This window comes from Ammospiza caudacuta, chromosome 14, assembly GCF_027887145.1.
Source record: "Ammospiza caudacuta isolate bAmmCau1 chromosome 14, bAmmCau1.pri, whole genome shotgun sequence".
Taxonomy (NCBI): domain Eukaryota; kingdom Metazoa; phylum Chordata; class Aves; order Passeriformes; family Passerellidae; genus Ammospiza; species Ammospiza caudacuta.
Window position 1 is genome coordinate 10,569,957 of NC_080606.1, and position 288,358 is coordinate 10,858,314.

At 40.0% G+C, this 288,358-nt stretch overlaps 1 protein-coding gene across 2 annotated transcripts; it reads right to left on the reverse strand.

Moving 5' to 3' along the window:
* Window positions 1-2,342: 2,342 nt before the first annotated feature.
* On the reverse strand, window positions 2,343-142,727 carry GRIA3 (glutamate ionotropic receptor AMPA type subunit 3). 2 transcript variants are annotated; one of them, XM_058814315.1, is made up of 16 exons: window positions 142,407-142,727; window positions 141,390-141,548; window positions 109,282-109,521; window positions 80,063-80,250; window positions 63,947-64,000; window positions 62,301-62,462; window positions 58,404-58,571; window positions 56,000-56,104; window positions 54,607-54,714; window positions 53,239-53,445; window positions 43,399-43,775; window positions 36,291-36,489; window positions 22,089-22,336; window positions 7,523-7,637; window positions 5,161-5,408; window positions 2,343-4,575 (listed from the first exon to the last, which is right to left on the reverse strand). In XM_058814315.1, the coding sequence occupies exons 1-15, from the start codon at window positions 142,495-142,497 to the stop codon at window positions 5,163-5,165; spliced, it is 2,667 nt and encodes an 888-aa protein (XP_058670298.1). In that variant the 5' UTR covers window positions 142,498-142,727; the 3' UTR covers window positions 2,343-4,575; window positions 5,161-5,162. The 2 variants fall into 2 exon arrangements, with proteins under 2 accessions (XP_058670298.1, XP_058670297.1); XM_058814314.1 differs by lacking the exon at window positions 7,523-7,637 and adding an exon at window positions 21,419-21,533.
* Window positions 142,728-288,358: the final 145,631 nt, after the last annotated feature.

Genomic DNA, 288,358 nt, shown 5'->3' on the forward strand with positions numbered 1-288,358 from the left:
AAACCTATGCCACAATGATACAGTATTTATTTTATTTTGTTAGGTGTGGTGTGCCATGGGAAAGAGCTGCTGTTGGTTTGGATTTTTAGGCTCAAACCTGAGCACTGTTGAGGTCCTTTTGCTGCCACTGATGGGTCTTGCAATTTGAAGCATTACTCTGAATTTTTCCTTGTATTATTATTCCCCAGCTGCAGAAGTCTAGAAACAAGGTCATGCTGGGGTGTGTTGGAGCCCAGCATTCCAGGGGTGCTGTGCAGCCCTGCTGCCACTGCTGTAGTCTGTGTAGCAGTCAGGTTTTGGCCCAAAGGGCACTGCCCTGGTGGCTCAGGGAGGCTCCAGACTAGACCATCTCCTGCCTCTCACTGTGCGGCCACAGACCCATGTGAGGCCATCCCCCAGCCCATCCCAGCTGGCCAGGCTCTCTCAGCTCACTGTGTGCAGCTGTGCCACTTGCACAGCCCTAACTTCACCTGGCACATTTATTAAAAAAACTTAACACCCCCTGTGCAGGGCCTGGTAGGGCAGCAGGGCAGTGGCTGCTCACTCGGGGCAGGGCTGGCATCAGCCTGGCACTGGCCTTTGGCTGGGCACAGTGGGCACACAGAGCCCTCCTTGCAGACACATTTTGGCAGCTCTGGGGGAGGCAGCACAGCTCAGCCCGTGGCTGGTGCAGGGCTGTGTGTGCCCGTCAGGCAGCAGGGAGAGGGTCAAGGCAGCTCTCTAGAAAAATGCAGTCTGCCCATGTTGGTCTGGATGTTAAGCATGAAATGAAAGCTGAAGGACAGAACAATATTTTTTCAATGCTTCCCTGTGTTTATTGTGTGAGTACTTCACACATAAATAGGCTCATTCAGAGGGGCCTCCCTGTGCCCTGTGGGAAGTGTGGTCCCACGCGGAGCCCAGCGTGCTCAGCACAGAACACAGCACACTGTTATCCTGCTTACACCCAGGACAACCTGACACCTCCATCCTTGTAGGGTGATTTAGGGTTGAATGATTGTTATTTATTGCTCAAACTTAGTCCTTGCTTATTCCTGAGCTTACCTGCAGTTGCTGAAGCCTTGGCTGAAGACCCAGGGTGGGCTCAGCGCGTGTTTCCCCCTGCACTCACGAACAATGGGCTCCAGAGGCAGCTCCACAGGGATTGGGTTCAGTTGGGACCCACAGCCAGGCCCCAGGTGCTGGGCTGGGAAAGGCACCAGTGACTGCCAGCACATTTTTCCTGTTTCCCCTGCAGCCAGAGGCAGGGCCACAGGGACACTCCAGGCATCTCCTGTTTTGCAGGGTGTGTTTTGGCCAACTGATACCAAACCACCCAGGTCCATGCCCACCTGCTCTGCAGCAGTGCTACTGCCCAAGACCTTCACTGGGGGTTTTTTATTTTTCAGAGGCTGATCTTTTCATCCCCAGCCATGCAAGAGAAGCCTGGTGCTGCTCCAGCCCAGCCCCCGTGGCCCTGGGTGCTGACAGCAGTGTGACCCCCATTGATCCCTGCAGGGAGCCCAGGGAGCTGCTCCTATGGGGACCATGAGGGTGCTGTGGGCAGGGGGAGCCCCACAGAGGAGCTGGGGTGCGCTTTGGGTACACCCCAGTTCATACCAGCATTACTTACCACAGTTCATAGTTTGGGGTTACTTGGAAAAACTACCCTGTGGGTGAAGTAAACTCAATAAATTAGAGCTGGGATTAGCTACAATGCTGGGTGAAAGGTTTTTTTTCCTTAAAGAAGCATTGCTGAAAAGCTGGGAATTGCAGGAAAGTACATCTGTGTAGTGAATATTTAAGGAATTTATTTAGCCACACTGCTGCCCACTGCAGTGGCAGGGCAGAGCATCTCCCACCCTGGGTGCAGCCCCGAGGCTTCTCCCCTGCTCCTCACAGGGCGCTCCTTGCATCTTGCAGGATCAACCAGTTTCCATCATCAAGAAAATAAAAAATTGGTTGGTTTGCAGGTTACCAAGCCAGGAATACCCATTTCCCAGCAGTGTCCTCAGCTCAGTGTGGGGGCCCCTAAGCTGCCAGGCTGGAAAGGCTTTGAGAACCTGGTCTAGAGAAAGGTGCTCCTGCCCAGGGTGGGGCTGTTGGGACTGGGTGATCCTTCCAACCCAAAGCTTTCCAAAGTTCTGTGGTAACATCTGAGGAGATCCCAGACTGGCCAAAGGGAGCACAGGAGGGAGGGACTCTTTCTCCTCCGAAGAAAAGAGAAGCAAGCTCTTTTTTTTCCTTTACAGTTTTATTTACAAAATGTATTAAAACCCTTTGTACAACACCTCATCAAAATGAGGCTCAGTAATTGATGTCCACACATGCAGTTTATGCTTTTACAGCCATTAGTTTGCTTGGCAATTTTTCTGCTCACTCAAGTGCAGTTTCAACAACCAAAAATAGGAACTTAAATTACAAAAAAAACAAAAAAGAGGAGAAAAAAAAAAAAAAAGGAGAGAACCCCCTAAGCCCCTGAAGCAAAACAAATTTAAAAAAATATACCAAAACAAATAATCATGAGACTACTGCCAAACTTCTGATAGCTTGAAGTTGGTAGCCAGAATTGGTAAGCACTCAACACATTTTAGATTTACATGCAAGTTTAAAAAATATCGAACCATTTACCAAACTCCCTTCACTGGTGTGAAGCCTCCACTCTTAAAAATTGATCTGATAAACATACATATTTTATACAGCTTTTAAGAAAAACGTTTGTTTTAAATACAACTCATAACTGCACAGCTTTAGCTCACCCTTGCTAGGGACGTGATCGTGTTCCGAAGTTGAAAAAAAATCAGAGTTTCATGAAAAGAAAATGAAAACAAAACAATTTTTTTGTCAATATCTCGTTAAAAACTTGAACAATAAATTATTCTCCTATGAGCTTTTAAAATGATTTTATATTACATTTTGTTGGAAATACATATTTTTAACAAGACTTTTCTTTTTATTATTTTTTTTGCTTTTTGTTTGTTTTTAAATCCTATTAGAAGTTCAAATCTATCATCAGCAAACTAAATGCCTAAGGGTCAGACTGGTTTAAATGAGTTTCTTTTTCACTGTATGTTATTGATGAAATAAAACTCTATCATAAACTACGGAAAATACATATTGTCGATTAGAGGTAATTAGTAAGCAGATATTCCATTGAACATTTCCCATGTGATTGACAATATGTTTAAAGTTTTGTGGTTTTTTTTTTCCTTTTTCCTTTTTTTTTTTTTTAAATTTTTATTTTTATTTTTAGAGATGAAGTTAAGTAGTTTCCAGGCAGAGGTTCAAGGCTGAAATGCTGCTGTCTAAGATGTTGGATGTGAGTAACAGTGAGCTCCTCCTCACAGAGAGGCAGGGACAGAGCATCCTCTCACCAGGCATGAAACAAGAGCTGGCAGGAGCTGATAGAGTATAACAGTACTAGCAGGAGTCATGTTAGATCGCTTACTATTACTCTGGAACTGCAGCTAAACTGGAGTTACTGTCCTCTTTCCTTGCTTCTGCTTTACAAGGACCGGTGCTGAGGAGCGTTAGCTGAGCACGGTGCTGGGTGGGACAGAACTGGGGAGAAGCAGAAGCAGGCCTGGGAAAAACTGACCTGCCTCTCTCTTGCTTCATTGCTTGATATTAAACAGTGAATTAAAATGCAAATGCACAGCAAGAAAAGAGATATATGGTCTGAACTTAAACAGCAAGTAGCTTTTCCTTTTTTTTTTAATTTTAAAAGCCACCCAATGTCATTTTAATAAAGCACCTGTAGGTATGCCTGATGATAGAACAAAAAAAAGGAATGCAATATTTTCTTCCCGCACTTTAGCTACCTTGTCAAGAAATTAATTTACTGATCTGGAAGCAAGACATGCAGTTCCACAGATTACTTTCTTTTGGATTTACAGATTCACAGTCATTGACCTTAATTGGTTTGAATGCACGGATTCTTTCCCTCCTTTTGCTGCTATACAGAATTGCTCAAATTAGCTGGAGAGGTCAAAGTGGCTCAGAAAAAAAAATAAAATGACACCACTGTAAGTAAATACTGAAACATCTTGACATCAGCTCATACAAGCAGTGGCAGGCCAGTCCGCGCTTGCACGCAGCAGATTTCTGAGGCTTTGTGTCAGGAGCAGTTTCATAATTTGATACGATTGGGGTGGCTGATGAAACCAGCTGCAGCTGCTTTCAGGACACAAGTTCAGTTACTGTGCAGTGGTATCAAAGAATGGCTTTTGTTGCACTGATCTTTTTTTACAAGAATTTTTTTTTTCACATACCAATATCTTTTTACCAGTCCTTTTTCCCTTTCATTTGTTTCTTTTTTTATTTTTCTTTTCTTTTCCTCTCTTTGTTTTCTTTTACTTCTTTGAAGCAAAGCAAGAATATTTCAGTGATGGTTTGCATTGTTGTGAGTCTCAGAGTCTTCCATAAGGCACTGAAGGAAAAAATACCAGTTTTTCCTATTAAAAGTACATTGCACCATCATCAATGCGTGTCATGCCTGACACCTCGGAGAGAGTACAACTGGCTCAGATGGTCCAAATCCATGAAGTAGCCACATTCTCTGCTGCTTTTTGTCTTGCATGCTGTCAGGGTGAAGATCTAAAATAAAACCAGAGAGATTTCATCACTGCCTGGCAGCGAGGGGCAGGGGAGCTCAGCCCATGGAGAGGCACAGACTGTGGGCAAGGGGCTAACCAGGCCTCTTCAGAATCATTTGTCTGCAATTCAACTCTACTTTTTCTGCTTTGGAAATCATGAATTCTAGTGTAGAAGGTTTCTTTGTATTGCAAGTTTTTTTCGAAACTTCCTAAAAGCACTTACCTGATCTGATTATAGCTTACAAAACAAAGAGGAAGAGATTGGTGACAAGAGAGATGAGAATTCTGATTATAGTGATTTTTAAAGCAATTAACAAAATACTTTCATTTGAACTAGCTCGATGCTGGAGAGAGGAGTTACTCACTTTGGCATGAAGCCAGCTTCCTCTGTGTATAAGACAGAATTGTACCCTTCTGATCCTACTTCGGATCAGGGAAGAAATTGAAATGACTCATACTTATAAACTGCCACAAGATGGTGTTTCAAAAGCCTCTTGCAGCAGCCCTGGTGCACACAACAGAATAGCACAGACAGCTGAACAAAGGGCAGAAAGAAGAAGGGTTTGCTCCCGGCCCGCAGCCGTACCCCTAGATTTTCACACTTTCTGTGCCGTACACGTTGTAGCCTTCCCTGTAGGTAGCATAATTCTGGGTGTTGGTGGCAGGAGCAGGTTTGAAGTTCTGCGTGTTCTTGGTGAGCTTCATTCTCTTGGACTCGGCCCGAGACTTGTAGCAGAACTCGATCAGTGCCACCATCATGGCCAGCCCCAGGCCTCCCACAAGGATATAGAACACGCCCGCAACATTGCTCAGGCTCAGAGCGCTCGTCTTGTCCTAAGAGAAACCAGCCAGGCTGTTAGCTCTGCTGAGAGCAGCAGACACACAGACAGACAGACAGACAACAGGCTATTTGCATTAGGCCTAGCTGGAATAGCTACACTCATGGTGTTCAGTGTCTGGCCCTCGGACCAGGGCTGTCCCCCCATCCCCGAGCCCGGGGCTGCACAGCAGCGCCTGCTCTGCCCTCCACCCTGTGCTGGGTGAAACCCTGGCTCACTCCAAGGCAAGGAGCCTTTTTTGGCCGCTGACTCCCCAGGCCTTTGGTGTCCCAGAGCAAGGTTGCCTATGGCCTGGTAGCAAAGGCACTGGGGGAAAGTTGTGCTGGTGGCTGCATAAAACAGCAGGATTTATAGAAGGCCATGACAAAACTAGAAAAAGAAAAAGCCAAACCACTACACACTTGGGTTTGGTCAATGTAGGTAAAATTCTTGCGATACTGCTGAACTTAACTACCTTTTTTCAACAGTTAGGAAAAAAAAAAAAACCACCCTGGAAAGATGGTCAAATAGCAGAGCCCTGAGCTAAACTAGCACCTTTGAATGAAACCAGACAATGTAACACAAAAATCATTGGTCAGGGTTTATCTTCCTTCAATACATGTCAGATAGGGGAGATGCTTGCATTTTTTAAAACAAGGTTATGGAATGGGATTAAATAGATCTGCAACCCTTCTGCTGCTGCATGGGTGGTGGCTGTGGGCAGGAACAGCTCCTGGCTGGCACAGCTGGCTGGGCTGCCACACCACGCTGGCCCAGGTGGACAGGCAGGTGCCAAAGAAATTTATCTGTACCTAGAGCAGGCACTGCTGACAGAGCTCAGTTAACAGTTCTCTCTAGGGAGAGCTAAATTTGCATATCGTCAGAGTAAAATATGATTTACCTTGTAAGTATCTGTGTGTTTCACAGACAGTTTGGATACATGTGGTTGTAGCAAACAAGCTACCATTTACACTAAAGATCTTAATCATTTATACCTCTTTTTGATCACAGTTCCCTTTGGCAGCTGCTGTGTATTTAGATATCCCATGATCCCAAATTTATCTGACACAACAACTACTGGGCTGTGCCCTAAGCAACTTCCAGTCCTACTGAAATCAATGAAATTTTATTATTGGCTTCGCTGGAACTTGAAATTGTCCTCCGACACTGAAAGGGTGCTCTGAAATTATAGTTTTCTGTTTGAATGATTACAGAGAGCACTTCCAAAGGCACCAAGGGAGTTAGGCACTCAACTGCGACCGATTTCAGCTGGAGCTGGATTCCTCCTCCTCTTGGTGCCTTTGAAAATGTCCTTCACTCCAACAAGCCCAGTACTTTTACAGAGTTTTTCTCCCCAGTGGGTCTATAAGCATGAAAAAAAAGTCCTAATTTTAACTGAATGGTGTAAATAAATATTCCCTACAATTTAAGTGTGCAGCTACTGGGCCAATTCCCCTCAGGGGTGGGACCTGCCCTGGGGTCTACAGTGGTCCTGCATGAGGCTGGACAGCCCCACAGCACAGCTGGTGGATGACAGGACAGTACAGCAGCAAAATGGTTCAAAGCAGTATAAAAAAGAATATACAATATTTAGGTAATGATTCACCATTAGTATTTCTAGATTAAAAAAAAAAATCCAATCAATTTTAAAATGAATTGACAAATAGGGCAGGAAAGGGTTTTCTTATCAGCTGTCTGTCCTGAAAATTTGTGCCCTTAGCAAGCATTTGACTGTTTCCCAAACTGACATGTAGAGAACCTAAGTAATAATTTTGAAACAAAAATGGGCTTTTTCAATAAAAATAAGAAAAGGTGCTGGCCTGAATAATAGACAGTGACTGTGCTGAAACTTGCACATTTAAATGAAGACACCAGCTTGGGAGGCTTTGGGGGCTTCTCTTAGCATGTTTCTAGCAAAATACTCACACAGTGAAACATACTTACAACTACAGTCTGTTACTGCACATAAGAAAAATGCTGTCATGTTCTGAAAGTTACTTATTTTTTTCTATTCTTTTCTTTCAACCTTCAAAATGTAAATAGCAATTTTTGAAAGTCATTCTTGGTATAAACAAACAGTGGGTCAAAATGTGATTGCTAATCAGTACAAAAAGACCTTCAGCGACTGACCTTACTTCCGGAGTCCTTGGCTCCACATTCACCCTTATCGTACCACCATTTGTTTTTCAGCTTGTCTAAGATGCCTTGTTCACTGAGTTTCAATACTGCAAGGTTTACAGGAGTTCTTCACGTGGGAAATAACATAAATAACATTATATTATGTTATTTTATGTTATTCAATCTTTAAACTACTTTAAAACTATACAAAGCGATAAAGCAGGGTTCCTGGCCACAAAGTATTTACACTGCAGGCAACTGGATCATCCCCTTAAGTTAAGGCTAGAGCATCTCTACATTACCAGGTCCTGCCCATATCGCTTTGAGTAATCGGCACTCACTGTTAAATGAAGGCAGTAGAAACAAAGCAAGGCCAATCTCCCACTTTGGTGTGCCACAGGCACTTGCAGTAGCTTTACACATCTGGGTGGGTTTGATCCAGCAGGGCCCCCCATTGCACTGACAGACAGACAGACAGAAGCCCCCACACCGGCCACTGTGGCTGCCTACAGTGGAACAACGCTTGTAGCCCCTGATCCTCAGCAGCCCCTGCGCCTGGCGGGTCTCTGTGCACATCGGCAAAGCCAAAACCCCCAGGCTGGATCCCTGCAGGGGGATTTTGTGGCCATCACAGGATTTTGCAGCCATCACAGGATTCTGTGGCTGCCACAGTCCCTTCACCCCGCGCTGGCTCCTCCAGCTCCCGCTGCCGGCACCGTGCTCAGCTGCACTCCCTGAAATGCTGCATCTCCAACTCCCCCAGTCCAGGGAACTGCAGCAGAAAATAAGCAAATGCAGACCTCTGTGAAGCAAACTGATGAATATGGAAATGCCGGCTGAAAGTGCCCAGGGTGGGAAATGTTGGCAGGATAAATGGAGTTGCTGACTCGTGCTGCCAAGAGCCCACAGCCCAGGGGGGCTGAGCTCATCTGGCCCCTCCATGTGGGAAAGCAGCACCTGAGGAGCTCAAATTAGGTTTTGTCATTTCCACTTCCTCCTCGTGTGAAGTCTTGGTTTCTTCCTTGCGTGTTTCCATCAGACAGGCTCCCTGTGTAAGGGACATCAGCTCCTGCTCCTGCTTGAACAGCTCTGATCCCTGCTCCACAGCCATACAGGGCTGGGTTCTTATCCCCAGCAATGCTGCACCACTTTGCACAGGATGGCAGCAGGCAGACAGGTGCACAGCCTGCTTTGGGTCCATTCAGGCCTGCTGTCAGCAGAGGGGATGCAGGAGATGCCCACATTTGCCCCAGTGCCAGCCTCATGTCTGGCTCTTGCTGCTCTCTGCCTTTCTCCCACCCCTGCCCTAAGTGTCTGACTCTCTGCAGAGCAGAAAAGACTCAGGAGAAAGAGCAGCAAGACCTATACAAAACACCTTCAATATAAGCTAAATTGCACACTGGCACTTAGGGAAACATCCCCAGACTGGGAGGGCTCACAACTCTGAGCAACAAGAATGGCTGAGCCCTGCCATGCCTGGGGCAGGGCAAGATGGTGGAAGAAGTAGCAGGTAAAGAAAAGCCCTGTTCCCTCATGTGCCAAGAAGCTGCTTTTGGGATGGCTGTGAGACTGCTGGTGGCTGATGCTGGGAAGGGCTGCTCTCAGAGATGCTCCGTGTCCTTAGGCAGGAGGGTGGCAGCCAAGCCCAGGAAGTTCGTGGGCTATCATGAGAAAAATGATCATATTCAAGAGCTCCTGAATGCTCCATGGCTGCTCCAACATAGCCTGTGTAGTGTCACCCAGGCCAACAGGGAGGCAAGAGCAGGGGAAAGCCATCAAGGTGGGGACAAGCACTGGTCCCAGTGGCAGCACTGCCATCACTGCCTGCAGAGCTGCCTGGCTGTCCAGGCAGAGGCAGCACCACTCTCTCCTGGCCTGCACAGAGCTCAGTTTGACACCAGCCAAGACTTTATTTTTATAAAATGGCTATTTTTAAGCAGCAGCTGTAATCTAATTAAGTATCAATCAGGGCTGGCTGTACACACTCAGCTGGACACAGCCAACGGGTGGCAGTGACAAGCCACAGGAGACAGACCGTGTTTGCTGGCCCGGCACCGGCAGCAGCCTGAGCTCCTCCAGCAGGAGCCAGCGGCACCCTAAAAGCCAGCTGTGCTGCAGCTCCCCCTGCACCCTCCTGCAGGTAGGCTGTGAAACATGAACGGGATCAAAGCACACCCCCAGACACTGCCAACACCTCGGGGGGGGCAGGGAACACTCCTGCCCCCTCGGTTACAGCGATGGGGAGCAGCCAGGGGAACACTCCTGCCCCCTCGGTTTCACTGATGGGCAGCAGACAGGTCCTGGCCAAGCCACCACCACAGACCCTCCTGGGCTGTGCTGAGACCCCCAGTGACCCCCACAGGAACACACTACGAGCAGCTGTGCACGCCTGCAATGCCAGCCAGTGAAAGCTCAGTGCCTTTACCTTCCCCTTACAAGCCCCAGCAGAGAGCAGGGTGAATTATTGCTCAGAGAACAGTACTCTCATTTTAAATTTCATTTAAAAACTATCCAATTTGGAGAGATTTTATGCAATACATCTCTCAGCTTTGAAAAGCATTGTGCAGCTGAGAATACACAAACAATAGAAAGAAGGTTATAAACACCTTTCCTCCTACCTGCATATTTTATTGTGCAAATTTCCCCCTCCCCCCAGTCCTATTCCAAACACTATTTTTAATTTGCATGCCTTTGTAAACCCCATACGGAGTACTGAGAATTTGCATAACATCCAATACATTATAGATTAGCTTTCACAACATTATACAGTATTGGGAAATGAGGAGGCTTAATATGCTAATTAGGATGCTTTATTTTTTTAAAGCCAAGATTGCAGCTAATTGTGCACACATAACTGCCAAAAAAAAAAAAAAAAAAAAAAAAAAAAAGGAAAAAGTAGTAAACTAAAATTATCTTAATTAAACAGATGGGAATTTGCCTAAAATGGGGTTTTCATTATCATTTGTCACAGTCCTGTTTGCCAGGTGAGGTACCACATTCCCTCAGCCTGGGTAGGAGATAGGTGATTTGGTTTCATCAAAGTCCTAAGGAACAATTTTGCCTGCTTCCAGGAAATAAATCCCAAAACCTCCTAATGCATGAGCTGTTTCTTTTGCAGCAGGATTTGAGAAACCTTACAGTGGGAGAAGGCATGATGCCTCTGCAACCCCTGGTCCAGCACTTCAGGAATGCAGTACAAGCAGGTGCAGGATGGACTCCTCAAATCCCAAATTCCCAAGCTAAGTAGAAATATTGGAAAGTGAGCCTGGTTGCTGATGCATTTTCCCATTGCTCATCTCTGAGTAGCTGTCTAGCCTGGTTCAATTTAACAGTCAGAGTCAGTCATGGCTTTGGCTGAGATTCTGATGGAAGTGCAGAGAGCCATGTCTGGATCCTGGCATTTTTCACTGAGTGCTCAGCAGTGCCCATGGCACACAAATCCTCTGTGTCATCCCTCAGCTCACACCGAGCTGCTCCTTGGGCAGTGCCAGCCCCCTCCCTGGGCCAGCCAGCCCAAGGCACCAAGCTGCAAAGTCTTCTGTTAGAGGGGGAACTGCAAGGTTCTTCCAGGAGTGGTGGCTGCTGGGTCCAGGAAGGGGATTTGTCATTGCTTGTCCTGGGACTGCTTGACTGAGGGGAGATATTTAGAATTGCCTTAGAGGCAGAGGAATGGAGACACTAAATGACTTGTCTGGGTCCCATGGGAAGGCTGTGTCACCAGCCACCTGCTTCTCTCACTGCCCACTTCAGAGGATGATTTCCTCATTTTCTGGGGCTCTGTCTCAAAGGACTTCAATTTCTGTGTAGTTTTCTTGGGATACTTTTGTGCTTTCCAGTTGCTTTTTTTTTTTTTAATTATATTTCTGTTGTTGAGCTGTATGGGATATCCTATGTACTCCTCAGCCCTTTCCTAGGTGGCTTCCACTGTTTTTCCATGCTTTAATTTATGATGGGATTCTTTTTCATCTCCCCTGTGTGATTTCCAGACCTCCCTCTGTTAGCTTGGTTGCTTTGATAAAAGTAAAATGTTCAGAGGTTTGAGAGCTTGTGTTCTCTTGTTGTGCTCTGTATGCCCAGAAAATGAGATGAGGCCATTTGGACCAGAATATCAGCATTGTGGATTCCACAGGATGGTATTCTTGTCCAGAAACTGGCAGTGTTTTTCTTCCTTCCCACAACTGAAGGATTTTGTTGTTTCCTTGCTTTTGTTTTTCATCCAGTATGATCTGAATCATAGAGGCTTAAACCTGTGAGTCTGGTTCTCTTGGGCAGCTTTACCAAACCCTGCTAAGATTTTTTTTCTACAAATGATTGTCAGACTTCACTTTAGAGAAACAATACCAGGAGCCTCATAAGGGATAGTACTGCCCTTAGAGGGGAATTAAGCCATCTGCAATGATTGTTTCTTTTAAGAGCAGCATGACTGTAAGATCAGTGCCCACCTGTTTTATAGGCTTTACAGAGACTGCCACAAACACGATTTTATACCTTGACAGAAGTGGGGTTTATTGGCGTTTCAGCTGTTTTGTTTCTCTGCCACCCTGTTAGGAGACTCCATTCAGGTGCTGGCAGCATAACCTTCCCCTCTTCAGCCATCAGCTACTGCTAGAAAACAAGCTGTGCCAGTCTTCTTCCAGATTTAATATGACACCATCCCAAAGGGAACCTCCTTTTCCTTTTGCTGTGTGGCCCTGGGGCCTCCTCCCTGCTGCACTTCAGCCTGTCTGGGTGCAGGACACCAGACCCAGACGCCCTTTGCACCCTTTGCTGCTGGTGGTCCCAGAGGACAGGGTGATACTGATGGAATGAACTGAGTTTTGAAAAACAAACTCATTAAAATCTCATCCCTGAGCTGCATCCCCAAAGCTTCAGGTTAAATTTAAAAACTTGGACCACCTCTCCCTCAAATTCAGGAGGTGCTTCAGCACTTGGTCATGCAGGTTGATCCTGTACAAAACATGGCATTGTTCCCAGACTGAGTAGGTTCACCATGCAGATGCTCCTTCTCAGAAGAAGGAGCTGCTATGTGCTCTTTGCAAAGCATTTATTACTTTTATACTTCATTATTCCCCATCTTCTATTCATGCAATTAATATAAAAAAGAGGGAACACAATGACTCAGAGGCCATCTGCTCTCTCCTCTTCTCTTTGAGACAGCCTTACCTATCCGAGAGATTTCTTGCCTTGCCTCCTCTTACCAAAGCCCCAGTTTCAGATTAGTTGCAGTAAATGTTATCTTCACTGAGAAAACTGGTGGTGTTATTTCTTTCCATTCTTTCTGGCCAGAACAAGCTTGAAGTAGAAGACAAGTAAATTAATTGTTGAAGAGGCAGATCTTTATTAGTCCAGAAAGTGGGAAGGTAGAACTTCTGACCCTCTAAAATTATAAATTATAGGTTTTTAGTGGTGTGATTATTGGCTTTTCAGGTTAATTGTCATGATTTCACCTGCACCTATTTAAAGAAGACAACCCTAAACCAGATGTTCCACCTACTGCCATCACTAACCTCTACCAGCTTAAGACACATGGCCAGCAGGCTGCAGTCCCACAGATGACTGCAAAGGCTGGCCAGGCTGCTCCTTTTGGCAGGTGGGTTCCAGTTACTGGCCATCATGTTTGTGTGCTAGTGCTGTAAACAGGACCCCTTCCTGAAGGAACTTGGACTGTAGTGAAGAATCTGAGCAGTTTCTTGGAAAAGCACTGCTAATTTATGAAAAGAACATTGCGATCCTGCCAGGAAAGGGCGATTTTCCAGGAAAGATGCCAGTGCCTTTGCTGCCAGTGTTTGGGTTGGTCCTCAAAGTTGCAGCAGGTGATACAAGGAGTCAATGACCACTAGAGGTGAGAACTGGGAACAGAAGTCACTTTAGGACTTGAACAACTCACCCAATAATCTGCAGAATTTTTAAGCTCTGTCTAACTGGTGTTTGAGTGGCATGAAGTCTCAGCAACACTGTAGTTATGTTTATTACTTGCAATCTAGAAAAGATTTAAGTGATGATTGGAACAGCTTTGGATAATTCACATCCCATTCCATGCTCTAATGGATGTAATATAAATGTTATACCCAAACCAAATCACTGCCAAGGAGAATGAATGAACTCGGCAGACAGCACACTGCTCCTTTCAAACCAGACAAACCATTGCTCAGAATTCATTTACAATTTTTAGATGCAATCTTTCAGAAAAGCAAGCTGCAAAGTAAAGGTGCAACAAGCAAGGCTCTTCAAAGCACCAATTAAAGGGCTTCCTCGGGGTGGCACAGGATGGGGAGGGCAGTGCATGGGCTGCCTCTCACTACCTGGGTTTTACAGCCGCAAGTGTTCCTTCACTCACCATCAGCTGGTTCCTCATTTTCTGTAGAGTATCAGGAGCACAGTGTGGCATAGAACTGAGCTGGAAGGGACCCATAAGGACCAGTGAGTCCAGCTCTTAAATGAAAGGTCCATACAGGGACTGAACCCACAATCTTGGTCTTATCAGCACCCTGCTCTGACCAACTGAGCTACCCTCAGTGTGACCCTGAACAATGGCACCACTGCCTGGCAGTGCTTCCAGCCAAGCAGAGAAATCCCTCACTCACACACATCACACAGAACCACCAGCCTTCCCTGCCCTGCTGCAGGAGGAGAGGAGGTGATGCTGAATGCAGCCTCCAGTGCTATTGACTGGAGCTGAGTGGGCCAGAAGGCAAGTGGCCACTGCTGCATCCCTGAGCCAGCCTGCACGGGCACAGGGCTGTGCAGGGACTGACAAAGGCAGAAATCAAGTCCAGGCTCTCTGCTTAATTTGACAGGATACCATAAAAAATATCACTAACAACCATCTTGGTATCATTAAAATATAAAGATAGAAACAATCTAGGAAGATACAGCAAGTCCAGCACTACTCTCTAGAGGGCATCGCCCGAGGTTAAAGACCCATCTAAATCAAATAAGGCACTTTATTCCCCCAAGCTGTATAAATCCCAGCCTGATCTGTAACTATTGAATGGACTTTTTGTCAGATCTTGTTACTGAAATAACTTCTGAATAGATACAAAACCTGCGGGTGAGTGCATCGTCCAAAGGCTCTGCCCTTGCTCAGATCAGATCATCCAGCTGCCTGTTGCAATTTACCAATTTAGCAATGTCTCTGTGCCATGGCTTCATGTTTTGTGACACACCCACACTGAGGGATGGGGAAGACTTTGCTTGGAAATGGGCTCCTTATCCAAACCCACTACATTTGTTTAAAGACTACAGTTGCCTGGTACCTCAAGGAGGAGTGAAAGAGCCCTGAAAATACATCAAAAACCCACATGGTCAATCCCTGCTCCTTCTTGTCAATCACTACTTCCTACCTTCTGTATCAAAAAGTGATTTTTGGTATTCACTATTCAATGAAAAAATGCAAAAAGCACTGGGCATTTCTTTTTTTAAATAACGAGCCCCCTTGGTTGCTCTTTGCTACCATTTCAGACCCACACCACTTTTTCCCTGCCTTGTATTACCAGCAGTTGCACATTTCCAAGAGTCAACATTTGAGGGATTGAAATGCTTTATGGGTGGGCAGAGGAAGGGATAAGAGGGAAAGCCATCTAGCTGGGAAAGACAAAGAGCTTGCACAATTAGAAAATTTAAAACTCAGCACCTCAAGCCCTATATATCCCCCAGCCACCTAAAAGAAATATGCTGTATGTTGATGGCTGGGGTAGTGCTTGGAGGCAGAGCAATAAATCCCCTGGCAGTGGATGTTTTTCCTCAACAGCAGAGCCAGCAGCAGTTCCCTTTGCTCAAGACCCTGTGGCCCTGAGTGATGGTGAGGAGTATCCTGGGGCTGCAGCTCCCTGGCTGCCAGGGGATGGATTTAGCTCCTGCTGAGCACTCAGTAGCTGCAATAGTTGTCCATAACAGAACTTTGTTATAGTCTCCATTATTGGGCAGGAGTAACCTGCCATTACAGGTTGGAGCATCCAGTTTATCCTTGTGGAACGTGAAGCGTTTTTCCTTTGGTCACCAGGTATACATTTTAAATTAGGGTGTTTGAGGGCATGATCTCATTGCATCATCTATAAACACTCTGTGCACACCTCTACAGACTCAGATGTGTTACCAGGTGAGGCTGCAGGTCCTTCTGCTCTCTGCACAGTCTGCAGCCTGTGTTTGGCAGCAGCAGTGTCTCTATGAAAGAATATTTACACGTTTCACAAATGTAGCTCAAACAAATTAAACTCTGTACTAACAGGATCATAATTTAAGAGAAGTGCCAAGTGCTAATGCAATAATACAGGCTGATTGGATTAGGAAATACAAGCCATAACAAGTCACTGCAGCTTGTTCACAGCAGTGCCCGACGCTTGAGGTATGGATGTGGTGAGAGGGTGGAAGAAGAGCAAAGGAGGGCAGGTGCCCAACATTGTGCTCAAACCTACAAATCTGAGAGAGCAGCATGGAGCTTTCCTGCCACTGCTTGGGTCCTTTCTAACCTGGATGGTATGAGCAAGAGACTCAACTTACCTTGCATGCTGGCTATCCCCTCACCTTCTCTTTCTCTTGTCTCTAGGCACATCCATTTCCCCCCATCTTTATTTTCCTCTTGAAACGGCTTCTTCTGTGACTCCTGCTCTTGGCTCCTCAGCAGGCTGCAGGTGGGTGCGGCTTAGTCCCAAGGCTAGTCCACAAGACATTCGAGGAACAACTATGTTGTGTACAAAAGCTAGAGGCACTCAGCCCATGGTTACAGTCCCAGCAGCACAGAGAAATCCACAGAGCAGCACCAGTGCCTGTGTCCATGTGAGCAGAATGCTGAAACGTTAGAGTCACTTTGAAGAAGAAGAAAGGCATTTACTTTTCCCTTTGTATGTTAAATGACAGCAGCTAGTATTAAAGAGAAACAACCAAGCCCAGACCCCCAGGGAGACATACAAAGGAAGGGCCCTGCTCCTGCTGCTGGGAGCTCCACTTCCAGCTGATGGTTTTCCTTTTTTCCTTTTCCAGTACCACAGAGCCTTCTGCTTTGACTTTTCCCATACTGATACTTACAGTGCAGCAGAAATGACTCATGTAAGCAATCTATGGAAATTAACTGTTAAGCACCACCTATCAAAAGGAGTGCATAATTAACAAGTCTTTAAGATTTCTTGTGGCCATAAAGGCAGGACATGGCATCTAGGCAGGAGCCCCAGTCTGCCACAATTAATGCTGCACAAACAGGTCTCCTTGCACACTCAGGTCTGAGATGGCTTTGGCAAGGCAGCAAAGCCAGTCTCCACGATGCTAAAGGTTATACTGGCAAAACTAAACAGTTCCACATTCTTGGACACCAGTGGTTCTGACTCCACCAACTCCTTCCCAGCACAGGCAACCTACTCTTTCCAAATTATAGTGCTGCTTCTCCCAGTTCCATTTCCAGGAATACACCCCCAACAAACTGCACAACAGCACTGCTGTTTCTGCAAACCAGAGCAGGCTCTCTGCCCTTCTTGGCAGTGCTCTGAGATGCTCCAATGAACTCCTAGAGCATTAAGACTTCATCACTGCCACAAAACATACACAGTATTATTTCTTAATATGCTATAAAGTAATAGCTGTCAATTAAACCAATATTCTGGTGTCTTCCTTTTAAAGCATTATTTTGCTTTGTCACTAATTTGCACAATACAGTAATTTCTTATTACTTTCCCAGCTCTGAGCATGAATTAGCTCTGTGTTACTGTCACTGGCTCTGATCAGCCATTTTATCTTTTTCCAGCTCATAACGCAGGCCTATAGTATGGATGACAAGGAAATTCATGCTGATGAACATAATTTCAAACAAATGGCTCAAATAAATCGTGCTGCATCTTTTTAAGATAGCCATTTCCCCAAATGTCCTCTTTTATGCACGACGCGTTTGGCAATGGTGCTCTTTAGGCATCAGGTATCATCTAAAATAAAGCATAACAGATTTCTTCTAAAAATATGCCACTTAAAAAAGTTATGCTGCAAATGCTAACGGCTGTGCTGAAAATGTATCAAACCAAAACAGCACACAGACACAGGGGAACAGATCCCATCTGCTAATGACCACACTCACAGCTCTGAAGGTCTTGGGAATGGAATATTGTATGGAGCACAGCTCTGAGGGCAGAACTCAACTAGCAAACTGGAAAAGTAATTCTCTGATTAAAAAGAAACAATTGGAAAATGAAATAATTTACATTGCATGTCATTTCTCTGGTGTAGTCCAAAAGAGGTATCAGCCTAAAAAAGAATATATTAAAGAAATTAAGTCAAATAAGTAGCAGGGAATCTTGGCAGGTAAAGTTGATGAGAAGCTGCATTCAAACATTCTCCTTCCACATTGGTTGTCATTAAATGTTACCATGAAGGTATAAGAATACAAGAAATTTATCAACAGCAGAACTATGGAAATTTATCTTAGCAGGAAATTGTTCCTATGCAACTGAATAATTAGTTTCACTTAAGTCACTCAGGCTGTGACCGCCATCTGCATCCCCTTTTGTCTAATTCTTGTTAAATCCCTATTCAGCCATAACTCAGCTCCAAGATTATAGGACTGTATAATAAACAAAATAATTAGTTTCCAAACTTGTAATACACTGCAACATATTTTCTGGAATATGTTTTTTTTTACAACTGCTATTTTGTATTCTCTCATGATTGAGAACTTTCAGTTTGCATGTATAAGAGCATTTGAAGAGAGGATAATTTTGCCATGAAACTAAATTCAAGCTCATTTAGGAGAGCTAAGTGAATGAGTTTTGATGCACGTACCAGAACGTCTGCATCAGCCAAGTCAGCCCACATGTATTGACATGCATCCCAGAGAAATTATGTACGGATGGAGCATATTCCCGTTCAGACTTGTTAAATAAGGACCACTACTGAAATTGGGTCATTGCCTTTGCCAGGGCAGTACCAACACTGGCACCCTCTGCACACACCAGCACTGGCACAGACTGCTAGCACTGAAAACAAGACACATATCAGCTGAGGCCTTTAAAATAAACTCATTAAAATGGCACAATCTCTTAAGTCTTGAATTACAAGTGAACCCCAGGAGCATGGAATGCCCACAGGCCTAACCTTGCACTATGTAAACCAAGAGATTCAAAGTCTGCAGAAAGCCAATTGAATACCTTTCGTTTTTCCCACTGCAAGACCCAAAAATCCTTGTGAAAATGGAAGTCACTGTTTAATTTTCCAGAGGTGGTGAGATACGGTAACGAGACAAACTCACAACTCAGAAGGATTCCTCTCGGAGCACGGGCACACCGCATGCCAGAGCGCAGGGAGCACGAGCAGGGAGGGCGGCCGGGTCCTTTGCAGTACAACGATGGCACTGGCACAAGCAAACAGGCTCATACTCACCTCTGGCCTTCAGCAAGAGCTAAAGTATCAGTCACAGAGGAACTCAGCTTAAGAAACCGGCACCAGCAGTCTGCCATGACTCACATCTACACACAACCCATTGCGCAGCCCACTGCCAGGAGGCAAGAAGTGGCTGATTGCCAACTGGGGGCAGCGATTTCCCAAGCCCGGGTCTCTACTGGGGAAGCTGAGAGAGGAGTCTGTCAGCTCAGCCAGTAGAGAGAGCTGCCCCGAGTGAGCAATGGAGGGCAAGGTCTGTATCTGCACCTCAGGCACCTGCCCCACCCCATCCTCATTCCCCCAGCTGCCACCTCCTTTAAGGTAAAAGGGAAAAAAATAACAGTTTGCAGCGACTCCTCTGAATGACCTACAAATGAAGTTGTGCTCATACAAACAATTAACTGGAGAGATGGGATGAGATGATGGGGGCAACTTCTGGTGGGAGGACAGTGAGGAGAGAGAGGCCAGCAAGACTCTTGGAGCTGCAGTGCACAAGGGGCAGCACCAGAACTCATCTTTCCTGAGAGGGCAGTGGGGCTCCTGCTGGGCTGGGGCAGGGCCTGGCCAGTGATGGGGATGTGCTGCGAAGGCTCTGCCTGTCTGCTGCCACGGAGCCACACTGCAGTGTGCAGGGCTCAGGGCCTACAGAACTACCTCAAAAGAAGAGTCACTTTGTGACAAAAAAGCCCTTTGATTTACCACACCTCTAGAAACAGCCACTTAACCCCTTCCCCACCTCCCTTAGCTTTGTCTTCTGCGGGAGGTCTTCTACCTCCCATGTTCTCCTCTTTGGGGACTTCTGCCAGCTGAGCTGTGCCCCAAGAGCTGGTGACTATAGCTCAAACCCCTCACCTATAGCTCAAAGTCCTTCACCACAGCGTGCTACAACAAACTGCAGACAGACATCACTTGGGACTAAACCAGCAAAACACACATTATTGTGTTTGCTCCCCTTCCCTCTTCTCTGGGTTCCAACTGAGGTTACCCCAGACTCCACTCCCTCAACATTGCCTGACCAGGCCAAGGGCCTGCCAAATAGCATTGTTCTTTGTAAAACATCTTCCAGCACAAGCAAAAATAGAAGGATGGCCCTGCCCTAACTGTAGCCATTTAAAAAGCTCTCTTTAGTTTCCTTAGGGCTGTAAGTGTTATTGGCTGGGTTTAATTCAATGAACTTGAAGCAATGAAGTTCACTGAAGCTGGTTTGTATGAAGAGTTTTTTTTCAGGGAGGCAGCATTAGACAATGAGGTGCTGGATCCCAGGAGGATATTAAACATTTAATATACTGGCAAATATGACATATAAAAATGTTTTGTGAAGGATGAGCAGCAGAGCTAAAAAGCATAAAAAAGCTTGTGCTCATCTTCAGGCTGCTGCTGAGCACTGCAGACCTCCAGCTACTGAATCAATCCAAATTCAAGAGCTTTTCCTTCCTTTAATATTACACAGTGGCTTTTGCTAGCAGTAGACATGACGAGCTGAGCAATTTCCTATATAGCCAACTGTATGCAACTCTTATGAATAGATTGTAGCAGTAATTTGCAGTAATTGTCCGAAACTGCAGTTTACTGTTATTATTGATTTTGGACCAAATCTGAAGCATTTTTATTGCAGAGATTAGGAGTTATTGCTCCCTAAAGATGTGGTTTTACTAGATGTAGGAGAGTGTCACTATAAAAATGAATTTCAATACTTTTCAGTATAACAATGTCATTTAAATTAATTTTCTTGGTAATTCTTGCACCCACAGTGACCAACAACACCCAGCCAACTCTAGCTATAGCTTATTCTCACTGGGTTAAAGACTGCAGAAAAGGATTGCCAGTCCTACAGGGCAAAGCTGGCAGGAGGAAAGCACACTAGTTAACATTTGCAATACATGAGCTCACTGAAGTAACTTTGTGAAGGTGCAGTACAGGCTGCTGGGAAGGCTGGGGGAAGCCTCAGCTCAGCAGAAGGCAGTGATAAGGCTGCCACGACTGCCACCAGAGCCAGATTTGAGTCCACATCAGGATCAAAGGCATGTCAAACACAGACTCAGGGCTCCTGCACAGGAGTGTGCAGAAGACTGATCACTGCTGTACAAAAGGTGACATCTGAATGCTCCAGGCAACATTTCCAAAACCTTCCCAAAAGGCCAAAGGAAAGAGGAGTTCTTTCACCCAGGTCTGTGCTGGCACAGCTGGTCCTGGCAAAAAAAAGTCTCATAAACCCTTGCTCTCAAGGGTTGGGACAGTGACCAGAGATGATCACCAGTTTCTTGTACAATTACCTCACTGACTTACTTTGCATAGGTCTCACCAACACTAGGCTTTCTATCTGTTAGTTAAATAAGGTTTCCAAGCTCGAACAAACCCGCTGATGATATTAAATAAGACTGTTTCTTTGAAAGAGCTACTGAACAAGAAATCAGAGGTATTTTTCCCCACCAGAATTAGTGAAATAATTTTCATCTGCTTTCTTTTTGAGTTTTTTTTTCTTGAGAAGCAAAATAACAGCCTTGCCGATTACTCTTTGCTAAGGTACCCGATTGTGGTGACATTGAGGCTGACCTTGGAGTCACCTCCCCCGCTGCCGCACTCTCCTTTGTCGTACCACCATTTGTTTTTCAATTTGTCCAAGAGGCCTTGCTCATTCAGTTTTAATACTGCCAGGTTAACAGCATTTCTTGAAACGATAAAACATAACTTGTAAGAAAAAATGCACAAATGCTTAGGATAATCGTAACGTATAAAAAAAGGAGCACAAGAGGACAAATTGGCTAAAATTTCACAGAACGTGGAGCTATCAAAATGTCTGTACAGCAAATACAGGGTTAAATATTGGAAGGTGGCATGGAGGATAACATTTGCTCAAAACTGAAGTGTGCGGGATGGGGAAATCGTCTTTGAGAAAAAAAGTAACAACACCACATCATGCAGTTAACATTCGTCACATATGGCAGGTTAACTTGGCTTTTACCATTTAAATTGAAAAAGCCATTGAACTGTAAAATTAAAACAGCAACAAACAATCAGAGAGGACAACACAAAGAGAACACAAAAAATGGATGCATTAAATAAATGAAACCATAATTTACCGTCTTATTTAACTCCATGGAATATTGAAGATTTTAAACTTTTAAGTTACCTCAAAATCCACAAGAAAGAAAATGACAACACAATACATCAGGGTAGGTGGAATACTATAACAACATGGATATTGTTATATTATTCCACCCACCTTAATGCTGAGCCTTTGGGGGTTGCTACACCATAGCCCTTGGAATCCAGGTTGCCTCCAACTTTCATGGTGTCGCAGGGCTTGCGCTGCTCGATGTACTCGTTCATCGTGGACTCCAGCAGGAAGGCAAACTTGCCCTTGGACTTCCTCACCCTGGCCACCCCGTCCGCCGTCGTCTTGGTGAACACCGAGGGCTCTGCCGACTTCATGTACGACCACATTTTCTCATAGACAGCTATTTTTGACCTCTGGGAGAGATGAAAGGAGGGAAATGAAGAGTCATGTTGGCAAGACTGAGCTCCTTGGACTTAGCTGGCTTGGAGGTAAAATGACACCCTGTAGCTGATTAGGGCTAACAGATCAAAGAAGTCAAGGTAGCTTGGAAAGAGATACATTGCCCCCTGAACAAAGACCAAAAGACAAAATGTTTGGGGAGGGAGAAGCAAATCTCAGACATTTATTTACTCATTGCTGAGTAACTGGCAGCCTCAGAATGAGCAACGGTGTGTGCCTATCCCAGCCTCAGCCTGTTCTGTGCTGGGTTTACCTACCCGTGTGCTGCTCTGCTACTGAAGCAGAGGGAGGATGAGAAATCCCAGCTCATCCATCTTGGCCAACACATGCCAAAGGAGCCTCTCCCTCGTCACACAAATCTTCAGCATTGTTTTTTTTTTACACTAATTGCAGCTAGGAAGGGCTGGCAGTTGCCTATTACAAGTTTTCAGCAAGGCAGGAGTGTGCTTTTCACAGGGCAATGGCAGGTCTCTGATATAGGAGACCATGACATTCTAGTGGCTGCCAACAGAGATGCTCAAACAAGGGATATAAACAGTAATTACAAAATGTTTTATGAATCAATAGTCAAATATTCAAAATTTGTTTTCCCATTTTCCTAAAAGACAGCAAATACAAATATTAGCAATAAGCTAAAAAAATCACTGGTTAACTGCCTGTCACCCATCTATATTTTTTCCTGATTTGCCTGTTCTGAGACTGAGCAAAACCTAACAGCCTCTAGCTCAGCATACAAGCTTTGTAAACCTTGAAATGTTGAGGAATGTGTTACTTCCCCTTCTCACTCTTCCCCACCAGTAACATTGAAGCCACCCTCAGATCTCAAAGCCACCTCCAGACTGTCAAGAATTTGTATCCTGGACTACCAGTTAAACTTTCCTGCTTGGTCAACAGAAAGCAGTAATGCAAAGCAGTAATGCAAACTGCATTTCTCCAAAGTCTAGAAATCCCAAAGATTTATATAAGGCTTTCAGTCCAAGTTGTGGGTACCCTGAATTTATGCCTCATATTCCTTGCCAGTTCCCTGTCCACAGCTTTCCCTGCAGAACAGGAATGAAGGAGGCAGTAGCTAAATCTAGTTCAAATTTAGCAACCTTGTGGTGGAAGACTGCTAATGTCCATCAGCTTGATGATCAAGACATGCTTCCTCCTCATCCAGGACAATTTAATGCATTTTGAATAATGTAATGCTTAACAACCAGCCTCCAAACACTTCACAGGGAGTAAGCCCTGCCTGCACTGCTCCTCAGATTAACTTGCTCAGCTGGTGCTGCTACAGTGGATAGAGAGGAGCATGGAGGGGAGCACTTTATTTCATCCTTCCTGATGAACTGAAAAACAACTGAAAATGCAAACCAATTAGAATCAGCCCATATGACGACAGGAAATCAGAGAGAAAACAATCAAGAGGGGCTGGCTGGGTGGTGGCTGGGTGAAAAACAAGTCAGAGAGAGCACCTCTTAACTAAAGAGGGGCTGTACAGCTGTGTTTGCCCAGTATCAGGACAAAGAGGGATGTAACTGGGGTCTGAAATGGTCCTTACCCAGCTGAAAGAAGGAATCTGGATTTTCCTGACCTTCCCCTGCAACACTAAACACTGAATAGCCTGAGATGAGGACGGTGGCTCTGAATTTGAGAGTTGAATGTGATAGCTCAGCCCCTGCAGGGAGTGCTAAGCCTCAGCTGACTGCAGGACCATGGATCCTGCCCAAGAAGGGAATCTCACTGGGGCTCAGGGCCAGTCTCCCATGGGCTGGCAGCCAGAACATCCTGATAGCCACACCCTGATAATCACTGCCTGCTCAAGGTGCCCTCTGCGAGCACACTGACTTGGTGCTCCTGCTTTTCCAACAACCCACTTAATGGATGTGGGCATTTCCTCATCTCCTGCCCTGCTGGGAGCTGCCCAGGGCACTGCATGGCTCCCAGGAACCTGCCAGAGGGGCTGTGGGGATTCCAGGGATACCAGAAGTGGTGTCTCCCTGTGCCCTGTGGGCAGCAGAGCAGATGACAGCTCTGTACCTATGCAGGTGGCAGCGCAGGCAGTGTCCCAGGCACTGTCCCTGGCCAGCCTGCCAGCCCTTCTTGTGCAGCTCTCTTGGGCACGAAGGGAACATAAAACAGCCTGGACGGCCAACACAGAGACTGCAGGAGCAGTGGCAATCCTGGCGTGTCTTAGTTTCAAGGTTCTCTGCCTTACAACCTTCATCTTCTTTTAACATAAATAATACAAACACACCTGGCCATTTATATTTGCAAACAGGCACCCAAGGGACAAAAGGAAGGTAGAAAACCATCTTTACTCTTTATACCTCTCAGCAAGCGGATCTCGTGTGCCTTCCAAATTGGGCACGCTCTACGTATGCTTTTGCTTGTTTTCCTCTGCAGAGTGTGCCTTTAATTACCCAGATAAACCAGAATTTCCTTTCCTTTCAATCTTTTAACTCACATGTGAATACCTGTCTGTCATAAGTTCTTTCATACTCTTTCCACCTGGCCTGACTACCTGAAAGCAATGGCCAGTACATCTGTGCACTGTTAATAATCCCAGTTATCTCTGAGTGCCAACAGCATGCACAGGGCTGCACATGGTCCACAAAGCATGTTCCCTGCTCCAAGGGCAAAGGGTGAAAATCATCATTCATGCTTCAGAAAACCAAATTCTACAACTGAAAACCTGATCTCTTTTCAACTTCAACAAATAGCCTAAGCTTTATAGTCTGTTGCCTTCATTTAACTCTTCTGGATGATGTAGTTAAAAATCAGTTCCCATTTCTACATGGTCATTGTCCACCTCTTCTTTTGCCAAGTAGGATTTTCATAATATCTTGTTATCATCAAATTAACTAAATAAGAATAGCAATCTGATCTGGTAGAAGTAGACAAAAATTCAAGCTAGAAACAAACAAAGCATGTGTTGACTGGGAAAGGTTAATCTAAAATGCATCAAGCATGTATTGGTTTTGGAGCACAGTCTGGCTGAGGATCTCAGGGGTCCTGAGAGAGAGAACCAGGGATGTGATGGGCTCTGGCCATTGAGTCCTGCTTGGTTAGTGATGATTTTTGCAGCCATTCACCCAAATTCCTAATAAGTTTAATTAATTACCTATGATGAGGCTGCTTGGAGAAAGGGATAGTGACACCAGAAGAGCAGTGACACCTGCTCAGCAATGCTCAAAGGCATTTTCTGCTCCTAGAGCCGTATTTTAAACCTGCTCAATGCCATGAAACAACCAGTTGATTAAAGCTGGTCAAAGATGCAACAGGATGAAATGACAGAAAAATATTTTAGTAAATATTTTTTCCAATTGCCTCCACAAAACCCAACCACCCCAGAAGCCCCTAAAAGACTTTCAGAAAAGAAAAATGTCTTTCCTAACTATAAAGTTCCAAATTCTGTGTTGAAAGAACATTCTTACCCATCTGTCCTCCTCTGCAGACATTCACACTGCCTCTCCCAGCCCCCCTAGGAGTCTGACACCCATAAAAGGGGCCAGACAGCAGAAGCAACCACAGAGAAAGGATTTACACTCCTAAGTAAGGCAAGGTCTGACAGATCTGCACTGTTGCTAGAGTTCAGTGGCAGTAAAACATTCTCTCTGTCAATAAAGTGTTACTTTTAAAGAGATCCTTACGAAAAAAAAAAACACCTTAAAAGCAAAGATTTAAGCCAATTCAAAGCCCATAACTGTATTAACTCCCTATGCTCTGCAACTCCTATTTCTTTGATATTGCTCTCCACAAGTCCACCACACACATTTCCTTGGGATTTCAAGGGGATATTATTATAATTTTTTTCTTAAAAGCAACATTTTCAGTGTTTCATCTAGGCCCTGAGACACATTAAAGCGTCTTCATTATTGCAGCCTTACTGCAGATATAAATAGAACTGGCCTTTGCTTTGTCAATAATGCTGGCTTTTTTTTTTTTCTTGATTTGGATATGTTTATGCAGAAATATAAGCCACAAACACCCCAGCCAAGGGTGCAGGCAGCTCCCTTCCATGTCAGCAGAGCCAGCAGCTCTCGTACCAAGGACTCACTTCACTTGGCCCGTTACTAATGAGCACCTAAATACACATTTCTTCTGGGCAGCAATGCATTCATTTGAAAAGAAGATGCCAATTCCATCAGTGCACAATTTTAACACTGTCTTTCATTCTAATTCTCCTAGTTTTGCTGTGTGGTTGACTCCAGCAGTGAAATGAAAAATCAGCCAGAGTGTGTGGTAGCATCCCAAAGCATGGCCAGTCAGGGCTGGGTGAGTGATACAGGCAAGAGAAGGAGGCACATGTGCCTCTCAGTTGTAGCTATTTCTTCAATCCAGCATCTACAAATGTAGCTCCAGCTGGGCTAGACCTGATGCCTTGGTTTCACTTTTGTACATCCTAAATCACCTAGAGATACCTAGCAGACCCCATCACACCTTGGACAATTCCTTGACACTGGTTAAATTTAGCTCTAAATATGAAGCCTTCTCCCAACGACTGAATTCCCTTCCCCCTCTGCAGACATCTGTCTCACACTTCTGCTAAAAGTGACATTGTGTCACCTCCTCCACTACTGAGTAGGGGTGAAGTTGCTGTATTTGAAGGAAGCAAGGCTGCTCCTTTCTAGTTAAAGAATGTTAGAGAGATGCCCTTTATCTATTTTAGAACATTCAGCTCTCCCTACCACCTCCTCCACAACTTGAAGGTCTTCTTCAAAATGTCTCCTTGTGCACCCTGTTGGGATGTTTTATTAAAAAATACTAAAATGGTCCTTAATTTCTTATGACAGGGACTAGGAAGTGATTTCCCAGCAGTCAAGCTCAAATTGTTCTCCTATAGGTGAGAGCTGTTGATCATCCAGTCATAATCCGCATATAATCAAATAAATGCTATTTTAAAAATCCATTTATATATTCTATAACTGTATAACTCTGTTTTATACTTCAAGAAATTTCAGGTAGTACTGATTTTTTTACCTCTGCCTTCAAAACTAAGAGTGATAAACAAAGTGTAGCAAAATAAAAAAGCATGTGGAGCATCCAGACTGCAGCACACACATAAAGTTAAGCAGAAACATCAATAAAGGTCCTGGAGCAGCAGACTTACCACTCCCCTCTGCTGCATGGGCCCTGTGACCACATTATAGCTCCCTAACACGGGAGATTTACAGCCCTTAAGTCAGACAGATGTTGCTGATACAAAACACAACGGTCCATACTAAAATCAGTGCAGGTATTTAATGTGAATAATACATGCTGCCTTTCTACAGATCACACCTCGCTTTGTATGGAGGCACACCTCACTGGAATGAACTTGGGCAGTTAAGTGTGAACCATAGCTTCATTACCATCACTCATTGCTTGTCCTCCACGTGTGCAATTAGCTCTTCTGCAGCAGTTAATGAGTCCAGGAGCTTATGAACCATTTAAAAGCAAGCCACAAAACAGGAATGAAAAATCTGCCAAGAGACAGCCTTGGTACTGCTGCTGCTGCTGCCTGGCTTGGGCCCCACTGATATCCACAGGGTTTAGGCAGTGGCTTAACTGAACTTCTACTATGGCAAATTGCAATGGAGTGGCACCACTGTGTTTGCTGTTTGGATTTGGCTTTGGTTTGGTGCCTATCCACTCCCTCTAAGCCTCATGTTGAGTCATCCCTGGCAGAGCTGCCTCTGGGGGGAGTGAGGGACACTGGTGGGAGCCCTCAGCCTAATCTCAGCCCTGGAGCACATGGAGGCCAGCCTAATGATGATGCTACAAAAGAACACGATAAATATTATTATTAAGGTCCCTCTGCCTGAGATTTCCAAGCTCTTTACTGAGAAGGTAAAAATAGGTCTCCTGAAGACCAGAGGGCACCATTAGTCCCCTTTCCCCAGAGAGGACATGAAAGCAGAGATGCCATTTACTGAAGGTCATAGGGCAGAGTCTAATAGATCAATGTCACAGCTTTTAGCCACAGATAACTTGTGATGCCAGCAATTTACTTACCTATATGGACAGAAAAATCAATCCCATCATTACATGAACCTCTTGCTTTTATTACATTCTCGGCAGAAGAAAGTAGGTCAGGGCATTTCTCTTCCAGCAAGGCCAAACCCCAAGTCCACCAATCTCTACCCACAGTTTATGAATTTGTGGGATGCTACAGAAAAGCGAGGTTGAAGCATCCACATATAAACGAGTCTGTATGTTTGTAGGAGCACACAAATCTTTGAGAGTGCATGCACACATGTAAAAGAAAGGGTGGCCTGGTGACTTGATAATATTTTACAGCCAAGCATATGATGGTAGACATTGTCATGTTGGTTTATTGCTCAAATGATAACTTAGGCTTTAGAAATGGCATTTTTCTTTCCCAGTTGGGGCAAACGAAGCCCAGAGAGCAGAAGGACCAGGCCTGCAAACCCCTGGGCTGCTGCTTTTCTCTAGAATCCTCTATGCCAAGATGCAGACTACTCTGCATGGGGCTGAGGGGTGGGGGGTCCAGCAGGAGGCTGGTGGAGGTGGTGATGGTGGGGAAGGACAGTCCACAGCAGTGCTGCCCACCCAAACAGATGGGGAAGCAGCCTAATAAAGCCCTTCCAGGCTTCAGCATCATTAGTTTTTCCACACCTGACACAGACAGTGGCCTGATTACTAAAGGAAGTGTCTTACAGAAATACTACAACATTTCAGGAGGTGTGTTTTGAGACTTTTTCTCTGTATATCATGGTCCTTTTCAAAGTGTGACCTTTGGCAGCAGGGGGGTGATGTGCTGTAGCTGCTTTTTAACAGGCAGCTCTTGTGCAGCGAGCTCTGCTCGCACAGACAAGCAGAGTCACTCCGGCTGCAGCCAGACGCTGCTGACATGTCAGTAACAGTCTGAGCAGCAGAATGTAAATCAAGATTTTAAGATGCCCTTTCCTGGCACAACACTGAACTTCAGACTGTATTCATCTCCTCACTTTATTGCTGCCTTTACTCCTCCTTGTTGCAATGCTGATTGGGAATTAAAATGAAAGTCTTTTCCAGAGACAAGCTGCCTTTGTAAATCCTCTGTGACTCAGGGACAGAGCCAGTGCTCGGGCTGAGCTCGCCCTGGGGAAGCAGTGCTGGGGGTGACAGGGTGGCACACACCAGGGATCTGGACAGCTGTGCTGGGTAAGCCTGTCTGTCTGTCTGCCTGTCTGTCTGTCTGCCCGGGGAGCAGGAGCAGCACACGCTCAAGCTGGCTGGAGGGAGGCTTACGTCAGCCTTCAGGCTAAGGGGCATCTTTCCAGCAGTGACATATTCAGCAGAGTTGTCTTGTCTGGGCAACTGAGCAGCACAACCAGCCCTGCTCTGGATTTGGCCCGTAATAAATTAACAGAGAACGGCATTTCCAGCACATGATCTGAACACTGTCAGGTCTAATGAGTTTTCAGCTCCAGACAGAAAAGGCCAATATACAGGCAATGATGGAGAAATCCCAGTGGACTGCAAGAGGGGATGTTTCATATTCACATCATTAGAGTTTCTAAACCTTCACGTATTTCCTAATTATGCAAAAGCAACAGTAGCAGTGCTGTGAGTCATTTATCAGCACCCATGTATTTTAAATGAATCTCTAATAAGCATGTACTAATGTGACACAGCAGCATTACATAAAGTAGTAGAGACTTGAAAAACCAGGGTCCTCGCTGTCTTGGGCAATGTCATTATCATTATCATAGAGCTTCTCTCCAAAAAGTAGAGCATTCAAACAGCAAGTGATTTTCCCCCCAGGCACTCTCTGCTTCCCTCTGTGGTACAGACACAGTTACAGTGTTAACCCACTGTGAGCTGCTGTGTCTGGCTTCCCACAGGCTGCAGCCCCTCTGCGTCCAGCTTCCCATGGGCGGCAGCCCCTCTCACTACCTGGTCCCCAGAACCCACAGCTCTGCTCTTACAGAAGGTGACTGCTGGGTGGTATGGAGACAGAGGTGAGCTGGAAAGCCTCAGCCACAAACACAAGAGCTATAGACAAATGCCATCTGTTATTGAAGATAATGGGGAGATTTATTCAAATATTTGTTAATAAGTGTTGACTGAAAGCTTTGCTAAATCTTGACTTGCCTGCTGAAATTAGTAAAATGGTTCAGCCACCTTAAGCCCAGCTCCATTCAAATGCTTCCTTTCCAAGAAGTAGATGATGGATGAGCTGTTAATTTTAGTTCCTGTAAGGATACATTTCCCTCTCCAATCTACAGGCCTAAAGACATTAGATCACTTCATGGGAAACCATTTCTTTTGCAATTATGTCACATTTGATTTCCTGTTGCCTTTAAAACTGCCTGTTGGCCATGTGGCAGAAAGGAGGTTCAAGAGATAAACGAACCCCACCAGCAGACCATCCATCATCAATGCAATGGAGAGGCTCTGATCCCTCTGCACGCATACAGTCACCTTTTAATATTTGTACATGCTCCCACCTATATCAAACAGGGGAAGAGAGAAAAAATATATAGGTGAATAAAATTTTCGCACCTTCTGTGTTTAAAAACAGTTAAACTACAGTACTTTTTATGATTAACAACTGCCACATTGAATATCTCAGATCTATAAAACTCATCTTTGAAGCTACCACTTTTCTGTGATGTTCTATTCTTTAATGTTCATAAATAAAATCACACTTCAATATTTTTGTCAGGAATTTGTCATGATGACTGTGTTGTTTAGCTCAATGTCAAGTGCACAGAAACCTCCAAACTGGTAATCATAGTTTTATCCTAAGGCAAAAGCAAAGTATTTGTATGACTGCAGTGCTAAAAAAAAGTCCTTCATCTTTACTAGCAAAATAAATTTTGAAATTAAAAATCAAAGAGTTTAACTACAGATGAAGCCCTTAGTGCTGCGTGCACAGAGTTCACAATGGTGTTTTTAATGGCCTCTAATGATGATCTCAATATCGTTTGATTGCACAGAATGCATAAAAATCATATGGCAGCCAGGGGTGTAGAACCCAAGGCTTCTCCTTACCTAAACTGCTGAAATTTATTTCCCTCTCATCTTCACACAACCTTATCATCAGAGGAAAGCAATGAGCTCTTTAACTCATAACGGGTGTAACACACTGGTGCTTCTGAACACATTACAGACATAATTCCTCACTCTCTCCCGAGGCTCTGCCATGGAGCTGTGCTCCTGCTTGGATGCCTGACTGGCACTGGCCTCACCTCCACTGTCAGAGGCACCTGAATGGGGAACCCTCTCTGCATGCTGCCAGCTGGGGGGGCAAGTGGCACTTGGCTGTTTTGAGCCAGGAGGGACCCACTGGTGCCACCACAGCCTCTCCTCACACAGGCCAGCACAAGGCTCTATGGAACAGGAGGGGAGGTCTGAGTTACCCCATTTTAGCTGAAGGTTTTTCTAAATCCTTTCGATGGGTTAAAGGAATGTTTTCTTTTAATTTCAATAGTATTTGGAGTTTGCTTTTTTACTGTTCTTTCAGATAAATGTTCATTTTCTGTTTTGGTGTTAATCTGCCTGGTGTTTTTTTCTTTGCTTTCCAACAATTTTTTTTCTATATTACCTTTAGTTTTACCAGTTTGACAATTTGGTACTTAAGTTTCTTTTCAAGAGATACCTCACCAATCTCCTTCCCACTTACTGCTTTTTCTGGTAGCTGTTTGCATGCACCTCTCCTCAGTATGGACAACCAGAAATGCAAAGCCTCCTGCCAGCACAATTCATGCTTTTCTATCTGTCCCTATTGAGCATGATGAACTATTCTAATTTCAGAATAGTCTCAAAATGGGAAACATCTTAAGTGGCCATCCTTAGCATGACTTCCTGTGTCTTAAAAACTGTGGGTTTATACATATTTTGTGTATTGACAAAGTCCAGAAAAAGCTCACATCTGAATTTGGTTTGCGAAGAATCACTTTTTGAGGAAAACCAACTGTAAGAGCTGGAACAACCATCATGCCCAAAGGACCTTCGGTCTTTCTACTGAAATTCTCAACAGGTCTGGCAATTAATGACATTTCCAGGAGGAAAAATCAGGAACTGACTTCAGGACAATTCATTCCACCTGAGGCATGGGAGAGCCACTCGGTAGCTGAGTTGTTTGGTTGGGGACATCCTTAAACTTGTGCTGAGAAATATACAAAGATAAATTTCTACAATAAAGTAACATTCATTGGAGATCTTCTTCTCTCCTTAATTTTGTGAACAGTGATTAACTACATAAGTTCTTAGTGAAGTGTACTAGCAGGTCAGCTGTGTTTGTCAATGATCAAACACACACTTGGCAAGGTATTTTGCAGAAGCCCCTGAACAGAGATATCTGCTATCAATTAAAAGAGACAACCATAAATTCAAGGGCAATTTATATTTCTAAATGTCTACAAACATGTCCTGCTGAAGTTTAAATACAGCCAAGTTTAGACAAGAATCACTAATTGATTGTAAAGGTCATGCCTTTTGAATATATGCATATTGGAGGTGAAGTATTAGAGTGTGGTATTATACTTAGGCTCAGTGCTAAATTTGGATTAAATGGCATTATATTGATTTGATAAACTGCTCAGATATGCCGAAACTTTATTTGAATGTATTAGGAGATGTTAATTCTAACAGATAGACCTTTAAAAGTAGCTTAGGGATTTGAAACTTCTTTCTCATACAGGCCTTCACCAACCTTCAAGAAAGAGAAAGAGGAATTCTGGAGTCCTTAATCTGAGTCCATGTGTTAATAAATATCTCAGGAGAGGTTCTTTCTTTTCAATATGGATGAGTGCCCTTTGAAAGCCAAAAGGGAATTGATGTAATCTATTGATTGCCATTTAAATGCCTTTATAAGCTAATTAGTGCAAAATGTAAGATGTTTCTGAGCAGAAACAAGCAACAACCATGAGAATACAGGAAGGTTCCTCTGAATCTTAGATATACTGGGAGGACAAATGCCCTTATGCAGAGAATCACCAACAAGTGAGGAGTGTAAACAGTGTCTGCTGTGAAACTGTTATAAAATACCAGCTCTGGCTGGATTGTGAGAGCAGAGTTGGAACTGTGAGAGCGGTGTTGACATTGTGAGAGCAGTGCTGGGACTGTGAGAGCGGTGTCACGCCAAAGCAGCCGCTGTGCAAGCCTTGGGCAGCAGTGGTGTATCCAGCTTAACCCCATAGCTGGGACAGCCTCTGCCCAGGAGGCACTGCCACGCTTAGGGAAACTGCCAACACTGGAAAATAGGTCATGAGCTGGAGTCTGCCCAGGTCTGAAGTGGCTCAAAGTCATTACCATCTGTTCATCTGAATTGAGAGGCTGGTATCAGTCCAGTTTCAGGTATTCACACTATAAAAAAAAACCTTCAAAAGTGATGCTGTCTGGAAATGGGGCTGGCAGAAGGGAGCCATGGCCTGGAGGAACTCCTTCTAGCACATGCAGACAAGATGGTGGGGATCTGAAGCTCACTTACACGTTATCCCTTTATAATGCATCAGGAGGCAGCTACTGTCAGTCTGGCACCTTCCACTGACCAACAGCAGTGATTAAGATCAGGATCTGGCTAGTATCTTTGAGGAACATTTTAGCCTTACAGCTTTAGAAAGAGATATACCATACAAGCTTCTTAATGGGATCTTGGAGAGACTGTCCTGAACCTCCTGTGTGAAGCCATGGCCCAGCTATAAAGCCATGGCTATAAAGCTATAAAAGTTACTCCTTTCTCACTGAGTAAATGATCACGAGCCACTCAGTTAACTGCTGTTTAAGCTAGGAAAATGCTGGGGGAAAATAGGTGCAGGATATTTCCCTTACACAGGGGATAAGCATCACCCTGTACTCAAGAGAACTCATGGCTTTTTCCAACTCAGAGCACTGTCACTTCCACTTTGGTAGCAGAGTGCAAAGAGATACCAAGGGAGAACAAGCACCCTAAAACACAGAGAGGTGCAGTCTGTGCTGCAGGTCCTCAGAAAGCAGGAGTCCTCTAAGTCATTTGAAGTTTCAGACACCTTTACTGTCTTATTAAGTAACTAATAAAGACTGTACAACAAACTAGTTATGTGAACACACGCATTTGTTCTAAGGCAAAGCTTTTGCCCTTTTCAAATCAACTGAAGAAGACTCTAATTACAACACTTTCATGGATGCATCACTCTATTCAAATTAATTACTCTATAAAAGTTAATACAACTGAAATTATGTTGTGTGCCTTGAGAATGCCAAAGAGAGAGAAGCACCCTTAGGGCTCATTCTTCTTCCCACTTGGCCCATTCAGCCTTGCTCCACACTGCTGGGGCTCTGCTCTTGTCCATCCCATCCAACTCCTGTCCTGGCCTGATGGAGCTGGCAGCTCCTGACAGATCCGCTCATTTACAACCCTGCTTTTCCCAGCACCAGCAGAAAGACACAGTTCATCTCAAGATTATTAGCAGCACAACAAAGCATTCCTACATTTACCAGACTTTGTATCCTCTCACATGAAACACTCATTCCTTTGATCTCTCTGTGAGAAGGAGTTTGCTTGCTGTGTCAAACTATTAAGGAAATGAAGGAACATCCCCATACAATTCCACTTTCTATATGAACTGTAACAAGATAGTCAAAAGAAGGCATTTTTCCCCCTAAGATCAGTATAGTGACTAGAAACAGCACCAATATTTCTGAACAAGTTGTGCTACCTCTTTTGACAGGTTCACTCAACTTGTTGTTGTAGGCATAATAGTGCCTTGGGTTGATAATTAAGCAGAACAAAAATTTTTATACACTGATGTCACCCTTACAAGGTCAGTGTTTATCTCACAGGATTTTAACACAAACAGAAGCTGCTGTAATGTACCTGCTACCACAGTTAATTAAGAACCACTGAGTATCTCTTTTAATATAAAGACATTACAGGCAGAGTGCAAAAGCTTCATAAAATACCTATGCATTCCCTTTCAGGTTTACATCAGATGTCTGTGTCATGCATTGAAATTTTAAGTAAATTCAAGGAGCCCTGAGTATTTCTACAAGGAGCCCTCAGTATTTCATCAGCCTACAGCAGCAAGGGTTTTTTTGTCTCCCTCCTCCCTCTGCTTGCACCTGGCCAGTATGCATGACAGGCAGTAATTAGTCCTGCAGCACTGACCACTCTTCTATACAAAAAAAATGTTGGTTTGAATGGCATCTGATTGGCACTGCTGAGAGAGAACCAAGAGCTCCCTGAAAGGCCTGAGCATTCCAGTTCACCCTTGGAAAGAAATAAGAGCTTTTCAGGATGACGTTTTCAGAGACATAAAAGTGGACTGAGATCATATTTAGAGTTCCTAATGCCTCTCACCAAACTGTCTGCAGTTCAGCCTGTGGCTTGGCAAGAGGAGAAGGAAGGATGATCCTAAATAAAAGTGTGCACCTGCCCCCACCCCCAAATGTTGCAAACCCCGCATCTCCCTAACCAAGGTGAAAAACAACCAGAGTTCTGGGGAACAAAATTTTTACCCGAGTGTCACATACAGCCACAGCCAGATGCTGGTGAGCACTAGAGACACAACAATGGCAGCAATCAATGCTCCACCAGGAATGAGCAGCACAGAGGCCTCCCATCCCCCTCCATTCTGGCAAGGGAGCAGCGCCGTGGGACGGCATTACTGGCTGCCAGCTGGGCACGCACAGCAAGTAGGTCAAGAGCATCACGCCTTGCAAGAGTCTTCTCTGCTAAATATTGTGCCAATCACTGCATTATTGCCCACCAGACCAAGGCTCTGAAACTGGTGTTACAAAACTCTTCCCATGACAGCAGAGGTCAGGTTTTCCACCTTGAGATGTTTCAGGTTAAGCAAAACCACCCATTTTTGATAAAATGCCTTTTGATATTAAAATCTGCACTCAGGCCTGTCCTGATTGCACAAAGCATAGGATGGCTATTACAGCTGCATAAAATCAAACAACAGAAACACATAAACAAGGCACTTAAAGGAGATTTAACAGACTTACTCTAAAGAATTCTTTGGTTGAACCTGAATCCAAAGTGCCATAGGCTATTTCAGTTTGTTTAGCCAGGTCCTCTGCACTCTCTATGGGTGAAACCATCCTTTCCACCGTAAGGAAGGCAGCGAGATTAGCAGTGTAGGAAGAGATAATGATGAGAGTGAAGAACCACCAGACTCCTCCGACAATTCGCCCTGAGAGAGATCTATGGAAAAACACACATCATTAAATTGCTTTGAAGACAATCCTTTATTTTTTTTCTTTCTTCACTGAGGAGAAATTCACATGCACAACCCTTTTGTCCAGATCTTCCAGGTATCTGTGAACAGGTGGAGTGTGAGCCAGCTCCTGATAACCTCCCTCAGGAGTGAAAACCTGGCCTTACCAGGTCTTACCTGGTCTTACCTAGTGCAACTCTTTTTGCATTCTTTCAATGAAAACAAGAACAGTAAATTAAGAGATAATTAATTTGAGGAGAGAAACAAGGTCTCCTGACTTCCAAAAATCCTTTGTTGGAGAAGGCTTTTCCCAGGAGATTTTTGTTGTCTCTGTGTGCCCAACCTTTCCCTGTACTGGACATATTGGGATATGCCAGCATTATGTCCCTTTGCCCAGCTTAAAGGACATAAATGCACTTTTTACTGCATCCACTCCCAAAATGTAACATACAGTAAACTGCAAAAAGGAATCTGAGTAAACATGGAAAAGAATGTACCAAAAGTGATCCAGTATCCTTCTCTCATCACATCCTAGCAGGAATTACAAACTGAATCTGCATATGGAAGTGGGAAGAGAGGCTGGTTTGGTTTATGTTTTATGTTAATTAAAATATGCATGTTGCACTGTTCCAAGTCAAGCATATCCCTGCTTTATAAGCACCAGAGCAACAGAGAAGGAAACAGAAAAAACCCATGTTTAGATTTTAATTGCAGTCTTTGGTTTTTGTTTTTTTAAAGGGATTCCATAAGGACTTAAGAAAAAGCCCATTTGCAAGCACGTAATGACAAAATGCCCAATGGTCAGAAGGTCTGGATCTTGTCAGCAAGAGCTCTGAATGCTTTACAGCAACTGAACATCAGCCTCAAAGTATTTGATCTGGGCTGAAGGATGGCAGTGACACATCACTGAGCTGGGTGGGGAATTTCATTGCCATGTACATTGCTTGTTCTTCAAATACAGCATGTTGACCAAGAATCATTTCAACTGCTGAGACAAAGATATTTCATGTTTTCCCTTAGCTCTACTGATACCAATGGAGGAAGAATCAATGTCAGACACATCTGTGGAAGCTGGGTGCTGTAGTCCTCAGTTTGTGCAAAGAAAAGAAACAGAAAACTCTTACCTGTTTATTTGTTTCCTTCAAGCCCCTCAGTGCCATCCCCAGACAGTGGGTACAAGTTGTCCTACCAACAGATGGAGATAAGCAAAAACCAAAAGTCTCATGATGTGCCCCCACCAACCTACACAGGGGGGTTTGCTGGTAAACTGCCCAGTCTTGGCCAGAGCCTGAGACTGCCTGAGCCATTTAAAAAAATGCCATTAAATTATTCAGAAAAAAAAAAAAGAAGAAATTAAAAAATGTATCCATCCAACATTAAAGATCATAACAAAGAAAAAAATCAACAACACAATAAAAACAGAGAGCTCAATCTGGAATATGTGAGAGGAATGTGGGGAAAGGTGAAGCACCACTGTTCTCCACTCTCTTCTGCCCAAGGAGCAGCAGCTCTTACTGAGAGGGCAGATGAAGGCTGGTTCCTCAGAGTTCCTCAGGCACACATCCACCAGATCACCCACAAGTGGAGGAGGCCTTCTTGCCTGTCTTGATGGCCTGCCAAGAGGGTAAGAGGCTTCCAAGTTTCAGCTTGGGCTGTGGAGCCATTGTGCTCACTAACACAAGGCTACTGAGCTGCTGCTAAGGGAATTTGCAGCAATATAAATACAGAATAATGCCTTCCGTCAAGGAATCTATCTACCTTACTCTACTTTCTCTGTAGGTCTCATGTGAGTGAGGTTTCAGGGAAGGCTGCAGGCCTTTTTGGGCAGCTTCCTTAACAGGTAGGGTTTTGGCTTTAGCTATTTGGTAAAGCTTGATACCCTCTTACTTGGGCTGACACAATTTTCTCCAACTACAAATCAGCCTGCTGAACTTGTCACATAAGGCTTCCTTTGGAGCCAGCAGAGAAAGAGAGAAGAGCCTGACACCCTCAGAAAGAGATTTATCTCACTTGCTGTAGTGTGGGATAAATCTAAAGTTGTCCATCTGTCTCATAACTTCGGAGGGAACAAAAATGCCTCACTAAAAACCACAGTCTATTGCTTTCAGATGGCTGTGTCAGGTGAAATTCATCCTCCTTTAGCTCCTTTCTTCACTACACACTTTCCATCTTCAGAGAAGACCTGGAGTTGAACTTCTCCTCCCTGCAGTGATGTGGACAATTTCAGAGACAGATGGAGGAGGGGTTTGGCTAGCAGGTCCAGCAGATGAAACATCTACTTCCCTACTGCAGGACAAGCTCTGTCTGCAGTTTCCAGATTCCCATGGCCCTCTTGCTTTAAGGTAGATCTTGAAATAAGGAGAAGAAAAAAAACTTATCAGGGTGTTCTGATAAATGCAGTGGAAGCATTGGGAATAAAGTAGTATGTGTTCATTTTCCCTACAGTTTCCCATAGGAAATCTCTTAGTTGCATTGGTAGCTGCCCCTTCTGTTGGTAGGACAGATGGGTTGCTAGGATGGAGATGTGCAGAAGATAAGTGTTTTCCAAACCAGTGAAACCTCAAGCTCCCATTGCTGCAACAATAAAAGGTTTGTGCCAGGCTGCATGTTCAGACAGCATCCTACACACTGAGCACTGAGAAAGGTAAAAATACCTCATCCCAGAGGTCTGGCAACCTGCATGAACCAGGTCAGACAGATACAGCACAAAGACCACCTGAGAGGGAGAAGGAGATGGGAACGGGGGCATCCCTTGACAAAAAAGGCCTTTTTAGATCCTATGTGCAAGAGAGAAGTCTTGCTAGATGGGGACCAGGGCTGTTCTCAGAAGAACTGAGGTCACTTCAAAGAAAACTGGATGTCACTAGAGTTGTTTCTCCCAGAGTCTTCCAAGGAGCACAGAAAGAAGGATTTAACAGCAGCTACTACGGAGCAGTGCGGGCTGACATAGCTGTCACTTGGTGTCACGGGAAGAGGCAAAAGAAAAATCACATAAACCACAAAGTTGACACTGAAGGAAAGACAGACAGAGAAATGAAGAACAAGAACATGGACAAGCATGGCCTGGCAGCCTCCTTGACCAAAGAACCCCAGTTTCCCCCATCCATCTGCTCAAACGAAGACTCCTTATACCCACTGCAGGGGCTGGTGTAGAGGGAGAAAAAGGGTTAGTACAGGTACACTGGGCTGGTAATCAGAGAGTGCTGTTTGGTTTATGCTGTGAACCACAGAAATGTTTTTCTATTACTCAGATAATAATCATAGAAAACCCAGTCAAGCTTTTAATACCAGCACCACTGTTTCTAATGCAAGCCATACCTGTACAATGTATAATAATGTAATTAAAAACAATCAATTAATGCTTTAGCTTAATATAGTCTTCCAAATCACCTCAAATTGTATGGCATTATTTTAAAGTGAATTAGAGTGCTAACAAATGAGAAGAGCAACACAGATCTGGAACAACAGGATTATAACTCAATTGTCAAAACAAAGTCAGATGGTGATTTCAAAAGCAAGTAAATAGGAAGAGCGCATACCTTGAGAGGAAATTTAAAAGGAAGCATGGAGTCAAATGAGAGCAAATTAGTAACAAGAGAAAAACCAAAATAAACATTAAAATTCACATTCAGTTTCCAGGAGAACAATACATATAATACATTCAAACAAAACTTCATTTATGAAAATAGCTTGCATTTTGTTTCTGCTCAAGGTCATAAAAGATATCTGATTTCCTAAATTACAGATACAAAACAAGCTTCTCACGCTACTCCATTTTTAATTGGGCTCTTTGGATCAATATAAGACGGTTGTTATGCTGACAAATAACCCTGAACACCTGTCCTAGTGTGGAGCCATGGACCCCTGAGCACAGCTCAGCTGGTTCCCCAGGCTCTGGGGCCAGCCCTGTGCTCACACCCAGCCAGCCTCGGCCTCGGGGACACGAAAGGCACACACAGCATCTGAAGCACTGGCTTGAGATGCTCAGCACAGGAATGGCAATGGGAGTTCCAGGAATGTCAGGTTACCCTCTCATTGCTACTGTGAAAATCCCACAAAGACATTCCCATGGCCTTTAATAGGAGTCTCTTGAATCTTCTGTTGTGAAAGCAGGGACCTAGAAATACACCCTCTAAATGACCAACCTCTAGATGGTTTTTGATAACCTCCCTGCCTTTTTCCATCAGCAATTAATTAATCTAGCCTCTTTGTTCTACATGAATAAAGAGCACAATGAAAATACATGCTCTCATAGAGATTTCAAAGACACTTTTGCTCAGAACAGTGTTACAAATTTGGCTGTGTTTTTTCCTGATTCCATTTGCTCTATGCATCGTACATAAAAGCAAGTTTAATACTCTACTTTTGATCCCTCAAAAGTGAATTTTCAATGCTTTAGCTCACTATGCAAAAAACACAGCAGCCTTTGATAGCAGAACAAAACTGCTGAAATAAATGTTGATTACATCAAGGGATGCACTAGCCCCCAGCCTTTGGCTGCTCTCTGATTCTGTTTAGATGACTCCTATTAAATACAGAGAGGAGAGTATAGGGATATATCCTCTGGAATATCCACACAGCATACTCACCAAGGATAGATCTAACTAGTCATTAGATGTCACAGCTGTTCCACACAAAGGCAGCTGAAAGAGCCTTTATCAGCAAGTACAAAAGTGATCTCTCCAGACTGCTTGTCGGCATCTCTCTACGAGTGCTGTACGCTCTCATATAAGAAATTTATTCAGACAAAACTCACAATGGAAGAATGAAGCCCCTTTTAGTGGCAATAAAATAGTATAAAACATTCATATAGTCAATGTACTGTGTATGGTGTAACCTTACAAAGATACAGATTAAGAATGGAATACTTGGGAATAGTCCCACAGAAAAGAAATTTGACATTTTAATCAACCTAAATCAACGTATCAGTCAAAGGAACAGTGTTTCTGAATTTAAACCAAAGTATTAAATTTCCCTTTTTTTTCCTATAACAATGCATATAACTGCCTGGAATGTTATTATGGAAGATAACAAAATAAGTGGACAACATCTTCAAATGAGGGCTATATATTAATACTGAGCTAATAGCTTCTGATGGACAGATAAAATAAACAGATATACTGCTGTCTCTCTTCTTTTTTTCTGTAGGTATTTCCAAGGCACTTATTGTGGTTGTATTGAAAAAATCCAGTGTGTTCCACTTGTTATATAAGGTAAATGGCTGACCATGCCAAAGAGTCACATGAGAGCTTCCCAGAAATCCTGTGCACTTTTATTTAACTGTCAATAACCAGCCCTAGCAGAAATGCCTGCAGCTTTCCATGTGATGTCCCAGTGCTTATTTCCCGGTCCTTTATATTGGCACACACATGGTCAACAGCAATTTAAATGTGATCACCGCTCATCCCCCTTAACAGCAAGCACTGGGGCAGAGTGTCAGGGCAGGTCTGAGGCAAAGGCAGAAACAGGGAGCGCAAACAGGGGGAGGAGGAGGCCAACAGCTGTCAGTGCACAGGGAACAGCACACCCAGACACCAGGAACTGGGGACACTAACAAACACAAATTTATAGGATGATTATTGCACTCTAACTGACAAAATCACGATCCTTCCCAAGAAAATTCATAGAAATTTTGTCACTTGTTTCAGTGAGGTAACTCAAGACTCCTAATGCTATATGGACCAGGAAAACCTGGCACCTTTTCAATTATTCAGGTATTGAAAAAGGCAGCCTGGAGATCAACAAGGTGCATTTTGAATGTCAGTACTTAGGGAAAAGATCTCTCTCTTCCTCTAAATAGAAATTTTGTTAAATGGAAAAGTGCATTCTGTTTGTCTCAGCAAGTGTTCTTAATAAATAAAATAGCTGGAAACTGGTTATTAAATTATTGTCATACAAAAAAGAATTATTGCTCCATCACTAAGAAACTAGATAATTTTACTGCTTATAACAAGCATATCACCAAAGTATTTTACCAGTGTAAATGCAGAAACATGATAAATGTTATTTAAAAAAAAAATCTGTGGTATGCATTGTTTAATTAGAGGGAGCTTCACTATTTTAATCTGGTTTTTAAAATACTTCTATAAAAAGAAATATAATTCTACAATAGTTAATAGCAGTGCTCTCTGTTAAAATTGGTACTAATGTAAATCATACTTTACTACAGCCTTATCCAGAAAGAACATCTTCACGAATAAGAAAAATCTTTATGGAAACTGGCAGTGCTTATTAGACATTATTGACTTTGAACAGAGGAACAGCAGATTAGGCTGGACTGAAATAACAATACACACAGAGGACAGTAGCAGAGTACATCTGGAGACATGAATATGTGCAAAATGGTGGCAAACAGAAGGATGAAAGGATGGTTCAAGCAGAAGAAAACTGGAGAAATTAGGCTCAAAAGAATGTAAAAAGACTAGCAGGAGCCTTGATGGGAGTGGAGATGCTTTAAAGTGCTGTTGCATGTGACTTTTTAAAATAAATCTTATTTTGCAAAGCAGAATGTGTTATATGCACCAAGGAGATGACCGTAAAATGAGATATGCAGCAAAAACACGGTAGCCCTCCAAGCATTGCTGAAAACAGAAAACCCTATGCATTTTACAGCCTCAACATGGTGAATATAAGTTTGGCAGAAATGCATAAATGGCATTATAAGCAATGCTACTTACTCTGGAGGTAAATGTTAGCAAGCATGGTGGCTTGATGAGGATGCTGAATATTGAATGGAAATGCCAAAATAAAATATTTGGAATTAAAAAGAAATTTGAGAAAGTAACATATATGCACCATGGAATTAAAAAGAAATTTGAGAAAGTAACATATATGCACCATGGTATCAGAAAATGACCATAAAATGCAAAAAGGTGATGGAGTGACATGGAACAAACCTTGGAGAAATATCGCATCCTTGCTGCATAAAGGCACCCAGGGAAAACCAAAGGCTGTTAAATATTCCAAACTCATTTGGAGGGTCAGGAGGATTCTGAGGGTCACGTGGTTCTTCAGTGTTGTCTTCCAAGTGCCACTCATAAGGGCTGAATCTGCTGACTAGGAAAAGAACTACGCTGACTCCAATGTAAGCAAAGACTATACACATCCAAATTTCATAAGCCAAAGGATCCAGGAAAGAGAACACGCCTGGCTTAGATTTCTGAGGCTTCTTGATCATGATGGAGATGCCCAAGCTCATAAAGGGTTTGGAAAAGTCTATGACTTCTTCTCGTACCAATGTTATGGTGAGGGGGGCAACAGCTATATCTGCTCTCTGAAAAGGGAAAACAAACCCAAGTTAGTTACAAGTAAGACACAACAGAATCACAATCTAGAGTATCAGGCTAATGAATAAGATGATAAATTACAAGAGTGAGTGGAAATAAATTTTTTGCAGGCTATTTTGCAGTCACTGAATTTAAGGACTACATGATATTAACAGAAAATTATTAACAAGTAAAATTACAATCAAATCTGTGCAAGGGGCTCATGACAGTAGCAGATATTTCTATTAAGTTAAAATGGATGAATAAACACTACACAAATTGGACAGTGAGATGGCAACCAACACAATGTCATTTTCTAGTAATGGTCTGTAACCACCTATTTGTCTTGAAGACTTTGGACAAATTCTGTGTTTGCTATGTTTTAATTTTCTCTTTTCCATTCTTTCAGCAAGTTCTCTTGCCTTACTGATTAGTTCAAGATCTTTAAAATGAACCCATGAGAAGTAACCCATCACTGAATTTCAGCTGCACTTGGGTGCTGCTACTTGTATGCTCCTTTAAAACTCCACTGCAGTAAGGGACAGAAGGGGGACAAGAATCAGACACACCCTTTCTGTGATCACTGAAGAACACTTAACACAGATTTCTGAATCCCTGAGGAGTAAATAGCCAGGATAATATGAGGAGAATGCTGTGTCATGTCTGCCCTCCTGCAGAGACCTCGGCTCTACAGGCCTGTAACAGACTGTGCTCTGGGGCTGTGACACCTGGAGGCACAATGGCATCTATTGCATCATTCACCATTCACCTGTGTGCTGGGGAGCCAAAACCCTTCCCTTCAATCTATGCATGCTTGCTGGATTCCATGAGTTGGCAGGCATGTAAAAACAAATTACTTAGCTTCCTGATAAAAAATAACATTCCAGAATAGATTTTCAACATATTTAACTGTACCTGTATTTCTATGCTATAAAGATTCAAGTCATACTACTTAGATACCCTGGTCTTGATCCAGCCAAGTACTCAAGCAGGTGTATTTGTATGAGAGTGGAATGGAATGCTAAAGAAAGAGCCCTTTTCATTTGAAGAGTGTTATGAGAGTCTACATACACTATTTTAAATACGCTAAATATTCATGTTATTGATATTTTTAAAGACGGTCTTTCATTGGTAATTAAGAATTTCAGAAAGGAAAAATGGTTCTTAGGGAAACCTTGACTTATGAGTACCTAAACCACTGTGCACCTTTTAAAGAGATTTTTTTTCCCCACCAGTAAACAGGCATCTCTTTCAAGTGGAAAAATAAAGCCTGATTAAGTGGAAGTTTGAATAAAAGTTAATGGGAAATGTTAATACGACACGATTAAGATCTGTGCCATAAAATAATTGAATATGCCTTTATGTAAATCTGATGGTGATGTACATGACTGTCTTTAATATCTGGTCTGTTCCTCCTCCTAGCTATTGGTTTGGGTTTTACATTTGATAAGCAGAAATGGCAAAGGCTTCTCATACAGCTGATCAGAGCACCAATGGGCTTGGTGCTCAGCAGCACCGTGCAGCCATCCTGGAGCACTGCTCAGGACCAAGGCCAGTGACAGCCTTGGCAGATGAGGGCTGGCCCTCCCCACAGCTGCCTCTCTCTGCACGGCACCCACTTCCACACACAACCTCAAGGTCTGCTTCAGCCACCCATGAATATCTCTCGACAGCTCCTACCAGTCTGTGCAGCTACAAGGTACATGCACAAGTTCAGTGCTTGGAATAATCTGATAAAACCATGCCTGTGCACGTAAGGAAGCCACTTGGAAACCATGGCCCTGGGTGCCCCCTCTGACAGCCCTGCTCAGTCCCTTTTGACAGTCATGTGTACTGGGACACTGCCTTTCCCCTCGAGTAGCCCTTTCCTCAAGGAGAAAACCTCAGCTGATTTGTGGTCACTTACTGCAAAAATCTATCTGAACGTGGCTTGAATATAAAAACTGAAAATGCCTTTGGATGCCTGGATGTTTCCTGGCTTTGCAGATGAATGTGTTCATCACCTAAGTAATGGAGAGGCTGGAGGGGAGGGTATGGGTAGAGTGAGGTAACATCTTTGCAAGATGTTGGAACTTGTTCATTGAGGAATTCCCCCAAAACATATATTTCTCTCATAGCTGATGCTTGTTGAGCTCCTGTTAAATACCAGATGTCTGCAGTCAGGGTGAGATTCATACAGAATATAATTTTTAAATATAGTCAGAGTCCACAGCCAGCTGGAAGACTAAGCACTTTGACCATGCCACTGTACTTCCTGTTGAACTAATGAGGTAATTACAAATTAATCCTTATTAGAGCAAGCTTAATGGATCAGGACTCCTGTGGAGACTTAGCAGTGGCTCCATGTGAAGTGAAGCTTGGGTGGGAGGCAGGTGCCTTCCTCCCAGGCACTTCTGCACATGGACTGCCAGCCTTGGAACACCCCATCAAGGGAGGGAAAGGTGCTTCAGCTGCAAGAGCATTTAGTTGCTGGAGCATTTTTGTGGACTTGGAGAATTTTAATTCTCTCAAAGTAATATGTTAATTGCTAAAGTAGACATGGTGGAAATCTTCCTAAGTGCTGATGCAGCATGCAATAAGGTCTGTATCTCCTTCATGCCCAGCTGAGTTCATGCAGGATGTTCCTGTGGGGGGATGAAGCTGATGCTGAAGCACTGACAAATCACTTGTTAAAGCCTTGATTGTTACCATGTTCATACCATACAGGGTAGATTTCTTTGTAAATAATTTCAAACTGCCTTATAATATTAAATGGGATACAAATACTAATTTTCTGATACATCTCAGTCTTCCTGCTTTCCTACCATCCCTACCAAAGGCATTCACTGTATTGGAAAGACCAAAACCCACCCTCATCCTTTCTGTTTCTGCAGAGGGAACAAACATGGCCACACAGGGTCTTGGGAAACCAGGGCACTCTCAAGCAGACTAGCTACAATCCAACACCCAAACCTGGCTGCTCACCACTTCCCTGAATATTTGCTGCACTAGGGAGGTTAAAAACCAGTTCTCTCTTTGCTTATTTATTTAGAGATACAGTATTTGAAATGGAGAGCTTATGGAGAGCTCTAAGCACCCTAAAGGATCATTAATAACTGCAGCACTGTTGAGAATTTCCCTCCCTGTTATGGCTGCAGATAAGCAGAACCCATACAAATTGAGCTCGATTAAAAAGAACACAACCACAAACATGCCCTTCTTCGTACAGAACTGGAGAGGGGTTTAAGAACCTCAACAACTGAGCTTTGCTAATCACTCATGACTAATGGTGTTTCAAACATCATCTTCACTGCATTTGAGCCGGGCAAGAAATGTCATGGATTCCTCTGAGGCTTGTTCTGTCTTTGCCTACTAGTGTGGGAGGGATGGATTTAGAGAGGACAGGCAGCACAGAGGCGCTGCCCACTCTGCTCAAAGATGACCCCAGGGAGCTGCAAACCTCCAGACTCTTATGGGGAGGGAGAAAAAAAATAGCAAATGGAAATATCCTTCTACATGGAGAATGAGAAATGATAAGATGTTCCACCTCTGTAATCCAAAAGGAGGAATGGGATTTTTCTGCTTACAGACCTACTGATGACTCTCCCAAAGCCAAAGCTGTGCACTAGAATGAGATCTGGGCTGTGCTCCTGCTTGCAGAACTGAACACCTCCTTTGCTCAAGGGTCACTTTTCAAGAGGTGGGTCTGGACTGCAGTCACCTTATGTGACAGGAAGCCACGCAGAATCCCAGCTGTGTGCAGACTGTAGCAGAGGGACACTGACAGACGTCCATTGGCAGCCAAACCTCTGGGCACTCCAAAAGTGCTGGATGTAGGTACACAGGGGCACCTGAAGGGACTGTGCTGCAAAGGTGACTGTCTCTGAGCATGTTTTAACACTTCTCAGTGCAGTCTGAGGTTTCCAGGTAGCAGAAAAGAGTGTCAGACAGAGCAACACATCACTTGTGGTATCAGCTGGTAAGAGCTACCTTTGTAAAGGCAGTCCAATATCCCCAAGGATATTCAGGGTGTGTTGAGAGGCCAGGTCATGGGGGCAATGTGGTTTTAACACATTAGCTCATACTTATTTGAAGCCAACAGGTCATACCTGACTAGCAACATGCTGCATTGAAGCCTTAATGTGCCCCTAGCTGAGCAGTGTAAAAAGGTATTAAGGTGTTAAAATGGCACTGGGCCCCATCTGCCACAGTTTGTCAAAGTTAAGTCCATTTGTGACTTCTGTGGATGCCCACAGCTCATCCTGACACACTCCTGCCATTCACAGATGGAGACATAAAGGGTACATCTGCTTTTGGGGCTGTGGACATATGTGTGCTTCCTCTGCCTGTGCTTGGACTCAGGTCAGCCAAAGCCCAGGACCATGGCAGCGTGACTCTGTGCCAGGGCTGTGCTCCTGTCCCCCACCACAGCTCTGCCTGGCCAGGGACCCCACATCTGTCCATGTGTACAGGGCAAGGGTCTGTCTGAGCTGCAGGGCAGCAGCATCACACAGCTGCCTTTGGGGACCTGTACCTGGGCTTCCCTCCTGCAGAAACCAGGAGTGAGGAGCAAAGGACAAGCTTCACCATAGACTCAGAGCACGTGGGAGATTTAAAGAAAAGTAGGGATCAAATTAGCTTACCTCTCTGCTATGATTAAAAGACTGTATGTGCCATCTTTAGTATTTCTGCCTGCTGCTGGCACAGCCAGAGGCCAGCCCCACATGGGGTGGGTTGGTCTGCTCGAGGCAGGGGATGTGTCGGCCGTCCCTCTCTGACAGACCGCGGTGGCTGCCGTGTTCCGGGGACTGCCTGTCCCTTACATCCCTGCTTCATTCCTTTGTGCTATTTTACATATTGAGAGGTTTTTATAAAGGCTTGTTTCAACCTGAGCAGAGTTTTAAAGGCTGTAAGGTCTGGCTGCTCTTTTCATTCCCAAAGCATTTGTAGTTACAATTAAGATCTGTGTTAAAACTCCTGCCAATTAGCCTCAGCGCTGTGAAAAGCACCAGGCCCGGGGAGGGATGGCTTCCCCTGGCTGAACAGGGAAGGAAGAACAGCAGCCTGCTTTAAAAGGGGAAGGAGAAATAAAAGCCTACAGAAAGAGGCTGACCCCAAAGAAGAGAAAAGACGACTGTCTAGTGCTTAGCAGCTGGTGGGTACAAAGCCCCGAGCACAGGGGCCGAGGGAGCTGCTGCTGCTGCTCTGCCCCAGCCAAGGGCACGTCCTCAGCCCCTGGGTCACTGCAGGACAGCACTTGCCTTGCTGGACTGCTCTGCTGGTTAGATTTAAATAGCAATTCAGTCTCCTGGACTAAGAATGATTTAGCTACTTCCCTTCTGAAATGTCCAGGAAAAAAGATTTACCTATTTTCTATTTTTATTCTGTTTAAAATTTCCACTGTTCTTTGGAAATTTCTCTTTGCTTAAAAAAATAACAGTGCTTGAATGGGTATCTGGTAGGATGAAGAGTTTTATTTTGACATATCAGAGTCAAATAGAAAAATTAAGGTTTTTTTTTTTCAGCCTGAACTGACATTTTTTGATTTATGAAAAATCAAATACATTTCCTTTTATATAAAATTTCATTATTATTATTATTAATTTGTATTAAAATTATCATTACTACTACTATCACTAACATTTAAAAATTGCTAACAAACCACAAAGCTCTGTTATTCCCTCTCCAACAAGCCTGCTGGGTTCTCCTGCCTGAAGCAAAGGAGTTTGGAAATATCTGCTCAGGCAGAATTCCCTGCCTCCAGGGCTGCCATCCCTCTGTAACCAAGTGCATGGGCATAGCCCTTTGCAAAACTGCAAGGCCCAAGGGGCACAGCTGAGATTGTCCTTGACTTCGGGGACTGTACCGTACAGCAGACTTTTATGCCCTCCAACCAGACCTGATGTGATATGAGACAGGGGAGGGAGAATTTCTAATGGGAAGCATTTTAGTGTGTAAATGTCAATGTGTAACTCTAGGGACTGCTCCAGTCAGCCCAGCCGACCTCCAGTGAGTCCTTCACTGGAGTCAGGGCTGTGCCACCCTCCAGAGCTGCAGCAGGGTGACACAGCCCCCCTGGTGCTTTGGGATCAGCTCAGTGCACACTGGGGCCCTCCCCTCCAATGCAGAGTCTGGAGGCTGCCCTTTCTCCCCTGACTCTGTGCTGCATTCCACAGGAATGGAGAGCAATATTAACAATGAACTGGCACAACCCAAACATTAAATACAGTTAATTAGGGTTTTAACATTAAAATGAACAAGCCATTCATTTCCTATGATTGTCCTAAGAGCAATTTTAGAAAAGAGTTGCATGCATAGGGCAATGCAAAAAAGGGTTCAGTATTCAAAAAACTAGCTGAGATGCCCCAGCATTGCCAGGTGGTGGCAAGGAGGCTGCTGGGTCAGGAAGATGCAGTGACAAATGACTAGTCACTGCTTATCACTTGAGACAAATGCAATCTAAGGGATTGTGTTTCTGCCACAGCTCAGCTGAGCTGCTGGATAACTGGTACCAAAACCAATCAGGCTCCTTTCATCCTACCAAGTCTATCTTCCACAGATGCTAACAAAGGTACTTAAAATCTAATCTGCCTCTTGTCTTCCCAAAATGGAATCCAGAGGAGCCAAATTTGAGTAATTTTGCTGACAAGATTCACAGGGGCATTACCTTCACGTAGTTTTAGTTCCCTAATAGAGTTTTAAGCCCGTGAGAGATAAAGGAAAGTTAGCACGTAAATGAGGCGCTTGCTCCAAATAATTAGCACTTCTGGAGTACTTCTCATCTTCAAAGGGCTCAGTGCACATCCTTGGGATAGTGGTACACATCCCCCTCTCAAGGGATGGAGAAAGAGGCCAAGGGTATTTCACAATGTTTGCAAATAGAGCTGGGAAAAGGTCTGGAGGGCTGGTGAGGTTTGCACTCGGAGTTCAGGGGCTGTTTTCCCCGCTGCCAGAAAGCCAGGTGGGTTTCCATGCAGCCTGCAAGCTCAGCTCAGCTGGGCACTTTGGGGAGCTGGCTCAGCAGCACAGGGCTGGAAGCATTAACTTGGGTCTGCACTCAAACCTCATGGGACATATCTGACCTTTGAATAATTGAGCATGGCAGCGGAGAGGCTTCAGTAACAGAGCTCACAGCATGAGTGCAGGAACTGCTGGGGGTCAGGGAGGGAAACATTCCTCAATTTTTCATTAACGAGAAAACACAGATGAAAACTGTGCTCAGAATACAAAGGAACTGACCTTTCTGCAGGGGAAAAAGAGAATGGTGGGTGGGTTTGGGGTTAAGGAATGGTCTGTGGTGCCTGCAGGGCTGGTTCTGCTGGTGTGGAAAGGTCACAAGTATGATTAGGGCTAAGTTTGATGCTAAGGAGGCAGAGCTCTCTTGAGCTAGGCTGGTCCCAAGAGGCTGTGGAAAAGGCAGCTGCAGCCAAACTGCTTATCACACATTGGTTTGGGTTGGAAAGGACATTTAAAGATCATCTAGTTCAACCTCCCTGCAGTAAGCAGGGACATCTTCCACTAGATCAGGGTGTTTAGCACCCTGTCCAGCCTGACCTTCAATGTTTCCAGGGATGGGGCATCCACTGCTTCTGTGAGCAACCTGGGCCAGGTCCTCAGCACCCTCACAATGAAGAATTTCTTCCTAATATCTAATCTGAATCTGCCTTCTCTCAGATTAAAGCCATTCCTCCTTGCCTTATCACTCCACGACCCTCTGAAACATCCCTCTTCATTTATCTTACAGCCCCTTCAGGTATTGGAAGGTGCTCTAAGATCTCTTTGGAGCCTTCATCAGGCTGAAGAGTCTCAACTCTCTCAGCCCTTCCTCACAGGACAGGTGTTCCAGCCCTCAGAACATCTTTGAGGCCCTTCATGCAGGTGGATCTTGTATGGCAGCTGCACAGACTAATCTTACTGGGCTCAAGACACAAAAGCTGTAGCCCACATCACACCTTTCTCCCCTAGTGTACACAGCCCCTGTGCTCTGACTGTTAGCAGCAATTTCAGCTTCTCTTTTGCCATGCTTTTTCCACATGGTATGGTTATTTTATAAGTGAATGAACAAGTTTCATTGATTGTCACTCGCAAGAACATCAAAAGGACGCAATTCCAGCTGATACTCTTGATATTTCTTGAACCACACACAGAACAACTGAGGGTATAGGTTTCCAGTGCGGTATAATTTGCTTGGAACTAAACTAAACCTTTGCTTCAGAGGTTCTCAATGGACTTGTGCTCTCTAAGAGAGTGAACTTCAGTTTCCCAAATTGCACAACTGAGGCATGCAGAGTTCAGAAGATTTGCATAATGGCAGACCTCAAAGCAAAAGGGAAGCAAAGAAGTAATCCAAGGGTCCAGAACCCTGTTTACTTTCTGTAATCAGTAGATTTCCCTCCCTGCCACAGTACAATGCAACAAAACCATTGTTATTTCTATAAAACATTTTCAAGTTGAATAGGCTACCAATTACATAATAAGGCATCAGGACTGACTACTCCAGAGTAAGAAAACTTGTGAAAATCTAGCAATTACTTAAAAAAGACTGATTCATTGGAAAAGAATCATCTCACCAAACATTTTGCAAGAATTATGATGCATTATCCCAAGGAAATTTTGAGGTGACTTTTAGAAATTACACTCAGCCACAGAACAAAAGGATGCAATTGAAATATGCACTTCTGCTCAGATATTTTTAATAAAGGGAAGCTTGTTAAAAATAAACTGCAAAAAAGATTTGGGCGGAATCACAAATCATCTCATTAGCATTTGAGGAAAAAAAAGGATGAAATATCAGCTTGAGAAGTCTTTTCTGTAAAGACAATTTTCTCCCCCTTCCATCTGGTTTAACAGTATTCCAAAATTCTCATTTTTAAAGAAGGTTCTAAAATGGCAGTTCCGGACTGTTTTTGTTCTTACTAAACAAAGTGCTGTACACCCGATATAGAAATATAAAGAAGAATACAGTGAATTAGCCTTTTTTTTTTGTCTGACAGTTGATTTTTGAAGCCAAACCCAGGGTTTAAAGAGAAAAAAACGTGGGTGATTTCACACCTGCATTGCTTCTTGCCCTGAAAAGTAACCATGGAGTTAAATGGGTCAAACAGAAACCAAGATCAGGGACCCAGCAAGGCTCAGTATCCCAGATCAGATACCCCCCAGCACTTAAGAGACTGATACAGAAAAAGGAGATCTGGCAAATGAAGAAGAAGCATATAAAGAGCAAACTGGAAATTCTGCTGTAAGCAAGAATTTGAAGTTTGCCCAATGCTACTTATCAACATTTTGTGGACTCTGATTTGGAGAACAGCAGTAAAATGTGATACTTTCCTGCAATGAAACAATTAGAAAAGTAGACTATAAAAATGGCAATACAAAGAAATATCTAGAATTTTAAAGGTAGTATTCAAACAGATGATCTTTATTTTGCAGTTTATTAACTTTGAGCATATTTTTTTATAAAGAACATTAAAATGAAGGTTAAGAGAAACTTACCCCATAGACCAGTTCACCCACCATGCCATTCCATATCTTAGTCTCAGGGTCCCTAGCTCCATATTTCCCATCTCCAACAATTGACAGTTTGTATTTTATTCCAACATGTTTTGCTATTTCAGAAGCTAAGTCTACACAATATCCTTCATATCTCTCATTCCCTTCTAGTTGTTCATGGTTTTTCTTATACATTACATATGGTGATTCCTTTGAAACAAAAGTAAAGATCAAAAGTCTATGAATGTAAAATACAGCTGTAAACCACACAAAATGATAGCTGTTATTATCCTTTATATTACTGGCAAATATTTACAATATTTCCTGCTTTGGTACAGAAATTAGACAGACTTCTGCATAAAACTCCTTGGCTGGTCCTACAGCCACACATACTATTGACTGTATTCCTAGTAAGGAGCTATTAAAAACAGGACTTTTAAAGAAAGTTACACATCTGTTTGCAGAATTAGGCCTGATTAGACAGTCAATTAGCATAATTGCAGCAATAATTCAAATTTTAGTGTTTAAAGACTGACATATCCAACACCTGTACCATCACCACAATTTCCAAAGGCCCCAGTGGCCACGAATGGGGCTCTCAAGGAGATATTTTCAAAGAAGCCTAAGGGAAGCTAGGTTGAAGTCCTCAGCAGCATTTTTTGTCACTGAATTCCCTTAGCCTTCTTGGAAAATTCTAGTTGAAATGCTGATTATATCTCACTAAATCCACAGGAGTATAAAATACAATGCTTCAGGAAACAGCTTAAAATTAACTCATGCTTAGTAGAAATGTAAGAAGCACAAAAGTCCCAATGAAGCTGTACAGAGCAGGTCTGTAGAGGTGTTGGGACTGACACAGGTGCTGCTGCTCGTGACACACATGAAGAGCTTTGCTCCTTTGGGATTGCAGGAAAAGGCTGCTTTTCACCCAGGGCTAGAGCAGTTCCAGTTCTCTACAGGCTTCATTGTGCCACCCTTACTCAGTCCACAGGGGTTGAGTTTACAGGAGCTGTACCTGAGCGAGGGGTGCAAGATTTGACTCTGCAGCACAAAGGCCAATCAATCTCTGTGCTCATTTACAGGCATGCACAATAACTTCACTTACATGAGGCACTTAATTGAGTTCAAGTGTCTGGGAAGCAGCAAAGCTCAATGGTGAGCTCAGTGAGCTCCTCCTGTGAGCAGACTGACTGATACATACGTAAGTTAGCAGGGTCAAGCCCTCAGAACATCTCTGGAAGATACTGAACTTTCCAGTCACTTGAATTCACACAGTATTCAACATCTGCCTCCTGCCTAGGTGTCTAACACACCTCAGGAGTCTCGTGCCTTGTTCCCTAAACACAAACACACTATGAACACAAAACTTACCAAGATGGTAGTGACTACTATAGTTCTGTTCTCCACAGATGAAGTGTCATTAGAGGGCAGCTGATCTAATGCTGGCACATATCTTTCATATTCATTCCAATAACCAGCCTATAAAAATGGAGATTATTACCTCATTACATACCTTTACAAGGACTCTGGTACCTGAATTTGTAAGAGCAATTGTCAAAACCTAAGGCTTTGAAACATTTCTCATTCACTGTTTTTATCATTAAGGGACTATATTAGCTTTACATCCATTTCCTTAAAGAAACAATGTTCTCAAGCCCAAGAGCAATTCAGCACAAGCCAAATCTAAGTGAAAATACATATTAAATTCTCCCTATCTCAATTCACATCAGTATGGTGCCTGTGGAATAAATTCCCATATATCCACAGCATAAGAACATACTACAGACAAGAAAAGAAACTGCACAGCATTCTGAGTAAAATTCTCTGAATTTGAGATTTTTATTCAAGACAGTCCCAGCAGACCTGAGCTGGCTTTAGATGCACAGACATCATTGGCAATGCAGGCACAGCTGCATTATCTCCAGAGTGGGACACAAACCCCTCTGTCAGCACAAGGTGACTTTATCAGCTGCCTGGTGCTGACCTTTGACTGCATCACTGGGCTATCAGTGGCTTTTGTATGTCTGCACAACACAGGAATAACACTGTTCTCTGCATGCCCCTGAGTGCCTGGGCCATGTTTAGAGGTACTTGGTTATCAAATGTGCAGAATTGTTTAAGGAGTCTCAGTGGTGATCAAGCAGGTTAAGAACCTATGTCCAGGTGAAATCAGGGGATTTAAGAGACTCCTACACACATTATTCTCTCAATACTTTTGTGACCCTGTCTACATAATGGTTTTGAACATCTGCCTTAAACTTCTTTTGTAACACCAATATAGGCAACTATCCCACTTAGGATCTATCCGTTATTTAGGAGACAAGAGAATTATTATGAAATTCTAAATAAAACCAAACTTAATTTCTCTTAATTTCAGAAGCTTTCATTGGTTCTAGCTTCACTGTGGCTCTAAAGCCCAGTATGGAGAGGGAGGGAAAGATGGAGAGGAATTTAGAAGATAGGACTAAGCACAGGACCACGACAGCAGGTATTACGCTTGGCAGTGGAAAAGCTCCAGAAGGGCTTAAGGGAAAAAGTTGTGTTTGAAGTTGACATGAGAACCAGTGAAGATGTTAAGCAGGGTGAGTAGTTCAGTCCAGGAACTGAATGCAAGAGGGTTCCTGGGATAGGGAAGACAGCAAGAAGGGGGCACTCTTTGGGACCCTGTTATTACACTGCATCTCTGGTATTTTTGAATTTCATTGGTTAGTTGGAATAAATATTTGAGATGGTGTGAAATCTGGATCCATGTCTTGAAACTCACCTTCCGTGACCCAGCAGCTTTCATTTCATACACATCAATTGTGTAATTTGTTCTCCGCCCATAGGTGTCAAACTGGATGTTCCCTGTCATTCCTTGAACTTGCACCTTGAGGGAATAAACAGAAAAGTATTTTAATAAAAGATTCACTTTATTTTTTATCTATATAAGAGACTTGTACTGCTTCTGACAGAGCCAATTGTACCGTTCAAAACAACCCCAGCCCCCATTCTCTGAGTTCCAGCTGTAAATATTTGTTAGCACTCAGCTGGTGACTCAGAGTGAGCCAGAGTGAGCTGCATTTAAATGAAATTAGCCCTGCAGGTATGTTAAATGTAAGAAAGACTGATCCTGCCATGCTTGGTCACACTGGGCTCACTGGTACAGAATGGAGCATCAGCGAAGCACAAGCAACAATTAGTGCAGTTAAAGCCCTCACAATATGGCACAGAGTGATCTGCAGTACAGACCAGAATGGCATCTCATTGTTCATTCTGGGAAGTGCTTTATTTTAAGATCAGTCCCAGTGTAGGAGAAAGGAATGAATGTCTTCTCTGAATGAGCACAGACAATTGTCTCTACTGCTTATGGGGTTTTGGTCTCAGGCAGGATGGATGGGTGTACAGACGGTAAGTCATTATCATTACCTACTCACATGAATCATCTGAAGGGGAAGTATAAAGTACTTTGTCTCAAAAAAAAGCCTTTCTTATTTCCCTGTATGAAAGGATGAGGCATTTTCCTTTATCACTTAACACTGACAAGCTGTCATCTCAGGCAGAAAAGGTAACAGTCTCAAACTTCAGTAGGGGAAAATTAGCTTTAATATTCAGCAAAAACTGTAGAAGTTACAGGAAGAGGTGTTAGACTAGTCAAAGGCAAACTGTTCAGGGCTGGTGACTCATCTGCTGGTCACTCTTCAGAGATGAGGTGTGAGGTTACATAAAACAAAAATTCCATGGACACAAAATTATCCAGGGAGCCAAATTCACACTGCCATATAGAGAGTTTCTTTTTATCAGTATTGATAAAAAGAAAGGTTCAAATCAGATTTGAACCTTCTTTAAAATAATTTATATCACGACAGGGGCTGGAAAAAATCAGAAGTATTCCTGTCTCCAGAAAGCTAGAGAGATGAATTGCACTTTGAAAACCAAATTTGACCCCAAGAGGTCTTATCAGCTGTGGACTGAGCAAATGTATTTGTAGGGTAGTTGACACATAAGTTGAATCCAGATGTGAGCTGCTGTGCCTGCCTCTGGCATTTACTGGAAGCTGTCTGGCTACCTTAGCACAGCAGTGACTGGGTGTCTCACAGAGCTTGTTCCACTGGCTCCATCCTGATGCCCACTGAGACATGAGCTTCCTCCATTGCACACCTTTTAGCTTCAAATTTAATTTATTTCTCTTCGGTGGGAAAACTCAGCACTTTGCAAAACCTGGCTGCACTGAGGCAGGAAGGCTTGCCAGGACTCAAACACTTTTCATGGCAGCGTGTGGAGGCAATTGCAGAGTGACTATTTATAAGTGTCCAGATCTGTCTGTCTAATATAATCAATGCTAACAGGTTTGTTTGAGAGTTTCTTGAGTCAGATTAAAAACAGCAATCTTGTCTTTTGTATCTACAAAAACATTATCCGGTTTTTCCTGTAGTCACTTGCTTTAAAGCAAATAGCAGACTGAAAAGAGTTTAAAAATCAACAATATTAGAGACATAAGTGAGGTGGATCCCATGCCATAACTAGTGTTAAGGATATAAAATTTGGCCATGCAGAAGGTAATCTGGCTAAATGCAAAGTTATACCAGGAATCAGCACTGGTTGGAGGCAAAACTGTTCCTAGGTTCAGGACGGTGCTGAGATATACCAGTACTAATATGACCAACAACAATTTCTCCACTTTTTTAAACCAATCTGAGTTGAATTTTTACTGGCAAATTATCAAAACTGCACACATGCATTTAACAAATCTATCCCTGTAAGAATTACAACACATGTACCAAAGACCCAGTCTAGTTCTGTTAGTCAGATTTGCAGGCTCACCCTGACTTTACAAACCCCCAAGGTGTGTTTGATTGCAAAATGGCTCATGCTTACTCTCCTGGGGAGCTGGGGTGTTACAGGAGAGCTGGGGAACTGTAGGTGCTCTTGTGGGCACCATCAGGCAGCTGCTGCATCAGTACCACAGGGATTTTGGCCAAAGTTTTGAGAGCTAGCATGTTACACCTTGCCCTCTATTGAATATATTTTATCCATCCTTGAAGTTCCTCGTTACCTTTGTTTTTACTTTGCTCCCCCTGAGGAGCTGCAGCTGTTTGTGTGAGCACAGAAGCTCTGTGCTCATGGAGCAGGACACAAGCACTACAGAATTGCTGCTGTTGCTCTTCAGCTGTTATGTTTGCCCTTACCATTTTCAGTGCTCTTTCTATATCAATTCCTTGGCTCCATGGCACTGCAGGGTTAGCCAGGCAGTCTCCAGCACTGCCTCTCCTGGAGACATCCACACGCTGCCTTCGGAGGTAGCGGAAAGCCTCAGCTATCACCAGCACTGCATCGTGGGTCAGTGCAGACGTGTACTGCAATTGACACAAAGAAAATACAGCAACAAACTGCAATTTTAGAATTGCCCCAGGTATCACATCAAGTCCTCCTCTTTGTTAGAACAGGAGAATCATGCTTGCTGTTCAGGGCTGGTGACTGATCTGCTGTCACTGTTCAGAGATGAGGTGCAAGGCTACATAAAACAAAAATTCCAGGGACCCAAAATTATCCAGTGAACCAAATTCACACTGACATATAGGGAGTTTCTTTTTATCAGTACATGGATTTGAACCTTCTTTAAAATAATTTATATCACTACAGGGGCTGGAAAAATTGGAGGTATTCCTGTCTCCAGAAAGCTAGAGAGATGAATTGCACTTTGAAAACCAACTCTGACCCCAAGAGATCTTATCAACTGTGGACCCTTTGCTTGCTCTCTGTCCTTCAGCTGGTGCTTTGTAACAATTCCACCTATTTCAATTAACAAATTAAAAATATTTTCATTCTGTATAGCATATAGCAGCAAAATAACAATACCAGTTCACAGCTGCATAAAATTTCAATTTAATTGGAAACTTGCTCATCTAGATGAGCTTACTACAAATGTCTGCAATTCCATGCTGGACCATACTGATACCAAAGGAAAGCTCATATTTGAGTTTTTGCATTAGGTAGTTTTTTTGTTTTTAACAAGATTGCCAAGAGAGCTTTGACTTGAAGTTAACATAAATCATTTCTGTTTGGATCACAGTCCTGATTAGGTAGCATCTGTGGCAAGGAATAGATAAGATTACTTTTCTTAGAAAACAGCTACACAAACAAGTAATCACAAAACACACTTTAGGAATTACATCACCTTGGTAATTCACCATCTGCCTTCCCTTACTCCATGATAAATCTGCAGAGGGTGGGAAACTCTTGAGGAGCAGCAGCTCTGGAACAAAACCCCCAGACAACTTAACTTACATATTCCTGTTGCTGTCAACTCCATTCACTGCTTGTTGCATGTTATCTGGTGACACCCCCAATGCTATAAATTTAGCATCACCTAGAAAATGTCATCAAAGAGGGAGTTTTTTTGGTATTTGACATCCCTGGGTTCCACTGGCATTACACCACACCTGTAATTCCAGGTTATGTGTAGAGGAGACCCTCTCAGCATGGACGTACTGGGAGCAATTGAACATGCTCACTCTGTAAGAGCAGATTTCAAGTCCCTTGTAAATGAACCTCAATACCTCCACATCATTTGTAAGAGAACAAAGGAAGAAATGAAGAATGGAAAGTGCACCTGCCCTTCTTTTGGCTGTCTAGAGATCCTGCTACCCAAGGAACCTTGTGCTGGATTTCAGGCCACAAAACCTGCTGCCCATGCATGAGTTAGAAAGTCAGAAATCCAAGTTTCAGCTGCTTATTCAGCTACACTCTTTATGGACAAGATTTATTATACTCAGAAATTAATTCTATCCTGTAGGGCAGGATAGCACAATTGGAGGTTCTGCATTTCTTAACACTCAGTATTATCTTACTGCAAGTTCTTCAGTTTGATACCAAGCCACAGGAACTCTGCACAGAACAAGGAGTGTCTGCATGTGCAGATCAAGAGAACCGTGTCATAAAGAAGAGTGCAAAGGTAGGGCTGTGAAGAAGGTATAGAGCAGACATTTCACTGAGCTTTAAATGACAGCAGCTTAAATTCATTGGGAGTGGGTGGTGGTTCCAGCTCTGTACAGCACAGGCACTCTGATCCTGCCCACCTTTACCTCTCCCTGTGATGCTTTGTAATAATCACTCTCTCCTCTCTTACAAAGTTAACAAAGGTTATATACGCCACAATCCACACAATAATACAGAACTGGACAGTAATTTTAATGTATTTGTTCCTGTATTAAAAAAAAGTCTTGTATTAGCTGTCCAATCTAGCACTACATAAAACTTACACATTGATAATTTTTTCAGCAGACTGCGTCAATTGTCATAACCTTAATGCAGTCCCTTCCAAGTCATGCCAAGAGAGCTATCTAATTTTCTACTTTATTTGAATTCTACTTATAAATGCATGAGCATGCAAAGAGAAAAAAAGAGAGAAAGAAGGGAAAGGCTGATAAAATGCAGAATAAATTAAACATCAGGACTTTAATCTCTAGGCAATTTTATTTCCTAATCAAAAATATTGTACATCAATTCTTAAGTATGCTTTTTGTCTGATTGACAAATACTGTGCACATTTCTATAATGAGCTGCACATTTGTGGAAAGGTAATGTAATCTTTGTGTTTCTACCATATACTTAAGATTCTTTTTTAAGGAGGAAGAATAATTTTTTCCTCAAGGTAAATTGCTTTCAAGTGGAATAAAATCATCTCAGGTTAACTTTGTATATTTCAAAGCTTTTAAGATTAGTATGATACTTATCTTCACTTCTGCATCACTGCTAGAAAGCTTTAGAAAGCAGGACTAAGTTCTAATCCACAGGCAACAATACACTAATCCGGTTTTTGTGGGCCTCTGTTTGCCTTCCTCGGCTTCCTCTGAAATGCCAGAAAGGCGTGGGATTAAGAAAATTTTCCTCCCTCACAGAAATGTCATGATGCCAGGAACAGTATCTCCAAATGGCACCAGTCATTAATGAATGGCACTGCCAGAAGGAGCAGACCCTTGTCAGCAGCTCCTTTTCTGTCTGGCTCCCAGCCCAGGGCTACTGCCCACCCTGCTGCCCCCCATGCATGGAACTGGAGTAGATTTTTCCTTCTTATCTAGTATTTTAATGCTTTCCGGAACTTTGTCTTACTCATACTGAGACATTACTCCAGTTTATCAAAGTAATTTTCAATTCCAAATCTGTTCCATCAATTTGCATGTGTCCTTGCCAAATCAAACACCAAAGACATGAACTGTCTTGTCAGGGCAAGAGGTTTGGCTGCCCTGAGAAATCAGTCTGTATACTACCATACCCAGGTTTCAATCATCTATGCATAGCAGTGAAAAAGAACAGATCCCACCAAAAGAAGACAAGAAAGAAGGAACATTACTAATATGCAGTGCTCCTAGAAGATTTTATGACTTCTGTGCCTAGACACAGTTTCCCTGATGCACTCCTTCACAGGACAGTGAATAGCATCCTCCTCTATGAAAGATGCTGAGGCAGAACAAAATCTGGGTGAGATAGTAACAGGTTGCAGGTTTCCTAATAACAGGTGCATTTACTTCCTCTAATCTGTGACAGTTTTGGTGAACCTGGGACTTTCATCCAAAAAATATTTGAAAAATTGTATTGGTTCCAGTTTTAATAGCCAGACTGTTTAAGTAAAGGACAGTGTTAAGTAAAGGACAGTGGTGCAAAACAGAGGCTTAGATTATGAGGGTAACTGCCAGCAGTGACTAGGAGGCAGCAGTGGCTCCTTAGTGAATCCAAAGCTACTTCATTTTGCATGTGAAATTCTCTATTACCATTAAAATGGACTAGTAATCCACATTTTGCATCTAAAAACTAACCTCACTAGCCCTCATATTCAGCCCAAGACTAACTCAAGAGATTCACATTAGAAGTTTTTATATCCACTGCACAGTGACAGGATTTTCTTCTGAGGAGCTCCCACCATGGTGGGCACTTGGTGTAACAGCTTCTGCCTCTTTCTTCTGGAAAGGCAGTGACTGTTGTGACATATTCTCATCATAATCATGCACTTATCATCTGAGGTTACAAACTCCCAAAGAATTGTTAAAAGCATATCAGGTCCATCACTGATAGGTTACAATAAATACCTTTAATGGTGAGTTTTTGGCTTCAGGGAATTCCCTTTCATCAAGCCTCATCCAGCGCTGTAGAAACTGTTGAACCATTGGATTTTCATTATTAACAATCTGGAATCCAGTTATGTTGGCACCTCCATGCATTACTTTCTCCAGAACAATGTCTGTGAAACCCTGGGAGGACACATGTAGAAAAACAAAGAATCACTGTCATCCAAAGTCACTTCCCTTTGGTTCACTTTTACCTGCTACAAGTGCAGCGCAAAGGATACTGCCTAATGTCCCTCTTCTTAGCTAAAAATATTCCACCAAGGAGACAAATACTATCACAATTAGAATTTTGATAGTGGCATAGAGTAGAATTTAAAACATCTTCTTGTTTGTTGCAATAGAAAACTTCCTTTTTGGGATGTGGCAATGTGGTAGGTAATATTTGCCAGTCAGAAAAAAAACAGCAGGGGAACTTGAAGTACCATTTCCTCTTTTGTCCTAATCATGGTGAAAACTGGTCAAGGACCTCAAATCCCATTTGTACAGCAAGGTGACTGCAAAGGTTCAGGGCTGGGAAAGAAAACCACTCCATCTCTTGCCAGGCAGTTCTCCATCACAGCACCACTCAGCATGTCACGTGCACACGGAACGGGATGATTCTCTCCCACTTTGTTGTTATTTATACCTGAGGCAGTAAATTGGAGTCTTTTTGATTAGTATGACTTGATTGCAGTCATGTTTATTTGAATGTCAATGGTTACACATACTAAAAGGCAACCCAGAATAAGAACCTCTGTATTTCTATGCACGAGCTAATCAGTGAGACCACGTCTGCTTCTTATAATGCAAAATGATGCATCTTAAAGTCATACAGTACTTATACTAAATAAGGATATTTAAAAATTTGTCTTTTCTGCATTAATCACACCAAAACAAGGATACAGAGAATCTTTGAGTAATTAGGATTGCCAACTAGAAAGTGAGAGTTTTGGAAAAACTCACATTTTTCTACTTCCAGTAGGCACAGAACCTAAAAATGACTCTTCCTGCAGGATGAATTACAATACAAGACTTTTTGTAAGGAATTTAAGTAGATGGTGTTTCAAAAGCATCACAAACATTCCTGAAAGTCAATCCTATTCTCCAGAAGAAGCTCTGATACAGATAGAAATGTATAGCCTCTTCCTGGTAGATCAGCACCTACACAGGCACAACCCTACACTCTGAAATACAAAAGAAAGGCTAAACAGCCTTGGTGGTTTACTTGATAGAATTGTTCTAATTTGCAGCTTTTTACCACTTATACATGCATGTTTATACAGAAACATGCTACAATTATTTTTCCTAGAGTGCTTAAATTCAAAATATGTTTCTAGGAAATTACAGTCACAATTTATGAGGACAGAAACATCCAATTTGTGAGGATAGAAATTACTGGAAAATATATAGTTAAATTATTACTTTAAAATTAGTAGAGGACATGACATTTTCTGTCATAAGAAACTGAGTAGAGATGACATACCAGTTATACTATTTACTGAAGCAATTTCTCAAAATCCAAGTACTCATCCATGCATTTCCACTTCCTGATTAAAGTTTTCATAACCTGAACAGAATATTTTACCCTCTAAAATGCAGCTATACTTTCCATGAAGAAAAGTTCTTACCAGGTTAGCTAACATGTAGTGATAGCCTCTAGAGTGTTTTCCGAGTATTACTACCTGTGTGGAGAAAAACATTACAGATTATTCAGCTGTAAGAAGATGACAATTAGTGGAAAAGACACAGAGAATGAACATTTTGATAAAATTCTATGTTCAATCCATGGGCAGCATAAATATTGCAGATTTGTGGCATTACAGACAAGATATAGTCCTTTATGTTTTTCAAACACATGGGCACAGTACAACAAAGAGTAACTCACAAGGCTGGGAAGATTCTGCTTGCAGAGATGACCTTACCTGGCAAATTCACTCTTGTGGTCAGTGTCCTCCCTGCTGACCAGGTTAATTTTAGTTATCAGTTCAAGTATTTCTGCTCTGAAATGAGGTAGCACTGTATCTGCCCACAGTAAACTCCTGTTTACTTTGTTCCTTGTTTGTGGAGTGTAGGAGAGGTGCAGGACACAGCCCAGCCTGTCACTGTGTTAACCTGTACCAGCACAGCAGGGCTGGGCAGGCTCCAAGCTGAACAGGGAGCTCCCTACAAGAATCCCAGCCAAGCCTTTTCATGTATGAATGTCTAAAGTTAAATTCCCAAAGTTATAAGCAGTGACCTTCATTGCCTTTTGACAGGTTCCAAAGGGCCTGAAAACCTGTCATTTCTGGTGCATCTAAATGGATACATCTGACCTTACAATGTTTTGTCAAAATTGCCACTAAATGTTATGTTGCACATTCCACTAAGCAACATCTCCTGCCCTGGCTGACCTCACTTGGGCATCTCCCTGCACAAACAGTCATTAAATGGAATTGCTAAGGGACAAGAGGGCAGCAGGATGAACTCAGCAGCTGGATTCTCTGAGGGTAACGGGGAACAGTGGAGGCAGCACTGTCTGGCAAGCCTGAACTCTGCCGTCCTGTGTGCTCCCTCACTCCAGGAATCCTGTGCTTTTGTAGAAGGAAGGAAAACAAGCACTTCCCATGTCTACACAGAGGGCACCTGGCTCACCAGCAATGCCACTTGTGCAAAACCATGCCCTTGCCTTCAGATTATAACCTCAGAAACATCCATCCAGTCCCACAGCCATCAAATGGAACAACATCCACCAGTATGAATTTAATTTATAATTGTGATGTTTGCATGCATGTCAGGACATAATCCATTCTACCCAGGACTGCTGAGCTAAAACCAGCAAACATAATAATAAACAATTATTATTGCAGTATATGTCCTACAGATGAACCATCTGAAAATCTATACATAACCTTACAAAGTTACTCCATGATCAGAGAAACACACTCCAAACACCACACTTTGAAAGAAAACATAACCATTTAACGTCTTTGCTAAAAACAGATGACATTTGAGTCACTGACTTTAGATATACTGCTGAGCCTGCTCAAGTTCTTGATTAAATTATTAAGTTCCCAATTGCCTCTTTGGGTAGTATTGTCCTTAATAGATGCCATTTCCTTTAAATTCACATTTAATTCTGTAGGAATTTGCATACTTCCAGCGGCCTGAAAATAAACTGTTGTTCAGGTCCTCTTGGGAATTGTATGTACACTCTGTTGGTAGAAAGCATCTGCTTTCCTACACTCACATTTGTTTTCTGTGGAAATGTGCAGGCTTCCTTCAGATCATCTGGTGTGCATGCTATTTGCATACTGAATTCTCTGTACATTTTAATTTCACCTTAAAGGCAGGTTAGAGACAAAAAACTTAAGAACAATAATTGTGGTTTTAACCTTAACAACAAATAAGAAAGATTTTACGTTTCTATGCAGAAATGTGTTTATTTAAGAGAAAAATATCACCACAGATGAAGTCAGAGGCTGTAAGAAAAACATACATGGAACTGCTACAGGCCTCAGGAGCAACACTGCAAATAGGAAATGTAGGACTCATTAGCATAGATCAGACTCAACTTTCATCTTATCTGTTGTCATGTCTTCAAAATGACCCTGTTTATTAGTCCAACATACTACAGCCAAGCTGTAATTCATAAAGCATCTTTCAGAAGTGACCTGACAGCATTTCTATTCATACAATCGACCACATCGGCTCATAACTATTGAACTGGATCTTAACAATGTGTTTAAAATTCACAACACACTACACAGCTGTCCTAAATCTTAACAAGTACAAGTCTCCTCCTCCCTCACTTTCCACCCTGCACCAACTGTCCAGCATATTGAAGGGAGCTGCTGGATTAGCAAGCCCTGCAGAAACAATCACAGACATGTGTTACTCCCAGGGGAGCCAAGTGATGGATAAAGCTTTTTTATGAAGAAGGAAAACAGAAGTATAACAGCATAACAGGAGTATAACAAATAAATCTCATCAACTGCTGATATATTGTGAAGCTTATACAGAAAGTGGGATATTGAATAGTGGTGGTGAATAGAAAGCCAGGATTACAGGGCAAGGATTTCACAGAGCTACATGTCTTTCGTAAGTTTGACTTCCAAGACTTAATATTGCTTTCACCTTGACTGAAAGAAAAGCTTATAAGATTTTACACTGAACAAAGGAGAAGAGAAAAAAATAGCTGGAAACTATAATGAATAATTCAGATTTCTGATCCCACATGATTCTTGCTTTGTAGATAAAAAGATCATAATGTCAGGTTTGATATAGATTCAAATAAAGTTTGTATTTTTAATTAACTCTTTGGATGTTCCCAATTAATTAAGAGAACATCTAGAGGGAGCATAACTAAAATGTATCTGCTTTCAAAATAAAAGTAAAACCTGCTGGTCAGCAGCAGGCTTACTTGAAGTACAGACCTATATGCCTGATTGGCAAATTAAATCACCATTGGCAATTTTACTTTTCCTTCTGCCTAGGGGAGTTATTTTTTAAATGCAAGCATAAAGACAATTTTGTTTCCACTGCATCAGTCATCATTATAACAAATAACCAACTACAAATTTTTTGCCTTTTCAGATTTTTCCTAAAATGTTGGAAGATAGCACTAAAGCTATTAACTGGCTAATATTAAGTTGGTATGAACCACTGTAGTATTTCTAAAGCAATAGTGGCAATTCTCTCATGAGGACACCCATGTTTTTGCTGCACTGGTGAGCTCAGAATTGTCACAGCTCTTCAGATGCAGCCTCACCACTGCAGAGTAAAAGGGAAGGGTCCCTTTAGTGACCTGCTGACCATGCTAATCCAGTGCAGCCCAGGATGCTGTTGGCCTTTGCTGTGACAGGACAGGGCTGGCTTGTGGTCAGCTCAACTGCCAGGAGCCCAAGATCCTTCTTTGCAGAGCTGCTTTCCAGCCAGGAAGCCTCTACCCAGTCTGTACTGGTGCATGGGGTTGTTCTTTTTCAGGTGCAGGGCTTTGCACTTCCCTTTGTGAGGTTCCATTCTTCTCACTTCATCAGCCTGTCAAGTATTGTAGCACAACCACTTGGTGTACTGTATCACTCCTCTTATTTTGGTATCATCTGCAAACTTGCTGAGACTGCACTCCATCCCACAACCTTCAGATCCCTCAGAGAGATGTTAAACAGGATTAGCCTCAGTACCCTCAGGGTACCCCAAACAGTAACTAACCTCCAGCTGGCCTCTGTGTTGCTGATCACAACCCTCTAAGCCCAGCAGTTCAGTCATTTTTAAATCCACCTTTCTGCCTCTGTGGGCTTTAATTTCAAAAAGGCATTGAAAAATACAAGCTAAGAGGATATGCTTGCACTTTTACTGAGAGAAGGAGCTATGATGAATTTGGCAGCACTGAAAGGAAAACTATCATGTCCAATTGTTACCTGTAAGGAGCATATCTTTCCTACACTTGAATCCACTGAATCTGGTCAGTTTAGTCTGACCAGGATGTCAGACCAAAGGACATATCATCCTTTATTTACAAATGAGAAAAGAAATAAAAAAACTAGATCACAAAAGTACAGATTACCTCATCTACAGCTCAAACCCACAATATTTTATGAGTCTATTAGATCTTCCCATAACATAAAATACCGATGCTGACAGGCAGTATTGCCACAAAGAAGGTCTGAAAATTTTTACTATGCTTTTCATACCTGACAAGTGGCAGAAATATGCCACTTTAATGGAATGACAGGCAGAGATCTGACCTGCTGTAATGTGTCTTTCCATTTTCACCATATCTGGGAACAATGAGGCAGTGTTAACTCTAGAGCTCTTCTTTCCTCTGTTTTAGTAAGACAGTAGTAAGCAAAATGAAATTTCCCATAGGATCAGAGTTAAAAAGTGTTTTTGTTGAGGCTATTTATACATTAATTTGGGTTCCATTGTCACAAAAAGCCTACACTTAAAAAAGAATCTACTGTTTTTCAGTAGATTCTTTTACAGAAGTGTACATGCACATTTCTGAAGACAGGAGAACTTAGCTATCCCTGGTTAGACAATAATGAGCCTTTACACCTCACTATAGAAATATAATTATGACACCTTTGCCTTCAAAGCAGTGAGCAAATGTCAGAAGTCATCACACAACTCTTTCTTTCCCACAGCAAACAAACAAAGCTGATAAATGGACTCAGGGATAAAAAAATTTTAACAGCATCATCAGGATGAGCTCTCAGTGCTGACTGCACTTCATGGGAACAGAGGGATATCAAGCATAGCAACAACAGTCTGGCAAGCCCAAATTGTTGTGGAGCACACTGTCTTCTGACCTGGCTAGCAGGTCAGGTGTTTTCTACCTCCTAGCCCTATTGAAAGCATTTATGTTCTGAGGATGGAGTTACTTGAAGCTCATCTCAGACCTGAGCAGCTCCTGCCTCTACATTGACTGAATGACTGAAAAGCTGTGATGCAGCACCCTACTGAATCAGCTCATTTGTCTTCAGGACAAAATGAAAAAAGGAGAGCAACAGAGTATCAGGGTGACCATCCAGTTAGTTTAATAGAAACTGAAGGCAAGGCCCAAGAAGTTGTCAGGATGTTAGCAAGATGTTTAACCTCTCTTGAGTGCCATCTGCAAGTTCTGCATCTCAGCTCTGTTGCTACCCCTCAGCAAAAGGAGGAACTGCCCATGGGGTCTGCAGCTCTCTGCCTCAGTGCACTACAAACAGCAATGCAGGAGTCACCCCTAGAGTGTCAGTGACCATGTGAGCAATGGACAGTAGTAAATCATCATTGCTCACTGTGTTTGCTCTGCACAGGTCACCCCTTGTCACATAAACTTTCCAGACAGGAGTAGGAAAAACGGTAGGAGAACAGAAAAGAAAACTTCTCTTGTGGGAACAGGACTTTCCTCATCTAACCAGATACCACAGTAAAAATAAGATTCCTTGTAACCCCAGTAGCTCAATTTTACTGTAAGCTGGCAGAGCCCACTCACCTATTTTCCAATTTACACAGAAGCCTCTGAAGGAAGACCAAATTCCCTTTGAGGATTATAAACACTAGACAAGGTTCAATCTTCTCTCAGTATATTTATAAAAAAGGGCTTTTTTGAGTCATGATTTTGACTCTATCACATCAACACCACCAGTGCCAATATATGAGGTTCCACAGGAACCACAATCTCATGGGGACAAAAGATACATCTCAGCTGCTGGTGGTCTGTCACTGCCAAACAAGTGGTGCCTGCCCTGCCTTTAATTCTGCAGAGACAAAACCATTTCCACATTCTGCAGGAGCTGCTTCCTTCACACAAAGGGTCAAAACCTTGTGACTGTAACTGTAGTGCAAACCCAGGGAAGGCAATTTATCTCTTCACTTGGTATTAATGGGACAGGAATCTGGCCACCAGGGATAGTGATGCTGTAAAATATGCAGTAAACAATGATTTCATTTATATGAAGAATGAGTACTATATTAAATTTGAGTTAAACATTAAATGAAGAATGTGTTAAATATTAAGATGAAGATTCCACACGCATATTATTTGTTGCAGATAAAAAACAACTGAATATATATTTGAGATTAATTCATCCACCATTTCAAAGCCTTCCTGCCCTTTAGAGAATGTCACAAATCCACACAGTCCCAATTGATGTATTTTGTATTTTTGTGCAGTACGTGGACCTAAGAATTTCACTTCCGTGCTACTGCCATCTTATGCATTTGTGACTACATTTTATAACCAAATCCTCACTTTTCTCTACAGCACAATATCAAGATCATTTGTTTGGGCATATAAAACATTCTTCAAACAGCTTTTGGCTGTTCTGCAGCGAATCTCTCACGGGAGATCCTCTCCTAGAGAACCGGAATCTCCTGGAAGGAGAGGACAAAGATGTGCTTGGAGGAAGCAGGGAAATGATGCCTCTGAAGCACTTCATTAGGTTTTCCCCCTCTGGCCCCCTTGTGTCCTTCCTTGCCTTGCCTCTCTCCTCCATGACAGTCACATCAAGAGTGAAATTCTGCTTTTAGGCCATCTCCAGAGAGATGGTGGTTGTACATGTTAGTCCTTGGAGGGTAATGAAATGCAACATCTGAAAGATGTGTGGTGCTCCATTCTCCCTCCATATGGCTACAACTTCTTTTTCCATAACTAATCTGACATTTGCTGATTGAAGACTGTGTTGTGGAACACATTTTATGCACATTTAATTTGTGCATGAAAGGTTACATTAGAAATTATTTCAGAAAAAAAGTACAAACTGCAACATTGGTTCTGAGGGCGTGATACTTTCCCCTAATTTCTTTCATTGTGCTGACAAAATCTTCTGTGCCCTGAAAAAATTTTCTTAAACTCATTTTCCTTGATATGACTTAGCAATATTGTCACATTAATTGATCTGTTGGCACAATTATTGTTAAAGGACATATTGGACTGCAAAACATTGGATCAGAGCACACAGAGATGAAGAGTTTTATGATCTCTGGTAACTGCTATTCTTAATCACAATTATCTACTCTTAAACAGAATAAAATTCATGAATAAACTTTCTATCAAAATTTCTTCTTTGTTCAGACGGACAAAACCAGTGTTATATCTCCCAGGATTGCAACTCTCTTCACAATTCACATCCTTCAGTACAAAGACCTTCATGTCAAAAATAATCAAAACTTAAACTACCTTTCATCACTTGAAGCTAGTTCACTAAAAACAAGATCACATACAAAGGGCTGTTACAACCAAAACAAAAATTTTTTGTGCTATGTAAGAAGGATACTCAAAATTGCTGAGAACTTTCCCCATTATTTTGCCAAGATACCTTCATGAAAAGATACTTGTTCCCAGACAGCTTCTTTGAAGAGATGTGTCATAAAATTTTTAAATAGTGAATTCTTTAGATTCTTAAGTAAGGGTAATGAACTAAAAATACAGTTGTGCTCTGGAGGAGTTTTTTTGCAGCTGTATTTATGGGAAGCAAATGAGTTATTACATATGCTACTCTGCAGCAATGGTTTTCACACACAGGTAATTTTAAGGAGATAATATTTAAATTAGCTATGCTGTTCTAGTATATTTTTGAGAAATATTCTCCTTTGAGAAATGATCATGAAAGATGATTTACCATTCAAGGAAATACCAGTACTTTTTCAAGCCTCTGTAAAATCCTAGGTTCTTCTGAAATTTAAATTTCACCTAAAATTTCCCATGGAGGCTTCAGATATCACAGAAATCACAGATAAGTTGCTTTCCAAGCAACACTCCTAGTTACATTTTCTTCAATCTATAATGCATTCAGCTCCAGTCCCGTGTAACATGGTCTCACCATCCCCATTTTCAGCTTCCCATGCCCTCTCTTTCCTTTTGCTGCCCCCTTGCTCCCCAGCAGCTCTTGCAGACCCACAAGTCCATGTCAGGTAGATCAAAACCACCACTACCAAAGCTGACTTGTAGCTTAGTGTGCCTCCCTAAATTTCACAACACCTCAAGTCACTTTCACAAAGATTGCTAATAATAGTAATATTACATTTATTCCCAGTTGTCCAAACCTTCAGCAGAAGCCAGCACTGTCCCTCAATTTAATGGTGCATCCACATCACTAATAGGCAGCTCTTTAGTGCCCTTTGGACCATGTGCCCAAACCCTGTGGCACACGAGACACCCAACTGTCCCTTGTGGCATCAGTTCCATGAAACTGTACATCCAACACCCTTGCAATCACAGACACACATAAACAATGCTCATTTCTTCTTTTCATATCCCACAGCATAAACTTCTTCAGTCTTAGCTGCTCAAAATATAAAAGGATCTATATTCACTGGGGGAAGAAAGGAAGAAATTAGGTAAACTGAGTCATACAGTTTTCATTTTAAAAACACACACATTTCTCATTTTCTCTGTACTTCCCATCAGCATGTCAGAGTAAAACCCCAGTGTTATTCCCTGGAATTGGACAAGAGTCCTTGGAAAAAGAATTCTGCTTATATAAACTATTACTGCATGTCAGGATCACTTCAAACTATTATTTGGATATAACCCAGAAGTGTCGCAGTAATTCAGTCCCAGTGCTCACACGAGAATTTTTTGGAAGGGGTTCTGTACTGCAGAGCACTGCTTTCAAGCAGACCAAAAATACTGAATAGTAGCCATTCTTTTTTTTTTCCCCCCTTTTTAAGCATTTCCTTTCCTTTTCAAATGCCCTACAAAATTTAGAAAAAATAGTGCAATCTCCTCTAGGAAAGACAAGGTTACTTTTTCTTATTTTTTATTATAAATAGCATTTTACTGTGACTGGAATTGCACTCAATTTGCTTTTTTCAATGCTTTCAAAGAGTCTGAAAGGTTTATTCTGCTTCACTATTAGCAGCACTCTGCAGTATTCCCATATAACTTGGTGCATAAACCATGAACTGAAAAAGATTATGAAGGGTTAATTTATTTTTATTAGATTTTTATGCAGCAGGGCAGTCTGTTTTACTCATATGAGGTAACAGAGATACAGCAATATTCTTCTTTTCTGATTCTTTACATGCATTTTCCCAGGACAGAAGATATTTAAGGTATTTTTAAAGTGTCTATGTATATTGTTGATAATTTTATTTATTACACATTTTGGAAGACAGAGCTTCCAATAATACATTCACCATTATACCTCTGCATGCATGCCTATGGTGTGACACGAACAAATTTAATTTAGTAACATGGGCTTTTTTAAGCCATGGAACATTAGTTTTCTCTAAAATTATTACACTGCTTTCCAGCTCACTGGCTGGATTCTGTGGGGTAAGTTTGTATTTGAGTTGAGTTGATTGATAGGGCCTGATTCTCTATAAAAATAATCCAAGCTCCCCCTGACGTCTTAAATCTGCTCCCCAGAGGCAGGTGGAATTGCACAGCTAAGAGGGGACAAGAGACAGGAATCCCCTATGAATGTGCAATTCCAGCAGTGAGAGGCTGGACTGGGATGTGCTCTGCCATAGAATGCCTGACCCAAACCCAGCTGGAGCCTGCAGCAAACACAGCCCAGCCCTGCATCCCAGCTCTGGAGCTCACTTCTGGGGATGTCTCCCCACAAGACTGTAGCTATGAACTCCCAGGGTGTTCCAGACTGCACCACCAGCACATGGGCTCAAAAAGCCCAGGGGAGTGGCCCCCATTCTGAAAATCTGAACTGCACTGTAACTGTGCTCTATATGAGATGCACTTGGGAACACCTTGGTCCACGAGGGGCCCTGGAAAGCCCCAGTGTCTCTCCTCCTCCCCCAGATACATGATCCATATCACACTGAAGCAATTAATCCCAGCTTAGTGAGCTGTGAACAAAAGACACATGCTCTTGTGCAGCTTTTCTTTTACTTCTTTCCTTGTAAATGAACTGATGAGACACCAGAACTATCGTGCTGTCTCTGGTGATGTACAAGGCCTGTTTGCACAGTGGTACTGTGCTATTACTATTCATTTTGATAGTGTGTTTCCTTCCTCTCCCTGCAGTTGGTTCATCTGAATTGTCGCCAAGATGGTTGGTTGCCCTGGAAACTAATTAAGGAAAGGCTTTGGTTAGAAGCAGAGTTTCAAGCATTAAACTATTTGAGAGACAGATGCAGAAATTAAGGTAATGTCTGCTAAGATGAAAGGGCTTATCCTTTATGTATAAGGAGAAAGAACTACATTTAAATGCCAGGACTGAAACAAAGCAACTTATATACAAACTGATTTTTAAAGCCTGGAGGAGATGACTGAGTGAGTGGTTTGAAAATCAGTCAGGAGCTTAGAAGAGGTGACAAAGATTCCCAACGCTATTAGAGAGGGAGAGATGTACAAATAGAGAAAGACAAAAACTTGGGGAATCACATGTTGAACAAATTATAGCCAGCTCTCCCTTTCCCTCAAATACTGTGTCTTAAAAATGCTTCTTGTGAATGCTGTTTTTGAAAAATATCTGTAGAACTAATTAAAGACCAAATCCCGTCCTCCAGTTCAGGTATGGCACAAGAATCACCTATGAGTCCATGTGCTCCCAAAGCTCACCAAATGCAACAGCTGGGAAAGGTGAGGGCCAATGGCCCTCAGGACCTCTGAGGGTCCACAAGGGGTAACAACCTGAGCAGCTCAGACAGTGTGGACACAGGCTCAGCAGTGAGCAGGACCCTCAGAGGGCTCAGGGCAAACACATGCACCATTTCTGTGCATGAAAAGCTGCACAGAAAGGTGAGCTGTGCAGCAATTTGAGCTTTTACAGCTACCTATTAACTGAAGTTCAAAGCAAATACAATCTCTGTATGAGCACAGTGATATCAATTTAAATATCTTCAGGATAGTGGTTGACTCTGTACTTGCAACTGCATAACTAAACAAAGATTTTGGTTCTCTGTACATTCAATGGCAATGCAGAGGTTGCCATGTAAGTATGACTGTAACAGCATAACAGAATACTACAAATATTGTGGTAAAAAAAGACAAAGTATTAAAAGCAGATGCATGTTTGTGCATCGGTGTGCACATTAATATCCCATAAATTATCATAAAACATAAAATGAGCAACTGCTACAATCACAGAAAAATAAAAACTAAAGGTGACTTCAGGTTCATACACCACTGGCACAAGAAACAATAGTTGCTTGGCAGCAAACTTCCACATTCACAGTGAGATGTTTCTGGATTAATTATTATTACTACAGATCAGATACATTTAAAACTGTTATTTAATGCCTTTTGAACACTTTTAAGCTTTGTGTGCCATTACTTCAATCATTTTGCAGGATGACTAATAATGCTCTGATAAATTCCTGTCATTTAGAACCTGGCTTGTTTTATGAAATCTGGATGATGGCGTTGGAGAGACATTCCTTTTTACAAGCTAGAAATCCTTTCCTCAGGTATGTGTGAAATGAGCTGTGTGTGGGGCAATTAACCCAAGATGTTACTCTCTCTGCTTTAGCAATTCATCTCCTGCCCTTTATGAGTTTCTGCTGACAGGAGCAGGCCCTTTAAGGCAGATACAGCTGTCACTTTTGACATATCCCATTCTTACTCTTCTGCTGGCCACCTCCTGAGGGTGCCTGACCTAAGTAATTCCCCTTTCCTCCCCATGTGCCCACACGGACTTAGGAGCTACTGAAACTCGCTGGGTGTGAAGGGAAAGAAGTGACCTTTCATTCTCCTTTACATCCTGGTTTCAACAATACTCATGGGTATCTAATGAAGAAGTGTCCTAAATTTTAAGTTTCTAGTTCATTGGAAATGTAAATATGAACTGTACCAGTTTCAGCGTGATGTTACACAACAGTCTACAGAGCAGATACTCTCTTGGAGCTTCAGCTGAACCCCACAGTTCCAGACAGAGGATAAAATCAGCCTGTGACACAGCTGTGGCCCTGAGCCCTGGAGAAGGTGACAGGCACACTGCTCTGGAGGGGCTGCTCTGAGCAGTGCAGTGCCTTCAGAGGACATGGCATTGCTGGGCTTCAAAAGCAAAGCAGCAGCTGAAGCTACTCATAGCTTTGCTTCAAGTGACCCTCTGGATTTGTAGGCAATTGTATTTTAAACTGCCATGGAGAACACAGGCAAACCCCCCCAGACCATCTGTTTATAATGGAACACATAAAGCAGGAAGTTTACATGACAGTGGTCTTGAATTTTTTCAATTACAGTTTTCACTATTGTTATTTTTAATGATTGTTCATCAACCCAATACTGCAGTTCTGTGTTAATTCTTATGACACCCTAGATGTGAGAGCTGCTGTGCAGTGAGCTCACTCTGAGATCTGAGCAGCTCTGCAGGGAGATGCAGCTGGGGCTGTACTGAAAACCTGCACATCTAATCTCAGAATTTCAGACTAGAAGGTCGTCAGTCAGCGTGAGCACAGGACAGAGTTCAGGCAATCAGATTACCCTTAATCCCAGAGAGGCTTCACTTTAAGTTGTCTTTGACTGGCTGTCATTGTAAAACTTTGGGGACTGCATTCTCTACTGTAATATTGCTTTTGCTTTGTGAGATGCCTTCACTTAATACAGACACTGCCTTGGAGCCTAACCTTCATGACTAAGTTTGGAGATAGCAACCTTTTGATAAAAGCATGCGGGCTCTGGAATAAACAGGTCTTTTGTAAAGTTTCACCATTTTGATTCTGAATGGAGTTTCTTCCTCCTTGTTTGCCCTCAGGAGATTTTCTTCTAAGTGGACATAAAGCCACTCTGGTCTGAAATACAGCTTATTATCCTGGGAATAAGAAAAACATATTTCTTAACTCAAAAACATTTCTCTAAATACATAGTTGAGCAGGCTAAGGCTTACTGTTAGCTCTCAGAAGAAAATGTTCTTGTGTTTATGAGAACAAAATTTTATATCTATCTGTGAAGAAATACAGAATATTTTAGCATCAAGGGACAAGAAGTGTGGGGAGCTTATGAATTTTGCATGATATAAGTGTTGCTATCTGTGTGCCTGAGAGGCCAGTAGATGATTGAATTAGATATAGTTTTGTTGTGCAAGGGGGATATAGACCCACATGCTCAGTGGTTATAGAACTACAGGGCAGGTGAACAAACAGATGGCAATTTACAGAATAACTACTGATTTCTCTGCTTCCCTCTATTCTACAGCTGAAGAGGGTTGGGCAGGGTATCCACCTCCAGGACAAAATATAATCTCATCACAAAATCTTCTGAATGGGGAATGGAAACAAATCAGCCTACAGTATGAAATTTGGCATAAAACAGTTTACTCAGGCAGAGTAGGAGCTGAGGTTCCCTCTTTCCCTGACCTTATATTCACAGCTGGGAAGATCGGGTACCAGACAGCCCTGAGAAGAGAAATACTTCATATGACAGGCCTTGGAAATGTAGGGACATACACACATGTGCCATATGCTAAAGGCATACAGAATACTCAAGGTCACTGACTCACTGGGGGAAGGTACAGAATATTCCAGAATGACCTGAAGTCTCAGAAGAAAATCCCCAGATGTGTAATTGTCTTTGGATGAGCCTGAATTTTTGGAAGAGATATATACCCTGAACTGGTTGAAAAAAGGATCAAAGGAAGAGAAGTGCACACACTGACCAGCCTGATGCAGGAAAAGAGGTCACTCTTGCTGAATCCAAGCACTAACACAAAGCCATGATACATGGCTCCTGGAGCAGAGCACTGACAAGCTTGCTGAATGGGCTGGCCAAGAGCCCAAAAGTCTGATAGCAAACTCAGTGCGTGTGTAGACTGTTTAGTGGTTTACAGTCTGTTTATTTCTGCTATGACTTTTCTTCTTGAATAAGTTCTATTTAAGCCTCTGAAATCCAGGGTCACTGGCAAGGGCCGCTGCTGACTCAGAGTGAAATAGCAGGTGCCACACAGTAGCCACATAAACCCCCTCTCTGGGGGCAGGCAGCGCTCCCAGAAGTTAATAGGAGGGTTGACCTTTGGATTTCTGCTCCTAGGAGGCCAAAAAAGGGACAGGCATGGAGAGGCAGCTGGGTAGAGGCAGGCTGTACCAGCCCCCAAAGGGACACAGTTTGTCCCTCAGTGCTCTGACACAGCAGCTCAGACAGGTAGGATGTCTTGGCTTCCTTTTGTTTTCACTGGGAAAAACAAACCCATCTGCAAATGTGCATCAGCAAGAGGTACCAGGCTCAGATGTTACTGCTTCTCAGCTGAGCAGCCTTCCTAAACTCCACACATAGCACTGAATTGACTTTTTAAACTGCAATAAAACGCTAGATTTGAAATATGCAAATCCAGCCTTATCTCTCCCCTCAATATTATGCTATCAGCAAACACACTTGGCTGAAAAAAAGACAACTCTCCATTCCCTTGAGCAAACTGGATGGATGGATGGATTTAAATATGACACATGTTTGTGAAAACTTTTAACTACTTTATGAGAAGATAACAGGGTAAGCAGAGGAGGTGGAAGGAAAAGCTTACAAACAATAATTGTTCAGCCATCAACCTAGGGTCCATCCACCATTACTGACTTTCCCTGCAGAAACTGAAGTCACTGCTTTTCAGTATCCAATTAAAAAACCTCTGGATATTGTTGACAGAAGATATTTTTAGCATGTACTGTAGAGTTTGGGGAAACCTGGGGACCCCAGCAGCAAATTTTTACTTAACCTATGCTAATCACACTGACAGAAGACCAAATCATATATTTAACAAAATTTAAACTTCATGAGAGTTGAATTTAGAATAGTAGCAGAAGAGTCATCAGTATTTTTGCTACATGGTTTGCTTGGTATACAGCTTTTCTTGTAGGCACTGAAGTGGTTTGGCTTATTTTTCTCTTACTTGGACAACAGAAGAAAAAATGAGAACAAATGTAAATGAAGTCAGATCAAACAAAAGGCCTGCTTCTCATCTCAGCTGAGAGGGGGCCCACAGAGCTCTTTAAGTTTGGCTCAGGAGTGCTCTCCTGCAGCATTTTCAAAAGAGTGGGCTGTGAGCAGGTATGGTGTTTTGCATCTTTTCCAAGAACATGAGCAACCAGAAAAAAAAAAGGAGAAGTTTCTTACACCTTTCAGTATGAATTCCCTTAAAGACAGCACTCACCATATTGCCTAAAAATACAGCTTAAAATGTAATGCTGTGTATTAGCATCACAACCACAGCAGTTGTCAGAGTTAGGGGCCAGCACAGCTTGTGCCCTGTTCCCTTGAGCACCTCCTTCCTTGCTCTGTAAGAAGCAGCTGTGGCACCTGGCTGTCCCCACAGCCTGACCCTCTGTGATACACCTCAAGGCCTGACAGGAACCGAACATTTTGAGAAGGAACACAGTGAATATATTTTTCATGTTTCCCAGGGTTTATGGCACTGAGGTCAGCTTGTTGCTAGTTTACAATACAACATTTCCAAGAGATATGCTAATGCTTCATGAAATTTAAATGTTATTGATCTATTCCATACTATGAACCCACAGTTAAATTTAAAAGGTGGCAGTAATCAGAGGGTTTTTCAGTCTTAGTGCAAGTGAATTCCCACATGCCTGTGAGTAACCAAGCAGCATGGATTTGGTGCCACACCAGCACCAGCTTTACTGTGAGCCCAGGCAGCAGGGAACTGTCCTGTGTCTGCTTCTGACAATTTGTATCTGTTACTGCACCTCTTCAAGCACATTGCACAGCACAACCAGGGGCAGAGGCAGAGTGGGCAATACCCTGGGATGGCCAGAAGGTTTGGCCATTCCTGTGGGGCAAAGCAATCACTGGGAAAGCCATGCAAGAGCAAAACAGTCACTCCAGATGCATCTTGCCCCACAAAGGTGCTCAGACTACATCACCCACAATTTAAGCCCATCAACAGCACTGGCTGTGCAGAGGGGAGGACTTTATGTACCAAAATGTACTAATGAATTGTCTGGACTACCAGCTGAATTTTTCATTAGCAGGATTTCCTTCTGGGAATTCTTTAAGATGATTCTGTGATACTTGACTGGCTTTTTATTTCTAGTTTCATGTTCCACTTAAAAAACTGCACCTGTATTGCAATCATTACAAGTAGCCTTGATTCCAGTAACATTACTGGGGCAGCTGAGGTTCTAGGTTCCTTATCTACTTAAAAAAATTCATTATTAACATTTGGGAAAAAATATCACAGTGATGTTTCCTGGTAGATTACATGTAAGTGCTGCCCCCAACTATGAGCATCAGTGTGACATTTTAATTTTACTAGGTAACTGGCCAGTTGTTGGGATTCACATCTCAAAGGATACTTAATAATCCCTAAAAATAAGCAGTTCTAGAAATATTGATGATGTCTGTCACAGAGAGATCACAATTTCAAAAAAGCAGATACCTGTTCCAAAATGGTGTTGATTCTGTCTACTTCACAGTCAATTAAGTATCTTTTTTCTTGCCGTCTGTCCATCTCCTCTATAATTCTTCTGAACTCTTGAACATCTTTTATGCTTCCTACAGATCTGGCTGTCACTTGCCAGTTGTTCTGTACTGCTGCTTCCATAATTGCCTGAAGAATGGAAAATCCTGTGGGGGAAGAGACAATACAACCATTTAAAAGCAGAACAAAAATAAAAGCTATTTTGAATGTTTGACAAAGGGTTCACAAAAACTTGCATCATCTAAAGGGACACAGACTAGCTGAGAGCCTGCAAGTGCTTCACTGCTTGAGAAAACAACAGTGTAGGGACCAGTTTCTCCTTTCAGCTATGCCACTGGCAAAGTCACCAACTTCAGCAGAACATCTTGGTGGTATATCACTGCAAGGCCTAGCAGAATCTGTCCAATATACCATATTATGATCCTTTCAGGGATGTTTATGGTCATGCTGGGGTCTGTGCCAGCTGAGAATAGGAGCCTGCAGCCATTACTTGGGCAGAGGTCCATCAGCCTGAGGAGCAGGACAAAAGGGGTGATTTGCCTGTGCAGACTGCAGCAATGGGTCATTAACTGGCAGGGATCCAAGCACTGCACAAGAATGTCAATTAAGTCATTGTACCAGTCATTGGAGCCACAGCCATAGGAGAGTACTTTACTGACACTCACTCTGATTTCAAAAAATGTTTTTAAATATGGAGTCTAGCAGCATTAACCACATTTCAATGTGTTCATTAAGGTAATACCAACTCAGTTAGCATCCTCTACACAGGAGAGAAGCAGCACAGAACGACCAAGGACTACACAGTGGGAAATTACAGAGGCAAACAGCATTTCAATTTCTTGTGAACAGCTGTGCCTCGGCGAAAGGCAGAACCCAAGTCAAGTCCCTGAGTGAAAAGTGGTGGAACTAAAGACAATCTCTGTCAAGTCATGCTAATGTAGAAATCATCAGATATTGATTTGCATCCCTTTATTTTAATATGTAGCCGGGAACCTGTTTTCATTCAGAAAATTTAATTTTGTGCATAGTTCTAATTATTTCCATTCTGAGCAGATGCTGATCAGAGACAGAGGTCATTCTACTTCAAACACACCTAGTGGTTTTCAGTAGAGTTCTACTGTACTGAAGCATATCCATATGAGTGCTGTTTCTGTCCAGATCATTTATTTGCAAAAATATCAGTCCAATTATTTTGTCATACTGTGGATTTCTTATCCACAGCCAGTTTTGAAAAGCTTACACACAACCACATAAACATACAGGATCAACAACCACTTCATTGTGCTCTGTGATAACCAGTTCTCTGAAATTGAAAGGAGTTTGAGCTACAGAGGAACAACATGTTCGCTGCTGCAAATTACACCAACAGCTATTCTGAACTCAGACATCCTTGCAGAGGTACAACAACAACAAAGAACTTGTGCTGCAGCCTGATCTTCCACAGCCTGCTGTAAATTTGTAGTGGCTGTGTGAAGCCAGAGGAGCTGCACCATTACCTCATCACAGACACAAACAAGGGAAGAATGATTTCCTGGATTACAATTAGATTATCATAATTTACCGTGTGACTTCCTTAGGTCTCACTCAAATGCCCTCACTTTCCCTGTGCAGCCTCCTTGATTCTTAATGCTTTTCTTTGTACGAGTGCACTTTACTATCCCATGAAAGGTGGTGACAATTAATATGTACGCTAGTTGAGAATTCTTTCTGGCATCTTCTTTCCTCTGAGACTACTGAAAGAGAGGCATTTACATATGTATGGCACAATGAACTCAGTCTTCCTTAACATCATATTTTACAAAAATGGTTCTGATGTCTGTGACAGCATTGTGATTGCATTCCATGTAGCAGGAAGATCTAAGCCTAAGATACTCAGTTGGCTGCAAATGAGGAATTTTTATGTGGAAGCATAAATACCACTAATGGGGATTTACAAATGCTTTGTGTACAAAGATGTGCTTTTGAAAATACATTATTTCAGTCAGTAATAAATATTTACAACTTTTTTCCATCATTCACATAACATCTAAGTATGAACCTTGAGCTTGCTGTAAACAACAACAGTCCATAAGTCCAGGTTTTTTTACTTCAGATTGAACAAATTAGTTGAAAATATTATGAAAAACTGACACTTCAAACATATCTGTAGCTCTGTTTTTTGCTAATGACACATACAAAGCTCGTAAACTACCTCAAGGAAAGAAGGAAAATTAATATGCTGGAGGGAAGATGCCATTGCATCCCAGTTTCAACTAACACTGAGTCAGAATTCGCTTTGTCAAACCTTGAATATCTCAGAAGAAAGTTGGGCAATTTTCGTAATTTTGTGCAATTGCATGTTTGTGTGGGTGAGTATATGTGTATTTTTGTATGCATGTGTATTAGTCAGTGGTTACCATTTCAAGAAAGTACAAGATTACTCAGCAGCCTTTCTCCTATGCATGAAAATACAATTACAGTAAACTAAGACCGAAAAGTTCCAGAGCTTTGTAATTTCTGTCTTCTCTTCCTCCTCTTTCTCCTTGTCACATCAAATCTTCACCATCATAGTCCCCTCTACCCTTGCCAGTTCTGGAAATCCTCCCTATGGGCGCTGTCTGTGCTGCGCCAGCTCCTCTCTCTTGGGCCCTCTCCCATCCTTGCTTTGAGAAGAACCATGTGCCCTTCCTGCAGCAGCTCCTCAGACCAGTCCTCTGGTGACCTTTACAGAGTCTATTCTCCTGGTTTACTAAAGCTTAGCTCAAATCTCCTGCTGTCACGGGAAGGTGCCACCTGCATCCTCACTGCTCCAGTCTCAGGTGTCTCCCCATGTCTACTGCCTCCAGCACCATTTACTGCATTTTACATCATTTCCCTTATCTGGTATTTCTGTAAACAACATGTTCCAGGCTCCAGCTGTACTTTACCATTAAAAGAGCTGTTACATAAGCAGTATGATTGTTTAACTAAAAGGACCATTTAATCTTGCAATGTGAACTTTTCTTTCTAGCATAACAATGCAAGCTGTGCCACTCTGGGAGCACTGCCTGGGTAATGGACAGGGAAATGATTTCCCGTGTTGCGTGCACTGTCACTGACCAGGCCTGCACATGGTGCTTGTCCACACCCTGCCCTCAGGAGACACATGAATGCTCATCCCTCAGCCCCCTGGAGGTGCAGAACTCTCACAGGTACCTCTCCTCTTGTTCCCCCTAAGGGAGAAGGCAACAGCCAGCCATGGCAACTATCTCCGATCCAAAGTCTTTGTCTGGTGTGCATCACATTTACTCCAAAACACTAAAGAACTGATAATTCACCACAGGTCTGTGGAGCAGATGTGCAGGAAGGATTTCACCAATACTGTTGCCAGTTCATACTACTTCTGTCAAGACAGCCAAAAAATATTAGTTAAGGCAAGAAAAACTTGAGATTATCTTGAAACGGGGATCATAATGTCATCACAAAATTCAGCGGCTGCTCATTCTGTAATCATTAACACCAATACAGACCACAAGAAAAAATTATTTAGACCCCAATCTGATCTTTCAACTTCTTTTTTTTAGTCATACCTTGGACATGAAAAATAGTGGGATGAAAGCAGGCATTTTTCTGGAAGCACTGCTTCTGAGGTTGGTTCATCTGAAGGCACCACATCTCTTCTCTGCACTATGTTATTAACAAGTTGGCATTACAGATTTAAGACTAATCTGGTAACATGATGGCTGTGGCCACACTTGCCAGGTCATCTAACACAGTTTGCTCCTGTCATCTTTGAGTGCAATCTCACAGGTCAATCTGATCTGCATCCTGGCCTTAACATTCAAGTACGCCATTGTCTGGCTTATTTTAAAAATATTGATGAATTCAAATAGCTAGGCCTCATCTAAACGTTGTTCAAAATGATTGGGCTGTAGGTAAACATAGTAATAAAACTAAAACCAAACAAATGCCCAGCTTGCCTCTCTGTGAGCTGAAGCAAGTATTTTGAGTTTTGCAGACTGAAGCTTGCAAAAAAGGAAAACATTCTAAATAAATTTCTCATAAAGCAGTGAAAATCTTATTTGTTGCAATGCCATCTCTGTACTTTAAGCAATGCAGATGGAATTACATTCTGGCCAGTCCTCCCTTAAGCTGGACTAAGAAACAAATTCAGCCAGTATCTTGCTACTTCTGTCAGGGAAGTAAAGTCTGTGCCTCAGTGTTTCTGATCATTCCTTTGATAAAAGCTTCTCTCCACTGACCCTACTAACACAAGTGAAGAGGATATTTTACTCTTCTGCATCTCTGAAAGCTCTGAAATTCACATAGGCAAAATTCATGTCAGCAGTTTGCTCAGCCATATGAAATTCTATGTGCTACATCACTGAACTTACTCTTGTTTAAATAACAGCAATCATTAATGTGACATGACTAAATGATCACACTGGAACATCTGTAGCATCACATGAGCCCTTGCAGTTGGCACCAAAGTACTTACTGAAAAAAGTTACCACTTATGTAAATCTCTTTTCCCTGAACATTCTTGCTAAGACCTTGGACCTTTAGCCTCCTACAGAAATAGAAGAGCACTTGCTCTTCCTTTTGCCTTGCAGAATACCAGCAAACTATGAGGGGTGTATTTTCCTGACATGCAGCATACTTGTGCCACCTGAATGAACATTGGCTCTGATCTGAATACTTGTGTTTAGAACTATGTATCTGGGACATGATACAGAGATCTATGCTTCTGGCCCATGAGTGAACTTCAGGGATTTAAGTGTTGAGCTGTGTTTGTCAAGGGCACAGTGAACTCACCAAAAAGGAGGCCATCCAGGCAAGTGATCCCCCATGATAAATACAATTGCTATGATGCCAGCTTACACTTCAAGTGTACCAGAGGTTGGTAAGTTGAGATATACTTAGATATTCTGTGTGTTTGGCACTGAACCTGACACTAATTTGAAAGCAAACAGATCACCATGTTAGGCACGAGTTCAAAAACAACTAGCCAACCCCAAAATTCCCCATTATCCAAAATCCCAACATGTTCGTGGGGCAAGTATGCTTTGCATAACCCAGGTCTGCTTAACAACTTCATAAGTAGGGCAAGAAGCAAGGAACAAGCTACTGAAGAGTCACCAGAAAGCAATTCAGTAAATGATGGCAACCCTGGAATGCTCCTTGTCTCACACATGTTCAAATTATTAAATAAAATAGAGTAAGTGCAACCCATCTGATTTTGACCTGATCACTTCTAGCTAGTAACCAACATGTAAAGTGTTACACTCCACTACTCTGGTAGCAGACAACCTTCTAGACCAAGTAGCAAACACATTGTAATGATTTTTTTTAATTTCTGCTTTTTCTGTTCTGTAAACCTCTAGCTTAATCTGTACATACACTACAGTACTGCAACCTGTCATCCATAAACAGAAAAATATACACAAATAGGTATGACAGCTTGCTTGAGTGCATGTGAACTTGCCTGGCTGCAGAGGAGAATTTACAGGAACCATCTGGTTCATATTTGTTAGGGATGGGATACAGCTAAAACTGCAGAAATTCAGAGCTGCTGAATGCAAGTAAAATACCTGTTTTTCTCCCTAAATGGCTCTTTCTGAACCCACTTCACCTTGATCTATTCTTTCATAATAACCTTGCATCTAACTTGCCTCTCATTTTACTCCAGTTTTAAGTCAGTGCAATTACGTTGTTTTTGAATGAAGCTGTGCCAGTGTAAAATGAGAGCAATGTAGTAAGGGATCAAAGAGTTCAATAACCAAGGACAAGACAAAAAGATGCCGTAAGCAATGCTGTCACTTCCACAGGGGGACTTATTCATATGACTTTCACAATGTTGTGGGCAAATCTGGTGTAGGACAGATAGAGAGACCTCAGTACAAGGATATGATCCAAAGTTTATCAAAAGAGCTGTGTTCTAGTTTTAGCTTTGCTATGCAAATCTTTATTTAAATAATTTTCAAAGGAATAATATCGAGTGAGCTTCTGGATACAGATTTGGTAACAGAACAGACAAGATGGAATCACATGAAAACCAGAGTAAATTCCACTTGAAAATATAACAGGTAAATAATTGTGAAGAAAAGGTGGACTTAGCACTGAAAATCAGAAAAAGGAATAATGAATTTTGAGAAGTGACAGAAGGTGAAGAGCATTGTGTTGTCCAGTGATATGGGCAGTAGGGTATCCTCTGCACTGATGCTGATGCCACCAGAGTTGTGAGGGCACTCTGTCACCAGACAGCGCTGAGATCTGGAGACACGGGTCTAGGAATAGCAGAGATATCTCCCAAAGAGAAAACGTTTTACATGCAAATTGCAAAATTGTAAAACTACATTAACATTAAAAGTAATTAGCTTCCAAGCTTTAGAATATCTGGATAACAAAAAAATAATTAAAATGGCTTAGTACAGATACTACACCAGGGAAGATCTACAGAGTCCAGAGCTTCATCTGTGCAGCCCAAACCCTAAAACTAGGCAGTAAGCACGGTGCTGTTACATACACAGTGAGAGAGAAATCTATGGAGTTAAATTCCTATGGTATTTATCACTGACACCAATTTCCCTGAGTGCCCTGAATTCTCCAGCAAGGACATGCTCCAAGTGCCATCAGCAAATCCAGAATAAATAATTTGCTGAGTATCCTGCATCCTAGTGGTATCAGAAAGCTAACACCATAACTTTAGGACAATACCACAGCCTTGCCAAGATGCAGTTTTCTGTAGAGGCTTTCCCTTGGATTCCTCACCTTTGATCTCTTCTAGATCACAACCATGGTTTTGCAGCCTGACTTACTGCTCTTGCGTGGAGCAAGCAAGGAGTCTTGCTCCTTGCAACAGACCAGCCTTCAGCTGAAAAGCATTTGAATAATATAATCAGATCAGAAGTTTCTTTGGGTAAAAACAGAAGAAACCAAGAAACACAGATATTATCAACCATTTCCTTCAGACTTTGTTTGTTTTTTATATTACCCCTGTGCATAGGTTACTGAAAAAAACAGATCTAGTCACCATGGATAGAAAGTATCTAGTCATGATCCTCCCGACATCAGACACAGTGAGCTGACCCTAATGAGGCCTAAGTGGACTTATCTGTCCTTAACTTCAGGCACATTTGGATGACAGTCTCTTACATTCTCTCTCTAGTCAGGAGAGAGAGAGTGATGCTGTGTTATTTTTCTGTATTTGAAACATGCATGGAAATCAATGGAAGAAAACACATAAAATAACAAAGTTGTGTAAAGCATCACCATCAGGTATCACTCACAACCTCTACCTGCAATTGAAAAACAAAAAGAACAAAAATCCCAATGTGTTGACTAACACTCAGCCAATGAGGCTCATGTACTGCATGTTAAAAGTACAGACCTAATTGTGTTTACATATTTATCTCAGAAAAAAAATTATTGTTATTAGGAACCACAGAGTCAACAATCATCAGTCTAGAAAAGACAACCTGTCTTTACATTCTATGTAAAGCCACGTTCCATCCACATGGCATTTCAGAATGCATTTTTCTCTTATTCACTAGAGCAAGCTGAATAGCTAAGGTGGCCAGTGAGCTGGGATACTAATGGATGTTAGTATGGATGGAAACTAATATTTATTATTCCAGGTAAAGTTGAATAATTGTGATACAACTACATATAGAGTTAAAAAGGAAAGTATTGTGTGGAATTATCATCTGAGAAAGGAAACAAAATTAATTCTTTTTAAGCTTAAATAACTTTTTTAGCCAAAAGAGAGAATCACTGCCTTTATTCTGTTAAAGTCAGTAGATGTTTTGAAAAAAGAAACTTACTTATCAACACCATAGGATTTTGAAAATACCTAAAACTTGGCTTCATATATTCAAAGAGTGAAAAACATAATTTCAAAGTATGCTGTAAACTTAAAAATATTGGTAATACAAGTTAGCTCTATATCATGATACATTAGGGTTTTTAGCATGAGTGTGTACTATTGCTGTCTGCCTCCTCTTAAGGTGTTTGGAACTACTGAGTCTAAAAAGTGATAAATATTGTTCCTTTGAAGAAACAATCACAGGAGATTATGGTAATCAGACTATGAATTGAAATACATGTTCATCACAAAAAAACCCTGGATTCACCTCATATAAATGTCTTGGAAAAAAAATAACACTAGTTGAATTGTCCTCAGACATAGCAAAATTATTCTTTCTATCTGACCTTCAGTCAATCATGTTAGAAAAATATTTATTCCACTTCCTAACCTTTATCTACACTTTCAGTTTCCAAACTACCTGAGCAAACAGATCTTATGCCTCTGAGAATTTTCATTAACAGATGCTATCAGCCTTTCAAAGTCTCTCCTCATCAACATCTCACCCTTTAGTAGCCAGCATTTTAATTGCCCTTGCAGCTGGAATGTGTTTCATATCTCAACCCATAAGTTAATTTCCTTTTATTTATTCTGAACACAAAAAATAAAAAAAGAGAAAAAAAAAAGAAAAAGCAATCAAAGGGTGACTACCGAGCTTAAAAGTATTCTGAAATTTAAATGAATTTTTATGGTAATATAAATGATAATTTATGGATCCATATTCACAGTCTGCATATGTGTTTCATTTTTGTCACTTAACTGGCTATTTCTGCCTTGTTTTTTCTAATAGCTGGCAATATGGAGCTTTTATATAGCAGTATTTCCTATATTTTTCAGTACATTTCTCTTCATAACAATGATGTGTTTGTTAATTACAAGGCCTCATACTAATTCTAAACCAGTCTGTATACTGGCTAACTACTTGGTAATACAGATTTGGTCTGAATTGAGCTTGAACATACAAATATAGTTCACCTACATTGACCAGAGCACTGAATCTATGATCTGATCTGCTTTAAACCAATTCTTCTTGCAGTGATGCCACAGGATGACAATTTACAAAGTTACTAGAGAATTCACATGGCATCAATAAGCAACACCTGACCCAGCACAAAGCTTGGGGGTAACAAGTTACCTTCCAGAAGATTTCACCCAGATGAGGCAGCAGAACAAGGCTGGACTGGCTCAGTGCTCTGTATCAGTGACCTAACTCCCCTCCTTGCAGCACAATACTCTGTGTCTCAAAAATAACCTGGTTTATTCTGCAGGGTGGTGACACACAACAGGCTCATGTAACCTGCAGATTAGAGACTTCCCACTGCCTCCCAGTCAGGAAATCCCTTTGGCTTCACCTGCTATTCAAGAAAGGGACTAAAGGGGAAACAATGCCTTGCTTTTATTATCCAAACTTGTAACAGCATTTGGCTATTGGAAGATTTTTTCGTTGCACCAAAAATCAGACATTTAGCATCACATATCCCTTCTCTCCTAACACACAGAATATGTTTTGGCTGCTTTGTTTTATTTTGCACCTTTTAAATACAGGGGTTGGAGACAGTAAGCTCAGATGGGGGAAGATACCCCAGGTGTGTGTCAGATCTCTGGGCAGTTACAGCACCTGCTGTTCCTGATTTAGCTTAGGAGGGCAGCTCACGTCAAATATTACACTGGATTATACGGAAATATGCAAACATTTCAGCATAAGGATTCACTAAACAGAGGCAGGGATGTGATTCAAACATTTAGCTCTGGCTTCATCTCTCCCAGTTCCCATGTGCTCAGATGGAGAAGGAAGCAGAGAGGCATTCTTGGAGTTGGCCCCACAAATCAGCAAAGTCTGGGCTTCAGATCCAGACTTTTCTACAGCACAAGATACTTAAAAAAATAAGGAAAAAAAAAGTTAACACTGCTTAGGCATGGGCAGAATTTTTCTAATTTACTGCTCTGATAACTGACAATTGGAAATACCAGTATGACAGGTTTCAAAGGGAAACTGGACTCAGGTGACATATATGACTTCAGAGGCAACTTCTGCTGAAGTTCAACCTTACCTTACCTTGGGCAAAACTTGGTTCTGCATATAAAGAACCTTTTGACAGACACGCATATGCCCTCAAAATTTGTCCAAAAATTAGCATAATGGAAGTGTACACTGCTGGATCGCAATGAACATAGAAGGGTATCAGCAAAAGGTCATGCATTCTTCATTTTTCCTGTCTTCTAGATCTTTGTTAACTGCTGCTGAACTACAGACTCATATCTATGCATGATGCTGCAGTAAAATCACTGAACATGTAAAATTGTGTCTTAGTTTTATATTATAAATAAATATAGAAAAAAAGTCGTGTTCTTGCATATGTACTTGGTAAATACTAAAGATTCTGTTAAATGATCTAGAAATGGCAATAACCAGAAACAACAAATACATTTGCCTATGACTCAGAAACAGGCTCATTTCACAGTACAGTAGAGGCAACATTTTCACAGACATGTCTTTCATTTCCAAAAGCAACTTGGGTAGGATGGTGAGAACAGGTTTTCAAAGGCAATTAAGCTGCAGATGCTGAAGAACCTCAGCAGGTGAGGTACCTGCATTCCACTGCCTTCAATGACAGCCACACATAATTCTCATTGCTTTTCACAATGTCATTCTCTGTGTGTTGAAAGCCTAAATACCTCTGAAAGACCTGTCCTGTGTGCCTTTGGAAATCACTTACCAAAATAGGATATCTGCATCTCAGGATAAGTACTCTGTGGCCTCCTTTAAAAGTGGCACAGAACTCTCTACAGAATATGCTGTTAATTAGTTATTTCACTGTAACATGTTCAACAAGTGCACAGATAAGGACTGTCTGACTAAGTGGGATGTACATATATCTGAGACAGACTATCAATTGTTAGCTTGAAGAAAAGGAAGATAGAAAATTCCACTCCACTGCAGAGCAGAAGATTAACTATTACAAGGAAGGAGTTGCATGTAAACCATATACCCACTGTTTTCATAGGTTCAAACCAAATTGTTCTTAATGTTTTCTCAGAATTGCTTTGCTAAATTAGGCAGCTGTAGCAAACACATCCTTGAGACCAAACAGGCTCAGTACTCCAATTATGTTGGGCTTTACACACAATTATGCTGGCAGGTGTTTATTATTATTTAAAATACTTATATGTTATTTGAATATTCAATCTGATATTCAGTGAAACAAAAGAACTCTTTTATTCCATTTCCTTTGATATCATACCGATGCATGACTACTCTTCCACGAATACAAAGCCTCACAAATCTGACTGCATGGTTAGCAAACTACAATGGGTAGCAAACTAAAATATGCAAGAACTTTAGCATTATCTAATCTGAAGGAGAAAACATACAGTAACTGGCATACACAGCTAGAAGCCCAAGCACTGATAGTTCTTCTGATCTCCCAGTTGACCATTACTATAGTCATTCAAGTAAAGTAAGATTTCACAGAACAATGTATGGACCTGGTATGAAGAGTGGAAATGTTGTTTTGTGCAAATCAATACTGTAAACCAAAAGGTTCTGATTCCATCTCTGCCCTCCTGCAATAGGGTGACACTTCTTGTCTACTTCTGGTTTTTACCCCAAGTAAACTAAGAAAGATTTCTTTAACATTTCCTGCCACTGTAGTTATCTCTGTGCAGGTATGAAATACAAGTTAAAATCAGGTCGGTCACGCCTGCAAGCAAATGGAGTTGACTTCAATAAGAAATTTCCATCTAACCTTACCAATTATTAATGTACAGATGTTCTAGGCTCAAAATATGATGCCTGTGCTAAGTCCAGAGAGCTGGTCCCTCCTGATTATACTCAACACTCTCCCTACAGTGAATTATCTAGCCAACATCTTTCTTTTTACAGCAAAAAGTTCTATTAGTGTTGTTTCTGAAAAAAAAAAGGGGCAATAAATGCACAAAAATTTATAAAGTATATTCTTTAAACACTGGAGTAGACTGTGCTATGTAAAATAGTGTAAAAGAGGTGTAGAATCACATTCCAGCTGTACTGCTGTTTAACAGCTCCCACTAAGGTCTTAGCTCTTGGTGCCAGATATTATTGCTCACTGTTTGGAGCATAGCCCATCATTTCATTGATTCCTTTTCTTTTTATTCTTTTTAATGCAGAAATTTTTTTATCCCTGTTTTAAAAGGTCTACACTTTACACCTCTGTCCTCATTCTTTGGATATCCCTTTTGTCTCTCCTGTAACAGAAGCCTTGTTGTCTTTACGCCTGTCTTTCAGAAATAGCCCTGTTGTCCTCCTCTGCTACACTTCATGGCTTCCACTCGATTTACTTCCCCATTGTGATTTACCTCTGTCACTGTGGATGATGTGGAACTGAGGGATGATTCAAAATAAAGGCACAAAGGGCTGAGACCATGGTCCTACAGGCATGCAGAGAAGCACAACCCTTCTACACTTCCATTGATTTTGTTATATCAGTGGTCCAGGTATTCTTGCATAAACCACTTCAGACCTTCAGCCTATCATAAGCGCACTCCCAAATGCTCTCTGTACTCAGGACTCTGGAGATGAGTGGATTTATCACATTATCTATCCTGAACAGCAGAAGAGAAATAACTTGACTTTCTAATTCCTCAGCCTTCCACATCATACTCCCACCTCATTTTCCACATATAGTAGTATTTTATTCTCCCTCTTACACCCTGGAACTATAACACCTTGGGAGTGAAGCAGGAAGAGAGCTAAATCCTGTATGTTCTAGATCTTGCCCATTCCCTGCCAAGAGTTTTAAAACACTGACAATTAATATTAGCCTAAATATGCTTCAGCTAAAGCCATGCGGAATTTTTGTGGGAATTCAGAGATCATTTGCAATTGTTTCAGCCATATTTCCAAAGACATTGCATTATTCCAGAAAGAGTTTATGAAAATACTCAGTTTAGATCTAAGCATCTAAGCCTGAATGATGGGAAAGACCCTTTGCCATGCCAAATTTAAAACATATAAAATATACTGGCCAAAGAAGGGAGAAGTGATAACTTGGATTCAAATTTACCCTATTTTAGAAAGTAGCAGAGATCAATTCATGGCCAACTGACATGATATACAAGCAGTATGGAAAAGCTAATACACTGGACATACCCCCCCACTGACTCCTCCAGGAATTCTGAATGGAGCTGCACATCTGGTGTGGCACAGGAAACCTCTTCCTATTATTTGTATTTTCTTCAATGATTTTCCTCTTAAATAAAATACATTTTTTTATTGACAATTTGAGAAAGATTTCACTCCCTACTGAAGCTTCAGTTCCTGTGCCCTTCACAGAGTTTCTCAGAGCAACAACACTGAGCTTGACCTTCAAACACTCCTGGACCCACCTTTACACTCCAGTGCCATGGGATTGCTTTGAAATACTCAGGAAGGTTCTGCACCAGCAGTTGTCTTTGAAAGAATGACTTAAATTTTCACTTGGCATTTGAAGACCAAAACTGTGCCTTTTCTCCTAAGTGTTCCAGAAGAACATTACCAGCACAAAGAAAGGTGGGCAATGAAGACTGTGATGTAGCAGCACTCAGACTGCACTAAAGCAGTTGTCCCACACTCAGGTGGAATGTGGAAGAAGCCAGCTCCTCCTTACTTTGATGGATCAGACTGCATCCCTCTACACTGCGTAGTAAATAAAACTGCAACACCTGTATCTGACATACACGTACTGACCTCAGTGATGCACTGCTAAAAGGCTATTTCAAATATTCTTTCTCCCAAAAGGCACATGAATAATATACTTCATTTCTTTGGATAGAATCCCAAGGAAAAAAAATAATAGAAAGGGAGACATCTTTAAAGATAAAATATTTCTCCGGTGCCCTTTTTTTTTTTTTTTTTTTGGCCAGAAGCCATGTAATTCTTTTCTGGCTGGCTTGTTCTGTCACAAACAGAATGACCTTTATTGAGTGGCCAGCAAATGTGATGGTTTTAAAACAGCTACAGTTCTGGTGAAACTGATGCACCATGATTGTATCCTTGCTCACAAAATGCAGAGGCTCCACTGGGTATTGTCAAAGCAACTCGCAGCAGCTGAATGCAACAATCCAATTAGTGAAACAAGCACAGTTCATGCATAAAGTCTCTTCCAGGCACCATTAGAAAACAAGACCCCAATGTACAGAGACTTGTCTTTTAAACTAAATATTTCTATTAATTTCAGAAGAAAAGAGAATTACCTTGTGGTTTGACTTCTCTAAAAAGACCAGAGGCCTGGAAGGGGCCTTCATATAACACTGTGGTAGAACTGCCTGCTAGAACATAATAGCATGCAGTAGTCCTTTATGATCAGAGCCACAGCTGGTGGTAGAGACATCAACTTCTCCATTCTCCACAAGAAATACAAAACAAGCTTGCTTTCCTAGCAGGGCCATTTTTTGCTATGTAGCTTAATGGATTTTGGAGTCTCTTTCCTGTTGCTTAGGGGTTTTGCTTTGAAAACTGAATACGATGACAGAAAAGGTCTCAGTTTTAATAGGATTTTCATCCTGGTATTTGTAAGGGCTAGTGTGAGAATGAACAATACATGCCACCAGGACTATCGATAAGAGTCTTAACACTCCATTTTGTCCAGGTAATCTACTCCATCTGCAAAAATACTCTCGTCACTAGAAGATGCAACTTTGTACCATGGCTTCATTTGACTCCTATGGTACCACAAGTACCATCCATCTTCTGTATGAGGCAAGAAAAAAATAACATAACTTAGGCTGCTTGTCTGGAAAGCAACAGGAAAGAAATATGACAGAAAGCAAACCTGACAGCTCACTATCTGGTGGTTCTTTTGTCTGGCTAGAACCTACACCCACCACTCAGGCCTCTTGAGTAGGTCTTACAAATAGACATGGTTCCAGCAAGTTATTGATAATTCCTACCAAAAATACAAACTAACACTTGGGACAAAGGGAAAGCATCTCTCATTCACACCAATAAAACAATGTTTAAGACATCTACAAAGATTATGCATGATCATCACTATACAACAGCATGGAAACATCACAGGAACAAGATGACAGTGAGCAGAAAATAAAACAAACATGGAAAAGTTTTCTCTGTACCTGAACAACTGTAACCAAAACTTGCTATATTTGTTGCAGCAAAATGCATTAATGATGATTTCATGCTTTTCATTTAGGATATGTTCATAAATATTTATAGAATTATAAACTAACTTCAAATAATTCTATATAATGCAGAAGGGCAATAATTGCATAATTCAATTAAATAAAAATCATAACTAAATACCTGATTTGCTTTTGACAAATATTAATACAGGAACATATTTACAGTATGTTTACAGTGTCTTAACTTACTTATTTTTAAATTGTCATTAATACAATAAAACCAAGTGTGGATGATAACTACAGGCAGGTATGCAAGTAATTCTAGTCTCAGTAAAATTATATTCTTAGACAAAATAATATGATAATATATTTAAATAATATAGGGATATTACTAAAGTAAAGTCCTGAAAATTTTCTCTTCAGCAAAAAAAAGCAGCATGTTTATTGCTGTCTTGTTTCCTTTAGTAAAGTGTGGTCAGTGGCCACGCTCAAATTTTTGATTTCCTGCATACATGTGTGGGGTTATAACTTCACTCACTGTTTATGGAAAGCTCCCATTAGCAATTATAGCTTCTTTAATTCAGTAACAAAGCTGGTGACATTTTTTTCAATTAACATTACATTCACTGGAAGAACAGACCTTTAGGAGAGAAAGGGACCACAAAGATGAATGAATCCGGGCCAAACTGAAATTATAACTGAAGCTGAAGAAAAGGAAGGAAAATATTTTTTGAAATGAAAGTTAATGACGCTTACTTTCAAAACTGCACAAAGATTAAACTAAAAGTTAGGCTTGAAATAGCATGGACCAGATGCCTTGCAGAAAAACTGATATTTTTCAGCTTGGTCCAAAATGAATTTTGCAATTTCTATTTCACTCAACATTTCCCACTCTTTCTCAGGTTTCATTTGACTTCAAGTTATTCTTTCTAAACTTTAATTCTGTCAGGCAGGAAAGAAAACATACATTTTTTACTTATGTTGATGAGCCTAGTGCTATGTTATCACAGAATAAAGTACAAATTCCTGGAAAGGAAATGAGAAAAGACTGTGAATAGTTACTTGAGAAGAAGACACTGCACCAAGGAATATTCTGTACAGGACAGTCATTAAGAAAACTTAAAACCAGGGAAATACAATAGCTTTCAGGTTTCCTTATCAAATATGTCCCTAAAAATCCCTGAGGGATCGCAGAGAAATCATTATAACATCATTTTTATTAGTTTACAGAAAACCAGTTTCCCTTGTGACACAGCAATTTCCCCTTTTATAGCTCCTAGACTCTGGTCTCTGTGTGACAATTGAGGCCATCATTCTCCTTACTGTAACTCCCATAAACATACCTCAAGTAATAAAACTGAAGCTAATTCTCAATTTTCTAGCAAAATGTCCACTGAAGCCTCCCCATTTCCCTCCACTCCACTGTAATAATCTGCAATTATTTGTTTAAAGTAGTTCTCAAGAATCCCCATTGTGACAGACGTTGCAGAACCAAGCTAAAATGTATTCCCTCCCCACCTTCAGTAATGACTGCAGGTTAAATACAGTAATTAAGTGAAGTTCTACCATCTGACCGCAAGAGTGGTATAAATCACGACAATCAAAATATTACAAAGTGGTCCACAGCAGAACTTCTCATTATCAATACAATGAACTCATTGTTCTTAAGCAAACATTTTAAATAGCATCCATTATTCATGTGGAGTACGAAAGATTACCTATCTGGGATTTAGAAAAAAGAGCACATTTGAACATCAAAAAATGGCAGATTTTAAAATCTTTTATAAGAATGGTTTTGTACAAGTTTTTATCTTGGTATTACAACTCTGTTGTTTGAAATGGACATGTAAAGAAATTATTTTTAAACACATTAGGTCAAATCTTCACCTGTGCAAGTCTGCATAGCTTCACTTCAAAGAAATGTAATGAATGGCTTTTGCTATGCTCTGAGGCATATACTGATTTTTACACAACTGAGCTAACTTGGTTACATCCAGTAGCAGTCTGAATTCCCTGCAGTAAAAGTTCTAATGTTAAAAACATTTTGACAAAACCCAGCTTTTGAGTCAGAGGGAGGTCACTAAAGTCACAGAAACACTATCTGCACAAAAATGCAAATTAATATCCCATAAAGCAAGAAGACAGCTATGCAATATGAACAGCACTTAAGAACAAATAACATCATTGCTCACATTATCTTTTTATCCATAATTTTCATAGGAGACCCAATAAAATGTTATGAGGATGCAGCTGGCATCTAAAATTCACTATGAGACAGACAATGATGTGCTTATATTGCCTACTGTGGCCAGTTTTTGAAGAAGGTCAAGCCAGAGATTACATAAATTAAATCTAAATTGTAATGGTCTACAGCTGCTTACACTCAGTATGTTATATTATTAATGAAAGCTCAGTGTAGTTCTATATCTCTCCAAATTTTGAAGTCACTGTTTTTATTTATGCCTTCAGATGTGTAGTTCCATGATAATTTATTAAAATAATGAAAATTACTACTATATAATTGCAAATTCATAATCAAACAACCAAGCTGAATACTTTCCTATAAGGAAATGGTGCTTTAAAACAGAGATATTACTGTATGGTCACAGTAACATTATTTAATCAATCAATAACATTATTTGGTCTCATATGTTATGTGCAGTTATACTGTCCTCTGATGTGCAGCATAAGGAAAACATGAAAACCAAATGGGTCACTATTAAATGTCTGCCATTCACATCCATTTTGTTGTTTTCTTTGAAAAGTGTAGCCAAGTGGTTCCAGAGAGCATGACTACAATAATAACTACATTAAAATACTATAGATGTAGACAATTTTCACTTACATCAACATATCTAAAACCAGACAAATAAGCAGTGAGACCACCCTGCAAAATACTTCAGGGCACCCAAATCCATGTTAAGATATGGAAAATAAGTCTGCTTTCTCATGACTCTTCTTTTCTTACTGAAACAGGACAACTACAACATTGTGATGAATGTGTTCCAAAAGTTTTTCTTCAAACTGTCTCCCTGATGTGAAATATCTCTTAAAGCACCACAGACACTTGTGTAACAGAGACAGTTCATTGTAAGGCTTTTTAAAATAGCATAGCATGAAACTCAAACTGTCAGTGCATAAATTACTGCTGCCTTGAGGCTGCAATAACTTATGCATCCTTGTATTCCCCCTCAAACACCTCCCCTTTCAAAGAGAAGTTCAGCTCTCCACTCCCACCCCCAGCTCTCCACCTCCTTGTGGCAAGCGTTACAAAGCCATTAAAAATCCACAGGCCTGCCCAGGGAACTGTGTAACAAATGGCAGGAAAAAAACCCAGGGGCTTTTCTTTCAAGAAATCTCTGCAAAAATGGTACTGCAATAATTATGTGTTTATATAACTCATTATTATTTGTCTACAGACAGGCATAATTTGATTTTATTCCTTTAATAAAAACTTGATCTAATTTGAGATTATCACTGTCAATCCATGAACAAACCCAGCTGATCGATAATGCCAGCACTACTGAGCAACAGGCAATTCTATCTACAGAGCAATTACTGACACTGGTGGAGTCAGCTGAAAGGCTGATCTTGCTGAGCCAAACAATGTCAGGATACTGGCTTCCTTATTTTTCATATCCTTATTTTTGTTCTGTTTTTCTTTTTCATTCCCCTTGAAGAAGAATAAAGCCTTATCTTGCTAATAAAAGATGTGCGAAACTACACAAACTGTAGACTAATATTGGCTCCTAAAATCATATCTCCTTTTTTAAGCAGGGGGAAAAAGCCAGTAAGAATTAAGATTGCAGCAAATAGCACTCTTTGATCTAGAAACACTCTTACAGCATCTTCAGTCGTAGCAGCAGATCATGACAGAATCCAGTCTATGATGGTGTTATGTATTTATAATGCTGGCAAATAAATAAATTGCACTGAAAGGATTTCATACTGCAGTTCTGACTTAAACTCATAAAATTAAATTTCTGATGAATTAATGCACATAGACTGAGGTCAATGTAGTATGTGACTCTGGCATTTTGTAAAAATGAGCGACAATTATGTACTCTTTGAAATATTTTAGGTGGCTCAGCAGGACATAATGTAACTGAAAATTACATTCAATAGAGTAAAAATACTGTTTCTATCACACCTCCATCCAACACTTTAGTTTATTTGATGCATTCATCCATTAGAACCCCATATACTTCTGTATTAAATACTCCACTCCAATTGAAGGGACCCAAGGGTTTTAACAAATCCTTTCCCATGTTAATTCTGAGACTACATTCTTTTTATATCACCAAGGGGATCATAGTATGAATTTGCAAAGCAATAAATAGCTATAAAAATTACAGTATGATGTCCTCAGAGTGACCAGCATGAAACACTTTTTGCTAAAAAAGACACCTGAAGATGTCTGCATTATTTGACATACTTATTTAATGGCTTCAGAGTGTCTGAAATATTCTAAGGTACACTCAGAAAATATTTAATGACCATTGTCATGCATTTTTTTCTCTGGAAAAGTCCTCTTAACTATGAGATCTAGACAGCTGAAGACTAGCTCAGAGCCACTGTGTTTAGATTGCTTTGTACACCATGCCACAAGAACAGGAAAGGGGCAAGAGGGCTTTTCAGTGAAAAAAAGGCTAAGACAGAATAGCCAGAAGTCTCTTTTACTTTGTAAAGGGGAAAGAAGCCCCAGTTAAATGCTTAAAACTCAGAGGTGATGATTAAAAAATGCCACGACTGAACAACCCAATTTGGATGGGTGTTAGGCCCTGGGCAGGAGGGTTCAATGCACTGTGCAGAGTGGTCCTGCTCCTTTATAACCCGTTCTCAAGTACAGTTGGGCAGATTATCAAAATGTGAGTTACCAAATGAATTACTGCTCTTCTGAACATGAATACAGAGTGGAGAAATAACTTCATAAACAACAGAAGAAATGTTATAAAGTTATTAGCACTTTATGCAAACAAGAGCAGCCCTCTTACACCTAATATGTGCACAGCCCTGACAATTCACTGCATGTAATTATTACTATCAGCATTGACAAAAATATCCTCTAAGCAAACAACCCCTCAGAAGCTCCTAAGAAACCTGACCAACCATTTCTTGTATGTGCTAACCTTTGCAGACTGCTGCTGGTACCTGCCAGCACAGCTCTGGGATGCTCAGAGCCTCCCAAGTACTCACAGCTCCAGCAGCAGGCACTGTGCTGGGGCACAGGACAGACCTGAGCTGTGCTCCAGCAGCCACAGCTCTGCCTCGTTAAATACTTCACTCTCAGGTGTGTCACACCAGCCCACACTGTTCACTAAGCTACAACCTTGGCAAAAGCACCTTACTCAGGCTCTATCCCATGCACCTGGAAGGAGCACAGATGTACCCCACATGCAAATCCACACTCAGGGCTAACCTGCATCATGGAGAGGAGCATGGCAACCTGGCCCTAAGAACTGAAGGAGAAACACTTCAGCATTAAAGGGTACACTTTGCTGGTGTGAGAGATGACAACTCTGTTCAGTTTAACAAACTGAAGAGGGGCCCTGAATAATGCTGCTAAGCTGTGCAAATCATTGACTGCTGATTTGTTTCCTTGGGCTGCTGACAACCAAGGTAAGTCAGAAATACTTATAAGTGCAAAGCAACAGCCTGTGAACACGATGAGCTCAGGCTGAGAAGGAATAAAACCTCAGGTCACCTTTCCCTCCCAATGATTCTTTGCATCATGAATCAAAGCAAAAGAGGTGGCCAGGAAAAGCTATGCATCTAGAGTTGAAGAAATGAATAATTACTTGTTACTGAGTATAAAATTCATGTCAGGAAATTTAAACTTTTTTTCTTTAGGGATTAATACTTAATCACTTTATGGAGCTATTTTTCATCCCACTGTACTACCATATCTTATATACCTCCTGAAATGCAGGCTCACAGTGCTGTCCTACTCTGAATTGCAAGAAGGTGAATAAAATAAAAAAAAAGAAAGAAAAAGGAGGTGTGATATTAAATGTCTCAAGAGAAACCAGAGAAAAATCTATCTCTGCAGGAGAAAAGAAAACCTTAAAAACTCCTTAACCTAAATACAATACAAGGTCATTTTACCTACTAGCTGAGTGGGTTTGTCAAATGCATTCACATTTATTCTCCTTCAACAAAGCACTCAAGTAATTTTTATGCTTACTAAAACAGCTGATATTTTCCGGAAAGAAAAAGGCATATGATCAAACTAGTTTGGTAAATTCTCTGAAGCCTGAAAGAAGAGCCTACATCTAAATCGGTCAAGTGTCATAGACGAAGCAAATTACTGAATACAACACCAATGGATTTGTTCATATCAACTCCATGGCAAACATGTTTTAATAACTGCCTTAAATACAAAGCTTCTAAGTAATCCATTATTACTTTCTTCAAAGGTTCAAGTATTTTTCTAGGTGAAAAGGGAAATTCATTGTAAAATTTAAGGAATTCTTGTTCAGGAGCATGAAAAAGTGCTTTTCATTAGTAACCACGGCCATTGACTTCCAGCATGACATTCAGCACATCTCTTAAGTCAAAGCTCAGTGCTTTCAACTCAAAGGTATTTCCATACATGTAAGCAGATGAAGACCAGGTTGTTAACCTGCTGATCAGTACATCAGATCTTTCATCCTAAAAACTGGACTAGAACCCCTTGCATACAACATTATCTCATTGCTCTTTGAGACCATCAAATGAAAACCACTTCAAAAGCACAAAGGCTTTAACAAAGCTAAAATCTTACACACCATTCACCCAGCATGGTATAGTTCTGTATCAAAAGAAATTTAAACAGCATATGAAGTCTCTCTTTTAGCAGTGAGAAAAGGACATGCATATCATTGCTCATATGAGAAGCTGTTTTGGAGCATCTGAGGCCACTCTATGGAAGGAGAAGCTTTGATTTACTAACTCATTGAGATACTCCATTTTACTCAATTATTTCTCAAGCATAGGAGAAATCTCCTTTGTGTTTGGTGTTTTTTACTACTTCCAACTATTACAGTCATTCTATTAAGCTACAACAGCCTGTGCTCACTCCACAGAAGTTCTTCACCAGTAAACAGTTTATTTGCCTGGGCTGAAAACCATCTTACCACCACCACACCAAGCTCCAAGAAGGGTATAGTCGCTTCCCTTGTTGTGAATAAAAAACAGCCCTTCTTCCATAAATACCATGGGCCACAAGGAGCAGTTGTCACACAGGCTAAGAATGACCAACTGCACAGGAAGAGCAAACACAGTCAAGATCCAGAGAAAGGTGATGACATTTGCAAACTTGTAAGAATACTAACATGTTAAATAACTGCCACCTTAACTGCACTAAGGAGCAAGGTGTCAAAATATCCGTCCTTTGGAAAACTTGTGATAACCAGAACATGGTACTGCACTGAAGTAGGCAAGTTCACACACTAATGCAATGTTACACATCTCTTTTTGGTACACACTTGAAAATGGCTTCATCTTGCCTTTGTATTAAACAGTGCTGCTTTCTTCAGTCCCACTGAGTGTACTGGCTGCCTTATGGAGATTTTAAGTCAGCAAGACAGTTTACTTCCATGGACAGAATCAGCCCAAGTTCCCAGGTGAAGCCAGCCTGCCTTTCTTAGAGCATCCATATGCTAAAGACACCAAAGACTTCCAACTTTGAAAGCTGTGCTGCACATACAGATGCAAAATAATGAACTCAAGAAAAATAACTTTCAGACACTCCTAGATCTGTTGGGTGAGATGGATTAAACAAATAGGTTTGAAAAAAAATTATCTTTATCTTGCATACAGGTTTTCTTTTCTACAGACTTTCTAGTCTAAAAAGTTCTCTCTTCTTCCCAGGATCCACAAATTCCACCTCATCTCTTCTGCTTCCAAGCAAACCCTGTCCATCACCTCTAAGGCTTGGCTTTTTGTCAAGTCCTTGCCTTTGCCTCATAGCAAAAGGGCCAACAATGCTCCTCACATATCCTTTCAGCCCCTCCCTGCTCCACCTCCACTTGGAAACTGTTGCAACTTTGGCTTTGTTTCAGGAAATCTGGAAAAGTGAGATTCTGACCATTTAAGCCTTTTTGTTGCAGACATAGAATCAACCGAGAACAAAAGCATCTGCCACTTAAATTACTTGTGCACACAATGAAAAAAATCAAATGTTACTGCTCTTCCAAAAGTTGATAATACATGCATATTTATGATAAGATAAATATTTAAAGGCATGCATTTACCCACCTCAGTTTATAAATACAATAATTTGCAGACTTATCTCTGTAAGACTTTGGTAAATAGCAAAAAAACCAATGCTGTAGGAAAACCAATGCTGGTTTTCCTGTAAACTACAGAAGATATTCAGGGCGTCAGCTCATGATCTTGAGGGTTCTGGATGTTTTTATTAGGAGCACAAGGATGGACACATACTGCTTTAGACTTCCAGACATAATTTATCCTGAACCTGCCCATTCCTACTCTCTATCCAGAATGCTCTGCCTCAGGTTTATGAGCTGATTTCACATAAGGTCAAGACAGATTCTGGCACTTTCTCAAACACAACTGGATTCAGACTCCTCAGTGTGAATATCCAGAGTGGGAATGTGGATACCAGGATACTGTAACACCCTTTTCTTTATGAATGTGCTGACACACTTCTTCATTGTCTGAGGCTCCATGGAGCAAGACACAAATATATTGTACATGTGTAGTTACTCCTCCTGCTGGAAAACACTGCTGACAATAGTGTGTGTTCCAACAGCTTCAAGGGATGCTCAGGCATGGGGCCCAGGCACCTCCACACCAAACTGAGGCCCCTGTGTGTACACAACTGTTGAAAAGAGGCACAAAGCTGCCATACAGAATACCCCCATGAACCCTGTGCTGCTGGTCTTAAGCTGCACCTTGCCAGCAAGATACATCTCGTGCTGGATGACTTTCAAAGTTGATCCATTCCTCTTGTTCCTAAGCTAGTAAAATGGTTTAAGTGATTACCAGGGTAAGCTAAACAAATAGCAGCTAATGGGAAAGATCAGGAGAAAAATGCTTAAGGCTCTCAGTCCACCTAAAACCCAGCCAACATCCATTCTCCCACACAGGGTCTCAGTGTTTGTTTGGGCAAGGATCAGTGAAAGGGCTTTCTTCTGTATCTGTGCACCACAGAGACCAAGATAAAAGGAGCTGGTGTGAGACTTCAGAGATTTCAGCAGAAATAAATGGAAAGCGATCATCAAAAGCTAGATTTAACTGTTCAGACTCAGATTATTCCTGAACATATTTAGGCAGTAAAATCAAACAGTAAAGTAATCCTGAAATATTTCAATTAAGGTCCTGGCTTGTTTCCTGAACAGAGCTTTGGTTCATACATTAGGCTGTTGAAAGCAATGGAACAATATGCCCTAAATAAGTATGTCAAGGTTTGCTTCCTTGTGAGGTTAAATTATTTATATTTTATACAAACATCTCTAAGCAGTATCTATGACTTTAAACCCTATATAAATATATATTCTAGGTATTATAAGATGGTAAAGTCGCTCATGCCCAAAAAACTGATGGTGAAAGAAACAGATTATTTTCCTACTGCATGTAAGTACATTGAGTATGACTGTTCTTTAAATCTAAATAATGGATATTCTATCATAAGGATCTTTTACACTGTGTGTGTTCTCTGTTGTAGCAGAGCATAAAAACCTGAAACTACATCACCTCCTTTCAAGCAAAGCCATGCAAAAGATGCCACATTTTGTGGCCATGCTGCAAGTTGTTTCTGACCTAGAAGATGATTTCTGCATGGCAGTTACTGGGGCACATAAATCTTAAAATGTAGAGACCTGTGACACCTGGTCCTGTGACATGGGAGGTCTTGACAGGATTTGACTCCCTACACCATGAAAATGGGAAAGGAGAATGAACAGCTTATCTACATAGCTACCTAAATGCCAGCAATTGATACTGTCTCCATGTCGCTCCCATGATCCTGGGCTGTGGCCCAAAACACGCTTCCAAAGAGCTAAAACACTCAGAAGAATCAAAGTTTGTAATAACCCTCCCTTTTGTGGTCACTTTTTTATAGGCCACTTTTATTCTATAGGCTCCCAAACAAGCTTTGTGTGTTGCTTTGTTCTTCATCACATACTGATACTTACAGAAGAAAATGTCAAAATTTTAAAACCTTTCATACTTTTCAAAGTGTAATCAAAATTCAGTGCATCAACCTCACAGGCACAACTGAGAAGAATTAAGCAGGTATAAACATACTACCAAACAAGAATTATAATTTTAAAGTGGACCAAGCCCATGTTTAATTCTGAGAAAAATGGAAGCTGGCGTTAATCTCTTTTTTCTTTATGTAAGGGATTCAGAGTAGTTTTTCAGCTAGTGGGATAACTCCCCTGCTCTGAAGGATAAACATGTTAATGAACAGCTCAGCTATCAATTCTTTTGACTTTGACTGAACAGCAGGTGCTGAAGTCAGGGTTTACTAATGTTGGTGTAGCTAATACCATTATTTTTATTTTTCCTTCATTGAAGAATGATCTTTCTAATAAAATAAAACTTCCTGACATGCAGAAAGATAATACAGAGTCTAAGAAACAAGGAGGAGTGGAAGGAGGATTTCTTTTGCACCTCTCTGCCGATGGAAGGTGCTTATAAACAAGAGTCAGTCACTCTCTAAGTTTACATTCTTCCTTGCTGTTTTCAGGAGACAGTCGGTCCAACAGAACCCAATATTCTAAAATCTCTAAGAATCTACCAAGTACTAAAGCACAGTCCTTTTAGATTCCATAAAAATTAATCCCACCCCACATCTTTAAAAAAAAAAGTTACATTCTATATATGAGTAGCTTTCAATGCAACTCTTAATTAAAATAAAATAAAAATCCATCAATTTAATTTTGTGGAAGCTATAATGAGCCTGGTTCTATACACCACTTTTATCAGCTCCAATCGCCCATTCTCCAGGGAAAGCAGTACAGAAGTGTCTTGTCCTTTGATAGCAGTAGATAACTAACCTCATTTTGTAAAAGCAGAACTCAACCAAGTTGTTCTTTGTCTTCAGCAGAAGCAGGGAATCAGACTCCATTGCCTTGTAGTGAACCCATTTTAAGGCAATTTGATGCCTTACACATGATCATTGAAAAGCTTCCAGTTGTACCTTTTTTTTTCCTCCTCACTCTTTTCACCTGGCATTTCTTTATGCAACAGAGTACCATGAGGTTTTATATTTAGAAGAAATAGGACTGGTCATATTTTCTGAACCTATATTTTGAGGCCTTCTGTATCCTTACCTATCCATTACATTCAAGTCAAATGTTTGTCTTTTGGTAGCAGTAAGGATTAAAGATGTAAGTGCATTCAAAGCAGACATTTTCAACTCTCCTTAGCCAAATAACCTGGGGCATTAGATTAACATTTCTCTGTCTCAGCCTTCATCTAGGCTACTGCTAACCAATGGAAAAAAATCTACCCAACAATAACCATATTTATTAAGGCTTTTTTTCCTTGACTTTAGGTCTTGCTAGATATCTACTGATAGACTAAATCAAAACCAAATGACAGAATAACTTCAGATTTAGTGAGGGATTTGGCTACAACCCCAAAAAAACCTGTGCTGTCTCTATACCTCTGTCCAGACTGAGCTGCCATTGAGTAGGAAGACACTACACAAAATGCTAAAGACACAACTTTCCATGCTAAAGACACAGCTGTCCTTTACAGTTGGCCACTTTCCTGTCTTGTAATGACTCCTATGACCTGAAGATGAGGACTTGATGCAAATCACAGAAATCACTTGGTGTGGTTTTGTTTAAATGATCTGCCTGACAGAAATAAGTGTCTTTGTGCACAGTAGGTATCACAAATCAAAACAACTTAGGGAAAAACATCCATGTTACATTGACAGATGGAAAGCAAACAATCTGTACAAAACTGTGTTTCTCTGGCAAAAATAAACCAAAATGTTACTTAACATTATGAAATTTTAAATAAACAAAAGTTTCAGTATTACAGTTCACCATAACATTTTTATAATTAAGAAGTATTTCACACTTTTCAAGCAACAATAAGATGATTATGAAAGCCACAAGTTTACCTCTGCATGCATTCACACCTGTGTTACTTCAGTTCACTGAATTCAGTGGAACAACATCTGATTTAAAGTAAAGCAAGAAAAGAGACAGAGCTGAAGACTGAAAGTAAACCTGAGGGTTTTGATGAAACATAATCCTCAGCACGAGATACAAAAGGTGACTTTCCTGAAAACTGCTACCTAAATTCTTAATAACTTTCTGTACATAACCTCACCTCATCTCATCCTGACATAATCTTAATTAGCCCTAGTCCTACTGCAGAGAAGCCCACTGAGGCAGTTAGCACCATACAATTAATCAGATATTTTGCACGCACCACAGCAACCAACAGTGTCAGCTTACTGATGTAACACAAACAGAAATCAACCCTGCCTTTCCCTTTCACATGAACTAAAAGCATGTGGCATGGAGTGAACATATGATTGTTTCTTCTACACACCACTTCATGTCCTTTCTTCCCTTAGCAGCCATTTCCTAAGGCATCATTGCTCTCTGCAAAGCATGTTTTGGGTTTTTCCTGGTGGTACTAGAAGAGAAACGTGTATTGGTATTTCTCTTAAATTTCTGTTTCTTCATAGAAGAATAAGTTTATCAACTGAAAACAACAATAAGACATACTTCTTGCTGGTGAAATTAATGAATCTCACCTTTTTTTTTCCTGTGTGCTTTAGCAGTTTTCAAGAAACTGAATCTTACACCTTCACATAAAGATACATTTGAGACCACAATCTGGAGTCATCTCATAGCAACAGAAAATATTATTTTATACTTAAGAATGTAAGTATATACGATGTACACACTCAAATGATTAAAAGCTTCACCACCTATGTAATTATACATCCTAATTTTATTCTATTGTTTGAAATTTATCTTTTGTCTTCATTGCAGGAGCCAAACATCACAGTATTGTACATAATATCACTGAGGAGGAAACCATACAATTACACAACTTGATGGCAAAGAACAAAAAGAAAACAATTTTACAAAGCTGCATTTTCCTAAGCTTAAACCAATTACTTTTTCAATACATTATTTTTTAGGTTTCAGTTGGGTTTTTAGTTGGGTGATGCTACTATTCTTCAGTGTGAAAAGCACACCCACTGAAGACTTGATCCTTAACAACATGCAGTAGCCTAAGGAAATATTTTCATGGGAGCCAAGAACAGAATCTAAGCTTCTTTGTCTCTACTGAGAGCCTTTGATCTGAAAAATTTCTTGAAGTCAAAAATTATAAAGCTGGTAAGAAGGGCAGTGGCACATCTATTTGATATAAAAAAATGCTACCCAGGTGAAATCTGTAACAGAGGAAATTCAGCAAATTCAATACACTCAGAGCAGGTGGCAGCTGAAAGATTCCTCACAGAAAATGGTTTCTGATGTCTAGATCTATTTTTGACACATGTTTCAGATTTTTTTGGACAGATTTTTGCTACATTTTCTGCTTATTAGTAGTTAACAATTAAGTGTGAACACACTGGTTTTAATGTGTTTCCACTTAGTTAAACATAACTCTGGTCATTCTTGACATGTATCTCAATTTGCCTCTGGAATATGAGCTATCTAGAGCAGTTTTTCTCCAGCCCAGCACAGCTGAGTTACATTGTTCCTGTTGCTGGATTAGTATTTGCTTGCTTAGGCAAAAAGCTTCTTTTTCTTTCCCCACCTTTTTCTCTGGACTCCAGCAGAGATCTTACACACAATGCTTAGATCATTATTAATGCTTAGACATCTCCAGAGTGTATCTTAGCATGGATTGCCTTTGTCCAGTGACAGGAGCAATATGCATTTATGTAAAGGGGTGTGGGATTTGCAATGTCACGCACAGCGGAATGTCCTGCTTATCAGCCTTTTGCATAGTGTTGACCTTATTTATTTAGCAAGGAATCAAACACCCTGGCAAGTGTGGAGTCTGCAGATCTGTGGAAACCAGGCATGCCAACCGAATCCCTACTCTGCTAACACTATTCTCAGACAATCTCCTTAGAAGTTATCAGTAACATGAAGATGCCTCCTTGTCATTTATCAACTCATTTTAGGTCCTTTAGAACAAACTCATTTTCTAGGACCATCAGAAAGTTCTGCCTTCATCCCAAAGAAAACTGGGCTGGAAGCACTGATGCTGGCAGTACTTAGAGCAAGGTGTGACACAGAAAATCAGTCAGAATGATAGTGCTTACCCCGTTCTGTGTCATAGAGGTACACAAACTTTTCCCACTTATAGTAAGTCAAGAGACTGAGGATGGCTCCTTTCAAGGCTGGCCGCATCTGGATGACGAACTGCACATCTGCATCTGTTGGGAAGCTCGGGGTGATGAAGGACGTGTGGAGGGCGCCGCAGAACGACGTCAGGGTGTTCATGGACATCTGGTCATAGAACCCAAAGATGGCATAAACTCCTCTGGAAAACTGTGAACAGACTAAGAAAGACAGACAAGGGTGTTAAAATCTGATATATAATGAATACAATGAAACTTTCAAAGTGTATTGGAGGTAAGCCTTCCAACCATTCTTGAAATTATTCTGTATGATGCAGCAGATGGAGTGAATTAATGAGATAACATATACTAATTTCAGTGTAGCAATCAATAGTACCACCTTTGTAGCACCTAAACTGGCCTAAACACATTTATTTTTGGTTGTGTTTTGTCCTGTGTTGCTACAATCCACTAATCTCTCTTTATTCCTTAAAAATAAACATGGGATTACATTACCTGTCTGTAAAATACCTTGAAAACTCTGTGAGGAGCTACATGACAAATGTCAGGACTGCCTTAAAGGGATACTTTTTCCTGGTATCCAAAATTGATTCAGATCTGATTCAAAGAAATCTGGGTGTTTTATTCATTTATAGTCCACAACTCTGAAATCTCTGTGTGGTCTTTTTCAGTAAGGAATTATGCTGGCTTCTTAAGAGACTGTTAAAATCTTTCATAGTAATAAAGTCTGTGACTTACTATATGACAACACAAATGAGGAGCACCTATTGTTGCTTCATGGGACCAGAGCTGATATCCCTTAAGCTGAAGGCTCTTAGTCATTAACCATTCTGCTGTCCTGATGAACTCATCTTGTACCAGAAAAAAAAAAAATCAAAATACAGACAAAGATGATTTTTTTCAAAATGCACTTATCTGGGAAAATACTTCATTATTTCCCATCCTTTATAGAGATTTAACAATAACCATTTTGGACAAAAATGAAAGTACTTCAATTTGTAAACATGGCCAGCTTCACGGTCATTGCAGGAAAAAGAATTTCTTTGTTGTTCAGCTCTGTAGGAAAGGCACAAAGTTCTTGTGACCCTGGGTTCTTTCCATGGAGGGAGTCGGCATCACAGATAGAGAGAGAGCCTGATCTGTGAGGCGCTGGGGCTCTGGATTATAAAAAGACTGTACAACTGCAATACAATACAGCCCAGCAGCACTTCTAATCATACCACTGCTCAACAGGGATGAGCAAGGCCCATTTGTAATGAAAGAGGTTTCCCAGGAAAATGTTCATTCGTTAGCAATTAACAATTTCAACTGTCAAGAACTGGATTTAACAACAATTTACAACCAGCCCCATTGTCTTGGGGTGATTTTATGGTGATACTCTATTCCCTAATCCTCTGTTTTATCCTCAGGAATGGCTGCTGTAGACTTAATATGAACCAGAGGGTGTGGCTGGAGCCTGGGAACCCCAGGTGAAGGCTCTGTTGGAGCTCTCCACAGGGTGTGCTCAGTGCACCATGGACCAGGACGTTACACTGCTCCTTTGTTGGATCAGTTTTGCTTGCTTAGGCAAGAAGCTTAATTTCTTTCTTTCCCCACCTTCTTCTCTGGACTCCAGGAGAGATCCTTGAGTTTTTTTGGTTGTGTGTATGGGAGTGGGGGGAGGGTTTGTTTGTTTGTTTTTGGTTGTGGTTTTTTCCCCCCTTGAACTGTTTTGGCTTGGTTTTTTTTCCTTTCTTTCCCCCCCTCCATTCTTGGGAGCCTGTGGGGGTTTTGCCAGACAGTCCAGGCCCCAGGAGAGGAAAGGACACCAAAATCCAGCAGTTTTGCCTGCTGTGAGGAGGAGACCAACCCCAGAAAGGTTCCCATCTATCCTGCCCAAGTGGCTGCATGAGCTCCTGTGCCTCCCCTTCCCTGAGACCAAGGGGACAGATCCCATCTCTGCCCCCTGGCCACCGGCCTGGCAGGGGTGGGGGTTAAGGTTTTCAAATTTCAATTTCCAGCATTTATTCAATCCTTTTCTGTGCCTTGTGCGTACCCTTTTCCAGGGCTTTTTCTCCTAAAACTTGTCTCTAAACCAAGACATCCATTAAACACTTCTGCAAAAACACTGCATATTTTACTTTGCAAAACCCCAAGTAATTACCAGTAAGGAGGACATGACTTCTACACAGAAATGTACAGCACTGCTACTTCTGAAATAGCATCACATTTTCCACCATAAATGCTATCATTCAGAATCACTAAAAACTGTAAGAGTAATTTTAAAAAGGATTCTCCACAATATCAGCTCATTGACACAGCATCATGGAGAACATCTAAAATCAGCAGTCAGCTGTGAAAATTTGATTTTCTTCCTGAAGCTCTAGATGCAAAAACTAGAAATCTTGTTAAAGAATTTCTTTAAGTATTTAAGCCACTGTAACAGGATATGACCAGCAGCAAAGAGCAGCTGGTGAGACACAGAAAGGAAATAAGAGGTGGTAATTTCTGAAAAGAAAGTTTGCAGAGGTTATCAACCACAGAAAAGATAAAAAAGAAGTTATATAATACAGTAAGAATTTATTCCCAGAGGCATGACTGAGGAATTAAATACACTGTTTAAAAAGGCATTTTGTTAAACTACATACCAGCAGGATATAAAGCAGAAAAGCTACCATAAAAAATTATCTGCTGAAGTAACAAATAAAAAGCATTAACTTATTGATGGAAAAAAGGGAAAAACAAAAATTACATTAGGAAGTCTGGCAGTCTCCAAATTATTGAAATGGTGTGCAAACTCTCTAATTCCATAGGAATAATCAGTGAAGTGGGATTAATGGAGAGAGTGTCCTCGCATACACTGAGCCTGTACCTCACAGATCAAGCTTCTTTCATGTATATATTAATGGCATAGCTTTTATGTAGATCCTGTACTGCAGAGAAAACCAAGCATTCCAGGAATACTTGCAATGTAAACAAACATTCTCAAAGATCTCCTGATCCTAAAACCCAAGAGCATTTCAAAAGTCCTGGATTCACCCATTACTTCTGATCAGATGTGAGACTAAGGAATACTTCTGAAGCGTGACTCAACTGAGTTAAACTTCTTTTTCATAGCAGATTCCCTCATTTATGCAAGATGACCATTGTCCATTAATGAATAATCTGAGGAAAAACCAGTCTGTGAACAACCTAAGCAGGACCTCCTCCAAGTAACACCTCAGAGCCAACATGGAGCTGCTGCTCACATGGAGGTGAGAGCTCTGATATGGCCGTCAGAGTATTTGCAATTGTTTTTCCTCCTGATTTTGGAGGATCACCAAAAATATATTCTAATAAATGCAACTACCTGCCCACTCTTATTTCTCCTGGTTCAGGTTTGTATTCACAGCAGATTTTAAAGATTAACCCTTTGATGGACTGGCTTCTACTACTAGCTTCTACTTATTATTCGTGACCGTCTATTCTGCATGCACTGTAGGATGCCAATTTGATTTCACCAGCCTATTTAAAAGGCAAAATAAACTTTGTTTTTATAAGGAAAAGCAAAAAGGCCAATTATCTTGGTCCTCAATGGTCATTTGCATTTTTTAACTCAGTTTTGTTAAAATTTTGTAGTATTAGGTCTTCCACACAGTTTGTGACATAATCTCCTCTGTAATCAGACAAACCTATAGAATATCCATGAACCCAGAACCATATTTTTACTTGTTTTCCAAAAAACAAATGTGTAATTACATTCATTTTAATTCCACTGTTATTCTAACATCACTGAGCCAGAAGAAAAAATTTAAAAATACTAACTAAGCCTTAGCCCTAAGCTCTTTTTACAAACTACTTTCTACTGACAATCAGAACATCCCTCATGTTTGAGTAAGAATTTTGGTATTTTTCCTTACTTAATCACACTTAATTTATTGGGTATTTTTTCCTATTTGAAAAATACAGATGGTCAAACACATACTTTGGCTGTTAAAGACATTATTTGAACAAGTCCTAGTTCAACCTCATTCCTCAAGAAAAAAAGCAGTTTTTTTGCTGAGCTATGAAACTGCTTTTAATTATGTGGATGCACATCTGTTTCCAAGGACAGCACACAACTAAATTGCTTTATAACCTGATCTTAAAAATTTTCAATGTCTACAAAGAAGGGAGAGAGGTCCTGAGCAGCAGTTTTCCAATGGGAGATCATGTTAAGCCATTATTTTGGCATTAGGTGCAAGGTGAGTATTTATTAACAGAGGTTTAACACTGGACTTATTCTCAAAGTGAGCTGCCACATGCCATTGTGTCCAGGAGAGAAAGTGATGGCATGACAGAAGTCTGTGAATTCTCAAGCATGTCAAGAAAAGATAAGAAACTTTCAGGTCATGACAGACTGGTGTTTCCTGCCAAGGAAGCAAAATGCTCAGAGGCAGAGTGATAACAGTAGTAAGCAGAATTTACTTAAAAATAAAAAACAACTACCAAAAAACCACCACCACACCAAAAAAACCCAAAATCAAAAAAACCAAACTAAACCAACCAAGCTAAAACACCAAAACCAAACCCTAAAAAACCCAAACCCCAAAACTCAACTACTGAAGCCTAATAAATGGAAATCTTAGTTTCCATACTGAATAGCAGCTGAGCCATCCTAAGCATCAGTGTAACCCAATGAACCTAGACATCTGTTTTACTTGCATTTCCATCCTCCCTCCAGTCAAATCAGGCCCACCACTGAAACTTGCTAAGATTAACCAGATAAGTTTTTTTTTTCTGCACTCAGATCCCAGGAAGGCTGCAGGCCAGAATCTCAAAAGATGCTCCACTTCACACAAGTTATTAGATGTTTTATGTATTTTTAAAGTTTATTTTTACTTTCTAATGGTATTTAGTTTTTCTATGTTTTAGTGACTGTGAGTATTCCTGACACAACAAGGTTGTATAAGACCTGACATTTCTACTGTCTATTGCCTAGAAGCTAAAGTCAAAACTTCCGACACCTTTTTTTTTTTCTTCCAGTTCTTACTATAAACAACTGAAGCGTTACTAGGAACATTTACAAGTAGGTTTGGATTTTGTTTGTTTAAATACAAGATGTATAAAGCTAACAAAAGAGATATGTTACTGGTGGAATGTAATACATGCTTTTCCACTGGCTGACATCGATAATGGCTGAATTGTAAAAGTCAGCAGGATCCTCCCAGGTGTGGCAGCCAGTGCACTTCAGCCCTGGATGCAACAGCCCAGTAGTTTTGGAGTCAGGGGCTGGAGCTTACAATACCTCAGACACTTTTCCTCCTTCATTACTCTTTTTATGAACAAGTAATTTCCCCTTTGTCCATACCAATTTCTTATAAAGTAGGTCTGACAAAGTCACCCTGTGTCACAGGGCACTGCCAGCCTGTTTCAGTGACACTCCCCCAGCTCTTGGGAGGGAAGGTGCTGTAGGAGCTCTGTCTCAGCTGACATTACCGTGGGCTGCTCAAACTGCTTCCCTAGCTTTGTGCTCTGCATTTTCCTCAGCTGTGAAATAATTTTATTCCCTCCAGTTCCTTTTGCCAATTGTCTTGGATTCCAGACAACTCTCACTGCCAGCTTCAGCCAACAGACTAATGGGACTACTTTACAATGGAATAATATGCAGCCTAACTGAGAGCAGTGGCATTTTCTAGGGCTCCATCCTGACCTCGTTGTTGTAATAAAGCAAGGGTTACCATTAACATCACCTCTTACAGTAAGAATACAGCCTTCCTCTTAGAGAGACAGACAGTGCCTCTACTACTTTCTTTTGCTTTCATTTTAATACACAGAATGAAAAGCAACAACTCTCTCTACCTTGAGCCCTGAGGAGATCAGCACAGCAGTGCCCCTGAATGCAGAATGAGCTACTTTCAGGGGGCTCCAGGCAATCAGACTTGAGAGCTTCCTTTAAAGACAAGCCCATCATATTAAAAATGTAAAATTAAGTGAACTGCATTTACCTATAGCAAATAAAACCATCTTTTACATTTTAATTAAGACTGAATTCTGTCATGGAGAAAATATTGTTTAAAATTCAGGTGAGGAAAGATGCATTTCTGAAAGCAGCTATTCTTGGAACAGTTAACAGTGAAAATTCCTGGGGGCAGGAGGGAATCAAGGAAGCTACAGCTTGAAATTGGATATGAACCTTCCTGAGATACTGGCTATAACATGACTTCTCCTCCTACCTAGAAGAAAATATGCCCTCACAAACAAAAAAATATTCCCTGAAAACAAAAAAACCCAACCCAAAACCTCACAGCAGAGCACAAAACAAAACCATCATTTACTCCTGTTACTTCACTTATGGCATCAATTTTCTCAATGATGAAATTGCAATGTTTTATCTAGTTCTTTTTACAAAGAACTACTCAACTTGCTTTGTTCTACCTAATGTCTTCAAATATACACACTTAAGTTTGCATTTCATTTTAGGAGAGCAAATAAAATAAAAACAGCATGTTCTGGCAGCAGGAGGGGATATTATTAAATAGCAAATGAAAGGCATAAGGATTAATCCATTCATATTTTACAAACCATTCACTAGAAAGTAATTCTAAACACATGTTCATATCCAAGCATCCTTGAACACTCCCTGGTTAAGATCCCATTCAAGATTACTTCAGTCACCATTCCCTAACTTCATCACACACTGTTAAAGAAGTTTTTATTTCTTATCTGCTTTCCAAGATGACTTTGGAACTCCAATCACAATTACAGTTCCTTGGCGCTGAGTGCTGTACAAATTCACTGCCACAACCTTGGTTTCTTTCAGTGTGCCCAATTGCTTATGACATACTTGACTCATTAAACTTTACACATTATGGCTTTTATAGATATGACTGTGGTCAAATAAAACCCTAACAATGTGCATGAATTTGTTGTGTGGGGGATCATCTTCTCTTCAAACTGAAATGTTTGTGTGAGTTTTATGAGTGTATGAGAAATGCCAGCTGCCACTGACAAACACAAGCCACTTGGGCTGTAACAGTGGGAACACCAGCAGCACCAAGCCTCACACAAGCCACAGTGGGGGTATGTGCCCATTAGCACAGCTTCAATCAGATAAAAGTAAACCAGAATAAAAACCCCTCTGGCCCAAACTGCTAATTTGATATATATGAGAATTAAAGCTTTGATATTTAAAAAAACTACCTAATTTGTTTAATATGTGAATAAAAAGGGCAATCTTGGGTAACAAACTGTAAGATGGCCTGAACATAACCTTGATTTTACTGAGAAAGCTGTGCTTAGCTTTCTGAAAACTGCTCTAGTCTGAGAAGGTACTGCAGGTAGCCTGAGCAGCTGGGAACAGACAGCAACACAGTGCTATTGTATTGCTATTTTCTACTCACTTCCATTTAGCTCCCAAGCTACGTCCAAAGTTAAGATGGTGTAGAGTCTGAATTACCTCTGTTCTCAGGTTACTGACCACAAAGCTAAAAAAACCCCAAATATATTTTTTTCCTGTAAAATCTTGTTAAAACTCAAGCACAAAATGAGTTTTGTACCACAAACCTACCAAATTTTAATGCATGGTTTTCATTAAAAAAAAAAAAAAGAAAAATCACTGGCTATTCAGAATCTCTGTAATTATGACATTTCTAATGGTGGAAGAAACCCAGGAGCCAATCCAACCAGTTGCCAGGAAGTGTCAGCCTCTTCTCAGGACCACAATATGAAAGGATTTTGTTTACCTGCGATCCCTGTTACACACTGATTTCTTTAAAATATACCATTGATTATGAGTACTATTAGAACATTTGAAAGGCTGTGAGTCAGATAATCATGACTCATTCTGAAGTATAAACCATTGGAGTTTGAAAGAAATAAAATAGGGGTTTAAGCTTAAAATGGATTAAAGGTGAGACAAGATATATATATATATATGCCATAAAAATCAACTGATTTATTTTGAAAGATGATTCAAAAAATGCGTTAGGTACTTAAGGACTATACTTAGGTACATGCTGATCAGAATACTACATTATCCTGCTTGTGTCTGTACAAGATGGAGTTCAAGCTCCCAGACCAGGCACCACAGATATAGCTAAGCTTTCTATTCTTAAACCCATCCTGGTCATTCACAATCTACTCTTAACAGAACACTTTTCATCCTGATCCCACCATCCCCACAAGCTGCTCACAAGAAGCATTTATTTTAAAGGAAAGCTATTAAAACATACCACACAGTTTTAAACAAAGAGCTTTTAGAAAGAAGACTTTGTAACACTGTTGTAGAAGTCAGATTTAAATGCTGTGGATTTATGTTATTTGTGACCTCTTCTGCTTTCTGCCTATGGTGGTCTTGACACTAAAGTAGTGCTTGCAGGAGAAGCACAAGAGGCTTCTCTTGGTAGACAGTTAAACTCACTGCTGGAGAGAATGGAAAGGCTTTGGTATCTGCCTTTCATACCCTGCTGAAGAGATGTTTCTGCTCAGCTACTCCAGGATAATCAGTGCCTTGCCAACAGCAGCAGTATGTGCAATGCCAACACTCTGCTCCTGATTGCAGCTCCACCATCCTGCATGCTTAAGATTTATGGCACAGGCCTCCCTCAGGTTCAGAGAGTGTTAGGGACTTAATGAGTGGATGTAAAGCAGTTCACTGAGCTCTGACCTCCACAAAAGCTTTAGCCAATCCTACACACATAACCACACACTCCTCTCTCCATGAACCATGGGAGATGAGCTAACACCTGTGTGAGGGAGCCAGAGGACCTGCCAAAGCTTTCTACAGGAGTTTAAATATATTCACAGCAAACAGCGATCGTTTGCGTTCCTCACATCCAATATCCAGCTCCTGCTTCGTGACTAATCTCTGCAGAAACACGGACAGCGTGCATGCAACACAAATATGTAACACTCACTCAAGTGAAATAACTTGTTTCCATCTGTTGCACCATTTGAAATGCTTTTAATTTAATATGGTATGTCATGTCTGCTTGCTCTGATCACTTCGGATCGTAACTTTATCTCTTACTTTCCAAAGCAATTTTTCTAGAAATGTTGGTGGGAGGAAAATATGAAAACCCGCATTCTTCAAAAATTGTCCAGTTATACTAGAAAATTTATCAGCTGTTTATTTACAAGCAGGCAATATATTCTAATAACATGCATATTCTAACAAACACAGTTACACAAATGTTTCTGTAAGTATATGCAAAGTAATAAGAGTTCCACAGGCCATTAAGCACTCTGCCTTAGAACAAAAAAACATGTTCAAAAAAGTGTTTTTAACATGAACTTAACAAGATGTGGTAGACCAGGGAGTACCCACTTCAACAATTGTTACCTTCTTCAGATACGATCTATCTTAACAATACTTTAAACAACAGGCTAAAGGAAAGCAAGAGCTTTGTGCTATGAAGAAAAAAGCAAATCATACCCAACAGAAAAGGGCAGCATTTTGTAGCTGAGGATGTCAGGCTGAATGTAGGGTTGAATCAAGGAGCAGCAGCTGAAGGCAATGCTGTGCCTCAGAGCCGTGAATCAGCAGCTGCCATCTCCAGCACCCCAGCACTCTGAAGGGATTTCTTATATCCCTGGAACATCTCAGTGTGGAGGAAGTAACAAGGCAGAGGCATATTATTAAATGTATGCTTGTTCAGCAGATCCTTTCCTAAGTGATTTCAGAAGTTGACTTCATTCTGGGCCACTGTGGTGAGAGGCAATAAATCAAAACAAGGCTCCGCAGTGTGATGAAAGATGAGCTGAGTCTGCTGAGGTGGTGCCATTTATAGGCCTGTGGGGATATATTACAGAGGATGAGAGAAGAGGCAAAGTGGCCAACACACCTGAAGCACTGAGCTGGGTAAAATTCACCAGGAGGTGAAGGTCACAATTAAGGTTGTTCAAGGAGAAAGGGGATGCAAATGCCAAAACAGCAGCTGTGCAAGCAGCCTCCAGCTCTGGAGGGTTTCCAGTTGGCTCTATGTTTGCAGAGCACGGTGCTGGCTGACAGACAGCCCAGCTTACCCAAAGCAACAGTCCCTCACACTTTCCTGGAGGCTCTGCAATGGTGCTCCAGCAAGCACTGTCACTGTAAGTACATCTTAGACCAGTGGATTGGATTTCATATTTCTGTATCTCCTCCCCTGTTCTGCTCAAAGTTCATGGGGCTATGCAATTCTCCCCCTTGTGTTCCACTGCTGTCAGCTCATCAGTCTGAGAGGCTTCAGATCTGTTAATGCAGAAGCAGAAACAGGATGTCTGTGAAAACTGGCTTCAGGAGCCAGGGAAATTATTTGAAGATGCTCCTTAGGGGTCCAATAAAGCACCTACCAGTACCACTGGAGAAGTTCCCATGGAATTCAGTGAAAGCTGGATTAGAGCTGAGAGACTTATTCACACTGAAAGTGCAAACTACAGAAATACCACATCAACATCCCAACTACTCTTACAAAACATCCTCCCATCTATTTTTGTTGATATTATTTCTATCTGCCTTAGCCCTCAGAGTTCCTCTTGCTATCAGCCTCCTGGACCTCCATGATCACATCTGACAGTATTTCACAGACCAGTACCCTCAGCTAAGCCAGTGCCTTATTTACAGGAAACAAGAAGAATATTTTTCTTTATGAATTATGCATAATCACTATTTATCAGGCTGGGTTAATTGGCACATAACAAAAGAGTTGTCTGGTGCACAGCTGAATAATGTGGAAGCCAAAATTGATGGAAATGGTACAGCAAAAGCCTGATTGTGAAAGAAAAGTCACATTGCTACATGTTAATTCTTAAGCGATTGCTGCCCTTTCAGAGGGGGAAGGGGAGGCCGAGAGAGACAGACCTAGTTTGGAATTATTTATTAGTCTCAGAAGGTTTGGACACCATGTCATAGCTTTAAATACTGGTTTAAAATCTGCTCTCAGCCACCTGCATAGCGAAATGTTAACATGGTGCACATGCATTTTCTGTGCTCCACAAGATGCTGCTACATTCATAAGCAGAGAACAATCTCATTAATCATTACCAACAGCATGAGGCTGTGGTCTGCAGGGGTGTGAGTGATGCTGATAGAGAAGTGGGGCTCTTCCCACATCTTCCCTTGACAAACAAGAGGCTAACTGCCTCATATCAAGGCCAGACTAGCAGCCCTTTGGTTCTAGGACCAAGAGATCCCAGAAGTCCTCACCAGAATGCTGGGTGTATCATGAGAGTGGCAGTGTGGGGCGCCACTTGACTTTCTCTAGAACACACAACTGGAGAACCACAGCTTAGTTCACCTTGCTCTACATGCTCAGAGGGTTTTACTTAATGTCCTACACGACAAAGCTCTGTGCACAAATTTAAGAACATGCTTCTGTGTTTTGATGGACAGACAGATTGAAGCTCAAGACACTAAATCAGAGCTGAGGGTCAAATTACCATGGTGCTCACTGTGGTGGGCCCCTCCAATGGGGCATTACAGTTGAGCTGTATGAGGGGTTATCAAATAATTTAGTCTGATTTACACCATTACACTTCTATACTTCCTTCATCTCTTGTCTACTAATGCACTGTGGATCCTTCCTTCAGTTAGACACTTCAGCTCCCAATCAGTCTTTGATAAACCATTAAGAATTATCCCATTTATTTTTTCAGCCAAGGAACAAGCAGATGAGTCTCACCAGTGTCTGAAACACAACTGTGCAGCACCCAAATCAGAGTTGGGGGAAACAGTCTCAAAAGGGCAGTGTGTATCTTTAGGACAGTAGGTCTGACATCCAATTTACCAAACAGCTCAAATGCAGCACTTTGGATGACAGATGGCAATAAATTTCTCTGCCTTCAGGCAATTTCCCACAGGGCTGTACCATTCCCCAAGCTCTGCAGTGAGCTGCAGGATGAGCTCTTTGCAGAAGACCATCTTCACCCTGGAGGCCTGCCCTCACTGCTGCTTATCCCTTGCTTGCAGCACCACCTGTTCTGGGAGGTCAAGCATGGAACCAAACTGTGCTAAGGACAGGGAGAGTCCTAGTGGGAGATGAGACTGGAGAGGGGCACTGCCAGCCCTGGGTGACACGAGCAGGCTCAGGAGCTGGGCAGTCCTTACTCACAGCAGGCACAGACACAGTGATGGGAGGAACCATTTCATGAACTCAATGAACTCGATTAATTTTTCAGCTGCCTGTCAAAAAACCTTTTAAAAAATCAGCTTGCTATGCACAACAGAATAGGAACTGATATGTGACTACAGTTAGAGATTGTAAATAATGCCTTACTTTAATTTAAATGTACCCATGTCCTACCAAATAAAAACTTATTAAATTTCTGCTTTACTAATTTTTAAAAAGTCACACACAATATCCTCCAGTTTTTACAGATGAATGATTCTGAATTTTAACCTGAAAATTGAACTGCCAATTTCAAAGTAAATTAAAAATATTTGTCTCTTGTTAGAACCTGTGAAATAGTCAAGAGAAGCATTCACATCATTCAGCAAAAAGCAGCCCATCACAAGGGTTCCAAAGCAGGACACCTCTCTTTCTCTGCATCACACACAAGTGCACCTCATGTAATCCCATACTGCCTGAGCAGCAGACAGCAGAAAGGGCTATGATAATGTGCCCTTGTATTTGCTTTTAAACTGATGCATTGTAGGAGCTGATGTTGGGCTGCTGCTACTGAATTTTCCTACTCTGATTCTCAAACCAACTCCCTGACAGTCAAGCTTTTTAAAGTGTCCCATCAACAGACTGTTTTTGGACTTGAAAATTTTGTAGGCCTTGAACAGATTTATTTGTTGAACTCAGGTAGTAAAGCTTTTCAGATAGATTAATGGAGTAAGTGAAGTGTCTCTCCAGACTATACCAGAAGGCTTAAGAGACCTCATTTTCTAAGAAATGTCAGCTATAGGCACAGAAGACTTCTTTGTACTGATTTTCTCCATGTATTTTCCATTTGCACGAGCGAGTCCAAGCCCTCCTTCCCACTGGCAATGTTATCAGTGAGACAATACCTTTCTATAACAAAAATAGCACAGAAACTTGCATAAGAAAAATGAATTTGATAACAATAGAATGACTTTCTCATAATAATTTAATAAATTGAAGACAGGAAGATTTAAATCCTCCAGAAGAGCTGCATAAAAGGGATTGATGAATTCATCAGCTCCTCCAAGCTTCCCAAATAAGCCCAGACAATATTTCTTACCTCCTGTTCTACAGATATCACCTATAAAAGAAAAGCAGGCATTCAAGTCCCTCTATTATGCTATTCTTTGCCTCTGGGGCTAAACTCACTGTTGAATCTGCTTTAAGTAAATGTGACACATTTAAAAATATTCTGATTTATTTCTAATCTTTCTCATTAGAATAATACACTTGTAATGCCCTTTCTGGTTAGGATCATGGTTCTGCACCCTGAAGTTACCATATGGACATACAGCAAGCTACTGACCTTTATGGTTTTCCACTAAACCATGAAAAGTCTGCAAAAACATCACCAGAAATGCAAACACATGCTATCACTAGTTTCAGTTAAGCACGGTCAGCATATTCCAGTATTTCAAGAAGTCCTGAGACCTACAGAAATCATAACAAACAAACTAAATTATGAACTCCATAGATTGGAAAATCATGGACTGCTCAAATTTTTGTATGGATTTAGCAGTATACTTTTACATACAGTTCTCTTTTCTTGTTATTGGATAAATAAAAGGAAGACAAAGTGATGGGACTAAAACAGAGAAATGCAATCCAGTAACAAGTCAGCAATTGCTGCCACTTACAAAAATGAGAAAAGAAGAAGAAATTATTTTCCCCTCTGGTTGACTGTCATGTTGGTGCTATGAGAAAGGACAGCAGGAAATAACTTTACACATAGTACACAGAATTCATAAATTTACCATGCCTCTTTAGCACAGAACCTTTGGGATTTTATTGTTTTATTCTATGTTTGATAGTAATATTTAATTCCATCAAAATTACTGGGTCATACAAGGATTCAGTGGTAGCCATCTGCTGGGAGCCTCCTCTTTACTCTGGGGGGATCAAAACAAAACTACACTGAATCTTTCATCTTACTTTGTTGAGTTACTATAGGAATAGAAAGAGAGATTGACAGTTACAGGAGAATTTAGTAACCATGAATAGATGGACTAAAGACTAGTTCCAAATGACATAATTTCTGTTCTTTAGAAAAAAAACTTCCTCTTCCATGAAATCTCCCCATGACACAGTAATTAAAAATCTTTCTAGACAGCAAACACACCAAGGTTGTCCCCTAGAAGTGAGTATTTTCAAGCCATTTCACATTTTAGAAAGAAGTGCAACTTAACTCTTGGCTCCAGATCCTTTTCCAAACTGTTGCTTCCCTTCACATACTTGGTCTTATTCTTCCTCTCTCCCAAGACCCAGACCCATTCCCAAATAAAACATATCCTGCTGTCACACAATTAATATTGAATAAAAACATAAGAAGGAGAGTATTACTGCAAATAAAGCAAACCATGGACATGTCACAATAAAAATATTTTCTTTTACCAAAAGGGTGGTTGAAACAAATGTAAATAAATTCAGTATCTAGGCTTTTCATGACTTCAGCTAAGCAGAATAAATGTGCTGGGTCAAGCCAATAAGTGAAACTAATCATGCTCTACAGAGCTGTAGCCTCCTGACAAGCCATGTTCTGAAGTCTCTTTCTAAAACTGTTTTATCTACAGAGTCCATTCAAACTTCCCAAGTGAGGACTGGAATCCACAGCACAGTCAGCTAATTAGAGCCAACAATGTGGGAAATGCAAGATAATTAAATTCTTCTCCTAAAAGATTTATTTCTGAATACCAGTTTTGGGAGACTGGGGGGAGCAAGTGAGAAATTAATGTCACCCAGGAAAACTTAACTCATCTTTGTGAGACTCTCCCCAGGAATGGAACAATAATATGGTGCTGCTTATTAAGAAACAGCACTGATCACAGTACTAGTACACAAAGATGCTGCTGTACACAATTTTAAAATCTGTGTCCTTGACATCAGCAGATATTGTCTGTACAAGCAGAAGACGTACATTTAGTCCATAACACAACTGCAGGGAGAAAGAATAAAACCAAATCTGAATAAAAAGAAAAATATAAATAAAACCCAAGAGTTCTTACAAATAGGAATTGTCAAACACAAGAGGAAGTGTTCTTCCTCTAAAACAGCATAGTCAGAGTTTAAAAATGTAATTTCTGCCCAAGATTAGAAAAGGCTACCTGAATGGATGAGTCTGGAAGGAGGGTTCAAGTGAAGAACATGGGCTTGTGATTAACTAGATCTGAAAAATAACCAGTTATTTAAGCTAAGCAAGCCCACGTTCTCATTCTCCTGAAAGGCAACACGACTCACCCCAACTGACCCCTAACAAAGATTACACAGATTGCCTCTCACAATGGATATTGCTACTCACCTAGAACAAAGCTGGGGCCTGAATTAGATATCCACTCAGTGTTTTACACAGCTGAGCAGACTGTTGAAAGGCAAGCTTGAACATTAGGGAGTTCACTTTCAACATCCAAGCTTCTCCAACAAGGTGTTAATGCCCATATGGACAAGGACACTGAAGAATATTTAGTAAGGTGGTTTAGCTACAGGCCCTATACAAGCAACCTCTCAAGTGACATTATCACCCTTCCTTATTTCTTCCTCTGCCATTCTGTTCTCAAGAACTCAGATAACCATCTCAGGTAATCTTTATTACCACAACTGATCTTGTATGTTGAAACTACAAATAGGACAGAAGCAGTCATATTGCAGCTCCACAGAAGAATGAGACCATTCTGCTTAGGGAAGGACACCTTTCCTTAGGATTCCCAGGACATTTTCCTCTTTACACTAAAGTGAACTGTAGAAATGTCACAGTTTTCCATAATGAAAAAAGAAAAAGGAGAGATTCATCATTGTACATTTCTTCACCCTCAGGCAGGCTGTCCTTTCTGCCGAAGGAAGCCAGAAAGGCAAAGGTATCCAGTCAAAATACCTGCTTATCACCTCCCAAGCCGGCTTTGTGAGTAACCTAACACTGCAGCTGAACAGTCAAACCCACATCCATGCTTTAATTAGAGGTAAGGGGAGCACCTACTGCTTGCATTTACAGTCTGTGTGGTTCATGAGCAGCAGGAGCAAGTTCAGCCATCACAACTGCTCAGCTTGTGCTGCTCTGATGCATGGTTTCAGCAGGGGAACAATTAAGCAGACCCATTCACAGCTGAAGAGGCCACTAAATTGTGCCAAGTGCAGTCGCTAGTGTTTTATCCCTGCTACGGTATCTTGTCAGCCACTGCACCACACAAATTATCAACAGAATCCATCTCTCTCTGCTGACAGCATGGACATGGGGGTGTCTATCCTCCCATGAACACAGAGGATATTTAGTCTGCTAACTCATCCACTTGTATAGAGATTGAGCATATCCCGTCTCATAAGAGGGGATTAAATTTTTGGAGAAAGAATTTAAGAATAAAACATCATCAATAAAGTGGTGGAATTAGAACAGCTTCACTGCAGAGACTGACAAAGGAAAGGCAAGCAAAAGGAAGCAGACAGATAAAACGTGGCTCACTAGGATCTGAAAAACCAATGACAAGAGACACTCAAACGAAGAGCAAGATTAGTTTCACTTATTTTCTCATCACAAATTTTACAGATTAAAAAAAAAATCTCAGACTATGAAGGAAAAGAAAGTACAAGAGGAAAAAAATTTTCTATTCAGGAAATTGGTAGTTCATGCTGTGGAAAACCTGAGATTATGGTAAAAATATTCCACTTGAAAGCTATCACAAGTAATGCACACTGTGGAAGAACATGGCCCTTTGATAACCAAACAACACACAAGTTCATAGCAAATCTGTAAACCCTGTACTGCCACAAAGAACTTCTAAATATCTTTTTAAGAACCATAGTCACATAGACCTGTTTTTATGAGGCATGAAAATCAACTCCAGCTAGAGTGACTTGAACTTAGGCATTTAATGAAACTTTAAATGCAATTATTTAATAAATTTGCTACAATTGCAAACACATTTTAAAACACACCCTAGCATGCTACAGTTACTTCTGTCACTGCTGTGTACTACTGAAGTTATGCTCATTGTACCAATTAGTTCAGGCAAATATAGGGAAAGTCTGCTCTCAGGACAGCAGCTGGAGGCAGTGGCTATTTCAGATATAAACAAGCATGAGTAAAACTAAAAAATGTTCTGAGCAGTTAAATGTAAAATCTTAAATCTTTTTAGTCACTCATGGCTACAGAGTAAGACAATGGAAATTTTCAAGCACAGTACTTAAAAATCTATCTAATCTTTACTTAATGATCACACTTTTTCAAAATATCAATCCTTCAAAGATACTGCAACGTATCAATGTGAGAGCACATTCTCTAAAATGTGGGCTTTTATTTCAACTTTTGGGGTTCTAACTCATTCAAGTTAGAACAGATTGTTCCACAGCCAACAGGCCATCTGCTGACCTTGTCTCCAGCGAATCCCACAGAAAAAGACACTGTGATGGAGCGACCCAGGCAACTGGGATACACACCATTAAGTAAGAGACAGAATGAAGAATGGAAAACTTTTGAGGGTAACTGTAGACAAACACAATCACGGCATCAATGCATTTTTTTTAAATAAAAAAATGAGAAAGATGAAGGTATTTGCTCTGAAGCCAGAAGACTACTAGTGCCTTGCAAACAGGGCTTGTCTCAAGGGTTTCTTTGATTTTAAAACAAAACTGTGGTGATAGAGTACACTTAAATAGTCTCTTTTCTATCTGCAACTTCCAAGAAGTCCTTTACTCTTTTATTAAAACAACTGTTCTTCACCTCCACAGCAGAAGATTGTATAAGCCAGTTAGTACTCACTGAGTTTTGCTGTGTCACCTCATTTCAACATAAACTGTTAACTGGTTGTTACTAACAAAGGTACAAAAAATTATTTTCAGAGTCTAATGCTCCATTCTGTATTCCTTCAAGTAACTTTTAATACTTTTGAATTAGGGTAAGAAAAGTCAATGCAGAAAATGCCTGCAAGGACATATAATTCAGTGTATCATTTCATAACCCAGCTGTCAACAGAGACAACATTTTTATAATCCATGTATTGTATGCTTGCCAGTATGAGATGAATAGTCCTGTAACTATAATCAATACCGTTCATTCAAACAACTGGCAGCAGCATTTCAGACAACTGGCAATTTCATCAGTTTCACTGGGCTGCCCAAAAATAAACAGCTTGAGAAGGATGAATGATCTCTGTGGTTATCTATAAATAATACTAATCTCAGTCATTTGTTTCAGGGGGTTCATCACTGGGAGCTGCAGAAGTCTCATATCAGTGCAGAAGGCATGGCAGCCTTCAAGAAACTAAAGAAATGCTGATGAATTTTACTGTTGGTTTTTCATTCACACAGTTACTGTACTTACATACAGGTCCCACTGAAAGCTCCAGGATCCCTCCAGTGCTTCAGCAGTTCCAGCTTTGCAGGAAACTCGCATGATCTCAAGGACTGGTAAACACCTCAAAATCAAACTGGATTCACAGAAAGCTCCAGTGATCTGAGCAAACCCAGCCTGGGTGGTGACTTACACCAACGTCACTTAAAAGGAAATGTGACCAAGTTTGGGGTTTTTAACTACTTCAGTGTGAACCTTGCCGACTCTCAAGAGTTATTGAGAGAAAACAAACCCAACAGCTCCATGTGAGTGAGACTAATGCCAAGGCTGATGGGCGCGAGGTGAACCCAGGCAGACAGGGAACAGAAGGCGCCATTCACAGTCCTGTTCACTGTCTCTGGAAAGTGAAATAGCTCCTTTTTTAAAATTTTTTAAATTATGCTCCTATCTATAAAAGCAAAGCAAGAACAGAGAACATAGAAAAAGGAATAAAGACAGCTGACTAAAGGGAAAAACCACATCCCTGTGAACTACAGATCCCAAAGAAAGCTTCTAAAGCCCTGAAGTGAAAAGGATCCAGTTGCTGTGGTTGTAGTGAGTCTCTCCCTGCAGCCTTGCAGGGCTGTGAGCAAGGTACTGCAACACCACTGCTGCCTAGAATGTGACCCTGCACATTGGTGAGTCACCAGCCCTGGGCGGAGGCACATATCTCCTGCAGGAAAAACTCCTAACCACCAGGAATTCTTACAGGTTTTCTAACCTATTTCACTGTAAGAATTACAAGATGCCTGGTGTGTGCTCTAGGGAAAACAGAGGAAAGATCAGTTCTCTCAAGAACCTAGAGGTTGGCACTCCTTGGCTTCCAGACAGGATTTGTGGTGCCATGAGCCACCACTGCAGAGAGCTCAATACACCACTAGACTGCAGCAATTCTTTTCTGCAGATATCATGAATGGGAGCCAAGGCCATCACCTCAGCTCCTTCACATGGAGTGCAATGCTCCAAAGAAAATCCATCAGTGAGCTCTGCAGAAGTACCCAAGCCCTCTGAACACAGTCTGAGCAGGAAGCAACAGCACATCTGTGTGTGTTGATCTGTTTAATTACCCAGGTAATCAAACTGCTGCTGCACCAAGCTTCAAAAGTCACATTGTTCCATCTACATCCAAAAATCACTTTTCAGCCTTAAAGCCCGTTGCTTGGAAAATTTAAATCCTGGCAATTAAAATAATCTTCAACTTGTAGCATTATCCAATTTACAAGCTTATTGCTAGTTTAATGACAATCAGCATGCCCAGCCACACTAAAACAGCATTGCAGTGGGATGTTTTCAGCATAACCACCAACAGCAAATGGATTAATGGCACCAACTTTCCTGAAAAGAGAACACTCACCAGTGGACAAACAGGGGAACCTCACAAACTCCACACCTCTGAGAAATTAATTAATTTCTTAATTAAAAATTTAAGGTTGTGGCTGTTTTAAAATGAAAGCCTTGATTTTATTGTTAAAGTAAAATTGTCTGTAGGGCATTCATAAAGAAAAGCCAGCTTTTAAGGATGGGTAAATTTACCAAGCTGCACATCTTTGATCATCAATATTTTAAAGTTACTACTTCTTATTCTATATTGCCAATAAATCTCCACACACTGTAACTGTAATCATCACAGCACAACACGATCCACTTCTCCTGGAGATTTAAAGTTGGACTCAGTTGCAAAAAAGCACATGAACTAGGTAGGAGGATGGCTAAACTGGTAAAACAGTCTCTCAGTTTCAGGTAAATTATGAGGTAGCAGCATGCACTGTTATTAACCTGAAGTTCATAATGAGAGCTTAAATGAACAGTTCTCAGTGGACACAGGCCTTTGTAAGGGAGCTGCGCTCCTGCAGTTGGCACTAATTGATCCTTTTGCTGGCAGGCTCAGTGGAAAAGGCAGCAGCAGCAGGAACCGCAGGCCCTTCTCTGTCACGCAGAACAAAGTCACAGTCCTGATTATCCAGGAGGTTTGATCTTAATGCTCTACACTTCTACAGCTGCTTTCATCCAGGAATGAGGCAGCCAGGATAGCAGGGGAGACTATCATGCTGCTTTTGCACTTCTCACACCCATTTTGCAGAAGGTCTCCTGTTTTTGGGGTTTTCAGATACTTTTTCAAGTGTACTCCACACACATTCAGTCACAGAGCTGAACCTCTGAGAAACTGAAATGATTCATATCTCATACATAGCTTTACGCAGGCTTCTTGAAAACACAAATAATTTTGATTTTAATCCCCCTATAGAGCATTTTGCCATAAACTGAAATCAACCCAGCATATAAAAGAAATAGACTGGGCTGATATAATCAGTTTTAGAGACAACATAGTAAAAAGTAGAATTTTGTCCAGAAAGATGCCATTTTAAAATTCATGTGGAGATCCTGACTAAGGCAGACTATTCCAGTGCAGCAGATTCTGGAATCAATTAACAAAACAATTCTTATTAACACAGAGAATCTCCAGACAGTACCAAGGAAGCACAGAATCTTTGAAGAAAAGCCCGCAAGGAAAATATACTTTAATATCAAATTGTATCCTCCAGTGTATGCAGAGATTGCCTCAAATCTCAAAAGCATCTTATGAGAAACAGGGGCTAGCACTGCAGAACAACACAATAAGAATTTAAGACAGGAAGTGCAGATAATTTATCTAAATAAAGCTTTCAGGAGAATAACTGATTTATGTTGATACTGATCCAAGCTGGAACCTGACCAGGATGCAGGAGTTAGCATCACTACCCACAATAGGTTCCCCATTTATGAAAAACAACAGTGTGTTTTTACACATGAAAATAAATTCAAATGCTAGCTTTATGCTTCTGTCAAAAGACCCTGTTCTACCAGACACTTGTTCTTGAATTAGCTATAGAAAGACTCAGAAAAAGGTGCAATGTTTTTTCAGTCAAGACTGTCACTATTCTTGCAAGCACCTAAGAGACACAAGGAGTTAAATTTCACAGAAGAGTCTTTGGTCTTTAATGTCACACAGCCTCTATTCATAAAAGAAATGAAAAATACATAAACTGATGCAGAAAAAAGTAGTGAAGCTTCACAGCCACAAAAAATATACCTGTAGTTGGGAAAGAGGGGAAAAAAGAGGAAATCTGAAAGTAGAGCTGGAATAAGTGACTTCTGCTAAAAGAAGGGTCAGCACTTTCCACTGGAGACCATTTGATTTACACTATTTTGTTTCAACTGAAAAACGAAATCTTTCCTTGGCAGATTCTGCTCTACAGAGTCTATTACAGATACTTCTGAGATATCCAGCATCATTTATAAGGGGACACTTATTACTGCTGAACGTGATCATTTTGCTAAATTTCCCAAAGTTCCAGAAGGAAACGACATGCAGTGCAACACAAGGGTGTATTCAGCTGCTGAAGTCAAGGGTCTGAACAACCTGCACAGCCCTGGAAGAAGGGTGTGCTATTGATTAAGATGTTCAGGGTGTGCTATTGATTAAGATGTTCAGGGTGCCCCCTGAAGAATCCATTGGCTGTCCTGGACCCACAGTCCCTACTTAGAGCCAGGAACACCCCAGGAGGGACCACTCTGCTTTTAGCCTTTACTGCTTTCACAGAGCTACTCCAAACCCACCCTGGTGTAAATCACATTAGAAGAAGACCTCAGCATGTATCTTGACTGTCACAGCTGAGACAGCCACAACACACAGAGTGTCAGTACACGATCTCAGAAGGCTTTAAGCATTCACCCAGAGGAACACCTTACCACATCAGAAGGCTTCAGGCGCCTGCCCACACAGAGCAACACCAGCTCACTTCAGAAGGCTGCAAGCATCTGCCCTGCTTGTTCTTGAGTCCAACCTTTTATACCCTCCTGTTGATGCATTGCACCTGTGCCCTCTGTTCCCTTTGGTGGTTGCTCAGTGTCCCTGGGCACTCCATGGCTCCTTGTGTCACTGCTGCTCACAGCTGTGCCCATTGGGGATGGGGCTCAGCCCCATTCCCAATTACCACAAGCTGTGCACCCACATTGACTGCCCCTACTTATTCTAATGGAATACAGAGGCTTTTTTTTTTTTTTGAGGGTAGAACAATGAAGCACTAATCACTAGGTCCCAGTGGTCACTGCAGATATGCATTACTAAGTATCACCACTGGCAATTTCTCTTTGTGTTATATAGAACAAAAATAATTGTCAGTAAAACACACCTGACACATATGAACACACACCTTTGTAGCAGGACACTGCAGTTGTAGAAACCTTCACAACATTTACTGCCCTCTGCATGTAGAAAGCGACACTGATCCATGCTCTAGAGCAGCTTCTGCACCTGGAGCGCCAAACTGCAGTGGTGGAAAACTTCAGGAGGGTTAACTGGTCTGATTTGGATCAATTTTGGGTTTATCTCATTGCCTCTCCAGGTAACAAAGTAAATTGCCTGTAGATGGGGTGGAAAGACATGCTATACATACTTTGACTGACAAAAGTCATCTATCCATAAAATCCATCACAAGCAGTTTGTACTATATACCCTGAAAAAAGCAGGATTTCCTCCAAATCATATACAATTTTATATTCACATCCATAATCTATATGTTCTTATAAAAATTGGACAGAATAGGTGCTTTTATATGAAAAAAGCAGATTCATGCCCACAGAAACATCTTGCTAACTTGGATAAGCTTCACCAAATTGTTTCAACCGGGAAAAAATGCACAAAACAGAAATAATAATTTCCAAAACACAATACTAGACTTCAACTGAAGCTGAGTAATTTTTTTAGGTCTGAAACTATTTAAAAAAGCTTTTATTTTTAATTCTCACATTTTCTGGTTGATCCCAATCTAAATCTTTAAAACCTTTTTGGAACTATATCTGAAATGAAAGACTAGCAAGTCACACAGCTCCCATCATTTCAATCAAGATATTCTGGGATATACAATTAGTTTCTGGGATGCACAGAACAGTGGGATAATGGTTCTGTAGAGGAAGTAGGTCTGAGCTGGCTGAGGCATTCAATATAAATATATGAAAACTATCATTAGTCATGAGAATCACTCTGCTGACATGGCTGAAATAGGAAAGAAATAGGATTGGCTGGCACATTATGATCATGTACCTTTTTTCTCTTTAGCCCATTTTCTATTCATCAAGAAGTCATAAGCAAATAGGCACAAAAAGCAATGTTTTAAAAAAGAAATTCAGAGTTGGATAGTAGGTATTATGCAGAATGTTTGCTCATTCAGCACTTCCTTACGTTCAAGTGCTTTTCACATATTCCACAACAGTAGTGAAGCCACTCTGGAGATGCTACTTGACCACTACACAAACACTTCAGAGGAAGATGGGTGAGTACATTAAACTTGCTAGATAATTTAGAATCCCCCTAACAGTTTTGAGTCAATCCAGGGTTAGAGTTGGGGTCAGTCCTTTGCAAATCAATAGACACTAATTAGCTCTCATCTAACTGCTGGGAAAAAAAGAACACATGAACTTGAGTTTCCTGACCAGCAGACTTCATTAGAATTCAAACTTGGTGACACAAGATGTAAAGTCTAAGAACACAAAACCTCTGTAACTGTTAAAAAACCAGTGTTTCACCATGCTCTCCTGCAGGAAGGCTACAAAAAGTTCATCACTTGAAAAAACTTTCCTATTACTACTTCTCCCCAGGCCATCTTCCCCTTTGCAGCTCCCCTTCAGCAGAAAAACACAAATTACAACAATGATAATCACCAAAAAGTTTTAGGGAATTTAGCATGCACAGCTGAGTATAAAGACACATCAAGACGTGTGTCATGATACAGCAACCCTGTGATCCACAAGACCTGATCCATGTTCACTAAGTGGGCTGCAGCACCCAAATCAGAGTAAGATCTCTGAAGTGGAAATGAGACAAAGAAATCATGGGAGGCAGCAACCCCTGAACGCACTGCTGCACATCTCTTGGAAAAGCTAGCAGCTGTGAGATACTGATTACAGCACACCTCACTGGGAGAAATCAACAGCCAGCAGCACTTCTGCTAAGGACAGGTCTTTCTCCATCACTCAAATAAACAGAGTGTGGGGCCTGGTAGGCAAGAATTGGGTATTTGCTGTGCTGCAGTAGTATGGACCAGACCTATTATAAAGACCCAAAGGGCATGGCAGGCAAAAAACTTTTCAGTATCAAATATTTTTTCTCTCCAACAGCTTTGCTTATTTCAGGTATTTCAGGTAAGGAGCTGAAAACTCCTCCTTAGCCAAGTGATAGATTGGCTCACTGTATGGCTGTGACACATGTTCTCCCAGGTCCATCAGTGGGAATGAACATCTTACAGCAAGGACAGCAATTTGTAATTGCCAATTTCAATTCATCTTTCAACAGGATCAAAAGTAGGCTGGATTTTGGTGGGGATTTTTTTTCTTCCTTCTTTTTTTTTCTTGTTTTGTTGGTTGTTTTTTGGTTTTGGGCTTGTCTTTTTTTCGAAAGTGGAAGAAGTGATCAATAAATCAAAGAAGGTTCTGTTAGCCTAAGCTCTCCAAGTTTTTTACCGGAAACAGCCTTGCAGTACCTCTGAGACAGAGGGAAATTTTACTATCCTTGTATAAGAGAGAGCAAAACCGTGCTATTAAAGGACAATCCAACTTACTCCAAATCAAGCTATGAGCCTCCAGAGGATTCCACCACCTCCCAAGTTCAGTCCCTTTACCAGATAGACCAGGCCCAAATGCTTGATGTTTGCATGTGACAAAACCCCCCAAAGGTGAAATCAGCAAGCACAATTCCACACATCAGCCCAGGAGAAAGATGTGTGAAAATAATGAAGTATACACAAAATAAGTGTCTATGCACAGACTATACACCATCAGACACTAGCTATCTCTTACCCAGACAGCTGCATATAATTTTAAAGACAGTCCTTTTACTAAAATACTCTCAAGCTATTGAAGCACCCATACAGCCCTACATATTTTTTAAATTCTTGACCGGAATTTCAAACATTACATTTGAACAAGCTCCAGCACATATCAGCCCAATGCAAGGGCAGGACCAAGCATTCAAAGCCAATCACTTAAGTTATGTGGACTGAAAGCAAACGTGTAAATTGCACTTGAAACAAAACAAGCAAAAAAACTTTCAGCATATCTGAAACATCCAAACAGTCTAGCAAAATAATGACATACAAGTGACCAGACAGGTCACTCCATTCCAGCAGAAGAGCGCTCACCTGCACCATTATCCATTCCAGGAAAGCAATTCACCCTTTCTACAAGTGCCTGGGCAATTTATCCACAGCACTGTGTCTCTGCAGATTGATCCTCACGCATTAAAGGCTTCTGTGCCTCCTGTGTGGTGTTTGTGTCAGGGTTGCACATTGCCACTTGCTATTTTAGAAACAGCTAAGATGATAAAATAGATCCAGAGCCTCAGACACAAAGGCAAGGATATGCAGGAATGACTGCTCAGTGGATTCTGACATAACCCGTTCCTAGTTCACTCCTTCTCTTTACACAGAAGCCCCATCACCTGTTTCTCTCTTGCTCTGTGCATACACAATAGTATCACCACTAACACATCTTTGTGAGACCAGCTGAAAGGGTACTCACTGCCTTTGAATAGTTCACACATTGCTGCGCGCTAATAAAATGAACTCTGCATTCTGTATCTGCTGATATAGAAATTTCTCCAAACTTCCCAACAGAGTCAGGCTGGCGTGTGCCCTGTGAGGCTGTGTGGCAGCTATCAGGGCCCAGCTGCAATGGCTACAAGCAGCAGAGCAGGAGTGTCTACCCTGGAGTCTCCATCAGATGGCTGCACGTGAAAACTCAAAGATTATTTCAAATTTGATGTTTCAAAGGCATCTGATATTCTGAAGATCAACAATAATATAAAGCAGGTGATACAACAGAGGGGAGCCTCTGGCTCTGACAGGAAATGTAATGCATACATATTTGGAAGAAAAGAATCTCCATGGGTGAAATTTGGAAATTTCTTCACTGCAGTGATCATCACAGCTTCACAGACAGTGGTTTTATCTACATCAATAATTTCTAAATTTTTGGCTTTAGATCACCACGTTGTTCCAGTGGAAGTACAAGCCTTCACATAGCAAACCTCCTGACAATAGGTACAGAGTTTTTAGGCTGCCTTATGAATTTCCTTAGAAAAGGGGTGATGGCCTTCCAGTGATCTCTGCTCTCCAGCAGCACAGAAAGTACTGCTCTCAGGTCGTAACTTAAATGCCAAAAACCAATTCACATAACACCTTTCTCACAATAAATGAACACAGGTTTTCATTTATATGGGTTGGCTGGGTTTGTAATGAATGGTGAAAACAGTGTTGATGGTTCAAAAATAACATATTCTAAAACATTTTAAGGATGCCAAACTAAATCAAAATTAGCATTCTAAAACTGGTAATGATAAAATATGTACTTTAAATGGAAAATGTTAAATCGATGGATTGTGACAATAAAGAAACACTGAAAATACATCAGCTCTCATTTCACACCTTCTTGCATAACAGTCCTACACTGGCAGTAGGATGGCCTCCCACCTCCCAGACACTGAACACAGTGAACCCAGAGGAAAGAAACCCACTGTTTTCTGCAGCTCTTGGACAAGCTCCCGAATCAGCCTTCAACAAAACTGTGGGGCTTTTTTTTGTGGTTGTTAAAAGCTTCTGTCACAGGCTAGTTTCCCATCATGGTATCTCCATTTCCTCCCAGAGATAAACTGCTGTTATACATTTCATGGGAAGGTGCAGTTAATCAGTACCTCTTCAACCTGCCCTAATAGCCCCATGGGTCGTCCAGGCCCAGTGCTATACAGGAAAAAGGAACAATTTCATAGCTGTATCTGCACAAAATCTTTCCAAAACTAAACAAGTAAATGGCACTCTTTACCATGCTTTACTCTTTATTCATGTGGTGAACTCAAGAGTTTCTCAAAAAAGTGTCCATCCATGTAAGGTATTTTTTCCATCTCTACTGTGTGAGTTAAATAGCACCCTAACATTTAAACAGTACATCAATGTAATGTACACAGCAGAGGAGAGTAAGCTTATTCTGAAATTAATTTAAGAAATAATAAAACATAGTTTGAAAGTTGTATGGTTCCTTCTGCTAAGACTGAGATCACATTAAGTTTAATGACAAATCATCTGCTCTGCCATGAAGTGGAAACAAATGTTAGTTGCAACACACCTTTCAGGTTTCAGCCTAGACCCAATAATGCAAAAGCTTTGACCCCTAAACTGAAGCCAGCTGCTCTTCGTGGTCATACAGCAGTTACACACGATACTTGAGTGCATTTTGCAGCATGAATGGCATTTGCAGTGGTCTGTAATGAGTAGAGTTATGTAGAAAGCATATTTCCAGGAGTTTTACCACAGAACACTGGAGAAACCAGAATATATTCCACACTGGGAGAGTTCAGGCATCTCCCCTGTGCTCGCTGCTCCTGCAGAACCAGCAATACCCAGCCCGAACTTGGCAATGCTTTCAGCAACACATGCTTATGCTTTTGGCAGAAGGGAGCTGACCACTTGCAGCATCAGTGTCCTTTGCCAGCTGGCCAAAGAGCACACAGATGCAAGGGAAGCAAATTATCTGCCCACTGGCAAAAAGAAATGCTGAACAGCACCTAAAGAGAACGTGGGCCTGTGCACGTGCGAGTGTGCGAGTGAGCTCACACACCCCCACACCTGTGCCCTGGGACAGGGAGCAGCTCAGCTGAACTGCACAAACTGCCTGCTGCTACTCCTGAGCTATCATTTTCTGCAACACTCTCACAACAATGAACATGCACTTTTCCCATTAAAATCTTCCAAGCTGAATTTTTAGGATTAAACACAAAGACTGCAAGGATGCTAAAGTAAATTTTTATAAGTCTGAGATCAGACCCCTTGAAGAAGTGCCGATACAACCACCTACAGGATTTTAGCAGCCAAAGGTTAGCGTGTCTTTCCATCCTCCCTCTTTTTTGTTGTCTCTTGAAAAATGAATGCTCATGAAAGAAAAAAAAACCACTACATATCTGTATTTGGTAAAATACAAAAAGCTTTCTGGATTTAGAAGATAGATAGGAAAAAAACTCAGAAAAATTAATGGGACAAGAATTTGCAGCTGATAGGTTAGATTTAGCTGAGAGATGGAATCTATCTGTAGATTAATTAGATTCTATAATCACAGCCCCTTTTCATCTGCACACATCCCACCACTGTCATTACATGATCAACAGATTTTAAAGAAAACTATGCTTTTCACTAAAAAATGCTTTGAGAAATTCAAGAGAGACCATACATAAGGTTTAGTTTACTTTTCTAAATATTTCTTGAAAATTGTACGTAAGGCAAGAGCACATTTGTTGGCTGTAAAGGTGTACAACAGCAATTTTTTGCAATGACAGTGCAGAGAGGGAATATGAGATCTGTGTGCTAATGAGCTGACACTGCAGAGGCTGGAGCAGTGTTAGTATAGTGCACTACAAGTGCAGAGCAGAACGACAGACGTGGGCTATTTCTAGGGAATGTGATCTACAGAACTATACACACAATTCAGCATTAACACCAACATCCTTCATCAGATTATGAGCAATGCATGGGAGATATCGCTTCAGTGACAAATTTATATATTTGAGTTGTCATATTCATATTGTTCTGAAAAAACCAGCTCACTCCCTACATGAGCATTTTTAAAGAAAATATAACCTGATTTTGATTTTATAAATTCATAGGTCAAGTCAGCTTTCTTTCTGTTTCTACTGATAGCAAAAAGCTGCACATTTTAAGAAATGTAATAATTTCCCTGGAGCCAACTGATAAACTTCAATTCACCTTTAAATACACTGGAATTTTCATCTGTGTTTGCATTTGTTCTCTGTTAAGATATCATACAGCTAAATAAATAAGTGGGCAGATAAATACAGAGTGGATAAATACTGTATGAATGTGTGTAAATTAAATATACAGAGAGAGGCTTGGTGCTAGCAGCGAAGCAGGGAATACATGTACATAAATCAGATTATGCATCATTTAACTGAAAAAGAAATGAGAGGGAGGGGCCTAGGGCAGGAATTTTCTTCTGCTTCTAAACAAGTTTGTTCCCAGGTTGGGATATTGCCAAATCAGCCATAGGAGAGGTGGGCTATTTTTCTCAGGCTCATGAGAATACTTCAGAAGAGGTTTTTTTCCTCCTCTGGAATGCACCAGATTGCATCAAACGGGATGTGCAGCTGCACAGTAAGAGCCTAAGTCTTTCTGAGCAGAGCCTCCTCAATCCCTGCACACAGAAACACTTACTACAGTCATTATCATACAAATCAATGCAAAAGAGAATGAAAAGTATTATTTTATGGATACTGACTAGTACAGGCACTAGGCTCAGGCTACACATGCTCTTTCCTTCAATTTCCTCTCAGCTCCTGTACCTATCCCACCACAAATTCAGCCTCAGCCTCCCCCCCAGTGAAGGCAGAGTCATTGCAGGTTTCTCTCCCATGGAACCCTGCCAATTGCAAATATTGATCAAACGGCTGTGTGACAGCATTGGAGACAATATATGCTTATCTCCGAGTGAGGTAAAAATGTTGTGGAAAGAATTCCTTCATGGATATGGCAGCACACTGAAATTATCTGTCACTCCCATAGGAAATGAGGATATGGTTAAAGGCTGGAATTTTGGTCAGGTAGTGTGAGGAGCTATTCATTCATCCTAATGCACTGATACACATAAGTGTTCTGATTTTCAGAGAAAATTGGTACCAAATTCAAAAGAATAACTGTTCTGATGGGGTTTTTTGTATTTTGACCTGCTGAAGCTTATGACTGGTGACTTGGACTCGCCGTATTCTTTTCTTATCAACAGTATTATGAGATGGTTGACACAGTACAGACAAGGTCACCTTTTCATTTTCTTTCGTCTGTTTCTTTTTTCACATCTTCTGTTCATAAATAGGTTACTGTAGGTACATCTTCTTTGGTCTACAGTTTCTCCAGAGATTTAAATTTTCCCAATTTTACTATACTGGTAAGATGGGTGTTGGAACAAGCAGCTCTGTACTGCAGCAAACCATCCCACTTTACTAAAATTGCCACAGCTTTTAATAAGCATTGACAAAAACCATTAGATATCAGAAGATGAGTAGAACGCTGACTGAATATACTGAACAAGTATATTCACTTCTTTTGGTGGGGGAAGTTCACTTCTTTTGGTGGGGGAAGAGCTGGTAACAACTTTAAAAAAATAATTGATAATTAATCACCCAAGCAGTTCAACGTATTTAGTTTAAATCCATATAATTGATATTTAGGAAACTGTGCTTGAGATGCAGCCTCTTGAAGGGATTACACTGATTAAGGATTAATAGTCTGATGTTTGTTGTAAGAGCTGTTGAAGCTGGATAGGATTAGTAAAATAAGATGCAAAGTAGAGACATGATTTTATGTACCATTTTTTCCCACTTTACCAAGTATTTTTACTGTATATTACATAATTAACCCCCCTGCAAAAGTTTTAAAGGTTCTACTTCAAAGTCCTTTGGAGAGTGTAACACTGCACTACCAAGAAGCAGTCACATGGGGGATATGTTAGAATATCAATCCAAAATTTCTCCAAATATTTCCTTACTATATATTTTACAACCATGAACTTTCTCAGAATATACAGTGGGACAGAAATGTAAGAACTATCCTATCTCCTGCAAATAAAAAAATAAATAAGTTATTAAAAACATATAATTGCTTTAAAGCAAAAATTACTATTTTTCTGTACTCCAGTGCTTCATTATATCAGTACAATGCTTCCTCTTTGACCATTTTACACTGTGAGTATAAACCTGCAAACTGTGAGAAGTAACCTTTTCATTATGTGAAGTTCGTACATTGCATTCAGCAGTCCATTAGATCATGTGCAGACATATATCTCCACATTGCAAAGTGCATTAGCTACCTTGGAAGAGGACTCCTTTCATTTTTAATAATTTACAATAAAACTTGTATAGAATCAAATTTGGATACATCAGTAAAACAAATATCCAGGAACTACTACTGGTAAAGGAATGCTTTTTAAAATGCAGAACACGCAAAGTCTTTCTGAAAGAGATTTTGCATCTTAACACCACATTAGCAATACTCAAAGTTCTATTTTGCATCTTCTGTTAATAAAAGCTCAAATTGTATGTGTGCACTGTTAGTGCAGAGCTATTTCTCCTATCGCCAAGTGTTCTGATTCCATTTTCTCTCCCCTCAGCTCTAACAGTATGTGTCAGTTTACAGTCTCCTCAGCTTTTCACAGGACTCTCACTGTAAGAAAACAACTCAGTATTTCAAGGCAGATGAGGCAAGTAAGCCCCTCTAGCCTTCTCCCTCTCAAGGTCACTTCTAAACAGTGGTTTCTGGTTTTTCTCTACATAGTATATTATTTGCAAATTATGCCTTTTCACACAGCCAGGTTGTAGTCTCAACAGGAAAGGAATCTTACTTCAGCAGCAATTCACTGATTGCAGCCACACAGCACTGCTATATCAACATGGTTGTTTTCCTGAAACACAAAACTAAGGGGATGAGGTGGTAAGAGAACTTTTCCTAAGATATTCCATATAATGCTGCAAATCTACTAAACCTCCAGTCACTACACACATTTGTTGCACTGTATTGTATGACAAAGAACTCTAGGCTACCAGGAAGGAACTGAAGGCAGGATAGATAACAAATTAATATATTTTTTAAAACCAGGTATTTACTTACAAGCATTTGTCACTGAAAAACTGTTGGAAGAGTCCAAGTGATCTACGTGATAGTTCAAATGGAAGGGCTTTTCTGTGGTATTTTGGTTTGTGTTGTACAGCTGCACAGCAAATCGAAATGCACTGTGCTCCTGAACAGTGTTCCTCATGAAAAGTCCACCTAGGTGAGGAGAAAAAAAAAAAGGAAAAAAGGAAAAAGGTATTTCAGAATCAATTTTGAGGAGAAACAATGGCAATAAGTTATATTTGCCTGCTGCACACTGCAGGAGAGAACGAACAGGAGCAGCCTGAACGTGAGCACATAACTCTGACAGAGCACCTACATGAAATACATATTCCAAGTCCAAAGTTGGGCTTTTAAAGCCACACACCACATCCAGGCGCCCCCTGAGCAATGAGAGTCGCTTGGAGCTGCAGGTGCACCTTGAAAACCAGGCCACTTCTACACGGACGCCCGCACAGAGATTTAAAAGTCTAACTTGGGGAACCGTGGCACCTAAATCCTGTCCAGACTACCGAAACATCGCCGCTGTAGTGATGTGCGGGGACACGGCGGCGTGCGGCGTGGCAAACGTGCGGTTTCACGGTCTGCTGGAGCGATAGCGCGGCCGAGGGAAATGATGCTCTGAGGGACGGCAGGGAACAGCCCCCGCTGCACTCGCTGCCCTGAGCCTCACGGCTCGCTCGGCCCCGGCTTCGGGCACGTCGCTACAGATTCACGCCACGACTCTCTCACATTATGTGCTCCACGGGATGCGCTGCTCCAGGGCACGGTTCCGCAGAGCGCGGACCCGATCCCCGCCGCTCGCAGGGGTGCGGGCAGCCCGGCGCCGCTCGCAGCCGCCCGCCGGCGCAGCCCGGGCACCGCCGCTGCCTCTCGCCCCCAGAAAGGGGAACGAAGCGGAGCAGGGCTGGCTCCTTCCCCGCTGCGCCCGGGCTCGCCCCCCGCTCCCCTCCTCACAACTTCCCTCCGGCTCGCGGGGAAGGCGCGGGTCGCGGTGCCGCGGCGGGCGCTTACCTATACTGATGGTGTTGGGGAACCCCGCCAGAACCTCCCCCAGCAGCCCCGCCAGCAGCAGCAGGAGGGTCCGGGGCGCGCTCTGCCCCATTTTCTTCAGCCCCTGCGGTTCAGCCCCTAAACCGAAACTGGCGGTACAGGCATGGGCGCAACTGGAGACTCGGAGAGGTGTCAACGGCGGTGGCGATGCTGGCGGAGGTGGTGGGGAGGATGGTCCCCCTCCTTTCGTCTCTTTTTTTTTATTCTTTCCTTCCCCAAATCCCTCTGCTCTCGTCTTCACCCCAGTCTAGCAGGGCTCATTGGCTGCGAGATTGCCTTTCTCGCCCGTCGCCAGCAGCCCCCCCCAACGCAGGGACTTCCCCCAAAGATGGTGGGTAGCGGAGCCGCCGAGGCTGCTCCGCCCGGGCCGGGAGGGGGTTATCGATCAAACTTGGCGTGAGGCGGGCTGGCAGCCGCTCCGCTCCGCTCCTCTCGGCCCGCCCAGCCCCGGCGGCTCCGGCCGCGGCTCAGCGCTCGGGGCTGCGGTCGGCGGGAGCGCACCGGCCTCACGTGGGGCGGCCCCCGGGCTGCAGCTGCCCCTTTAAAGCTGCATCGGCTCGATGTGTGTGTGTGTATGTGAGAGAGAGTGCGGTGCGTGCGCCTGTGGGCGGGCGGGGGAGGGAGCGGGGAAAGGAAGGAGGGGCGGGGAGCCGAGCCGAGCCGAGCCGGGGCCGGCACAGGCTCAGGCACAGGCACAGGAGGCCGGCGTGCTGGGGAGGTGCCCGCGTACTGCCCGTGCCGGTTCCCGTGCCCGGTGGGCGGTGCGGGCGCCCCAGAACTTGCGGGCCGGGAGGCAGCAGAGGCGGCTCGGGGCCCGGGGCGGGAGGCCTGGTGATGGCTGGGGCAGGCGGGTGCCGCTGGGCCCCTCCTGAGGGGAGCGGGCTGGGGACAGACGTGAGCGCAGGGACTGCCGAGGGAGGGCTGGAAGGGGGCACAGCAAGGGATGCCGAGGCACCGTGCGTCTCCCGAAGGGGCTCCCGGCCCTGCGCCCGAGTTCTCCCCATCCCTCTTCCAGTGCCAGCGCATCAGCAGGGAAGCATCATCCGCCCACAGTGCTGTGAAGTGAAGAAAGACAAGAAGAGTTGAATCCCACACGAAGGAATGTTAGGTCCTTCCCAATCTCCTCTAAAGGAAGGAACTCAAAGTCTCCCGTTTCATCCTTGATGCTGGAAAAAGACACAACATGTGTGTCAGCTGATGAGCTGCCCCAGCACAGCACGCAGGGCAGGGCCAGCCTGGTGGTCGCAGGGGAGCAGGGAGCTGCTGTGTGTGTCTGCCTCAGTCAGGTTCTCTGTGGTCTTTCACCCATCTCCTTGACACTTTGCTGTATGAATCCTCCAGTGCTTTTCTTTTTGCTGCTTTGAGGCTCACAAAACTGTACGAAATGGGAGACAGAGAAGCAATACCAGCTGGCGTTGTCCATCTCATAGGCCTAGCAAAGACTGTTCTTTCCTTAATATTTGTTTTTCCTCTGATTTCAGCAGATGACTTTACCTTGGTGCTCCTCTGCCTTTTTTTTGTCCTTAATCTTAGACTGTGACATTATTTGGGTCGATGTTCAGTTCAGTTAGAGAGAATATTAAATGCAGTTGGCTGTGCATTTGTAAAATAATCAACCAGTGCCACTGGCTGTAGCATCATGTAAGTAGTCAAGGTGTAAGATTGAAGATTGCTGCAGATTACTGCACAAATGCTGATGAACAACATCAGAGATTCAAACCATTACTTTTGAAGGAAGCCAGAGGTAGAGGTGAAGAGCAGAGCACCACAGTCATGATGCAGGAGTGTAACACATGCTTTTAGTGACATGTGTGATACCTGCTCACTCCAAGGTGCATGCTTTGGTTGCTTCATGTTGTGTTCCTTCATGAGAATCATTCCCAGAAGATGGAGACTGTTCTAGTTCAGGCAGAGAGTAGGGATCAGACTGCAGGGTGGATGGTAATGCTTCCTATTTAGATTGAGATGGCAGTTGCCACTTTATCTCTCTTTTTAAAGAAATTATTTTCTGTATGGACAGGTGGGGTATAAGGTCCATGATTATATTTGTAGCACTCCTCAAGCTCAATGCCCTTACACATATTACCTATGAATCCTGTAAGCATCCCCTGAGGCCTGATTATATTCTTCTTTTACAGATATAAAAATTTAAAAATCAGGGAGAGCCACTGGCCCAGCTCACCTAACCAGGAAGTTTCAGACCCAGAATTAGCATCTTCAGCAGCAGCCTGGCTTTGCTGTAGAGTGCTCTGTTCACAAATGTCTTTTGGTAAGGACAGCAGATCTGAAAGCTACAGACAGGTACAGGAAGTTTAGACATTAAGGACAGTTGTCAGAAGCATGTTCCTCTTAGCAAATAATTTCTCTGTCTTGTTTCAAACGACTTACCTTTTCCTATTCTACACACCTCCAGCCTATTTCTAATGTATTCTCTACAAAGTCCTGCCGTCCTCTTTTTTTATGGTGTGCTTTGCTAGCAGTCCTTTCTTCCTCTTCACTTGCTCTTGCAAAGTTCTCTCCATCTTTGCAGCTAAGGATTGCAGGCTGATGGCCCCCTGCCACACTGACAGCTGATGGTGCACTGAAAAAATTATGAAAGAAATTATGTATAATATTATAGATGTTAGAACAAGGGAGGAGATAAAATAGCCATGAATGAATGTGGCATGTGTCAGTTTCACACACTGCCAGCAGGGTGGGTACCTTGTCTCCAATAAGATGGTGCTTCACAGTCTAATCGACAAATGGACAGTCTTGTGGTGATCCAAAATATATCTGTGCTGAGAGACAAATTTCCATTATCACTCACATTCTACCTTCTGAAGCCCCTCACGTGTTGTTATTATTCTCATTAGCATTTGGAATGTGCAGTTTGCTTTTTTTGTTTATGCAGTTAGCCTTATGGCATGATTAGCAGGTAGAAATGGCACAACACCCATTCCATATGGACTTTGGAGAAATCCAGAGACCTCATCCCAGTTTATCTTTCTTACAGTGAACCCAGAGTGTCCTGGGACAAAATGATGCCTTTATGTGGACATCAATGCTATGGAAATATTTTATTTACTTTGCTAGGGATGCTCAGTGACTTGAATTAATGAGTTCTGTGGTAACTGAGGCCATGCCAGATGCTTTCCCAAACCTTCCCTTACTAAATACAACCAAGATTTTAGAGGATAATCAAACTTCATGTTTAGATGATTTACAGTGTTCTGGGACACTGGGGATTCAGAGTATCTACCTGAGCAGGAGAAGGTAATGATTTATAATTAGCTAATGTGTTTTCATTGTAATGTCTATTAGTGGATTAGAAAAATGCTCTGGAATTTGGGACACAGCATTCTCACTGTGCTTTCTGATGTTACTAGGCTAAACCCATAGTGTTAGCATAAAGTCATGGCAGAATCTACAGGATTCTGTTACTGAGGCTTCACCCCAACTGCACTAAGCAGAATTTATTACTTTTGTCATTCCTATTTCTAATGCAAGAGAGAAGCTCAGGCAGAGAGATTCTAACAAATATTGCGTTTCTCCCATTGTGAACCAAATAATGTCATAATTGCTAATAAAATTATTATCAAATGTATCTTACACCTTTTTTCGTTTGCTTGTTTTAAACCAGTTATTTCTTCATAAAAGCAAAGGACACACAACTAACCAATCTTTATGTCAATGTCAGCATGATTAGCTAAACTGATTAATTCTACAGTAAACAGTTAACAGATAGAGTGATAGTGGGGAGAGACAGAGGTGAAGATGAAAAGGGATTCAGGGAAAAGATGAAACTACAGATAGAAGGAGTCAAGGGGAAAGTACAGTGTCAAAAGGGAAAATGAATACAGACCTTACAGCTTCATTTTGGAAAACAGGTCAAAAGGACATCTAGTTAAGATCTGATTATGAGTGGCCATAGAACAAACTATTGAAGCTCTCCTGTTTACCTTTCATTACCAGGCAATAACAGAGACATAAAATGAAATTAGAAACCTGCAGACGAGAGACAGTTTAACAAATATTCTGCTGTGAAGTTTACAGCTAATCTATAAAGCTGTCTTCTACACAATATTCTTGCCAAAATAATTGTTTTTAAAAGTTGGAAATTTTATGTGAATTAGCAGGGTAAATGCATTAGACTATCTAGTAAAACACTGTAGGGATTAATATTCAGAATTCATTGCAAAAAAGCTGTTCCTTTCTGCCTCAAGAAAGACTTACTCCTCTTATTCATTATGAGAGTTTACAGTATGTCTGAAGTTCTCTGAAAGTTACTTTTTAATGGTTAGTTTTAGAGACAGGTTCAGAGACTACTTGTCTGAACAAGTAGTTCAGACTTGTTCTGAACTAGATGTGTAGTAGGTTTATTACCCCGATCATCAGAGTTAAGATTGTACCAAATACTTTCTGGCAGAATAATTGGGTGTGGCACATAAGAATATGTTCATAAGACCAAGGAAGGATCATCAGGGTTTGTATAGGAAGAGGGTCAAAGAGGAAACTTGTTCATAAATAAAAGTCATTACTCCATTACTGGAATCTATTTCAACTTTAGGTAGCAGAAGCAAATTAGTCCAACAACTTTTATCAGAACTGTACATGGACTATAACAGTAATAACACATCAATTACAATTGCACAACTAAGACACAAATGTGGAAACAGTCAGTATGGACAAATATCTCCATATTTCTTGGGTTTGTGGTGTCTTTAGTATACATACTTCTAATTCTAAGAGCTACAGAGCTGTGCTGGAAATGTAGTGTTATTATAGTGCCATAATGTCAGAACCAATTTATATTACCTTCTGCTTTCCGATTAACTGTACACTAGGCTCTGCTGCCATAACACAACCCTGCAATTCTTACTTAAATCTGTACTTTGCTGTGCTCATCTATATTTATTACATCAGGAAGCAGTAAATCAAATAAAAATGTGGTTGTATCCCCTATATAATGTTAATAAAGTGGATACTCTCTTTTTATTTTATACCTATGAATACAGTTTTCAAGAAATCTTGGGCATTATATTCAATTCATACTCATTTCAATTGTGAAACATCTGACCACTGAATATTTAATTTTTTTACATAATTACTGAAATATATTCTCCTTAAAGACAATCTAGTTTAGATCCAAGTAGTGAATAATCACTTTACTTGACTGTTTGCCAACCAAAAGTCTATTTTGCTACCTGTGTGCATTTGTATATTACCATAATTTACCACATTTCAGCTCAAGTCTGCAGGAGTGTCTTCTAATGAAAATGTCTTTGGAAAACAGCACATAGATTCTTAGAAATAGATGCTTAGACAAAAAGAATTTAAAATTTTCACTAGAGGTTTAAGGATTTCTGATTTTTCTTATCCACTTGATCAGACAGATATTCCTATCCTCCCCTAAGCCAGCAGTCTGGTAGTTATAAGATTTTCAGAGTCATGCAAAAAACTGACATTCAGTTCTCTTTTAATTTCAAAGAACCCGTTTTACTTTTGGTGTGAGCCTTTGCAGAACTAGGGTATAGAATCAACACTCTTTTTATTTAGAATTAATTTAATTAATATAAATAAGGTATTAGTTAATATGGGAAGGAAATTAGACAGAAAATGAACTTTGTCTTCTTTTGTCCTGAGGAACATAGTTTGTGGGATATTGGTCTCTCCCTTGCTTTGTCACTGCCCAAGAAATATCACTTTGAATGTGAAAAGATTTCCTTATGTAACTGCTATGAAAAGAAAGCATTGACTTAGAAGAAAGAGGTCCATACAGCATATGTGGTAAGAATGGGTGGCTCTGGTAATTTAAGGCCTTTTTATGCCTCTCACTTGGAGACCTGCCTCCCATCCAATTCCAACAGCTCGAGGTCTAACAAGGTAAGAAATGGAAGAAAACCACCAAAGATGGGAGCAAACTGTCAATACAAGGAATTTATAGAGGGAGGGAAAGAGAGCTAACAGCTGCCCCCAGCCCCCGTCCTTTACCTGCCTAATTCTCCAGGTATCTGTCCCCTTGGAGAGAATCTCCCAGAGAAGAGAAGTGTGACCAGATACTCTCCTCTCCTGAGCTTGGTCATTTCTGTTCTTTCTTAAGTACTAAGTCATTCGTGCTTCCTAGCAACTTATGGGAAGAAATTCTATAAGTAAAAAGGAAAAAAAAGCAAGAAACCTAACCCCCAACAAAATCATTCTTTGTCACATTGTGAAGCACCTAAGTTGTCCATCTGCACAGAGCTGAATTTCATCCAACATGATTTGTTTCATTGATTTCAGTGAGGTGAACTGACAGTACAAGATGGTTACAGTTGTACACTTAGGTTGTTGTGAACAACAACATGATTCTAATAATCCACAGTGTTTGGGAGAAAAGCAAATCCTTCAGAAACCCTAAGCCACTCAGAAACCCAGTGGCTTATTATTTGAAAAGTTCTGATATTAACAATATAGCCAATGTTAACAGAAGTATTCTCATACTTTATGAAACTTCCATACCTAATTGAAAGTTAGGTTTTGTAAGTCACACCTTGTAGCAATTGTTCTGGGTCTTGATAATTACAGCATAAAACTGACTGCCTGTTTGATTGCTCTTTCAGCACAACAGAAGGCATAAGAAGCAAAAAAACCCCCCACAATTGCAGAAGGGTTTTGTAATAGCAATTCTCACCTTATATAAACTTGAAGAGTCTTAAGCATTTTCCAGAAGATATGCAGTGCTCCTTTTATCGCAAACCAAAGCTGACTGGCAGTAGATTTACTCTCCTCAATTACGTTTGGTGGATTCTTCAGATGTAGACCAGAAATGTCCCAAGGAGTCTACAGACCTGATTCACAGGAAAAGAGATATTTATTTATTTTCTTCTGTTAGATGTTGTTTTAGTAGCAGTTTAACCCAAAATTGCTCTTGAACATGTGAACTGTTAGAGTCTTCTTTTGAGTTCTCCTGGGTCCTCATAAACACTCAATAGCAGCTTAGCACTCAAACACTAACATGAAGGTATCACTGAATGTCTATTTTTAGGAACTTGGCCTAACTCATGATGCTGCTAAAGCACCCTACTTTTGATGATGAAGCTCTGTTGTTTATACAACCATTGCTTTCAGGAAGTTTGAAAGCAGATTTCACAGTGTAACTGGCTCAGGCAAAGTCAAGGAAGGGGCACCCATCTGTTTGGTGTTCACAGTCGCACAGTTCTTTCTGTTGCTTTTCAAAATATACTGGATCAAATCCTAATCCAGTGTAAAGCACCTTAGATCAATGAAATAAATACTGCTGTGGAGTAGAGCAAATGATCTCTGTTCAACTTTTCTGCAGTGTAAATGCAGTAAATATATTTTTCATGGCACAAAAATTCTGATCAAGGCTGTGCACCCTTGAGTGATCTATGTATCAGATTTAACTTCTATGAGACTAAAATTTAGGCTTTCACTCCTTTAATTTAAAAATTATTCCCAAATCTTCAATTTAACATTTGTTTTTACTGTTTAGCTTACTTGCATATGTACTCCATGATGAACCCTGTTTAAAGAGTAAAAAATTAAAATAAAAAAGTTCTTGCTTCAAATTATTATTTTACCTGTCATACTGCATTCTAAATATAAGGAATATCAAGTGTGATTTTTCCCCTTGCTACTGGAGGCTCTGGTGCTACAGAGAACTCTTTAGAACTGTTTAGAATATCAAACCATAACGGATGCTCAATCTCAGATAATAATTTATGTCTTTTAGCAAATACAAAACAATGAATGCAAATCAAGTCAAGTCCTTCCTTTCCATGAGTCAGATGCTATTTCCTTGGTACTTGTGATGCAGAAACCTAGAGTTTAATCTAAAAACCATTACATTCATTAAGCAGCATTCTATTGACTTCAATGGTCTTTGAATAAAGCTAATAGCCCATTTTGTTCCTACATATCCATAGTGTTGAGATAAAAGGGAGGCTAGGGAACAGCAGGAAAGTAAGGACTAGAATTTTTATGTTTAAAATAATTCATAAACTCTTGTTCATTATACATTGGAAGGTTTAAAAAACAAGAGCATGCATTTTTAAAAAAAATTTTTTGGAAGAAGAAAGTGACAGAGAGATCACCTTATAGCTCTACCTTGAAACCCATTTACATAAAAATCACTTATTTTCAGAAACAACAGCACTGCCTCCTGCACCAAAGTTATGACACTGACTTGGAGCAGCATCCACCTCCACAATTACTTTCATAGTGATTAATCAGTTAATTAAATTCCCCAAAGCAAGACAATTCAGGGTTGTCCTTAAGACCTTCTTGTTAATCAGCTGTAGGCAGTTATCACATAAGGGTTAGCTAAGAAGTGGCCAGTCTTACACAAGGTTTCTTTGGGGCTCTAATACTTAAAGTGTTATGTAGTGAGTTGAGGAAATGCAAAGACATAATTTTAGACTTAAATTTGAAATTTCTCTCTTTTGTGTTGCAAAGCAGACATTATGCATTAGTTTGATATACTGCTGTTATTTGCAATGTAATCTTGTATAATAATTAACTCCAACTGATCCACTGCAGTGCTTTAGCAAAGTATTGGGACCTATTAAATTGGACCATGAATACACAGTTGCTTTCCTTATTTCTAACATAATTATGCTGTTGAAGAAAAAAAAAACAACCCACAGATTACTGGAAAGGCATTGCTAAATAGATCCCGTTGCTGCTGTAAATTTCTGGAATGCTGTTATAAGGTTTTGAAGTATTAAGTATATATGAAAAGTGACATACTGGAAATCTTTTGGAAAGCATTTGTTTCTGTTATTCTTTAGGGAAAAATTCTGCTGTCAAAGGTGGAATCCAATGACAGCAGCACCAAAGGATATGTTTTCAGTGCAATCTCATTCATAGCTTTAGGTCTACCCCATTGCACCAATTTCACACAATCCCTTATGCCTAAATATACATGAACCTTGAACCTGGCTTTGCTCTTGCAGCTGAATTCAACCTCTAAGCAGAGCAGCACTCTGAAAGTTTTCAGTGAGGGGTTTTCCTTTAAGGCACACATGAAGTCATGTGTTTGCTGTATACATCTGATTGGATTATGGATTCAGCTTGGAGGATAAATATTCTCTCTTATGGATTCACTAATGTGTTGAGATAATGAAAAACAAGTATCTGTGCTAAGTAAGGAAGAAGCAGGGCATTATTCTAATTTTTGTGAATTGAACCATAATGACTAGAGTTTTTCAAGGTTGTCATCTCCTGTAGTTTCTGAATCATTTATCTCCCACTTGGCTCTTACTAGAAGCCACCTGCCAGAATATATACCTCTGCTCAGTAGATGACCTTTGTCCCACATGCTCTGTCCCTCTGCAGAAGAATGCTGAGATGTGTCACCTCAGCCAGCTGTATTGTTGTAAATACAACAATGGGTAGCTGTAAAATATGGCTCAGAGTGCCAGCAGTTGTCTCAACTCCTGTTCAGCCAGCAGTCAATGGCAGATCTGTACAAATAATTACCAGCCCAGTGGTGTTTCTCTAACAGGGCAGTTTACATATAATTTCTGGGGAGAAGACACTGCTTAACTGGGAAAAAGAGACTCAGGGATGGCACTGTAATTCAGAGGATGAAAAAAATTTCAGAAAAGGCAGAAATTGTTCCAGAACAGTGTGTGAGTCAATACTTACCGAAACTCCAGTTACTGACAGTTAACAGCCTGAGAAACATTCCTGCGGAACTACTGTCAGCCCAAGTAAACATTGGGCCACGATGGACATCTTCACATGGGCACAGGGCTGTATGAGTGTGATCATGTTCTCCAGATACCTTCTGCTGTTTTAGTTCAGGCCACAGCCTCCTCAACTGCAGCAGGAGCTTTGCACAGGCTAAAAGAGCTATTTCACATTGGAGATGACTTTGGGAAGTTAGCAAGTGCTGAGATTGGTACTTAAAGCAAGACCAGAATCCAGCTGTTTCACTTGTTCTCAGTGAATACATTTTCCATACTTTGCACAATAATGAACCAAAAGTCAACAAATTTCTGCATATTTTCAGGATGGAATATAGATGCCAGTTTTTCATAACAGATTATTCCTATAGTTCTCATATTTACAAATAGTCATTGGTCCTCATAACTTTACACTCACATATGCCTTGATTATGTTATATTTCAAATAAGGTGATAATGATCTTCTAAAATAGATACATGAAAATAATTTTGTTAGAACTGTAGCTGTAAGCTAAAACCACAAAGATCAGCTGACAGCACTTCTCACATCCGTCAGCAACACTCATTTTGATGACAAAACATAACTAAAATTTCCAAAATTGGTTCATCAGGGAAGATCTACCCTCTCAATTTAGTTCGTGTTCATCAAAAGACTTTTGGTGAAATAGTGAGGTTTTTGGAACATACAGGACCACTGAGACTACTCAAAAAGCCACCAGGAAGCTGACTGGCAGCTCTTAGTAGCAACAGCATTTTTCAAAGTTCACAGACTGTCTCAAGGTCAGCAGGCTAGATCTAATTGATAAGTCTAGAAATATAAAAATATATATAAAGTAAGTAATATGAAGTAAGCTTGAGATAAGTTCTGGTCCCCTGTACAGAGAATTAGAAACCACCACTGACATCAGATTGGACTCCAAGTCATTAGATGTCAAATGCAAAAAGGAGGAAATACTATTCTAATTTTATTTTGATTAGGCCATGATCATCACAAGTAAAAAACCCATGCAGTACATGTATATGTACATTCCCCACAAAGGAAATATATTTCTAATTCAGAAGGTTGAGTGCTTCCAACTGACCCAGAAATAAATACTTCACAGCAGCTTTGTGAAAACAGAATTGTGGAATCCTATCTATCTCTTGATTACTTGTACCAAACATATTCCTTTTAAGATTAAAAATGCACTTTCAAGATCTTAGTTCTGCCAAGTTGTCTGGGGCCCTGAGAGAGTCAAGTCATATTCTTTCCCTTCCCAATCTCACAACCAAGTACAGTCTTTAAAGGCTAAACAAGGCCTTCAATGGTTCCTGTGTGATACCACTGCCTTCTAATTGCACCCCCAGTGATGTCCTTGCAGCCTGGAACTTGGCAGTGAGGTTTATTGAGTGTAACACACTGAAACTTCTGAAACTTACAGTCCTGTTGAAGTTGCTTATAAGAATCTGATGTCATGTGGAAGCTGTGTTGGCTCTCTCTGAAAAACAAAGCTCATTCTGAAACAGAAGCAAGAGAGAAACGAAAGCCTATTTTTGTCACAAAAGGCAGCAAAACTGATTCTGAAAATTGTGAGCAGTGCTGCTAAGTGGCTGTGTGGAAGGAATACATTTTCCACTCTGGGCAGTACTTCTCACGTGGGGCTTAGTGTGTATTTCAGCTCAATGGCTTTTCCTTCTATTCAGTAGAGCCCATGATTCCATCAGCTGAGTGGAGGGACATGAAGTGACCATGAAGTGGTGGAGTTCTAGATCCTGAGGGCAGCAAGGAGGGCACACAGAAAGCTCACTCCCTTGAACTTCAGCAGAGCAGATTTGGTCTCTTTGGGGACCTTGGTAGAGTACAAGAGAGCTGAAGAGGAACTTTTGACAATGGCTTGTGGTGATGGATCAAGGAGGAACAGCTTTAAACTGAAAGGGGGTAGATCTAGATTAGATGTTAGGAAAAAGTTCTTTCTTGTGAGACTGGTGAGGCCCTGGGACAGATTGCCCAGAGAAGCTGTAGCTGCCCCATCCCTGGAAGTGTCCAAGGCCAGGTTGGATGGGGCCCTGTGCAAGCTGGTCTAATGGAAGGTATCCCTGCCCTTGGCAGGTGGGTTGGAACTGGGTGATCTTTAATGTCCCTTCCAGACCAAACCATTCTGTGATGTTATGATTTCTACTCTAAATCAAAAATTGATTTAGAGATGAGAAGTAGTTTGATGTCAAAAGCATCTCTTTTATTCCAGGAGCAGCATTAAAAGGAAAGATGTTTCACATAAACATGATAATATTCCTTATCTATGGATTCAGATTTAGAAAACTGCCTATATCCTTGCCAATCCTTATGCCCCTTGCCTAATGCTTTTCAGTGTTTCAAAGACATCAATAGGTATTCTCTAAATAATCTGTTTCCTGAAAAAAAATGGGAGATTGAGTTAAATAGCCTTGCAGATTTTGGGAAGGTATTTCCGTCTTCAGTAGATTTTTTTGCCAAAGAAAGGATTACAGGCCTCAGGATATGTCCCTACAGTTCACATGAAAAGTACTGAGATCATACCATAACAATTTAGGAAGCCAAAAAGAATTTAGAAAGAAGCAAAGGTTAGTTAATATTTAAATATTTTGGTTGTTCAGCTGTAAATTCAGACACTGAGCACAGATTAACTGGATTTGGAACCATAGAAATGACTGTAACACAGCAAGGTCAGGGCTGAATGAAATGACTAGAAATCGATCAGATGTGTGAAGTGCTATGGGGGAACAGGGCAGTTAATCGTTTCAAAACTTTACCCTGCAAAATGTACTGTACAGGATCGATGACAGAGGAGATAACAGAACAAACAGACTACCTCTCTTCCATACAAAAAATATGCTAGATTTGTGTTTGGTCAGATTAATTCAGCAAAATTTGTGTTGTTCATTAATGGTGCTTTAATCCAAAGGCAGAGAAATTAGCTTTGGGAGCCTGGAGAGGGGCAGTACTTCTTTTAGACTTCTAAAACCTATAGGGATATGAAGTATGTATTCTTTGGGTGCAAGAAATGCTGACTGCTTGGCATTCATTTATTGGCAGTGGGATATGCATCTACAAGCCCTTTTGCCTGCTAGCACCAAGAGATTAACAATGCACCAATTCTTTGAGCCTTGGGGCCTGATTCTGTATCATGGACGTCAATAGAAGCTTTGTCATTGACCTCAATGGGCACAGGCTCAAACACTAAAAGAACACATTATGTGATACACTTTTTTTTTAAAAAAAAGCTTAGCAGTTTTGTGTTTTCACAACCAGGGGTGACTGACTGATGTAAAGAAACTGAAATAGAGAGATGACAAACAAACTCTGATTCCCCAGTTAATCAACTGACTCTACACCTGAACACAGTTTTAAAGCAGTCAGGATATCTGCACTGAATAGCTGCATTTTGCATTACATTTAAACTGTGAATACCTCCTGAAATCAAGTTTCTAATTTAGGTACCTGAAAACAATATAAATCAGTGAGGGCAGCAGAAACTCTGTAACTCTCAGAAGCTTGGTGACTTTGTGTGAAATATAGATGCAGGAGCCTATATGTAAGCAGGTCTGGATTAGAGAATTTTGTCTGCTGTATACTCAGGGCAGCTCTTCTCATTTCTCTGACATAAAATGCTCTGTCTCCAGGAGTCCATCACTTGAATGAGGTGCTCAAATAAACGTGAGAAACTGCTGAGAGCAACTGTTTAGCACTATATTCAGAGATATAAGCAAGTTAATGCCTACACATAGAAAAATATATACTTTGTAACCACATATAGTCAATGACTGTGCTTTCACCTTCTACCTTCAGCATTAATAAGAAACTCTTTCAGTTTTCCAAAACTTAATCTATAAAGAGAACAACAGGGCCTGCATATACGTATTCATGTGAAAAACCCTCCAGAGGAATTAAAGGCAAGAGAGCTGTTCATCTTCCTTACCTATTGAATGAATGAAGTCTTGGCTCTCCGGGTTTTTGAAGTGTTACTGGTCACCTCCATCATACATCATTGTTTCTGATCTGCACCTGACTGGTTTGCAAACACTTTGCAAACACTGAAAACAGCTGTGTGAATACTTTCAGTGAGAATACTTGTTTGCTCAAATACTCGTGATATCTTATTTTCCAAAAACAGTCTTGATGGAAAGAACATTTATTCTGTTGCTGGCATCTATAAAACGGGAAAAGAATCCTTCTCTAGCCCTTCTAGACAAAAGTTGAGCACATCAACAAGGACACTCTTTAGTGGGGGGGAATGTGGGGGGCATAGAGGGGATGCTGCAGAGGTCTCCTCTTACTAGTAAGGGTTAGAGCATCAACTTAAAGACACAAAGACTTTTTGTAATACCAAACCCCAAAACATTTTCTCAAAAGTCAGTATGATTATCACATCCCAGTGGTGCAGAATGTTTAATTCTGAGCAGCTAGCACATTTTATGAATTCATCACTTTGCTGTTGAACACTGGCATGCACTGATAGCTAGGCACAAAAAGCTCCAGCACTGTACAGAAGTGGCATTCAGCCTTTGACAAGCGAAGAGCTACTTTGTCATCAAACAGAGGCTCACAAAACCATGAAAGAATGGAGCGCATTTAAAATAGAGAAGTGTGTGCAGGCAGTTTATGCGAGAGTTAATACACTGCTCCAAACAAGGCAGCAGAATCTTTAGTCACAGCAGCATTTCTCAGGGCACAGATGATGCCCCAGACTCATTGGCTTTCTGTCACCAGTCTCAGAGGACAGTTCTGTGTAAGTCAATACAGTCCATATGTGTGTGGGCACAATCACACCTCTATTTTTTTGTTTTAAATTGCCTAGAGGCAGCTGCCATATCACCTTCAAGTCACTATGTGATGTCTTAATCAAATGTTAACAAGGAGCGTGAGGCAGCATAGAAACCGCAAATGGGATACAAAATACTTGAGCACCAAAATATGACATCTGAGATATCAATAACTGGCCACAGTTTTTGTTGCCTTTTGCATGCTTTTCTTAGGTAGGATGGCATCTTTATTGCTTATTTCTTTTGAAGGAATGTGAAAATAAATACCTTTTAAGCAAGACTGTGGTTTTAATAGGACACTCTTGGTCTATTTTGCATAACTTTATGCTGTCTGGTTGCCTGGATTACATTAACAGGTGAACAGAAACCTGGGGTTGTTGCATCTAATAATCTCGAAAGCTTAGAGCATATTTTTCCATTTTCCAAATATGAATTTTGGTTAGAACCCAACCTTGTCATCCTTTCATACGCAAACCTCCTACTGAAGGATCACTGGGACTTCTGAATATTAAGAAATAAATGGAAACTTGCTATTTTTTCTCTTCAATTTCTAAACTGCTAGTGGAAAATTGTGTCAACCAAGGAGGGAGAGAAGGAAGAAGGAGAATATGAGGGAATGTGATCAGAGCTAGATAGTGCAGCACGCCAAATGCTTCCCAATCACCCTTTGGCAGGCTGCTGGAACGTTGGAACAGCAGCCAGAAGCATTAACATTTGCAAGTGCAGTAGCTGCAGTCCCTTGTGACTAAGTTTCCAAAGACCAATCCCATTCAAAAATACCATTACAAGCAACAAATACTGTTGCAGCGTTTGAGTGTATTTACACAAACACATACAGGATTTTTCATACCCTTCTTTCAAAATACAGAATATGTTCAGAATTCTCTTTACTGAAATATTTATGCCCAGTCTGAAAGGGTGAAGGGCACGTTTTTAGTACCTACAGCCTCTATAAGATAAACACAAAATTCTAGAACAGCTGGTGCTTGACAGTGGATATATTTGTCTCTTGAAATTTTGTGTTAAGGAGATTTCTTCATTAGTACAAGAACCTTTTTAGTATTCACTTGCAGATTGCTTTTACTACTTGGTTCAAGGCAGTGCATATTGCTGAATATGTTATCTTAACATAGTAAATTGCACCAAATTGTATTCGTTAGCAGTGAAAGCTGTTTTCAGACTCAAAGTAAGACAAGTAGCAATTATTAGTATTTCTTTTAGATAATCACATCTATTGACTTAACATTTATTTTTTATTAACCCATAATGCACATGCACATATTTCTTTTTATTTTCTTCTGATGTTTAAACTAAACTGTATTTCATCTTCAAAGCACTGAGGCTTTCAAACATTAACATCTCCCCTTTTGAGCCTAGAAGGGAATTTGTTCTGGAAAAGGGAAAGGATATACTAAAGGACTTTCAAAACTTGACTGGAACAAACTATTTTGCCTTATTGCTACATAATAGTATATGTGTATATATTGACTGATCCAATATATACAGTCTGGTCCTTCAAGTTTTGTGGCAGCCACTGCCATTTCATTGCTGTCTAAATGACACATGACAAGACAGAAGTGTCATTTAAAATACATTGCAAAGAGTTCTCTAGCAAGCTTTGAGATTAATTACTGTGTTGAGTGAGATTGAAGCTTTAGTGGCAATGCTGCAAAGGGCCCTGGAAGAATTGAGAGAATACAGTCAGTTTATGAAAGCGAAGCAAGCATTACTGTGAGCATGAGAAAGATCAAGAGGACTTGTATCATTAACCCCTATTATCAGGACCATTTCATGAAGAATTCAGATTCTTTTGGTAGTGAGATAAATAATTCATGTAGCCAAAATGTTACTAATCTCCTCTACAGTAAAAAAAACTCTGTCAAGTACTTCCAACAAGTCCTTTTCATTATTGGAGCTGTTAATTCATAGAGAATCAAACACCTTTTATGGCTGAAGTGATAACAATTTTTAGTAGTACTGAGACAATAAAACTGGAATTAGTATAGTAATATTTGCAATATTTCAGTTCACACCAAGACACCTACATCATTTGTGCAAAACGATACAGTTAGGATGGGATAAGGTGCAACAAATACTCTTTCTTTGCAAGAAAGAGCTTTTATCAAAATCTGTGTGAGAGGGTTCTCTGGAAAATCCAGCTAAATAAAGCATGTATAGAGCAGCTGAAATAAAGGACCTTTGGTTATTCAGTGATTGTTTAGTACTTACTTGTCATGGTGCTTTCAAAGGTTGGACTCAATGGCCTTGGAGGTCTTTTCCAACCTTAAGGATTCTATAGTAATTTTTTTCATAGCTTGTCCCTTTTCCCCAACCCAAAGCTAAACAAAAAAAGACTTATAACCTGTCTGGTTTTGCACTGGCATTCTTCACTTGTGTGTTATGTCTTTACTTTCTGCCAGTTTGTCTTTGTCCACACACTTATGTAGCTCTGTTTTCAAGGAGCCAACAAAACAGGACCTTATCTCTGCTCTGTTCTGGAGGTCTTACCATATCTAACACAATGAATCTGGTGAGACTGTCTGCTGCAGCTAGTGAAGGCTTACAAATATTTTAGGGACCAACTGAATTCCAAGAATGTAACCTTAAATAAGAATATAAAACTCAAAATATGGAAAGTGTGGAACCTTCACTGTGCTGCAAGAACACCAACAACAGTTCTTACTCACCAGAAGCAAAGGGAAAGATGAATGTGCATCCCTTCCTCTTTCTGCAGGATGAGGCATCATGCTCCAGGAAATAGGAGTTGTTCTTTTGCATCTGTCATGGCTCTGGATTGTCCACCTACACTGACAGTGTGCCTCCAAGATCCGAGCAGCTGCCTGGCAGCTTGGTGAAGGTGCTTATGCTCATAACAAAATGCAATTGGTCTTCCCATGAAAAGCTGCTAGAAATTCTCCTGAAGCAGTCTAGATGTGTTTCATTTTGTTATATCCGGGCAAAATAACATTTTTACTTATGTTAATTTTAGCTGCTTTATTTGCTGAGTTCTTTGAAGTGGGTTCCTTTCTGCTCATGTGTTTCATTCCTCAGGACTGCACAGTGTGGTGGGGGGAAGAGTTATGTCAGTGCCACTTACACAAGGTAAGGCATTGGACTTGCAGGGCTTAAACTGCTTCTGAATGAAGATGTTTCAAGAGATTCAGGGATACAGAGGTTTAGGTCAGATGCTGATGTCAAGGTTGAAGACTATGATGATTCTCTTGAATGAATAATGCTGGAAGCTGATTCATCTTTGGTGACATGTTTGAGAGGAAAGCAGCTTTTTGAATTTATATATTGCTGAACCCACAAGGAACTTCAACAGTCCAGAGCAGTTTCTGCATCTAGAATGATATTTCTGGCTTAGCCCTGTTGTATGTTGTACACTGAGTTTGTTTTAGAGGCTTTTTTATGCTGCCACTGCAAAACAATTTCTTGCTTCAGCAGCTCTCAAACTTAAATTTTAGCCCACAGTGCTCAGTCCACAAAACACAAGACTAGCATTCAACTCTGAAGAAGATCAAAGAAATAGATCTTTGGATTCATTCACAACTAATTTAGGCTCTTAAAGGCAATGGGACTAATAGTAGTTAAAAACTGAAGAAGAGGGCTCTTGTAAAGACAATTTTAATACATTCCAGGTGTAATAGCATTGAAGTCAACAGTTATGACATTTTTGAACTGACTCCAGTATGTTTATTTTGTAGAGAAAGTTTCCTCACACTAGAAATCATTGTAAGATTAGTATTAATCTGACTGAAATGTCCTGAGCCATCCAATTCTCTGGTTAATTCTATTAGGCTGCATTTTCCACATGCTAGTTTGAAATGTTATCACATGATGACAAATGTAAGCTTTTTTATTGGATTTATGTAAATCCTTTCTTCACTGAAGCTGTTGGAAGGGTTCTGCAGTTGCTTATGAGATCCACACATTGAAACAGATCACAAATTCCTTGTAAGAGATGGGGCTTTCTTCAGAAAGTCAGAGACTTCCAAATCTTTTTCCTATTACAGCATCTTGTGAAATGGCAGAAAGATTTCTGTCTGGGTCTAGCCTTAAGAAAGAATGGTCTTTCAGAGAGAAACCAGGAATGAAAAAAAAACAAACCAGATTTAAATCCCTTCTTATCTCTCTTGTTTGGCTCTTTCCTCTTTAGATTGTGAAAAGTCCGAGCTGTTCTCATGCACATAGCCTCCACTTGTTCTAGTTTCTATTTGAGAATTGTCAGATTTAAAAATCCAGTCCTTCCAGGTATACAGTTAAGGATGAGACAGAAAGAACAAGGAAATTTTGTCTGGATGGTATTTTCCATACCTGCATGCCGCTTTCCATACCAGGACACCAGGCAATTAGATTCTTTCATTTCAGACAGATCTTAATGAAAAATGAACCTACCCTGAAAATTTCAGCTTTTTAGAATAATCTATTGCATTGGGGTTTTTTTGGGTAAGGTTTTGTTTGTGTGTGTGTGTTTTGGTGGCTTTGTTTGTTTATTTGCTACAGTTTTTGTTTTGTTGTGGATGTTTTGTTTTGGCTTTGTTTAGGTGTTTGTTGTTGTTTGATTGTTTTTTAGTTCATTACACAGCAGGGCTGTGCTCCAGCTTGACACTCCAGGGCTCAACTACAACACACATAAATAACTAGTGCTGCCTTCAGGTACAGGATGGACCCACTGACTGCAGTGGGGCTACTCACACTTGAGGTCAACCATACACTAAAGTGCTTTGCTGGGGCCCGTGTATCTCAGATGAATAGGCTTTTCTTCCATGAATTTTCCAAGTTTCCTTCTTAAAGGTCAAAGAAAAAGCCTGTTCTATTTCCTACTGAACTTGGTGGACCTTTTAAACCATATTATATTCATTCTTAGTATATGTACTGGAAGTATTGAACATTAGTTGACCTTAGTCACAGAAGACTCAAGAATGCAGTCCTGTAGAAAAGTGTGTTGAAGGTTAGGATTTTTCCTGGGTTTTTTTCTTTCTCTCAGGGAATTTTGTCTCATTAGTTGACTAAGAGCTAAGAATGATATTACTTAAGAGACAAAAGAAGAGGCAGAGGTGGGAGGGAGGGTACTGCTGACTACCCTCTTACCTGGAGGGTTTTCTCTTAGGAAGGGCAGAAATACTGAGATTTTGGCTGGTGGCTGAGGGGCTGGCCTTGGCTCCTTTCCCTGGGATGGGAGTGGAGAGGTGTGGTTTTTGGAAGGAATTCACATTTTCTATTCCAAGAGAGGTTCCCACCTTTGTTGGCAAACACCTGTCCTTCAATCCAGGACTAAAGGCTAAAGGCTAATTACAACACCTGAGATCTAGGCAATTTTGTAAAATTTCTTTCCTCTTATTTATTTAGCTGTTTTTAATCCAAAGACAATGTTCTATTTGGATGTGAAGATTCAAGTAACACTTTCCAAAATATGAAGGCTAAATGCCACATTTACAATTGTTTCTGAAAAGGGTTGACCTTTATTAAAGTTACTGAGTAAATACAATTTTGAAGGCTTTGTTTCTGTTGTAAATTAAATGGTATGTTTGTAGATGGAAAGGTCAATTTTCAGTAAAGCTGAACTTCAGAAAACATCACCTTTCTCAGCTAAATCAAAGAAGCTAATTAATTTTACAGATGAAATACATAATATATAATTCTCTTATCTTTGCTTCAAAATCAATTGTTTATGACATAAAGAGGATACACTTGTCATCATTAGGTGTAAATGTTTGCTGCAGCTGCAAATATAGACTTAATCTACCACACACAGCTTTATAAAATGTGTGACACTGAGTTCCTCTGAGAGGTTGTGTGTAGGGGAGTGTTTGTCCAAATCCTATCTGATACCAGACTTATTGCACTTAGCAAATTTATTCCAACTTACATGAAACTCTAACAGTTTCTATTAACAAAAATGCACTAGAAAAATCTTACTAGACATTGATACTGCACCGAGAGCTCTGCACTTTAACTCTCTTCTTTCTATGCTGTCCTTAACTAAAATAAAATTTTCATATTTAGTAATTGTTACAACTATCTCAACATGAGACCACAAGTACCCATTAATAAGCATCATGTGAACCAGTTAAACACCTGGGTGTATTACCTGGAAGGAGGCTGGAAGGCTTGAACTTTCCTGCCTGGCTTTGTGGTAGGTCACATACCAGGGTCTGGAGCCTTTTCAGAAGTACTGAGCACCACACAGTCACTTAAGTTGTTCATTAAAGACAACTTAATTCAATACAAAACATTCAATATTGTTTGCTGCTTTGGACAGAAAATTACTGGGCTAAGAGGCAGCACCACCTGCCTCTGTAAGACCCTCCAGCCTCTCTCTTTATATGGCTTTCCAAAGTCAAGGCAGAGGGGGAACAACGGATTTGCTTTCTCTAACATCCCTTTAAAGCACCATGTTACACACAGCTGAGCTTTCCAGCATGTTCCATGGGTGTCTCCAGAAGAAAGACATCTGAGGTCAGATATGAAGAAGATGCTGGAAAAATTCAGAAAAATTGAGATGTACCATGAGAGCAGAATGATAGCAAGTTGAGTTCCTTGTCCTATGCCAACTGGAAATGACCAGGGATTTCTTATGGATCTTACTCTCCTTGATTTGGACTGATCTTGTGATTTTTTTCCCTAAGTGCTATTTAGGGACTGTTATTATTTATAGCCAGATATTATTTACATACGGTTTATACAAATCTTATCTGGTAAAATTCCCCATGGAATAGATTCTTTAGGACAAATTTCATGTGTATCCCTGTCTTCTCTGAAGTAAAAGTACTAGTTTTACTTAAAAGCCATTTAATTATTATTGTACCTCTATTCTCTGTACAAGCAGAAAATATCTGTCAATATTTGTTCTTATAGAGAGGTATCATATGGGAAAAAAAGAAGAGAGACTGTGATGAAATTGTATGAAAAGGCCGTGAAATTAGACCAGTTTGTGTCAAGCAGAGAGATTTGTAATAAGCATCAACAACAGACACCTTCACTATGGGAAAGGGAATCCTAAAAGATAAACATCAAAAAATTGCAGGCAAATTTTCCAAGCTGCTTCATCTTTTACTTCTATAATGGAAGCTGGCTGACCTGATCCTTCACAGTGCTGTTTCCACACTTAAACCTTGCAGCTGCTACAGATAATCTAACCTTTAATTTTGTACTGAACAATATTAAACTAAACAAGTCATCTTGCTCTAGCAGAGAGCTGGGTCAAAGTGGTTCCTCTGCTCAGAGTAGACTGGGCAATTTGGCACTGGGGTTTAATCGAGGTTTCAACAGCAATAGCAAATACACATTACTATCTTGCAGCAAGCTCTTAACACAATTCCAATACTACCAGGAACAAAAATAGGGTTTTGTAACAGTCAAATGATATATTAACAATTTATAATGTCCTGCTCTCCTCTTTGATTTCCTGGTGTGCTGTATTCTTCATATCCAAGCAATTTTGAGGTAAATACTCAAAATTACCTATTGAGTTCACCTATGATAAAAAGAAAATTCCACATTCCATACCCTTAAGAGATGCTTTACACAAAAGTATCTCCAGCCAGCGTATACAGGAAGGTATACATATATGGAAGATACATATATATGGAACAGTATGCTATTAGGGCTGGTATTACACATTGATTTTAGTAGAGGGCCCTAAAGTAGACAGGAGATAAAGAGAAGTTTTAGGAGAGGTATAGGCAGTGGGAGTTGAACCAGGAGACATAGATTGTGATTTTTCTGACATTCTCAGTCCTGCCATTCCCCATCTGCTCCCATAGCACATAGAGAACCTGCTCACTGCAGATTCACAGTGAGATTTTCACTACATTGTCCTCCCCTTATGCCTCTCTTTACCTATCTGCAGAGCAGCTCTTTAGTGAACGTGTGCCCTGCAGCTTATTAAATCTCTCATTTAGAAAGTACAGCCCTCAGGTAACATCACAGATATTTAAACAGATAGAAGTGTGGTAAAGGATACTAGAAATTAGGGATAGCTGTGGGTACTCAATGGAAGCAAATAATCGGTGCACTCAACTACATTTTGCCAGTGCAGGCAATATATCACAGCAAAACACTGAACTGTATGAATCCTGGGATCTTCAATCAGATATTGCTCATTTAAAAATGGAACTGTGCAACAGTGGCCCTATCTCTTGTACTCATTTTTCTTGGAGCAGCAGTCTGACATTTCAAAAGATGAGAAGTACCTTTCAGCTTGGATAAACTCAGAAATATATCTGTAAACACATTTGGCCTCATCTTTAGAAATGTCACTTTTCTGGAATGAACAGCATGGGTACAATATTTGTGTCAGTGTCTGGACAACCACTTGTAAGACAGCAAGCATGTTACAACATTCTATACACTCTAACTACACTTTTTTGCAAGTACAATAGCTATAGGAAGAGATACCCATTACACCCAACATGACTAAAATAGTTGCAAAAATAGGTAAATGATAGATTCAGTAGTGGGAAGTAAAACTTCCTTTATCTCCTCAGCCTCACAGTAATCAGGTCTCTGGCTTGCTGGTTTCCATGGAGGAATCCTTCCTGACACTAGGGGACAATCATTGTGTTCATTCATTATTGTTATTCATTGGTGGCTTCCAGTATTGTCACCTGAAATCAAGTTCTTGCTCTGTTGAGCACTATTGATGGAAAATGGCAGTTCCTGCCCTGAAAAGCTTGCAGTCCAGACAGTCAAAACAAACATGAAGTGAATGACTGCCTATAAATAATATTAGTGCCACTGCTTGATTATTGAGTTTACTGCAGCAGTTTTTAGCCTACGGTCTGTGAGCCCCAGAGGGCCATGGTCTGTAAGGGATTCAAGAAAAGTAACTAGGGGAGAAAAACCCACAAGGCTTAACTTTACCTTACCTTTCCTTTGGAATATATTTAGGGCCTCTATATTAAAAAAGCTTGAAAATCACTGTGTATGGGTTGCCACAATCAAGCCTGTGATTTATAATACCTGGAGACGCATCAGCTAGCATGTCTGGTTACTGCTCACAGGCTCACACACCAGTCTTGTCCCAGCCTCTTTCCACTCCAAGGGTGTGACAAGAAGTAGAGAAGAGCCAGCAAAGTGCAGAACCTCCTGGTTTCCCACACCATGAGATCCCATGCTCAGAGAAGCCCTGCACGTGTCTTAGAGCAGCACACACCCACTACAGCCCCTCAATCTGCCATGAACACCCTCATCTTCCTTCTCCTTGTTGCATAGGATTCACATTTCATCTAGGAAGATGAAACTCTCTGTGTCTTGAGTATTCAAATGGGAAAGCTCTCCTTAGCACTTGCTTTCTTCCTTCCTATGATGGAGGTACCGGACAGGGCAATACTCACCAGCAAATAGTAATTTACTCAGTGGGAGCTACCAAGTTAATCTGCTTGAAAAATACTCAGCTGAAAAAGAACCTCTCTGTTCTGAGGTTCCTGGAGACCATGAACTCTGACAACAGGTCTGCCAGTGTCACCAGAGGCATTCTTGACTACTGTGTATGAGCAAGCCACCCACACACAGAGGAGAAGCACTTGGCTTCTGAACTGAGGGTGTTGATTAAAGCCAGGGAATCTCACTGGTGGTGGATTAGCTTCAGGCTACACATGGTACTCTCTGGTATTTTTCATAAAGAACTTCATTCTCTTACAGTCTTTCAGAGAATAAAATTTTCACTGATCTAATAAAATATGCTAAAATTGCTTATAATGGCACTGTTTAGGATTAGGTAGGAAGTCATTATGTCATAGTTTACAGAGCTAATGGCTACTATTGAGTGTGCATATTGTAAGCTAAAATGAAATGGGAAAAAATTACTTTCAGATGTATTTTCACTGCATTTTGTAATAACAACAATATATCAAGCTTTCTAATATTCTTTTCTCATGACTGAGTGAACCTATTTGGTTTGTCATTGTACACATGTAAATCTTACAGTATCATTTGGCAACTGTTGTGCTCAAACTGAAATATTCTTATTTCTGATCCTGCTGCTTTCTCCCTTAGCTAAGGCTGACAAGCAATAAGGATGACACATGAGAAATCTGCATCCACTCTGGGAACATTCTTACATCCTGAAAACACCTGCCTTGCCTTATGGCCAGAGGTATTGAACTATTCTGCAAATGTGTCCCAATGTAAGATTGAATTTTGATTATTTTCTCTTTCTAAAATTTCTGGTCATTATGGGAATTCCACAATTTGCTTGGCTAATGCATCCGTCTCCCTCTTCCCTTTGTTGCTGTAGGTTTTGTTGTACATATATATATATATGTTTATGTACACTCATATTTTTCCTGCAGAGAAGATAAGAACAGAGAGCTGGTAAGGCCTTTGTTGTTGGTACAAATTAAAACTTGTCCTTGTTAAAACATATTTAGGTATAAGGAAGATCAGATACTAATATGGATAATATAACACATCTGTGGCAAAGGTTAATGGAATCATAGAATGGCTTCTGTTGGAAGAAATCTTACAGATCATTTAATTACAGTGACTCCATGGCAGGGACACCTTCCACTAGACCAAGTTGCTCCAAGCCCCATCCAATCTGGCCTTGAACACTTCCATGAATGGGGCATCCACAGGTTCTCTGGACAACGTGTGCCGGTGCCTCACTACTGTGTTTGATATCAGATTAAAGCCCTGAGTATATCCATCTATAAACTGGAGACAGCTCATGGATAAACCATGTCCTTTTCTTACTGGGTACTATTTGTTCTGGAAATGCAATGAAGTCTTGATCAAATGCTTCTCATATTTATGCTTCCATTTCACTGAAATTAATTTATCCCAATGAGAAAGGCAAACAGTGTACAGGATTACAGGATTTCTTAAGGAAGGACTCAAAATACATCTTCTAGTCTTGAGTAAGACAGCAATATATATCACAAAATATGCATAAAAGGCAGAAGTATTCAGGAAAGTTTATTAAATGAAACAAACAAAGATGTTGCAAAACATCTTTTAAATATTGAAACCAAAAATGTTATCAGACTAACCTACACAGATAGCTCTAGCCCAGGAGTCTTAAAGTTGACTGAGGTCACAACTGAAAATAATAATGTTAATACACTTTGACAACCTGAGATATTATCAAACAGCTGGTGATTGCCAACATGATCTCATGAGAAAGATGATGCAGAGAATTACAGATAGGTTAGTCTGACATCACTGACTGAAATAATAAACAGTTCATTCAGGACTGTGTCAGCAAAGCACCTGAACCCAAACACATAAGGAATGGCAGTCAGCATTCCTAGAAGGCATACCTTGTTATTTTGGCAGAAGTATGTGCCTGGCTGACAATGGCTGCTCTCTTGATCTAGGGTACAGAATTCTTCAAGGCATTTAACTTAGTACCACATCAAGTTTTGATTTTAAAATGCTTATAATAGCAATGTAAAATGGAACCCCTTAGGTGGATTACTGGCCTATTGACAGATCACAGAATGTAGTTACTGAGGGGATATCAACTTTCTTGCTTCTATTCTTCTTGGTAACTTAAGGACTAATTTGTGTTCCAAAACACTTCAGCTTTAACTAAAGAAGCCTCTTCTTCATGTGCACTGAAAAATTAACTTTGTAAGCCACAAAGGTGTGGCTTAAGTTTCATTTCAGTGAAGTGAATGCATTTTTACAGCTTTTACCTATCTCTAACATAACACATTTCTTTTTAGCCTTTAGATGCATTTCATTTTTAATCTAAGATTGGTTTATTGGGCAGTGGAACTTCTTTGATCCTTTAAACCAAAGTGAAATGGAAGACAGACTTGGAAAGCACTAACCCAGATGAGATTTGGCAAGGAATCAATATTTTACAGTTTAAATATGTATTAATCCATGGCAGAACTAAACCACTTTAACTTTTTATACTGACAGTATTTTACCCTTGTGAAAGTGTATTAAAAGTGTATAAAAACTGTGTATTATGGAGTTATTTTGCTGAATGTTATTTATGATACAGTTATCTCACTGGGGAAAAGCAATAGCTAGTGATATCTGCCCAGGGAAAAATTATTGGGTGGTGGTTTCAAAAGAGCTTGAAAGATTTAGGCAGTCAATTCTCAGTGAATTGGGAGTTATGGCAGGAGTTACAGCTCTAAATCATATAAGCAGTTTTGAAAATCCAGCTCCTCCTTTCCCCTTTATCTTTAATTGAGTTCATTTGTCTTTCATTTGCTTATTGTGACATTCTCAGGCAATTTGAAGCTGCTTCAGAAATAATAACAGCCCAAATAAGTACACCCAGTCTTTAGCTGTTAGAGGTGCTGCACAGTGAGGAGAGTTGGGCTGATGGCTGCCTCTCTAATTTACTCCCTTGTTGAACTCACGAAGAAAGCAAAAACTTTCATGTTAGGACCACCAGGTGCAGAAGCAGAGGCAAAAGAGGTGATGGAGCAGCTGGAGCAGAAACAGCAGCACTACCAGTGGAGCAAATCCCCTCTGGAGCTGCTGGCAGTGCCCAGCGTGGCTCTGCACTTCCACCCACAGAGCCTAGAACTAGGGTGAAGCATTATGTATACTAATATGCATAAATCTGAAAATGTCTAAAGTTATTTTAAAAACCACATGAAATAATGTAAGTAATATATGAAATGTCTCAATGAATATGTTCCATTCTCTCCTTTCTTGTTAAGCCTAAATTACAGCTTGTGGTTACCAGAAAAAAATGCATGCCTTCCAATTCATGTGTCCAATAAACAAATAGACTCTTTTGTTCTACTTGACTTAGGTTCAGTCTTTAGTGTTGGAAAACAAAGTTTTAGGTCGCTAATCCCACTTCTCCTTTATGTGACATGGCTTTCTATGAAGTGTTCTCCTGTTCCTGTTTCTGTGCTCGGGCACAATCTTGCTGTGGGTGTTACACAGTGTTACACCTCGGCTGACTTGCTCTGTGAGGAGCTCTGTGATGTGCTGTGTACAAATGCTGCAAAATAGGCAAGCTCATCAGCTCTGCTGCAGAGGTGAATGTATCTGTATCAAATTACCAACTATGCTTTGTGTCTGGGCTAACATATCAATCCTGGGGCTTCATTAGCTGTTACTTGCCCCAGGGCAGCCTGCCATGCTCTTATAGTCTCTGATAAGCCTTATTAGATCTCTTGTCCTGAAATCTTAGGTTTCAAACTGGATGTATTTGGCAGTACACCCAGAAGCAGCTACTCTCATCTGAGTGCCATCAATACATATAACTCCACTGAAATTTCAGAAAAGCAAGTAGTGCAGAAGTGATCGTAATATTTTTTATTCAGAATACCTGCCAAAGGTAGAGCAGGTATTGCAGTGGGGGGCTGCATGCATCATATATGGTGGCATTTTACATTTTAAGATACAGTGTGTGAAATCTTGATCACAGTGTAGTAACTGGCAAAGCTCCCACCCCTTTCAATAAGGTTAGGATTTCAGTCCATAGGGTACCAGCATTTAAAGCTGGTAATATTTATAACATCCATGGGAAACTATACTGGCTGACTGTTCATCCTGGAATGTATTGCTGTGAAGGTTTTTTGTACTGAATATTTCTGCTATAAAGGGGAAGGGACATGAGCCACCCTTTTGCTAAGATGGAGAAAAGCCTTTGTGTGACTGTCAGTTCCTCATGTATTTGAACCTTCACACAAGTCTCTAATATGTGCCCAGCAGAGCCCAAAATCCCCCTGGCACAGCAGCCACCTCCTGTCTGTGCTGCCTGCTGGAAAGATGGGGGTCAGTTTTATCCCTTCCTGAGACTGTCACGTACACACAGAGCACCAGATGGGGTCAATGTCCCCTTTAATCTCAGGTGAAGGGACACTTGACTGAGTGTAGAAGGGTTTTTAGGGATGCTTCACTTGGGATCAGTTGCCAGTGGCTCATATCAGTTTCACAGTAGGACCAAAATAATTTAGGGACAGGACAATATGTGAGTCTTAGCACAGTGCTCTCAGAAGCATCTCCGCAGGGCAGCTCAGGGCTGGAGAAAGTTGAGCTCCATCTTAAAGCCCAGTAGGAAAGCATGGGTTGTAGACATGAGATGATTCCATACAATTGTTTCTGAGCAAGCTGGAGCTAAAGTACCACCAGACAGTTATGAATTGAGCTTTCTTTTCCTATGTGGAAATATAATATATTTCACCATGTTTTGTTTATATGGTAGGTTAAATTTATTTGTTTGTTATATTTTGACATATTTATAAAAGTGACAGTCATCGATAGAAATTAAATTTTGCTGTACTTTTAAGAAAGATATATTTATAAAATATGAAATGTGTATTTATTTTTATTAATTTGTAATTACTACTACATTTCTTATTTATTATACTCCATATACCTTGCAATGAAGCAAGATACCACACAGAAATACCAAGTGATCATCTTTGAACAGGCTCTTGATTGCCTGCACCTGAGGCTGATGACTTTAGCTCTTTCCAGCCTCTGAAAGTTGATGCATGGATGTCCCTAGCAAATGCTGTTGTTTTTTCACTTGAAAACACACTGAAAGCAATCAAGTGCAACAGAAAGTGTACTGCAAATTAAAATTTTTTTATAGTCCTATTTTCTTACTAGTTATTGGGCTGATGTCTAAATGCTTTATATAAATGAGCCATATCTAAGACAACTTGCAGGCCCACATATAATTATAATACCTTGAAAGGTAACTGTTGGTGATTTTTCTTAATACTTGCATGTTCTATTACAGCAAAACAGCAGCTGTCTGAAATTTCCTGGTGATTAATGACAAGCCTTCCTCCCCTCCCCCCTATCTAATACTTATTTAAGCAGCAATGACTGACAGGGAGGCCTTTCCCAGCAGTTAATTACCAGATAAGCTGAGTATTGGCACATTTAGCAGAAAAGAAACAGTCTTTCCATCCGTCATTATTGCTTGAATATAGCCCAAATTGGTGCATTGTCAATTCTTAAGTCAGACCTGCAGGGAATATTCATTTAAAATGTGCATATAATAAGATGTTTATATAGAGAGGATATATTTATTTGAAACTATCCCTCCCTGAAATCAGTTGAAGGATCATTGCCAATGTGGGGAGGTAGAAGAGTGAAAAGAAAACCCACATTGTGATCCATCATGGAGTTTTCCCAGAAGCTTTTTTGTTTGATTGAGTCTGGGAATGAATCCTGCTTTGTATAGGATAAAATATGAATGTGATAACCCAAAATTTAGCATTAGGTAACCCTGGAACAGATATTAAGTATTAAAAACAGGCAATGACATGAGTTCTGGATAATTTCTTTGAATGATTTTAAGAAAGTATGTTTTCCCAGCAGCCCACTCATGGTATTTTGCTGACATAGTGGTCAATCAGAGACACATATTTCAATTGCTTCAGTTCAGGACCAAGTAGATCCATTGCCATTTGTGTTAAGGTTGATCTAAGACAGGCACTGGCAAGGCCAGTGCTCCCTCTGTATTCTTCTAGGGAAGTGGTAATTTGTAGTGATGGCACACAAAATAATAGTAATTTTAATTCTTACAGCAACATGTGTCAGGGTTCTCTCATTATTCAGAGCATACTTGAGTTTTAAAGGCTTCAAAGTCAGGATCCTTGCTATAAGAGAGGAAGCCAGTTCATCAAATAATTCACTGTGACTCTCAGTCAGTCAGGATCTTCGGCAAATACTATTTTATATGCTCATTTTTGTCTCAGGATGAATACAGAAAGCTGAGGTACTAATTTGAACATCTTCCTCATGTTATATTAACTAGAGGATCAAGTCCAGATAACAAGTCACTCACTGTTCTCTGCGCTCATGTTGTTCTACTGTTTATCTTTAATGGGATGGGAATTAAAGGTTTCAGTCAGAACCAGGTAAAAAAAAAAATCTCATGTTTCTATCTGCTATTAATTGCCCCCCTCTTTTGACAGTTTTACCAGGTGTTAATTCTTCATAAACTGAGATTTGAACAGCTGCATTAGAGGTACTTTACTCTAGGCCTCTTACAGTACTTTTAAATATTTTATGCAGCTTCAGCAATAAACCTAGGCAGAATCTGCAAAACTTCATGGCTTCCCCTTAAATCAGTCACTGATTTTTCTTTTTGCAGAATGAAAATGACAGTACCTACAAAGGCAGTGCAATCGACTGTTCCCCCACCCTGCTTTCTCCTACATTTACAGGGAAATATCTAGAAAATGTCACTTTCAGGATCTTTCCCCAGACAAAAAGCACAGCCAGAGCCCTTTGTACCATACAGTGAATGGCCAACTGTGTGGTTGGATGATAAATACCAATGACATTAGGGATTCTATGACTGGCTACCTAAGCAAATTGTACCATTATGGCATCTAAAGAAACTAATGACCGGTGGTTTAGCCTCTGCTAGTCCTTGATCATGTATATGTACAGGCAGTTTCTAGCAGATTTTTAACATTAGAAATATTTTTGCTTTCAAAAATAGCAGATCAGAGTTAATGAAGAACATTCTGCTAGTAATAAAAACCCCCACAAAACTAAATCAAGCCTTCTTATTGCCTAGAGAGATTTGTCTGTCTGAGAGAGCCTGTGCACCTTGGCTGTATCAGAACTGACAAGAAAAGCAAGCACTGCCTGTCCTTTGATCTTCAACCCAGTGGATACCCAGGACTCACAGTCCCCAGCACAGCAATGGCAAGGGGAATCTCTGAATCTCTGATGTGCTGACATCCCCAGACCACCTTGGACAGACTAATCACACCAGAACTGTTACACCAGCTTGCAAAGCTGACATCTACTCATGGTGGTACACTTACACCCTGGAGAACAACCAGATCAATTCCAGGAAATTGGCTAAAAGTGTCCTATACATTTTCTGATTATCTCTAGACCAGCAAAGTTAGGGTGAATCACTTTCTTACAACAAAAATACCCCTTGTGTCCCTGAACAACATCAAGCTACTCAGAAAAGGACTAATACTCTGTTCTTTTTACTGCTAAAAGCCTTTTGAATGCTAACAGTAGAGATCATTTAACTTGTGTATCAGAGAGTTGTTTATAGGCCATTTTGTGCCAAATATCCTTGTTGTAGTTTCTTGAGATTTACATACCACCTCTGCTTTATAAGTATGTACTTTTGAGGGGATCATCTTGAAGGAGTCAAAGATTTTTGAAGGAGAATCTCACTATATTGGGGCAGCTCATCTCAGTACAAATTGCACTTCAGTTGTTATTTGGGATCACCTTCATGAAGAAAACTCAGCTGAATTGCTTATTTTAAATAGATAGGTTATAATCTCCAGTATGTGACATTGACTGCTACTTCCAAAGTGGCTGATAGATGTAGGAGAAGGACTACCTGGATAATGGCTACTAAGGAAAATATTTTCTCTAGGCTCTTGAAGAAGATGCATGAGAGATGTCTAGCTAGACACCAGTGCAGTCTGCCTTGTCTAGGATGTATCCAGTATATAATAGCCCATTTTCACTTGAATATCCTGTTTCTATGAGAAAATAGAAATTCCAACTTGTACTTTAGGACAAAGGAAGCACCAGAATTGTTCCTAAAAGCTGGCTGTCAATAGGCTTTTGATGCAAATGAGTATATATAGTTTATCTCTTATCTCACAAGAATTGTTGAAGTAGATTTCAACTCTGTAAATGAAATTGGTATATTTGCATATCCTTTTGCTGTATTATTAAAAGGCTGCACATAATATTATGCATATTACCAGTGTGTGAAAACCCAGAGTCTTGACCAGCTTTCTTCCCTGTAAAAAAATAAAACAACAAAAGCTTGATGTCACCAAGCCTTCTGACTAACAGCTTTTAAATCACTAGTGAAAAACCTACAAGTAAAAACATCTAATAACCTCTGGAAATTTATGGCTCTATGCTGCAATAAAAGAATGTTGGGTTAAAATTTACAATGATCCTACTTTGTAGCATGTCTGAGCATTGAAATTCTGATTTAAAACAATGGATTTCAAAACAAACAAGTATTGAGCTTAATACCGGTATTTATTAATCGCACTTACTTTCAGAGCTGCCTCCAAAGACAAGTGATCAGTTAAAGTCAAACACAAAAATGAATAAAGATTCTGAAACAGGTACCACTGAATTCCTATCCATTCCTGAAATGCTGGCTACTGCTGCTGATCAAAATCCTCAAATTTAATTAGCATGAAACTAATCATCTGAAGTTGGAAGATGAAAATGTAGATTTACAGCTATCTGGTAGCCCTTCAATGGTCCAGTGGCTAGCACAGGGCTCTGGGGCCATGGGAACCTGGGGGGCACTGCTGCCTGGCCACTGTCCTAGGCCCCCCTAAACTGTGCTGTGTTTGCTGAGCCAGAGCAGCATCCTCAGCCTTCCTCTACAGAAGGAGCTCTATCCACTGCTCACTGACCTGGAACAGATAACAGAGACTTCAGAACTGGGAGATCAGGACATTCATCCAGACTGTGGAGCCAAGCTCCTTTCAAGATATTTGAACCAGATTTTCCCTATTCAGCTGAAATGCTGGAATTATCACCTATAAAAGATGAGCAGTGATTGGTAATTCCTGTAATTTCCTTTGCTTCTCTCATAATGGCTTGATAGGAAATGAAACTTTTCTAGGGAAAAAGTTTCCCACTAAGCTCAGTGTGGCAAGCACATTTAAAATTCAGTTCTAATCTTAGAAATAGCCCCAAGTCTTCTTAAATATTTTGGTACAACAGCACTACTGAAATGTAATTCGTTCACTGGCAGTTGAGACAATGAACAAACCTCTTCATTGTCACATATTTCACATATTTTGAGCTCTTGAGGACCATGCAAACAGACCAGGCTAAGCAATAGGAAGGGCAGCTCCAATCCTTGTCATGTCTGGAAGGGGGATTTATAGCACCAATACCTCAGTTCCATAGGCACTGACTCAGATGTTCCTCTGCTCCTGGGCCTCTCTCTTGGCAGGGATCTTTGCAATACCTTAGAGGAAGGGCTGCTCTCCTTTAGAGGGATCTTTATAAGGACATCAGATGAAGTGATTCTTCAGAAGTTTGAAGGATCAAGCCTTTTGACTTACAGAGTGTACCTGGGCTATTAGGATCAGTGTGTACACATCTTTTGAGATGAGGCCTTTGGGTACAAACATTTTTCTGTGCTTTAAATCACTGTGGAGGGATTTTTCATTACATATAGTGTATTAACTTTCCAAGATGTATGTATCTGCAAATGAAAGAGAAAGCTTTTGCAACCGGACACCCTGCTATATCAAATTGACATGGCTTGTTAAAATATTAATGTTAAAAAAAAATTGACATGGCTTGTTAAAATATTAATGTTAAAAAAAATCTTTCCATTAAAACAGAGCCAAGTCAATTTACATTTTGAGAGGTCAAATTTCAACAGAAATAAATTGTGCTTAGGCTAGATTACATTTTCATTAGTAATCACATAATTGATATTCATTGCTCATTACAGTTAAGCAATTTCAGGGTACCTGTGCAAATACTAAATGTAGTAAGCTCTTGTAAAAGCTGAACTGATCACAGATATGTAAGGTCTTTTCAATAACATGGAAGATACTTGCTCTGTTATACTTCATACCCAGGCAAGCTACGTGCAAAGTCTGATCATGTTGGAAGGCAATTTTGCCAGCCTGTGTTACTATGCTTGAAAGGGCTGTGTTGTATGAACTGAGATAGAAAAGAGGTCAGAAATCACCTTAGTAATGGAACTAATTCTGATTAAAACATGTTTTATCTAGGATAACAGTATTTATGGAGATATTCAGGAAAAAAATAGTGGAACTAAACAAGGATTGCAGCTATAGGAGCTGAATACAGAAATGACTGTAACCTGGTTTATTTAAGTTTATGCTGTATTCTGTAAAGATCTACCATCCATTGCTGTTTTACAGGTTTTACAGAGATAAATCTGACTTGGTCCCTTTTTAGTCTGTCTTTTTCTGGCATTACACATGTTGTTAACTGCTCTTTTTCATATTCCCATACATTTATCATTCAATAAAAGCAAGATAATCAGGCTTCCCAAATCTCCAGTTCTTTTTAACTACAGCTGTGCTGAATCCTTTATCAAATAATATTATGTCCTGGATTCTTGGCACTAACTTCCTTACAGGCCTTGGCCAGTCTGCTCAGAAAAGAGATGCTAAAACAAGCCTAGAAAACACAGCCTGTGAGCAAAGCAAAAAAAACCCCAGAGGCTGTGGAAGATGTGAAACCAAGTTGATAAAGATGAGAGGGAGATGAAAGGAGGGAGAAATCATTGAATCATAGAATAGTTTGGGTTGGAAAGGACCTCTAAAGGTTATCTAGTCCAACCCCTCTGCAGTGAACAGGGATGATCTCTTCAGCATAGTGAAAGGAATGAGAAAAGAATGAAGTGTACATAAGAGGATTCATATACGTTCCTTTGCATCAGCATCACATGTGTGGAGTGGATACTGAGCTCATAGCAACAGAAAAGCTTGACACTAAAAGGTGCTTCCTGCACCAAACCCCATGTAAGCTTAACTGTTCCTGACTCTCCAAAATGTCTGCCTGAAGGATAAATGAGCACATCTATTCTGGTCAGCAGAACTCATTGAATATTTATATGTAAGTTTTCATTTAAGGGAAATATTTCAAAGACATTTACTAGAACTGAAGAATATGGATCTTTGAAAATAAAAGTCAAGAATTTACATATTCTGCAGCTAAAGCTATAAATAGACACAAACTAAAGAATAATATATTTTTGAAACAGTACAGGCTGATGATTACAGCAGTTTTGTGTAAGCGATATCCTTTCTTCCACTAGTCTCTAATACATTTTGCAGGGTTGGTATCTCTATTTCCCTGCCAGCTACAAACTTGCAAAGCTTTCAGAGCATTTAGTCCCTGCAGCGAGATCTGCACACCCAGCAGATAAAAACCAGGAGAAAGGATGGTCTTGTGGTTGCTGTTATCACAGGAGCCATGGATTTACTTCTGTGCAACCTCAGAGAAATCCCACTCAGCCCACTTGTATTTGGTGACTCAATGTCGTGCAGAAACCCAGAGCTGCTGCTGAGCCTGCTGCCTCTGAGGGGCAGAGTTTCAGTCCTGCCTCTTGCACCTGAGCCTGGGCTGCTTCTCCTTCTGCTGGACCATCAGACTGGGCAGCATCTCTGCATTTCTCTGCTGCTCAGAGCTGTCTTTTTGTCTTTGTGCCTTACCTCTCCAAACAAACTGGGAGCAGCAGCACTTCAGAATGGCCTGCCATGGATGTGTGCATGCATGACCAGGAGCAATAAAATGCTGTAGCATGTAAACATCTCAGAGAAAACAAATTGTCTTCTAAAACAAATGAACAAACAAACAAGCAAACAAGAGTCACAGTAGCAGCAGCAGCTTCTTTGCTTAATTTGTTAAACCTCTGAGCAACAGAGGCTTAGGAAGGGACAGCTAGATGTACTTCTCCTCCTGTATTGGTAAAAATATAACATTTACTAGCCAAATGTTTCTTATAAAACTTGCATCTGTAGCATATTTAATGTAGAAAGTGTATAGACATCACAAAATGTCCTAGTGAGTACATATACAGCTATGAAACTTCTGTTGGACTTCTGAGTATTTAAGAAAAATGACACATCAGGCAAGATTCACTCCACACAGTGAAAAAAGAGAAACCACTAGAGACTACTTGCAGTAACATACTAAAGGAATAAATTCTACAGGAAAGAAACTCAAAAGATCTCTTCTATTTTACCAGAGCAAATGAGAATAGTGCTTGGTTTTCATCTGAGCTGAAGGAAAGTGTCAAGACTGATGTTCATGAGGCTTTATATGCCAAATTTATGAAGGCTGGCTTGTAGTTTGAGCTCTTTGGGTAACCTCAAGGAGAAGGTGAACTTTGAATGGAGCCTCAGGAGGATGTAAATCTAGGCAGAAGATAAGGTTAAAATTCAATTTGTTACATATTTTGTTGACTGCAGTTAGGGTCAGGCCTGAAGCAGAACACCTGAAAAGCTGACCACAAAAAGTGCTGAGGGCTTCCTCATGTAAAGCTAATTTACTGCATGATCAGAATGACAAGAGATCAGACAAAACCCCAAAACCAGGCAGGCTGAGAGAATCTCTGGTAATGGCCTTTAGGGAATGAACTAAGGATTGGCTGGGACAGTGCACCTTCACAGGTATCTCATGGGTCAGGAAACTGTAGGGATGATGCACAGTTTTTTATTTATGAGCAGAAGCAAAATCTATACCCATAAATTAAAGGTTGAGATGTGTAACTCTAAAGTACATTTTAAGATGCACAATTAAGAAAAACTACCCAGAAGCACAGAACTTAATGCTATGAAATTTAACACAAAGCTCTGTTATGATTTAAGAGTCTCTGACACTGCAGCCTTAAAAATCCCTAAATCACATGCTGCCATATAAAAGCCTGCTCCTACCCCCCTGCATACACATTTCTGTTGAACATAAAGCTTATTTAACTGTTTTGTGCCAAGCAGGGCTTTTAAAGCCAATCAGGTAACAGAAGATACTTAACATGACCCTGCACAGGACCAGTGCAATGTGGAAACCTCATCTTCTATGTCTTATTTTGATTTCCTGTTTCCACATTATGTTCTTGGCCCAGCTGGCCTTCTCTTCCAGCAACTAAACTCATGAAGTGTTGACAGACAAGAACATTTATGGTCAGAAAACTTCTAAAGATGATAAATACACTACAAAATTTTTTCTTAATTTTTTGGCTATATAAAACGTCCTCCTCATCAGATTATCCAGGATAATGTTATGATCTTTGCACAATGCCAATGAAAACTTAGCAAACACATGAATCCTTGAAATCAGATATTTGTGTAGGACTTTCAGCCACAAGTTTAGAAGTCCACGTGAAGAAGATTTGCCAGCAAGCAACCTTTACAGGGGAATAACAAGGAGGCAAAATAACATTAATTGGGAGAATAGATGATGTGTCAGAAGGGCTGTTATGGATCACTGTAAAACTTCTAAACTCTGTAATTAAAGAGAAAAATCTTTTCTTCAGTCTTTTTTGTGCAGTGGACAAAGGAGCTGCACACTGATACAGGTGATCACTACACACCATTAATTGTTTATAGAAATCAAAAGAAAAACAAAATCACAAACCATAGATCACTTATTATATACTAAAATTTTTTTATGCATGGTGAAAAATATGCATTCAGCCTTGAGCCTTGCCTGATCACTTATTGATTTCAGAGCCTGGCAATTGAGGTGCCCAGGGTGCTCACTATCAGCTCAGGGTGCTTTACTACCAGCACAGTGGTTTGAGGAGAACCAGCTAGGTGACATGAGTTTTTAGGATCAATGTAACATATTTAAATTAGATAAACTTTCTGTGATTATCAAGGCAGTTTCCTCATGGTTTCTCTTCTCCCTTCCTGTGATTTTGTCCCTTGATTGTTGACTCTGAAAGCTGTGACTCCTTAGCAATTATCTTCTGTGAATAACTCCAGGGATTAAGGCAGCATTTTTGAACTGTTAAAACCTAACAAAAATTGAACATATTTTAATGGTGATTAAAATGAAGTGGAAAAAAAATCCTGATATGTATAGCCTACATGGATTATTTATCTGAGTGCACTAGATCACATCCTAGGATGTCTAAAGATAGACAAACAATATAGTACAAACAGAAGTCAAGACCTACATCTACAGTCAAGCCAAATTTACAAGATAAAAGACTAACATGGAAGTTGTGTAAAAAAGCTGTCTGATCCTGGTAGATAACCATCAGAGTGTGATGCTGAGACCAAAGGGATTAGTCTTTGAATATACAGATATGGAAATAGGGATTAAGAGGAAATATTATTTCTTTACTTGCTACTGTACTGGAAAAGTACAATTAAAAAGGCTTTTGCTTGATTATGGAGAGATGCAGGAATGCTTAAAAGGCTGATTCTGTTCAGTTTACTGATGAAAAGGTGAAGGGGAAAGGAGACAACTGCATATAAGGATCAATGCAGAGAGCACAACTCTGCTATGGTATCTTCAGTCTGCAAACAAAGCTTTAACAAAGGCTCAGTGTTAGATATGAATGCCTGATACATTCAGACTAAAAATAGGATTCACAGTGTTAACAGCAGGAGATCTTGCAACAGTTTAATCCAGGTTGTGAAGAATTCTATCAATGATAATTTGAAAATCAAAAGTAGATGTTTTTCTTAGAACTTCAGTTCAAAGAAGAGTAAGTTCCTAGATGTGTAACATGCTAGATAACAATAGCACACAGGTTTCTCTTGCCCTTGTAGTGCCTGACCTCATTAGATGGCACATTAGTTCTTGGGTGTCTGTGGAGGGGTGCAGTTTGCATCTCTTTGATGCACTTGCACAAAGTGGGATTAACTTTAATTTACCACTCAAAGAAGCAAGTCCTGCTGAATCAGGTGCACAGCACTCTTTACCTTCCCATCATCAGATTGCTTCTGCATTTCAGAGCATGAAGAGAGGCCAGTGAGGTGAAGATGAGAGACATCTTCCACCAGCCGCGACATTTGTAAAGTGTTGATCCATCCAACTGCAGTCTCTGCAGAAAATGTTCTTCAGCTTAATTGCAACACTCTGATAAAACAGCTTTGTGGTTTCAGGCTGGCTTTCAGGATGTTCAGCTGGGTAGATTAATATCCATATTCTCTTTGAGTAATCTATGGATACTTCAGGTAATTCTCCTCTTTACTTCTTTCATGACTAGTCTGAATTCATTTGCACATACAGAACACATGAAATAGAACTATTGCAGCAAGATACTTATTTTTCAGATTCCCATACCTGTCTCAGTACACAGGAAAATCCTAAAGAATTTTGTGTTACAAAAAGATGCTCTTAAATAAAAATTAATAGTTTCAGATAAAAAGTTTAATAAAAGCTCCCTCTTGCCTTGGCTCCTACATAATGAGCTGGGGTCACTCTAAAGAAAAGAACAGAAATTCTGAGACTAAAACAGAGCAGAGTGTGAAGTGTTTTTAATATCCTAGCAGATATAATTATTTTCTGTTTCTTTTTATCATTAAACATTGAGGTAACTAGGAAGGGAAATCAATACAGTACACTATCTTCTAAACAGTGCACCATTTCAAACCACTGCTTATATGTTCCCATCATTAAGGATTCACAGTCCATGTTTTATTGTGCTGGATATATGTGAAAAAGAAGATAAAGGTCTGGTGGAAGGAGATGAATCTTACTGAAAATGACCCTACTGCTACATGCCTGACACTGTTGAAATGATTGCCATTAGAATTAAAATCTGTGTATTTTGAATTCCAGTTTGTGTACCGGGGGACCTCTCTGTCCATTCTGTAACTAATGTGTTGCTTGATTTCTTTGCTTCCTCTGCCAAATAAGAGTTTGGTGGCTACTAGGAGAACTATTATAGGTAATAATGCACTTAGACTTCTAAGGGCAATAATGCATGTGAACTACTGTTTTTTTTCTTCAGTGATACCATTGAAGATTCCCTATTTGTTGTAGCTGTGATTTGTCCTGGGTCATTACTAAGATATTTGGTATTACAGCAAAATAAGTCTTCTTTCTACTTGCAAATAAGATATTTCCATTATAATGGTGAAATTTCAATGCCTTTGTTGACTAACTCTTTGCATATCACTGTGTACTTTATTCCTCATCCCCTGTAAGAGGTACAGTTGCTAGTTTGCTGGCCTTTGATCTGTCTTTCTCTATTTTTGCTTTCTTTCCTTCTTTCAAAGGAGCATTATAAGCTTATTTAGGCTAACGAGGAGATCACATGTCCAGTAAATGTGCAGAGCAAATGAAAAGAAATGTGTCTCTATAATACAGACATACTTCAAATATCACTGGAGTTCCACAGTGAAGAACATTGCAGTCAAAGAAAGGGCTTCTATTGATTTCATTGATTTGAGCCCTGGCTTGTGAAGTCAGCAGGCTGGGTAAAACCATGCCCCAGTTCATTACTGGCTTCTCCTCACTGCTTGCACTTCAGGCTAACTCTGTAGTTCAGCAAAACTGACACTTTTAAAGAGAATCCTCCTTTTTTCACTTGACAAAGAGAATAACTGGTTGTTTCTGTCAAATTTCCCTTTGTGTTTTTACTGTGCACTGGCCCAACAGTATTTGCAAAGATGTGGAAAGCAGTGAACTACATGCTCCAGTTCACCTTTTGCCATATTAACAAAGAGAGCTGCAGCAGCTGGTGAGCCCCCTGTGCATGCCCAGCCCTGTCAGCTCTCCCACTGGAGCCCTGGGCAGAGCTGTGCTGCTGCAGCCAGCCCCAGAGCCCTGCACCTGGATGGGGCCTCCTGGGATGCTCAGCAAACATGACCTGATCCTCTCACTTTGCATTAACTTTGGAAAAGGCACCTGAGCAGAACCAACAGCAGCTCAGCAGCAGCCACGTAACCACTTTGCACTTGTGGGCAACCCGAGTGGGTCTCAGCCATCTCTGCTCTTGGCTGGTCACATTTGCCAGCCCTTTCTGCAGCTGCTGTTTGATCTGCACCCACGACAAATATGCCAGTCAGGCAGGGGTGTTCCCGTTTTTGTTAGTCTGTAGAAGGGAAATTACTTCCCTCATACACCAGAACTATACATATGGTTCACACATACCAAGACAGCATTTTCTGTGCTACAGTGAAAGATGAAAATTCTCTCCTTCTCCAGGTGTTAGAAAATCTGCATGTTTAGTGAGTTTGCTCTCAAATCTGAGGAATGTTGTGGGGCACAGGGAGGGGTCTGTGCTTCTTGTTGAACCTCCTTTGAGCAAGGGAGGAGGAAGCACTTAGTTCCCCAATGCTCCTTCTGTCACAGGCTTCCTTAAACCCCTAGTGACTGACCTTCCCTCCTCATCCTCATGTCAAGGATGTGGGGATCCACCCGGGGCCCTGTTCACATCCCAGATGGTCTCAGCATACATGCCAGCTGATGCCTGGCACCCTCTCTCCTCTTGAGGAAAAGACATCTGTGATCCTTTTCACAAGCCCTGTTTGCTACTCTACTCCACAGAGAGCCATCCTGCTCCCTGCTTACTGTGCACGGGAAGCAAGAAGGAAAACACAGGGATCACACAAACTTTGCATATTTGCTTTCATTTAAAAATCTTTCCAAATTACCTTTGTGTGAAGCTCTGCAATTATAATCCAACAATGACAACAAAACCTTTTCAAAATAACACCACTTGCAGTACAAGTGTCAAGTGATCATGGGATAATGGAGTCTTGGAAGACTAAGGCTCAATTCACACTTCAGAGCTTTACATTTATGTTTGAGAAAAACTCATTTAGAGGGTTGTAGTCTAATGCCTCTTTAAAAAAAGAAAAAATATGTGAAATTTACTTAAATTATTTTTTTATTTGTATGCATGAGCTCAACTACAATGGAATTGTATTGCTAATAAAATTACAATGGCCTGTCTCCAGAGAAGATATTATGCAGTATACTCTCTGCTCTATATATTCTGAGCACAGAACCAAAAAGTAAATGAGCAAATTTATTATTTCATCCAATGGGAGTTTTGACAGATTTATTCCTACTCTAAATTTCTTCCAGAGGAACAGAAAGGTGGAGAGGTCTTCCAATTATACCTGCAAGTAGTTAGGTTTGGAAAAGAGAAAGAGAACATAGGATAAAGGAGAGATTTCTCAATTCACAGGTTGATATAAAAGAACTCTTAAAACTAGAAATAAGATGACTTCACAGATGTGTAAAAGATGTAATCACACTTAAACTGCAATAATGAAAGAACTAAATGCCACAGATGTGAGAATTTGTCTTCTAGTTGAAGTAGAAAAGAGAAGAAATTTTTGTTGTTATGAAGCTGACCTAGGTTCAAGTGCTGACTTCTTTTCATTCTCTTATTATTAAGCTACTAAATACCTGGAAGTTATAACTATACTAAAACGAAAAATTGGATTAAAATAATTTATCAAAATTACTTTTTCAAAAGTATGTTTTAGAGTTGAGGAGGACATTTGATAGTTTTGCTGAATTTTTCTATTTTCTTAGGTATTCAGCTTTTAAGAAAGGCCAGTAATAAAGCACAGAGGTTATGCAATGTTATAATGTTGGTGCTCATTCAGTAATTGGAGAGTTCTGAAAAAGAGAGATAATTTGTCCAAACCCACAGACTCAGTAATATGCCTGAAATTTCAGTGAGGACAGAGAGGATCTTAAGAGGACTAACTGGAGTGTGCATGAATTCATGCCCAAGTGATTTCCAATAATTTTATTAGCTCCTGCTTAAATCCTATCCCAAGTGTCCAGAAGGAGATTTTAAGTGCAGTATAAACATATTTTTAAAATTAACAATGTATATACACAGGAATAGAAGAGAAAACTGAAATTACTTTCTTGAGTACAAAGTAAAGCAGTATTTCTGGCTGCAATAAGAAGAGTATATATTCTGAAAATAAATTAAAGAAAATCAGATAGCCACACTCAATATCAGAAATGTTAAAAATCTGTAATTGTGTATACAATTAGACTAGAAAATTATAGTACATTTGGAAATAGATTGAAGCAAGCTTGAGCTGTGGTCATAGGTTCACCTACCCATTTCCTCTGTATTTTAACACTCATGCACTACCCCAAATTACCAAAATTTCATTTAGATTAACTGATATTTGTTCAGAGATTTTACTAAGAGACAAGAAATATAAGAGCAAGGAGATTATTATTCAGTTTCCAGGTGAGTTCTGAGCAGCTAATTTATACCTCCCAGCCAACAGTTTTGGTTTAAATTTTCATCAAAATAATACTTTCTTCAAGAGGCACTGTCAAGACACAATTGCAGAGTCCATACTCTGCTTTGTCAAATTCTTTTGTAACACTCATCTAGGTTCCAGCAGTGACCTCAAGTGAGACTGTAATAGCACTGAAATGAAAAGGGGAAGCCCATAAATCACTCAATCTGTACCTTCAAATTATTTATCTCCTTGCTAATTTCAAGGTCACAGTTACCATCTGCTATTGAAGCACAAAAGTTTGACAGTCAACATAAGCAGACTTTTTCAAGTACTTTAACTCCAGAAAGATGATTTTAACTAAAACTGAGATTTAGGTCTATTCAGAATGGGATTTGGCATTGTGATGAGAGAGAGAGAGACTGTAAAAAATCAGCAATTTTTGGCTGATGATTCAAAATCATCCTTCAGGAGACAGGACTAATACAGGAATTAAAAACCCAGAAAAGTTGAAAATTAAACCAGACTCCCTCATATTGCCAACAAGCTGAGAATAATTGTACTGAATGAAGATGTTCTGATTTCAGAGCAAACGTTTTGTGTTTTTATTTGTTTTGCTTGTTTCTTTTTAAAAGGAGAAGCACTAAGAATAGCTGCGCACAGAGGAGAAAATCAGGAAAACTTTGGCCTTCACAGCATCTCTGATTTCCTCTGTGGGGGCTCCTTCTGTCCTGGCTTTATCAGGAGAATTGTTTCTGCACACACACATTGTTTTCAGCCCTGGATGGGACAGAGCTGCAGTTCTGCTCTGCTCTCAGTCCTTCCCTGGCCGCGGGGTTCCCTCCCAAGGAGGCAGCAGGGCAGAGCTGCCACGTGTGCAGGGAAAGCAGGTCCTCCCCAGACACTGCTGCACTCTGAATAACAGATTCTCCAAATTTATGTGCTACTATTGTTGGCCTTCTTTATCTTCCTTAAAGATCTTGTCTCCATTTTACATCTCTAGGAATATTCTGTGATAGAACAAGGGATCAGAGGAATTTTCATCAAGGGATCCTTGGATCAGAGGAAAGGTCATCGTTTATCTCACTTTGATCAGTTTACTGAAGGGAGATGCTGACCCTACATAAATATTTAATGGTTCTGAAGAATAGCCAAAAGCACCTTTGTAAATGTTTTATAGTCTAATGGAATTTTCTAAGACCACTCTATTTTCCTTTGCTAAATCCATTACCAAAGCTTCTGTCCCCCTGTATTTGCATTCCAAAATTAATTCAATACAGCCAACACTTGCTCACCAGGTTTTCTTAAAACACTAAATGTTCAAATTATGTAGATTAATGAAAAAACAGGATCATTTCATAGCTAAATAAGGAAAACAGAGGTTTACAAAAGCACATAGATGGCTGGGCTGATTTAAAGTTTCCTGTGCGTGCATTTCCATGACAATGAGGCTACATGAATATTCAAAATGAAAAAGTTAGTGATGATAAAAGTGGGCAAAATATCAGTACCATCTGCTCACTTCTAATGCCCGAAAAAACGACAACCTAAAATTAACCAAAGAAAATGAGCTGCTAAATAACCTTTCTCCCCCTCCCAAATCTTAGAAGCCTGTATATATCAGCACAGAATTTGATCTTTACTTCTTCATTGTTCCCTACTGCTATATTTATATTTAAAACTTTTCCTTAACTTTAACTGAAACTCTTGTACTAGCACAGTTAAAATGACTGGAACTTAATAAAACCAGTAAAATTCTGCTGCTATTACTAGTCTCCAGTACTGAGGAGACTAAATAACCACACTGCCAACAATTTATTAAAATTTTAAGCCTGAGTTTTGCATACCCACTTTCACTTTTTCCAGTCTATGATTAGCTACTCTGTGCTGAAAAAATTCCCATAAATGTCGGCAGAAGAGCAAATACAATGCATCTATATTATTTTAAAAATAATTTTTTTTTCAAGTCTGGGCATTAAACCAAAAATTAACTAACTCTAAAAGTAGAATTTTCAATTTTTTATCTTTGTTTTGAATCATGGATGTTGGTTCCTTATTTCCCATCACCAAAAGGAAAAGACACAACAAAGGAAACCCTGGGTCTTTAAGATCTGCTCTACAAGGAGGTCTCTGTAGATCTCAGTGCAGTTTAGTTTCCTTGTGTGTCTTACACATTTTATGTTATCTGAAATCCTGCTACAAAGAGCTGGTTGGCACAAGCAGATAATGCATTGTGAGTACTTGTGCTCAGAAAGGAATATGTTACAGTGGCTTGGTTGGATCACACATGGAGGATGCTGATACCAGTAGTCAATAAACATCTGCCACCAGTTCCTCTGATGCTGTTGAATCTATAAACTGTGGATATGGCTTGGATTTTAATATCCCACCAAAAGGAGCTGATGACACTGAAGGAAAAACGAACCCCTTCAACTTATTAGACATATTCCAGCTACTGGTATTAAGTTTTGATGCTGGCAGGGAGTGTTGTGTCATTCTATACCCAAGAGTGGACAGATATCCCTCATTCTGAAACTGCTCCCTGCCACCTCACCCACTCTCAGCAAGGTGGCTTACAAGTGGCAACCTCTGAGATACCTTATCACCCAGATTCTCTTCTTATCACCCAGTACTGAAGAAAGGATTTTTCTAGGAAAGGCAAGTAAGGAGTGTCCAGACAACTTTTGTGTCTTCTCAAATCACATCATTGAAAAATGAAGATGATATCAAAGAGCTTACTTCTAGTTTGCTGATACTTAGACTAAGGGGACAGAGGGGGACAAGGCTGAGCCTCAGAAATTAAAAACATTGGGAAATGGATGTAAGACACGGAAAAAATGTCAAATCAATCAAAAGAAAATGGTCAGAGTGGAAGAGGAGATTTTGAAAAAGCAACAGAGTTAATCTGTGACCAAAACCCAGAACTCCCTCTCGTTTTTGCAAACACACTTATGTGATTTTATACGGCATGAGCCTGAAAACATTCAGCTATATGTGAATTTAGTTTATACAGTTTATCTCCTTGATGGCAATGGAATTTTTCATATGAGGAATATATGCCTGTTTCTACAGTCTGAGCCAGCATGCAGTGAATGTGTTCCCAGTTACTGGCTGAGCTGAGCTCTGCAACCTTCACTGTTCAGTAGAACCCTGGTGAGGAGACTTGCATCAGGAGCATTATTCCCTTCTTTTTCACTATATAAATCTATGTTAATGCTACTGATGTTAATCAAGTAGCTCTTGATGCTATGTTTATAAAGTAAGAACATCAGATATAACTAGAAAATATTTTTATTTGAGAATTATTAATAAATTTAATATAGAAAGAGATTTTGAAGCCTCAGTGAAAATGAAAAGCTAATATCATTAAATGGCTGAGAGTGATTACTTTCGCAAATAATGTGGATTATGTTAGTTCTCAATATAGACATAAAGTGAATAAAACCATGGTTATAATTTCATCTTGGCAATATAAATAGGATAGACAGATGCTTGATATTGTACAGTAATTATAGATGGCTGAACCGAGAATAAACCATTTTTGTAGATAATGGTTTCTGATTTTGAAGGCTGTTTTTAAATCTATGGTTAGGGCTTTGTCTTATTGCCAAGGACATGAGTTAAATATTTAGTATAAAGTACAGTGGTGATTTCTGAACTCAACTTTTTTAAACATAATAAGTAAGCATGCTGATAAGTCATGGGTCAAACAACATGACATTTACCAAATTGAAAGAGATAGGTAGGGGTGCAATGAGATTATAAATTTATCTGATAATCAGAATCGTGTAGTGTAACTAAAAGAAGAAACCACCACAGAATCTTTGCCAGTATTCTGTGCTACAAAAGGACAAAAGGGAAGGACAAAACCTTTGACACATTCCTGAAACTCAAAGCTGTCTAGCACGGTAACTTTGTAAAGCTGTAGGCTCTGCAATTGATATGCCATAGCTCTCTTAGCAGATGTAAGAAAAAAAGAAATGTAGTACTATGGAAAAGTGAGAGGAAGGAGACAGAGTGGCATTGATGTGATCAGCTTTAAGGGCATTTCACTTGAAAGAGCACCTGAGGCAACAGAAGCAGAAGGGGCAATAAATAATTCAGCAACAAAATTACATTTCAAAACAATGCGGTTGTCTTTCTGTTTTCCCTTTCAATGAAAATTGCTTTCAAAGAACTTTCTGCAGAATTAGCTGCAAATACTTCTGCTGAAAACATTCTCATCTGCTCATACTTGGTGAAACCATGCAATCATTAAGCAGAAAGCTGCCCAGTGAAAGGCCAGCAGTCTAGAATGAATCTTGCTTCACGAGGAATTGATGTGTCAGACACAACCTAGTGCTCTCAGGCCTGATCTCAGCTAGTAGCAATTGACATAAGTTGTCTGACTTCAGTGGAGCTCTGAGCAGTTACACTGGGGAGCAGTTATCCCTGGAGAATGGGCAAAAGTTTTGTTTAAGTCAAGTTAATGAAAATGTAAGTTCAGCACACTGCAAACTGACACACAGGAGAAGGGAAGCATGTTTATCAGCTTGACTTGGCTGCACTGGCAGTGAAAAGAACAGCATTTTCAATCACTGGAGAGTGTGTGCAGCAGATAAGTCTGTACTGTATGAAGAACTGGAGAAAGCACGTGGAGGATTTTAAATAGGATATAAAAAATCCTTAATTTAAAAGACAAAAATAATTTAAGTTAAAAAATGAGTTGCTGGATATTTATCAGGGTTTACACTGATTTAAACAGAATTTAGGACATGGCAAATGAACAGGACAGCTCAAATTTTGATTTATAGCATGTGAGTTACCCACAGGAAGGTGCATCTGCCCTTAACCACGACTAAGCAGTAAGCAGGGCAAGTGATAGAAAAAAATGGGGTAAACTCACTATTTCTTACCCTTCAGTGGGTCCTGCAGGACAGCTTGAAGTCTTCAAAGTCACACATAATTTACTCAGCTGTGAATTGTCTTGGCCCCATGCTTTAGTCAGTGTCACAACATCAGGGTTTTGCTGGTTGTGAAGGTCAGTGCTGGAAGGGTTTGATCTTGCTTGGCCACTGCTGCTCACCACTGTCCTTTTCATCTCCCCTTTGCTGAGCTGATGCAACTGTTTGTGGGGATGACCTCTAAGCAAGAATATTTTAGCTTTCAGGGAACAAGTTACAAAATAGATCTTTGACAGAGACTGTGAAAAACCCCCAAATCCTGCACTATTTTCTTCTTAATCCTAATTTTCAAGTCCTACAGCCAAAGCCCTACGAACAGATGAATCACAGGACAGTAACCTAGAGAAGGAGGAAAAACAAGAAGCAGAGTGGAAAAGGGGACAGGACGGCATGAGAATGATTTATTGTGGCTTTGCTGCCAAGGAAAGCACAGCAAAGACCTGTTGCATCTTTGCTCCTCAGCCTATGTGCTTCTGTATCAAATGTGAATTTACCAGGCTTTGGAAGGCAAAGATCTCACTGAAGCTGCAGATGGTTAGAGAGAAAAATAAAATAAAAGAAAACAAAGATAATTGGAGAAAAGCACCAAATTCCTGTTTTTTAAGTTAAGACATGTTGAAGGTTTCCTACTTTTTCTGTTCACAGTCTGCTAGGAAAGAGACAGCTCTAGATTTGCAGATGTCCTAAAATTGAAATACCCTTTTTAAATGAATATCATATATATTTCAGGCATTCATTCCAGCTCATAGCTAGTTTGTTGCTTTCTTATATCTCATTTGAACAAAGGTTCTAAAAATCTTCTGTGTGCTTCTCTGTGCAATATTCAAGAAAGCAGGGGGAAAAAAACAACAACAAAAAAAATCCTGGTTTGCTTTTCAAGAAACAAATTCACTTAACTTGCTCCCAATAGATTCCCCAGTGAGGCAATGCCCAGGAGCTTTCCTAATGTTTCTCATATCATTAAGGAGCACAGTATACTGCTTTAGTATTCTGGCATAAAGTAGAAGAAAATCTCCTTGCAAAATTCTCATTTCTGGAAGTGTCTATAGATTTTTTGCCACCATAAACCTATGAAACTGTAACAGGCTTCTGCCATCAACTTGTTTCTATCCATCTTATACAGGGATTCTAACAGATTCTTATACAGGGATTTATTATCATGTACAAGGTGAACTGTACTTAATAGAGGAGATTACAGCTAAGAGTACAAGGAAAAAGGGGGTAAAAGGGGATGAAACCTTCAAACCCTGGTAGAATTCCTACTGATGTCAATAGGACAGGTTTAGTGGAGTATTTATCTGACATTTTCTCTGAGTTGCAAAATTGCCTGTAGTTACAGGTATTCACTAAAATTCTGCCTATTAAGAACAAGGACTGAATGAAGGATTATATCATTATATTTCCAGAGGTAGGTAAGTACTATTTTATGTATAACATTATAGTGAAAAATGAGTTATTTATTGATAGTTGATGGGGTTTGACTACAATGATTTGCTCTTGAGGATAGGTACACATGCAGTTTCTAGAACAACTGAGCTCTCCTACATTAAGTACTCTTAGCTTCTAAAAATAAGCTCCAACACATTACAATTAATATCTGAGGGCTCACTTCATTCTGTTTAGTGGAATCAAGACAATATTGTTCATGAGGTGAACAGGAGTTACATGTGACTTATTGTTAAATCCACTGAACTGAGTCCTTGGATATCACAAAGAAATGATTCATTTGGATAACTAAAAGCTTCCTTTTTCTAATGGCAAACTACCACAGCTAGGGAGCCTGGAAGGTCAGCTGCCCTGTTGGAGCACGTGGTGAGTATCTAATAGGACAGCAAGGCCACCTGCTTACCTCACACAGATCACTAAAGCCTTGTGCAGTGAGCCAGGCTGTGCCCCAGGGCAGGGCTCTTCCATGGTGCTCCAGCTGCCAGGGATCTGAGAACGTGACCAGCCCAAATGTCACTGCAGTACATTCATTCAGGCTCAGGCTATGAGCTGCTTTCAGCTCCTGGAAATTCTATTTGTGTCTGGGAGGAGGATGCTGATGCCACAGCATCCTCTGAGTAGGTTTTACCACTCCTGTGATGACTGTGCTGTGAAATGCCAGGTGGTGCTCACCTCCCACCCCATCTCTCACTTCTGCCTTCCACTGCAGGGAAAAAACACTCCCTTGAATCCTTATTGTGGAAGCTGGTGCTGTACAAAGCAGCTGGGCTGGTTCCATCCAGGCCACTTCCAGCTTCAGTGAGTGCCTGCAGCATGCTGCAAAATGGGCAAGAAATTAAATCCTAATATTCTCCACATATTGGCAAGACTATTCCTTGTAAGTTGAACCCTAGATTTCCTCCCACTCTCATTGCTATGTATCTCAACCACCATTACTTGTTTCCAAGATAAGCAGCTTTCTACATCTAATCAAGGCAGAGAGAACAGACAGCCATCCCTTCCTTAGGTAGCTAATTGAGAGTGGGAGAAAATGTAGTTAGAGCTGGGCAAATTTTGCTGCTACTGAACAAAGTATTGTGGAAGCATGGAAAACAAGTTCTTGGCATCTATGGCCGCTTTTCAACACCAAGCCAAAACCAATAACTTGTTTGATACATCTACTCCAAAAACCTGAAGAGACAATTTGTAGTTCTAGTAAAGATTAAATAATTGCTTCCTGAGCCTTAGCCACGTTTTATACCAGCACAGCACAACTCTGCAGTTTTCAGTGCAGCAGCATTAGGTTAGACTAGGGATTGACACAGGCTAGGGGTTAACAAGGAGGTCGGTCAGCCAGGAACCAAAAGTGGTTTTCCAGCATAGGGTACAGCAAAATATCTTCCAGCTACGGTTTTAAAAGGTCAATCAACCTGACCCCTGCAAAGTTTCTGCCAGGTGTCCCTCTGCAGCCTCCTGAATCAGCACAGTGCACGTGCAGTGCATGTTGTCCATTCAGAGTGGCACCATCTGAGCCAGGCAGTGCAGAGGCTGAGCACTGCCATGGGCTCTGTGCTAGGGAGATGAAGAGATGAGGCTATAGAAAAGTTACTGTTAAATGTAGTTTAAACAATTTCACTTCATTCTAAATGTCAGCCTGAAATTTTCCGGAGTTTTAATCTGCCAAGTGTATGCAGGCTGGTGATTTCAGCTGAATGATTCCCAAGCTTTATTGTTCCAATCTTATTTTAAAGCATGTACCTTGTTGGTACAGGCCAAGAACACCCACATGGATGAGGTGGGTGGGTGCTTCTCTTTTGCTAGCAGAAAACTGACAAATAGGTTTTATTTCCTTTGATGCTCTACTTGTATTATTGTAAATCCCACTCAGCTTTGGAAAAGAAAAAGAGACATAGTGCAATTATACTTTTTTCTAAAAGAGTAGGGGATTTGCTAGGGAATTTTGTACAACTGTGGGAGGCCAAATACTTCAAAATATTCTCTACGAGGCTGATAGAGTGTTATACTGGAAAGGCAGCAATAAAAATGCTCTGAAGAAAAGGGGAGGAAATTAAAGGAGCTGAAACATCAGCTGGCAAACCTGAAATTATTTTGAAAACGAATGCTGACCCTGGAGAACATAGATCCTTTGGGAGTGAGACTCAAAGGTCTATGGCATTTTACAGGAGACCATGGAAATTAGCTTCAGTATCCATACCTGGATGAGAAATCTTTTTGCTTCCTCATACAACGAGAATTATTTAATTTATATATCATTCTTGTCAAGTTCAGGAAGAAAGAAATCCCAACACATATGGAAAGGCAATTTCTCTCCATGGTGGACAGCTGCTGTTTGCCCTGTTCTCTTCTAGGTGGACATAATCATGTTTGTCAGGGTAACTTCAAATAGAAGCTCCGGAGTACCCTGGGAGAGTGATCCTGCTGGGGAATCTGTAAATCTCTGTGGTGACATCCCATGACTATGTTTCTTTCTCAGCATCACTGCCTGCTTTTCAAGATTATGTTGTTCCTTGAGGGGCTCACTGCTGGTTGGAAGGTACAGCTACTTTAGGGAAAAACTGTTCCCCTTCTGAACTTTGCTGTGTATGTCCAAAAGCACAAATTAAGCTTGAAGCTGAATTTTTTCCTTACGTCATTGCAGAGATTTTACAAAACTAAAGCACAAGGTTTGAAAACAAAACAAAAAAAGGCCAACAGAGAGCTGTGTGAGTCAGAGAACTGGCAGCATGATGTGAAGCTGTTCAGTTCCAACCCAGAGGGACAAACGAAATTGAGCACCTGAAGGTCACCTCTATTTGCTGGCTCTCAGCTGACCTGTGTGAAATGAATCTTTGTTCTCAGCCATGGGTCAAGTGAATGGAAGGCCATCCAGAAACAGCTCACTGTTCCTGAACATAGCACTGTCTGCATGAGGCATCTTTCTGTCCATTTTTTTACAGTCTCAGCTTCCCAGGACTCCTTGTCTGTCAGATTCTCCATCCAAACCAACAGCAGAACTATGGCAATGTTCAGGAAGGGATATTTAAGTTTGGATCCAGCCCTGCTGGCTCTGGGATATGCTAAGCAGTTAAACAATTTGCCAATTACTGTCACTAGGTTGTTCAGTTGCTCTTTCTCCATCACTTCCCATTCCACCTCTTTAATTTATGCTCACTATTGTTACTTGTTACAGCAGGAAGTACGACATCCTGGCACACAGCTGCTGTCTCTCTTAGCTGGAACAGAGTCTGCTGCTTCTCCCAGTTCCTTGAATGTTTTTATAGACTGCCCCAGCCTTTGATGGAGTACAGCAGGCTCCCCTTGCTAGTGCAGACACATGCTGTTGATAAGCTGTGCCAGCACTGAATAAAACATCTCCTCTTCCTTTAAAGTAACTGTGAGCAATGGCCTGAAATTCATTTTAATATGGATAGAAAATTTTGCCTTATATTTTTTATGCAACTGAATTTCTTTCTGTTATCAATGAAATTAACGTGTCCATTAACAATTAAAGTAACAACATAAAAGCTGCAGTTCTCTTTATGCATTAACTTACACTGGCCTGAAATAATCAGCCCTGATCCCTGATACTGTGATGCAGTATCACTTGGGTTGTCTTTTTTTTAAGTTTAAAGGACACATGAGAGAATCATCTTACAGTTTCATTTATGCTGTGAAATACTGTCCTTTGCAGATAATTTAATGATTTTTCAGTATGAGTAACAATCATTTGCATGCTGAAGTAAGGTCTGTGTCTACTTGTGTATCTGTACGAGGTCTGGCTACATCAGGCTCCATTCTTCGGATGAGTCTTTGAAATGAAAATGAAAATGATGGAAATTCTTATTAGCAGTGATAGAACGTGGATTTTTGCCTTTAATTTTGCCTTCCCTGAGTAGCTACTCAGGGAAGTGTGAAAGTGATTATGTGATGGAATTGATGAGCAGGGTAAATGCAGCTCTGAAACAATCCAGTGGATTGTTCTGCATTTCCTGTTATGCATTCCCCATTTAAACCTGGAGATAAAAAAAAACACAGAAAGTACTTAGCATATGTAACTGAAAATAATTCAATGTAAGAGTACTGAAAATTTATTACCTCAGCATGTCCTTATACAAGGTGGGCAAGTGTCACCAACCAGCAGTAGAGAAATGGCATCGGTGAGCTCAGGGACAAATAGCACACTCCAGTGACTGACGGGAGGGAGCATTCCTGAACCAGCCTCTTCAAAATACTAACATTAATACAACTTTCAGTGATGGATCTGGGGATCTTCATCTACTAAATACAGCAAGCAGATTTGTAGCTGGAACAGAATGAACTGGTAAGGTTTTCAAGTAGGAGCTAAATCTCCTAAAGTTCCTTAGCCTAAATTTCCTACTGCTGCGGGAAATTCTGAGTGGTCTTACACATATTGGAAATTGTTTCATACCAAAGACAAGAGAATCAAAAATCCAGGGAAAGATTCAGATTTTCTCCTGATTGCAATCCCCAAGAAAAATTCAGATGGAAAAATTCAGATCCAGGTGCTACTCTGCTTCCTAAGGCAACCTCCACACCATTTCTCACCATTGTTTCTGTGGCTTGCAAAAGCCATCCAAGAAAAGTTATTTTTCGTGATGCACAAATTCAGAGAGAGAGGATTCTCAAATGGGAATGACTAAACCTCATTTGTGTACATTTAAAATAAAAGAAAGTTAATGTTAAGACACCTCTAAAAATTGTCCGGTTAAATTAGTGATTAAAATTAAGGATAAAATTAGTCCATTATCAAGCTGAAAAATTTGCATGAGCTTTTAAATTTGATAGAGTGTATAGAAGTTAAATAACAGATTTTGGGCTGTGCAAAATATAAAACAAGAGAAACAATAGAAATAACATAAAAATCCCTAGAAGCTACAAATACCTTGCTTTGTATTTTGAGTTACCACCTAAACCTGTGGAAAAGGAGTTTACCTACTGCTGCTTTGAGCAGGGCATCATTTTATGCTTCTTTTGCAAAGCTGACAAGTCACCACATCATCTGTAAATGGCAAATTGGAATTTCTCATGGGAATGTTTCCCATTAGCCCATACTTCAGGAGACAAATACAATCGCACATATTGAATATCACTACTGAGAGGTCAATGCAATGTAGCACAAATAAAAATAAATCCTTATTGCTCTGGTAGGGAAATGGGCACCCTGTCTGGCCAACAGCTTCCCTGTACTGGTGAGCAGATGTGATTTGTCCAGTTAGGGCCAACTTTATCTGACACACTTCCTGATCAGCTAGATCAGGAATTAATTTGTAAACCTGGAATAAGACTGGCCATGTTTTTTCCAGTGGGTAGCTTGGTGCTTGCAGGATCTGGGAACTATATGGACTCCTCACACATCACCACGTCCTCTGTGTCCAGCAAAGGTGTGAACTGTTGATTACCTGTGTTATTTTGCCTCTCACAGGCTGGAAACAGAACCGATGTTGTTGTTGAAGCTGTGTGTGTGATTTCAGTTACCATGAATAAGGTGGTAATTTATCCATCGTGAAGCTTTAACAAGCATGCATTTGATGGATGATATGACTTATTATACACATTAAAAACTCCTAATGATATTTCACACATCTTCTGTCTGGGATTCTGCAGCAATCTACCTCATAGCTATGATTAGAAAATGTGGCATCAGGAAGAGCCCTAGAAATACAACTTATCATAAATAGATCAACAATCTCCTAAAAATTTTTAATGAAAAGAGATTCAACTTGCATAGTTTCTCTTTTTGTTAAGCATTTTTATGTGATGGTGAACTGGCAGTGTACTGAAGACTAAAATTCTGTGATGGCTCATTACTGCTACAAGGATTAAAAGAGAACAGAAAATAGAATAATTCTTATAACACTTTCATAACAGTCTTTTAGCTGCAATATGAACAGAGTTTGAACAAAATTCTCATGATACAAATTGTAATGAACATCTGCAGCTATTACAAATTTGGCCTATTTCTGCATCTCTGAGTGATTTCTCTGTTTTTTCTCAACAGGCAGTGAAAAATTAATCTTCTAAATTTGTAGTCTTTAGAATTACCTGCATTTTCCTTGCTAACTTGAGAAATCAGCAGCTGTATATGACTTGCTGACTGTATCACTAACATTTTAGGATAATAAATGGCACAGTGATTGAAGAAAGCAGAACTGTGTGCTGTGAAGTTCTACACATATCAATCACAAATGGCAATCCCAGTGTTCTCAATGCCATAAAAATCCCTCTCATTAGAGTCAGTATCCCTATTTTTATCACATTTAAGTCATTTTGCTATAAGCAAATGAAAACTGCTTTTTACTTAGTAAACTATTATTGCAGACAGCAAGGCAGACAAAGAAAGATTTGAGGACACTAAAAAATAGAGCTGAATCTCTGCTAGTGAAAACTTTATCAGGTGATCATAAAAGAGAACAAATGAAGGAGCTGAGAAGATATGCTGAAAAAAAATTGGATATGCATGGATAGATAGACGTAAGTCTACTGCGGACTCTGTAGGCAACCAAAAGTATCTCAGCAGGGGTTAAATGTGGACACCCATGACAGGATGTTGAAAATGCTCTTCTTAGGGAGATGGGAGACTCCTAAACCAAGTCTGGGATGGGAGACTTACTAACCAAGAGAGGACATTTTTAGAAGATTCTTCACCCCTGTAGTCTAAGCAAGCTGTAATTTGGAAATTTAAATAAAACACTAATTGCATATTTAGTGGTTATAGGCAATATAAAAGACTGAAAAAGTCTGGAAAATGGATATTTCACTATACAACTACATCATTTTAAAGGGTAATTTCCTAGCACAACATTTCTTTTCTTCCTGTGCCTCAGCATGAATGCTACATTAAGAGACTGAAATTTTAACCTGCATATGACTAAATGGACAGATCAACAAATCCTGGGGAACTTAACAGAATTCACCTTGGTATAATTTACTCTAAATTTGTTTCAAAACTTAAAAAGATATATTTGATGGACTACGTTTAAGAACAAAGTGCAAGAAAATGTGTGTACTGAATCAAGAATTTAATGAAAGGGCCATTTGTTCTTCTGAATTGTACATGAGTGGGTAATTATCTCCAGCAAGCAATTTTGTCTGCTTGTACACAGAACAATACTGAATGCTACAATACTTCTCCATCTCCAGCATCAATTTATGTACATAATAAGAAGCAGGAAAACAGTCATTGTGACTGGTGTTTTTTACGACAATTGGCTCATTAACCTTCAGTAGATCTTTCTGACCTAAGTGTGAATGAAAAAAGGCAAACAACTGAAGTGACAAGTTATGTGTAGATCCTGCCTGTGCCAGGAAACACAGAGGGCTCAAACAACACCTTGCCATAACTCATGTGCTCTACAGACTGCTCTGGAGTAAGACTGAACAGCAAAACAATTTAGCTGACACCAAATACAGTCTAACTGCATGAGAACCAGCCCATGCCCATGGCAGTTATGTGCCAAGCAAACAGACAAAAGCAGATTGTTTTCCCGATTAACTCTCTACCGCAATGTTTCATCACACTCACAGCTATAATAAAAAATAAGTTGCTCACAGGTTTGATGGCAGCTCAGACAGCTGGCATTGGTCTGTTTTTGAGAACGCTCAGTGATGCTGCTATTGACTATTTAAATAGCAATGGAGTGAAAAATTAGCAGTTTATTACTGTGTCAGGAAGACAAAAACACTACAGAGGTGCAATAGAAGTCCTTGTTTATAGTAAAATATCCCAAGGTACTGCCTACACCTCACAACCAGCTCTGAGAAATAAAGATTCGACCAAATTCTTAAATCCCCAGCAGATTAAGTGAAAACATTCTGAAATCTTTGTCTCCTTATTTCTGATTTGAGTACCTTTCCTAAAAAAACAAATATTGTGAAAAAATTATCCTCTTCCCAAAAATATAAGAAAATCTGAATTGTATCAAAAAGGCTTTTGAAGCAGGTGTTAAAAATTCGAAAACCAAGAAAAAGCAATGGGATACAAGTAAAAATCCTTTCTTCAGAAATCCCATTATACCAACTGGAAACACAAGAGGTGGAAAATCTTACTAAGATATGCACATTAGGGAAATGCTTAATGGTTTCCAAAGTTAATAAGAAGTAGCTGTAGTAAGATAATGAGTAAATGGAAATAATGCATAAGATGATAATTTTTACAGATAAGATTTTTCCTATGCTATTTTTGGATGAATTGGTAAATTGCTTTTCACTATGAGTAATAACTGCTCATGCCATATCATATCACAGATTAATTGTAGTGCAGTTGATTAATTTTTTTCCTCTTTACCAACCAAGCAGTAACTAAAACTGATGAAAGCAAAATAACAACCTGCCTCAAAGCTGTCCTCAAGTGTGAAATGAACTGCCCTCGATACCAGCATTGTTTCATTTAGGAGAAACTTTCAGTAATATGCATCCACTTCATTGCATTTTTTAAACATCATTTCTCCTGGTTGAGGGCTCACTCATTCAACCAAAACACTGCACTGTCACACCTGATTGGTATGCACGTATGCCTTGCTCTTACAGCATCAAGAATTCCATGCCCAGTCTCCCTTACTCATCTGACTCAAGCTATATTAGCATCAAGCCCCAGGGTTATGTGTTGGATGCATTAACTGGCAATTAGAGAACAAGAAACAGCTTCTACAGAATGCTGTGGAAATGTCCAGCCAGTTCTGTTATTGGGAACCCTGAAGAAAGTAATGTCTCAGAAAGAACAGTTAGAGAATTGTGCAATAAAATTTCACGTTTTACTTAGTATATTAGAAAGGTTTAGACTTTGCTATGATTTGGACAACATTTGTAGGCACACCTAAGTCACGCAGATCTTTATATAACCCTATATAACACTTATGGATCTGTGAGGAGGAGGCCTTTTATATATCGTTCATAGTTTTAAGCTGATACTCTGTCAATGCAGTGTATATATAAATACACACACAGCTGTGAAAATGCTCAGGGTACTTGGCAATTACTGAAAGATTTAAGAACATAGGAAAATAAGCACTATCAGTAGATGAAGTTTTCACTAATTTGTTTGTACAAGCCTGTGTATCTCCAGCCAGAATATTTACATGCTGATGCACAGGGCACCGAGAATCATCTACTGCAAAACTGAAGATAAATGGCATCTTTGTGACTGAATCTTAATTTGTTCTGTGATTCAAAGTCATGCGCAAAATTATGCTTGCAATTCATTAATTTGAAGGCTGGCAAGTATTATTAAGGAGAAATTTGCATACAAAAGGTGTTGATTTTTAAATGCTTATGACAGAAAAAATAATGAGTATACAAATAACAAATCTCACATGAATATGCATATGGCTTATTGGAGCCACTACTTAATCTTTCCCCCAAATGCATAAACCAAGGAGGCTTACAGGTGGCTCTCAATAGGCTGTGATTTCACCTAAATCAGTTGATTTAAAACTTGTTTTGCAAACCTTGAGATGTTTGGTAGTCAATGCTCAATTACTTCTTGACCAATTTTCTAAGAGATGCCTATGGAAAGTGTGACTGTGTGGGGTCTGTCAGAGCAGTGCCAGGAATCTTCAAAGCCCTGACAATGAGGTTAAAAGCAGACCCAAAGGATGTGGGCAAAGGTACTCTGGGCACCTCCATCCAATGTGTGGGTACTCACTGCAGCCAAACCCGGGCTGTGAGTACACCATGCAGCCACAGGACATGTGCCTTCTGTACCTACAGAGTGCTCTCCTCATGCTATGCAGGTGAATGGGGCTCCAGAAAATTTGCACACCAACAGAGGTGTGTGCTACACTATTAAGACCATTAACTTGATGGTGTTGCATCATCTGTGGCAGTGAAACTCAATACAAAAATGAAAAGAGAAAGGCAATATGAGTATACATTTCTTTCTAGACTTGTTCTGCTTTTACCAAGATTTCTTCAGAAATTACCATAAAAAATGAATGATCCTGCACAAAAAAAAATTACTTGGTGCCTGTACATCACATATTCGCTAAGCTGCACACACCAAAGCCAACCCATCCTGGACTGGTTTCTGTCAGCTCCATTGCACTTTTTCTTAGGGAGAACATGCTAGTTTTAGGAGTTGCTATAATGCAGTTTATATACAGTAGCTGCTTAGAGTTCAGCTGGGGCAGTCTTTCAGCCATTTCCAAAAGGCACATGCCCTCAGTCAGTCAATAAATAGGGCAACATCATTGTCATGAGATGGTAGGAGCATCCCATGAGACTACTCTAAAAGCAGGAGATTCACTGGGAGTTGTTATCATTTGCTTGCAGTGCTCCTAGATTCTCTAAAAACAAATGGAAAAATACAGTCTCTGGTCCAAAGTATTTTCAAGACACAGCTGCACGTGATAGAGCTAAAGAGAGCCTCAGTAAGGACATTTTAATCCTGACCTTGTACACACATACTCTGGTACATCCTTAGGGATGACTGTATTTGGATGGCCCAGAAAACTTACATAACCATCACTCACTGTTTCCACAAAAGCTGTATCCAGATGATAGGGTCCAAGTTCAATTTCCTTACATTTGTATATTAACTATAGAAAGTATTTATTATGCCTTCTTTTTCAGCAGGCCAGGATAAGAACAACAAAACATTCAGCACATATTATATTACTGTATTAGCAGGATTTTGACATGATTATGAGGCACTAATTAAGTGTTGGCCTATGTTATTAAACAAAATTGAATGCCAGAAGTATTGATTTGGAAATTACTGCTACAGAAAAAGTATTTAAAAATATATAAATAAAAGTGTTAATCAGGTAGAGCCAATAGAAAAAAGTCTTTTTATCTAATACACATTAATTACAAGGCCAGGAGCTGGACTTGATGATCCTGGTGGGTCTCTTCCAACTCAGCACATTCTGTGATTCTGTGAAGGCTATATTGTCATGAACAAACTGCAGTTAAAGGCAGAATCTCTTCTGTGAGAGAGGCCAATAGGTCAGCACAGCTTTCAGCACAAACTCTACAGTCTTGGACACTGCCAAGAGAAGAGCAGGTGGAATAATGGTGAAGATAGGAATAATGATGAAGAAGAATTTATTTTCAGAAATTTACCAGAATCCAGGGCTGAATCACAACATGCAGGGTGCCAAGAATATCTGGCATTGGAATAGTTAATATAAGCAAACCTTGTAAGGAATATAAAAATCTCATGCTTTGGGGATTAAGCTGAGATGCAATTAGCAGAGACCACGGTGAGATGTTCACAGGGATACATTATCCTGTGCCTACAATAAAAATTTTAACATGTTTTTGACTGAAGCTCTTTTCACTTTGATGCCAGGCTGCCAATCTGGGTGGTGCCTTCACCTGAACCTCAGACATTTGTATTTCCTCCCTTCTCTGATGCTTGGGCCATACAAAAAATCCCAGTTACTCCTGTTTGCTGTGCAATAGAGGTTGCCAGGGGGGCTGAGGCTGTCTGAGAAGCAGAGTTTGCTCTCATATCGTGGAGAAGATTCCCAATTCAGCATGGTATGAGCTGCTGGGCTGGCTTGGCTGAAGGCCAGACTACCCCTTGCTGCTCTTGCTGAATCATGTGGGAAAAAAGCTTTTATTACCTGAGATCTCTGATAATTTCTTCCTTCCTTGTGGTTACCAGGAGCCAGACCCTTGTTCTTGGAGAGAGACAGGTAGAGTTTGACCTTTTTACTGATGTATCATTTTTCTCCCCTGTGCTTTTTCAACTATATCATGTGGAAAATTTTGGTTTTCTGTTAATATTTAAACAATATTTAAGGTATACCAGCCAGGAACAAAATGAGCTGTACAGCCACTGGTGGAGTAAGGAAAAAAGCACCCACAAATCTCATAGGCTGAAGGGGAATCTCACATGGAAGGACAAGAACAGAAGATAAATCTCTCTGGGTAGAGGCTTAATCTGTGACCCTGCAGGTTTTGGTGCTGCCTGTATTAGCTGTAGAGCTTCTGAGCCCATGGGAGAAGAAGAGCAGTCAGCTGTTTCATCACAAGGTTTCTAAACTCTTTACAAACCAAGCTTAAACCAACTGGCCAAAATAAACCCTGAAAACTCACCAAAGCAGCTTGGGGACTTGTGCTCCTGCTCTCCAGGACTGTGGTCCTTCAATAGCTGAGGGCTGGGTAGATCAGCAAAGGTTATACTTAGTCATAGCAAGAGGGAGAACCAGGATCCTCCTTATGCAACTGGGGATGCCACAACAGAAAGACATTGACATCTTTAACCAAAATTAACCATCACCCTCAGGCAGGAAAAATTCATGCTGGTGTTGATTCTGCAAACAGAAATATCTGCTGCCCAAGCCATATTAGCTTCCTTCTGTCATTCACCTCTGTCATTCCTATCTTATTAATTTCTTACAAACTAATTTTCAAAAAAGAATAATTACTTCTAAGTTTTATCAGCTGCAGAGGCATTAAATTCCTGAACAAACTGAACATATAAATCCTCAATTAAAATAGACACACATAGATACAACTTGTCAGCTTGGAATAGGGCTATTAGCCTGCACTCAACCTGGAAACTTCTGCACAGCTGAACATGCAAGGCCCTGCCTGTTTCTGCATGGTGCTGATTGGTGGCCAGCTGACAAAATAATTGTTCCATTCAGAAGAATATTAGGCTCCCCCAGTGATACAAAAGTAGGACTTCAGGCAGTAAAGTGAAAACAATGCCAAAATGTAAACTGAGCCCTATTCAGCACTCTTCACTTATGCTGGGCAGCACAGGGAGTTTCACTGGGGCTGGCTGTTCAGAATTCAATGGGTTTTTTCATGTAGGTAAGCACTGCTTGATGGGAGAGAGGGCTGGGAGTCACACCATAAAGCAGGACAGAAAACAGTTGGTGTCTCAGTTTATTTGAATGTTCAATGAGTGACCAGATTAGGAAAGAGTATTTTCTAACAATATTGTCTCTTCCAGCTCCATCTCCCAATTCAAATATAAACCACATTTGCTCCTTTAGGGTTGGTTTTTTTTTTTTCCCCTAAGGAAAGTTGAAGAAGATACAGTGAAGGAAATCTTTATAGCTGTGTGGGGCTTTCGGGGCAAGTGTCAAAGGAATCACCCTGTTTGCTCTCATGTTTTGTGGGTTTTTTTTCCCTTCAGAATGTATCTCTGTTGATATTGCAGCTTGATTCAGTTCTGGCTAAACTATTGTACTTTACAGTATGTTGTATTATTTAGCAAAATTAATATGAATAACACAGGCACCTAAAATTCTCTAAGGAGTTGCAGAGTTGGTATACTCTGGCATTGTCAGAAAATCTGGGAGGTTTTAGGTTTTAATAGGAAATCAAGTGATTCTGATGAACTGAATTCTGTGATAGGCCCAGTAACCTTTCTGAGTGTTGTTCGATTACAGAAATATATCCCCAAATTCAAAAGTCCTATAAGTTCTGTTCAAAATCAAAACTGTCAAATGATTAAATTTTTGTAATGTGTTACAGAAAGACAAGGTATAGAAAGGCTCAAGCACTTGAAATATGTGGCTGTTAACTTGTAAGTTCATCTAATAACTAATATATTTCAAATGTGTTATCATAAACTAATCAAAGAGGGGACTTTCAAAATTCTGCGAAATCCTTGTGTAGCAACTGTCTTACAATCTAGACATATGAAGTAAATCAATGTAGAATTATATATTATTTTTTAAAAATAACACTAAATAGAGAAACATTTCCACTTATATCTTTCTATATAAAATCTGCTTTTAGGAACCATTGATGGTAAGATTAAAATCTTATCAAAATAGCCCCCCCTTTAGGTTTATAGGAAGGGTGTGTGTAGTTAGGTACTTAAGATGATTATCTTGTGTATGTGTAAGTTCATTAGTGAATGCAATGACAGAGCTCAAAAAGTCATAGCATGTTATTATGTTTTAATGACACACATTTGATTTAAGATGATATGACTTAATATGTGCACACAGCTTTCACTGACATCAGTGGGAAATCTGTAAAGACTGAAAGCAAAATGTGCCCCAAAGAGAAAATTAGATAAGCAGCTATTTTGAGAAGCATGAAACACTCAGATGTGGGAATAGTGGCATAGGATAGCATGTGTGCTTGCAAGAGAAGGGGAATCAGAGTTAAACAGTAAACTCTCTACTCCTGGGGGATCATTTATGGTTTCTAAAGAGGTTAATGTGTGTCCTGCAATCTGTTCTCATATGTAAGTTACTTGAGTCATGCTGAGGAGAAAAAAAGAGTAGAGCAGATGGCCATGACAGATGAAGACAGCAGCCAACACTTCTCTTCAGGCAGAAGGGCCATTTAAACCTAAATGAACTAGTCAGTTGAGTGATGTAGAGTGATGTAGAGTGCTATCAGGTAGAAGACCTGGCCTCATTATGAGGGGAATTCTGCACAGCAAACTGTCCTTGGCATGGAGGACTTGGGCACTGCACTGTTCCGAAGACAGCCAGGCCTTGTTTTAGGCAGAACATGATCTACAAGGCCCTGCAAGAGTCACTTACTGCAAACAGAGAATCCAGCCTCAAGTGAGGTCAAGCCATATATGTTAAATCCATGTAGCCTGTTTCTCCCTACAGCTTCAGCACTTCAGTTCCAGTCAGATCCCTGCTCTCAGCCCTTCCTTGAAGACAGACAGGAGGTAAAAAAACCAGCAGGATTAGGAGGTGCTGTTGCTTGCCATGGAACCTGGCCCTCCAGGTCTACCCTGCTGTAGTTCATCCTCTCTGCCTTGTTTTGTAGCAGGAGCAGGCTATGGCTGACAAGTTTTTTCCTTGCCCTGACATTCTATTTTGATTTATTTATTTTTATCTCAGCAACTCTGATAGCATGTAAGAAGACTTGCTTCAGTAAAAAAAGGGAGAGTCCCATATTTAACACTCTCATTTGCTCATGTGCTTTCAAACCTATGCCTCTGAGTTTGAAAGAAAAAAATTCTCTTACCAGATTTAAGATTATTTCAGGTGAGGGAAGATTTTGTTATTTTGTTTTAACTGAAATGACTTGAAGGTTATCATAGAACAAACTTTGGTCTCATTGGAGTCTATTGATTTATCTCTCAAGAAGCTTCAGCTAAAAACTAGGTATTATTGAACCCTCTTGAATTATTTTGTATTTATTGACATCATCTGCTGTGCATTGAAACCTAATCTCTAGAATTTTTTGACTGAATTTTTTTCTTTGTTTTTCTCTTTTGGTCAGATGTAAACAAGATTGATTCATGCATAAGGAAGGGCAAAGTATGTTTTATAATGCTGTAATCCCTTGCTAACAGTCATTTGGCTAGGACAGAGAATTTTGCATTTAAAAGTAGTTGAGATTTGCTTTTCTGAATAATTACTGTGATTGCCTGAGGCTTCTTTGTTGAAATATCAGAGAGGAGATGGTTTCAGCAGCTTGATGATAAACTGGACAACTTCTGGCATTTTAATTCTGTTCCCAATCAATACTGACAAAGTCTGACCTTGTGCAGAAGTTATAAGTACACATTTGTGATGGAATCACTTCACACATTCATTAAGACCTGATGAACATTATATGTGAATCTCTCAAACCTATTTTTACCACTCATGAGCTGAATACAAATAAGAGGAAAGATGAATTCTCTTTGTTGATGTGACTCCATGATTTGTATTACAGAAAACATCTGAGCTACTAGAAAACGCATACTGATATTGGAGGATACAGAAACAAAATTAAAGAAAGCACTATGAGAAATAAGTACCCATATAATAAAATGCAGTATATGTTTAATTTCAAAATTTGAAGAGGCTGATGTACTTGGGCTACTTTGCTGTGACCAACACAGATATTCAGAATGCAAAGCTGTTCTATGTGCTTTAAAAGGTGTACCCAGCCTGACATAGAAATCAACCAAGCTTGTAGGTCCGATTGCTTCTTGGCTCAGAAGGAAGTTTGGTTATGGATATATTACCCCCTACTCTGGTAATATATTGGTGGTGCCCTGATTCATTAAGAAGTGCATAAATTCTGCTTCCAGTAACCACCATATAATTGGTGCCATTGCCATATAATAGAGCCATAATTTAACACTGGTTGGCGCTTCCTAGAAGTGCCTAGGTATTCTTAAAGGGTATTCCTGAGTGGAAAAACACAGCATCATAAATCCATACACCAGTCTTGTAGTTACATGCCATGTGGTGCAGGGCAGAATGCCCTATCCTTGTGGGAGCTCAGCTCCTGTTCAGTGATGGCAGTACCAGACAGGAGGGCTCCAGCAATGACTAAGAAGGAAACCAACTGCAATATATCAACCTATGACACCAATGCAATATGGACATCAGAAGGAATGTGATGTGCCTGGAGTCTATGGACCATTAAAATCCTGCCTGCCTGAACTGGAAAGGAGCAACTGGGAAGACTGGGGAGACAGCACAGTTTTTGGTAACCATTGAAAGGGCAGAGAGAAAGATTTGAGTCCCTCACTGACAAAACTGGGTGGCTCTTGCAGAGCAAAGAGCAGAAGGAGCTGGAGCCAGGTATAGCTCATCTGAGTGTTCCTGAGCATTCACAGCTAGTTTTGACTCTGTCATCCAGGTAATTGCTAGGAAAGAAGAAATTCCCTGGATTCTCACACATTAGAAAGAGATATAACATTTTCTGGCATGGGCAGGCTCTTTAGCCATTACCAGTCTGGAATTTGCTCCCAAGCAGGGTGCCCATCATGGCCTCATACAGGTCTTTTGCTCCCTAGAATGAGTGACCTTGTCAGACCCACTCCAGCAGGGCTGAGTGTGTCATATCCCTACAAAGCAGAGGTTCCAAATGATGCCATGGGCTCAGGAAGGCAAAAGCTGAAAGCCTGGCATTGCCTTCTCAAATCCTGTTTCACAGATCAGGGCAGCTGAAAGTACTCTGGGAGAGATGCCTCCAGTTCTCTGGATTTTTTTATACTCCTAGAAGTTCTGAAAATACTTTTTCTCACCACTTCATCCATGCAATTCTGAAATTTCCTCAATTCACCATTCATGAAATTCTGTTGGGTTTTGTGTCTAGTGTATGCTTAAGAGAAGACAGTGTTCATGTTCTTTTGACCTTTAGCACAGGAGGACTGAATCTTTATGAATTCTCAGGGGCAAACAATGATATATACAGAACCTACAAAGTAGAAAAAGTTAAGAAAAAATATATGAGGAAAAACACTACAAAAGGTGGGGAAGTTCACTAATTTTGTAACAGGTCTGTTGCTGGTTTGGCATAGTTGTCTATTTGTTTCTTATTCTGTGCTGAATCTCTTGTACCAATGCTAGGGCCCATCTAAGAGCTGGGCAGCACTGTCCCCTTTGAAGTGTATTTGCCTAGTCTCAAGAGATCCTTACAATTTGAAAACCCTGTCCCAAACTTCTCCTAAAGTTAACTTTGATTTTACTGCATAAGTATCATGCAACAGTACATCATTGTGCCTTGACAATATTTTAAACTCCTATTAGGTATCCACTGACATTCAACTGCACTTTTGTAATTACTTCCCATATATCTCAGACCATCATGGCCACACCACCATTAAAACGGTCTATAAAAGCAAGGAGAGTGAAATACAGGTCTGTATAACAGCACAAAGGCCTCAGTTTTGGAATAAATAAGACTTTGAGATGTATATATGTCAAATAATGACAGCTGTCAAAGTCTTTGAAGATACTTCCTGATGGCTAAAATATGTAAAATTATTAAACAAATTTCAAACATTCCTATAATATACATCACTTAATTCATGTTCACCATGTATTCCAATTACCTTATTTTCTGGACTGATAAATGAGAACTAAAGATTAAATGAATACTTTGCAAAAATAAATTCAGTTCTAATTGGTTTCTATCAAGGATGACACCTCTCAAACAAAGGTAAAAGTGACCCAATGACAAAAATAAAGTTATCTTGTGATGTTTCCCCATTCAAACAAACCTCAACTGTCTCAAGAGTTAATTACATTACAGGAAAAGTTAGCTTTTCATTTTCCAGTGCCCAGGTGCCAGCTATTTTTCTTATCTGGGTTATATTCACACATTTGACTCTTACATGATGCTCTTATCGTGTCAGGAATGCATTTACTAGGAAAGGATAATTAAGAATTCATTACTTTAATGCTTCTCAAGTTGTTAAATGACAAATTGTAATAGTTATGACTTACTTTGTGATGACTGGTGACCTTTTATCTTTATACTTCAGCCAATTTCCAGACAGTGAAAGCCAACAGGAATTCTGAGTGTAAAACCACCAGGGACTGTCCACTTATTTAAAGAGACACCTCTATCTACATTGTGTGTGTTTCAGTGGCAGTGAAGGATTCTTGAAGCATAAATATTTGCCTAGCATTTATTTTTAATTCCCCTGATCTTTTTTCCCCCTCTAGAAAATCCCCAGGCTCAGAATGAGCTTTGTATATTCATGTCCAGTTTATGCTTGCTTTCCATAAATAAATTTCGTAGTTATTGTCACAAAAAGGAAGCAGCCATGAAACACAAGTGAAACAATAAGTAGCCATAAGAAACAAAATTTGAATTCATTATGGCTGAAGATCACATCAGAAGTTCTGCTTATCCAGTTATGGACTAATGTGAATAATTCAAACAAAATTACATAGCTGTCCTATTCATAGGCAACTACTAGGCTACAAACAGCTCACAAATTGTCTGAAAACCAAAAACCATTGGTAAAGCAATTTGGCAGTTACAAATAATACTTATATTAGAGAAGTCCAGACAAACTCCACTGACAAAGGAAAAAATGTAGCCTAAGTTCATCAGATAAATTCTTATAGCCAAGAACATAATCTATCACAATTAGTTCCACTAGAGCACCTCTCAGTGATTAGAAATAAATAACTTTCTCATAAACATACACTCATCTAAATATGTTACTGATTAAAACGTACGTTTTGCATTTTATGTCATTGGAGATTTGTTCTACTTAGTCATATGGTGAATCATTAGGAATATACACAGGCACTGAAGTGGAACAAGGTGAGTAATTGCACAGTGGAGCAGAAGGACCTGGCTGCTGGGAGGGCTGGGGGTGTGCAGGGAGCTCAGCTCAGGCCCTCTGCTCACACCTATTTCTGCCACACAACTTTGTACCTGGCAGGACACATCTGCAGTGACTAAAGATCCACTGATTACAATAAAAGAATGAAGTATCAGCCCAGCACAGAACTGTGGCTTTTATTAAGGGCAAGTGGTCAGTGATCTGTTCATTGCAGCTCACAGCACTGAGGGTGACCGGGTTCCTTCCACTGCACTGTAAACAAGGGAAGCACACAACTGCTTCTCTTGAGCTGGAAGAAATGAAATTGAGCTATCCAGATAGATTTCTCATTAGGATTATTTTTTTCTTTTTTGCAAGCCAAGTGCAAATTTCTACTCGAACACTAAGCAGATTTTTCTTCTATATCACATTAGAATTGAGCTATTTGTGCACATGCAGTGTCATATTTTGCAGTCCTACAGAAATCACTCAATATTATGGAGATCTGAGCCTGTGTGTTAAAATGTCAGTGTCCTCACTCTGCATTTGTCCTTAGTGATGTCTTCACTGTCCCACTAAATTTACTTCCAAATAACATTGGGAAGGAGGCAGCATGAGAGCAACATAGGAGCAGAGCAGAGGGGAAATTTGGGGAAGAGAAGAAAAAAAAAAAGATGATAGGAACTAAACTGAACTTGTGGAAAACCATGATCAGCTCAGTGGAGTTTCATCTTTGCCTCCTCATGAAAGAAATGGCATCAAAATAACTGGACTATGCAAACCATAGTAGGTTTTATCCCTAGGAGAAGAAAAAGGCAGGTTTTTTTTTTTTCTTCAAAAGCAGAACTTTTCCTTAGCTCTTCCATAGAGTTATTACTTCTCTAATTACTTCTCTTATTAGTTCTCTACAGATAAAAAAATAAATGTCCAGCCTCTCAAACCACTCAGAGAAACTGAAAGAAGGGAAGGAGGGAGCTGCATTTTTCTTTCAGTAAATGTAATATTCCCTTTCCTTTGCAACAAGTGTTGGGTCTTTCAAACTAACAAATCCAGAGATGTTTTTCCTGGCCCTTCTCAATACTCAATAGCTCTTGGTACCACTAAGCCAGTAGGGGATGATGGCTGAACATCTCCCCTCCTGTGTGCTCGGATGCCACCTTCCAGTTACCAGTGTGTGCCCTTGGCCAAGGACACGGCCACTGCCACAAGTACCAGACAGGCCCTTGCCATTCCTCACCTAAAAAGTACTGAATTAATAAGACATTTGAATGAAAGGTTACCCACTTGAAAGAGGCAACTTTTTTCTCTCCAGCTTGGACTAGGAGTCAGGATTTTAACCTCAGAACTCCCCCTGTTCCAGAGGGGCAAGGAGAGATCCCTGTGGCCCCCCAAAACCTGGGGAAGGGACACTCCTGTGTGTGCTGGAGCCAAGCCCCTTGGGACTGACTGCAATTAATGCTGTCCTTAAAATGTCACCAGTCTCCTTGCTGAGACATCTCATCCCACACACATGGAAGGGACCTCTTATGCTCCAGCTTTCCCCCTCACATTATGTTTAATCACAACAAAGGCTGATTTAGCTCAAAAGCATGATGAAGGTTCACTGAATGATGACCTTACTGGAAATGGAAAGTAAACTTTTGGCCATAAAACAGTGAAGTTGAGAAGCAATTAGTGCTTACTCTTCCCATCAGCATTTTGTGCATTGTTGCTGCTGCAGTGAATAGGTACAGGAGGAGCTTTGGGAGCCCCATATGGCAGGCCATCTCCTCCAGGCCTTCAGGCTGATTTTCACAGCTGCTCAGGCTTATGTTGGACAAGCCTGTCATTTCACACAACCAAGATAGACATTTTTTTACCCCCAAAGGTGACCTGCAAGTAAAAACAGAAAAAATGGCTTTGTGCCCATATTTTCCTGTTCATCCTAACTGAAAAGAACATGTGGGATCTGCACTCTATCTACTGCTGTCTGTTTGTTTGCAGGTTGAGAAGGAAGATTTTCTCTACCTGCAGCAGAACAGGAGTCTGCAGAGATATCTAGAGAAATTTGAGAAATGTAGGAAGTACAAGTATTTGCTTGTACAAGCACAAGATTTGGGGATTTTCTACTTCATGAAATGCAAATGATTGTGAATTAAGACATTGAGAATAGTTTTCTATTGAACAAAAGTAGATAGAGGCAAAACCATCATGGCCCAGAAGCAGCACCCTTTTTATCCTTTATAATTTCCTGCCTTGCCAAGATTTCCAAATACAGCACAAACAACAAATAAAACAATTACCTTTTAAAAAATCATAATGGCATTGTCAAAATTGGTATTTTTTTAGAAGGAAGAAGCATTTTCTGCTATAACACAGACAATTATAAGAGACTGAGAAACAAGGATAAGAGAAAATGGAAGATAGATTTTTCTAAACTATTCTTCAGAAGCTCATAGTACCTGATTAAGGACCATTTCAATGAAAGAAAACCTGGAGGTTTCTGGAAGAATTATCTGCTGTTCTCTGTGGAACTCAGAAAGACAAAGCATTGTGCAATCCTACTTCCAGCTCACAGCAATTCCATGAACTCTAGAACTCAGCAGACTCAGTAGACTTGTGCCTATCCAAATTTTTCCCTGCATTCTGAATAATTCCCCCTTCCAGCCTCCTCTTTCTGTTTCTCCTCCTCACAACATTAATCCTAGGTTTGGCCTTATGGCAGAGGTTAAAGAACAGCAAAGACAGCCTATGAAATAAACAACTACAGCTGGAATATTCAAATGCATCTATATGTGTGCCTGCTAGGTTTATGAAATTCTGTGGCAAAAAAAATTATTGATCTGAGCTCTGATGTAACATAAGGCACTCACTTATTAATGCCAGAGGATGCAATTTTATTAAGCTTAAGTATTTCACACCCAAGCATTTTCATGGAGAATGGCACAGAAAATGTCATATAGCACTGGATGAGTTCTCTTAATATTGATAATACATTACTTTTTAAGGAGACACTGTTAATTGCAATAATGCATCTGCTGCAATTGTGAATGCTACAACTGATTCTCTAGCAGGTTACCTGCCTTGGGAGAATCCAAGACAGCTCTTTGGTGCTGTAATGAATTTTGGTACTGGAAATACTGCTTCCCCCACAGCAGCATGGAACAGGCAACATTGAATTTCAGAGGCTTAGTGTTCCTTGCTTAACAGGGTAACAAAGGATGCCAAATACCATAAGCCTAAATGCTCATTGCAACCCAAATTCAGAATAGGTTTGAGAATGTAAGAACTAACCAGTCCTGAGAGGAACTAAGGGCTGGACCAACAAAGCTAGAGGCATCATTGGTGGTAGAAGAAAAGCCACTCAGATACTGAAAGCAGAAAAAAAGAGGTAGAAATTTGGTCTGCAATAGTGAGAGTGCATGAGGATGTGGACAGAGCTGTAGTGTAACCCTTCTCCTGCTGGGCTCCTCCTGAATAAAATAGTAGAAATGCAAGTGCCAAAGGAGATGAAGACCATTAATTCCCTCAGAAAGAGCAGGTTGGGCCTCCCTGATATCCAGCTTAGAGCAGCAACCCTGCAGTTGCCGCCTTGCCCTCCTGAGCACAGGCCAACTTTGTGCCAGCTCTCCAGCTGGGGACAAGGGGCCACCTTCTTTCCCTACTTCTCCATGCATCCTGGGTGGGATTCAGCACATGGATACAAGGCTGGTCCTGGTCCCCAGCCACTGCTCTGCACCTTTGTGGTGAGGAAATCTGAAGGGACAGCAACTCCATTGCTCCTGCTAGGGGAAACATTATATGTATTCTGTGACTGAGAGAGGGTAGATGTGGCTGGTTTGGAAGTATTTTCAAATGGTTGTCTGAATGGGTTCCTTGCTCTCAGGATAGCATTCTGTTCTCAGTTTGGACTAAAGAGATTTCACAGCCTGCAGATGATAGGACAAAGTGTCATTTGTTTTCTCCACAGACATAACTGCTTCCTACTCAGCCTTTGCCTCTGAGATACAATCATGGAAAGACAGAGAACTTAAGCCTCTCTACAGCTGCAGATTGACAATGTTGAAACATAGTTTTGGCCCTTTCAAATGACATCCATCTAATGAGAGCAAGGTTTTTTCTTCCCCTCACAAGAATTCAATACATTTTGATGTGTGAGAGAGTAGAAATATAGAAAATGTGCAGTACTTAATTCAGGGATAGTGGACATGACAGAAGAAATAGTAAGATAAATGTGGGGCTCCTATCTACCTTCTACTAAAACAAAAATAAGGGAACAAGCAAGTGAAATTGAAGTGCAATAAAGTTTAAAGTTAATAAATACTTTTTTCCACATAACTTATAATTAACCTGTCAAGTCAGAACTGCAGTAGATCACTGAGACCAAGCACTTAGTATTCACAAAAAGATGAGACAAATGTGGCCCAGTTCTTTTCTCCATCTAAGGTGAATTTACTTGCTGAGGGTGGCACTGTGCAGCTCCCTGATTTAGAGATGTCAGGCTCCAAAGCAAGTCAGAAGAACGCCTGAACAGGGGTAACTTAAATCAGCTGTGCACTGTTTCTGTGCACAGACTGCTGCCACAAACTGCTGCAGGCCAGGAAGAAACTTTTACAGCAAACCTTTCAGTGAGTACTGAAGGAAGGCTTTGTAAAGTGTCCTTCCAGCACCAAAATGCTCCAAAGATCTGGATTCTCTGTCTTGGCTGCTGGGTGATGTCCCAATGTCACTTCAGCTCCCCATCCTCTGTTTGTCCCATCTCTAAGCAGAGGTGCCCTGAGGTTTACGTGATAGGTGTTGTTGCTGTGTCTCCCAAGACAGGACATGGTGCTGACACTTTCAGAAACGATATACGGTAAAAACTGCTCATCTCCCTGAATATGACAATCTCTATGGACTTGTGAAAAACAAGTGTAAGCCATAACTTCTATAAGTCATATGGTTTGCAATTTTGTGTGCTCTTTCAATTTCCTTTTTATCCATCCAAACCTTCAAAAATAAGTTTTCATGTAATGCTTCCAAATTAAAGTGCATTACTAGTCAGGGGTTCAGGATACAGTTTCAAACTGAGCTAACAGATATAACTACAAAGTCCTCACAGAATTAAACACCACATTAAGAAAACCCACACACTATTGAGTTGAGAGGCCAAAAATCTCATTCCACTTTAATATCAATCAAATAATTAATTGTAGCAATGCACCAAGTCTTTTTAATGACATGTAGAAATAACTTATGCCCTTGAAATGTGTCTGAAGCAGAACTTAAATAGATCAATTATTTCAGTGATTCATCTCTGAGTTTTTTTTTTTGGTAAGGCTAAACACATTTCTATGTTATGATAGCAAATGATTAAAGAAGGTCTTCTGAGTTACTCTAAATTAGGCAAATCAGAAAAAAATATGGAATTACTTTTTATGATCTATCTTAGATTTATCTGTTCTTTGTTAAATACTTCCTTAAACTAGACTCTGTCAATGAAGAAAACTACTCACTGATAAATTTAACATGATCTTTTGCTATCTGTGTTTCCACAAGGAGTTTAGAATCCTTTTAAGAGGAAATGCAATTCTTCAAAGGTAAGAAAAAAGTGTCTCATACACCTGTACTGGCATGGGTTTCTGAAGCAAAGTGACAGATGGGCTAGGACTAGCTCTTACTGGTTTACAAGGTCAAAGATGAGTTCCTCTCCCATTTACCTTTTATTTTCTCTATATTTTTCAATCTGCTTTTTGTTGTCACAGTAACCACTTCAACAAGTAATGCATACACTCCAAATGAACTGAAACAATGTTCAAGTTTTTTCATATTTTGTACTGTATGAATCTATTTTATTTGTCTTTCAAGGTCCATGAGTTTAATGGTCACTGGTCTTTTTAAATTTTCCCCATAAAATCAGCTGAGCTACATTACATTACAGTTTTCACAGCCAGCAGCCCTCACAGCAAATAATGTTTTGTGTGAGTACACCAGGATGTAGGACAGGAGAGACCACATGGTGGGGAAAAGCCTCTGTGGTATCATGGTGGCCAGTGATGTACAAGAACTGTTCTCAATAAGAGGGAACGTGGTGAATGCACAAGTCACTGCCCTCATCTCAGAGTTCCCACAGACAATTTTATCTGTTACAGAATCCTTCAACATACCCAAATTGCAGAGTTGGATGCATGAAATAATGTACTCAGATATACAATACAGAGTGTGAAATTCTGCATTCATCTTGCCTCAGTTTCAGCAGGTTATTAAAAGGCTACCTCCTTACCTGCCTTAGTGACCATGCCAACTTTCTGAAGTTTCCCATCTCTAGAGCACATTTAGAAGAACTGTGACAAGGCTTGACTCCTTGCTAGAGCTAAGACAGGCAGTGATGGGAGAGGACAAATACTCCATGATCAAAGGCTTCACATTCCCAATGTAATAAATTGGACAGTACCTACTGATGATTCAGCACAAAACCTGTTATTACACTAAATCTTGCAGTCTTGTAACACACAAATAACATTGAGCCTAATCTGAAGCCAATGAAATTATTTCAGCTGACTTACTGGGCCAATCTACTGGCCACACACAGTGTTTAGCAGAACGAATATCTTTTGGCTTCTGTATTGACAGTTTGTTACAGTAAACTAGCAAAATTAAGTACTGTTTTCCCAGTTTAATTACTAAGATTATGTTTACTGTTTTAGACAAGCACATAGATTTGTTACTTTTATCAAACAGAGAAGTGAACTGAGCTGAACGGTAAAAACATGTGATGAAGAAATGTAAAGCAAGATGTCTCCAATATTAAAAGTAACCAAAGTTACAGAGGCCTTTTTTAAAAAATACAGCACAACACATCTGAGACCTGATGACAGAAGGCAACACATACTGGAGAGATACAAGACTTGCAAAACCACATTTCCCCATGGTTTAAAAGGAAGAGAAACTTTACTTCTATCAGATGCTCTTCAATTTTATGACAAATACAACTAATGCCCTGAAGATAAAGGAGAGCATTAGAGCACAGCAGAGAAATATGCTCAGCCCAGAAGGCTTAGTACAGAAAAAAAGACAAAAGAGCTGTAAAATCTCACTCCATATAGAAATATCCCAAAACAGGTTTGAGACAAAAACAGGTCACAATTAAGAATGTGAAGTGAAAGAATACAAAGAAATTGTACACAAGTATGAAAAATTTGCATATTACATCTCTGGAATGTTGCACAGCCACTATTAACCCTTGTGATAGCTTTGTGCTGTTATTCCAACTAGAACAAAACTGACCATACTGTGTCTACTGGACTTCCTGCATGGTTTAACAGCTGAAATACTTCATTTTTGTTTCTCAAGTGCTTTTATATTGGTGTTTTATGAAACAGCAATATATTCCTATTATTCCTGATACAAGAACAGGGAAAAAGAGCTGTTACTGAAGATAACCAAGGGCACCTGAGTTACAGCCAGAGTAAGGTCTGAGCTATCTTCCACCATTCATGTTCATCCTGCTCTGAGGCACCATATAAAGCTCATTAGAGCATATATAAACAGAGGGAGCTCCAGTATTCCCTAAGGTGGGCCACAGATTCTATAGCAAGTCTGCTGAAAGGGAGGATTTTCAACTGCTCTGAAAAGGTGTTTGTGTAGAAAGACAGGTTTTCTAGGTAGAGATTTTACTCCCCACCCCTAAGCTGAACGACAGAGAAAGGGAAGGGACTTTCTGTTCTCCAGAACTCCCTGAAAGGAGGCACCAGAGAGGTGGGTGGTATCTTCTACCAAGAAAGGGGACAGCAAGAGGAAATGGCCTCAGGCTGTGGTAGGGGAAGTTTAGATTGAACATTAAGGAAAAATTCCTTCACTGATCAAGAACTGGAAAAGGCTGTCCAAGGAGGTAATGGACTCAATTTCTGCAGGGATTTAAAAGATGTGGAGGTAGGCTGCTTAGGGACATGCTTCAGTGGTGAGTTTGTCAGAGCTGGGTTAACTACTGAACTTGATGATCTTAAAGGTATCTTCCAATCTAAATAATTCTATGATTCATGTTGAGAATCCCCTTCATGTTAGAGCACATTTCTATGTATTTTTACCTTTAACAACAAACAACAGAACACTTTCCTTTCTACCTACGTGGCAAACATCATACCATAATGCCTGTCACTGGATTTTCTGTTTGCTTCATGTCACATCTCCATTAGATAACAAACTTGCCTTGAAAGAAGATACATCTTTCAGTGACTTGTGAATTGACTGTTTTCACACTATATTCTGTAAATAACATTAATGCCCACCCTGGATGTCAGAATGCTGCTTCACAAATGGGCACCTTATTAGTTTGGAAGTGAGTTGAGGAGATAATGATTTGCCCTGCCTGGGCTAAATAATCACACCTGGAAAATATTATTTGACTTAAACATAAGTCACTCTCCTAGCAGAGCTGTCATTTGATATGGACAGGTTGGCTGCTCAGTTCCCACAATCTTACCAGGTGATAGAAATGGATCTAGAGCAGAAGGGTGCCAGGATATTATCTGGCCCCATAGAAAATCTGGCTGTAGTTTTTAGCTTTTGAATACATAATCACCTATTTGAAGTGTTTCACAACTGAGATTTAAAAGAACAAATTGATTTTTTTCTGCTGTATTCCATTCTGCACTGAACTTTATGTTTTCCTTTTAAGTGATTAGTTACTGCCACACATAGCAGGTAGGCTGAAATCCTTTTTCATTCCTGCTTAGTGTCTCTGTACAAGGCTTACTTCCAAAATGATTGAAGACAAGAGTTCAGAAACAACAGACACTGGCAGCCTGCCAGTCACATGCACCCACACAGATGCAAAGTTAAAAATATATCAATTCCTGCCTCATACAAGTGGGTGCACAGGATAGAGAGGGCTGAGGGAACAGATTGAGAGGGAGAAGTGTCTATTCACAAAGGGCAGTACACATGTATCTGTCAAGCAAAAGGCCATGAGGAAAGAACGGCAGCTTCTGGTACTTCTGTGCTGTGAGTAGGATGCCTTAGTCAAAACCTTTATTTTCTGGCATTATTTATGCTTAGAAATTTGTACCTGGACTGGTAATCTCATCCATCCTTTTTTTTTTTCTGTATTAAGGTCACAGAAAACTGCCAAAGGCACAAGACTAAGGGTATGACATAAACAATGCTAGTAGGAATATTTGTTTTCATCTGATCTTGACAAAGGGACCAATGTGACAGACTTGTTTTCTGTGATCACCTGTATCTCTGCTAGGGCCTAAATGACTGCATTTTTGACTCTTCTTTCACTGGGACTGAGCTGTACCTTAGAGGTGGCACATTCGTCCTGCAGAATTGAAGCTGGATTCAAGTCCTGGACAGCCTAAAACCAGAAAATTATTTTTACTGAAACATCAAGGACTGTGCCTTAATCTTAGAGTGTTAGGGATTTTCCTATTTGTTTGGTTTCAGTTTGATGGTTAACTTGTGTTCCAGATTCCCTAATCTGAGAAAATCAGTTCTTCCTAGTAGCAAACAGTTCTGAGCACACATTCATCTTTGATCTGAAAGGTGCTACTTCTTGAGAGCCAGTGGTTCAGACTCAGTCGATATCATACAGTCAGAAAAACATCTCCCCTGTTCTCTTAAAACTCTTTTCCAGGGTCTTGTTCTAAATCTCTTTTTAAGTGACTTTTATTCCAAACAAACAAAGGGAACAGCCCTTTTCAACATCTCAAAGCAGTGCAGTGTCAAGATTTTTCTCTATCCTAATGGCAGTACTTTTAATTGTGTACTGAACCCATTATCAAAGATAGGCCTTGGAAATCAGTTGCAGAGTTGTATCAAATGCATAGTGCTTTCCTGAATGCACCCTCCCAAAAAGGGGTTAATCTGCTGCAAAATGTTCTTAGGATGTCCTGCTAAACCAGGATCTTCTCCCCAGACCCCAGGTCTGCCAAGTTGAGAGTGCACAATCTGAGCACTCCCAGAGCAGCAACTGTACAAACAGCCACAGAAAGGATGGGTTTAATTCTATGTTGTCTTAGGACCTGGTTTTGTACTAATAAGGTCAAGCCCAGGAAAAATGTGAGGCTTTGAGGCAAGCAAGGACCAGACAGGGCCAAGGTTGGCAGGAGGGTACATTTATAATGTTAATAAACTAGATTCTGATTTCTAGTGTCAACGAGGTAAATTACAAACTGATGAAGTTTCTCCACAAATGTGATTTCTATTAACATTAAAGCAACCATGGGCATATACAGGAGGGAAAATAGGTCTCTGGAGTTTGGTATTTTAGCCATCAGTTATATAGTGTAATCAGTGGAAGAAAATAAACGGTATAGCAATAGCAACTCTAAAGGCACATAGAGAACAGGAGAAGTAAAATATTAAATAAGAAGAGTCACTATGGAAACACTTGGATTTTACTATTTTAATACCTGGATGATTCAGAGGAGTGGCAATACGACATGGAGCCTCCTGCCTTTGGAGGAGGTATCAGTTCAAATTTTGCCCAAGCTGGGGGCAATAGAAAGATCATCCCAATAACTGTTTATGTAAAATGAGACTTCACTCAACTTCAAATGAGTTTCAGTTCATTTTCAAGAATTAGTATCTGTCCAAGAAATATCTCCACCACACAACTACACTTGTTAGAAGACCCAGCAGAAGGCCTAAAAAAACTAGGTTTGTTTTGCTGCAGCTGCTAAGATGATTCCTGAGACACCCAGATTTCAACCTCTGGGCCTATGCATCATGACCAGTAAACCAAAAATGAAAGAAAAGCCTACACTGTTTTTTTTTGCAAAATGGAGAAGGGTGAAGCTAATGAACTGCAGAAGAGAAACAAGCTAACTCGAACATATTCCTAAACTTAGGAATTTATCTAGTTAGCTTGTTCAAGTTACAGTTCCCACCTCTTCTGTCCTGGCTCACATCCAGCATAGCTGGGCTAACAAATGCATCAGAGTGTCCATAAAAGGCAGAGACATTGTGGGAGGAGTGATGGAGCATTTTTATTCACTGTTTAGATAATTTTGTTAAAGAGCTAAACTGCATGAGATTTATTTAGTTTTTAAGACTAGAGACATACAATAAAGGACTGCTTGAATAATTATCTAGAAAAACATCTCTCTATTTCCAGTGACAAGTGAATTTCACACAAGTGAAATTCTTTCTAAAGGTACTTAAGGTGTCCTTGTTTGTACAGAGACTGAGAGGAAATGTAACACTCCCTCCGTTTCTTTCCTTCAATCCTACACACTAGACACAATGCAAGTCTGGACTGCTGCCTTGGTAGTCTCACTACCAACTGCTACTGGATCCTGGAGAACATAAAGCAGATGGAGCACACAACCAACAACGTGTTTTGCCAGTTCGTCAGTCAGCTGAAAACATCCATGACACAGCCAGGTTTTTTAGGAAAAGGATGCACAGAAGGCATTAAAATATATTATTTGACTGAGCACATAATGGTAGAGGTGAGAAAGCCAGAGGTAACCTCACCAGATTGCTGTTCTGCACAAGTGAGAGTCACAGAAAGAGACACCATGTGCTCTTAAAAAAAGTCACTGCTGAAAATAAGGAGGTAAACTCACCATCCTCCCCCATCTAACTTACCAGGTGTTCTTAGTGATGATGTGAATACTTTCAGTGGCAATACCACGAATTTCTGTACTATACCCATGAAGTACTATTATTAAGGCTAAAACCAATTCAAACAAAATGACTAAAAGCTAGAAAGAAGAGTCTATGTGGAACAGTGTGATAACTCCAACCTGATCAATAACTTCTTGCCAACTGTATTGCACACAGAAGCTTCACGGGGAGCCCAAACTGCACTGAGACAGAAACTGTGATTGCAGGACAGCCCATACAGCTGAATTCTACATAGGCTACCAAAGCAAGATCCATAAAATGAGCTGAGCCTCTCAGACCCTTCACAACTAGAACACAGCCTTAGGAGAAAATTACTACATTTTCACTCACTTATGGATCTGTGAAAGATATTGCATTAGTAGAAGTCAAGAATTCATTTAAAAGAGAAAAGGTAGCAGTAAAACCACACAATTGTTAGAACTAGTGAACCACAGGGAGAATCAATTAAACATCAGTCTGCATTAGATTCAAAGGCAAAAGGGAGTTCCAGGACCAAATTCACTTATGATTAAAATTCCTTACAAATAATTTGGGTTCTTCTCTAAATAAATAAATATTTCAATAGATGGAATATAAAGTCACATTGTGTTTAATGACACTGCTGGATCTGGTACACAAAAGCTCTACCCACTGTTGCAACTGCTCCCAATTTTCTGAGACACACAGCAGTACTTGCAAACAATGGGGAGGCAGCTTCACACACTTATGCTTTGATTAAATAACAATCACATTATTTAATTGGTTTACTCACTATATATCATACATATCTGTTATTTCAAAGTGAATTTAGTCTACATGAAACCTCAGATAGGACTTGAAGGAGAATGGGGGTATGGGTGTAAGATTTCCAATCTCATTACATTTCAACTGGAAAGACAAAATTCCCTTTTCAGTTAAATACATTTTTGTCAAAAACCATGTGCAAAAATATGAAACCCAAACTGTATTTCAGCTTTTTAAAGTGCATGCAGCGAACTGAAATCAGAACAATTCTGGTATTTTTAAATATTGCTTGCAATTAAAAAAAAAAAAAAAAAAGATCACTCAGTAGCAAAGCAAATGGTGCAGAAATTTAGCATCTTCAAGCTGTTCATTAGCCCAGAACAGTAACCAATATTTTTGTGCTTTCTGCACTGGCCTCCATTTTCTTTTAGACTCAGAACAAGTTTTACAGATGTGTTGTGATCCAGAAAATGTATAATTTTTTTGTAAAACCCTGATATGATTCAGTTGCCAAGTTTCTTTCATGAGATTCTTTTAATCTGCTCTCCAGGTTCTTATTTATGCTCTGCTTTAGATATATGTGCCTCTTAGCAAAAAGCAAAATTTCCTATCATGTCCTGCCTGAGTTATAAAGTATTAAATTCATTTCTTATCACAAACTATGTGTTAACGTAGGCATTTAGAATGTTTATGAAAAAATGCTGTGAATTCCTTCTTTTTGTGCATCAAACTCCAAACCCACTGCATTTCTGTGGGTGTACAAGCAATTTAAATTTCAGCAATTTTGTGTTAGTCAGTATTATTTTGTATTTCAAAGTAGTGAGGAACTCAGCTAAAAATGATGGTGGGCAAAGTTCAAAGGCTTTGGAGTCTGAGTTTGGTTTGGCTGTTGACTCCTCTGCTGTTAGACTGCTTCAGAAGTAATGTTCCCCATGGCACAAGAACAAGATAACTGCAGAATATCAGATATGATGGTGACCCTGCCCTTGTACACCCATCTGTAGAAGGGCTGCAGAAGCCACAGGTGTTTCCCTGCTGAATTCCAAAAGCCCAGCCAGGTTCACTGATATCCAGCCACTGCAGAACACAGAAAAATGTGCTTCTGATTCCAGATTTTGCTACACACTTCCATAAATCAGGCTGGAGTGATTGAGGGTTTTCTTTGCCCTCCCCTCATTTGATTCACTTGGCTATAGTACTGAAACACATGAAAATATGAGGTTTCTAATCTGCAGAGTGACTCCCATGTTACCTGATTAAGAATGCTATAGCACAGCAGGAGATTATCATCATTCCTATCTTTCAATGAGGAGTAAATGTTATAATCAGGAAATTTATACCACTGCAAAATCTTAAAAGCATGGAAACAGAGTTCAGTTTTTTGGTGGTGTGTGCATGAAAACAAGATGACAGTGAGACAGCTACCTACAGCTCACCACTAATGAAAATGTAATAAAGTGCCCATCTAAACTACAGGATAATGAAGTTAAGTGTCAAGTTAAAATGAGAAGGCTATAGCATAAAGCTAATGACTTTTGTGATGTCTCTGGTGAAGCATAGCTGGTTTTCAGGTGTTTTATCAGAGACAGTCATTTAAAATGTGCTTGTGGTTGGCCCATCCCTTAGAGCTAGTCCTATTCACCTTTGGTGAGATATCAGACTATCAGTTCCAAATCCCCAGGTATGATTTCTGGAAGGGGCAGACATCCTCCACACTGCAGCAATACATAATTTTCAGCATAGAAAGATCTGCAGTCATCACATAATGTGTTCCAAGAAGGCATTATTAGTTAGACATACTGGCTCATATAATACAGACCTGGTTTTGTTCAAAAGATGGAAACTAAAATACATGAGTTGACTGACAGAGATGCTGAGCATGAGAGCAAGTTGCCCACTAGAAATATCACTAAGGTTACTCTTAACTGAATGGAGAGACACTGAACCAGCCCATGTAAATCTCCTCCAGCTGAACAAATCAGCAATGCATGGAAGAGAATTAAAAGCTTTTCATTCTCTTTCTTTCAGGAAATTCTCTCATTAAGGAACTTCAATGGACAGGAAAAATTCCAAACTTATTCAAGTTTAGAGAGCAGATGATACTAAAACTTTTCGATGAATTCCCAGATTCCCTGGCTATGCACAAGATTCAGGACACAAGGGCTCCTCACAGGCCGCTTACCCTGACGTACCACAGCTTTCTGAAGAATTCTGATTTAGTTTACAAATTATCAAGGAGAATTCTCTTAGCCAAAAACCAGAACAGAGAGAATGTGAAATAAATAGCTCTGCTCTCTTAAAGTGCCTTAGTTGAAACTTTTAAAATTCTTCACAGTCATCTGCACAAATATCCATATTTAGGAAAATGTGGTGGAATGAACTACTGGGATAGAATTATGATCCTGAGGAAGTTGTAAAGAGAGATAAGCAGAAGGAGCAAGACTCACTTTTGGTGATTGACAGAGACTTTTAACAGCTTGAATCTTGATATGAGCACCTCAGCTAAATGCTTGTCACTCACGATGCTTCAAAGGAATGACCTGTCACAACCAGACTAATGCCCAGAATTGGAGAGAAGGAAAGATAAAACCTACTCTTAGAGAAGTGCTCTTCATTGTCATCCTGTTGGTATATTATCAGCTAAAACTGGAAATATGTGGGAGGTCTGAATGATGTCTTAGCTGAAGTAGAAACCTGAGGCACCAAGGCAGTAATCCAAAATCCATAGCAGGGTTCCATCAGGGCGCCACACTCTGGGGATATTTCTCAAGCTGCTCTCCTGTGAGTTCTTTTAGTTTTATTGTGGAAAGCATTTCAAGGAGAAAACTTATTGTTCTACACTTTGTATGTGGATTGCTGTGACAGGACCTCTGGATTACATTCAGACCTTACACAAACATGTCAAGGGAAGTCACTGCAGGCAGGAACCCTTTGGCTCCTTTGCCTTGTCTTCTGACCACACCAGAGAAGACTGTAATACACCAGGAGTTCACTCCCTGTCACGTACATCAATTCCTAAGTGGACAAATCCTTTTATGCTTGACATCAGAGACAGGTTAGGTGACTGCTTTGTTTATTCTTAGATATTGGAGGCATTTTGATACTACAATCCATGATTCCATTTAGCAAGCCAAAGACAGGTCTTCTGGCAGCTTCCTCCTGAGGTTTGTAATCTTCCACAGTTGCTTTCTTCATCTTGCTGTTTTACTGGGTGCCATAATTATTTTCTCATTTTTAAATTCACTATTAATTTTAATTAAGCTCAGCTACACCAATTAGTTGAGCTAATCTGTCTTCACTTTTAAACTTACATGCTCACACATATTCACCAGTCCTTCTGCTGATGTAGTGTTGGATTGGAAAGTTTTATACAGAGACAAGGAAAGACCTACATATGTAATGAAATAAGAGGGCTTATAACTGCTGCTGGTTGGGGATTTTTAAATTAAGTTTTCCTATCCAAAAAAGCCAATTAGTTGGGATTTAAAGTTTTCAGAGACTCATATCCTGTTTAATAAAATTTTAATCTGAACTTTTCTCAGGTGAAAAGTAGAGAATAGTCACTAGCTAATACAAATCAAACCTAAAGGGTCAAATCTCATCTACAACAGAGGAAGTCCTGAGCATGCTGCATTTGATTATAAGAACAGCCCTGAGTCCACAAACGCCAGCCTCACAAGTCCCTCACTGTGAAGCTCCTTGAGTGATCTCATTTTCATTAGATAATCTGGATTTCATTCAGCACTAGGGCAAAAACTTCAAATCTGTGATTTTTTTCATATAACTGAAAGTCTTGTTCTAAGTTATCCATCCATTTTCTTCTATAATTATACTTTCATGGACAAAACAAATAGATAAAATACATTATTATGAATACTTTTATTTTCTGAGATCTCTTGCTCAGAGGTTTCAAGTGGTGCTTCAATGTCTGAATAGGCCATAAATTTTAGCAAGGAAGTTCTAACCTTGTCTGCATCCTGCATATAAATAGGAATATTCTTGTTTAACTAACAGTGTGATCAATGCCAATTAACCACTTCAGAAGCTGCTGAATCAGAGGATGTTGTCTGTGGATTGCATCAGTTCATTGTTTACTCTTCTACTTTGCTACTTCAGCTTCTCCCCCAAGCCACAACAATTCTTTTACGCTTGTGCAGTCCCTGTTAGACTTTCCTTGTTACAATATTGTGTGAAGAAACAAGGTATGGCCAAGGTGGACCATATTTGCAGTATGTTACCATCCAATATCCTAACAGTTGCTTGCACCAGATGTTTCAGAAGATGATAAAAGACCCTACAGGAAGCAGATGTGAAACAATCTGCTCTGCCTAACTCACATGCAGAACAACATCCATAAGTTCATCTATATTCTCAGAGCTTGAAAAAAGGGCATATTTCCAGTATCAGCATTTATTCACATAGGCTCACCAGCCATATCTTGTGACTTTTTTTCTTTTTAACCTTTTCTCCCAGATGTTTCCAATGTTCATTCCAGGAAATCACTTTACCTACAAACATATTTTCAGATATTCAGATGAATATGCAAATATTGAAAAAGGTTTAAGAAGCTTTGAACTGTTCTTTTAAACTTTTCTTAAAGATCAGAGATTTCCCCAGATGAAAATTAGTATGTTATTTGGAAAAGCAAAGGAGAGGCAAATTGGTATGATAGTTTTCACTATTATAGGGAATAATGTCGGTAAACTTAAGCTAACAGGTCATCTTCAGGTCTTACTCTTCTGAGTGAATCAGGGAAGCTGCATGAATTAAACATTTTCATAAATGTTACTGTTTACAGTGATTCCATGTTTCCCCTTCTATGGCCTCCACTAACTGTGGACATAATTCTCTAGGAATTGGTACAGTTGGAATACATCATTGCCTATTCTCTTTGGTAAGGGAGGAAATACCTGAATGGCATCTGAATACTTTCAGGACTGCAGGACTCACATATTCATGCATTCAATTTTATGACCAACTCCAGAGGATAAGACAAAATAGAATTTACTTATTATTTATAGCCTGTTCTAGATCTTCTATGTTTTCAAGTTCATCACAGACTACCTCTTTTCACCTTAACATTATTTGGAACAGACCCAAAACTACTTGAACATGAGTTTTGGTACAGACATTCTTGGTTGAGAGACAATTTAGATGTGTTTGGATGATATAGAAAATGCCCTTGTATTTGTGTGTCTTTGAATTATAATACAGATGTTGGTACAATAGTGTCCTCAAGCTCTAAAATGATTGCCCATTTACAAAGACTCACAAACACAGAAAAAGAAAAATACAGCACTCAGCTTTTTCTAGCCCCCAAATCCATATCTCAGTTGCAGATTTACATTTATTTGCAGCGACTTTCAGAACTGGCCAAGAAGGGAGGAGTGAGCAGAGGGTGCATTATGAACACTGAGAAAAATGTCAGCATTTCAACCTTAGACCATATTCTGTTGTCATGACAACATGATGTAAAGTGTTTTCTTAAAGAGAAAGATTGCAATGTAAATGAAAAAGAAAAACTCAGTTCATTGAGCAAATTCAGATGATGTTTTTATGAGATTGTGACATGGATTACAACACATCATCTATTATTGTGAAGAGATTTTTTTTTTTAATTCCTTTGCAGAACAAATGCTCACTTCACAGAAATGGTGTTGTATAAAAACCCCATTTACTATTACAAATGAAGTTTACAAACTAGACTTAAAAAAATATTTAAAAGAACTTCATGTTTTCTCTACCAGCAATTCAGAAAACATATGATGGTTTACTCACTCACTTTCTATGCAAGCTGCTGATTTAAAGCAGCTTGATTTTTTATGCAACAACAAAGATCTACTAAGTGTTGTAGAAATGCTTAATGTGCCACTGGCCTCCAACCCAGTAATTGCAGTGGTCAAAAGGTAGAAAAGGGGAATATCATTATCCCATTTCAAAGCAGGAGCAGAGGCACAGGGCATGTGAAGCCAGAGGCCCAAAACTCAGATGAAAAGCTTCCAACCGTGTTGGGAATTACATGAAGATTGCTGCAGCCTGGCTATGCAGTTTACAATGTCATTCTCATCTGTTCACACACAGAGAGAAATTGGTGACTATTTTCCTTCAAACATTTACTGAGCTTTACAGTTATTAAAGCTTTCATCACTTAAAATGCTAAAATCTTTGTCATTCTTGGGAGTGTGACTCATATGTGCCCCAGGGCAGGCACCGGAACAGAAGCAGGGAAACACCGAGGTGGCGCTGGCGGCCCTTGCTCACTGGCCAGTAAAATGAACAGATTATATCTCCCACAGCAGCAAAAGAGAATGGACATTTATGCCAATCTAAATGACCTTGTATCACTTAGAGGGAGCTGGAGAATTTCTCCCTGCACCCCTCACCTCCAAAAAACCGCAACAAAAATCTTAGCAAATGCCCCAAACTAGCTTTCTTTCCTCCTTGCCAGTGCAGTCTCCTAAGAAAAAAGGCAAAATAAAAGAATGAAAATATTAATAACTAATGAATTAGAAAACTTGGATTTGACATTTTTCTTGACAGCACTCAAACAGGATGGTTCTTCAAGAATAAATATAGAAGTATGCTCTTAGCCTGCCTCCTGCTTCTGCAAACAGAGGTCTTGGCAGCCAAAAGTTCATCTTCCCTAGAGCTGACTTCTAGAAGTACATGCCCTGGCATTTGGTATTACAGTGATTTATGGTAGTTTCTGGGAGTCAGAGGGTCCCAGAAGAGTGGGAAACATCAGAGTGTAGATGAGGAGATGCCATCTGCCCTCTGGAGAGTACAACAAGAGTAAAACAGGTTTTGGCCTGCAGATGTTGTGCTAGTCTTACAGTGTTACACCTTTTCCAGTGGGATTTGTTAGAAGGAAACATGTAGGAGCAGGGAGAGTTTGACTGTCCTGTAGTGTGACAAGGGCCAAGGGATGGAACACACTGAGCACTGCCTATAGGCAATGTCTTTACACAGATTGAAGGGGTCCAGCATCTTGCAGGGCCAAGTCTCAATGCTTTAAACAAGCTGCAGAATTTCGATCTGAAGTCTGCTAGAGAAGGAGGGCTGAAATCAGCTCTGTTAAAAGTGGGTGGTAAGAGTGATTTACTGGAAAAGTCCATTCTAAGAAGATACTACAGCAATTCTGGTATAAAAGATTACTTGTCTTGTTAAAAGCTTACAAGCTATTTGTCATCTCAATGCTCTGTTCCCTACAACATCAGGTTCTGGAAAGCTGTGAACTCCCAAGTAATGAAACAACTCAGTGTGTGCTAAGAAAAGTATCTTGTATGCAGAATTATGGTTTTGCATCTGATTCTAGAAGATGGTAATTATGGTCTCCCTGTCTCTTTCAAAAATATGTATGTGAGTTCTCTGTTAAGTGAGATATTAATAAAATGGGATAGTGAGACTTCTGTGAGTCACCTTTCCCTTTTCAGTGAAAGGAGCTGCCAGTGAAGCACATTGGGATTGCTGCCCACCTTGAAATGAGCTTGGAAAAACCCTCTAGATGTTCACCAAAGGGAATTTTCATCAAAGCTGCCTGCATGTCAGATGTGGCTGATTCTAGACCTCTCAGTCTGGAAACCTTCCTGGGTGATCCCCTCAGTGAAGATCTGGAATAAAACCAGAATATTAGCTCTGGCACTGCTAAGACTTCTCTAGTAGTTTTTAGCAGGAAGCCTATTGGCCAGCATGACCTCTGCACAACAGCAAAGAAAATCACAGGACATTTCTTAATCTTCTTCTGTCCACCAATATCACCTTAACACAGTTTTGATTTTGTCCTCCAATTCTCTTCCTGAGTAAAAAGGGATGTATTCACTTTCTTCTACCCACTGATTACTTTATGCTATGAGGATTATAAACTTCACTATGTGAAAATATTGCTTCACCCATGTTTGCAGCAGCCCACAGGGACTCAGGGGCAGGTGGAGTCTGCATAGGATTACTATAATATAGTAATTATCATGTGAAGTGTGCCTCCCCACACATAACTGAGACTAAAAACATGATTCTAAGAAATCCCAGAAAATTCTTATTCAATGATACATTACTAGCATGAGTTTGGAGTCCAATATCTGATGTTTGAAAAGCAAGTTTTCATGCTACTTCCTCTTCAGAGGATTTGAGAGGGAACATAATTCAGGATTCATTGCTGGGGCCTACCCATGGTTTTTGACCTAGAAACAAGATTGCAGAGTAAGAACCTGCTCCTCCATCTGGTATATACACTAATAATCCTCCCCACAAGAGCAATTTAGTTAACTGAACTGAATCCATAACATTATTGTCATGGTGGGCCTCTATAGGTGGTCCTCTAGATCACATCAAATACATCCTGGCTTTCAGGTGCAAGTGTGAGGTTAGATGAAGCTGGCAGGTAGAAAAACACATCTTTGTATTCGTAAATTCAGCCAATTTGATCAGGACTTGCTGAGAAACAGCCCCATGACACCATTTTAGAAAGGAAAAGAGATAGAAAACAGAGATTCACTATCCTATTTACTAGAGGTCTGAACTTTTAAACATAACTGTGAGAAAAATAAGATAGAACACAAAACAGACTCAAAATTATCATCTTATCTCTATGTCCACACCTGTGGCTTCGTTGACACAAGGCTACATTACAAGAGATTATCGAAGTGGGAGCTAACCTTCAAATCTTTGTAACATCAAGTGAATGTCAAAGTCATCATCACAAGCACAGCAGACCCTATTTGCTCTGTTAACTGCATCAGTAACATCTTTTCAATATATGTCTCTGAAATACACTTTGCAAGAAGGAAGATTGTTCATTGGAACAGCAAGGAAAGAAGCACGGAGATACTTTGCTGGAAATAGAGAACTTGATTTATGCCATTGAGATCAATGGAAATTCAGAGAAAAGCCTGAATAAGAAGTGTGGGATTTGACCCTAAATCAGCTTACACAATTTTCAACAAATTGAGTTTTTACAATCTGGTGGAAGCTCTAATTATGTTGTCATAAAAATCTCAGCACTGTTGAAATCTTATTTCTGAAGCTCTCAAAGAGGCATCTGTAAAGGATTTCTTTCCCGTTTTGTTCTGAAAATGGACAATGTACAAGGTGTCAGACTAGAGAGGGCAATCTGGGACATGCCCCTTCCATCACCTCTCTGACAAATAAGCCAATAAACAATGGCTGAGTTTTATTAAGTCAGATTAAGGACCAAAGTCTCAAACTCTGACTCTTGACTTAGACCAAGTTACCAGAGATAAGGACAATTTAAAGGGTGTGTTTCACACAGTGGTGAAAGACTCCCCTCTCCAAAGATGAAACATGGTTTTAAGTGCCTTAATGCATGAGGTGCCATAAGTAAGTGTTTAAAGACAGATATCAGAAACATTGGACTTCCTTGTGTACCAGATGCATACAGAACTTCAGAAAGAGAGTGCAGAAAATTTCAGGGAGACAAGAAAAAATTTTCACAAGTTCAATGAGAACAGATGTTTTATAGAAATAGTTCAGGTTTAGCAAACTTCTGCCCAAGTCCTGGGAGTTTCCATGAGAAACCCACAGATGTCCTGGCAGTTCATTTGTTGTCTTTGGCAAAACTGCCCTTCCCAGGCTGCTGCTGGGGACAGCCCATGGACACAACACCTGAAGAACATCTTACAGTTGATGGCCTCCAGCTGCCATGGCCTTGGGTGGGCACAATGAGGATCTCAGGGATCTCCAAGGAGACCCAGGGGCCAAGGCAGGGATGCCCCTCGAGGTCTGGGCTACTATGTACCCTGCTCCAATTATGAACAGGATAACAGTTATGTTTCCAATTTAAACCGTTCAATGTGCTCAACCTTGCAGTGAAATAGAAATTCTCACTTGAACAGATCTGCTCAAAGCCTGCTGGTGTAACTCTGGTCTCTAACATTTAAATTATCACAAAAATCTTTATTACTAGTACTTACACCTGTGGCATCAAATACACCATATTTAGAGCAACACAGCATAAATGTAAAATCCACATAGGAGAGGTATCAATGGATGAGTGTTGACTGGTCCCCCCAAAAGCTGGCATTACTGTTCTATCAGCAACCAGGAAATAATTCCTTGCTAAGACTTGCTTTAGTTTGTGAAAAACATTGATGCTCAAATGAGACATTTTCTTCTATGATTTTTCTTTTCTCTTTCTTTTTTTAAGGAAAGCATGTGTTTCTGGTCTGATTTATCCAAGAAATTTCTTTAAAATTAGAACCAAACAGAATTTCATTTCAGCTTTGTTTTAAAGAAATAAATTAGATAGAAGAATTGTGTGCTGTAGAGGTAATCAGTATTCATTGCCAGCTGTAAGGTGTTGGCTACGCTGACATGTTGACAATGTGTATTTTCACACCTCTTGTTTTAATTTCAAAGCACAAATCTGTAATGTAGAACTGTATATTCCTAAGGCTGTACTATCATTCAAAACTGGCCATGTTTGGTCAGACTAAAATTCTCTCTTGCCCAACATCTCCAGATTCCCAGCAAAAAACCACAGGGATTTATTGAACCAAAGCTTTCTTTAGCACACTCTTTAGTACACAGCCGTTGTTTCCTTACCAGAGGCAGTATCCCTGGTTCCTTTGTTACAGCACAGCCTGGGTGCAGAGTACACCTGTAATTTGGGATACATTGCTATTGCAAACATGAACTCCTCAGACACCATGAGAGTGGAGCCTGGCTGTTCACCCTGCAGCTTACAGTGCATAGATGGCATTTAGAGGTTATATAAATAAGCACCATAAGCCATCCAATTCACTTTAACATTAACTATTTGCATAATAGTCTCTGTATTTTGGCTCACACTCAGTGGGTGATGAAAGTACCAACAACAGCAGGGTGGGGAACATGGAGGAGTTGGAAGTTTTAGAGGAAAAATGTTACATTTTGTGGTAGACCAAGATCTTATAGATATCATTTGTCAATTTGTACTAGTATATTTTAAAGAAAAGATTGCTGAAAGTGTACCATGCAGCCAGCCAAGAAGCATGCACAGGGTAAGCCTTACACCTTAACTGCATGGAGCAGAACACCAGGGGAGGAAGAGCTTACTGAGAGGAAAAATAAACAGAAGAGGAAGAAGCAAGAAGCAATTATTTGGGTATTTATATAATATTATATTACATTACATTACATTATATGGACTGCAAGGATCAAACACAAAAGAACTCATAGAATGCCCAACTCATTTCTAGTAGTGCTCACTGTCTGCCCCAGCAGTTCTGCTCCTGGGGAAAGGGTGAGTGTCACCACCACATTTTATTCCCAGTTGCATACAGCACCACCAGTGCTGGGGATATGCAGTAATAAACAACCTGCTAGGCAGGATCAGGGGCTGTCCAGGAACTGCAGCCTCTCCCAGCAAGGAGAAGGGCTGGGCAAAACCTTCCTTTGCTATGGGCAACTTGATCTCCTCCACTTTGCTCCTGAATGACTAAGCAGACACTTGGGCACACCATATGCATGCACTTGTACCTGATGTTGACTCTCTGGAACACAAATCCTGCTCATCTTTTAAGTGCTACCATTTCACAATGTGCCAACATACTTCATTTTTGGTAACAGCTCTTCATCTAACACAGTAAGACAAGTGTGTTTGCTCAGTCCCTTGATGCTCTCTAAATAACATTCTTAGCAAGGAGCATCCTTTGCCAGTAGCACCAGGCTCACCCTCCCTGGGTGGAGGCCAGGCTCCCAAGGGTGCTGTGCACAGTCCCACTCACTGCACCAGCTCCACAGCAGGATGGGGAGCAGAAGCAGACAAAGCTGCCCCCTGGCATGCACTGAGGAGGGAGAGGCCCATGAGTCCATGCCTTTAGGAGGGGCTCAGTGCAGCAGGTGTCTCCCGTCCTCACTCAAAACCTGACTTTGGGGTCAATGCAGACTCTGAGCACTATTTCCCAACTCTCCCCTGTTCCCCAGAAGACTCCTCTTGCCCATGTACCTGCTAACACAGGGTTTGCCCTTTTTATTACAGTTCAGTTCAAAACAAATGTGAAGCTCCCCAGTATGTTTGAATTGTGCTCAGTGTTTTTTTTTATGTGGCAAGGCAGCTGCTCCCTGCCTTGGCAATCTCCTTATCTACAGCAGAGATGAATGGAATATTCTCCTTACCTGTGATAAGCTGCATCTTCAGGCCATAACAAAACCCATTCTTATAAGGGATATTTCAATGTTATGTAAATATCTAACAGATAAATTAAAATAATTTAGAAAATTAAAGTAACATTTATGCTTCAACAAAAAATCTAATATTATATAAACTCATAATGCCTTCATAGATTTCATATAATTTATGGATTGCTCTTTGAGCTTTTTTTTTATTTTGGAAGTGATAACATGCTTATCTTTCTCTTGTGTCTGCCTAATGTATGTAGCCCTAACTGCACCACCAGATCTCACATGGTTTATTTTTTACAGCTTGGATACATAAAATGTAATCAACCAGACTCTCAACAAAGTCCCACCCTATCTAGAAAACACCCTTTACTCTGGGTAGAGAGGAAGTCATTGAACTTATGAAACACAAATCTTAGCATCTTCAGGAAATAGTGTGAAAAACAAACTCCCCACATGTAGAAACTATAGGAAAATGCACTGAGGTGATCTCAGCTCAGGTTTCCACAGTTAACATACATTCTTCACCATTAATGAATGGATGTTCTCAAAAGTTGGATATGACACATTCTCTCTCTTTTTATAGAAGCTTCCATACTTCAAATGTTAAATTGATCTTTTTTTTTTCTTTTTTTTTTTTCCAGTGAAAATGTCAGTGGAAAACTTCACATGCACAGGTGGAGTCAGAGAAGGTAAGGGAGTGAGTTGGCCAAGTCTCCAAAATCTGTTAATTCCAGAGCATTCTGATCCTAAAGGATCTGGACAGAAACTCAGATACCCAGCCTAGGAGAGCAGCTGGAGATCAGAAGGAAGGCTGAAATCAGGGGAGACTTGTGCAGTCCCTCTGTAATAGGCACAGCCTGTCAGCAGCAGCAGGATGTAATAGCTTTTCTCAGTAAATAACCATCCCCAAACTACTCAGAGATGAAAACCTCACCAGTTAAATAAGCTAAGGCTTATTAATGCATCTATAGAGCAAAGCAGCTTGGAAAACGTGTTGCTTTTGTCTGGTAATTAAGAAAAGCAGTTTGTGTGACTCCAGTGGATTATCAGGGAATGTAAGTCCAGCCCTTTGAAATGTCAACATTGTTCTACTACCCCCCACGTTTTAACAAAGTCACAGATTAAAAAAGGACTAATTAGAATGTTATGAAAAGGCAGACATCCAAAGATGATATGTGAGGCATTTCTGCACCAGAACCTGTAATTAATTACTTTGTGCTAGTGTTCATATAGGTGTATTAAAAAAAAAAAAAAAAAAGATTAACGTGCCTGCTTGCAAATCTTTTAGTTAGGAGTCATTATTAAAATTGGTTTTGTTATTTGGACAGACATTTCTCTTTCTCTTAAGTGCATTGTAATTTTGGTCTTAAGAAAAAGGAACTATACAAAATGTTTTCTTTCAAATTTTCAAAGTATTTTCCAATTCTTTCCCCTTCAAAACACATCTCTTGTTCTGCAAGCCTTTTCATAACACAGAAATGAAAAACAGCAAAGATATAAGAGTATTCATAATCCAACACAATATTTAGTTAATATGTTTAATTAATGTGAACAAAATCATCATTTTATTCTGGTTATCAAGATGGTTTGAGCAACATAGGATTTTCACCAAGCATGAAATTCATGCCATGGCCTACAGAACTCCTTTAGAAACTTACTTTGGATGCCCTTTGCACTACCAGTTATTCCATAAGTTTATTTCCAAGCATGTGTGCTGGTTTATACATACACTTATTAGAATGATGAAGTTGCAACTGGTATCACAAGAGCATTTACATACTGCTCAAACTAATTATTTGGACAGAAATGACAAATTGTGCTTTAAAAAGGAAAATAGCATTGCCAGAGTTTCTAATGTGAAGGAAGTACAGTTAAATTGAACAATTTCCTATCTCATCCTGTCCCAATAACCATTCTTGGTCTTCTGAAATATTAATAAAAGAATAATTATTGCCATTTATGGTCAAAATAAAATGCTGTTAATGGCATATTATTTTATAGCAGTTGCTAGTATTTTTCCTTAGCAATTTTCCATTTATTTGACTTCCACTTGGCACCAGCTTGTTATTTCCCTATGTATTACAAGAAGGGCACATTTAAAGAGGAAAAAAATGTCATTGGCAAGATTAATCATAAAACAATGATTTTTAGAATAAAAAGAAAAAAGCTTGTTTTTGGGAAAATGTGCTAACACTACACCTGTAGAGCCTGAGATCTTGTTTAACCAGATCAGCATTGGGTACAGAACTCCATTTACTGAATAGATTTTACAGGGAGATCATGATGATCCTGCCTGGACTCTCCCCAGCTGCATTCCCCAGCCACCGACTGACAGGGAAGAATGTTTGTGGAGATTATCTGCCAGTGGCAAAATATGTTTAACTCCCAGCAAGACATAAAGGAGTTACAGTGCACTGACGAGGGCACACACCAAAGGGAGACAACATCCCCGTTCCCTTTGTCTTGTGATTTTGTCCTTCCAATTTTTAACACTCCAGTGGTAGCTCAGTTCCAACCTCACTGGAAGCAGCACTGGTTACCCATCAAGGTATTCAGGAGGTGCTGGGACCTATCCACTCAGATAAAATTGATTTGATAAAAATTAAATAAAATGGAAGTGAAGTTAAACCCACATTGCTCTTTGCTTATAAGCTTTTTTGATGGAATTATGCCTAAACATCCTCCCCCTCCTAAGAAAAAAACTAACTTGAAAATTCAAAATTATTAGGTGCTGCTGGGCCTGTTTGTACCTCAGTGCTCAAGCCTTGAAACTTTTTGAATATTTCTTAGCATTATATATAGGAAAAATGTTTCATTAATAGACACTCCATCTAGCTAAAATTTTCAATTACTTCCTCTAAGAGTAGTCATAAACTTTTTACTACTAAAAGAACAGGGAAATATGAACTGCATGTGTTTCATCACAATAGTTGAATTGTAGCATTTGTGCAATAAATCTCAGAAAAATAGTTTGTAGTTACATGTGACCATCTAAAAAAAAATCATGCATTGCACACATTGTTATAAACCAAGATGTTACTATTTTCCTTTTGATATTTTGCTTAGTGTTTCCTCACACTAGAAAAAGATCACAATGACCCTTAGTATCTGCTTTAAAACCAGACAGCATTTTCATGCTCTTCACCACTGTAAGGTTTGTAACCCACAGCCAACACAGGTGCATGAAGGGTGCAGGGACTGTCAGGAAATCCCACCCTGTATCCCATGTTCTCAGAGAAAATCTTTGCCTGTACTTGGGTCAACATACAAAGATGATTCCTCCTGTACAGGATAAGCTCAGAAGGGGGAACATTTCTGGTTTAAACAGACAAGCCACAGTGCAACACCATCATTTTCTCTCCTCTCTCATAGAATGAAGACACAGGCAAGAGTGGATTTTCTCCAGGGTAATCTCCACAGCATGGCTTTGCAAATACAAATTTCTAAGAGTAATATACATTCCTCACTCATGTGAGTGATTTCAGCAAGACTCTGTGACTTCATCATCATCGCCTCCGAGCTCAGTGGGACATAGCAAGGAAAAAAGTCCATCAGTTTTCGATATCATGCAGGTTCACTCCAACATCCCTTCCTAATTTTTAATTCATCCTGCCCTTGAGCACAGCTATTTGCTATTACAGGTAAGGCTGCACAAGCATGCGGTGAGTGGAGGCCCAGTGAGCTGGAACATCCTGTTTCAACTGATATTCTGCAGAACTGTTTGGCTGTAGGAGCTCAGCAATATATTTTGATAGGCTTGACTGTGCAGCTATAGATCTAGTTTGCTTCCCGCTTGGATATTGTTCATGCTTCAGTTATCACACACAAAATTAGTGATAAGCAATATTAAGCAGAGCACTCTGTATCTCAGCTCTGCCCAAGGGGGCTGATAACAGACCCCAGTCTCTTTATGCTTTTTGCCTTTACAGGAACCTGAGTGACTGCTTCCCTGGGAAGCAGAAGGCAGTAAGTATTCTGAGCTTTATGTTAATGCAGTGTCTGTCACATCCCTCTTGCACCTTCACCAGGAGCTTGCAGAGTCTTGGTGGAAATCCTAAAATGGAATACCTTTTTGATAGTGCTTTTCCAATAGGGCTGCTATGATGCAGAAATAACTAGTAAGGCTATTTTAGCAGCTTGCTATACATAAAAAATGCATGATCTTCAAAACACGACTGCTGATAGCAATTAGCATGTTTTTTTATGTGTAACTGCATTCTTACCTGGTTATTGCAGTATACAGAAATAAGCTTTCAGCTTGATGTGTTACAAACCCACAGAATTCTTAATTTAATGCATGTTCAGCCCAGTAAGAACAGTAAAGAATCACATACAGCTGTCCCATTTTTAACAGCACACTAATAGTTCACTCTCAGGAGCTTAAATCCTGCCTTTTCTTCCCTTGCTCCATTCTATCAGAAGCAGATTTTCCTAGAAAAGACTTATTAATCTATCTCCCATATTGTTTGAGTATGTTATTTGCAGGCTTGGAGTTCTTTTTGCCTTCAAATTTTATTCTTGTGGTCTGATATTTTCCTTAAAACATCCAGAGGTTATACATGTCCCCATACTGTCCACACTATGGTGCTGGTGCCACCTTATGAACATCAGCACACAAGCCCTTTCCCTGCCCTTTTCTTCCTTCCAGATTATTCAAGATCACATTAGTAAAACTCTGAATTGAAACAGTACATGCAGGAAACTGCAAGACATGGATCCCTTGCTCCTTGTCCAATACAAGCACACAAAATGATTCCACATTTCCCCAAGTGCCGCAGGAGATGACAAAGGCTTTCCTGTTCTTCCACCTTGTGTCTTTGACACTCTCATATATTTTGGCTCTAGGCCCAATATTCCAAAGCTTCATGTATTATTTGCTGTCATTCCTTAGTATTTTACTATTCAGTTCTGGATTTACTGGGGTCAAAACATTTTGTTTGGAAGGATTTGCTTTCAGCTCTAAAATTATTGGGCATTTCAGAGGGGAAAAATCAAATGTGTGTTCAGATAAGAGACTGAAGATAATGAACAAAAGATAAGGAACCACAGGAGAATGACACTCTTTGTATCACTCTGGCATTGACATATTTGAAAAAATTGAAGAGGGTATCTGATTAAAATCAATAATGTAAAAAGATCTTTGTTACCTACACTTGAACTTCCAGCATGATCTGATAAACCATTTGTTACAGTGCCAAAGGAGCCCCTTTTTCCAAATCCCTACCCTCAATGAAACAATAACACCAAAGGGAAGCATTTCCAGTGATTGCTTTGCATTGGAGCACATCTGCCCTGTTGCAAATGAACACAGAACCCCATTCATTTTTTGTGCACCCCTCTCTATCCAGCAAATTACAAAGTGCTGAATTCATTTAGATGGAGAACAAGAGTTTCAATAGGTGCAGGTATGTTGACTTACCATAAATAAAGGCCTAGCTCCTGCTAAGAAATGAAAACCATCTAAATCATTCCAATGTACTTTCCAACTCTCATAAAAACATTTGGAGTCATCTGACTGATAAATATGCTAATTAAGTTTGATTGTTCTATTTAATCTTAAAAATTGTCTGGAAACCCTGGAGGATATTTTGTTTGGCATCAAGAGAACAGCAGACTCACATGAATGCCAGACTCCTGTGTGATTGGTTGTCCTGTCCCAGAGCCTCAGGAATCCACATCAGCACCACTGCACAAATCTGACTTCCTGTACAAGGAAAAATGGGCAAAACATGTTGGATTTACCTGCTTCAACTTTGTTTTTATATGCTGTAGCAGTCTCCTTAGCATTTCAGATAAGACATTGTGCTAGGTGGGCTATTAGAACAATGTGCTTAGTAAAGAACTAGAAGTATAAAATGAGCAACCACTCAGATTTGCCACAATGGCTTAATAAAATGAAACACATCCCGCCCTCCCAAGCACCCACCACTACTCCCCTCAAAAAAAGAAGAATAAAAAATTGTTGGGATAGTCAATATTGTTTGTGTCATTTTTTAAGCTTTGGCCACGTTGTAAGCAAGAATCCTCTAATTTTCATCTGGATTAGCACTGGTTCCCAGATGAGAGAGCTGCATAGTCACTTTCCTTAAACCCATGCAGGAATAATGAGCAACTCAAGAGCACCAGGCTCTGGGGGTCCTTTGCCTCTTGGAGACCCCTGGGGTTTCTTAAAAAAGAGTCTAATGGGATCCAACAAGGGCAGCTTTGATTATCCCATGTGGTTTGAAAGATACATCAACCAAACCACAGAGACCATGAATCTGAAAGGCAGCTGACAAATCTAGAAGAGAAGTAGAATTTGCTGAGATTCCAAAGGAAGATTTATATGTCAGATTACTGGCTATATTTCAGATGCTGTCATTTTTAGGAACATCAGTTGGAGATACAATTATTTATTACTATCCATACAGAGTCCCATAGACATTAGGATGTATGTGCAGACATTACAGTCAGCAGGCAAGAAGAGACAGAAAGGGAAATAGGAGGAGAGGGAGAGCAGATCTTAAGAGCTAATCTGGATACATATCACCTTGGATAGTTTACTTCACCATCTCAGCTCAGAATTTAATTTTGCTCATGAGTTTCTATGAACTATTATTGAGAATTTTTTAAATGGGAGTGATGCTATCTCAAGGCAGCTACTAACTTCAATTATAGTAAACATGTTACAAATAAATTCTGATCTTGTTCTTCAGGACCTTCAAGGAACCCTGCTATCCCAAATTCCCTTCTGCCAGCATGGTCTCCTACTTAGAGCCTCTTAACACCCAAGGCTTCTTTCTTTTGCAGAGAAACAATCATATACATTATTGAACATGCTGTAGCAGATATACCACATTATTTTGTTACCACGCTGCTTAATAGCATTTAAACAGAATGCTATAAACACATAATAAATATCAATCTTGAAAAGGTATTAAAAATTCAAAGAATACTAAATTACCCCGTGTAGGTGAACTGAAGCAAGTATAAGTTAATAACCATGAAGGAAGTTGAAATTGTGAAGTTCTGAACAGGTAATTTAAATGTTTGAAATCTTCTATAAAACACTGGGAGAACACACAAAGTTTCTAATGTCACAGTTTAATCTCATCTTTGCTGAGTACTAGTACATGGTTTTATGCCCAAAAATATATCCAGAAGAGTCCAGAGAGAATTAATTTTCTGTAGCTGTAACTTTGTTTCACTAATCATAGAATCACAGAATGGTTTGGGTTGGAAGGGACCAGTTCCAACCCCCTGCCAAGGGCAGGGACAACTTCCACAAGCCCTGTCCAACCTGGACTTGAACTCCAAAGGCAGATGTAGGACTCTTATTACCCCAGGTGATAGGAGAAAAAAGTAAAGTTTCCAGGCACATATGGTATTCTTTAGCTCTCTTTTTCAGGGACATTGGTTGCAAGAACAAGAAGCTGTGCGCAAACCTTATTTCTAACCATGACAATTAACGAAGTTAAATATATGGCCTCTTTCAACAAACCTTGCCTTGAACGTTCTTTCAGCTTAAAAAATGGGATCTTTCTCTTCTTCATTGTCGTAATATTTAACACAGGAACAAATTATTAGTTTGTGTGCTGCCTAATAAATTATGCTAAACTGAGTGGATTAATGCCTTCTGGTAATATTCATTGGCCATGGTGCCTTGTTATCCTAGAGCCTGTGTGCTGAAAAAGCAACCAAACAACTGCTGTAAACATCTAACCAGTGCATGGGGCAGAAAACAACAGGGCAAGCAAAGGCAATCCAGTCTGGCTTTATTTGGGTCTGCAATTACAGTAGTTATGATCAATGGTGGTTTTGAAGTATACATTGGATGTAGATTTCCTGTGATTGAATAAAACTCTGTAGCCTTCAAATTAACTAATATATCCATTTCATTAATCTTTGCTAGTCATCAACAAAAAGTAAATCTCACTGTTCCAAAAATCTAAAGCCTGTGCATTTTCAGCTACATTGACATGCTTTTAAATATTTTTAATTGAAAGTATCTCATAGAAGGTAATGCAGCATTCATCTTGCTTTGGATGACACAAGGCATATACCATAATATTTTAACTAATGTTTTATTTAAAGACAGACTTGAAAAGTCTGAGTGAGTAATAGCCAGTTTGTCAGCTGAATCACTTTATCCTTTGGAGGAACTTTTTGTCATTATATTAGATGATTCCCAATTTCAGTCCAAGCCAATTTATAGGATAAATGTACCTCAGTGTCATGCATTCCATTCTTGAATAATAAAATATTTGGGGTGTTGTTTTTATAAAATTGTTATTGTTCCTAACTTTACAAACATGTTACTAAGTGATAGTAGATAGTAATATGCATTGAAAACCTGTGTTTTTATGGAAAAAACCTCAACAATCTCTCTTTTTTTATATATATTTGAATTTTTTTTTTTTAATTTTATTTGAAAAAAATCTACTCATCATCTTCTTAGTATGCAAAAATATTTATGTACAGTGTAGTGAAGTTTAATACCACCTGAGAATTTTTACTTACCTTTATGGAACTGTCTGAATGGAAGAGCTGGCAGAACTGGACCCCTTGTGCTCAGAATACAGTATTTACCCATCAGATAGTACACTTGCACATTGCCAAAAAGCAGGCTACATGAACAGCATTTCTAATCATTGTAAATCAATTCACGGCTATTTTGTATTTTTAAAATACTTATGCTCCTTTGAAAGAGAAAGAAATTCTGCTTATGTTTAACAGACTGGCATATATTAATCCTCAAAATGTGGCACAAACCCATACATTTTTAAACTCTAGAATAAAATAATCTCAAGGATCTTGTTTGAGTTTTTTGGTTTAAGTGGGCAGAAATGCAGATTTACTGGATCAATTAAAATTCTAAGAACTGTATTTCTTGTCAAACTATTTTAATCTGTTTATATCTGGATTGTTCACCTATCTGTGTACAGAAATAAAAAGTGTGTGAGACTGACTTGCACAGATATCTGTAGGAGAAACTGCATCTTGTATTTTATGTAGGAGGGAAGCAGTTGGGAGATGAGCAAGAAACATATGAATCATCTTACGATTACAATCTACATCCAACTTCCTCCTCACAGGAAATAAAGTTACCTGACAATTTAGCCAGTAGAGTGGGTTTCTGACAACTTTGCATAAAGTTTGTTTGAAGAACCCTCATATTTTTAAATATCTGTAAGAATATTTCTGCTAAATATATCCAAAGCACTTGATCTGAACAAAATTAAAACTGGAGAATTAAAAAAAATGACCCAAAAAGCATATATTTGCAATGAAAGCATTAACTTGCAAATCAGAGCTGCAGTTTGAAACAGAACTTCAGTAGTGTTGCCATCTGAGTCTGATTAATTTGGTCACTGTTTCTAAAATCAGCACAAATGATTTCACACACACCACCCCTTACCTTCCCTTCCTGCTTTTAAATTCGCATGGCTTTGATTTTAAGTCCCTAACTGAAAACTTCCCATACTCTTTGGGTGGTAGCCACTGAACTGCTGAATGAGCAGCTTTTCACACCTTCACTTCCTTTCAAAGGATCAGGGCAACATCTCAGATATTTTGGCAGAAGCTTTGCTTTGACTCTCACACCTGTCCTTTGATCTCCCCCTGCGAGGTGCAGCCTTGGCTGTCAGGAGCAGCTTTCCAAGGCTCACAGAACCACTGGGAAGCAGGAAAAGCTGCTCCCCTGGAGCTTTGAGTTCCCCCAGGTGAGTCTCTGAGGACTGTGCCTCTGCTTCTCATTTTGTACACAGCCAAGAGCTATGGTAGCTCAGGCAGGATCCCTTCCAGGGTCAAGGGCATGGCTTCACTAGGAAGGATTTCCATTCTTGCAAATTACTATTGTTTTCTACATTGCATATCTATTTTAAATACATTTTCATTTTTTTCATCACATTTTCATGCAGTCTTTGATACAAGAATGACAGACAAATGTTACTGCAGGAATACCTGCACAAGCAATCTGGTTTTTATAGCAAAATGAACCTGCAGATTGGCTCTGGAGGCTAAGAATGGAATATCTCTCCCATGCCAATCTCTCTGATACAGCTTGTGACAGATTCTGCCCAATGATTTTTAGGTGTTTACTTATTCTCAAGGAATTCATTTCCTATGACTCTGTGCTTACATTAGACACAGAAATTGAATTTTTCAACCTGAAAAGAGGCCAAACCATGTTTACAAATGTGCTAAAATCTTCTTTCAAAGGGTGTTATTCACTTTTGAAAACAGGCCTCTTCAGTTAGAAATATATTTGTATTTAAAAGAAAACAAAGCCTGAAAAATTTTAACTTGAGGGCTTAGAATTCTGATTTTCTCCGAAAAAGAGCAAGGCTTGATCAAAGGCATGAATTGAAGGAGTTCCTGGTTCTCTCTCTTTAGGAAGACAAGCAAGAAAAGAAAAGTAAAAACAGCAGAGCAGCACACACTCTCACTTTCAGTCAAATGGAATACTTAAATGAAGTAAATGGGGGAAAAGTGTTAAAAAAGCATTATTCTGTATTTTTAAGGCCCCCTCCCCCTTCCAAGTATTATATTTAATAAATTCTTTAACAAATAGATCTTTTTTAAGAAAAGAAAACCCCCTTGAAACAAGAGCTGTGTAACCAAATCTTCTACTCAAAAAGCATTTTTGGTAATGTTCAAATGCTCACTTCTTCCTTGGGTAACAGCAGGCATACTAACAAGCTTTTTCACTCATTCCTCTGAATTTCTGTTTGTCAGCTCAGTTCTGGACTTATGCTGACAACAGCAATATTGTTACATTTCTACCTAGTGTAGGTTCAAGCTGCAAGCATCAAACGAATATTGATTTTATTTTTACAACTGAGAAAGCTTTAACAGACACACCAGTAGTAACTCCTGGTAGATAAACCTGAATTTGGGACCAAAAGTACTGTTGTGTTATCATTGTCAGCACTGCTGGGAATGAGAACTGCAGAAAAGCTGAATAGGCAAGTGATCCACAGTGTTCTTTCATGTGCATACATAGATTGAAACCATTTGGGTGGCAACTAAAGTGAAATCTTTTTCAGAGTTCCCACATCTCAAAACCACCAAAATGATGCTTGGCAGGCACATCTATCTAGTAGGAGCAAATGAGAACTGGAATTAGGGTGCAGACCAGAGGAATGCATTTTCATTGACTGATTATCTCAAAACAAATTAAGTCATTCTAAACAGACGCAGAAATTCTGATCATACCAGTACTTCATAAAAAAAAGTTTTTATTCTTTGTGGTTTTTATTCTTTGTGGTATTAGAGTATACCCACATAGCCTTACCTTTGTTTTGTATCTAAAGAAATTCTAAAAAACAAATGAAAGAAACCCTGAGCTAGAAGTACTCTAAAACTATTATTTCATCCCAGCCACAGATATTGCTTAAGGGTACTGCAGGAAGATTTATGCAAATGTTTTAGGCAGTACAGCTCCACTGTGTACCAGGCCTCCACAGACTTTTTATGCAACTCCTTGGGGATGTGTGTTCTTTTGTACCATCTGGTCCAGGCTCCAGAGAGGAGCTCAACAAGAACTCTCTGGTTCTGAACTTACCCAGCTCCTGTAGGGAGCACATAAGAAAAATCAGAAAACTTGTGCTGAGATTAGAGGGAGAAAAAAGAAATAGGGGTGGGTGGGGGAACAAGGATACATATGCTTGAAAATATTGTAGCTTTACTGATTTAAAAAGGAATCGTAATTGTTGCTAATGACTTGATGTGACATGCTGAAACAAAATATGTGAAATGTCCTCTGATGTCACATAAGCAAATTGCCATTTAGTCACACAAGCAGCCTTATTTGCAGAGCAACTGTGCAATTTCATTCCTAACTCATATCAGTTGCATTTACAGGTATTGAGTCAGACAAATAATGACATGAAATACATAACATATTTTTATCATTATTACTATAAAGCTGTAGATTGATGTTGGAAGGTGAACAAATAAAATGTAATAAAGAGTATATGTGCAAAACTCTGCAAATTAGTCCCCTAGTACTTATCTATAGCACTTCACAAATATTTTGAGATCCTGGAATGGAAGTACTGGAAAGGAATACTTTTATTATTGAAATTTTAGGATGAATAACAGTGAAAATGTACTAGGAAATGTACTATAAAGCAGTGACTGTCTGTGACTGAAGCACTGTCTAGCACTGAAACAATCTGGGATTGCACTGTAGCACTGCTCCAACCAGGTACAGAGCACCAGGCTGGGCCTTCTGCATTGTGTTTTACACGCAAAAATACTGTCTTCTGACTGGCACACATCTCTGCATCTGTGTAATTTACTGTGGTTTTAGTAGATGTACAGATGTTGAGTTTTTCTCTTGCTTTATTGCTCATAAGCGCAGTTTGGGTCTGTATCATCCCTAACTGAGTGTCTTTTTACATGGGTAGAGTATATCCATCCATCCAAAGAGTGTTTGAGATTCAAAGCTTGTTTTACTTTGCTATGAGACTATGGGAAATCCAGGAGAGGAACAAACAAGCTGACCTGTGCAACACAAGTGTGTCAAGACACATTCTGTAAATTTAGCCATATCTATATCCCTGTTGGCACTGCATTTGTCACTCTGCCCATTCAGATAATGAATAGAATAGTGCTATGGTAATATCATATTTGTCACTGAAATACGGGGAAGATTTCAGTGGCTGCAAAGAACAGCCCCTCATTGCTGACTTCAGCACAAACCAATGACCTTTGACAGCTTCAGCAGCCAGGATGAGATTTTGACCGTACCATAATATTCAACACCAAACAGTAATATTTCCTAAGCAATGTTTTTTACCCATAAATTTAGTGTCTTTCCTACTCACAGGAATAATCCATGAGTTTCACATAATCTATTTTTCCGAGGATGTGATGGTAGGACCAAGCCTCAGTGCTTTAGGAGGTCACTGCTTTTCTCCACCAGCAGCACTGCTGAGAATAGCCCAGATCACCAACTGAGGGCCAGCAAGTGGCTGGGAGTGAATGAGAAACCTCTTCTGTCTCCTGTCACCAGAAAATAACTCAAACACAGATGCTCCTAACAAAAATCTGTGGTTTGGGATTCAGCCGCTGTTGTCCCATCAAAGAAAATGTGTTCAAATATTTAGTGGTCTCTGACAGTAGCAAAACCTGAACACACAGGCATTATTGCAAATTACTTGGGAAAAAATTAATTATCTTTCTAATAAAAAATTAAATTGCAATTACTAGTCATTTTCATTTAAGGAACCAACTGTTCCTATTTGCAGTAAGATTGCATTATTGTAATATTGAAATTATATTGGGAGGCCGAAAGTGAGAATTTAAACTGTAATCTTGCAGATGCTCCCACAGATGTCAAAACAACCCTGAGTTGTTCAAATTCTCATGAAACCTATGAACCCCATCATCTTCATATCCCACCCAGAATTCCAGAAATTACTATCTTCTTTATGTTTCCTCCATAAATAAGGTATTTAATCTTAAAAGCACCAAAATCTGATTTAGGGAAAATGAAGAAAAATATACAAATGAACCTTGGCTCGTTCTTTCCCAAAGTGTCAGTTCAGTAGCTGATGGTTACTTTCCACTGGAGTTTCAAGCAGTAGAGATTGGGTAGAAAAAAATTACTTCTAATATAGAAGGGCCTCCAAAAGTCCAGAAAACAACTGCCACTCAGAAAATCTGAGTATTATTATGTGACACTGTAGACAAATGGTCTTTCTGTATATTAAGACAGGTTTTGGTACTGGAGGTGCCAGATGTAATACACAGTATGCAGGGTCTTGGCCAGTGAAATTTTTAGTCTGCAAGGAATTTCAGGATGTGAACTTTTGGAGGGTCCAAAATGGAGTGAATATAAGTAATGAAGAAAGATTCAAAAATAACAGTCAATAATACCAAAACAAGTTATCCAAATTTTAGTGAAAACACTTCATTTTAAGCTGCTGACATTCTTGATTTCAAAATACTATTTTTAAAACTGAGCTGTTCACTTTGTATGCATCTAATGAAGAAATCAAAAGGTCAGCATCAGGATGGTATTTTAATAACTTAGAATTTGACAAAATGCCACATTTCCTCCTGGGCTTTTGTATTCATTGACGCTGGTGATGCACTTCAAATATCTACTGCATATTCCAATCTTCTCAAATTTTTTTTCCACCTATAATTCTGAGCATGCCAATTGCATATTTTAGTTGCTTAATTATTCCTTAGGACCAGGAACAAAGGCTTGTAGGGCGACATCCCAGTTCTGTAAAGCAGCAGAACTATTTTAATGGCAAAAGTTTTCCTGCCATTAACTGTGTAGGGTGGGAGATGCCCTCCAAGATTTGACCTAAAACCAGAACTTCCTTTCCTTAAATCAAAAATTCCAAACAATATGTTAGTCCTCAGGTGCAGATCAGTCAGCCTGACATTAATCTAGCAACTGCTTCATCCATTTTCTGCAGACTCAGATATATTCTGGCAATGCCATTGCTTTACCACATACAAGTCTAGTGAGTACAAGTGGAAAACAACCAGCATATATTGCAGTTGTTGTTTAATATAATACTTAGAGAATAATTTACTCTATTCCCACTTGATAACTTTTTTCCTGTCATCTGACATTAAATGTCCCAGGGCCCTGGTCTTTAGCCACTCAGAGAGAATGTGGTTTGTTTGCCTTTGCATTCTTACCCATGAGTCTTCTGTGAACTGCGTTATCAATAGCAACAGTACTAATAAAAGTCATTTACAAACATTGGAAAACTGGTTATTTGAAGAACAGACTTTAAACTCTAAAGGCTGATCTCAAAGAGAAGCAGTAAAGTTCAGGCAGCAGCGCCCAGAGTCAAAGTAGTAAAGACAGAATTTAAACTCCTGAGAGGTTATTTACTCGTAGCAGCATTTCTTTCTCCTATAAATCCATATGATGTTGGTCATAGTCCAATCCAAGCTTGTCACTATTTCTTTGTCTCAAGAATTCTTTAATTTGGATTAATGCTAAGCATTGCTGCCAGCACAGAGGATAGTAATGACGTAGTTAATGTACACAGCAAACAGAATTTAGGCAAAGAAGGAAGTTTTACTGGTCTGTCTGTTTCCAGTTTATCACATTACCAAGCTGTAAAAGGTTGCCCTAAGCAGTAGACACTCTAGTTCTAATTTAATCAGTAGAAGCAGTATCACACAATTTCGTTTGCTCCCATTATCCCTTATATGATAAAGATAAGACCAAAAGAAAAGGAGAAACAAAGGAAAAAACAAATTCATTATGTAGAGATAGGGTAACCAGGAGTTGAAAAGACTGAAGAAGAAAAAATTATATTAGGGAATATAAATTAGCTTATTAAAGTTGGGTCAAAAGCAGACCCAACAAATGCTGGTAGCATGACCTGGGAAGAAAGAAGCAAGGGGTCTGACTGAGGAAAACCTGGTGTGCAAGAGAATCCCAGCCAAGTCAGATCATAATTTTCTAATGACAATGAAATTTTGATCAAAAAATTAATGGCCAGACATGGTCAAAAAAGGAAACATTATCTCTGTAATGACAATGAAGGCTCCAATATTCAGGTCAAATCACTGTCCTGGGAAAAGGAAATACTGTGAAACCTGTACTTCTAGACTAATACTCAAAATTGAAAAGAAAGCATTTTAAATGCTTCATCAGAAGAAGCAGTAAACTGATGCCATACAAGTCAAATCACAGGAAAATCACTAAGATGAGGAAACTGTAATCATATAATTAAGAGAATGCTTAATTAATGCATTTCATGAGTAACAAGGCATGTCTGCAATGACAGCCCAAGGCAAAAGATATATCCTGACATGAGGGTGGCCACTGCTCACTGATGCATGGATGGCCATATGCTGTGTGCTGTGTGGGGCAAAACCCACAGAAGGAGCTTAGGTGTGTGACAGCTTCTCTCCCACCATTATTATCTTCCAGTCAGCAGCAGCACAGCAAGACCACCCTGTTATCAAAAATCAGAGGAAAAAGGTACCATCTTCCCAATGAGAGCTGAGCACTTGCCTACAGCTATGCAGGACTGCTAAGGTGCAGCCACAGGCTATGGCCAGATGTAAATTCAAGGGCCAAAAAATAGCACAAAAAGTAGGCTATGAGATCATGTATATACAGCATGCACATGGTCTTTGATACAACTCTCCTGTAACCTTTATTGCCCTGATGAGGCACAGCGTGATGTGTGCAGAGTCTCGGGAGGTGTTAAAAGACTAATTACATCAATATGCTACATTAATGTGGTTTGTGATGGAAGGAGACTAATACATGAGAAGTAGCAATGTGCACTTTGATGAATCAGTTGATGGGAATGAGACTCATAATTTTCAGTGGACAAGAAATTTTATTCCATTTTAAGAAGATGTAGAAATGTAGAAATAAATGATGGAAAAGACCTTCTTCTTTGATGAGAGGCAAAGGATGTACATTCCTGACCAGCAAAACTGAAATGAGCTGAAGTATTTCTTTCTAGATCAGCTGAAATGGAGAGACAAACTTAATTCTGAAATTTTGTTTGTAGAACCTTAGTCTCCAAAACATACCAGTGACTGATTACAATATAACCCAGTATTTTATTTCTCAGGAACTGCCAAACTGAGAATAATACTATGATAAAAACTTTACATCAGTTTTATCTCTCTCTGAGGGCAGAAGTGTTCATTTGAGTTTTAAATTATTTTCTAAAGATAGACAAAAAAGACACCTACCAGAACTAAAGCCACAGTTACAGTTAGATCAAGAATTTCATTGTTATCCTACCCACCAGAAATCTCCTGAAATTGAGCTTTTTACTGGATCTTTACTGATAATAACAGGAACACATGTGATAAACTAAGACAAGCATAAAATCCAGACATCTTCTGTGACTGAAAATCAAATTCATTACTAGATTTTGACCATTCAGAGTTCATGTCTCTTGGGAAATGTCTCCTGACCACCTTAAAGTAATCAATAATTGCATATATATACATTTAAGTAGTCTAGAGTACAGGAAAATGAGTGATGAAAGACATGCAAAGTTCAACTTCACACTACTGAAGTTATGCCTCAAAGCCTGATTCAGGCTCATCCAGGGAAGGATCTCACAATTCATGCCATTTGATGCTACTCATTGATAGTAATAGAATAAAACCACACACACTTAGGAGAGATTATATTTTATATTTTGTTATATGCCCCAACCAGTCAGAAATCATTAACTCATTTGCTCTTGAATACTTCTCTGCTGTGAGCTCTATTTTAAACTTGTCTGCATTAGGACTTATTTTTAGTTCTGTTTTATTTCTGTAGAGGGTATAAGAAGCAGAACATTTTATCTTCTGTTCATAAAGGAGATATAAATCATCCTATTCTAAAAAGGTGGAGCACTTTTAGCTCTTGTTCTTTTGCAATCAATTTGATCTAGCCTAAAAAGAGGCCTTATTCTGCTCCTAAACTGGCTTTCCTTATCTAACTCAGAGCATCACAAACGTTCAGCAATCTGCTTGCAGTAGAAGAAATTAGGTTATTTTTCTACTCTCATTAATGCTTTGCTGTAGAAAATGGGAGAAATAATACAAAAAGGCCGGATTGGCATTGTATTTGAATAACCCACTTGCAAAGGGATCAGCTGTCACTCGTCACTCCCAAGCCCTGGAACTAGATGGGCCTTAGGGTCCCTTCCAACCCAGACAATTCCACAATTCTCTGTGTCCCAGCTTACTACAACAGATCCCTCAGGCTCAGTTTTTCTCCAAGCCTTATGCCCATCTGCTCCTACAAGCATTCAAGTGGCACCAGAAAATTACTCTGGACGTTCAAAGTAGAGTTCCTTGCTGAACTTGGAGCTGCAGAGCCTGAGACTGACCAATAAATATCAGTCCTGGTAGTTTCATGAGAAAATATCATTCTCCTTTGAATGTGACTGGAATATTTAATCTGGCCTTTAGTGCTTTCAAATTGAGGCTAATCAATGACTTATTGCCATCAACAACAGAAAATCATCTTGTGGCAGCCAGTGCCTACATCAGAGATAAATTCTGAAATTTACATTTGTTTTTATTTTGACACTGATTGCACTTATACATGCTAATTATCAGAATAACAAATTTTTTCATGCAAAAAAAGGTAGAGAGTATCAAGATTTGTGGGGAGAAAAAACTCTGTAAGAAGCAATAACCATTTGATAGAATGCACAATTTTTCCAGAAAAATTACTGAACTAGAGGGCTCCCTTTATATAATTATAAAATTATTGTTGGTATGACTGATTTAATTTGAATAGCATTCCCTGGAGAAATATACTGTGCTATCAACTTGAAATGATTATGATTATTTGGCCTTCAGCAGTAGTGGGATAAGTCAGCAGCAGAGCTGGATGGCAGTATGCCCACAGCTACACCTAATGAAATGAAGCACATCTGTGGCTCTGACAGGAGGAAATACCAGGGAACGAGCTCATCTCAGAGCAACTCACTCCATGCCTGATGCCAGCAGTCTCTGAGCACCCACAGGCAATACCCCAAGGTCCTTACTCAGCTTTTACTCAGAATTGAAGGAATTTTGATCATAGAGTGAAAACCAAGAGGGGCAGATGTTATGCTAAAAATATTAATATAAAGAGGTGGCTAAGTCTTCACCTTTTTCAGTTGGGCAGAAGATGCTGAGAGGTGTCTTTGTGAGCTAGGTGCAAGAGCATGAGGTGGTCTTCAGTAAATCATTTCTCTTAACAGAAATGGTCAACTATGAAAGCTGATATTTTTGTGATAAGTTAAACAGAGTGGAACTTCATCAAGCTGGCAATAACTGCTTTATTTTGAGCAGTTTTCCTAAGATCAGTGGGCTAATTTTATACCCTGCAACATTTGTGAGGGAAGCCTTAGCAATGTCTTCCTCTGACGTGAGAGGAGAGCAGCCCCGGAGAACTGGTTCTTGGAGGACTTCTGCTCCACTGAACAAGCCCTCTGTGGCAACTTAGAATAATATAGTTTTTTAAAACTGCATTGACAGGTTGCACAGTGTTTCTCTGCTGCTCTTTACTAACAATCTAGCAAGCACATGAAAAGGCAAACCTCTGCCTTTGTCAGCTTTGCTGGCATCTGCTGAGGGAGATCAAAGCAGGCGCTTTGAAGGAAGGAGAGTGAGGATGTAGCCAAATGGTGGTTTGAGACAAAGGAGCAGCCTGCTTGAGGTCATAGATGGAAGGAAAAAGCCTGATAGAGAAAGGAAAAAATAATCTCTAAACATATGTTGTGCAAGAATACACAATTTGCCATCCTTCTCCATGGAGACTAAGCAAGACTCCCCTTTCACAATTCATTTGGACTGCAAGAGTGAAGAGCTGCCTGTTCAGAGGCTCTGAACCATTGCTGCCCTTGATTTTGTTAATGGCAGCAAACTGGGGAGCAGCATGGCCTCCTTGTTGACTGCTGTCTCTATAAAATGCAAGTTCCTCAGAGGAAAAGGAAATAATGCCAGAAAAAGTAAATAGCTTGTTTTCCATGTAAAAGCAGACTAGTGTTCTGACCACAGTAAGCATTTTTTCCTCCTTCCATGCAAGGCAAAAGAGGTCTGTGCAAAAATAATGCCCTCTGTCATAGGATAAAAGCTATACACATTCTAAGAATGACTTAAGCTTCCTGGGGACCTTACCCTGGGACATAAAATGATGTATTCAACTTCTGCTGGACCTGTGCTGTGGCCAGCTTCCCAGGGGCTCCTAGGAGCATCAGACCCAATACATTAGCTGCTTATTGTTCAGCTTTTCCATTTTCAGATATCTGGTTCCTAGTTATCCTCTCCTGAAATGAGGTGCTGCTAAGAGACACAATGCAAAGCACAAAACATAATTGGGATGGGTAGAGCAATCCGATTAAAATGTGAAATCTGCCTAAGTGGCAGCAAAAGCCAAGAAATGAAAAAAAATATAAAAAAGGTGGAAAACTAAATAATTCTCATTAAATAATTTTGATTTTTCTGTAATCCCCTGATTCCAATAGCACCAGAACCAGAAAAACACCTTTTGAAAAATTCTTCTGGTTGGAAAGGGGGTAAAACCAATGCAACATTAATATTAAACACTTTATTAACTTTACAGAGGCTCATAAATGGTTCTGAGAAAACACAAAAACCAGATAAAATATACCATCTGTCCCCAACTCTGCAGAAGCGAGTGCCAGCAGCTCAGGCAAAGGTGGGTGTAGTACAGTACCCATTGGCAAGGAAACTCTGCAGGGAAGACTGAAAAAAGAATGTTTTATTGGAGGTAATGAGAAGCATGAAGTAGCAAGTATTTCTTTTCCAGGAGAAGGGAATAACCAAAAAAGCTCTGAAGGCAGAAGTTGGAGAAGGATTAAGTAGTGAAGATCAGAATTTCTCCAGAAAGTTCTTATCTATAGCTAATATAAACAGACATATCATTAAATCTGCTAGAGTAAAATCCTATAGAGCTAAACAAATCCATCAAGGTGTGGCATTTTAAACCCCTGTCCATTGTTCATATGTTGTTTCAGTCCAATCCTGTTTTCTGCATGACCTGTCCTTTGTAGTACCCAGGACATCAATGTAGCTCCCAGCAGGGCATAAAGTGCATTTCACAGCACAGGCATAATGCCATGGGCATGACTTAGCCAAGACTTAGCCCACCTCAGAAATGATAAGAATATCTTGAAATATCTGAGGGGAAAATCCAAGAACTCCCTTTATTCTCCAGAGAAGTATTGAGGATGTATTTCCTTGACTTGTCAAATCAGCATGTTTTGACTGTGGCTGTTCCACAAATCCCACAGGTTAAAAAGAAGCTACTGGTTCACCCAAACCCCCTTCTGATAGGGCGTATGAACTGCAGAGCACATACATACAGTGCTGCAGCCCAGAACAACACCTTACTCTGTTCAGGTGAAGTTTCCCAAACATTCCTCTTTTCATATGAATAAAAAATTTCAAAGGACCTTGTGAGCTTTTGCTTTCTTTGTTACAGAGGATTCTGGAAGACTTTCCACTGAAACATTAGATGCTCTTGTTTGGAGTTAAATAGAATCTTTAATGCAATTTTAGACTGCTTTAAATATTTTTAGGCAGATTTATTTAGCTTGATGTGGTGCCATTTCTTCTAGTCTTTGTTTTCAAAAATTCCTCTCAAAGCAATTTATTTTATTTTAAAGGAAGTAGTAACATTGTTATGGAGGAAAAAATGTAGATAGTTTTCTTATTATGAACTGTTTTTAACTGCAGATTTAAAGATATATTTATAAAGGCTTATACACTTAGGGGGTGAAAGCTTGGCCAAAATCTAAAATCCTTTTAAGCAGCTTGGCTTTTATAGCATGCTACAAATTCATGAAAAAAGGAATACAGGAGGATTGTAAAATTTCATGCCTGACACTTGCATGTTATCTTTGGGAATCCAGCCTGAATAAGGAAAGCATAAAAGGAAAATATAAGCTTTCATAGCTCCAATGTAGTGTCATAAATCAAAAATTCTGGACTGAAGGAAACCAAGATCAGTAAGACAGGTGTCAGCATTTGACATGTGTCCATATAAAAACAAGGTAATTATTTCAGATGTGGTATTTATTGGAAAGAATACAATTGGGGATTAAAACTAAATTCAATAGTACATATATGGTGATCAGTAACGTTCATATGCATGGCTAAATACAGGTATATAAAAGATAATTAAGATTTAGCTTCTCTATTTATAGAACAAAGGTGAAGCTGATTCATTGTCTTTAAATGTGAAGGCTGGAGTAAGCATGGGTGATATTAAGTGCTAGTGAAAGCAGATATAACTCATTACAATGGTGTGTTCTTTTCCAATAAAATTAATATGTGAGATACAAGAAAAACTAACTGATAAAACAAAAGAACAGAAGCTACAATGTAGGAAGCAAAGAACAAAAAAAAAAAAATGTTCTAAGCCATTGGGATATGTATTTTTGCTAAAGAAGTAAATGAAAATGATTGAAGAGATAAAAATTCTATAGAGACCCAAGACAAAATAACAGGAGTTTTGGTAATACAAGCGTTTTTTCTTTAAATGCACTACTTGCAATAAAACTATGAGCCACTCTTTCATTGCAAAACAATGCAACAGCTACCATTATTTCACAGCTTTTGAGGCAGTCTGTAATGTTCAGGAAGGTCCACTTTTTACTATTGATAATTAAGGATATTTAAAGTAACACAGACTCTGAAAGAAACAGCTATTCTGAAAGAAAGAGGTAAAGAAATTTAATTGTCAATTTTCTAAAATTCCTTATTATAATATTAGTAATCAGATAAACCTAAATTATTTCAATGACTCAATTTACATTTCAAAACATTAAAACTGTAGAGCAGAGCTTTTTCAATCTGATATTAGGATTAGCTTTTTGAAATGCCCCTGGAGAAAACTTGTATGCTTTTTTTTGTTTTCAGCATGGCACAGTCATATCCAGTTTTCTATAGAACAGTCAGGAAAAATGTGACAAAAATACCTCATGATATTTTAGAACTGAAAGATTAGGCTGCTTTCTACTTTTAATTGATTTACAAAGAGCTATAGAATGGCAGTGAAATCTGCTTATTGCAGCTCGCTCAGAGTGTCTCCACTGCACTCCTTGGAATTCTTTTTTCAAGAAGAAGGCTGCTGCTGGGCTGACAGAGAGCATTCAGCACTCCCTCTCTGATAATCCATGGCTTCTCTTCAGAGAAGTTTTCTTCCTAAAATATGAGTGGGTTTTGCATACCACAGAAGTTCCATTTGGACTTTTTGTCACTTGGTCACAAACTCGATATGAATATCATCGATCAACAAGAATTAAAGTGCTGGGTTTATGTGCTGAGGTCAAGAAGGATGCTTTTAGTATGAACTTGCAGTTGGGGAGGGAAAGGTGGGCAGAGCAAGCTATCACTGATTGTTTAATATTTGCTAACAGAGACAAATAGCCTTCAGGTTAGATCTAACTCCAAGAAAACACATTAAATGTGACTATGAAGTGATGCATCAACAGCAATTTTGTCATTTGGATGCAAAACACAAAAAAAAATTGAAATGCTCTGTTAATATTCCTTGCTCTAGTGAGCTGACCTTCTGCATATTGGTGATACAGTTCATACATGGAAAAGAGATGCATTGAAATTGAATCAGTCAATGCTGCTGGAATGAGGAAGATTTTGCTGACTTCAAACTACAGACACCCACAAGAAACTGCAATGGGAAATTTGTTCCAGCCTTCCATCTAACCATGAAGCAACTGTGTGTAAGAACATTATGATAAGGTGAAATAAAAATATGAGATTGCATAAAATGTAAATAAAACAGAAAAACAGAGATACAAAGGATAAAAATATGCAAAATGTGACTCTGAAGATTTTCTAAGTCTCCTTTTGGACATACCATATTGGTTGGGTAGCTTGATTTTTTTCACATTCCTTTGATGGCTTTCCAGGCTAGCTGCCATTTTACAGCATGTGAAGTTGTATCATCATCACACACCACCATATATGCTACTCCTGCTTGAGCCATGAGACTGCATTGCAGAATGAATGATAAAAGGGGTTGTGTTTCTCTTCTTCCAAAAAATAAACTTCAGAAAAGCTAGAAGTCCGTTTTATATCACTGCAATTCACCGCCCTTCCTCTCTCATTTTCTAAGAGATTTGGAGAACTCAGCAATGGCCACTTAAATGACTTTTATGCCATTTATATCATAGTTGCCATTAACAGAAAGGACCCTGATCTAAAAATCTGAATGCTGAAGAAACCGGTTTTCCCCTACTTTTCTCCTCTCAGTACTTTCCTTTAGCAAAAGAGCTGTTTAAATAAGCCAGGATGTCCTGTGTCCTTTTATTGAAAGAGACCCCCAGTTCAGAAATGTCTGTTTTTAGGACCAGTGTGCATCTGTGAAAATTTTCCATTGATGCTTTTAGGCTCTGCATATATAGCTGATAGAGTAGTTCAGATTTTCCAGTATCTGAGACACTATTTATGAAAAAATGACAAGTTGTAACTTTCAGATAGCTCAGCCTTACAAAGTGCTGTGACGCACTGTGCAAATATGATTTTAAGGCTTCCAGGACTAGCAGAACTGGCAGCCAGCTCCTTCTGCAAACACAGAACTTAAACAAACAAAAGTGCAAAACAGGCCCTGATGAAAAGTGAAATCTTTTGAGTTCAAGCAATTTGAGATACTGAACTACTTGGAAAGAGGTTTGCAAGCCTTGTTGAGGTTCTTAAATAACACTATTAGCAAAGATCATTGAACGTGATGATTTTCAACCTCAAGATGCTCAAAAAACTCATTCATTATAGTTTTATGTTTTTCTCTCTCTAGCTACTGATGATTGTTTAAATTATCACACAACAATTTAGAGACTGGAATTGTGTGGTTAACTCAAAAAGAGAAAGAATAATTGAATTTTTACATTGTGACATCTTTGTTTATATTTAATGCATAACATAGATGAGGTATTTTGATAAGGAAGCTGGAGAACAGACTTGGGAGAGAAAAAACAACAAAGATACAGATGGACAACAGAAAATATTAGGAACAAGTGCAAGTAAGAGACAGGGAAAAGGCCCAGATGACAGGCCCTGAACAAGGGGATGTAACCAGGGCACTGCTGAGTGATGGCCCTGTCAGAACATTTGGCACAGAACTGGGCTACCCATTTCTGATAGATGGTGTCTTCACTGTATTATTGAATGGTATTACAATAACATTTAATAAAATTACAATTATAAAAGATGCCAAAATGTGCAAATGGAGATAGAGATTAAAAGTTAAAATGAATTTACTCAAACAGTAAAAAAACCTAAGAATACAAAGGTCTCCAAAATGAAGGCAGAATAATTCACAGTGGTTGTCAAATCACAAGGACACCATAGAAATACACAAGGTGTAACTTGGGAGGTTGCAGGTGGGCAAGCTGAAGAGGAACTTCAAGTTCTTAGTGAAGGCAGGAAGGCTAAAGAAACTGAGAAAACAATCCTCCCAATGGCATAGCAGGGATTTACACATTTCAGTTTTATTAATGCTAATGGGATTTGTGTTCACCACTACCCCATACATCAAGAGAAGAATTAGCAGCCAGGTCTATCTTGTTTAGAAAAGGAGGGGATTAGGTCTATGTTTCTACCTCGCAGTACAAGACTTACAAGCCTCCCATCTTGGGAAATTACCCACAGCTATAAAACTATGGATATTACTGCTCCAGAAAGAGTCCAGAGGAAATTCAAAATGACCAAAGTCAATTTTAGAGGCCTGGTGTATCTGTGGGAAGAATACAGATTTCCACAGACAACCTCTGTTGTAGGAAAGTAGGAAATCCTCACTTTTCAGGAGAGTGAGACAATAACCTGAGTATGGCTGGGAGCTGCAGCCCACGCTGGGAACAGTTCCCTGCACTCACACACACCCAGCCAGGCAGAGCTCACCTAGCAGGGCATCAGCAAGAAGCAGGAACTCAACTGGTAGGACACAGCTGCAGGAGCTGTATTTCAGCAGATGTTCAAAGCCTAATTAGCTCCCCTTCAGGCTGCAGTAACACAGAAGGGATTAAAAATTGCTTTGAATCCCTCAGTGTATAGGAAGAAGCTCAGGGAAAAGGGTGCTTGGGTGATACAGGAAGACACCCATCAGCAGTCCAGAGTGACTGAATCTAGATGGAAACTGAGTACCAAGTACTACACAACCACCCAGTCACTCACCAGGTACTAAGAAGACAATTTACTCTGTCTCAGACAAAACCAAGACACAGTAAAAGCTGAAACATTTGCAAGAATGGCCCAATGTTAGAACAAAAGTCTAGGCATCATCAAAATACTATTACTTGAGCTGTCAAAGATTTTCAGATTGTTCAGAGAACACAGGACCAAAAGGATCAGGGGTGAGGAACTTTCCCATTTCTGCCAGCCTTGAGTAAGAGACAGAAATGTGCCTTGTCTGGAACTGCTCCCATAGTGAGGAAAAGCCTCCATTCCTGTGAAAACTAACTCAAGGAATACCTTTGAATACTCTACACACAAGTAACAAAATCCAGATAAGAAAACTCATTGACAACTATTTCCACATTGTATCTATACAGAATTTTCTCCTTTCATGTATCCAGGAACACACACACTGCAGTGAAGACGATCATTCAAGATTTGCAAATGCAGAAATTCATATAGTTCTGAAATAACGTTTTTCCACTTGTTTTTAATTTATCTGCAAAAACAGTATGTGCATGTATTGATGACAAAAATAGAACAGCACAAGTGAAAAGATGTTGTTTCAGCTCCAAATTCTTTTATTCCCCTCCAGTTCTCTTTGATATTCACAGAGCCCTTTCTTCATTTTAACCTCCATGCACAAACTGCAAGCCACTCCTTCATATTTTCTGAGTAGTTAGGGAATACTAACTGCTCTTTGTTGGCACCAGTGCAAGATGTATGAAGGCACTGGCACTCATTTATTAAAAGACATTAAGAAATGCACACAAACTCTGCAAATGTTTGAAATGCAAACTTCAATTAAGAGCTAGATTCCATCAAGTAAATTTTAAACAGCTTGAACTGAAAGTCAAGATATAAGAGCAGTGAGGTATTGAGGGTTTGGATCCCAGTTCTGTAGAATGAAGGACTTTGCAGTAACAAAGTGACTGTAGGAAAGAAAAAAAAAATCTATTGTGTGATTTTTTGTTGTTTTAATGAACGTAGGCCATCTTTAGCTAAATGGCTTCACTGAAATCAATGGAGTCCCCTCTGGCTTTGGTCTATTAACATCAGAAATAGTTAGTATGTATTATTTGACCAGTAGTAGGTCTGGAGTGCTGCCCATCCACCTGAATTCTGGAAGTTTTTAATGCTTTTCTGATTCTCTAGAAATTAAAAGCAGTTTATAGGGTTCTGTAGGACACTAAATCTGCAAGAAGAAAATAATTGCAAGGAATAGCAGTTGCTGTTTCATCTGCAGCTCCTAACACTGCATTGCTAGAATAATGGTTGAGAATTAAAATATAGGAATTTATTAACTCCAGTTTTAAGTACTAATAGTTGTAAGACCTCCCAAAAACTGACATAACTCTCAAAGCAAATGTGCATGGGGAGACTCAGCTTGTATAAATCAGTGCAGATCCTTCACTGACTCCTGGAGAAGCCCTTGAAGGAATCAACAGAACTTCTAAGGATGAACAACCTATCACCGAAGTTGTACATTACAATTTTTCAGACATGCAAGCCAGGATCCATTAAATAAAGACCTGGAGTAACACACAGGTAATCAGACAGGTGAGTTCTATGGTACTTCTCTCTTCTCAGGAAGTAAATGTTGATTTCTGCATCCATTACATCCATCCTGCGTGAGCACAAAGAGTCTATTAAAGTGAGGAGCAGCAGCCACGGACAGAGGTGTTAGGGGAATGAGTTGCAGCACCCAAAAGCATATTTCAGTTTGAAATCTGTGTTAGGAATCCATTCTAAATCTATCTTCTTACTTCAAAAGACCTTAAGATTCCCACCCTCAACCATTGCCCTGATCTCTGACTTGACATTCCAATCAGTGAAGGTGGTGGAAAATCAGAAGCAACTTGGACGATATCTACTGATCTTTCTGACTCTCCATTTTCCTACAGGCCACTATAAATGTTTCACATGCTTGCTGTTTCTTTCTTTTAAGACCCTTCTATCTGAAAAATCCATTCCATAACTCTTTACTTCACTTAGTCAGTCCTGCAAACAGGAAAAATTGTCTCCTCTGTCTTTACTTCTCAGATGAATAGTGTTGAGCAGCAGAAATTATAAAGAGTCCTAAAGCTCTTAGATTTTTTCAAAAATTAAACCAGGACTCAGGTATTTTCTTACTGGAGCTGGGGTTCATACCTCAAGATACATTCAGCTCTATTTGTGGATTTAAGAAAACAACAGAATGTACTGTGGTATGTGCAGAAAGGAATTTTACTGCACCCACCATCCTCTTACACATTAGTAACCCAGGATTTTATTATAGCAAGTTAATTTTTTAATAACTACATTTATTCCAAAAAATGTAAAAAACAAGTTATATAATACAGTGAAATTATTTCAAGTGTTTAAATAACAACCTAATTAGTTTAATTTAGAATTGGAAATCAGAACTTCAATTAATATTCACATTTTCAGATCTTAATTTCTGCTAAACTAACTGCATTACTTCAGTTAATAGCCTTTCCTTCCTGCAGTACACAGCTTAACATCCCTAAACATTTCTATATCAATTACCAAATCTAAATTAAATGTTTATCGGAGTTATTTACTTCTCAGCATTCTCAAGCATGGCCATGGTCCATGACTCACAAGCTGAGTTTTGAAGGTTTCTTATGGTACAATGACTATTAATTACATGTAGAAGTTTTGAAAATGAATGAGCAGTTTAAAAAGACTTTGGATACAACTTAATTTTACCTATTAGCAGCAGAACAACTCTGATGAGGAAACGTGCACTGAAGATAAATTGCACTGATGTTGCTGTCAATTTAAGATGGCTAACATGTGGTAAGAAAATTATTCTCCTGAATTTCTTTTACAAGCCATGTTTGGATGTAAGAATATTAAAGGAACAGAGTAACCAAAACCGGTAATTTCATACAGTACAACCTCTATCGGTCAGTTTAATTCAAGAATTGTGCACGGACTTGATCCTTTAAAATTAATTTTCCTTATTGTGTTTTCATGGGGATTTAAATCAATTTCCAGTGACTAAGAGGTTTCTCTCTCAACGTACAAAGAGGAAGGGTTACAGGCAGCTTCAGTGCTGTACAAGGCAAGGCAAAGCCAAACGAGTTCTTACTTCCATTATTACACATAATGAGAGAGGTGCATTTTACAGAGATGCACACTGATCACAATAGCACATGGCAAAGAACAAACACCTTTTGCCTTGTGGGTAAATTGCACATAAACCACCAAGATGTTAAAATCATAATTGTTTTTACCATATGTGGTATCAACTTTTACCACTCTTACTAGTTTGGACCTCACCCTGCTAAGTGCTAATGCCTGCTGGAATTGTTGGACTACAGGAATCTTGCCTTCCTCACCAGACTTTGGTAAAGCTCTCTAGTTTTAAGACAAAAGCATTTATCATGTCATTTTTAACATCTCTCCCCATGCATCATGCCCTGCTTAATGTGGTGATTGCTGGGATGATCGACATAAGCCACCAATACCAACGGGGCACAACACGTGAAAGTATCAGTGGAAACGTGTCATTTTGCAGAGCTATAATTTTGAAGTCTAACCTTTAATTTCAGAAAAAGATCTTCCAGTAATAAAGCCATTACTGCAGGTTATACTGTTTACAAGTTGAAATTTCTATATTAAATTAAATAATTGCCCATGACTGACAATACTTAGATTCATAATGATAGTACACAGAACATATTTACTGTTTCTCCCTGCTCTAAATTTCTGAAATATCTTAAAAGTTTAATCTGATTCCATGTGAATTTTCATTTTAATTTCCATTAAAATTCCTTTATACTGACCCCAGAAACATCCAGTCTCAGTCCAGAGAACCTGTTGGATATCAGAGCCTGAGCTGAGTTCTCAACTCATGCTCAGGCAGTCCTCATACACATTTCCCAGCTCTTCTTCCATCTTGTCTAGTTCTTCCTAGACAAGCCACTCATGAAGGGACTCAGCCCATTCATTTGATTTGCTCCTTCAAGTGACCACCTGTCTTCTATTTTGTTTCAATAGGTTGAGTCAATGAAAAAGCAGTTCAAATGCTAATTAAACTTTGTCATTTTCAGTGTAGAATTCAGCTTGAAGGAACCCAGTCTTTTAAAGCAACTGAAAAGTCAAAAAAATGAATAAATTTAAAAAGCCTCTCTTGCTGCATTGTTAAAGACTGCATTGAATTGCATACCCAAAATAATCAAGGAAGAGGACTTTTATATCCAAATCCTTGATATCCAAATTAGCCCAGATCACTGCTTTTGTACTTGCAAGCTCAGTAAGGAAATAACCTGAGAGGAAGAAAGCTTTTGGAAAGGCTTTAGTGGCTATGCCAACAGCAGGGGCTTGTCACCCAAAGGCCTCATGTTATAAATTTTAGTATTTCTAAGCAAAGCACATGGCCTGAAAATGTGGTACCAGGACAAATAATTTTTTGACAGGTTGATAAAATTTTGAGGTGAAGTCCTTACCAGAATTTTCTGGAAATTTCCTCTAGCTTTACAATGTTGTGGAATATAATTCTTTTCTTTCAAGATTTACTGCATGGGGTTAATTGCATAGCTTAAGTTGAAGTGACTGTAGGAGGATGTCAGAGAGAGAGAGACATAATTGAAAGGAAACTGAGATAGATTTTTTTTTAATTTTTGGAGACAGCCTGGATAAAAGCTTTAGGAGAGATCCAACAGGAAGACTTCCTCAAAGACACATTTTCTGCAATTCAGTACAGAGAGTACCGCATGAAGAATGCAGAATTGGAAGGTGTATGGTATAGACAACAGGAAAAGTTATTCTTCAAAAGAAATGAAGTTCTGGGCAGCAAAAGGTAATCAACTACATTTACAGGTGACTGTATAGGTTTCTAAGCTTTCTTACTATTTCTGATCGGGTACTTCAAACCTGGCCTCAAAAATCAACTGTCTGTTTTCCTGTAGCTTTCTGAAAACAAAATTGGGAATGAAAGTAGCTCTAAAAGTGTCTTTAAAAAAAAAAAAAAAGCTTTTGAAGCTATTGTAGTGCTAAGACAGATGTAAATATAGACAATTAGAAGAACACTGCTATGGAAACCACCAGAAACCATTAGGGAATTATCTACAGTTTCTCATATAAGTCTGCTGACTGTAAAAGAAAATTGAACAATGTTGTATTTCAAGATGTACCCTGAAGTGATACAACTTTAATTAAAAGTCTTCTCTGGACACCAACTGTAAACTAGCTGCTCTTTCAACCAAAAACTGTAAAGAACTTGAATGAAAATGGAATATTTTCTACGTGGTCACCAATGTAAAAAACTTTGCAAGATTTTTTAAACGGTTTCTACTATTACAAACTTAATATGAGCATAAGCTACTGTGGCTGATGAGATATACAATACAGAAATTTCAACAATATAAGGAAAACACAAAGGTCACATGGTGTAAGCTTTGATGCTATGAAATAATTTGCAGAAAGCCCAGTACATTTAATCTCGGGGGGAGCACTGGTCTGTGACCAAATCCAGGAGAAAGGAGAGCAGCAAAGTGGATGGACCCTCATCCCTGCTCTGCAGCCTGCTCACCAAAGACATGTGTGGAGCACCTATGCTAAGGACAGCAGAAGAAATTTAACATCGATTTTACTGGCTCCTTGTGCTCTGGAGAAGACAATTAATGGAGATAATCAGCATTGAACTGCAGCTCAGATCAAACTGAACCAAATGCCCTCCAGGATATGTCTCTTGTTTAGACAGGAGGTGGGACACAGTAAGGAAGGTGCTATTACAATTAGAGATATTCCAAATCTGCCAAGCTCTGCAAAGGTTCTGCTTGCTCCAGCTACACTCCTGGTGTGTTACATCCATACCCGTGAGCCAATGTGCAGCTAGGCAGAAATACCAGTAATTCTCACTGGAGTACAGCACAGGAGGTGTGTGCCTCCTCCTGCCACCCTGGAGGAAACAAGATGCAGGAATTTGGTACAATTACCAAAACTTAAAGAAACCCATGACAATCCCTTCCTGCTTTGATAAAGTACATTAGGTCATTATGTGCCTCAAATCATATGGAGAACAGGAATGGGAGGAAAGAACAAGCTGCTGAAATGCTAAGCTTAGCTGAGTCAGACAGGTTCCCTGGTAACAAAAGCAGTTACATTTATAAATATGCTGCAGCCCCCACAATATGGATTATTTCCCATTGTTTTTTAAAAATGTCTTCTTTAAAAATACAGATAAAAAAAGAAAGAACTTTCGCCAAGATATATGAGAAATTATTTTCTGCCCCTTTTTGCAGACTGAATTATCCCAGGACTATTGACTCTGAGAAATTAATTTCTCACTGTGACTATAAAGGGAGCGAAATCTCCTTACTACCATTAAAATGAAGATATCCAGCTTCCACTCTCACCTTTAGGTTCCTTTTAAACTAAGCATCTCTAATAAAAATATTCTGCTTATTTAGTGCAATACATAAAAAGGTAATAAAGTCCAAGGTTGTAGGTGTTTTTACATAATTTTAATTTATAATAAAATAAAAATACACAATACCTAAACTACTGCTAAAAATGAACTTTCCTCCTCTCTAACTTAAAATATTAAGAACCCTATTCACATTTGGATAACTGCATTTATTTAACTTCATTATAAAACAACTATCAGACTAAACCATATAAAAATCTTTTGTTTGCACAAAGCCCAATCTATTTTTGATACTACTATTCCTTCATATCTGAGTCATATCAGTCACGACAGCTGTCAACATAAAACTGTGACTCACTTTTAAGTCCTAAAATGTATATAAACTTTATTGCTCAGCTTAGATCCCTACACTGGAACCCCAGCTAATAATAAATCTACATTTTAGATAGCAACTTTTAGGACTAAGAATCCAAGTACTAGTTATCTACCAAGGTAATGACAGAAATTAAGGAAATTTCATACAAATATCAATGATAGGTCTAGTTTGCAGGATTTCCCAACATTGGACACTTCAGATTTGGCTGGACAAGATACTGAATCATCTTCTCTGGGCCGTGCTTTTGCCAAGTATGGTTGGACCAGATGACCCTAAAACCCTTCCAATCTGGGATCCTAAGATTCAATCATTCTGTGATATGAATTACCAAGCCTGGTGTTAAAACAAAACCACAACAGGAATACCCAAATCCAGCAGAGTAACCTACAAGTTAAATTTCCAAGTCCTGTTCCTTTCTAAAATTAAATGACTGGCAAAAAACCACAAGAATCAAGAAGCCAGATCCAGGCAAGCTTATTGCCCACCTACACAATCCTTTCTTATGGAGAAGAGATGCATCTGTTCAAAGCTTTTCCCTTCTACCTTGCTCCTTGACTTTCCTCACTGCATCTCTCGCTGCTCTCTTAACTCACTGAGCAAAGCAACACGTCCCTGCTGCAAAAGCTCTCACTGACTACCCAGAGTTGTCCTTTTTAAGTACTCTATAAAATATGAAGTGGTCTAAAGTAACATGTAGGATGCTCCAAACTGGGATTAGCTAACTCCTGGGGACCAATAGAGGTTCAGTTTTAGAATTACAGGAAACGCCCAGAGCTGGACCCAGCTGGGCCTGCAGCACATACTTGGTGAGAGCAGCTAGAGACTGTCAAGGACAGTCCAGGCACTTGCTTATTACAGAGCCAATCACAGTACATACTTTAGGTCAAATTAAATATTACACCTTGAAACTTGGGATTTAAAGCTCTAAAATGGTTCTAAAATTTTTTATGTAAAGTTAGAAGGATGGAATTTGCATATACAGGCCCTAATTCTTTGCTATGGAGCAGAAGACCATATTGCAGAAAGGAAGGCAATTACAAAAGGAGGCCCTCAGAGCATTTTAAAGGGTCTCCAGGACATTCTTAGAGTTCCCCTCTCGTTTGCATATTTTGTTTTAAAGCTGAGGTGTTTGACAGCAGATCAAGGGTACAGAGGGCTCGCAGCCCGGGCAGAGAGGGACTGGGCAGAGCAGAGCAGGAGGAGCTTGCCTGGGGGAGGACAGCCCAGCATGATGGCAGCAGAGCTGCACAGCCAAACGAAGGCAGAGGAAGCCAAAGGCTTTCCCAGCTTCATGCCTAGAGATAAGTGTTGCTTAGGCACAGGATAAAGTGATTACACAACCACAGCAGAGACATGCTGAAATCTGTGGTGGGCAGGGAGCAGCCCAGCTTGCTCCATCTGCAAGACCATTCCAGGTGGGGAAGCAGCAGTTTTGTCTTTACAAAACTGGGATTGAGATACACTGGCTTGAAGCCAGGGCTGTCAGTTTGAAGGAACTTGGGAAGGGGAGGCTGAGTACCAGCAGGAGCACTGCTGAGCAGTCTCATCTCAAGGCAGGTAACAAGACTGCTCCTGGAGGAGAAAGACAGCAGGAAGATAGAGATGTTCATGCACTGGTTTCAGGAGCAATACACAGCAGGACTCATATGGAAGGACAGCCCTAATTTCAAGGCAAAAGGAATCAGCACAGTGAGTGGGATACCAGTGACTGGTGCACCTCACCAGGAGTCTTCTGCCTCCTCACACTGAGGAAACAGGGGCCCTGGCTGCCAGGGGAAAACCACACATAATGGAGGGGGACTGGAAATCAGAGGGTTATCTTACAGGGTCGTAAAGGTGGTTAAGTATTGGAATAGGCTGCCCATGGAAATGATGGAATCACCACCTGTGGAAGTGTTCAAAAAGCATGCATATGTAGCACTTAGTGGTGGACTTGGCAGTGCTGGGTTAATGGCTGGACTTGATGATCTTAGAGGTCTTTTTCAACCTAAACAGTTCTATGATTCTAAGGGAAACCAAAATCCATCAGTAGCATCTGCTGTCATGGCAAAGCTGGGTTTTGTATTGTCTACATTCATTCAACTTTTCTTTTTTCTCTCCAAACAGTCACTCCAGTGAGCTAAGTGGTGGTGGTAAACATGAAAAAATTGCTACTTTCCACAGCAATTTGTCATAAACAGCTTGTAATTATTGCAGGAAGAACATGAAGATTGAGTGAGAACAGATTGAGTGAGAAAACACTGTGGATGGTTCAGAAGAAGTACCTGAGAAACTGACACAAAATATGACAAGCTGGAACAAACCGTCACGACTCCTAAATTCCATCCATCTCGTCAGTGATCAGAAGGGATCATAGGAATGGTCCTGGGAACCTTTCTTTCAGACTTGAATTTGGTTTGTTAAATATAAGATCAGCAATTTAATGAAGTTCTTCTGCTGAGAGATGACCTCTAACAAAAACATTACTCTAGACTTTGGAGGAATTTGAAAAATCTTGCAAAAGGTTCATTAAAATAGTCATATTTCTGAGAAATCTCCCACTCCCAACTGAGTTACTAAAGCAATGCTAGTGTGGAGCAGCAGCTGAGTTTTGCATTAAGATGTTTTAGCACTTTACATCTTGGTGCTTTCTTCAAGATGTATTCATCTTTCTGCTTTGTGTATGAGCCTGACAATTTTTAAAAACCTGTTTCACATACTAATGATGAAACAAGAGAAAAATTAAAAGATCTTCCCTGGGAAGGGTCTTTGCTACACTTTGTCCTTTTCAGAAATATCCCAGCAAAAATGCTCACACTCTATCCGGCAACAAAGCTCTGAACTCTCTGGCAAAGGCTGTGAGTCCCCAGTAGCTGGACCTGGCTGGAGCAAGGGAGGCACAGTCGGTCCACAACAGGAAAATCTGGCAGAGTTCTGAAAGACCTTCATTTATCACATCTAATCAGAAAATTGCAAATGAATGAATGGTAGCTAATCAAAATGCAAAATGCTCCTGCCCATCCACTCCAAGCGGAAATTTGCAACCCCAAGCCCAGCAGCAGCTCCCACGCCCAGCAGGAGAGTGGACAGGGAGGGTAAGCCCTGCCCACGCTTTTGGAGACCAGTGCAAACTGGTACATCCCTTCACTGATTCCTCACAACCCAGACTCGTGGTGTGGTTACTGTGGGAGGGGATGTGAGCCAGACTCTTACTCATTTCTATTTGCAAGCATGGGTGCATGCGAGTCCAAAACTGCTTCACAGTGAGCTATTTAGAAGAATGAGAAATATGTTTAAGAAAAATGACATTTGAGAAAGTCACAATCTGTCTGCCAGTTTTTCCTCTTCCTCTATCAATTCACAGCAAGTGTCTTATTCATTGCCCATTCTCTGCCTTCCTTTTCTTCTGTGTGAGTTTTCCTGTTTCTTTCAGTCTTTAGAGCATTTAAGGGACTCATTGATTTTTCTATATAACAATAATCTTCGGATTGCTTTAATATTTGCATCACTGTCAAGAGCAGAACTTCCTTAGCTGAAGGCTTTGGTAGTGCCAGAAAAAAATTTAAATTTAGCTCAGTTTATACACATGTATGTTTCCTCCTTCCCACACACATAAAAGCAACATACTCCAGTTGGAAGTCCCTTTAAACTCTTTAATTATACAGGTTATTTAGTCTGGCTCTTTCCTTTCCGATTACTTTTTAACTAAATTAAATGTCTGCCTCTTGCTGTCCTTTCTACATTAGCAGGCCCATTATTGATTTTTATTATCTTTCCAAAGAGAAGGTTTTGCAGCTGATTGCCATTTACCCTGTAAGCAGTTCACTTCTGCTGAGGATTCCTGCTGCCACTGAGACTGCTGAACTCTGTTCTCTTGCAGCTCAGCCATGGCCAGCACTGAAACAGGAATTACTGGAAACATTACACTGCTTTGCATGGCAAGCAAAGACAAATGCACAAATGCTTCTAACACAATGATATTGCTTATTTATGAAGCATTTTTGTACCAAAATTGCTCCTTGTGGAGGTCTATCGTTTACCAGCCAGCTCCCTAAAGAGGTTCCTATTTGCTCTCCTGTCTGCAGTGATTTTTGCAGAAGAAAACATGTTACTTCTTTTTCTTCACTTGTAGTCAATGTAGGGGAAAAGCAGGTAAAAGGATAGGAGACAACGAGGAAAACAAAAGTAATAAACATTTTACAAAATGTTTGGCCTTTTGACAGCTCCAGAGATGATCATGAAGGGGCTGACAGAGTATGCTCAAGTCCCAAAGTGTTAGGCTGGTTGGTCATCAATGCACTGGCTGGAATTACTTGCAAACAACAGAAGGAACAATTCCACAGAGCAGGTTTTCTTACTCTCTGTTGGGTACATCTGAACAACAGAGCAAGTTGCCCCAGTGATAGCTCTTGTTTATGCTATGTTCCTACCTGAATGCATCAGAGGTCTGATTTCTCATTGATTATGCTGCTTTCCACTCCTAGTAGCAGCATCAGAGCAGAGGTATCAGAGACTCAAACAAGAACAAAAAAAGCCTGAAGTGGCAACACTGATTTGTTTGGCTTTTACACCACTTTTCCTCAGCTACAGTTCTGAATTCCCAAAGCACTGCAAAAGTGGTCAAAACCAGATGAAAATGAAAACATAAATCGATGATTCAGAAAGAAAGCTGGAGAGGAGCACACTTCAAACAATAATGGTTTAGAGTGGATTGAGAAAATAACTATCATTAAAATAAACACAAAGCCTCCTGACAAGCCTAAAGAAAAAAAAAAAAAAAAAAAAAAAAGGGAAGAATGCAAGCTGGTATAGGAGATTATAAATACAGTTACTGAGAATATACAACATTTTACATTAAGATCTCTGCATTCCTCCCAGGTATCTACACACTTGGACAAAAACACATCTCAGCAATTACTTCCATTATTTTGCAATTTAAACCTTTACAACCTATAGTGTTCATACAATGGGATGCAAACTTCTCTCTCTTGTCCCTCTGCAGGAGTAGAATCTCTTTTTATCAGGGTTGGGGATCCATTTTGACAGTCACAGAAATAACTGCAGTTGAGTATGAACATACTGGGTATGAACAGAAACTACTACTGGGTGTGAACTGACTATGAACATTGTAACTACATTTGTAGTCACAAATGAACCAGCCAGGTAGTGACTGTAGAGTGAATTCAATGGTATTTGCCAAAATCCTACAGCAATGTCCACAGGCACTAGGCTTCCAGCTGAGCAGCACCCAGCCTGTGGCTACAAATGGGCAATGTTTGGCAGCCCAACCAGTGTCACTTCTGAACAAGTGGCACACAAAGGACCACAGGACACACAAATCACAATGATTACAGTAAAAAAAGGAAATATAATTTTTTTTCTTTCTGGAATATACTTGTGACATCTGTAAAGTCCCTCTCAAACACATGGCCTTGCAAGTACTAGAGCTCCCATGGAGCTAAAAGACCCAACTAATATCTCTTATTCCTGCAGAATTTCTGGAGTGAAAACAAGGTCAAAGAAACTTCTTTTACTGTTCCCTGAGTCACACAGATCATCCTCCCTTGTATCACATTGATGTTTTGCTTCCCTGGCAACTGCACCTCAGTGACACAGTGCTTGGGATGTGCCCTGAGCTGCACCTCAGCATGGAACAACTGCAGCAAACACCTGTGGCTGAGCCCATTCATTACAGCACAACGCTCATGGAAACTGTAGAATTAACAGTTTTATAGCACTCCCAAAACATATCTGATTAATGAAAGAAACTTTGCAGTCTGTCAGCTTCTCTTCCATTATTAGTGGTTTCTTTCCACCATTTTCACATCTTTCCTGGATTTTATTGCCAGGTTGGACAATTTTTCTCTTTTCCTAGTAACTGAAAATAAGATTACACCTAACTCAGTGAAGTTTTGCTGTGTACCCCAGATGACAATTCACATATTTAAGAATTGTAATGTCAAAAGGTAAAAAGCTTCTCTTTTCATGTACCAACCTTTTAGTTTATTTCATCTGACTGGGGAACTGGGACATATCCCTCAATGATTTCATAGCAGACCTTCCTTAACTCTCTCATCCCTACCCAAATTCATCTCAGTGCCTCTATTCAGACCAGCACATTTTCCCCTCAGACCTCACAAGCTCTATCTGACCTTCAGGCCAGAAGGACAAAATCAAAAGGAAGGTACAAGTTTCAAGGGTGGCCTTGAAATGTGGTAGGAAGATGTCAGTAATTTATTCCACTTGGTACTTGAAATCAGTTAGAATAAACTAATCTTCAAATTTTGAGTCAGAAGCATTTTAATGCCCGCTGAACCACTATGGGGAAGAGGTCACACTCCACAGGCAGGTTTTTCTCTACTAGGAGAATTTGTAGTGTTGCAAGATAAATTTTTTGCCACCTAGCTCTTACTATTTCATAGAACTTGATTCACAATACGCTGTTAGTAACCTTTATTAAAATTGCATCAGTCATTTCCCTTCAAAAGAGACAATGTATGCAGTTTTTCATGCTACACCAAACACCGGAAGAACAAGATCGAGAGACACATTTGAATTTACATAAAGATTGCAAGCTGTTGTTCCAAAGTAATTCTGGTGTGCCCTGTGAGTAGGCTTTTGATCTGATCAGATTTCTGCATATTGAGTGTAACATGTACAAAATCTATAATTGCAGTCTGTTTTCTGAAAAGAGATAAATTGCTTCTCTCTGTTAACAGAGAAAATGGTACATTTCTGGACAACCTCTTCCAGGACATGTTTTTCATGTAAATTTAATCCAATAGATACTTAGAACTGATAAAAAAATTTTTTAAGAAATGCTTAAATACTTTTTTCTATTTCAGAAAGGTTACACTTTATTAAGTATGTCTTTTTCTTTATTATTTTTTCCTGAAGTGTAAATGCTGCATCTCATTGCTTATTTAAGGAGCATTTATGTGTTGGGATAAATGTGTTATTCCAGACCTGCCTGCATCAATTTTCTACTTCTGAATAACACCCTTATTTCTGGATTTCTGGGAAATTCTGGCTAGGTTCAGTTTTTCTTAGCACTAGGTTATACTGTTGCAAGTCTATATCCTTAAAAGACATTTCAGATGGGATCATATGAAAATGCTTCTTGTACAATACTGAGCTACCCAATCAATCAATCAATCAATCTCCAGTGTTCTCTAGTCTCCACAAGCACTGAAATTCCAGAAGAAAAATAAAGAAAAAATTTGATGGATTTTATTTGCTTTAAGTTTTAGTGTCAATTTTCTCAGGCTGGACAGATCAATTTTTCTTATGAATTTCTCATGTCCTTTAAGTCCATTTTATTCTAGAGTGCCTACTTCACAACAAACAACCCACTCTAAGCATTTCAGTATTTCTTCTACGCTCAAAGTAAATTGAAGATTTCCCAAGTTCGCTGCATTTTCATGAAAACTGGAGGAATGAGAATCTGAAAGCAGACCTCATGTTCCCACTCTAAAATTTCAAATCACAAGTGCTGTATTTCTCCAAACTCTAAACCCAACACACACCAAGTAGAAGACAAAGAGCCACAGCAATACAATAACACACAAAAGTGTGGAACAACAGGAACACGAGTCTGATGTATGAACCCTTCCTGCTGCAGTCTGTAGCAAGAAGGGAGTTTGCAGCAGGTCCTGAAATGTCACCCTTCCATGCCCATTACAAAAAACCAAAAACCAAGCAACCAGCAAAAAACCCCCAACAAAATAAAGGAGGAGGGGGAAAAAAGGACTAGAATGAGATGATTCCTAGATGAGATTGCTGTGGAGGAAAGACTACAACATCTGAAAGCTAAGCTAAGTAAACAAGGACATTAATGAAAGCTAGGTAAAAACAGGAGTAGAAAGAAGCCAGCCATTAATGAATCCCTCTGAACTAAGAAAACCCCAGCAAGCACTGAGACATTAAATTTGCAATTTTATCAATGTCTAAGTATAACTGTGTGTCAAAACTCCACGTAAATCACACACGAGCAGAGAAAATGCGTGCTGTGTGGGCAGAGGAGCAATACATCTGAGCAGATGCTTCTCTGCATTAGCACTTTCTGGAAACAGCATATGATTGCAGATGTTCACAAAGGTGAGGTCTTGCTCCAGGTTAACCCCAACACTGATGTCTACACCCCTGGTGCTGAAAGCAACCCATGCACTGCTCAGGATCCCACTGGTGCCCATCAGTCAGAAGCAGTCCTGTTCAGTAGTTACAGGTTACTGGCCCCAGCAGCCTCTGCTTTAGCCACCACTAATTGCCTGGATCACAGCAAACCCCATCAAACAGAGGGCCCTGCTCCATGCAGCACCATGTCAAACCATGCTGACCTTTGGCATCCTTCTCTGAAACTTTCAGATGTTTCTGGGTAGCCCAACTCTGCAGCTCCTTGTCCTCCTAACCATGACCTGACCTAAAGTAACCCTTCAGGGCAAGACACATACAGAAGCAGAAAGGAACTGGAGCCTAATGGAATGCTGTCAGCAGCCAGCCTTCAGTGTCTTCATAAGTCTACTGTGTTCAGAAAACTCTTACTTACTAAGAAAATAAAATTACTGAATACACTGTCCAAGGACTGTTAACTACTACAGACAAAATGGAGATGGAGAGAACAGTCACCAGGCTCACAGATCTCTGATGTTGTTCCACTAGGGACAGCTGCTTTGTTCCTGTAAATCACAGCACCCACACGGCTCCTGCCTGCTGCTCTTCTACACCAGTGCAGACAGTGAATTCCAGAAAAAAGACACTGTCTGTTCCTCCTAATCACTACAAACAGCCTCTTCATTTCTCTGTCTGTCCTTTGAAACTGTTGTGCTCTCTTGGAAATTAGAGGATTTTCCTGCCTTTAGTTTTCTAAGAATAAAAAATTCTCACTCTGTGACATGCAGTGAGCCAGCTGCTCTCCATTGCCTTATGTCATGGCCCATCTTTAAAATGTTTTGTTCTCAGACCTCTTGGAGTTACAATATTGAATAAAAAGATGCATAGAAGTGAATGGATAAATGAAAGATAATCAGTATCACTTTGAAATAGTATTGACATAAATCACATGTATGTGTTTGTGTATTTTGATATATACATACAACTGCATACACACATACACACTAAATGGGGAAATAAAATAACAGTTACTATGTCAAAGGATCTATTGACAGATTTTATATTTGCCCTTAAATACTGGCCTTTTTAATGAATTCTTTTAGAAGTCAAAATACACATGTTCACTGGAAGCAGCTGAAAACCAAGAGCTTCTCTTATCCACACTAGTCCAAAAAAAAATCCTGAATTTTCCCAGTTCAGTCAGAGAGTCTACGTAAAATATTTCAACCTTGTGCTCTTGCTCTTGTACAGTGTCTGGAGATTTTTCTTCCTGAAATAAGTTGAGTTAGGAGGCAAGAGTAGCTTTAGGTCATTGGACTCACTGGCATATCTGGCACATCTGTCTGTGTGATCAGCTGCAGAAGATATCCCTAAACACAAGACATGTAAGCTGGTCTTTTTGCTGGGCTTAGAGGTGTGGAGCGCAAAAAATAGTATTATTTGGCCTAATAAATGATTTACAGGCAATACAATTTTAATAGATCTAAGCTACTTAAGCTATCAAAGCAACTGCACTCAGACACAACTTCAATAAAGAAACACTTAAAATTAGAGAAAAAGCAGTCTTTTATGTGCTTCTCCATTAAGTTGGTATTTAAATATTGGCTTTTATTAAATTCTGTTTCTATTTTTCTGAGTGTTAAAAAGGTCTCTGTTGGCATTGGGACCATGATATATGAACCTTAGCTGCAATTCACACTTGGTATCCTGTATATGTCATTCTAACTAATAGGAGAAGCATGAAAATCAATATGTCTCTACTAAGAACTAAACCTATCTAAATTGACCTATGACATGCAGCAAAATAAACATTTCTCATCATTTTCTAAAATGAATTCTGCATTTTTCAGCTCCACAGTAGTTTGCACACTGAAAATATCTAATATTTAGCTTTTACATTTGTAGTGAATGGTAGAATAAATGAACTATGTCCACTTTAGTACATTTTAATATTAGAGATAAATTTATATTTTCCAGAAAAACAAAGAAATAAAGCTAGGAACTCAATTTTGGTTGTTTCACATGCTTTAAAAAATTCAGACCTCTGGGAACTCACATTTCATAGTCCAAGTTGATGAGCCACCACGAAAAAACAGCAGACTCTTCTGAAGTTATGGGCTGCTAGCTATAAATTGCCAAATTATAACTTCTGAATTCTTTTCTATTTATACAATAGGACAAAGGTCTTTCTAGCATAATAATCTAATAATAATTGATCCAATTGCTTTCTGCATATTTGTCCTTCCACGGCTAAAATTAGTCTTTGTCTGCCCATATGCAGAAGACTTCCCTTATCTTGAATTTGAGAGTGTCTGCTGGGTTCCTCATTCTCATGAAAACTGAAGAATTTTAGCAGTTTATAATGCAGAAATTTGACACCCAGTAGCTGCATACTATTGCCAGAGCACTGAAACTCTGATATGACACAGTATCAGCCACCTCCCAACCCCAGTGAAATATTTCTTTCTCTGAACAAGACCTGAGGCTTCTCGCTGATGAACAGCAAGCCTTAGAATCTGTTTGCCAAACAGGTTTCACAAACTTCATGCCTGTTTCTAGCATTTCATGTGAAGACTATGCCACATGACATCTGCTGAATGTTTCTGAAGGTTTCATAGTTGATGTGCCCCTTGAGGAAATGGTTTAGGGGTGATTATTGGGGTCCTAGGCTCAGTATGGACTGGATGATCTTGAAGGTCTCCTCCAACCTTGATGTTTCTGTGATTATCAGCTAGACACCTATATCCCAAAAATATCTTCTCAGAAAGAACTCTGTACTATTAAAAACATATCTTTAAAAAATGAGAAAAAAATCCAATAATTCACATTTTGCAGAGATAAGAAGCTAGAAGAGGATTTAAGATGCCCAGAAATCAAATTATGTTGTATATACATAGGAAGAAGACAATTTTTCTAGGTTCTACATTTCAGCACAAAAGAACAAATGAAAAACCATTTGCCAACAATTTGTATGCCAAAAATGAGAAGCCATAATTATAGGATCGCAAAGTTACATTTTTTGCATTAAAGGGAAGAAGAAAAAGGTAAATCTTCAGTTTAATATATTAGTTTTTCAATAAATGTACTTAAAGAACATCATTGTTCAGTTTTGCAGAGGAAAAGCAGTTAATTGGTTTCTATAATTACAACTAAAGAAAAATTTTATACCCCATTTCAGAAGAAAAGCTATATGAAGTGCAATAAGTTCCTGAAAGAAATCTTTCCTGTGACTTCTTCCAAAGACATAGGCTAAAGATGAGCATTTTCACGAAGATGCACAGGTATTTTTATCTGAGTATTGCAGGTCAAAATCTTACTAATAAACATGCTCCTAACACACTGTGTGTCTTGTAATCTTCCTTCCACCCCACACTGCAGCCCTCATTTTACATTTCTGTTGATTCATATAGACTGGAAGGAAATTGAAATCCTTTGCTTCATTCTTAAAAAGCTTCTAATTCCAATTTCAGCCAAAATCCTTTCTGCTCTATGTACTGCTTCAATAAACATTGCTCCCCACTCTTCTCCTCACATCTCTGACTCCTCCATTTGTGACAATCCTGTGCTGGAACTAAATTAAGAACTTAGAAAATGTAAATGAAATAGGCAGAAAATGATTTATTGCAGCACCAAGAATTAAAAGTAGTAGAACAATACAGGCCTTTTTGATCAATCTACAATGCCCCACAGGCAGTTTTATTTAAGTCAAAGTGTTATCTAAAATAAGATGAAGAAAAAGCAATTCAAAAGTATATTCTAGAAATATCTTAAACTGGCTTTGTAGAGACACGAGGGTACTTGCTTTCTGCTGCATTAACACTGATGTGCTGATATGGTATCTGCAGCAGCCAGGCAATTAGAGCTCTGTGGGAGAGTGCTCACAGCACTCATAGAACTGCAGCACAGTTAAAAATACAATGTAAAATAGATGTAGATGAGAGAAGTTTAAATAGTCAAAATACATACAGAATTATTGTTGACAGTTGTAATCAAGATTTCTAAAGACTTTACTAATTAGAAGTCTAAATAATTGAATACATGCTAATTCACTTTAAAAAAATTAAAAATACAGACTGTTTTTTCTGAGAATAAGGTTTTTTAGCCTCTACTTCTTTCCCAGATGCCTCAATATTGTTCAAAAATCGCCAGAAATCAAAAGATATTTGGTCAGATATTGTGTCAACTTATTAATACTGAAAGATGAAGAAGCTCAAAAGAGACATTTGACAGATGACAACCTACATTTATATGCACTTTATCCTATTATTAGCACACTTTAGACCTTAAAACACCCATGAAGAAACCTTAAATCAGGACTTTCAATTTAAACACCTGCAGATGTGAGTTCTGATGTAAAAATTTGTTCCCTGGCTCTTCCTTATTCTCCTGAGCCACAGGCAGACCCTCACAGGGAAGGGTATAGTGAAAATCCTTCCCTCTCCTCACTCAAAAAACACAAGTTGAGCCCAGGAAATTTTTACCTGGTGCAGAATTTCAGGAAGTCAACGCTTGTATTCAGCTTCCTTTTACCAGGGCTTTTCTAAAGGTGCACCAAGGTAAGACCACTCAGCTAAAGACCTCTTACACCACACCCTTTGGATAACGACCTACACCACATAAGAGCTAAATGTTAATGTGCCAACAAAAATTGCAGATGATAGAAATTTGTTTCTACTTACTGCCAAAGAGGCAAGTTCATCCCCTTATCCTTCTGGTGTAGGCAGCAATTATAGGAGGACAGAGAGAGACTGGTAAATCCATTTTTATGTCCCCTTATCCAGCTTCTTTGAAGAACTCTTGAGCCTATAATGAAATGCAAATAAACAGCTCAAATCAGACAACATGGTTGAAAGCATTGATAAAAGACACATAGGATAAAACACCTGCATAGCAGGGAAGGGAGCTCCTGTCTCTCCATCAGGGCACTGCAAGGTAGCAAATGGATTTCAGCCCTCAGTGACCCCGGTCAGCCTAAGGCAAGGCCCAAGAGAGGGCATCAGGAATCACCTCAGAGGTAAAACCCTTTCCCCTGTCCCGAGTGCCTGCCAGGTATTCCTGGGTATGAAACATATTTGCTGGAGCTCACATGTGAAACTACACCCAAAGCACTGCAATCCAAAGGCCTAAACAGGATAGATTGTGACTGGCTCTGATTGAAACCAGAAAACAGTGGGGGACCAATGAGTTTGGGGTGAATGATCCCCAACATCCCTTTGTAACACCTGAAAAATTATTCTTTAATGCAATTATTCTCTGCTGGATAGTATTTTCAGAGTAAGGGGCATGTTTATCAGCTATCACATGTCAAATATGTGTCATGAAGATACTGCTGCCACTTATTTTTCCCCCAAATGCATCATTTAAATATTTATGTACCATCTTTCTTTGAAACTTGGTTTGCAATTGTATAGAATTTTTCAAAATAATGCATCCACTCATGGAATACAGTCAATTGGGATATGAGATCAATAATGCACAAAATCTCACATTTTGTGCTAAACTTTTATACTTGAACTAAATTAATTTGGACAGCTTTAGGCTAGCTATTACTAAAGTGCTAATCTGGTGATTCTCCATTTCTCTGAAGCAAAGCAGTAGCCTTAAGTATCACTCTCCTTGGAGAACAGTTTATGTTATAGGATTTAGCATCCCACCTAACAACACCTAAGGAGATTGATCTGGAGAGGCAAAGACTGAAAAACCTCCACTGCCTGGAAGAAATCATTCTTACTAAAAAAGAATATGAGATTTTATCAGGAACATAGGCAAGATACAGGGAAGTCTGACACTCTTCATGATATATTTGTTCTATTTTTCTTCCATAAAGCACCATATTCACTGGAAAAGTCAGGTCCTTTCCAGATATCTGATAACACATTCATCACTAAATTCTAAATTTTATTTGAAAAAATGAAACCTTAAAACCTGTTTCCTAAAGCAGGAAAATTCCCCAATAAGGTAAAAATTCTTCAGTCAACTGAAATAATGCAGCTTCAAAGAAAAACTTGGCAATTTTTCCTTGCCTTCTTAATTTCCAATAAAATATTTACCCTTATAACCAAAATTCAAATATTCTCTTGAGAAAAAATGCAGGTGATTGCTAAAACAAGCAGATGGTAAACAAACTTCTGAGGAAATTTCTTTTCATAAAATATGATAGAAATTATCTAGCTACATAATTGAGTACGTTACATGAGTGCAAGGAAGCACTGACTAAATTTATGCACTGGCCTTTTATCAAATACTTTTTTTCCTCTTGAGAAAGCATAGTTTGCTCTTTTAAATATCTTTTGTTTTATCAATTGTCTTCCTATAGGCTAATTCTTTCTCAGGGCTGTAATGTCAGTAAGTCATCTAGATGCTGAAAGTGCAAGAAAATTTTGACATTTAGAAGCAAGCTAATTAACTTGCTTTAGAAATGCTCTAAAAGGCTACAGAAATGAGCATCTTTTAGAAGGAAGCCAATGGTCTGGACAAGGAATAGAAACATAATAAAATATAAACAAAAGCAAATAAACTATAAACAAATTTTACTTAGAAATTTGTAATTTTTAAGGAGGTCTTTTATCATACTAATTTTTGTTTTTAAAAATTTCTCTACTTTGTAATGGGATAATTTATTTCCAAAAATTTCCTAAATAGGAAGAGAAATATTCCATTACTTCATTTTTATAGAAGACTTTAGTGGTCTAAGCCCTGTTCTCCTGATAGTGCCACACATAAATTTTGACTCTGCTTGGTTCAGAAAGAGCACTGAAATCACTTCCCCAGGTAATTATTTAGTCTTGTGTTTCTTGTCACTGCTTTATCCAGCTCTGCTGCTCCATCTGACACCTTTCTTGTGCCTGTGCTGAAAACAGCAGAATTTGGGATCTATGAAGAGCAGCTACTCAGCAAAAAATGGCATGGAGCCTGAACAGACTATCCAAAACACACTTTATATTCATGCTGAAACCAGGCCTGGGAAAAGAGGCACACAAATCTCTTCTTTCAGTGTTCCCTGTCCTATAGGGACTGGTGCCTATCCCTAGGGCTCTTTCTTCCACAGTTACTGACACACTTATGACACATCTTCCTAGTCACACAGATCACAAAAATACCATTAATGAACATAAGCAGCATTTTTTTCTCTAAAGCAGCACAGAAAACCTTGTTAGATTCTGTACAGTGACATAACTGTCCATAACACTGTAGTAAATTATAGAGTCACCAACTCAAGCTTGGGTGTTTTCCACAAATTAATGTAGCAAACTGATTCCAATATTTTAATCAGTTCCACTGTCCAAATGCCCCTTCAGTTGTTTTGACATTGTGGAACAAGTGGCCACTCTGACAATTTGATTGCCAAGGAATTTCATTTAGTGAGGTTCACCAACCTGGTTTAATGTCAAGGAATAACTTCCAGCCCAAAACCTGGAATGTTTAAATTGGTGGTATTTAATATCACTACAATATCAGTAAGAAGCACTGAGGCAGCTACTGCTACATATGAAAGTTATATAATTCCAACCTAACTCACAATGCCACATCTGATTCTACTGCTACCACAAAACCATGTTAGACCCAACTAAAATTATTTCATACATAGGGAAATTCATACATTAGCATGGGATTTTAAAACAATCCTTTATTTTGATTTTTATTTTCAAGTAGAAATGCTCTAAATGCTGTGGGACTTTCTCCAAAGAAAAATTGACTTCTTAGTATTAAAATTGATTTGCATCAGCCAGATTCTAAAATTTTACATTTCATTTCTACAGGCTTGATGCTGTGATATACATACAAAATGATTGATTCAGTGGATTTCTGTGCCTTAAAAATCTTACAAACTGCTGGATTAAACTAATATTCATGTCAGCCCCAGTAAGAAAAGTGAAATAAATGCATACACTCTAAGCTATAGAGAATTGAAAAAACACAAATAGAGGAGATCAATACAAATGTTGGTACCAATACAAATGTTGCTCTCCTCACAGGAGCAATGTCTATTAAAACCTCAAAGCAAGAAAGAAATATCCCTGAATATAACTTTACACATTTGTCAGAAGTTTTATAATTGTTAACCTACAACAAAGCAGTTAGATCTCTAGGCATCTTTTGCCTAATTTCCCTTTTTGGGCCAGCACTTGTCAGCCTCTGTATTTTGGCTTTCAAGTCATGAGTATTCTCTACATAAAAGAAGTACAAGCATTCCTAAATCATAACTGCAAAGCAAATTCTCTGTTTCAGGAGAGATTACATTCTACATTTTTAAAGCCAATGTTAAAGCCCATAAAGAAGATGGGCTTATTAGTATAATTTATACATCAGTTTATTTATAAACTCATATTTGTAGGACCCTGATTTTTCATTGTCTAATCATGACAGAGGCTTGATTATCACACAGACACATGCAAAGCTAACTGGCCAAAAACCCAACCTTGAGTCTGAAGAAAGGAACAGCCCTACCTTCTCCAATGGGTAATTTTTATCAGTGAAGGAAAAAATAAAAATAAATATAAAACCCCCCCCCCAAAACAAAAACAAACAAACAAAAAACCAACAAAATCACCTCCATGACCCCACAGACTTTTTTGTTAGGTTACAATGAGAAATCACTGACATACACTGTGCGGAACTAAGAAATATAGTTTCTCTTCATTTGCTTCCATCAGAACAAGTACCAAAACTTTGGTTGATGACTGCAAATCTAACATAATGAACTAAAAGTTCAGCTGGTTATGCCCAGTCAGTGGAGACAGATGCCTGAGACAGCTGCAGTGAGTCAGCCCTGAGCACAGGGACCCTGGACAGCTGCCCAGATGCTGAAACACCACACCAAGGAAGCACTGGAGGCAACATGGACACCACAGGCACTGCAGCTCTCTGGAAGCAAAGGCATGACTGACCTTCAAGTTCACCTTCCCTGCTCTTATATAAACTGAACTCATCAGAGCTGATGCACCCACTGCAACCAGAACCATGCTAAGAATTCTAAATTCAAGTGTGGGCACTACTACATTCAGGAATTTTACTGTCCTTCGTGGTGAAATGTTCCAGCCTGTAAGCATTTTAGGAAGCAATGGGAGCCAGGTGACAAGGTACTGAGCATTCTCTAACCAACATGGGAAATGGCTGAAGTAGAACTATTTGGAAATGTGAGTATTCCTTACTGACTTCCCTTTCTAAAGCTGAGACTTTAATCAAGATCATAGCAATTCACATAGAAAGAATTTAAATATTGCTCGTCTGACTTTACCTTGGCCAAAAAACCCAAAAGCACAAAAATCCCCAAACGCTGAGAGACTGAACTGACTTTTCCCATCTGCATCCATTCAAGGGCAAAGCTGCCTTTCTGGAAATCAAGGTAGGACTAAGATTTGGCTACTTCACAGAGCATATCAAATAGCAGATTTTATCTGGGCTCTAACAGCAGTCACTAACTCTTAGCACAGAAGGAAAAAGATGTTTCCTGAAAGAAAGGGCCTGCTTTCAGGAAAAATGAGACCTTAGCTAACACAGTGCATGAAGAGGAATATCACCAATGACATTTTTTTTCCCGTTTTGCCTCTCTAAGGGTTGAAATCCTTATTTCAATGCTGTTACTCAACCTTACTCAAATCATACTCCAAATTCACAGCATTACACAGTGTTACAAAGCTGTGAATTCAGTGCCTCTGGTGATGAATTAGGTACAGAAAATCTCTAGTGTATACACATATTTAAGACCTTGTCTACAGATGTTTGCAGGTGACTCCACATGAAGCCGATGTGTGCAGGCCTTGTACCTGTACCAGCATGTTTAGAGTAAGATTTTCACATGAGCACTTGGACTGTGTGAAAACTAAAAAGCTTCAGTCTTCAATCACTCTGATTAGACAATGGAAATGAAGCCTGAAATTCTCCAATGGAAATGCTAGCAATAGAGGTAAATTAAATGTAAAGTATAGAACAGTCTATTATAGAGTTTTCTGTTGATTTATAATTTGGGGGGATAGCAGCAGATAAGCACTCAGTCACACCAGGGCATAGCTGTCTTTTTTAGAAATCCTTTGTTCTAGAATTCCAGTGGGAGATTTTTGCTGAGATGAGGCATTTAGGTATGACAAGCAGTGCTTCCTACTTCCACTTGAGTCAGAAAAGCTAATATGCAAATAGCCAGAAATTAAATCGAAATCATTGACAAATGACTGTTTCTGAGACTTGAAGTGAGTTCATTTTCCAAAAAATAAGCTGCCGAGTGCTAATCTAATGCTTTAAAAGACCAGCCTACCCAGGCAATGTAGGAGGATGTCATTAATAAAACACTAGCATTTAGATTTTTCTTTACAGAACATGCTGAGAGCTGAAGAACATGTCTTTAAATCTCTATAGCAGAGGTAGGTCATAGAATCCCACTTGCCTGTAAAGAACACAAGTTTCCTACTTTCTTAACTCAGAGAAGATAGAAGCCAGAGGAGGACAGCATAACAGAATGCAGAAATCTCCCCAAGACCGAACCAAAACAAAGGTACACGTGAGTAAAATAAAAGGAAATAAAAAAGTGATGCTCTATTCTACAGTTATTCACATTTAGGATTCACTTAAAGAAAGCATTTCTAGATGTTCATAAAACTAAATACATTTAGGGAAAGCTTATCTCATACATATGAGAAATAATCTGTAGTGTAGGTCCAGTCTAAGTGTTATATGGATGTAAGCCTGCATTTGACAAACCATTAAAAGCATGGAATCTAGGGTTACTAAGTTCAAACTCAGTCTTATGGATGTGCTACCCTCTGGTACATAGGTTCTTTAAGTCAGCCTTGAAAATGAAAAAGATGAAAACATCTTATTTACTTGTCTTTAAGTGTGCAGTGAAAATGAGGGCTGACTGAAGAGCTACATTAAGGCCACATTCAAATGGCAAGGGAACAAATGCAGAAAAATGCAGCAAGACATATGCAGGAAAACAGGCCAAAGGTCATGTGTAGAATGAGGACTGCAAAATTAAATGTGCATACTCAGAAAATGGGTCTGAAGGTTAAAATGAAAATTTACATGACGTAATTATATAATGTGTACAATTCTGGTCCTCTCTCACTCCCATATCATTTCAGAAATTATACAGAAGATCTAGAAGCAGCTCAGGAAAGTATGACAGCAATGGGCACAGGAGCAGCTGCTAAACCTGTCAGAGAGGAAAGGACAGAGAGAGCTGAGCTGCAAGATCATTAATGGTGCAGAGGAGATTTCAATGTCCATCAAAAAAGAAAAAAAAAAAAGCTTAGGAACTTCAGACAAAAACCAGCAGGAAAAGGCAAACACAAAGTTCATATGGGATTTGATTTTGCAAGCCTTACTGCAGAAGATAAAGATGCTGAAAATGGATCTGACCTCCAGGGAAATTGGGACAAGCTCATGAAAGAGCAGGCTTCTAAAGCTATTGAGTACAATGTCACCACTCTTGCATAGAAGATCCTTTCACTCAAAAGTGTTGGAGGCTGAGAAGATATTTAGTGAGATACCACAGTAGGTATGCTCTGTTGGGTGCTTTTCTCCTAGTCATTCACTTTGGCTGCTGCCACAAACAGGACACCAGGCAAAATAAAAATAAATTGTAGTGTAGTTGTAATAAATTATGCATAAGCTTTGTCCTGCTCTTAAATAAATACAGCTGGTGGAATATTGCCATCCATGACTATTTTGTGGTAAGTCTGGAGTAGCCAAGTCCTTTGGGCACTGCTCCTAGTTTTCTTTCAGTCAGAATACTTGACACAACTTTCTTGACTCCTTCCAGCCAACATATTTCAACTGTGTACTGGATTACTCCACTTCAACTGGAGCCTGGCTGCTGAGTCATAATGTATTAAAAAGACCAAAGATTTTATAAAAAAAATATGAAAAATGAATAATCCTCTCCCAACAAACTTCAACAAGGTGCTTTGAGGCAAGAGCTTTTCATTAAATTCAGGACTTTAAAGCTGGCATTCAATTAAGTATTTCTAATGAGCAAAAGCAGAAGCATAACCAGCAAAAGTGTTGTCAAGAGCTTTTTCATTCAATCAACTGACTGTGAGTCAAGTAAAAAGACAGGAATATTCAACATTTTTCCACAAATGGGAATGTGAAATTGCAGGTTATATATAGTCTTCTCCAGAGCAGATGCTGCTATTCACACACACCAAGTACAGTGAGCAATGGGCTGTTACCACCCCTCAAGGCTTCCAAACACAAAACAGGTAACCTTGAACAACAATTTAGGTGGAAATAAGTTCTGAACTGTGAAAATAGCTTCGGAAGTGTAAGTAACCAAAACATTTCAGTACAGTCCTCATGTACTTCAAGAGACTTTTCAGAACTCAAATTTCTGCGAGATCCCTTGTATCAATATGCCACTCATGTAAAAGAATTAACATAACAGAGGGTGAATATTTTTCACCTTTATTTCTAAGCCGAGTTTCTGTGTTGAGCAGTGTTCATGTGTGTGCTTATCAGCTTACTTCCCTAGAAGTAACTGGGAGGTTACAGAAATAATTTCTGTATTCTGTATGCAATGGTCTAAAATTCAGACAGGATCTGTAAAAATATTTGTAAAAAATAGTCTATTGGAAACAGGAAAGTTCAGAAACTTTGGAAAATTGAATAATGTTTGTTCTCAGTCAAGTTAC

What these genes read in the sequence shown, in the direction of transcription:
- GRIA3 (XM_058814315.1), bottom strand. Translation starts at nt 142,497, where the DNA reads ATGGGGCAGAGCGCGCCCCGGACCCTCCTGCTGCTGCTGGCGGGGCTG. An exon ending in TTTTTCAGTGACAAATGCTT is followed by an intron (nt 109,522 to 141,389) that starts GTAAGTAAATAC and finishes TGTCTTTCTTAG; the next exon opens with TCTGTTCACAGTTTTCCAGA. An exon ending in TGGGTGAACTGGTCTATGGG is followed by an intron (nt 43,776 to 53,238) that starts GTAAGTTTCTCT and finishes TTCCCTTTTCAG; the next exon opens with AGAGCAGATATAGCTGTTGC.